This window comes from Stigmatopora nigra, chromosome 11, assembly GCF_051989575.1.
Source record: "Stigmatopora nigra isolate UIUO_SnigA chromosome 11, RoL_Snig_1.1, whole genome shotgun sequence".
NCBI classification, from domain to species: Eukaryota; Metazoa; Chordata; class Actinopteri; order Syngnathiformes; family Syngnathidae; genus Stigmatopora; species Stigmatopora nigra.
In genome coordinates, this window is record NC_135518.1 from 4,599,822 (window position 1) to 4,865,134 (window position 265,313).

The window sequence follows — 265,313 nt, forward strand, 5'->3', positions numbered from 1 at the left end:
GGGCCGGACGAGTGGCGTATAAATCATCTGCTGTAGTATAGGCAACGTAGGACAAATACGCAATAAGTCGGGTATCATGCACTGGCCTCAGCATGTACTTGTCCACGGGCTGCTACACTACCTGCCGCTCTCTGCTAATTCCCACCATTAACAGTGACATTTAAAGCTGTATCTCCCAGCAGAACGGCCGCCTGTGTAAAGTACCTTTTCATTAAACGCTTGAGTGTGGGCCTCCGGGGTGAACGGGGGCGAAGCGACTACGAGTCTTTCTGACTGCATGTGACAGACTGAGAAAGGGTCGGAAAGAGACAGAGCCGAGAGCTGAGCATGAAGATAAAAAAAAAAAAAAGAGGGAGGCGGTGATTTATTCACATTCGCAGGTTGATAGCCTTGTGTTTAAATCATCGGGTTCCCTCAGCAATTGCGACGATGCCGGCTTACTACAGGGTCACGGAACTCGAGTGGCGCTGTTGTGGGATGTAAGGCCGTTAATCTTACCTTTGATTCTTTAGCTCCCGACTAGGATTTTCAATTATAAATGAATCTACTGTAAATTTTAGAGGGACCGAACTACTCTAAGGTTTTGTTTTTTTAATTTTTTTTATGTATTCTTAAACAATGTTGCAGCTATTGAGTTACCATTGACAAGAATGGAGTTTCCGCACTGTTACGCACAGTAACTCAATTTGTGAATGATCAGTGCCAAACCTTATATTCACCTGGATTTCACATCTATCTTAGTCGAAGGCTGACAATGAGTGTCAGCCCTTGCGCCCCCAAATGCACCACAAAGAGCGTCATGTGATCACATGGCACCGACGTGGGTGACTAGTGAGCAAGTGAGGAAGAAAGCGAGAAAAGAAAGATTTGGGGCAAGACCAACCGCTTCAGCAATTGCATGTTTGAATTGAGGTGCCTCTGAATTCTTTTTGTCTGGTTTGACATTGTCATTTTATTGGTTTAATAAACATCTCTCTTATATTTGTGCTCTTTTTCATCATGTATACATGTTTTCTAATTTTGAGAGGGTTTATAGTGGGTGGTATTAAATATTGTGGAATAAATTATGTTAATTCAATGTAAAATGCTGTGCAATTTACCAAAACAAAACTTCTAGAATCAACTAATTTTGTAAATACAGGTGACTGTATGGTTTATTTTTAAAAAAATGCCAGGAATAAAGTTACCAGTGTAGTACTACAAAGAATAAATGAAAAATGATGATGAATTCATTCATTTTAAAAGGCCAGCAAATACAAACCAATGAAAGAATTTATGTCAAAGTTGTGTCAAAAAGTTCTGCTCACCTTCTTCAAAATAATTTTTCATGTTTTACTTTTGACCAAAATTTCTTATATATGGAGTACTATTTGGTGTATGACTTTGCACCCCAGTAAATGCTGTTTTTCATATTCAATCGTGGGTACCATGGCAACGACACAACCGAGCCAAATCTTCAATGTTTTTGAAGTCAAGCAAACTGATGACCCATGTTGAGATTCAGCTTCTTTTTTAAGTACAGTGGAAGAGGTCAGAAAAACAGTAATTCAAAATCTACCTGTCACTTTACTTAAAAATTCTTCTCAACCCGATCTGAGTCAAGTTTATTCATTCATTTTACATGTCGCTTATCCTCAATGGGATCTTGAGGGTGCTGGAGCCTATCCCAGCTAATTATGGGCAGTAAACTGGGGATCTAGAGCATTAAATTAGCCCACCATACTTGTTTTTGTGGTGGGAGGTCACCAGACTATGCAGAGAAAACCCACACAGTCATGAGAAGAACATGTACACTCCACACAGGACGTCCACAGCCATGACATGTATCCTTGATCTCAGAATTGTGAGGCGGACATGTGAACCACTCCTGCCACTGACACGAACTATCATGCAAAAACACACTTTAACATTTTGACCTTGATCTTTACGATGTGACATAACTGTTCCTTTAAATTGGGTGCATTTGCTATTAAGCCCAGAGTATATTGACCTAACTTAAATTCCAATTGTTAGCCTATGTTTCCAAAGGTCTCCATGATACGCCAATTGCAATAAAAAAAGAGAGCATTTTCTGCCTTATCTTGTCATTAGTACAGTATGTCCTTGCTGTTCCACTTTTTGAAGGCGAGGAGGCTGCTTAAACTGCGGTGGGCACTAACTTATTTTAATGATGGTGACCCTGTCCGAGAAGCAAGGCCTCACATTGATGATATATGAACAGCATTTTTGCCTATGGAAATATCTTTGAAAAAACAACTCTAACACATTCAATAGGATTCAAGCTATGACTGGATAATCTCATTAAAATTATCATCATTTTTTTCCCCTTTGATTGTTCTATTGCTTTTTTTGTCATTGAAAAAAAATCGAAATTCTAGAGATATTGACTAGATATTAACTTTAAAATTACCCTGGGTCTCACACAAGACAATTATCGCAGGGTGCTGGAGCCTATTTGAACCAATTGTTGACAGTAGGCATGGGGACACCCCGAATTGGTTTCCAGCCACTTGCAGGTCACGATGACATGAACAACCATACACACACTCACACTCATATCTAGGGACAATTTAGAGTGTTCAACCAGCCTATGATACATGGTTTTGAGATGTTGGGGGAAACCAGAGTACCCGGAAGTTTGCGGAAAGGTATAGACTGACAGTAACATAAAGTAGAAGCCTCAACATGGTTAGAATTTGTTGTTCCATTTTTTCCATCTTACTCAGGCATTTGTGTATTAATTATGATTATTTCCAAAATTAAAACTGGTGATGCTCGTTCATTAGAACGCCAATGGCGTCTTCTATTGTATGTTAACATTCTAACAGTTTTTTTGGGGAAATAAATTTTGGATAATGTGTTTGTGTCATTTTATGCAATGTATACATTGCATAGCTTGGTTTTGCATGGGGTTGCATTCTGTTATTGTATGTATTCGTGTGATTTTATCCAGGCTTAAACTTAATCCAGTATTAATTCATTGACAACGACAGACGTTCAATTTCTTTCAAATTTGCATATAAATAATACAAGGTATAAAATGGAGGACATCCTCTGTAGGTGAACTGTGTTGCTTTTTCAGATTTTTAAGTAAAAGTATCTTTGAAGAAGTAAGTGACCGTTGATAAATTTCAGTGGGTGAACATTGAAAATAAGCCCTTTCCCCTATGATGACATATATAGATGGATAATTAGCAAGTTTGTCCATTATGCCAAAAATAAAGATGAAAAGATAAACTTTGAGAGCAGACTGGCTTTTTTTGTCTCCAGACATTTGAGTAGCAGCTTCAGTGGGAATGTTAACGTGCTTGAACGGCTAAATCAAGCACTCTTCAACTTAGATCCAAATACAGATTTTCTTATTAGCTAAAAGAGAAAAAAAAAGTTTGTTTTCTCTCATTCTAGCACTGACAAAATATGTCAGATTCATATTTGTCACAGGTCAAATCATAGTAAGGATTTCCTTTGGAGGGCCTTTTAATTTGGCTTCATATTGACAGCGCTGGATGTCCAATTTATTTTGACTGGTTTGATACATATCGAGTGGCCCAGCAGTTAATTGGTTAGCACGTTGGCCCCGCAGTTCTGGGGTCCTGGGTTCAAAACCAGTGTGCAGTTTGCATGTTCTCTGTGGGCTTGTATGGGTTTTCTCTGGGTACTCTGGTTTCCTCCCACATTCCAAAAACATGCATGGTAGGTGGGTTGGACAATCTAAATTGCCCCTAGGTATGAATCTGAGTGTGGATGGTTGTCCGTGTCCTCAGGCTCTGCAATTGGCTGAACACTGATTGAGGGAATCTTTCAGGTTTGACAGTAGGTTGGGCCTAATTGTGGATGTGAATAAATGTCATTTGGTTTCGCTGCAGAAGGCTTCCTAATTACGATCGAAATCCTGAAGCCTTTTCCACCAGAGCCCTTTGAGAGCTCCCTTTATTGCAAAAAAAAGGGGCTGCCTCTTTTTTTTTCCGACAGCTGACTGTGCCATCACTATATGTGCAATCTCATTAAACCTTGACTGACGCTAAAACAGAGCCACAGGAGCTGGAGCTACTGATTTCACGAGGAGTCAGCATGATTGGAAAGTACTGACAGCTAATATGGATTTTTATATATTTATATATATATTTTGCATCCACATGGCAAGTTACCTGATTTGTGAAATAAAGTTAATTAGAAAGTAGGTCAACCACTTATAAGAATGAATGACTTTCACTTTATGAGTAGGAGCGAGAAAAAATACCCCCAAAAAAGGTATCAGTACTCTTACATTTATTAAAATATACTCTAGTTAAATTATTAGTGGAAAAAAAATCTATCCAAAGTCAAGATAGCTGACCCAGAATTTACTCATAGCGTAAATTGTATATGATTTATATAAGTGTTAACTACTCGTGCCACCGGGCTGCCCTGTATGTATATATAAACTATTTTTCTTTAATGGGTCTCGAATGTTGGTCATTAGGAGTATACTACTAATATTTGTCATTGGGTGGCCCGGTGGAGCGAGTGGTTTGCATGTCGGCATCACTGCTCTTGGGTCCTGGGTTCAAATCCAGGTAGCGGCCACCTTTGTGGAGTTTGGATGTTCTGCGTGGGTTTCCTTCTAGGTCCTCCGGTTTCCTCCCAAATTCCAAAAACATGCATGGTAGGCTGATTGGATACTCTAAATTTCCCCTAAGTCTCGGTGTGAGTGTGTATGGTTGTCTGCCTCCTTGTGCCCTGCGATTGGCTGGCCACTGATTCAGTGTCCCCCGCATCTGGCCTGGAGTCAGCTGGGATAGGCTCTAGCACCCCCCGCGACTCTAATGAGGATAAAGTGGTTCAGAAAATGAGATGAGATTAGATTCTTTTCAATATAAAAATACTAAATAAAAAGCACCATGGAGTTTTTATGTTTATTTTTTTAAGTTTTCGAATCTGGCAACCACACACTATTTTAACATTAAGTGGGTGTGACATTGGCACTTTAAAGTTGGGTTTCCAAAGTGAATAAATATGTTCTTTATTTGGACAAATGCCCCGATTGAAGAAAAATCACAAGTTCAAACACACTTAATTTTTGTACATTTTAGGAATGCTTTAACCCTAATATTCACTCCATGTAAACATGGTCAATATGTTAGAATGGGGAACGTGGCGGCTATTTGATGACCTGGCAGGCTAAATCACGAGATCAGCCCGAGGGACACGCTTATCATGCACCTCACGGTGGTCACTCAGCACCCATCTTAAACCAATGAAACAGCAGTGTGCAAGTGCAAGAAACCCATTGACAAAATTAGAGCTTAGACCGCAAGCAAAAAAGTCTTATCAGTCCGTGAAATGGGAGCAAGTGATACAAATCGATTGCAAGTCAGCATTTTCTCAAGTCGTAACCTTATCTGCTCGTGAATAAAAGTTGGTAGGATTTTTATTTTTTTTTGCTACGTTTGTAAAAGGAACACTTAAGCTGGTTTGACATGATCTGATCTGCATGTAACTAAATGCGGGGCTCTTAAGCGATAGCTTCGGTGTCCATGGTTACGATGTAAATGTGTTATCACCTTGGCGACGACAACGTTGAGTCACAGAGGACAGCTTGGGCGTGAGACGTCGCCAAGGTGATAACAAATTTACATCTATACTATTGAGTACCTAGTAGTGCTAGCTGCAACCTGCCCTGTTGGTTCAAATTGCCAATGGCAGCCAATGAGTTAACAAGGTTTTTTTTTTTATTGGCAAAAACGGATGGAAGGAGAAACTGGTTCGCTCAGTGGTAGGTTGACGTGAAATACTTTGAACTGATGAAATATTTTGACAACCTCTCTACTCTTCTAACAGCTTAAATGTTATTTCATAGATTAACTCATTGGTTGCAGTCATCCAATTTGGAATGGCTGGCAGCGATCGAAAAGATTCAATGATGAAAAAAATTGAAAATCCATGGCTTTCAATGGCAGCCAGTGAGTTACAAATGGCCAGTTTGTTGGCACAAACTGATAGAAAGAGAAACTGGTTTGATCAGTGGAATGTTGACGTACAACATTGTCCATACCGTTAATGTTTAATGTTTTTGAAGTTAAACAACACTGAGTTCCGAGTGAGATCTGGAAGTGATTTCTCCCTTTTCATGTTGACTGTGACAACCTAGAATCAAATCAGTGAAACCTCAAGGGCAGAGCTGAATGGCCAATAGCGGCACTCTGCTGCACAACATCAGTCTGCCCCCCCCCCCCTCAAGGTCACATGATAGAGCGCAAGTGAGATGTTCAAAGGCAGAAGGGGAAAGAAAGCTGAAAAATCTCTAGTCTAATTTAGCGTTTGTGTATGAATCCAAACATCATTTCTCCACTCGGATAGTTTCATTGTGTTTTACATAAAGTGGCTGTTGCTTTCCTAACGTTTACACGTTTCTGTGCCGTTGCTCTCATGTCAAGGGGCTCATCATTGCTCAATCGATTCATTTGCAGCCAATTGCAGTCTTCACCAAATGAATTAAATTCATTAGTTCATAAAGCACCATATATTATTCCTCCTGCCCTGCGATCGGCTGGCCACCGATTCAGAGTGTCCCCAGCCTCTGGCCCGGGGACAACTGGGATTGGCTCCAGCACCCCAGCCCCCGTGACCCTAATTGAGGATAAAGCGGTTCAGAAAATGAGAATTGGAATATTTGTTAGTATATTGTTGTCAATAGGCGGCCCGGTGGATGAGACAAAAAAACTGGCCTCCCAGGGTTCAAATCCAGGTCGATTCGCATGTGTAGTGTTTGTCTGTTCTTCATAGGCCTGCGTGGGTTTTCTTTGGGTACTCTGGTTTCCTTTCACATTGCAAAGACATGCATGCTATCCTGATTGGACAATCTCATTTCCCCTAGGTATGAGTGTGAGTGGCTTGCTGTTTGTCGCCTTGTGCCCTGTGATTGGCTAGCCACCAATTCAGGGTGTCCCCTGCTTCTGCTTCGAAGTTGGCTAGGACCCTAGTGAGGATGAAGCTGTTCAGAAAATGAATGAATGAATATTGTTTTCATGCAGTATTTTCAAGAATTTTTGAGAATGGAAGAATTGAATTGAATATTGATAGGAGAGCAGCCTCGTGTGGGGAGTACTTTTATTACAACAAAGATGCTTTTATTATATTCATGATTGTCAATGAGGGTTGAGCTGTGGAAGAGTTATTAATTGCTTAATTTTCAAATGACGTTTTCTTATAATCATTGTAAATAAAATTCATACTGGAGAGAAAAAGTGAACAATTGGTCTTTTCTAAATTTGTTAATTTCTTGTTGTACGTCCAAGGTATGTTTTATTCTCCAGATTTTGGTTCATAATTGTGATTTTGGATTCCTGCTTTGGTTTTCACTTTGTTTTTATTCATTCATTCGTTTCCGAACCACTCTATCCTCATTAGGGTCACAGGGGGTGCTGGAGCCTATCCCAGCTGACTCCGAGCCAGAGGCGGGGCAATCACAGGGCACAAGGAGACAAACAACCATGCTCAGTCACCTACGTGCAATTTAGAGTGTCCAATAAGCTTTGGTTTTGGAAATGTGGGAGGAAACCAGAGCACCCTGAGGAAACCCACGCAGGCCCGAGGAAAAACTGGATTTGAACCCCGAGATGTGAGGCCGAGGTACTAACTAATCAATCGGCCGGGCTGCCCACACCCCAATCTACAATAACTAATATTAATAACACATATTCCATCAAAAAGCCTAGCTACTTTAATGCCGCTTGATACGAACAAAAAAAATGAAAAAAACAATCCCAAAAATACAATAATCTAAAAAACGCCCATGACTTTTTATTTTTATTTTAAGGTGAATGCAATAAACTTTCGTACATAAGAATTTGTAGAAAGAAGAATACCACTCATTCTTTGCGTTACCTGCATAAGAGCCCAAATTAGAAAAGAGCACTGTCTTAACATGGAAGCGAGTTACTAACGCTTTAGACTTAGACGTTTTGCATCTATATCACTATATATAGGATATCTATGAAGGCGGAATTGTTTTCTCGGTTTCGAGTTCAACCCGGAAGGCAAAGCCGGGAATGCTAAGCAACTGGAAAAGGAGCCTCACCCGTTTTTACAAGTTCTCGGCCATTTAACATCAAGTGAACTTTATTGAATTTCCTCTTATCAGTTTGACGCTACTTAACGCCGGCGATCTATTAAAGATGAGAGGGAGGTGAGGTAAGTAAGAAATAACTGAACATCTTCTGGTCGACGAGTCACTGCCACGCAGCTTTTGGCTTGCTAATGGATTAAAAAATGTCTCGTTCGATACAACGATGAATCTCCCGTTTTAATTGTTTCTTATTCTGTAAAAGATGACCGTTTAGATCGGTCTGTATAACTGCTTGTGTGATTTTGTCGTCAACTGATGGGGTTGGCCTCCCTTGACACAGAGCTGTTTACAATATTGCACCTCCGTTAATTACTATGTACTGTTTTTGTCGGAATTATTTGGGTGTGACATTTTGTTTGCGGTGACAATCAATTTGGGCGTTGCCCTATGTCAATCAGTCAGTGTGACGCCTAAGTGGCATCTGTTTTTGAACGAAATTTGTATTGATCGAATAGGGGGTTTGCCATCATTATCAACCACTGATCAATCAATCAACATCTGATTTAGTTCTTAGTAAATTGATCTGGAAATTGTCCAAATCCTAATTTTTTTCCCGTTTTTTTGGTCACATTTTAAATTTGTATAATATGAAAAGTGAATAGTCCCAGGGATTTTTCATTTTTATTATTTATGGAATTAAAAAAAAAAACGCTTTAAATTTCAAAACCCAAAGGCAAACTTTTCCTTTTTGTATTGTTTTAAATAGGAAACAAATCGAAAATATTCTCAGTAGGTTTTGATGAAAGCATATGATTCTTAATAATTGTTAACACTGTGCTCAGACAATGATAAATGTCGCATTTATATTTACTATGACGAATCAACTCATCATTAAAAAATGGTGATTGGTTCACTATCAAAAGAAAGGTTTGTAGCAGCCCGATTTTTATTTATCATGATGAATGGACTCATTAAAAAAATGTGATTGGTTAATGATCAAAATAAAGGTTTTTAGCAGCCCTATTTAACGACTTAGTTCAACCATTATTGTATTTACTTGCTAGTAACAGTGTTGTTTTATCTTTTAAGTATTTCTAGTGACAAAGCCCTGTGTCACCATGGAGAAGCCATGGAGGTTATGGGGTGCAGTAGAGCGTTGCGCCCTCACTTTGGTCTCCTGGTCTTGGGGTGCCTGTCGTGTCTCCCTTCTGGCCCTGATCCTCACCTTCCACATGTGTGGGGGATTTTTCCTCCTGGCTCTCATCTTAGCCTCCGTGGCGGGCATCCTGTACAAATTCCAAGACTCGCTCCTCTACTTCCCTGACCAGCCATCGTCGTCACGCCTCTACGTCCCCGTACCGACGGGGATCCCTCACGAGAACGTGTACATCCGCACCAAAGATGGCGTCAAACTCAACCTTATTCTCATGCGCTACACGGGTGGCGACGTTGTTTCCGGTGCGACGGCCGCTCCCACTCCTTCGACACCGCCCACCATCCTCTACTTCCACGGCAACGCGGGCAACATCGGGCACAGGGTCCCAAACGCCCTGCTCATGCTAGTCAACCTGAAAGCTAACGTGGTACTGGTGGACTACCGCGGATATGGCAAGAGTGAGGGTGAGCCCTGCGAGGAGGGCCTTCACCTGGACGCCGAGGCCACGTTGGACTATGTAATGAGTCGGCCCGACTTGGACAAGACCAAAGTGATTCTGTTCGGTCGCTCGCTGGGTGGTGCCGTGGTCCTGCGACTGGCCTCCGTCAACCCGCATCGTGTGGCGGCCGTCATGGTGGAAAACACCTTCCTCAGTATCCCGCAAATGGCCGCCACGCTCTTCTCGTTCCTGCCTTTGCGTTTGCTGCCGCTATGGTGCTACAGGAATCAATTCCTTTCCTACGGGCGGGTGTCGCAGTGTCGTATGCCCTCACTTTTTATTTCGGGGCTGTCGGACCAGCTCATTCCACCAGTCATGATGAAGCAACTTTATGAAATGTCGCCGGCGCGGACTAAACGCCTGGCCATCTTCCCTGAAGGCACACACAATGACACGTGGCAGTGCCAGGGTTACTTTGCTGCTTTAGAGCAGTTCATTGGCGAGCTACTCAAAAGCCATGCCCATGAGGAGAGCGTGCAGACGTCTTCTAATGTCACTATCATCTGAGCCAACCTTTTTATTCTTATTTCATTTCACAATTTGGGTCAGGGAGGGGAAATTTTTGGCAGCAAATGCATGCGTTCATCACTCTTTGTACAAATGCATGTCGGACGAAGCTTTTTGTACAAACTGAAAATTGCCCCTCCCCCCAAAAAAATCTAGAAAAACAAAAAGTGAAAGTGACTGTGGTGTGGGTTTATTCCTTATAGATTGATGTATATGTGGGCCCTGATTGCCTGGCATATAAGGAATAAAATAAGAACTAACCTTAAACCTAAAAAGATTCAATACTTTGGCTGGCATTGATGGCAATAGACATCTGATCCGTTTGAGCTGGGAGGGATTGGCAGTGATCCCAGTTTAAATGGATTGGACGTGCAACCTCGTCTTTGGCAGTGAATGAGTTTATGCAATGTTCCGCTACCTTTATTAATCTCCCACCACCCCAACCTTTTTTTCATTTATAGTGTACTAAGGTGTTAGACTTATTTTGATTGATATTTATGAAGGTATTATTTATGATGGAAATATTTCCTCATGAAGGAAAGAGAAAGACAACAACCTTAATTGCTTAAGGTATTGAAGTATGCAAATAAGCATACATACTCAGGCAAAGGGTGCCTGTAAATATATAAGTATCAATCAGAATGCATTGGGGTATATATTAGAAGTAAAATAGAAAATATAGAAAATGAATTACATTTAAAAAAAACAACACTAGGAATGTATTGATTTCATTCTTATTTTCTTTTCTAATTTAAGGTCTCAATTTAAAACAGGATTTGACAAATTTAGTTTTTCTATACTTGGTGTTAGTTTTAGTAATTTTCTTTCCATCTCATTTTCTGAACTGCTTTATCCTCACTAGGGTCAAGGGGGGGTGCTGGAGCCTGTCCCAGCTGACTTCGGGCCAGAGGCGGGGGAAACCCTGAATTGGTGGCCAGCCAATCGCAGGGCACAAGGAGACAAACAAACATTCAGGCTCACAGTCATACCTAGGGGCAATTTAGAGTGTCCAATCAGCCTACAATACATGTCTTTCGAATTTGGGAGGAAACTGTAGTCCCCAGAGAAAACCCACGCAGGCCAACAACACATGCAAACTCCACACAGGTGGACCAACCTGGATTTGAACCCAGGTCCCCCACTGTGAGGCCGACGCGCTAATCACACAAGCCGCTGAGCCGCCCACAATTTGATTTTTATGTTAAATGCTTTTAATTACGATATCCTCCACTGCGAGATATAAATGTTTTGAAAATATTTTTTTTCCCAAGGATTGGGTGTTGTTCCCTTTAAACTGCTCTAACACATTCATTGTCAACAGCCTGGCTCAAGTGTGAATCAGAAAAACTACTGTTAATATAATAATAATTACATAAATGCCATAAGATGAGACTTATACTCCAATATCTTACATTTTCAAGTAAAAGGCTCCACTTAGATAATTTGTTTCACACAAAATTAGATAGTGCACTGAAATTAATCCAAATTATTCGTCAGTTCACTCTAAAAAAAATAACTAAATGTTGACCTAAATATAGATTAGAGATAATATATAATTTTATGTTGAATTTAAAAAAAGATCTGAATGTCAACCAAAATTATATGTACCTCATGTTAAACTTTTTTAGTGCAACAACTTGACATAAATTAAGTCAACTCAAATATTTTCCTGTTTATTTGTATGTGGAAAAATCACTAGCACAAATGAGGTCACTCGTGCTGGCCCAAATGTATTTCAGCTGCTGACGTAATCTTTGGGGGTGTGTGATTATCCAGATTTGTGCTGCAATGACATGGCAGCTCTTTTAACACGCAGATTTTAAAGTCTACCATAACTCAACATGATAGACTTTGATGTAAATACAACTTAATTTCATCAGTGTACTTGTTATGATCATGTTGATTTGGTGGCATGGAAAATAATAGAAGAAAATACTCTGGAAATACTTACTATTTGAATGCCCAAATGGAATTTTTAACCTCCATTTGGATGTAAGAGTATTCCTTCCAGGGCTTCTCTCTCTCAGTATTTATAACATTTCTTTTCTAATTATATTTTGAGTTCTTGTCACCCTCCCACAATGTGCCAAAATGGCCATACTCCTTTGGAGGGCTGTTAATTAGATAATTAACCGCAATGTCTTCCAAGGGGGGGGATCCAATGGAGTTTGATGACTAAAAAAACCTCTGTGCCCTTCAAAGTGAAGAACAATGGAGCTGTTTAGCCATATTTGCATCTGTTTGGCACTTCCCAAGGAAAAGAACTACTACACGGAATGTAAGTTCAAGTATTCAATCATTTTTTTTTTGATTGTTATGGTTGGCAAAATTGAAAAAAAAAAATAGGGCTTTTGTCCGAGTAAAGTGCGTTGTTGCTACTGGAAAGTCAGTGTGAATGTGCAACTGGCATGTGATTGTTTCTGTACCCCAACCTGCTCAGTGTTGACTTTTTGTATCAAGACTGACATAAAAAAAAAAAAAAATTCCTGAGCTGACATTTGAATGCTTAGTACTGCTTTTGTTTGGGAAAAAAAGTCACTTTTCATCTTTTCCACCCCTTCACCATTTGGGGATTTTTATCCACTCGGCGCTTTTGTAGCACATATTTTCACTTTTGTGTATTTTGTTCTGCAACATGCAATAAAATTGATATGTGAGAACATGGTGACCCAATTTAACTGAACAACCATTGATCCCATGTGGTATTTCACTTTTTAGATTATTTTTTTTTTGCTGCTGTCATGTTTTAATTTATTACTTCCCTTTTTGGAAAATAGTTTTTCTTTGTTTACTCTTCAACTCATTTGCTGGCATTGACAATAGTAGACAACCAACCAATGCATTTAAACTGGGAGCACTGGCCGAGAATACTCATCTTTAAATGCAATTGACGGCAGTAAATGTTCAATTACTTTTTGACAAGGAAGGGTGAATGAACAATGTAAATACACCTCTCCAAGTCAAAAAGGGTTTGGATGTCATCTGCCATTAATGGTCACCAGTAAATTAATATTGCAGTTCATTATATATATTTATTGAGAAAACATTTTTTATATACAAATTTTAAAGTATGGATTCCCGGTTATAAAAACTAATTTGAGTGTTACAGTAACAATGCATATCATGTTCATAGTTTTCTAAGAAATAATGAAACAAAAAAGGAGATAAAAATATCCCCTTTTCTTAAGTTTGTTTTTTCAAACATATTTTCTGGTTTCTGTAGTGAAAAATGTGAACATGGTTTTCTTCCACAAACCACACAAAATTGGCTGGTGTCCCTAATCTGGCATTCAGGGTATAACATGTGTGATCCATTTTTCTTGTAAAATAATGTTGAAAGATTATAAATATATATATATGATACATATTCATTTTCTCGAGAATTTTCATGCTACTATTTGGGCAATGTTATGAGCATGTATATGTATATTTTGTTATAAGAGCCTAATGAGTATTGAGTGAGGTCGGGGCTGTTAAGGGAGGAAGTTAATGTGGTTACACAAGCAGGGGAAGAAGACTTTTTTTTTTTTTTTTTTACTTTGGGTTACTGTATTCATTGAGTTGGAAGTTCAGGAAAACGAATGTGAAACCGAAGAAATGTTTAGGAATTGAGACTCATGGCAGTTGGTTCGCATTTGGATCTCAAGATGGGCCGAAAGGCAGGTGGGGCCCGAGAGCCATCCCGTCTGGTCCTCCTCCTCACGCTGGCTGTGGTCACCTTGTCCTCTTTGTCAGCGCTCTCTTTTTACGGGCTGGCGGTCCTCAGAGCTGAGTTGGAGGGCCTCAAGTCTGACCTGTGTCGCAGAAGGGAAGACCAGTGCACAGAGCTGGTAATTAATAACACTTTTTGATGATTTCTATCAGGTGTCAAAGTGGCGGCCCGGGGGCCAAATCTGGCCTGCCGCATCATTTTGTGTGGCCTGGGAAAGTGATTTTTTTTCTTTCTGTTTTAGGATCAAATTGAAATAAACAGTACATAGATGTATATTAAATATCCTGATTTTCCCCCTTTTAAATCAATAAGTGTAATTTTTTTTAATCATTTTTTTTCTGTTTTTAGTTAAAAAATCATAGATCTTTAAAAAAAACTGAATGTTCAGGGTCTTTAGTCCAGTCCTTTTAATGAATTTATAAAAAAACAAAATCTAAATATTATATCTAAAATGGTCCGGCCCATGTGAAATCAAGTTGTTATATAAACAAAACAAAAAAAGATGGAAACGTCCCTGCAACATTAAAGTAAAATACAACTACACACTTCTGTTGAAAATCATATTAGTAAATATGATTTAAACCCACATCTTAAAGGTTTCTATTGCTATTTTTAGAGCATGAATGATAGAAAAAGAAGTCAGTCAGATCATCACCATGCATTGACCCCCATGAGAAGGAGGAGGAGGAGGACCATCTCTGGAACCGACACACCAGGTATAAAATCTGTCCAAATTTACCTTATGTACATTCAAGTGTGTTTTCCCCCATTATAGTTTCACAGTCTTTTCTACAGTTGCTGGCAAACAAGAGCAGGAACATTTTCAGGAAAGGTAAAAAGTCCCCAATAGCACATTTGCTTTTTTGGAGGGGTAAAAAAATGATAAGTGTCTTTTTGTGTCAGATTTTGCACTAGAGCCGTACACAGGAATTCCCTGGCAGACTGGCCTAAAGAGAGGGTCTTCACTTGAGTTGGTGGGAGACAACATTCAAGTCCTAGAGGAGGGCTTCTACTTTGTCTACAGTCAGGTATTTATAGATTGTAAATGTTTCCATTTTACCACATGGAGGCACTGGTGGCCTGTAAAAAAAAAAAAAACCTTGGTCAGCTTTGGAAATGAGAAGAAAAAAATGACACCCACAGCCATTGCTGAAAAGGCTTTATGCAAATGATAGATGATTGTACAAATGTATATCTTAATCATTTACTGCTGTTGCTAAAATGGTTTGGATATCTTCCAGTAAACAAAGACAGAAATAGAGTTTGCCCACTCTTGTTCTCACTGGCTCAATTTATGAATAATAACTGGCTATCTGCACAAAAAGGATTGTATACTTTTATCACCCTCAATGGCAGTGGAAGAACTGTCTATAAAAATTGAGTTAGTCCACTCTCGCGCTCAGTATGCAATTTGTGATCATAGGTAATCCTCTGTTAAATTATATAGGATGTATAATCGCCTATAACGGTAACTAACCAGGTAATGACAAAAATGGAGTTGGCTCATTAATCAGTCCTTGATTGGACATTATCGCCATCAATAGGAGCTAATGAGTGACCAATGGTAAGAATATAGTTAGTACACTCTTGGTCTCAGTAACTCAGTTTGTGATCACTGCCATCCCTTCCAGCTCGTTTATCCCGTCACATGCAGTCAGTGAGAGAACAATAGCAAAAATGATTCAGCCTAGCTCAGTTTAGGTTTACTTCCAGACCTCTCGCTTTTGCTTTCAATGGTTGCTAAGGATTAAAAAAATATATATTTTAGTTAGACTACTCTTGCTTTTGATAGCTTAATTTAGCATCACTGTCAGCCCTCCCTGTTTAAAAAGATTGGATGTCTTTTGCGTTAAGTTATCTGGGAAAATAAATGGACTTAGCCCACTTTTGCTCGGAGAAGCTCAATTTGTGACTTATCACTGCTATCCATCTCAGTTCAAATGGACTGGACATTTATTTTATTATGTATCCATTCCTTATGGTCAGGTGTACTACATGGACAGTCGCTTTGCAATGGGCCACGTCCTAATCCGGAGGAAGAGGATGGTGGTGGGTGACGAGGCTCAGCATGTGATCCTGTTCCGTTGCATTCAGACCATGGACAGCGTCAACCCCTACAACACGTGTTACACAGGAGGTCTGTTATCATTTATTTCCGACGCTGACGACTTTACAGTAGTGGCTAATCGCGTACTGCTAGTTTAAGGTTGTGAAAGTGTGCTGACGCCTCGCTCAGGTGTTGTGAAACTGGAAGTGGGGGACCAGTTGGAGCTGCTTATCCCAAGGTCCTCCGCCGAAGTGTCCCTGGATGGGGAGGCTACCTTTGTGGGCGCTGTCCAGCTGCTTTGAATATTGCCTAAGGGTGCTCAAGTCCTGCAGGTGACCTTCCTTGATAGAGGTATTTTTATAATGTATAAATGGAGTCCTAATGTTTTGGCTCGAATGAAACAATATACTATGTCACTCTAAACTATTTGCAAATGCAATATGGCCGAAAAATTTACTATTTTTTCACCCAAAATGTACTTAAAAAAAATAACAATGGTTAAAAAAAACAATAAATATATTGTTGTTGTTTTTTAAGCATTGTTATTATTATTATTTTTTACACCTCCACTTGCCCACACTCTATTAAAAGACAACTAAAGCCCAGTGGGTTGTCTTCTGTTCACAATGGCTTTGTGCCTTGGAGTCATGACTCCATTTGGCAAATTGCAAAACTTGTTTTGATGGAGGGGCTCGAGAACAAAGTCAAAAATAGAAAGCACCGGAAGCGTCAGTGCAGATAGCCTTAATGGATAAATGGAAACGGAGCACCATGCAAACATTAGTGAAAAGAGAGCTACGAAAATGTCTTACTTGGAACACCATTCCTTGTATTACCTACTCTGGTGAGGCTGCTGTGTATGACATTTCATGAAGTTGAACTTCAGTAAAAGGTTATACTTAAGCTGGTCTTAATGACAAGTTAAGGAACAGCAGCAGTTGTACTGGTGTAAAGGATACAACTAAAATATTACTGAACACTAAGTGCCAAACTCCTTGGCTGCTGTGCATGATGCTAGACTTTCAATCTATTTTAACTGAGAGGCTGGCAGCGAATGATTGTAGAGGATAGCAAAACAAACTTGATGCAAACACTGTGAATTGCTGAGAGATCGAATGGAAAGTAGATTGAACTCCGTAAATCTTTCGAAAAGGTTTTTAGCGTTTGTTCTTTTCAAAACCTAGCACTGTACATGACCTTACACTGTTCTCTTTGATTTCCCCCCCCCCCCGCAAAACAACAGTTATCACCATTATTGTTTTTGAACTACAATTGAATCTTATTGTAGTTACATCACATCTGTACTTTTACTGTGTGCATATTTTCACAACAGGTATATGCATATATGCAAGTACACCTGCTTGTAGTACAAATACATGTACTTGAAGTACAAGCACACGTAAATGGGACAAAGTTTGTAAAGTTGTGCTCAGATAAAAAGATGGCAACATTTTCTCATATTGAGTGCCACACAGTGTTTCAAATATGGTGTGCAATTTTGGTCCACCAATGTGGTGCAAGTACATCTATTTATAGTGTAAATATACCCACCAGCAATCAATTTCTTTTAGTTAACATTCAATGTAAGCAAAACCAGTACAGCAAAGAAGCATTTTTATTTCATGTCAACTTATTTAGCTGCTTAGTTAAAAGTTACATTTAATTTAAATTTTTGGGGAAAAAAATGTATGTTGCATCAAATACTTAGAGGAAAGTGACTGTATTGGAGATGCATGCATCCGAATTGGAGGGCTAAACATGTAAAAATGCCCTGACCGACCCCGCTTTCTCTCTTTGTGTGATTCCATGGCGACGGATGCCATGTTTGGCGGAAGCTCATGTCATTGTGGATCCTTCACACAAAAGACAAATCGGCATCTGACCGAGGAATCAGGAAATGAGCCCTGCTGAGTACACACAGAAAACCCCACCCCCACCACCAACACCCCCAAACCCCATACAATTTGCCAGTTTATTTCCAACATGAGCCTGTAAAATGGTTTTGATGGTTGTTATGGAGGAACAGCAATGTGAAAATGAAACAAAAAGTATAATAAGATATTTTTTAGATACTATTACTAAATATTTATTGAGGTAAATCAATACCAATTGAAGTGAGTACACAAGAAAGAATAAAAAATAATAGAATTGAAAAAAGTCAGAATAATAAAGGTTAAAATAAATCAGTACAAATCAAATGAATAGCTGAAATATGAACAAAATGTAGATGTTGAACTAATCATGTTAACAAATACCCATAAGTAATGAAATAGTAAATATTTCCTGTAAAATGTCATTTAATTTTTATTATTTTTAGGGCTTGTTTTCATTTGGAGTTATGAAAATGGAAGCACATTAAAATTAAGGACCTCACTTTGCTTCTACGCATGAAAAACTGTGTACAACCTCGTCTTTGGGGATTACGTTGATGTGCAGCAGCCAGCCCAAAGTAATCGTGTTGATCCAGAGTTTTGCAGTCCAACTGGCAGCATCCATGTTTGGGTTTATCATTTGGAAAAACGGCTGAGGATTTAGTTGGGCAACCAAACTGGATGCTCTCAGCTCACCGATTGTCTCTTCTTTTTTTTTCTCGGCTATGCTAATTACCTTTGACATGCAAAAAGCCATGTGAGCAGATGTATTTTTTGCTTAGAGTCGTGGCTATCAGTTAAATTCCTAAAAAAATAAAAATAAAAAGTTGAAATTCTCCCACCTGAGGAAGTGACTGGCCTGCAGGAGATAAATAAGAGCCACTTGTCAAGCTCTCGATCTCGCACTTTACTGTTTATAGCTTCAGGATGGAGCTTTGTCAGACCACTGCGGCATTTCTGTAAATACTGACTGCATTTTGTCTCATGCCCTTACTCGGGGAAAGACAAAAGCACTCAGTTGTTTTATGTACTTTTTAATAGTTACTTTATTCTCCCAACGGCAATGCATCAAAATAAGCAGACACAAAATTTTAACAGGACTGGCAACTTTCTGTATTTTTTTCAGATTCCCATTGACAACAATGAGACTATGGAAACAACAACAACCGTTATAATCATTAATCTAGATATTATCAATCTTAAAATGTCTGCCAATAAGAGCAATAGACATTTTGCTTTGGATGATCTCTGCGAGATCAGGCGTTTAGTGCAGTCAATGGCACTCAAACATGATTCAATGCCACCTATATTCTAGTTGAAATTGATTTTCTGTCAGTGGCCGACTTAATAAGAACATTCATCTTTAATTATCTATATATAATCAAACATAGCTTTATATATATCGTATTATCACAACTGTGAGGCGCACACCTAATGAATGACACATTTTAATGTTTTTCCCATATATAAGGCGCACCACATTGTAAGGCGCACCGCTCCGCATTACACTGGTCCTGCGATTGGCTGGCAATCAATACAGGGTGTTCAACCTTATGAGGATAAGTGGTACAGAAAATGAATGGAGGTAGTTTATGTATTTGTTTTAATGTTACGTAATATAATTGTATTTAAATAAAGTGATGATTTTATGCTATAAAAAATAAAATTGGGGACCTCCAAATGCTCTCTCAAGTGACCAATACATACTTGAACACAACCTGCTCATGGAGGGGTGTCTTGTAAAAATGGATGTTTCTTTTTCGGATTGAAGTTCTTGTGTTTAAACTCATTTGTACTACATTCTTGCTCTTGGCTAACTTTGTCCTGACCAACAGATGCACTTAGGGAGTTGGAATGGTGGAAGGTCTTAAGGGGATTCGAATAGTGGGCAAGGGAGCCTAACACTGGCGGCACTTGCTGTGGTCTGGGGGTTTGCTTTTAGTCGGTCGGCTCTTTTCTGGGTCCTCTGAACATCTGCTCCTTTATTTGCCCTTTCTGTTTTAACTCCACGCTTTCCCTTTCACTTGATTGTCTAACTGTTTGTTTGACTAAACCCGTGTCTCCCACATTCAGTCCTGTTTCACGCATTGCCGCCAAGCAGCGGCCAGATTTCAACCTCCTCCTCTTCATTCATCTCTACAAAAGAATGGAAAGAATAGATTCTGAGAAAAAAAATAGCACACTGCAGCGTAGTAGTTTCTTAGAATCATCCAAATCTGTGTTTTGTTTTCATTTCCACTTTTCCTGGTCAAGTCTTCCATTATGTCAACTAATCAGTGATTATTCACAAATTGAACCTCTGAGAGCTTGACATGGCCAATCAATGTTATTATCATTACTAGTTAGCTGCTGTTGACAGAAATATATTATATAGCCAAATGATGGTTTATCGCTTTCAAAAGCAGTGAATCCTTTAATACACACTTGGTCTCTTTGGACTAGAAAAAAAGCCCCCCCTCCATGGTTCAGGCAAACTGGCACACTCCTACCCATCCTCCCCCTGCCCCCCTTCTCTCTTCTCTGTGAGTCTCTCTGATGGGATGTCAGTAGTGGATTGGAGCTCACCAGTGTGGATGTTGAGGTTTTTTTTATACTCACTCGCTGCATCTCAATGTGGTTGAAGTCTTGTATCTTGTGTCCAGGCCTATCTGATGTTACCTCTTGTTGGAAAATCACTCAAGCAGAAGAGGAGGATGCTTTCACTTTAAGGTCTGTGTTTGTGTTTGTTCGTTAGTATCCAGAGATGTTTAAATGTTCATTGTCTCTTCTGTTATTTTGTGCCGTGTGAGCTTGCCTGGCAGCGTTTTTGTTACAAAAAAAACGTGTAGAATGTTTTGCTGTGCACACAAACCTACAAAAAGCCTGTGAGGCTGTCTGTGAATGCCACCTGGGGAAATCATTCCACTCTCTGAGGACTTTATCAGTCTGTGCTTGTATGATACTGACAAAAGAAACAAAATATCGGGCTGATAAGGAAAGGCTGTTCTTTTTTTTTCTTTTCTTTTACTCTAAGCACAGTTGTTGGAGAACATAACTCTGCCTATGTGTCATGGCACCAAACTCTGCTTTTGTTTCATGGGAGATCACAGATGGGCTCATTCTAATTGCGAATGGGGGTGAAGTGTAGACTTTTGGAGCAAACAGGTTCACCTGCTTAGTTTAATTTACCACACATTGACTAAGAAAAATACTGTAAATTCACTAAACGAGGCGTGTCATTACAAAAAAATGTTGAGCATGTTGGAAAAAAACACTGGACACGTTAAAAAAGAGTCTAAAACTAAGTCATATTAACAACATCTTACAATAATTGTCTTTCAACCAATATTTAATAATGTTTGGGAAATGAAGTAGGCACATTTTTAAATCTTTACCATGTTTTTGCCTTTTTAATCGCTGTCAGTGGGAAAAACATCGAAATTGTTCGTTAAAAATATATTTGGAATCATCAATGATTATTTTTTTTTGTTTCCTGAAAAGAATATATCCTTCAGGAATTATTTTAAGAAGGTGGTGATATATAGTAAGTTAAAAGCACATGGAAACTACAAAAAGAAGTGTTATTTAGTTGAGAAAATACTCTATTTCTTAAACATATGGAGCCTGCGTCTGTTGGAAAATGACCGCAGATGAGCAAGACATCTTGGACTTAAATCCAGAGCAGACAGTTATCCAAATAAAGCTAATGACAGGTGGTCGTCGGGAGGGTCACATCTGGTTTATCTGGGAAATAGGACACTTCCAGGAGGCTGAGATTAAATTCCAACATTTGCTTTGAGTAGATCTCTGTGCAAAAAAAAAAACCAAACAAAAAACATAGCACTAAAATGAAAACCATAAAAATATATCACTTACTTGGCTGCCATTGACGCTACTAGCCGTGAACATTTTGACAGGGGAGAGGTTTGAAACTCTTAATAGCAGTCTTTTTCTGTCTTTTTCACCTTTAGACATTTGCTTTTGCCTTTAAATTTGATTTTACTGAGAAAACATGAAATCAATGCACCTGACTGACTTCTGTGGGGTACTCAAAATGAAGCATGGGGCCAGAAGTGGTCCCCAAGTCACTAGTTTTACACCTGTAATTTATAGTATATGGTTTTCCCTTGAGAACTCAGTTCTGGTTCTGACCTTTCCTCAATAATATTAAAGATAGCAAGCTTTGGCTGGTGGAACTCCCACACACCCTGTTTCCTTTCCAGGACTATTAATGGACGCCATGTCAAGAATGGGCATTCGGGTCATTCTCTGGGCTTGCTAGGACTTGCCCAAGCTATATTTACTGTACTGTATGTGCATGTGACCATGGATTGCTTGTGGGTTTGTTCTGGAAAGCAGTCATGGTGTAGTGTGCAGATGCGGACATAATAAATGGAAAAAGACATAAAATAAGAAGTGGGACTCAATGAAAAAATATCAACTATTTAATTTTGCGGCTTTGTAATGAATCAATCGTGATTAATCATAAAATCCAAAATATTTGTCCCGAAAATGTGAACATTCTAATTGATTTTGATAAACGACTAAATCAAATACACACTGGTGGAAATATTGTTAACACTAACAATAACAAAGACAATAATCAGATATGAAATCAATAAGCAAACAAAACAAAATTCAAAAGACAGTTACATAACCAAAGTGCCACTCCAGGACCCCTTTTCTTCACCGACAGCATTGCGAAGTGTATTTTATCTTTTCTTTTTTTAAAGAAAAAAAATGTTAAAACCTTTTTTCAGTGGAAAATGTAAATATTGTAACTGATTACATCGCAATTAAAAAATAAAATAAAGGGCTTTGCCCATTTTTTTCTATTGCCAGATATAACTGGCATTTTACTATAAATTTGATTGGATCACATGCTTGAATCTCTATAATCGGCATAGGGACTGAGGGCGTTAACAGTGCAATGAGAAATGTCATCAGTCCACTGCCGTGTTCCCATTTTTGGTAGGAAACCTGTACACGCGTCACCAGAGCACCACTCCCCCTCTCACCCAAACACTTGTCCACTTACGAGGGTGCTCCCCTGACTACTTGTCAGAGGCTGCCGGAGGTCCGAATAAATTGCTAATAGTGATGCTGTGTTGAAATTTTAAGTCAAATAGAAGATGATGTCTTCCAGTGTGTCATCATCCATATTTAACTATAATTTTTATTGAATCCTCAAACTAAAAGTGACATCAAAAATCGGATTTATTTACTGCATTTCTTTAATTTCATCAAAGCAATGAAACATTTAAATGGAGTTAAACTTCAGGCAGAATCGTACAACAAAGCAGACACATGACGCGTCGCTCTCTACAGAATGCACTGTAACGAAAAATAAACATTTAATCATGAATGCTCATGAAACAACTTAGTCTTCTTTTTTGTTATAGTGGGCTAATATATAGGCTCATATAAATAAGGCTTTTAATTTTTCCAGACATATTTTTTTGTGGCTTTTTTGAGTCCAATATGGCTGTTTCAAAATGTTGTGTCGCCGACCCCTTACACTGACTGCTCATTGAGAGGCTAACTAACTGTATCTTCAGATTTGATTGGGGTATCAATAAGTCATTTGGTAGTCCTCTCCAATAGTAAAAAATGTGTTTGCATTTTGGAGAATGCAGCTTAAAAGTGTCTGCAAGGGTGACTTTTTCCAAGGTCAATACGGCACCCCATTTACTATTCAAGCTTGTTTTTTTTTTTTTTTAATCATTTTGACGTATCTGCTTCTGGCAGACAAACCCATCTGTTCGTGGTCTCAAGTCTTGTGTTTTTGTTGCATGTCTATCTGCAAATTGCGACAGCTGGCTCATGTTGAAACGGGATATATTCCAGGCGCTACTTTGTGTCTCGCCAGTCGGCCAGTTGTCTTTATCGGACACTTGTCTCGACAAAAGTGCAAAACTATTGGGCTTGGGCTTTTATGTTGCTGTGTCCAGGACCTCTTTTCTACTTGAATGGGAGGGGAGGGACGTTTGTTTGGACGAAGGGGGTGTAACTGTACCTCTTTGCTTGGTTCACTAGAGTCCGGAGAGTCGGAGGAGGGAGACGGGGACAAAGAAAGACGGGGAAAGAGATGTAAAGAATCCAAGCGGTAGTGTTGCCATGGTTACAAGGGAAACGCATGAATGAATGACATCACAGCGGTGGGGAGTGTGAGATTGGGGAGGCGGCTGTCGTCGGATCTCCGGCAGTTGAGCTTCGTTGTTCTCTGCCGGTTGGACTCCCACCAGTAAGTGTTTTTTTTTTTTAGAACCGTATCCGGCAGGTGTACTAGCGGTCCTGGACCCATCCATACGCGTCTGCATGATTGTCTTGTTATTCTTTGGAGCGGTCGCTCGGGAAATGAAAGAAAAAGCAGATGTGGCACCTTGCAGTTGCTACGGATCTATATATAACATTTGTTGTAGAAGAATGTATGACTACTGTGTGCATTCAGGGATGGGAATGGACAGCTGATTGTGCATGATTGATTTCAAAGAGGATTGTCCCCAGGTTCGCAACTTGTTATGGCGCTCTGCGCTTTTTGTTTACGGCAAGTTTTCTTACTCAAATGACAAGGTCAATCACTTGCCCTTGGACATAGCTGATGTCCTTTCTTGAGTTAACCATTAATAGGGAAAATGACCATGCATTCATTTTCTATACTGCTTATCCTTGTCCAGGTAGTGGGGGGTGCTAGACCCTATTCCATAACAGAATAAGAAAAACAAACAAACAATAAAATGTAGATCCAAACTTTTATCATTTAACAGCATACATGACCCAAAACATGATGTCCACATATATGCAGGCTAGGTATAAATAATAACTATGCACATGTTTTTATTATCAAAGATTGTTTTACATGATTTTTTTAATTGAATTAATAACATTGAAACAAATTGTATTCAATTAAAATAACTTAAAACAGAAATACATTACAGTTATGACCCTCACCAACAACGTAAAGTTGATAAATGAAATAGCATAATAATATTTTTTGGCTATAAGTTAGAACAGTTTATTTTCATTAATGTTCAGAACCACATGTCCTCACAAGGATGGTGGGGAGCCTATCCTAGCTGACTTTGAGCACCTGACAGAGCAGACACTGAATTGTATGACAGCGAATCACGGGGCACAAGGAGACGAACAACCATTCATGCTCACACTCACTATTTAGTCGCAATTTAGGCAATCCTAGGGACAACATTTCAAACGCCACCCAGTGAGGAACCCTCTGGAATCGAACCCTCAACCCCACTGTACTTGGCTGCCGGCCCGGCATATATAAAGCTAATTTTTAAATACATAGAATATTTTTTATTGTGTTTTGATGGATAGATAAAATGATACATTAATATGTTAACAAAAACAATAAGATTAAAATTAATCAAAGTTTAAAATATAAAAAAAACCTAACCTCCCTTTCAAATAAATCAAAAGAATAATTGTGGTTGAATCTTTTTTTAACTAACCTATCTTAAAATAAATAAATAAATAAAAGTTAAGTACAGATGATTTTTTTTCACGTTTGTTTCAGATTTAAATGTAAAAAAATGAGTAAAAACGACTACATCTATTGTTTTTTATGTATGACAATATTTACATGTGACTCATTACCGGCCACGCGGCAGATGGGTGTTTAGCAACCAGTGAGTAAAATAAATAGCCTATACAGGGTTAACAGTTGTTTCTTGCTGGCTTCACTGGCAGAGTCAATGCTATTCATCTGGTGGTGTGATTAATGACCCAGTTGACCCATGGGGGACAAACTGCCTAAGTCGAAAGAGAAGGGTGAAAGTTCACTGCAAAATCGACCGATGGTCTTTTTTTTTTTTCAAATTTGGCAGTCACCCTGAGTTAGAAAACAGATTACATGAGGGATGAAAGGATCAGCGTTTAGATATGGAATGCATAATCTGTCTCCAGAACTACGAGATGATAAACTGGTTGGATGAAAGAAGTGATAGTGGATGACACCATGACAGGCCACTGTAAATCAATTCATCTTCCTTTTTGCCTTCAATTTTTTTCTGGTAAAGAAATGCAACAGTGATTAATTTACATACCAATTTACAGCTAGAAAATTTTAACTGTCGTGGCACAACACCAAGTAGCCATTTTTTCTCTGATCTATTAACAAAAATTGCACCTGAATATGTGCAACTTTGCCTTTTAGCACGTGTTCAGAATTTAAATTCAAACTTTCATAGCAATTGGGCCCAGGTTATTTCCAATCAATGTACACTGACTATGAGTACTATGATATCCAACTAATTATGGCAGAAGTGAGGTAAAAATTATTAGGACGTGATTGGCTCACTGCTTCGCTAGAGATGAGTTGTCTTGCCTTTCGGCATTGCATTTCACGCTGAGAACAAGTTGTGCCACCTTGAACTTCACTGCTCTGTAACACATTGCGTCCGCAGGGGATTGATTATAGCATCGTAGGATGTCTTTTAATTTAACCCAAATTCAGTATTTCTAGTTTGGGACAGCAGCTTCACAATCAAAAGTTTTAGTGAAGTGATTAACAGGTGTACTCCACCTTTCACCCACCTGGGAATGGCTTTGGACAATGGAGACTACTGAAAAAAAATGAATGACAGGCACCAAAGTTGCTGGAATTGTCCTTGAAAGATGACTTTTGAGTTGTTCTCCATTTGTTTCTACCATGGCAAAAAGACACTTTTGGAATATGAACAGTGTAGTCAGGTTCATGCTTTCATTGTTTAGCAATTGGGGTTGATTGACAGGGGCATTTGTAATTGATCCTAAATTGGAATGAGGAATAAAATCGTCTTTGGGTATGCTTTAATGAAATTGTATTTGCTATTGTGCTTATATGTTGTTGAAAAAAGCTCTGTAGTTCTCCCATAAGAGCCAAAGAAACAAAAAACATGAAACTCATAACGTAGTACGTTTTTTTTAAGTCCTTCCATTTTCTGTTGTTGTTCTCGATAAAATGATATATATTTATATTTTCAGAATAGAACTTGAACAATAAACGTGTGATTTGTGGTCATTTTATCTTCCAGATTCCCGCTAGTGGCGGTATGATTTTGAATGCGAATAGTTGTCTGTCTCTCTGTGTGCCTTGCGGCTGACTGGCGACTAGTCTAGGCTGTAGTCTGCCTTTCGCCCGAAGTCGGCTGGGATAGGCTCCAGCAACCCCCGCAACCCTGACGGGGATGCACAGCATGGAAGATAAATGAATGATTGACTTAGTTAGAAATGCCAGTTCCCAACTGTAGGGGGATCCCAGAGCAAATCCAAAGCCAAAATAATTATTCCACCCACTTGCTCTAACGCCATGTGACATTTGGATGTCATTGCATGACATTTTTACAGTTGCAATCTTCACTGTGAGCCTGTGATTTTATAGCTGGAGTCTATTACGGGGATGACGGCTATTGTTTCCCCACACTGCAACACTGTAGCTGAGATGTGAATCTTGGTATTTTGTGCCTTTGCATTATTTATCGAGTGCAATTTTGGTGCAAGCTTTATCCGAAGATATCACACATTTCTCTGACCTGATTTTCAATGACAGAAATTACTGAAGAATATCCATTTTTGGAATCTGTGCCTTGTTCTTGCTCTTTCTATTTTTTTTACCCATGATTCCCTTTCAAGTTGCCTCGCAAACTTCGCCATCGCCACTAAATAAACCTTACTTGCCCCTCGGATGATTTTTATCTTTTTATGAAAATTGGGCTCATATTCCAAAATGGAAATACTCCATATGGGAGTCCCACAAGTGATGTTTCTAGCTATGTTTCTGCTTTTCAATAACGGGATATGGTAGAAATAAAGTAACCTCTGCGTCACTCATTTAATTCATTGGCTGCCATTGGCGATGCTAGATGTTTAATCTATTTTGACTGGCTTCTCCAACTCTTAATTGATCATCTGGAGCAGTTTGCAGTCAAGTCAGGAATGCTTGCGGCCCATAATAAGAACCTCCAATTTCGAGAATGCACCACCACAATATTTTACATCATTTAGTCTCATTTTTCAGTCCGATGGCCACAGTTCTGAAATGGATGGTCTAATACCAGCTGAGTTCCAAGAGTTTCCATAGTTTTCCAGGGCTTGCTTGAATTTTCTCCTGCTACTCCAGTTTCCTCCCACATCCCCAATACATGCATGGAAGTCTATTTAAACACTCTCTCTGTATTGCCCTTAGGTATGAGTTTGAGGGTGAATGGTTGTCCGCCTCCTTCTGACCTCTGATTGGCTGGCCACAAATTCAAAATGTAACCCAAGTGGTACAAAAAAATGAATGAACGACTGACTATTTTCTTAGTTTCTGATGTTGTCTTTTTATCATTTGCTTGTGTCTTCTGTAGTTCTTTTACATGAAGCCGTAGATTTTATTTAGTTTCTCTCTCCTGTAGATGCAGTCTTGGGGGCAATAAAACACATGATTGGGAGCATATAAAGTTATGGTGGCTACACATACGTATGTGTATTCCATCAGAGAGAAAGCCCTGCTCTCTTTGCTTGTCTCAAAGATTTGAATGCACTTTTAAATTGGACTAGTCTTTGTTGATGAGAAATGGCCCCAACAGGATGATGTCATAATGTTCAGGTTGTTTGGCTGATTGACAAAGTGTTTGTATCGATCTGTTGTAGAAGAGATGTAGCTGAGCCGAAAAGGTGGTGAAATTCATAATTTTATAGTCGATCCACGCTCTTACCCTCATGAGTAAGTAAGCTGGGTCATGAAAAAAGAACAAATTACAAGTGACCGAAAGGAGTTCTCTCAGCAGGGAGTTCGCAGTCTCCTTCAGGTGAGAAGGAGGGCAACTGCTTCTCTACATCAAGAAGAGTCAGATGAAGTAATTTAGATCTTGTTCAGATGCCCATACAGTACAGGATGAAATGGTTGTGGAGTGGCCTATTTTATGAATATATCCACAATTAGTCAATCAATCCTGATTCAAAAACAATTCCAAATCATTCACCCTCAAACTCATACTTAGTGGCAATTTAGAGTGTTAAACCAGCCTACCATGCATGTTTTGGGGATATGGTGGGAAACCGGAGTACCTGGAAAAAACCCACGCAACCTTGGGGATGTAAACTTCACAAAGGAATGTCCGAAATTGGGATTGAACCCACGATCTCCTAACTGTGAGGCCGACACGTTAACCACTTTCTCATCAGACCACCTCCCTAGAATATAACTAGCATATTGTATTCTGATCTATCCACCAATCAATGGAAAAAAAACACTAAGCATCAATGTGAGTGATGACTTGGCAGGTCTTCTACCTCTAAAAAAAATCGACTTCTATTTACATCATGATCATGCATTTGCCTACTCTAACACTTCAGGGCTTTCAACTGATTGGCCAACAATGACAACAGCACTTGGCAAAGCATCTTTATGGATTCCAATTTTAATTTTGCTCTATAGACACACAAACACACTGTCACAGTATGTCAAATGCCTGTGCTCATGTTCTAGCCCCCTCATAGGAAAAGACACTTTGCATTCCAATTCAATTGCGGCTAGTTTAAGACCCACTGACACGCTCTTAAACTGTCAGTGTGCCAACAGCCGCACTGCAGCAACTTCTCTCTCACTCTTTTACAATGCACCCCTGAAACACACACACACACACACACACACTGGTCTCCCCTCTGTATCCCCCTTTTCCTCCCCCACTTCTTATCGGCTATTCCTCTCCTGAGTAAAATGAATGGAACGCATCCCCCATCTTGCACTTGCATTAGTATGTGAGTCACAAGCGTGTGTGCGAAGGTGAATAGCATTGCGTCATCGGGGGGTGTGTTGAGCCGGAGGTGGGCTGAACCGGCTGTCAGTCAGTGACGCGGGGGACACGTGTGATGGTCATGGATGGGAAGATGCTGCAGGCAATCCGCGTCTCAACCGGACTGCGCGATCTGCAATCGGAGCGAATAATGCACGTGCGAGGAGGTCATTTTTTCGGGAAGCTGGATGAATAATTTGAACCTGTAGACAGACATCTGGCCAAATGATGGACTCCCACAAGTCCAAAATGTCTCACTATCATTTCATCAAATGCTGTAAGTGCTCTCAAAAACTTCAAATGTCCTTTCATTGTGTGTTTTGTGTGTGTGTGTGCGTGTTTGTGCGGGATGCAGACAATTGCTGCAGATGCGTTAGCGTCAGTTTGAAGTTGACCGGCAAACTGCGGCAGGTAGCCCTCGTTTTAACGCATTGGCTGATATGGACGCTGATAGACGCAGTGGCGTTTCTATTTCTTTTAGTAGGGGTGGCCAGATGGGGCCACTGTAAAGTCATTTGGCACTGGTGCACCAAAACTAAAAGCTATAATTTCATGACTAGGGTCAAACTTAATCCTTCTTGATGTGCTAGACTGGTGAGTATTTTCTCGCAGTGGAAGGGAAATAAATAGCAGTGGCTTTCCTGGCTGTGGATATTGGAGGAAATGCATAAGTAATGCTACTGGATAGACGTGCCATTAGATAGACGTCCAATCCATTTGAACTAGAAGGTTGGCAGCAGGCTATGGAATGATGTCCAAATTTAAATGGATGGACGTCTATCTTACCCAGTAGCACTGAAATATGCATGGAATGTTTTCATATTCAATCAATATCTAATAGGTAAGCTTCAGTTTCCCTTTCACCTTCCATTAGATGGTCATCCTACTTCATATTTCTGCTGTCTGGAGCACTTTAACTCGTCTTAGTGCATTCAAGCATGTGTAGGGTTAAGATTCTTTTAGTGAATGACCTTGAAAGGATTTTGTTTTATCAGCAAGTTCTTCTAGTTTATAGTTGGAAGGAAAATCCAAAATATTTGAACTACTGGCATTGTGATGAGCATTTAATGGCAAGTGACGTTCCCAATGAAACACAGATCATGCATTTGATGATACTTCTGTGTTTAATATAATGTTTATATTCAGCCAATGTTCTGTTTCACGTAATCATTAAATTTTTCTTTTAGACAATCAGAGTTATCCATTTACATGTGTGAGTACGTGTTCGTAAATCAATCGTATATTTCTTTTCATACAGTAATTTTATAATAAGGAAAATATAGTTGTTTCTGCATTCTTAGGTTTCCGCTAAATGTAACTCGAATTTTCTAGCACCGATAAAAGACAGCATTAAACTTCACTACACTAATGTAGTCACTTCAGACATTTTTTGTTTTGTTTTTTGCCTTGATTTGAAAGCAACACCCACTTCATGTACTCAAAAGACCAACATTTCCTAAGATGAATTTGACAACTACTGTCAACCTATTTAAGTTCATCTCAAGGCAGTTGACGTATGTCTTTTTAAATCCGATGAGTATTGCCTGCATATGCTGCAATGTTAAGAACGAGTCATGATTCATAAATGCACTACATAATGTGACGTCTGTCATCCGCCACTAATAAATGGCGGCCGGACAACCGCAGCCTTGAGTGTGAGTTGAAGGACTTTCAGTGATTGGTCAGAATGATTGTCAGCAAGTCAAGGCAGAGTGAGAGGTAGTTGGACTCAAATGTCATCTTGTTGCCTACTTTAGCATTTACGCAAGTACAAATAGTACTTTGTCCAGGGTATTTTCCCCTCTAGTTCTACTGGTACAAATGGATTTGATGCATATCACCATCAATAGCAGTGAATGGTAGTTAATGCAATAAGCCATCTGAACAGGAGGACAGTATATGGATGATATGTTTCCTTAGTTGGGGTGTTCTGAGTGGTAATATTTGCTCAAAGTAAAACCAGCTGATTTCTAGATCAAGTCTGGTTTGTGTATCAATGTCACTGGCAGACAATGAGTTATGGGAGAACATAATTTGGCAGTTTGGGTCTTTTCCAGTTTCAAAAGGACATGAGAGTCATCCCAGACCCCCTTTTTTGTTCTTGATGGCTCTATATCTGGACATTTATCTGTTGATCTTATCTTAATTCAGGCCACCTGCAGGAAATTTGTCTTCAGTGTTCTGTTTTCAAGTGTTGGGGTCTTAATATCTCATTTCTTTCTGTTCTATTCACCCTGGTCAGTCTAATTGTGAGCTAAAAGGCTTATTATTGAGACACTTCTGATGTATTAAACGCACCCCCTTTCAGTTTCAGCCTATTCAGCTGTGGAGTTTGAAAGGAATATTCAGATTTTTTTCTTTTTAGTTTCAAATCTCAAGGGCATAGACCCTCCATCCTACTTTTTCGAGCAAATTTCATGATAGAGAATACATTCAACCCTTCCTTTTCCGTACAGCTTATCCTCACTAGGGTCAATGCTGTAGCCTATCCCAGCCAACTATGGGCACCAGGCGGGGTACACCCTAAATTTAGTGGCCAGCCAATGGTAGGGCACAATGAGGAGCCATTTTGAGTCTCCGACAGGCCTACCGTGCAAGGATTTGGCATATGGGAGGAAACTGTAGTACCCAGAGGAAACCCATGCAAGCCCGGGGAGAACATGCAAATTCTACACAGGAAGATCCAGACCTGCGATCGAACTTTCCATCTGACTACACATCTCGCCCACCCAGCTGCCCCAAAATACATTATTTTGCACTTTTCGATATTTAATTGGTGAAACCAAAGACTCACTCATATTTTTATCTATGCAATTTCCCCCTGCTTTACCTGTGGATACTTAGGGATTGATCTCGTGTCTGGCTAAGTAAAACTCACACACAGAGAAAGCAAGAGAATCACTGTAGAAATAAGACAAGTGCTCCGCTGCATCTCAAGCCGCCCAAGGGTTTAGCAAAAGCTTTAATGTTTTCTGTTTTCTGTTAATAACTCAGTGTTTTTCAAAATGTATTCAAGGGAAGCCTAAAGTTAAGTGTTTTATCCCTCACTCTTTAGAAGTCATCTGATTCATTTTCTTTCATCTTTAGGCTGTTTCCAGCTATGTAACGCCTTTCGTCAGAACATGGAGATCGACCAGTGTCTGCTGGAGTCTCTGCCCATTGGCCAGCGCCAACGATTGGTAAAAAGGATGCGCTGCGACCAAATAAGGGCGTACTATGAGCGAGAAAAGAGCCTCCAGCAGCGCCAGCAAGATGGAGTCAAAGGCCGAGCACCTCCAGTTGGCCACCGCAAAGAGCAACAAGTCCGATTCGGCCTCGCGGACATTCTAAAGGATGCCATTATCCGACATGATGACAGAGAAGGTGCGTATATGAGGAGGGTGTCAAAGTGTCATCCAGGAACCCAATCCACTGCTTCATTTTGTGTGGTTCAGAAAGTAAAGCATGTCTATGTTTTAGTAAATTAGATCTAAATCATTTGCTAAACGATCACTGAATAACTGGCTGCTGTAGTAGCTGTAATAGGAGCTGAAAAAGTAATATAATTGATAAAATAATGCTAAACCCCTTGTTAAAAAATGTTGTGGTTAGTCTGTACAAACGGTACACAATTTTGTCTCTAGTCCAATGGATTATTTCGAACCACAGACTACTAGTATATAGTTTTGCAGTTAACCTGTTCATAAGTGATGCTATCAGATCATTACCGTGACTAAAACACATGCTACACCCTCATTCAACAGTGCCTCTCGTCCTTTGCAATGGCATTGTCATTTGGGAAAAAAGTCTGTCATTATTCATTAAGTCTATTGACAACAGAGTGGAGGGAGACTTTTCATCCGGTAGAAACTTAATCAATTTTAACCTTGGCTGGCAATGCCCAGTTTGTCTAATATAGAATCTGAACTGTCTTCCTGCAAAGACAAATAAACAGCCAATAAAATGAATTTTCAGAATGTAAAACACTTCAATACAACACCTGGTGCTATAACTAAAAAAAGACCAAGGTGGTTTTAGCTGATTATAGTTCTAATTTATTTTTATTAGCTTTAAGATATTTACACTACACTTTTTAGAAATGTAATTATTTTTTCTTTGCAATGCTATAAAAATACTATAAAAACAACAAACCGGACCCCCTTCAATACCTTGGCTGTGTCTAGATATGCTGTTCATGAAAGTTCAGATAAGGACTGGTGTCATAGGCCAGGCTTGGCAGAATCCAACCCTCACTGTAAACTGATCTGAATTAATGCTAGCTATTTGGACCAAACTCTGACACAGGTCATACAGGGACCCAAATTTCATAGCAGGGGTTCGGTGATTGGATGTTTGGTCGCTGGTCTTTTGGTCGCTGGTCTTTTGGTTGCCGGTCTTTTGGTCGCCGCTCTTTTGAAAATCCAAACACGGGAGAATAATTTAGGTTTAACAGATAAGCCAGAAAGCATCATGATCTTGAGCTGTTACCTCTCCGGTGATTTGTCGGTCAGCCTTTGAACCAAAGGAGGGCAACGTAGATCACAATTTACGACATGTTAGCCTGCCTACTTTAGTATTCCATCATAGTACTTGTGGGCCTATAAGTTCATTTTTTTATGGTTTTTTTTTTTTGTCACAGTGATTCCATGTGCCTTGGGCTTGCACCATCTTCTAAAGTTACAAGGAAATATTTCAGAATCCTTTGCCCACATGACATGCATGTTTTAAGATAAGAGGAAATGCAGAAACAGCAGTTGCCTTGGAGTTATTGTGTAGGATGGAGCTAAAAGTGTAATTAAGGGGATTTGCATTTGTAGCTAATTAATGATGCATGACAAACTCAATAGCTTCATTAGGAAAGGAGACCTCAATGACAGGATAAGACTTAGAATTATTGTTTCAGTGCCACTGACTGCGATAGAAGTCTAATCTGCAGTGAACAAGTGAAACCAAAGTAAAAATGATTAAATGTATTTTTGCTGTCAATGGCAGGGAAAGAGTTAAGAAGCCTATACACTGATTTCTATATTTTTTTATTTGTTAATGTACTCTTCTTTTTTTGTTACACCCACAAAGAAGTTATGAACACATATAGCTGAATTTATTGGACTTTCAAACAGTGCTTTTGTAATTTTTTTTCTCAACTTTGATCCACTTTTATGTTACATGGCAGCTCACTATCACTCAAATTTTCTTAAAAGAGCATGTTTGATTAATCACTATGGGCTCTTCAGTCTGAAAATATTATTTATACATTTGCAATGTGTAGACATTTTCTCAGCAAGAAGTTGAGACGAAATGTTCACACATCTGCTTTGAAATGTCATTGACTATTTATAAAAACAGGCTCTATATGAGTATGTGCTTCAAACATTTTCTGTATGGGTTATGTAAATTCATGTTGGTTTTTAATGTGTGCAGCAAATCAGTTGAAAATATGCATCTGACCTGAATTCATCTGTAAATGATGTAATCGAAGCAGGATCATCTCATTTCTACAATCATTTGTACTGCCGCACTCCAATATCAATATCTTTGCTTCCTCATTGGAATTTGTCTTCCCTATTGTCCTCGATTTTTCTGTAGTATATATTTAGTTCCCTGCTTTCCCTACATTTTTGTTGTTACCCAATGCCAGGAAACTGGTAGTGTTTGTTAATAGCTCCATTTTATGCATGTGTGTGATTTTTTAAATAGAGCAGTCCATGGTTTACCCCTTCATTTACCCAAAGTCAGTTCTGCTAAGTAGTCCAGTAAAGATACTAAAAGCTTATATTTCTGTACTTTGGATGGAGCTGTGGTATTAGTAGTGCATTGGGTTATATATACATATACACTAGACGTCGCTATATTAGTAAAGGGTTGTCTTATAAAGCTACTATAGTAGGACTGGTTTGGAATTGTTATACATCAACTAGATGGAGCTGTAGTAAAGAGACATACATTGATTAACCAATATGTATCCGTATATAAGGCGCATTGGATTATAAGGCGTACTGCCGTTTTATTAGAAAATTGAAGTCTTAGTTGTGCCTTATAGTCCAGAAAATACGACACATTAGTGTGGAGAGTGGATGAACTTCTATTGTAACTCTATCAAATAGAAATTTCCCCCAGCTTCTCCACCCTCTGGTATTCTCCTGCTCTTTTCAATTTTGCCCCTTAGCAGTTGCCATGGAAATGTCATATGGCTTTGGAGCAGCTGCGTTAAAGCTAGAATTGTCCTCAAAACCATGACTCAGAACTGTAAATCAGGAATCGCTGTGATCTCCTTCGTAAACACAGTTTTAAACTTAATTGGCATTGTTACAGAATTACAAAGAAACACATTTGTGCTTATTTTTGCTGGAAGGAAGTGGCTATTTTGAGACTATTATCCATTTTAGAGGAATCCTTTTCCAAGCACTTAAGTCGAAAATTGAAAAACAACAATAAATTAAATTGCAAAATGGTCAAGGCAAGGCTCAAAATAAATAAAAATGTAGTTGGGTTTTTCCAAATAAAAGTGTTGCCCAATAATAAAAGCTGCAACCTGGGGGAATATTTGAAGACACTATTGATTGGATTTTTACAAGCAAACCCCTTGCTTTAGTCTTTTTTTCTCCTTTTTTGAGATAATAATGCAGCTCACTACCCTTAACTTTTATTTAGTATTCGTTAAGCGCTACAAACGGTGAAAATTGAATGTGATGCCAGTATATTTATTTTACACTTAATTATTCCAATGGGGATTCAAAATGGCAATACAAGGGACAGATCCGGTTAGCTGCATCATTTTGCATGCATGTCATGTGTAAGCAAATAGTAACATGCACTTCATGATTTTAATTAAAATTGTGTTAAATTTCCATCTTCCACAAATTTAAATTTTCCCGTTTTAAGAAGATAAATACTTTTTGCATTGTTTTATTTGGATTTTTGTTGTTGTTGTTTACATTTTCTCAACTTCTTTATTAAAAAGAACTATAAGAATAAATACATGGATAAAAAGACAATATTTACATTTTTCTTTTTTTACATAAAAAAGAATATTCACTATTTCTGACCAACAAGCATAATTATTGGGGACTGAGAAAGTGTTTTTAAGATACTCAAAAAAGAATATGGTCAATTTCAGGTTAACAAAGTCTCTACAGTTTTTTTTTATTATCAAAATAGATAAGGTTCATTTGCTAATTTATGAATCAAGCAATTATATTGATGGCTCCAGACGTCCAATCCATTCACACAATTTACATTTGTTCATTTCAACATCAACGACTACAATGTGGCCCGCGACAAAGCAGAGTTTAATTCACCTGCTATATCCGATTACACGTAAATATGTTGATGTAATGATGTAGAATGCAAGAAAAAACATTGACTATTCTGTGGCTCTAAATGCTGTTTATATCTCATCCGCTTCAAATTTGCTACTCACTAATGAGCATCTTAGCGTATATACAGGAAAGCCAGAGCATTATCTATTCTCTGGTGACTACTTAAATCTTAAATGAGCCTTAATAGAGGGCAGTGAGAGTCCTCAGTATTTGCAGTATTAGGAAGACATGAAAGATAATTACTCTGATTGTCTTCAACATTAAATTTATTTCCAACAATATTACACTTTAGAGGATGTATCAGGATTCATTGTGTGGTGATGTAGTTTGGAATCGGAATTGTACCTTCAAGGCATTAAATAAATTATTTAATGATTTCCTATACCGCTTAACCTTACGAAATGTCACGGTTTAGCCGAGCCTATCCCAGCCAGCTATGACTAGTAAGCAGAGGACACCCTGAATTGATTGCCAACCAGTCACAGAGCAGGGACAATTGAGAGTGTCCAACCAGCCTATCATGGATGTTTTTGGGATGAGCGGGGGTCTGGAGTACCCGGAGAAAAGCCTTACAACCACAGGGGTTAACACAAAAACTCCACACAGTTTTTGTTCGGATGGTTGTAACTTTCTTCATTTTCAGTTATTTCCCATTGATTTTGGGGCATTTCTGGGTCATTTCGGATTAATTCCTTGATTTTTATCAGTTCTGATTCATTTTTGGTTGGAAAATAATGAACGGCAACACAGATTTTTGGGGGATTTCAAACAATGGAAACCAAATGAGGCTCAGAAAAAAATAAAATCAAATAAACCCAAACCCTAACAGTCTATTCACTCTTGTGTTCCAGTTCTACGACTCCTGAAGGACGGAGCTGACCCCAGCACTCCCATTTCCTCTGGCGGATCATTGCTACACTTGGTAGGCCATACATAGAAATGGTGCACGGCAAATTTAACAGCGGTACAGAATATAATGATGATGTATCTGCCACTTCACTAAAATTTGTCTTGCACTGCATGCAAACTGGTGTGAACTTAACCATTAAACTACATATTTTTCACACTATAAGTCGGACTCGAGCATAGGTCGCAAAATACTTTCATGCATTTATAACAAACAATCAAAAAAAATCAAAGAAGTAGTCCAAGAAATCCATTTGTATGGTTCTCATTTCGCTACAATGGAAAACCTTTGAACGAAACACGACACAACCATATCCTACCAACGTTTTGCAGTGCGCTCGCCATGACAACGTGGTAGCGGCAGAGGTGTTGATGGATCGAGGTCTCAACATCAACCTGCAAGACGAAGACCTCTGGACTGCTCTGCATGTAGCATGTGTTTGTGACCACACTGACACGGTCCTGCTTTTACTACTGGTGAGTGACTACCACAAGCAACTAGACAGAATGCACTCCAAGAATCGCATAACACCAAACACTCACACACTAACAAGACGCATGTTTTTTATTATTATCATTATTTTTATGTTAACATATCTGTCAGTAGCTGTGCTTGCACATATTAGGTCCTTAAAGAGAACATCTGTAGAGGAGGGAAAATAAGACTAGCGCTCAGCTACTTTGTGTTGATGAGACCCACAGAGGCTTCTCACCAGGCAGGAGCAAACTTCCTTTACAGCTTGCTTGAGTTGATTGACTGTATGTGACAAGGTAGATGTTGCACTGAGGTACGGATGGATGTCTTTGAAGTGATGCTATTCAAAGGGTGACACTTCACTTGTGGTGGGTCTACTTACTATGTGATGCTTCACGTCTTCTTAAAGCCTAAAATGGATTTGATCCTGCCCGTAATGTGTTGGGGCTTTCTGATGAACATTGTTGGGTACATGTGTCAAAGTGGTGGCCCAGGGGCCAAATCTGGCCCGCCGTATCATTTTATGTGGCCCGGGAAAGTAAATCTTGACTGCTGATTTTCTGTTTTAGAATCAAATTAAAATGAAGAGTATAGATGTATATTAAATTTCCTGATTTTCCAAATTTTAAATCGATAATTGCATTTTTTAATCTATATTTTCTTAGTTTTCAGTTCAAAAATCATTTTGTAAAATCTAAAAATATATTTTAAAAATATCAAATAACCAATGTTTTAGATTTACAAAAAAATGAATATTCAGAGCCTTTAATCCATTTGGAAAATGGCTGATTTCTGTAATTATCGACGTTAAATGATGATCCAAAAATTGTCAGACCTTCACATAGCAAATTTAATTCAATTATTTATATATTTATGTGTATGTGTATGCATATGTATGTATATGTATACTTATATATTTACATATATAAATTGACACCCAAATTACTGACATAAACATAATGATAATTCAACCCTATTTTTTAGTATTTATTCGATCTACCACTGATGGCAATAGCTGTGTAATCCATTTGAAGTAGGAGGTTTGAATGGATTTGATGTCTACCAGTGATAAAATTATTTAATTCATAACACAAGGATGCAAAGCCCCCCATGATTGGACATGTATTATTGTCAATAGTAGTGAAATAGTTGTAAAAAAGTATATCTTAAAATTGTTCATTTTTAAAAATGATTTATTTAATATTTATTTTGTTGCCATTTCTTAGTATGTTAACCTGAGTAGATTACAATGTTTGCTTCATGTTTTGAGAGTAAGATGGGGGGAAAATGCCTCAACTCTCCAGAGAATTACTGCGCGACCACCAAAGTAATAGCTTGGCTTTCACAAAAGCGAGACCAGGCGACACAGTTGGCGGCAAGGGAATTATGACTAGTGGCCCCTGGACACAGAGGCATTAGTCATGTGTCTGGCTAAATTGATAAACCACGACAGATATAAATGTGTTGGCGTCAGCAAGTAGCCCCGCAAACCGCGAGAGGTTAACAAGTTGACTTCTGACCCGGTCTCACTCAGCACCTCAACCTGATGAGTTGTGTGGCCTGGGTGGTTCAGGACATTAAAGTTGTGCTATTAGTTGCTTATTTTGAGAGCTATTCAATTTGGAGTTACTGCCTTTTTTAGTATAGTACTGTGACCGGAACATTGGGAAATTCTACTGCAGTAGAATCAATGTTATCAATGTTATTATCATATAATGCTGTGCAAACTGGAGAAAATATACTACGATTTGGAGTTTTGATTTCATGATATATCACGATATCAAATATATGTTATACTAATTTCACAAGAGAGACTATTTGCTTATGAATAAATTGAGATACAGGCATTTTGTGGAGAATTGGTGCTATTGCAATGACATAATGTATCCTAATAGGGTGGTATTTGGTGTCAAAGTTTGGTGACTTACCAAGAGATTGAACAAAAATTAAGAAAAACGTTAAACGATCGCATTACATAATTAGCCGGAGATACATCAACCTCCGCTAACTGCTAGGAAGACTGAGTGAATTTATCATCAGACAGACATACGAAGCTGAACGCAGAGCAGCCGCTTGCTTGCTGTTAACCACCAACTTCAAAAGACTGGCAAATGCAGACGTTCCAGATTCATCCGTCATGAGCAGGGAAAGTGGGTCAGTTCAACAACTCTGGTGTTTTTTTTAAAGACAATATAAAAAAAGGAATATATTAACAGTAATATGTCTCCTGTGAATAGCATGATTTCTCGGATACCTCTTGTTACGATTTAGAAGGGCAAATCGGAGAAGCACTATACCAGTCTTTGTTCTCTTTGAATGTTTGCTTTATCACCAGAAAGGAGAGAATATAAGATTAAAATATCACAAGTCTTCGACTCCATTTGAGGATGGGAATTTGAATCATGGGCAAAATCCAGAATGCTTCAATCTTACATAGTGCACTCAAAGATTTAATTGACTGTCATTGGCTGCAACACCCAGGGCAAATCAATTGGCTGTCTATCAATGTCATTGGGTGTGATTAGAACAACATTAAAGTGTTACCGTTTTCATTGTTTTTAAATTATTTATAATTGTATTGTTTTTTACTAAATGTAGTCATTTACAATTCTATGTATTCATATAAATTTTAATAAAAATATGCATTGTACATTGTACATTGTGTATATAGTTTATATAAAAATGATACATGGCATCTACATATGTGGAAATAACATTTATTGTCATTTAGGCCACTCTGTATACCAAATATTAGTATTATTGGATGCAGGTTTTTTTTTTGTAACGTAGTTGGGTACTTTCATAATTGGGTAACTTTTCAGAAAAGTAACAATAATTCTTAACTTTTCAAAAGTTACTTTAACAATACTTTTCATGACTATTGAAACCAGCTGTTTTCAAACCAAAATCCCATTTGTCACTATATTTTTTAAATAGAATATAGTGTTTTGTCTATGTACGACTTGCTGTTTACGGTCACAGCTCATTCCCAAATCATTTAATCACACAAGATGAATGTGAAATGTAATTTATGAGTTAGCTTGAAGCATTAGAAGTGCACACTGTATCTATTGTATCAGCGATAGCGCCAGTCAGCTAGACTTGTTTTGACTTATATACTGCACCCCGCGGTGAATATGACGGGTTTCCTTTACACCCCACCGAGTGGCTCATAAACTCGGAGGCACACAAATGGCAGGAAAGAGTCACCTTTATGAGGACAGTGATTAGTGTTTGTTGGAGTGATATGCACAAATCTAAGTGACATATTGTGGGTTTAAATTCAATAATAAACGGAGTTAGGTGAGCTTTGGTGCTTAGAGACTTTTTCCCCTCAATGTTCTTTAAATTGCTTTTGTTAAGAAAGGAATAATTGTGGGCACATCTTGGTGAGAATTCTCTGATGTCATTATAAATGATTGGCGATACAGCTTGGTGCGTCTTGTGACAAAAATTGTAGTCTGGAAATATGCGATAATTTTTTTCTCCTTATAAAATGAGTCGTTGATGCATGAATCAATTAGGACTTTTTCTTTGAGGTGCTTTTCTTTTGTGGACATGCTCGTAAATCATCTGCCATGCAACTGGGTCTTTAGAATTCTATTAGCTGTGTATGTCCAATAAGAATCCTCACTTATGGATTCCCATCACCTCTGCACGTCCTTGTTATCAGACCTGGTTTAAGGTGCACCTCTTCATGTTTTTTTTATTTATTTTTTACGTCTGAATAAAACTAGTGATTCATGTGCCCCTCGCAGACTGTGTATATTAAGTTAGAGGCTTTGGTTTGTAAAAAGCAGACATTTGTGCATAGCAAACAAAGACAACTAATATATCATCACCATATTGCGAGTAGTCGTGAATGGCGCCTCAAGAGAGACGCCACCCCTGAGTGAGCCACCATCAGTCTTTATTCTCCTGTCATCCTCTAGTATTTATGGCTTGTGACCAAGATATTCTTGTGATTAGAAATCACAGAGACCAAGACTTTTGAAACAAGACAAAGACAGAGAGTGTATTCACACCAGGAAGCCAACAGTTTGTGTTCATGGTTCAGACCAAAATACTTCGGACCCTTTTTGGTTTGCTGCAGTTTCTTTTTCCATTGCAATTCTCGCTTAATTCCTTGGATTTCATAGCAAACCTATACAAGTGCAAACATTGTTGGACAAAACGGTCTTGGCGAGGTAAAACAGAATAAAAATGGGGATTGAAAAGGTCACATAGCTGTGAGGCTAAGCAAACAAGGTTGTAGGTTTGAAATCATATAAAGTTTCCGACTGGTGCTCGTGTCATTTGTATTTCCTTGTATGCACACTTAGATGGATGTAAAAAACATAGACTTGTGGCTCTTTTTGCACTTGCTTCTTTATATAATGCACACAAACGAACATTATTGACAAAAAATATCCAATCGCGAGACTTATCCAAAGAATAATCGAGAAGGAGCGAGAGACATTCAAAAACTGTGTGGCTTTATTCCACCTTGCCTGAACCTATTCCTTCTACACACCTCGTTTGTACAATAAACAATTAACTTGGAATAATTATTCAAATTATTTGGGCTCCTACAAATAGTTCACAAAATGGTTACAGCTACAGAAGACTTTCATGTGCGAAAAGGTGTGTAATTTTTGTGTGGTTTACACCACAGTGCATTCTATCTATGGAGGGCTGTTTACTCGCCACAAGAACTTGCTGATTTAAATTCACAGCTGCCCAATAGGGTGCACATCACAAACTTTTTGGGTTTAGACCAGGTGTGAATATATGCCCTGAGATAAGCGCAGGCTGAGAGAAGACCAGTTTTAGCAGTCGAGACAGAGAACAGACAAACACCAAGGAAGCCAAGACCGAGATGAGACCAAAACTCACAAACTCCAAAATACCTAAACATCCTTGTAAGTAAGGAAATGACCAAAAATCAGCGATTACACAAAATTACCAAGAAACCAGAACTAAATGAGACCAAGACGGTTGGCTGTCGAGACCGAGACAAGAACAAGACTGAAACAAACGACAACAAAACCAGTTCTTACTGACACTAAGACTTTGGGGAGTGGAAATCAGAGAAGACCAACACCTTCAAAATTTGGCCTTGAGGCTGTTCTCAAACAGTCCTGAGAGTTACAAAACTAATATTCAAATACTTGTCAATAGGACGTCTGCACCTAGCATGGCATTGAAACACCATTCCTTGACATGTGACCCGCTAATCCCTGTCTCTTATTCCTGGAAGGCTGGAGTGAATGTTCTGCTTCAGGACATCAGCGGAAACACCGCACTGGACTACACTGCTGAGAGAAGCGAGAGTCGCTATTTTCTACGCAAGCACTTAGAAGAAAATGGTAACTTTCATTTTTCTTCCTGACCTTTGAATGAACTTACATCCCCATCCATTTTTTAAAATCAGATTTGGCCCTTAAGCACAAACAAAGACACTAGAATTTGTTGAGATAGTATGTTAATCCGGTCTTTTTTTTTGGTATTAACTAGACCTTTAGGGCTCAATCTGGTTGGACACAAGATTTAATGACCCTCTATTGGCCTACCATGAAACTATAAGAGCCCACAAAGCCTTTGGGGAGCTCATGGTAGCCTACACACAAAAAAACAGTGTGTTTGTGCAACGAGTATCTGCCATTTACACTAATTTATAGCTACTTCAGTGCTTTTTTTTTTGGGCCAGACCCTGAAGTCATTACATCCCTCCCGCAGTCTGCATCCCCTCACTACTAAAAGCAGCATGCAACACATGGCGTTCTGGGTTTCTGTTACTATGGAAACGTGATTTCTTTACATTTTCCCACTGTTGTGGGGGTTCCCAGTCCCTAGAGTGTAATTTGTTGTATTATAATCTATAGCATGATCAGATTTTTTTAAAAAAGCTCCTTATGTGCATAAATATTCTATGTTAGAGAATGAGGGGGAGTAAAGAAAAACCACATGTGGGCAAGATTTTTATTGTGAAAGAAAAATTCTGACTCCATTCTTAGAATTATCACTTTGAGTTGGAACCTCTGTCCTTTAAAAAAGAAAATTCAGACTTTTATGTGAAAATTCGGACTTCTAAGTGGTGCCTCTGAGAATAAAGTCAGAAATTTGTTTTTAAAAGTGAGAATCCCGCCACTGTTTAGCCCAAATTCTCATTCCTAATAATCAGATTTATCGATACAAGTTCTGGATGTAGAGGGCAATCCATCAAATAAGATTTCTGACAAATATTTAATGCATTTATCACTAAACCATTGCATTTGATACGGCCTAAAAATAAAATCACTTCTCACACAAAACATATTAGTTTTCATCTATTCATTTATTTTTGATTTTATATTTTTCAGTCTCTTCATTTCCTCCATATTTATGCTGCCAGTCCCTAAAAATGCTACACAAAGGACCTAATCATTATCAAAAATTAATTAGATTACTAACCAGAATTGAGCCTGATTAACTTTTAAACAGTTGCAATAATGCAATAAATTAAATACACTTACCGCTTTCATTATTCGCTTCTTTCAGCTTATTTATTTTTCCATTTCCAAGTGCATGTACATTTTTTTTCATTCAGATTTCAGTGATTTCTTTCTGAATAAATACCTGTATCAAAATGTAAGTTAAAAACTAAATTCTTATCATTCAAATGAATTAAACTAGAAATACACTATGGTTATAATTGAGAGTTGATATGTATTTTTTGTTATTGTATTTAATTCATTGCCTGCCATTGACATCAATAGACACCCAATTCATTTAAACTGAGGACTGTGAATATGTCAATGCAATTCAAGTCTAATTTATTTTGAATTCAAAATGGCTTGAACTTCTCATCAATACCAATAGCAGAAAATTAATGCCCTATAAAGACTTTAATTAACTTATCTTGGCCTAGTGCCTTTAAATTATTGTAATCTACAAAATCGGATTACATTTTGCTGAGTTTTGGTCTGCTTTACATTTATTTTGTGACAGGTGTGGACACTTCTTCCATGCATACAATGAGGACACAAAAACCCAATAGCATGCTATCTGACATCAGGCAGCTTGTAGCCACAGGGGCAGACCTCAATCAACCCAATGATGATGGGGTCACCCTAGTAAGTGTCTTTTGTACATGCTGTCTTCTTTTTTTTTGTGTGCAACTAACAAATTAAACTCATTTGTCTTTTTCCAAAAGCTCCACATTGCATGCGCCAGTGGCTATCGGGAGGTGGCGGCTGCGTTATTAGACAACGGTGCTGATCCACATCCTGTCGCACACAACTTTTGGACACCTCTCCATTTGGCAGCCAAATTTGGAAAGGTAAATTTAAGAAAATGATGGGTTTTTTTGTGCAAGCTTTATTGATCAATTGTGATTGCGTGAAGTATTGATGGATGGTTACTAAGTCGCAATGGCCTCGAGTGACTCTGTTCGCTTTCTGAGGAACTGCTCTTTTTGACCTCATTGATCTTCAGCTGTATTCATATGGATTCAGCAGTTTAAATTAGCTCTAGAAGAAATAGATGGCATTTGAGCAAAAAATGAAGAGGAGAGCTGATTTCATCTGATGTTAAAAACTCGAAGAAGCCGATTACATTCAAGTCATGCCCAGTCATCATGATTTTTATAATTACTTTTCAGGGCTTTGGGCTTGTGTGCTGACAAAGGGAATATATGCATATTTTGAATTATTCTCAACTTTACCCTCATCTCGACAAAAAGTCCATTCATTTCTTTCACGTTATGAAAGTCAAAATAAAAATAGTTGACAAAGCCAAAACTAACAAAGTTGCTTTATGTTAGTGATTGGTTATTTTAAGGTCTACATTGAAGTTTGAACAAAAAAATGCATCCATCTTTGTGATTATCCATGTCAGAATGAATTGATTTCATGCATTTACAGACTAGTTTGATTATTTTGAGCAGTGCCTCAAAAAACAATGACAGGGCAAATTTCACAGCAATATCCAAGACCCTTTTAAGATATTTTACAACCTGAAGACAAAATTCTGGTGACTGAACATTCCCTGCCATCCCTCCCAGTTAAAGAGGATTGGATGTCCGTCACTGTTGCTTGACACTGAAACATCATTTGCTGCCAGTCTTACTCGGTGTAACTCTAGCCGGAGCATTAAACCCAAAGACCCCCTGTGCAATGTTGCATGCCCACCACACTCTCATCCTTTAAGAAGACATACGACCCTATTACTGAAGCTAATTAAGCTCTACTCTCCCCCTATTTAGATAAGCAAGAGCATTGCTGACCCCTCCGGGAAGTTTTCAAATACTTGCAGCATGTGCACGGATTAAAAACATCTTTTAATGAAATGTTTCAGAGCACTGCTCCAGAGTGTAGATTAACTCAATTTATGATGAAGTTATATTTGAGAGATAGGGGAATAGGAAGCCCATGATTCATTTAAAAATCGCATATTTAAATGAAGATTCTTTGTTAGAAATGATAATTCCTTCTGTTAGGGGGTCAGCCGGTCCAAAAGACCTTTTCCTTGTCCTCGTGTGTCCTACAGAAGGTTGAGATGTCAGTGTGCTAGTGACGTCTATTTTAGTATTTATAGACCGTGAGCATAGCTGATAGTGGATGTTGTTCCACATTCAAATTTGGACAGCTGCTACAGTCAAAGTGCTGAGTAACTGGATTTTGCATTACACACATCATAAAAGCTATTTTGGTTGTTCATTTTACTACACTCTAGAGCGCACGACTATAAGTCGCACCACCCACGTTTCATGAAACTAAGAAAGAAATACTGTATAGACATAACTACAAGCCACAGGTTATGACACTTTTATAGGTACATATGGATTTTTGTGTTTTTTTCTTGTATAATGATGCTCAGTTGAAAGATTTCACTCATCATACAATTGATCGTTTAAATCACGTGAAAGTGGCGGCCCGGGGACCGAATCTGGCCCGCCGCATCATTTTGTGTGGCCCGGGAAAGTAAATCATGAGTGTTGACTTTCTCTTTTAGGATCAAATTAAAATGAAGAGTATAGATTTATATTACATTTCCAGATTTTCCCCTTTTAAATCAATAATTGTAATTTTTTAATCATTTTTCCTGTGTTTTTAGTTCAAAAATAATTTTGTAAAATCTAAAAATATATTTTAAAAAAGCTAAAATAAACATTGTTTATGTATTAAAAAACAGAGTATTCAGGACTTTTAATCCAGTTCTTTTAATCCATTTATAAAAAAAATCTAAATATCATATCTAAAATGGTCCCACATGAAACCGAGTTGACGTAAATGCGGCTCTCGAACCAACCCGAGTCTGACACCCTTGGTCCAAATTAACATAATCAATGTGACAGCTACGTATGTATAAATGACAGGAATGTCCTTGTCATTTAAATGCCAGCCTAACAGTGTCACAGGTCAAGCTGGTATGTTGACAGTTGGTGTGAAACAACAAACGAGCAATGCCAGTACCAAAACAGAAGAAATACAGTGAGGTGCTGCTTTTTTTTGTCTTTTGGTACTGGTTTCAACAAAATTCAGTTGAATTTTTAGTATTGTGTTTTGGTGTTGTTTTTCCAGAAACCAGCATATGCTGAGTTTTCTTAACAAAGCTTGCATACCACCTTCATTGTAGCAAAATAAGAATACATAGTCTTATTATTATTCAGATTGAAATATATCAAAACCACCCATGATTAATCTAATTTTAAGACTATTTCCATTAATTTTAATGGTTAATTTTAATCTATCTGATTGTAAAAGGTATTTTGTTGAAACAAGATTGTTTATTCTCTGATGGTATGATTTTATTTTGATTTAATATTATAGATTTTTCCAAATATGATCATATTTCAGAGAAATGTTCATTTCCATGTTTTACTTTTTTTCTGTCTGAATTTGAACAAAAACTGTATGGGAAAATATGTACATGCATATAATATGACATTTCTAGCCTTTTGATGCCCAAAGGTAATATAAATGACTGTTTACACCCTTTTCTACAGACAAGCATTGTTAATCAACTCTTGAGGCATGGAGCCAACCCTACACTGTTGAACTGCAACCAAGACAAGCCCTCAGGTAAAACAAATGTATGCACAAATGAGAACGATCAATATATGAATTTCTAACACTATATATATCCCCCAAAAAAATCACCAATGGGAGCAAAGACACCATCTTTGTTTGACCATTAAGTGCATGTTTCTCTCTGGCTATAATCAATAGCTGGTGCTTCTAGCTTGTGTGCCAAGAACAAGCACGAACCAGACAACCCCTGAGAGACTTTGACGATCCCCCTCCCCATCTTTCACTGTTAGAGCCCTCCATCCATTCTTTGGCTTCTATATGATGAACGGATGGATATAAGTGATGGGAGTCGAGGGGGTCGTCAGCCGAAATGAAGCCTCCGTATCCAATAACACCCTAAGTGGTACTTGGGTGTAAAATATTTCCACTTCAGAGCACTCCACACGTTACATAACATATAGAAAACTGTTGAAGTACTTAGATTTTTTTTTGTGCGTATGTGAAATTGTTTTTACCTCATGTTCTAATTTTCAGATATTGCTGCATCGGAGCACATTGCCAACATTCTTGTGAGCAGCGAGGTAAACTGGCTCCAAAGAGTGAAGGACCCCTCCACCCCTCTGTTCGCAACGGACCAACGCTACGATAACGGATCACACGACCTCAACACACCAATCAAAAAACTGTAAGTAGGGTTCTCAAAAGTGAATGAAGAATTTATTGTCATTTCCAGTGTACAAGTGTAACGCAATTGGTTTAAAATATGTTTAAGAAAAGTATCGATACTAAAATGTTGTACCCGCAGGTTACCTACATTTTGTTATCATGGAGATTTCATAGTAATTGCAATTTAGCATTTTCCCTGCTAACATGTTTAGTCCCTGCCAGTTCAAAGTAATTGGATGTGTAGTAGTGATGACCTCATTTGTGTTTTAATATGGTTTTTAAGAGCCACATTACTGGATATCTACGTGACCGGACGTTTGGTCGACGGACACTTGCTTCCCGGACGTTTTGTCGAACGAACGTTTGGTCGCCGGATTCGCTCGCTCTCAAAATTATAATCATCAGAGAGAGAGAGAGTATACTGTCGAAAGCGATTCACCTGGTAATCTCTCACTCTCAAAATTACAATCATGTGAGAGAAAGAGAGACCTGTCCATCGAGCAAACGTCCGTTCGACCAAACGTCAGGGTACCGGATATCTATCATCAATGGCACTGAGAGTTCATTGAAGACATTTTATTTGGATTCTTTATGTAGTATAAAAAATGGTACAGAATAGTTAGCATTTTTTTAGTATTGTTTTGGAGTGTATGATTTTCATATAGTGATAACAGTGCCTGAAGCTCAGTTGATCTACCTCCTGCCTACATTGATCATGACAGACATGCAATTCATTTAAACTGGGAAGAATGGCTGTGAACGGTCAACTTTCAGCCCCACTGGCAGAGCTAGAGGTCTAATTCATTTGGACTGGGAGTGGGTATGAACATTCCCAGTGCCAATAATTGGTGACCCTGCATCATTTGTGTCAACCAGTAAGTTAAATTGACTTTTTCTTATCTTACAGGAGCCCACTTGGCCTCTCCATGTCAAAACGAGACAGCTTTCTTGAGAAGTGGGCCATGTTCCGTGAGGCAGGCGTGGGGCTCAGTCGGAAGCCTTCGCTGGATGACGCCCGGGATGGCCTTTTTAGCTCAGGGACAAATAAACTAGAGCAGGTAATCAGATCCTCCACACAGGGACACATACAATCTAGTACAGGGGTGGAAAACAAGTTGGACAAAGAGCAAAAATTTTAAACTGTAAAAGTCAAAAAGCCACACCCACAGTGACCTGCCAAAACAAACAGACCCGCACACAAAACACATAAACCATATTATTGATCATAACACTCTACTCTCCTTGCAAAACATATAATAACATAAAATATAGTATTTGTTTTCAATGGGCCCTGATGAATTTCAGTCGGTAAGAGAGAATAAAAATAAGAGGAACATGAAACGAGGCAAAGAGCCACAGTATATACCACATATGATAAAAAGCAATGCGGCTCGCGAGCCGCATGTTTGCCACCGCTGATCTAGTCTAAAATGATCCGATGCTAAAAGGGTACATAGAAAAGGCCTTGCTTAAAAAAGGATTCAATTGAACGCTGGTGTCTTGAGAGGGCTGCATTTTGTTTGAAAAAAAAAACTAAAATTAAATCCAAAGTTTTCTGTAACAAAACTGCCATTCTAATAAGCTGCTTCCAGAAATCTTTGGCAGCTATCAAGATTTTATGGCCGATTCCGTCATTACAGAACAACAAGTTAAGCCATATTTTGAAAAGATACCCCATTTAGAGTGTGAAATATTGCAAGTGATGCTTTTATGTGAATTTATTTCAATTTGATGACATTTTAGGTGAGATAATGCTCTATCAGGGAACATTTACAATCAAGTTTCAGCATGGTAGTCTCTGTTTACAATTCTCCTTGCGTTTTATTTTCAGGTGAAGCTAATGCCTCCAGCTCCTAATGACGACCTGGCGTCCCTCAGCGAGCTAACCGACAGCGGCTTGCTCTACGAGATGCAGAAGCGCTTTGGGAACAACCAAATATACGTAAGACCTTACCCTGGATGTGGCAGTTGTGCCCTAATAAAATAGGGAAGCAGGTTTTCAGGAGTTATTGTATGTGACTAGAAAATAACCATGCTGGGTAAAATGCTGTAATCATGTTGATGTCCCAGCCTGATTGATGCAACTGAGGTGTAATTTCTCCTTAAGGGGGAAAGGACACATTCACGCATTGCGGGATCCAGTTGTGTCACAAAAACGCGTTCAAGTCAGCCTCAAATTTAAATGGCTTGGAAACTATGCATGACCTGTTGCACATTATGTTTCATTTGAAGAAACATTGAATAGAACAGCTCTTTTCATCCCTCATGGTAATGCTGTGGAACCACAGTTCTCGACCATAATCTGTTCGAGAAGTGATCTGTTCAAACGTTTAATCAATATTTCCCTTCAGAATTAATGGAAAAAAATGTGAAATAATGTGTTCCAAGGCTGAAATTGAGAGATTTTTCCATACATAGTTTTGTTCGAAGACTGGGACGTTTGAAAACCGAGGCTCAACTGTATAGACAAATATAGTAATACCAATAAATAACAGTATTTTTATACATCACACAAAATCATTTAAAGAGTAAATAAAATAATGGCTACAATCAGAATTAATCTATAAAAACAAATAAAATGTATTAGACCCAAACTGAAATATTAATGAAAATACTTTATTTATTGCCAGACTCCTGGTCCTTCATACTACTGTCTTCCTAAAATAATAAAAAAAAGTACTTGGCACAATGGAGTGAGGCACAAAGACAGCAAACACTCCATATGCTCCCAGCAGGGTGGTCAGAATTGACACTTTTGATGAGATTTCTTTCACAGGCTGCCAACAACTAGGGTCGATTACACTTCTCAACCCCACCCCCCAGGAGAAAAGCAATTGAACCTGTGGACAGCCATTATTAACAATGACTTGATTGTTAGCTAGTCGTTTTCTCTCTCACACAATGTGTAAACTAGGGTCCTAGCCTTTAACCAGCAAGGGTAAATGTGCTTTTCCCAGTCCTTTTGAAGCTCATTTGGACAACAGAAGGGCACCAAGAGTTATATGTACTTCATCAAATATATACTTCCTCAACTATCTTCACATTTCTTGGATGTATTTTTTGACTCATGCGTACAGAACCTTATGTGACACAGACTTACAGATATTTTCTTTTATTTTGGCTCTCTTACAGACTTATATTGGACACATTCTTCTACTTGTCAACCCAAACAAAGCGCTTCCCATCTATTCAACTCTGGTAAGCTTTCAACAAGTGTTAGCAGATGAGGTTTAAAAATAATAATACATTAATTCATTTACTCATTGGCTGCCAAGACGGTGATAGATGCCCAAACTGGCAGTGAATGAACTTCCTCCCATTGGATGTCTACTAGTGACAAATTAATTTGAATTCACAGAAAAGGGCTGAAACGAGAAATGTGATTGCATGTCAATAATTATCTGAACTGAAAGAATTAGTCCATTATCGCGTGATTACAAACTTCCCTTGATGACCTCTGTGACCTTTAAACCAATGACCCTAAAACTGAATCACTTCAATATCATATAACAAACATATCCAGCAATTTTCATACCAATCCATACCAACAAATCATTTTTGTGTTATTTTAACCAAAACCATAACAAAAGACAGAAATGTGGAACTAAATACTTAACCTCCTTTTGTAAGTTTCATCTAAAAAGTAAAACCACGAATACCATAACAAATTGCATTCTGATATAATATACTGTAAGGAGCACATCGACACCATAACGGATGTTGCCTGTCTAGTATAAACATAAACATAGAAATGGACCTTGTGGCTGATAAATAATTCATTCTTCCTGTCAGCAATGCACAACCTAAGCCTGACTATGCACCAAGAAATCAGCCATTGAGCCACGGCCCAATTTTAAATAAATAAAGTGCAATAAATTACGAAATACACATCATTCATCATTGAATGAGAACTGCACTTGATTTGGACAACTTTCATCCACTCTGTGTTGAACCAAATAAAGAGACAACATTACACTATCTTCATAAGATATTTATTACCTTGAATTTTCAGATGCCAAAATGTTAAGGGAAATTCTATAAGTAGCCTTAAATTGTCGAAGTGACCCCAAATTAGCTTTCCCTACCATTTTCAATGACAGACATCCAATGAATTTAAACTGCAAGGACTGATGGTGAATACTCATCTTTGTGTTACATTGACGGTTCAAGATGTCCAATCTATTTGGACTGGCATTACGTTCTTTGGCAACTCTCCCAGTCCATATGGATTGAACACATGGCACCATCAATGGGAAGCTCTAGGTTAACAAGGAAGTGACCTTAAAATGCCCCCAAAATAAATAGGAAGTGACCTATAGTAGAGCAAAACATCCCTCTGCAATTTGAACAATAAATTATGTTCAGTGGCATTATCTGGTGGACAAAACCTTACAGGGATGTCATCTTTCTCACCCTATTTGTTTGCTCACCAATATGGCGTGAATGAGTTATATAACTATGTGTGTTTGTCTGTGTCAGGTGAGCCAGTTGTATGTGAGCTCCACAGGCCGCCTCTGCTCCTCTCTCCCTCCTCACATCTTCTCATTGGCAGAGAGAGCTTACCATATGATGCTCCAGGAGAGAAGACCCCAATGTTTCATTCTAAGGTAACGTCAGCCAAGCCAAATTATTGCATGCAGTTCATAGTTGACTTGCAATTAATCTCATTGTTTAAATCATTTTTCCAAAATGCAAAATTGATTGTATTTCAAGTATTAAATACACCAATTAACACAAGAGTAGATCAAAGTGAGGACCAGTAATTACAATTTATGCCTCAAGAAATGGGTAACCATACAAGTTTTTCCTAAATAACTAAATATGACGGTATGGTCGAAGAGTGGTTAGCACATCTCTCTAAAGAATTCTGAGACAAAAGGTTCATGGAGCCTTCAGGGTGGAGGTCCATAGTTGTATTTTCATCCAAACTCAACACAGCGGTCAGCTGAGTTCCTGCTCATCACTACACTTCATCGTGCCCCATTTTAGGCATTAAAACCCCAAATTAAGTTTCACCTGAGAGCAGAGATTTTGCCCTGATCCTCCATGTAGTTTTCCCCCCAAAAAAGTAATCTTCAGGCTCCCACGATAAAAGTGAGATGAAGAATTAAGAACTAGAGCAAGGGTGTCAGACTCGGGTTGGTTCGTGGGCCGCTTTAACGTCAACTTGGTTTCATGTGGGCCGGACCATTTTAGATATAATATATTCATTTTTTTTAAAATAAATGGATTAAAAGAACTGGATTAAAAGACCTGAATATTCAGTTTTTATAGATGTAAAACAATGTTCATTTTAGCTTTTATATTATATTTTTAGATTTTACGAAATGATTTTTGAAACAAAAACACAGAACATTTCGATTAAAAAATGACAATTATTGATTTAAATGGGCGAAAATAAGGAAATTTAATACACATCTATACTTTTCATTTTAATTTGTTTCTACAACAGAAAGTCGGCACTCATGATTTACTTTCCCATTAATTAGTTTTAACGGGGGCAAAGGAAATTTGCTTCATGTCGTTATTAAGGCTTTTAACTGACAGCACTAAAGTACATATACACTATAACAAAACACTACATATGGGCAACACTAATACTAATAGTTCTACAATTAGTGTTAGTGTCAAAATATTCTCCCGTGGAAGGTAATTGGCCCCTCTTTCGGAAGCTTGATACCTCTGTGCTGTAAATGTAATGAAAACATGAACAAAAAATGTCATAATTTGTGCATAAAAGCGTTAAATTAAATAATTTCAAGGTACTATGCCATACCAACGCTTTTGCTGAAATCATGGCTCTGCTCCCAAGCTATTAAATATTCCACTGAGAGATAAGCAACACTTGCTGATTGTGTGTTCAGAGTGTTGAGGTGTCACGCTTGCTGAATGGTGGCGGCTCTTTGATTGCAATTACACTCGGTTCAGGCTTTCCTTTAACATTTCTGCTGAGTTCTAACCAATCTGGCAGTGAGTGAATGCACTTGGGCCGCAGGCCATCCATCTTTCTTATATGTGAGGGCATTGACCTTTTTTTCTCCTGACTTTTGTAGTCTTTTCTCACTTCTTTACCATACTCGGAAGGAGCTTTCTGGTTTTTCTTTCTATTTTTCAAAAAGATATAGAAGTTGTGCATGGTCTAAAATGTTGACATTTAATGGTGCACTGTTATCTTAGTTAGCCAATCTTTTGGGGCTATTTTATAAATTTCAAGAATTGGTCAATTGATACAAATTAGGGGTGGAACTTCAATGTATTAATTACAATTTTATTGGTTGTAAAAAAAATAACTAGAACATTTAGGTGGACAGGAATTTTGACTTGTGGTCTTTTAAAAAATTGTTAATTTATTCTCCAACCTAGTCTTTTAACAAAATGTAGTCTTAGTGTCAATTTATTAAATAATTCAAAATCAAAATGCAGTTTTAACAAACTCACAAAATACAATATTATTTTAAGCAGTGGCAAAGAGTTGACCAATATTTATTTACATATTGAATGTAAAATGTCGCCTTTGTGCTTTCCACTGGGTCACAAGACTTTCTTATAATGGTGCCCAAATAAGTTTTTTTTTTTACAATTCTGGAGTCCTGGGTTCAATCCCAGGCTGTTCTTCCTGTATGGAGTTTGCATGTTCTCCCCGGGCTTCCGTGGGTTTGCTCTGGGTACTCACACATCCCGGAAACATGGATAGTAGGCTGATTGAGCACTGTAAATTGCCCCAATAGATGAGTGTGAGCGTGAATGGTTGTCCAACTCGTCCTGCTATGTGATTGGCTGGCCACCAATTCAGGGTGTACTCCGTCTGGTGCCCGAAATCAGATGGGGCAGGCTCCAGCAACCCCGTGACCTTTGTGAGGATAAGCGTTTCAGAATATGAGTGAATACATGTTTTAACACCTGGTAAGTTAAGAAAAACCTGGCACCCCACCAGGTTTGTAAAGCATTATAGGAACCTCATTTGTATTTGCCATTTGATTGCTTCTAGTAAATCCTAGTCAAAATGAATTGGACATCTATTTTGGTTACTGGCAATCAATAAGTCATGCATATTCACTTGTCAGAACAGCTTCTGACTCTAGATTCAACGGTCATATTCTCTGAGGTCTGTCCGCAGTATGCTAACCAAAACGCCCTTGAAATCTTACCAATTGCTCAAAGAAATTACCAAAGGAATAAGGCCTTTGGACCTCATTAGAGAGGTTCTCTGACCTTCCACGGTCTTATGACCTTTTGCGGCCATCTGCCAACGCTACGTATGGATGTATCACGACATGGATGGCGGCTATACCGTATGTCATACAAGGAGCTTCTGGTGCCGAGAACAGTATGTGGGCTGTGCTGATCACTGGAGCAGGTTATGAGATAAGCAGGGGGTGGGGGACTATATGTTGGTGGTTTTAATGAAGAGTGGGTGGGCGAGCTTTGGCTGATGAATAATGAAACCTCAGGATGACTAAAACTGATGACACCTACTTTTGTGGGAACATATGAGCATGAAATGGCCTCATTATTGCTGTGCCATAGCCAAAAAATGTCAAACTGACGTCAAATTCATCCTAATCATTGTAGTTACGGTTTCTTTCAGAGGGCCATTAATATGTATGTCTTCTAAATAAGGATGCTACCATTCATTGACAGCTATTTTTATAATCAGTTTATTTTGCTTCGTTGTTGACCTAAAAATCCATACTGCGTATTTTCCAGACTATAAGCCGCACTTTTCGGGTATTTTGACTAGGCTTTTGACTTTTATATCTTATCTTTTGTCTCTTTTTTCACAGCTTCACAGCTTATTTTGTATTTTTAAACTATAATTATAAAAAATATATATGTTTGTTCTTGGTTTCTGAAAAATGAAACGTGCACCTTATACCCCAGTGCGAAATATATATTTTTCCCCTTTCATTGTGCATTCTTTTGTTAGTGCGACTTATCTTCAGGTGAGAGTTATGGTCCAAAAAGACTCAGTATTCTTTTTTGATTCTCCTAATAGCAAATATTTTCTTATTTACTGTGTTAAATAAATATTTACAATGTTTACATTGTGCACTAAAAAGTGGCTAATCTTTATGCAAAATAGCGGAAGTATCTATGGTATTTTAGTTTTAATTTTAATTATTTTATTTAGTGTTATCTCATGAACCAACAATAAATAATGGCTTTCATCTTTATTTTTTTGTGCTTTGAAAACTATAAAAATTACATTACATGCATTTCTTTTCACAAGGTATATATCCTCAGATTTTTTTTCAATTTTATATTTGCTAAAAACGTGTGTGTGAATGTGGAAGGATGCGAAAACAATTTCATTTCAAAAGGGACGCTGCAAAAATGTTGAGAAACCACTGAATACAATAATTATTTTAAGACAGTGATGTGCTTATGTGTGCGAAATATAGCATTTTTTAAGTTCTTGTCCAACTACTTTTTTTACAACATGATTTTACAAACCCAGACAAGAAAATAACAACTTTTAACATTATCGAATAAATACAAAGCACTACAATTGTCATTCTAGTTTGAACCTGCCAACGGGAACTTTTACTTATGACACAATGCCAAGAAAGCTTATGTTTTTAGATAGACGTTTGACGAAAAACAAAAACAAATGTTCTGCAGATTCCTTTCAATTTTACCAATCTTTCTTTGCGTTCCTTTTCAGTGGTGAAAGTGGTTCAGGAAAAACAGAGGCCTGTAAACACATTATACGACACCTGACAGCCAGATCCACCCCTAAAGGCTTTGCACTGGAATCCCGGATGAAACATGTACGTTTTTGAATAGGATTATTATTCAGTCCCATTGACAGTAATAGGCGTCTAATCTTTTTGAACTGGAAAGGAGCACTACCAGCCTCTTTGAGTAAAAAAGGATGAGACGTCTATTGCCGTCAGTGGCATTGAAAAAGGATGATTCAAAGCATGAAGTCATCCTCTAGAAGGCAAAATCTGGGTCACTGTGCTCCCATCATTAAAGCCTTGGACCGACTAATACAGTGTGATATAGTGTGCTTGAAAAAATAGGCTGTTTATAGATAAATACTGACGTCTGGTGGCGAAAATAAAAGGTGAAGACAGTTGCTTCTGTTATTGCATATTTAGTATTTTATTATGTTGCAGGTTAATTGTATTCTGGAAGCTTTTGGGCACGCAAAAACGGAAATGAACAAGAACTCCAGTCGCTTTATTAAGATGATGAGTATTCAATATTGTGAGAAAAGGAGAATCCTGCTCAGAGGTAAGAAACAACTTTATGGAAAATCATGTTTTTGTATTTTACTGCTTTTTTTGTATAAATGTAGAAGACAATCCAATGGAACAAAATTGAAAAGGTCTATAATATATTTGAATTTTAAACATTTGTTCATTATATTATTTACCTTTTGATTTTCTTTTATTATTTGGTGCATTTTTCTTGTATTTTTTTAGTTTATTATTATATTATTATTGGCCCTATTTTTTTCCTGACACATATCATCCCTTCCTTTTCATTTTTGTTATTTATTATTTTAATGGGTTATTTTATTTTTTGTTAATTAAGTAAGTTGATGGTTGGCGTTTTTTTCCATTTAAAAAAATAATTATTCTATGGTTTATTTTTATTTTTTTTTAAAGATTTTACAGGTGTTTCCTCCCATTCATTATTCTTGACATTGAACTAACAACTAAAGTGTTTAAATTCTACTACTATTAATTTCTCACTTTGATGTTGCTACTCTTACTGCTATTTTTCAAAATAAAAAACCTATTCATGATAAAATTCCATACATTTAGAATTCACTTCAAAAAAATCCCCATCCACATTTAGCTTTTAACAAATAATCTTTCCATTGTTTCCATTTTCAACACAATTTTCTAAAAATATATTAATATCTCTTAAACATGTCTTCAGTGTGCCTTATTAAAATGCATATAATCATCATTATTAATATGATGATAGTATTAACAATACTATGTTTTCTTTTATTATATGTGCAATTCCGTAAAGCTCCAACAGGGAGAAGTACAATTTCATTTATCCAACATAGCTCACCTACTTTCCTCCAACTTGATTTGACCAATTTTCTAATGTATAATGTCTTCCTCATCACTTTATATTACAGCACGTGTGGACACCTACATGCTGGAGAAGACCCGTGTTGTCCACTGTCCTCGTCACCAATACAACTTCAACATCTTCTACCTGATAGCTGAAGGAATGTCCCCTGAGGAGAAAAGTGCACTTTACCTCAATAACACTTTGGCTCATATGTGTGTTCCAATTATATCAATAGATGTGCAATCTATTTGTTTCAGTGCCATTGACGGCAATATGCATCTAATCAATTAAAATGGGGAGTGGCTAGTAGTGATTATTCAATCACTGCCAGTCTTTCCCAGTTCAATTGACTCAAATATCTATTGCCGTCAATTGCATCAAATGAGTTAATGAACTAATGTATATTTTTTTCTTGGGGGGTAGGTATCTGATTGGAGAGCATCCAGGTGAGAACCAACCTGTAGTTGCAGCATCTCTCGAGAGCGGAGAACGCCTCTCAGCTGTTAAGCAAGCCTTGCAAGCTATTGGTTTCAACAAGCAGGTATTACCTGATGGTTATATATTATGTTATGTAATGTTATGTTATGTTATCTGTATGAACTTCCATATCATCTATGTCACATGTGTCAAAGGGGCGGCCCCGTGGCCAAATCCGGCCCGCCGCATCATTTTGTGTGGCCCGGAAAAGTAAATCATGAGTGCCGACTTTCTGTTTTAGGATCAAATTAAAATGAAGAGTATAGATGTATATTAAATTTCCTGTTTTTCCCCCTTTTAAATCAATAATTGTAATTTTGAATCAATTTTTTCTGTGTTTTTGGTTCAAAAATGTTTTTGTAAAATCTAAAATTATATTTAAAAAAAAGCTAAAATAAACATTGTTTTCGATCTTTTCAAAACTGAATATTCAGGCGCTTTAATCCAGTTCATTTAATCCATTCATAAAAAAATTTAAAAAAATCTAAATATTATATCTAAAATGGTACGGCCCACATGAAATCGAGGTGACGTTAAGGCTGCCTGTGAACCGACCTGAGTCTGATACCCTTGATCTCCTTTTTGCATATCCTCCTTCCTATGTCTATTAGGAAGTGGAATCAGTGTTCACCCTTCTCTCCGCCGTACTCCATATTGGGGATTTGCGTTTCACCGCGCCGACAGACACGGATAGCGCCTACCCGTTGGACCCGCAGCTGCTAGAGAGAGGTCAGTAACCTCCTGATAGAACACACACGCACAGCAGTAAACAAATGACATCATGGCCTCAGCTGGTAAGCGGCTGACGTCAAGGTGACGTGAGGTCAGTAAAAGAATTCTGGCTCGCTGTCACCCTTTTCTTTATTTTGGGCTCCACCGAGAAATCCCCTCATCATTTCTCCTTGCCGATGATCGATTTAGCAATGCCAGGATTGTATGATGTCATCTCAGTGTCACAGACTTAGTCACACTTATCGTTACAGATGGAAATGAGCTCAGAGTAGATGAGACATTCAATTTTAAATAAGATGTTTATTACTTGTGAAGGAATGCTGTGTTTTCTTTCTACAGTGGCTGGAATGCTGCAGGTGTGTTACAGGGACCTTAGCAGTGCCCTCTCCTCAGATGTTCAGTACTTCAAAGGTAACATAGATTCTGCACTTGACTCTAAATAACACTCCCTACATTCTAAAACTGAAAGAAAAGTTAAAAAAAACATAAACCTTACCTGACTATAAGACATTAACAGATTGCTTCTCATTGATGTCAATAGGAACTTTATACATTAATTTTGAACTTGTTTTAGTAACAACCACAACACAATCTGTGTGAGACTATAAAAATAAATGGATGTTACACCGATAATTTGGATGCATTTATTTAATCACTTTTAATTCTATGAACATGACATAAACAAATGCATCCTCATTCGTGTATGCAGTGTTACAATTGCAACAGGTGTGTTCACAGCCAGATCTGAAAACACAAAAACCCTAAAAATGTTGCTACAGTTACCAAGAAAAAAAATGAAATAAAATCCAATATACCTTAAGTTTTTTTTTGTACCTCTAAAACAGTGGTCCACAACTTTTTTTCTCACCACGGACTGGTAAAGCTCTTCCTATTTTCTCATGGACCGGCTAATGGGGAGCTTAACAACTTAAGACAAAATTATATGGGCGTTGGGTCAGGTTGGGTTTGTACAAATGACATCCACAATGGTGAAAAAATAACTTACTACTTTAGATTATAACTTTTCAAGTAGGAGGGCAAGATTGAAAACATTAATATTTAGTACTCAGCTGGACCGGTACCGGGTCTCTCGCGGACCACTACCGGTCCAAGGACCAGTGTTTGGGGACCATTGCTCTAAAACTATCTGTAGCACCACTGGATAACCGATGTCGTTGTTATTCCTACCATAAGAACTTATTCACTACACACTAAGTATGTACAATCTTTTTTCATCTTCCTTGAATTCTTCTTCAGCAATTTAACTAAATACTGGATGAACCATTCTTGGACGCAGTGGTGGTACAGTGGTCGGAGCACACACTGCTGTTTTAGTGTCCCAGGTTCGATTCTCGCATGTGTGGGTTGTGTCAGGAAAGGCATTTGGCATAAAATGTGTGCCATACCTAACGGGCAATTCCACGGTATCACAGTGGCAACCCCTGAAGGAGATAAGCCGAAAGTCCACCACCATTGGATGTAGCTTTCGTCAGCAATAATAGAAAAAAGTGAATACCGTGGTGTTTTCATTATAAATAGCTGTTCTCTTTTGTATCAGGTGATTTCATCACACGACATTATACGGTGGAGATGGCCCAGCAATATCGGGACCAACTGGCCAAGTCCATCTACGGACGACTTTTTAGCCATTTGGTCAATTGGATAAATGATTACTTACAAGGACAAGATGACAGAATAAGGTAACTTTCCAATGTTTAAATTTGAATAGATGTTCAACCCATTAGAACTGGGAGGAGCTGGAAGCATTTGAATGATTATGTAATTAGATCCTTAGAGTTTGGCAATGATTAAAAATGTTAATTGCGATCAATATCATGTGATACTTGTAATTTACTGCAATCAATGACATTGTTGTAAAGTCAGCATTAGTAATAGTCGTACTAAAACCTACCCCAATCTTCCTTTTGTTGGTCAATTAGTAATTGAAGTCGTAATGAGTTTTTACTATCCAGTATTATAGATTTATACTTATAGTACCGTATTTTCCCGACTATAAAGCGCACTGCATTATAAGGCACACCCTCAATGAATGACATTTTTCCATATATAAGGTGCACTGTATTATAAGGCGCACTGTATTATAAGGTGCACTGTCTATTTTGGAGAAAATTTAAGACTTTTAAGTGCGCCTTATAGTCGTGAAAGTACGGTAATTGCTATTGACTTCCAGGTATGAAGCACTCAATACACAGTCACCTCTAGAGCCAGCCATTGTTGATGTTTTGGATTTTTTTGTATAAAATCTTGCAGTGGGGGAGGAGCTATATGATGGAAGACTTTGTAAACTAAGATGGTATCTGCATATTTAACAGTATTGTTTCAGTTCAGGCGTTTGTGTTTTTTTGTTTTTGGTTTTCTGTTTTTTCCATATATAAGGCGCACTGGATTATAAGGCGCATTGTCTATTTTGGAGATAATTTAAGACTTTTAAGTGCGCCTTATAGTCATGAAAATATGGTACATAAAAGTTATGCACGCTGAGTGAGCCTAAAAAGGCTTAACTTGTAGTAAATGCTCAATCAAAATAGTTTAGTTTTAGTAAGTAAACATGGAGCTAACTAGTTAACTCTGAGGTAATTTGTAGTTTCAGAAGAGTGTGTTAGAGTGGAAGCCCTTTGAATTGACACAGTATTCCATCTTCAACAGTTAGCCATTGTACTTGTTTTTCTGGCTTCTGATTGGACCACTAGCTAAGGGAAGCCAGTAAATGGGTTTTTATGTGTGAATGGAGGTTTTGTTTTGAGATCTGTCCCAAATTTCAGGTTTGTATGTTCACGTAATGATTTGTTAGAATGGGCAAAAAAGCTTGTGCCTCTTCTGTGTCTATGATGAAAAGCTGAACATGTGGTTTGAGGCATCGGGCCCCTTAATTATCGTTTTCAGAATCACTGCAGTGCATGCTCACCAGCTGATGTCATAAAGTCAAGTTGCAAAATGTACACATTTCCCAATTGTAAGACGCTCAGCTTGAAAATGCATGGAAAATTAATCTTCAGCTTTTCAGATTTCCCACCTCTAAATAATCATCAAAAACCTATCAAAATCAATGGTTAAATTGATATGAGAGGATTTTGGATTGCATTGAAAAATATGTTGAAAAGAACAATGGACATCAACTTTGAACATAGATAGAATAAAGAGGACTGACAATATACTTTTCACGCCAAATAACACTGCTAACATCTTTGTTGGGGGAAAAATACAATGGTTTCGCATTAAGGCTCACACTCCAACCCACAACAACTTCCACAATGTAATTCGCTACCTTTCTGTCAAATACCCTGTTAATATTTGACATAATCATAGGAACCAGTGTAAAAAAAGAAAATCTAAATTAATTTAATCTTTAAAATAAGCTAGTTTTTGGTAACTAGTACTGATTGAAATAAGTATTCTTTAAAATATTATACATATTAAAATATATGCTCTTTCAGTATTTAACTATTATTTTCATTGTTATTAGAGATTCAAATTGATCAGTCAAACAATGTAATTTTAGGGTTTACTGAAGACCTATTTGCTATTTTTTACAACTATTCCAAGCATTATTTTCCTTTTTTGTATTGTATTTTGCATTTGGATTATGTAATTTTGAAAGGTAGGACGACACATGTCCTCAAAGTCTGGAATAACCCACTAAGCAGAATGTCAACATTTCACTGTATCATGTAACCATTTGTTAATTAATGCTCTTGCAAAGTCATTATGTCATAATTTTGGCAATGTCAATCAAGACAGCACCTAACAATTTTACACAGCCTGTCATTAGCACTTACTGGATCAGTACTTGAGTTCCCCTCACAAGTATTTATTTCGGGGGGCCTCCCTAAAACGTCACCGCCGCAGAAAGCGCCCTTAGGCCCAACCTCATCATTTAACCGGTAGTGCGGTGTCAAATACTTCGAATTTCTTGGTATGATGGGAAGTGAATGTACGCCCAAAGAGACAAACAGAACATCTAGAATAACATGCTGGTGGATGTGTCTTAGGTTTAAGGGAATGTTTGTCATATGATACACGCATGCAACCATCGAAAGAGCTTCTTATAGTCAAGTTTTATCTTACATTGTCAGATAACTCAAGTTCATTTTGTTTTTGTCTTGTTCACGGGCAGAGAAGAGAATGTAGAGCACCCGTTAAAGATGTCAATGGCAAACAGTAATCAAAACAGTATTTTTTTTCAGGACAATGTGTTTGATTCATTTTCTATATTTGCAGTGACCCTGCTTTTGAAGTTGCAATTCTGGATATCTTTGGTTTTGAAGAATTTCAAAGAAATGGCTATGAACAGGTCAGAAAATTAATCCTTTTTTGGAGTGTTTAATTTATGAAAAAATGCCAAATGATGGGTGTACCTTGAATTGGTTAACAGCCAATAAAAAAGTGACAATTATCACTCACCTGCACACACCTGCACACACCTGTTGATTATTGAATATATTGCACGATCTAAGAATGTATCAGAAAAAATATTTTGTTTGAAAAATATGTTGCAGAAAATATATAGTGCCTTTATATTATTGCATGTAATTTTCATTTTCTATGAAATAGGAAGAAACCACACATTATTTTCTTGGATATGATACAATTCAAAATGAAAAATAAATACATTATTCCTTAATTTTCCAAGCCGGGTGGCTAAATATATTAACTTTAAAAAAAAAAAAGCCATTAGTAAAATTATATTTTTGGAAGAAGCAACTCAAGGAAAAAAATAAGTTTTTAAAGAAGTTTTTACTGTCTTTTTATCTATTGGCAACAAATAAGTTAATGGGTGTTTTCTTTTGGTTTTAGATTTCACGACTGAAAGGCAGACTAGGTCAACTGTTCTATCCAAACAGGAAATAACCTTAAAAAATAAAAATAAAGAAATAGGGCTCTATTCATCCAATACTATGTCCAAATACACCACATTGTAATCATTTACACATGGATGTGGGAGTGGTGCTGCCATTGTAATCCTAGTCACACGCACAATAAGTGAGTCCATTGAAGCTGTCGGGTCATGTGAGGACGAGTGAGAGTCAAGCCAAATCAACCGCATAATTCGCATAATTCCTTACAATTAGAGACTTCAAAAGTTCTGTAGCCAATGACCGACACACTCCTTTGGAAATGATTGAACTACATTCCAGATATGTCAAAAAGTTAGCAATGTAAAATGGGAGGTGTATGATTTGGCCTAATTCTTTAATAATAAAAAATCTTTCAGTGCCATTGACGGTAATGGAAGTCCAATCTTTTTGTAGTGAGACAGCAGCAAATGAATGCTCATTGGGAATCACAGGAGATGATCATTGACCCATTTATACAGACAGATATAGAGGAAATAATATGGGCATGTATTTCCGTTAATGGCAGCCAATTGAATATGGAATGGCAAAAAAAAGGAATGATTTGAAGAAATAGATATGATTCATTCATTTTCTGAATAATTTATCCTCACTAGGGTTGTGGGGCTGCTGGAGCCTATCCCTCACGAGCTAATCACTTGTCCACCGGACCACGAATAATGTTAGGTATTTTCTAGTGTAATTCCAAATAATAGTCATTATTTTATTAGGTTGAATAATCCATTTTAAATTGCTTTATATTACTACTTTTATTAGTTTTAATACAACACTTTAAAATAAATACATCAATCAATCTACGACTTAATAAAAATGCATTAGAAATAAAAATGAACATAATTACAATGAATGTAGTAAATGTACTTGAAATTGATTAATTTCCAAATATTTAAATTAAAAGTTAATATGTAGCTATAGCTATTTAACCCATTCTAACAGTTAATGCAATTATGAGTACTTTGCAATGCTATGTATTCTCATGTTGGATACATAGTTAATCTTATTTATATTCAATATATGTCCGTTCTATCTTAAAACACTTTTCTTTCTAGCAATCAAGGATTATTTTTGCTAGATATAGACATCCAATCTGTTTGATCTGGAAGGGTTGGCAGCTAATGATTACTACCAGCACTCCAAATTGGACATCTATCCCCGTCAATGGCAACTACTGATTATCCACCTCCACTGTTTGTACCGGGTGTCCCTGCCGAATAGCTTTGATCTTCTCTTTAATTATTTAATTGTGTGAAGTGCTAATATATATCTGTCAACAATACTTGTGTACTTAAGGACATCTACCACACATTCACTGCTCATGAACGCTCATTATTCTTGCTGTTATGTGTATTTTCCAATGTGGGTACATTATGTTCAGTTGTCTGTTTTGTCTGTGGTGTAAACATGCCACGTGTTCATTTTGGTATGCGATGTCAATAGACCGTGGCCTTAAAACACATGCAGGGAAGGCGTGCACCTATAGTTTGTTTTGAGCCAGTACTTGCATGTCTTATGAAAATAGGTCACAAAATGAGTAAGATCATGTAGGAAGGGATAGGTGTTTAAATACATATTCAGTATGTTCTACTCATCTATGCTCATTTGAACACTGCCACATTGCTTAAGTTGAATTCAATAAATGGTTAAAAAAAACTGTGCAGCACAAAAAAAGTCAAGTAGGCTATAGTATTCTGTTTGCTAATGTTTTCTTAGTGGTTGAGTTTTACCAAATTTACTAAATTTTGCTAGATGATGCACAAATAGGTGTATTTTTCTACCTAGGTGACAGAAAAAAATCTTAATCCCTCAGATGCAATTGGTAAAACAACTGACTTTTATTATTATTATCAATATTATTATTACTATAACAATAATTAAAATAATAATAATTATTATTGTTATTATCAATATCATTCTTATTATTATTATCATTCTTATTATTATCTTTATTATTATTATTATCATCAAAATTATTATTATTATAATTATCATTATCATTATATTTGGCGGCCTAGTGTAGCGAGTGGTTAGCGCGTCGGCCTCACAGCTCTGAGGTCCTGGGTTCAAATCCAGGTGTTCTGCCCGGGCCTGCGTGGGTTTCCTCTGGGTACTCCGGTTTTCTCCCACATTTCAAAAACACGTATGGCAGGCTGATTGGACCCTCTAACTTACCCCTAAGTATGGGTGTGTTTGTGTGGTTTTCCGTCTCCTTCTGCCCTGGAGTCATCCGGGATAGGCTCTGGCACCCCCTGAGACCCTAATGAGGATAAAGCAGTTCATAAAAAGAGATGAGAAGGTTGTCATAAACATTTCAACTGTTTTTATTGCTTAAGGTGGAAAGGATTAATTAGTTTTAAATACGTAGAGATATCGTGAATCAAATCGTTCTTGACTTTGTAATATGAACAAATATTGCATCAATATCCAAAGAATGCATTGCATATTGTATTTTCGTGGAATTTGTGATTTTCACCACTAGTCTGAATCCTTGAAAAGATATCCATCATTCATGTTAGAGTCTTTTCCTAGAGTTTAAAGCATATGACTTTCCTATCATATCTAAAACTTGTGACTATCCTTGAAGATCTTAGAAAACACACAGGAAAGATTATTGTTCCACTCCGTCCTCTACTGAGAACTATAGTTTCACTCCTGGTACACGTCATGCGTCAACAACATAAAGACCTTCTGGTGCGTGTAGTGTATGCAGAGGCCCTGTTCCACTTCTATTCACTTGACTTCTCGTGTAGTTGTGTCAATTATATCCCGTTGGGCCCCCCCCGTGATTCAAATTGTGTTTGTGTTTTGGCACGAAACCTCGAGGTTCTCAATGTACAATGGACTGTTGTTAAGAGTGACTTGTGTGCATTCCAGCTGTGTGTCAACATGAGCAACGAACGACTGAGGTACTACGTCTCCGAGGTGCTATTCCGGCAGGAGCGGGCCGAGTGTCTGCAGGAGGGCGTCGCCGTGGAGACCGTGCCGTCCCCCGGCAACCAGACGTCGGCGATGGACTTCTTTTTCCAGGTACGGGCAGGTCGGAGAGGGTTGGCAGCGATCATTCAAAAAGATTGGCCTATCCCAGCTTAATACGACAGTATTAGGTACAATTGGTCCCCAGCCAATCGGAAGCCACCATGAGACAAACAACCATTCATGCACACTCAAACTTATGGACAATGTTCAACAAGCCTATCATGTTTTTGGGATAATGGAGGAAAGTACCAAGAGAAATCCCACTCATGGACGGGAGGAAAATGTGAAGCAAAAAACAGCATTGAACCCTTGATATCAAAACAGTAAGGCGGATGTGTTAACCACTCACCATGCTGCCTTTATTGAATTAAATTTATATATTGTTTTACATCTGTTTGTTTATTCTATTAGTTTTTCACTTTTTATTCACTCTTGTGCAGAATTAAGTCTTTTGATTTGTCATTGAATATCAAATTTGGTAGGTGTAGTGCACAGGTGTCAAAGTGGCGGGCCGGGGGCCAAATCTGGCCCGCCGCAACATTTTGTGTGGCCCTGGAAAGTGAATCGTGAGTGTCGACTTTCTGTTTTAGGATCAAATTAAAATGAAGAGTATAGATGTACATTAAATTTCTTGATTTTCCCCTTTTTAAATCAATAATTGTCATTTTTTAATCATTTTTTTTGTGTTTTTAGTCCAAAAACCCTTTTGTAAAATCTAAACACATAAAAATAGCTACAATAAACATTGTTTTAGATTTATAAAAAAAAACTGAATATTCAGGGCCTTTAATCCAGTTCATTTAATCCATTTAAAAAAAAATCTAAATATTATATCTAAAAAACCAACCCGAGTCTGACACCCTTGGTGTAGTGTATTAAATTCCTGAATTAACGTAACAGTGCTATTGTCTCTTTGGGATTCAGAAGCCTCAAGGACTGCTGAGCATTTTGGACGAAGAGAGCCAGAGTATCCGTCCGACAGAGCAAAATCTCTACAAAAGGCTGTCTGGTCAGCTAGAGTCCAACCGTACTCATGGCCTCTCCTTTACCACCAAGGACGGGAATGGAAACCCCTCCCCCAAGGATCAAGGACCCAGCTTCATCGTTCGACACTATACTGGACAGGTAAGAAAAATTAAAAGCTTGTCCTGGGAGATTTTTTGTTTTACCTCTGACATGCAAAAGGGGATTATTGTCATACTTATGTGTTTTGGGACCATGAGGTCAAAGGTCAGAGAGGTTGGAAACAGAATGTGGGGATGCACGTGCTACTCTATTTTTTTATTGTGTTCTGGAATAGAACCACACAATATTTGGGAACAGAAATGGGCATAGCCATAATGTCATGCATAATATGTGTATATCCACACTCATTATGTAAAGATATTGTGAATTACAGAAGTTTCACTGATTCTAATTGACCTTAAAAATGTGTTGTCCTCACCCTCACTATACACTGGTTACTCATTGGGTAGCACACTTTGATGCTTATTCAAGACAGTATGGCGGACCAGAATTACCAAAATGAATTGAATACATAATGAATCATAAAATACATAATTTAATGTTTTTGTGTCCATATTTATTTCAAGATTTAGTTATTGTAATTTCAATAGTTCATGTAAAATAAAAATCAATCATTGCATTAAACTAATTTGTTTCTTCATTGATATTTTAAACGGTTGCGGGGGTGCTAGAGCCTTTCAAGCCCAGAGAAAAGCCAAGTAGGCACGAGGAGAACATGCACAATCCACACAGTACTCTTTAGACTTGGGAGACAATTTATTCGATCGGAATACATATAGATTGCTTTTATTTTGCCTTATTCATTTGTGTGTATGTGCGTGTATGTGTGTATATGTGTTAGTTAATACAAATATAATTCCTTTCACTTTCCGGGCAAATTTAAATCCCTTTTCATATAATCCTTATAAATAAATCCTACCACATGTATTTAATTTATACTTACCAATGGTGGAACAGATTTGTCCAATGGTGGAACAGATTTGTAACACTTTCATCTGTGCATAGGCATAATTGTGATTCTTTTGCGAGGGTGTCCTTTTATGTCATGCATAATAGCTTGAATGCAACATTTTTTTTTCTCACTTTGACCCAGTCTTTCTTTAAATGTCCATTATACAGAGTCTGCACCTCATAAATAAAAAAAAACTTCATTCCATTTCATGTGGCACCAGCATTATAAAGAAATGAATAGGAACATCATTTTCTATTCATTTGTTGCCATTGACAAATCAGATCAGATCTAAATATGAACTATTTTTACATAGAGCACACATTAACTTTGGCTTAGCCACAATTGCTGCTAGAATGTTATTTCATCATGATAATACTGGCTAATGTTACCAATAGTAATTGTGTTTTTCTTTTTTTTTTGTGTTTGTTTCAGATAGTCTATGACCTCACAGGCTCGCTGGTGAAAAACAAGGACTCCCTTCCTCAAAACATCTTGTTTACGATGAAGTGTGAGTACGAGTATGAGCACATTGTTGCGTCAGCGCATACTCCATCACAAAGATCCACTCATGTCTAAAGCAACAGCGCTCCAAAACACTCCGTGTCTGAGGGCGCGCTGTCTGTGAGCGTGTATTGTTGAGGAAGGTGGCAGATGTGAGGTGTTGCCGCTCTGAGGACACAGACAAGCCGTTGTGGGACTGCCAGGCTCCATCGGCGGCTGGATGCCTAATTGCGCCAATTTCCATGATGTGGCTAATCTTTTAAAGGCCCGGCCTTCATTCACGATTGGCCCTTGTCCCCCCCACCCTCCAACTCGCTGTGACCGGGCGTTTAAATTGCAAACACAATGCAAAGGTTACATGAGGACATGTTTGGCACACTTTGCCATCCCGAATTTGCCTTTATTTTGTCAATCTTAGAGGAACCTTAAAGAAAAGAGTAATTGAAATCTTTGTGAGAAAGACATTGTTTTAACAAAAACAAGTCGCATCGTGACAATTCATTCTGACAGGAAAACATTGCGGTTAAAGTATTGAAATCAAAATGACAAAAAGGGGACAAAGAACAAAAATACAGACTTTAGAGAATGGCAACATAGTCATTTGGTAAATATTTTCACTTTATTTTCTTATCAGAATTTTATTGTCGTGATCTTAAGAAGTTTTTGTTTTGTACGGTCAAAACAAGCGAGAAAATGTAATGCAATTGCTTGGTCGGTAAGCTCTTTTGGGACAATTCCTGGTCATTTCCTGCTTTTGTTATATTTTGGTATTTCCCCTAAAACTACTTGTTGATTTTGAGGGGCAATTCCAGATTCCAGACTGTATTTATATTTTGGGTCGATTCTTGTTTATATCGAAGCACTTCCTGGTTTCTTGTTGATTTTGAGTTACTTTCTTTGATTTTACTGTCTGTTTTGGGTGAGTTCCTGTTCATTTTACATCATTTTGATATTTTGGTCTTGGTTTTTGGTGACTTTGTGATTTTAAGTCATTTTTGGTTCACTTGCTGATGGTTTGATATTACACAAATTAATAACTTTTTTCCTTACCTGGATTTTTTGTACGTAGAGCAATACTTTTTATGTAGCTAAATTCTGCAATTTGTTCCATAATCCTCCAAAAAACTAAACCCTTTAAAAATAGGTAGTTGTTTTAGTTTCTGTCGTTAGAACCAACTCTGCATGAGCCCCCCGACCATTGTTAACACCGAGACCACCCCCATGTTTCCACCAATGCGCTTGCTCCTGTTCACCCTTGTTTTCTTCCCCTGTGTTTTTTGTGCTCCTGCAGCTAGCGAGAGTGTTTTGCTACGGCAGCTGTTCCAGGCTAAATTGACTCAGACTGGCTCTCTGGTACCGGTGGCCCCAAGCAGGATGGGATTGAGGGGTCCCAAAGGCGCTCTGATGCTCAACAGGATGCCGCCTCCCCAAACACATAGGGGTTATCATGAGCTAAATAAGGTAGAGTGCTGGTCAATCAATGGAAACAGAGACATTGTATTTTTAGAAAAATACATGAGGGTCTAATTTCAACTTCCTCCCACCATGAGCTATTTATATTCCCTCTGGGAATTTGATTTGTTTGGACGGTCTGTACTCACAAAAAAAAAAGCCTTGCTACCATGTGCACACAACACAGATGACACAAAAAATTCCCATGGCATTTGCAAATAGCAAAAGTATTTTTCCCATTGCAAATGATTGTTTCAAACAAATAGTTTTCTATTTTCCATTACTTGAGTTTTGTTGTTTTCCCAATGTCGTGTAACCAAATATTTTTCCTTTTGGGGTTTTGGCCCTGTGACTCATTGGTAGGGTTTTCAAAAGTATTGATACTGATATGTAGTATCTGGTATTTGATTGGAAAAGTATTGGAACTTGGTCAACAAAATTCTGTGGCTTAGGTCGAAATTGATTTTCCACTACTCTTGATAGTAATGGAAGATATTTTTTGCATTTTCTTTGCTACCTCATTGGTTGCCATTGAACATTTTCCAGTAAAAATGAAGTGGATGGCTAAGTTGTCACTTGCATTGGAAAGAAACTATTCGCAGCCAGTCCTAAATGAATTGGATATCCTTCGTTGTCAATGGAAGGACTGGTTTAATGTTGGGTTGCTTGTTTGTTAATTTTAGGGTACAAACTCGTAATTAAACTAATTGTGACATTCACTTTTTTTCAACGCTCAGGTTTTGAAGAAAAAAGGCTCCAACTCATTCCTCCAACGACTTGAGCGCTGCGGTCCCATCACAGTGGCAGTCCAGCTCAGTGTAAAATTTTACATTTTTATTCATGTAATGGTGTGATTATGTTTATCTATTTTTCCATGAAATCGCTACTACTTGGAATAATCGCCACTCGAAAGCCAGCCTTTTTTTGCGTTATAATGCCTTGAGACTCTTTATTCAATCTTACACTTGTTGGTGAGATATAACTTCATAAAACAAGAATGATATTATTGGGGAGAAGTGATGCAATTGTACAGAATGAGAGGAGTGCCAGTGCTTGAATGAGGTTAGTGTGTTGGACAATCACAACAACCTTGTGGGCACGAGAGGCCACGCTTGGAGCTCTTCTCATGAATGAATGAACAATGAACAACCAACAACTGTGACGCGCGTCCTGCCTGTCCGGCGAGATGGCACGTATTTAGGATGGTAATGACGCTTTGAGATACGCGCATTGTGAGGTTTCGACGTTGAGGGGCAGCCAAGCATGTGCTACTGTGTTTGTTTATGGGCGGGTTTAAGTACGCATGAGGAAAAATTAAGGGGTCAAGATGCTTAAAGGGAAAAGAAAAAGGAAAATGAAATGAATCATGTTTCAGATTGGTAAAATTGACATTTTTCTCCATGAAAAAGATAAAACCGCAAAATTAAATTTTAAGCAAGGAAAGATCAACCAAATTACTCACTTATTTAGTTACTCACAGTATTCCTACCTTTCTTTGATCCCTAAAATATTACATATTTTCTAAAACCAAAGTATACTTAAATCTTGCTCACTATTATAGTAGTACAGCCTTAGTTTCATAATAGTGTTTTCTTCCTAATTATTGTATGTAATTTTCTATACTTTGAAAACTAACACACATAATATTTTAGATGTCATTGTCAACTTGATACATTTTCACCATCATTACATTACAAAGTATTATCTTGTGTAGCTGTCCAAAGCATTTTGACTGGAAGGGTAGTCATATTGGATTGATGGCAAAGAAAAACGGGGGTTGATTTCTGTCACTGTCATTTTCAATGAATGAATTAAAAAAAAACTCCCTTTTGTATTCCCCCACTCATTTTGCAACTCCATTACTTTTTACCCTTTTATATTTTATTCATGACACATTTTTGTCCCCCTCAATTACACTCACTTTAAAAAGGGAATGTTTGAATGTACAACTGTCAATGTTAATGGCAGTAATATATATTGTGTCGATTAAAGTGTAAGTGTTAATATCCAACTACATTTTCTATAGGCCATTTATGTTTCGGTCAAGGGAATTTTTCTTTCTACAAGAATTACACATTAAATCAGCACAATAAAAGTATTTAAACAATAAAAACATTGAACATCAACAATGTCAATTATCCCAATTATCACATTTGCATCCCTGTGGTATTATGAACAGAACTAATGAAACTGAGCACATATTTGAAGACTTTAGTCATAACCTTTAACTTTTCGCTATCATAGTAAAAGAATCAGCTGTTCACTGGATTTCCTTTTCCTCTCCTTCCACACAGAACTCGCTCTCTGAGGTCATCAACAAGTTGCAGGCCTCCACAGCCCACTTTGTGGAGTGCATACGCCCCAACGCCACGGGTCGGCCCGACATTTTCGACAGCCCCCGTGTCGCCGCCCAACTGCGGCACGTCGGCGTTCTTGACATGGTGCGCGCCATTCGTTATGGCTACCCCATGCGCTTGTCCTTTCCCGGGTTCCTCAGCAGGTCAGTGTTAGCCTAAATAAATGGGGAAGGGGGGGTGGGGGTTATTTTTACACGACCACAGGTGTTTCTTGAAGAAACCGTGGTCCATGAAACTGGACAACCATGTAATAGTGACACCCCAAAAGTGTTATCATTCACTTCTATTGATTTTCAACTCGTAGATGCTAAAATATTTCATTGGTTGTTGTTATTTTTAACACACAAAATACGTAATACCTAATTATATTACTTAATACTACACGAGTAAAGTGTTAACTCTTTTAGTGTTTTCAGTGATAATTATTTCCCCATAAAAAAAGCTTGTTGTGCCCCAAAATAAACAGGAATTAACCCAAAATATACAGGCAGTATTCCAAAATGTACAGGCAGTGACCGAGGAAAAAAGAAGTGACCCAAAATCTACAGGGAATAATCCACATGTATGTACTCCAAAATGAACATGAAGTGTCCAAAGATGAACAAGAAGTGAATTGAAAATGACCCAAACGGTCAACAACAATAATTTACCAATGAAGGGACCTAAAAAATACTCTAAGACAACAACATTGGGAAAATGAAAGCTCTGTAGGAAGCTAGTTATCCTGAAAAAATTCAGATATTTACCACTTCTGATATGTTAGTGGCGGCAAGTGGACGTGAAACGAGAAAAAGATTCCAATTTTCAGGCAAGTCAAGCGTGGCAAAAGTATGTAAACTCAAAAGTAGTATTTATTTGAAGAAAACATCTTTACTTTTGCAATCATAACAGCAAATAAAAGAACCTAAACAGGACAGAACACAGAAGCGAGATACAACATGGATGACCAACTAACCAATACGACCCAAACACAAAATACAAAACAAGGCGGGTAATACTAAGAATAGAACTAAACCAAAAAAAAAAAAAAAAAAACCAGGACTGCTTCATCATTAAAGCTTCAAGCTTAAGGGTTAAAAGGTGGAAGCAAGAAAAATTGTAGTCGTAGACTGTGAGGCGGCAGTGCTAATAGTCTGCTGTGATAAATTGGTAGTACATTACAAGGGTACTTTTGGAAAATATGTGGGGTCTCTGCACCCACAAAGTTTGTTGATGATTTCGTGTTTAAGGGATAGCTCAGCAAGCATCAGTATCCAGAAGTCGCGGCAACCCTCTTTACAGTTGGTGGAAGTACATAATGACCTGGAATAGGTTCACTTTCAGAGGATGATGGGAGTCCATTGCAGCTAATGAATGCAACTATCACATTTCTCATGTCAGCGTGACACCGGCACACTAAGCCGTCTGTGAATTGTGTGTGAGGTCTCCGCGTCCCACTATTTCAATTTGACTTTATTACTACACCTCTGCCGCTTTTCCTCACGGTAGTTTTCTTCTTTTACTCTTTTTTGGGCTTTTTGTTACTCTCTCTCTCATCCTCTGTCATTGTCTGGTTTGGAAATTGAAGGGATTAACATGGACATTCCTGCCACATGATAAAAGAGGACAAAGCTGAACACATGACTAGCAAAAAGTTTCCACTACCCCACACATTACATTCCCCTACTTTTACTGCAGTGATGCAAGACTTTAGATTGTGACTATAATAGGGAATAAAAAGGTAGGTTGTTGATTTTGGAGTGTGATGAAATAGCTAACTTTTAATGATCATCTGTCAGTGCCATTGATGGAAATTCGTCTCATCCATTTTGACTGGGAGAGTCTGCCTGTCACCCCAAACTCATTCGTTCATTTTCTGAACTGCTGATTCTTATAAGGGTCGCTGGGGTTGCTGGAGCCTATCCCAGCCAACTTTGCATTTTTCACCAACTTAACACAATCAATATATTGTTAATATGCAGTCTATCTCTATTGCATGTATTTGTTTTGGAAGGATTCCAGGTAAAAGATCAAGACTTATTATGTCTTTTTTTATGTTTTTGGGAGATATTTTGGTCCATGAAACAAAAAAAAGTGTAGGGTAGGCTGGTTAAAACCTCTAAATTGCCCCCCCTGGGAATTAGTGTGAGCTTGAATGGTTGACCGTCTCCAATGTGCTCTTTGATTGGCTGGCCATCAATTCAGGATGTCCCCGCTATGTGCCCATATTTGACTGGTACGAGCTTCAGCGCCCCCAGGACCCTAAATGAATGAATCAATGACAAAATCATGAACATGTTGCTGGTGATTTTCCTTCTTGGGATCCCACAAAATGGATCAGCCTGGATCTTGCCACAGGCCGCTAGTTTGACACCCTTGTCCTAGAGCCTGTATTAAGGGAATTGCATTAGCGTCCCAGCAACTGTAGATTTATGAGGAAATCTATTTCACCGTTGCTTTTATTTGCCTTTTATGAAACGCTCTGTTTTGTGGCTAGATTTATTTCCTGACAGTTGCACGAGGTCAAATACTGTCTGCATTTTTTTTTGTCGCTCGTGTAAATCCCGGCTGTGTCTGCATTTCTTCACGAAGTACTTCAGACAACTCCATCACACAATGAGTGGGTAGTGACAAGCGGGCCCCGCTTGCTGCCGACTGCCGGATAAACAAGCATTATGTAGCTCGATTAGCGTAGTATCGTCGGACTGCTGGGATTTTAGTGAACAGAAAGGCTGCAAAAGTTGAGAAAAGGACACAAAAGTGCTTTAAAAGCATTTGATGGTTTTGTGTTTGAAATGAATTTGGAGGCAAGATTTAGTTGGACGGCAAATTGTTCAACTCTTATCAAAGACATTTCTACTGCGGAAAAAAAAAGCCCCTTGGGTCACGTAAGAGTCTGTAGGGACTGTCTGTAGTTTTCTTATCCCCATCGAGAGGTTCATGGGTTTATACAGTTCTTTTGTATTTTATGGGACCCGGGGGCGGGGTGCTGTCTGTCGAACTGGTATTTCCATACAGAAAGCGGGTTAGCTAGAGTTCAAGCGCAAATCAAGCACCCTCACTTGCTCGCTTGCGATTGACAGCATGAGTGATTCACGTTCACAGACATCTGCTGCTTATATTTGCTACGTTTGATGTGTGTGTGACATCATCATCTCTGCATCGACCACCAGGATTACATAGTTGGACCCAATACGGCTGACAGATGCACACATTTCATGTTATGCTTCTTTTAATCAATCAATTAATATGTTAGGGTTTGGTCTAGACCTTTTGGTTAGTCTGTAGCCTGAATGTCTCATTCATGATAGTACAGTATTCCTTCTAACATTGGAGGGATTAAGGTTGTCAAAAGCAACGAAAAGTAACTGAGCATTGATTGTGAAATGCTGTATCAAAATGCGATATGTGATTGCAAAAGTATGGATTTATATTTATTTAGTTGTTTTTGGATTCCCCAAAAAGTTTTTTAAAATGAATCTTTGGATGGTTTAGTCGCAATTATTTTAGATTAATTGTGCGTCTGTATTTCTCCAAGATCCTTCTGTTAGAAATGTATAAATTATAAAAAGTTTTACCACTTGAACAATTATGATAGTAGTTTTGACTGAAAGTGTTGCCTAGTTGAAAGCCCCTTACATTCTACTTCACTTCTGTGTACATGGTCTTGTCTGTGTTCAAGACACATTTTGAAGGTCTTGATCTAATTGTGAACTAAGGACATAGTTAGACAAGCACTGTTTGGTCTGGACTAAACCCAAAAAGTTGGTGGCGTGCACCTTTTGAGTTGACGTGATTACAAACCAGTGAGCTCTGGTGTGGAGCAAACAGTCAGATCGAACCCTTGCGAGGGAGATGGTCTCAAATTCATGCAAACTCTGGGCTAGTTTGCTATTTATGGATAGTTTGCTCCCTGGATTCAAGCCAGTCCTGGAATCCTACGTTTTTTCTTTTTGCATTTTACTGGCTTCCATAGCCAGAGGCATTATGGCATATGTTGTTTGTTTAACATCACAGATCCTTTATTTCTTACTTCTCTATTTTATGGTGTTACCCTACCCAGACAATGTTTGCACATGCGTGGGTTTGTTAAGTCCCAGGACTCTCGTGGGAATTGCAATGTGAAAAGGAACTGCAACAAACCAAAAAGGCTCCATTGTATTTTGGTCCAGGTCAAAAAGGGCAAACTGGATTTTCCTGGTGTGAATACACCCATCGTCATTTTGTTTCAATCTTGGTCTTGACTCCCAAAACTCTTCTTTCACATAATCTCATCTATTTCAAGCAAGTTTCAGTCCTGAGCAAATGATTACCGATAGTAATACCAAAAGATAACAAATTGACTGCCATGGGTGATCATTTACTGCAATGTTCTCCCAGTTTAACTGGATTGGATGTGTTTTTCAGTCTATGGTATACACAATCATTCAATGATAGCCTTCCAAGTTCAGTTGATCATTTTTAGCAACCCAAAAAAGTCTGGTGCGAATAGGTTGTTGAGTGAAGAGGGTCAACATTCAGTAGGTCATTATCTTGACGTTGAGCGGATGGACTGCTAATGTAGCCTTTAGAAATCCCTCGATTTATTGGTCTGCATTCCCCCAAAACAAATGTGTACTGTTACACAATGTGTTGAGTGGAGCCCTTATCCAAATGCTTCTTTAATATTCACATTTTCTGGGACCACAGCCATGACACGTGTTTGTAATGAAACAAGTCTCTGTGCAGAGATAAACTGATGTCTCAATCCCAGACGAAAACAGAAAAAAAAAATCACACTATTATCATAATCCAGTTGACCATTCATAGCCACAGTTGCCCTGGGCAACTCTAGCAAGAACAGATGCTGTTTTTCTAGTTTTTGACCCTAAATGACCTTTGAACCTATTGTTTCTCTATTTTCTTCTTGGAGTTTTTTTTCCTCTGATGTTTTGCTCTGTTTGTGTTCTTCTCAGATACAAAGATCTAGTTGTGCCGACGCTGGGCAACAAGAAGAAATTGTCCTCGGAAGAGAAGTGCCGCTGTGTGTTGGAGATGACCAAACTTCAGGGATGGCAGGTGTGCGCCCCCGTTTTTTTTCTTGCGATCACGAACAAAAGATTTTGCCAAATGACTTAATCCCCTGACCCCCTCCTTCTGTTTGTCAAAGATTCCTTGGAATCTTGGTCAACACGTTCCAGCTGTCCTAGCTCATCATCATTCTTCCCACATAACACACGCACGCACACATTAACAGAAAACTCCACACCCTCCCCCCGGAACCACACACCCTGCCTCTTCTCGGTCCTGTCTGCCAGACTGCTGTTGTGTCTGAGTGACTGACCTCAAGAGGTCACATCAGCTGCAGACTCGCTCCTCCACAAAGTTGGCCTTTCAATCTTTTGCAACTTAGGTGTCAAGCCCCAAAGCCCAGGCGCCAAATTCGGCCTGCTGCATCAATTTATGGGGCCCGTGATTATAAATCATTTGCGTCATTTTCACTGACGTCATGTTTCCCAGTAAAATAAAATTCTACTGAAATTTCTGTAGTCTTTCCTTCATTAGCTGTCATTGACGTCCAATCATTTTTGACTCTCAAAAGCGATCGGACATCCAGCACTAGTACTGAAAACTTAGCCATCTCAATCAGTTGTCCCAATTAAAATCAATTGGACAGCTGTTGTTATTTTGATCAGGCACTGAGTTAATGAATGGTGGAGGACTACATAAAAATAAACAAAAATTTCATTTTTTTTCCCCTCTAAAAATGTAAAAATGTTAACAAACAAAATATAAGAACAAAATTAAGACAATTACTGCTGTTGTTGTTTCCTTTTTGGTTTTATTAATAAGAACATTAAGTAATAAATAAAAATGGGAATATTCACCATGTCCCTTTTTTTAAAATAAAAATACAGTAAATAAATTAAAATATATTTTAAATATGTACATTCATTCATTATTTTTTCATATCTATTATCCTCACAAGGATCACAGGGGTGCTGGAGCCTATCCCAGCCAACTGTTGTCCCAACCTTTTACATTTAAAATGTCACAAAATCCTTTCATTACAAGTAAAACATTTAAAAAGCTAAGATATTTTATAACTTCTCCAAAAGAAGTCCAATAATGTCTCTAATCAATTCATCAGATCCAACATCAAATAGTTGTCAATTCCTTTTTTAAATTGATCAGTTTACAATTCAGGTATACATTTTGGCAGCCATTATTAGAAAAGATGTCATGCCCCCCCCCCCCCCCCCCCCCCCAAAGGAAACATAAGTACCATGTAGCCCATGATGAAGATGAGTTTGACACCCCTGTTCTACAAGTAGCAGCTGGAACAATGTCACTCACCCTTTCAACCCCCTCTTAAGCAAAACACAGACTCCTTCTACCCCCTTTGTTTTTAAATACAGCAATTCGATGCTGTGTCAACATTGCACACTAACTCGCCTCATATGTTATCACTCTGCCAGGTTGGCAGTGTCTCTACACAGCAATTATTTGGTCTTCAGCATCATTGTTTCTTCAAACACACAACTTGTTTTTTGTTTATCTATTTTTTAGATGGGCACCAGTAAAGTGTTTCTTAAATACTGGCAGGCAGACCAGCTCAACGACCGCTGCTACCAACTGCGTAAAAAGATAATCACCTGTCAGAAAGGTACATTTTTATAAAAGTTGGTAACTTCAAAAATGGAATGCATTCATTCCATCACTAAACTCCAGAAAGGCTACATTCATTCTGTAAAGCGTGATGCCCGATTTATGTTTTTTAGTTATTTTTTGTTAATTCTGATTTTATTGTGTAACCTTGACATTGCAAAAACAAAAAAAACACAGAATGCATCCTTTCTTTTTTATCAAAATTAAACGGGCAATTTAATTTAAATTCCATTTAAAATGCAGGCCGTGATGCCCAATTCAGATATTTTTTGTCAAAATGGAATTTTTATGTCTAGTTGTTCATTTTGCAAAGAAATATGGGAGTGCTTGCTTGACTATAATGTTTGTCACCAACTGGGTAGTATTTTTGAGAATTTTATACTACCTGAGCCAACGTTTACTTAACCTGATAGCGTCATGTGTGGTGTCAAGAAGTAAAACATATTTCCTGCTCATTACCCCTTAATACTGTATTTTCTGGACAATAAGTCACACTTTTGTTCATAGGGGATGGTTAAACATTCATTCATTCACTGTCCGCCCTTCTAGTTCATATGGAATGGACTTGTATTAGTGGCAATCTCATTTAAAAATGGATGTTTGGATCCTACTTGGGTGGATGTCTATCATTGTAAAGGGTGCAGAAAGAGTTAAATAGGCCATTCTGTTTGTTTAGGAAATTTCAGCTGTGGCCTTGTGACGTAAATCTACCTTATTATTGTACCACCACATTTTCAGGCAGCTATAGTAAACTGTTCTTTCAAAAAACGACTGGATATGACAAGAAATGATTCTGCAGATTGAGAGTTTTGGTCTGTTTAAATCTATTTTTCTTGCTTCCAGTAATGCGGGGTTGGCTGGTCCGGCAACGTATGAGACATCGGCTGTCATTGCAGCCCAAGGACGGGGGTAGCATGCAGCGCTTCCTACAGGGGGCCGAGGATATGGGGCTGCACACCTACGACCGCCTGGTCATCCAGAACGCGTCCGATATCGCACGGGAAAGTGACCGACTGCGTTGCCACACCCTCTTAGGGAGTAGCCCCCCACTTGGGGAGAGGCCTGAACCAGTTGGAAAAGAGGAGGAGCAACCAACTAAAAGGTGAGTTGGTTTATCGATGAGGTCTTACATCTTTTTTGTTTTTTATTTGTTTTTTTTTATTTAATTGAAATGATTGACTGCAATTGATTGCATTAAAAGTGTAAATCATTTAGAGTGAGAGGCCGTAACTGGAGTGGTATTTTTGTTTTAATTCAGTTTAATTAATACATTTATTTGAAGAAAAAAAACATTTTAAAGACGTAAATATTCAATTTCTTAAAATTTTATATTAAACAATTGATGGTTTGACTTGGCATGTGCACAAAATTCTCGGGGCCACCTGTTTGTCACGAGCGCTCTTGAGAAATCCAAATGATAATAATGACGTTTTCTGTTTGAATAATACAAAATCTGAAGGCTTTTCTGAAGGCTAATTGAGGGCAAATTTACAAATATACACTTTGACTCAAAAGCCACAACACTAGGTACACCTGCATAATCTGGTGAGGTCTGATAAAATAACTCTCTTCAGGAACATTTATGTCATGTTTTATGTATACTAATTTATTTTTCAACAATATCCTACTGACCTTAAAGTGTCCTTGTGCGTTTAACATCTGTTGCCAGGCAAAAACAAAATTTCAGGAGGGCGCAAAGTAGGCTAACAATGAAATATGCAAATAATGGTACGAAGAATGAATTCATTGAGAAACTAGAAAATGCATTTTTTGGGCAAATTTATTTAGGGGTACTTTTTTCTGCTCACCAGTAACATTTTCCTAATTCCCATTGTTTGGATGGACTCGGAATGGAATTATCATTCTATATCATATTAAGTTGAAGTATCGTAATAATAATTTATTATCTTATAAAACAAATCGGATTAAAATAAATGTTATATTTGGATTGGGAATTATGTGACTGATACAACTACTAGGATAAGGAGAGTATGGAAATTTTATTTTATTCCGCTTTTGGAAATTAATATTGAATTTTTTTTTGGCAGAAAGGCAAATGCAACTGAAAGCCAGCATTGCTGTATCACATTTTTTGGGGGGGGACGTTGGCACAGTTTAAATTGTTGTAGGTTATGCAAATAAAATAAGAATGTATGTGTATATATATGGCTTTTGTGCATAGGCTTTTTGCTTTACAAATAATCACTCCATGTGATTGAATTCAACTAAATGTACTTCATTTCTCTTCAGGTATTTAAAATTCCTTCCCTCATCACTTGCGCATATAGCCCCCACATGCTCATTCAACCCCCCGAGGACCACTGCATGCAATCATAGGAGGGACAGATGGCTCACTGAGATTAGCGTAGGATATATCAAACTGGATATGATCAAATTACTGCAGGGAGATTAGATAGAAAGCATAATCTCTTGTCTCTTTATCCTCCAATTGGCCTCCTTAGCTCATATTTGTGGTGTGACAGTTGATGTGTGACTGGACCTCAAATAAAAGGCTTTAGTAGTGATGCTTCAAGTAAAACGACAGAAAATTGGCTGACTGGCTTATTTTTTTCAACAAAAAAAGAGAAACAAATCAAGTTAAAATACATTCAAATACATTTAATAGAATAAATTTGAGGATCAGTGGTCTGGAAAATGATATAAATATGTATATATATATGTGTATTTTTAATAAATAATGTATTCTAATAAAAAAATACTGCCAATGGCCTTCAATGGCTGCCACTTATAATGAATGAAATGCCAATAAAGCTTTTTTAACAGTACTAAAATGGATATAGGTCATTTTAATGAATGTCCGCCTTGTAACTAGTAATATGCCAAAAATTATAGTGTGGTCATTGTGAAATAAGCTAAATTTCATCAGTCACCATTAAATTCAACTGATTCAATACTGCTATAATCATGAGTTTTCTCTGGAATTTTTGTAGGATTATTGAAAAAGTCGGAAAAGTCCACGAGGTATATCTGAACGGGGGAATCCGAGCCATTCGCCACTTTCGATCCAGCTCAGTACCCCTACCCCTGTCTGTGGAGAAGACGCCACTTAAACCAACACCACCGCAAGGCACTCACACCAATGTGGAAAACGGCACCAGTTGCGCAGCTTTCTCTCCTCGAAAGCAACCTCCCCCAAAACCAAAAAGGGACCCAAACACACGCCTCAGTGCATCGTATGATGTGGTTAGCGCCGGCTTGGTGATGGCAGTCAAAGAGAGCCCCACTCCAGAAGGCTACGCTTCACCAGCTGGGAGTCCCCCGAAATCCCAGCTGTCCCCAACAGACCCCGCAGGTACGTGTTCTCTTTTTTTAAAGAGTTGACAGTTGGTTGCCAGTATGTGTCATTTGCTCTCGCCATCAACCATCGACATTAAAATCCTCTAAAACTAGAAATAGAATTGATTGCTAATCATTTTTTAAAGGGCAGAAAGAGCACATGGTGATGTGATGTTGAAATGACTCCAATGTTTGTTTAGGCTCCAAGCCCCGCCCTCACAGCGATGACTATACAACCATGAGAAAAGTGCCCCCACCCAAACCAAAACGCAGTCCCAACACCAAGCTGACGGGCTCCTTCGAGGATATCAATGCCGTAGCACCTCTCCTCCACCAGCTCCGCCCCGCCGATGCCAAAAAGGCATTGTTGTCCCGTGGCAAAATTAAGAAGGCAGCTTCCCTGGATGCCCCGCAGGGTTTAGCACTAAGTCTCCACCAGGGCCAAGATGAAGAGGACATCTACATCGAAATGGTGGGCACCCGAAGCCTTCAGGAGCCACCCGACAGCCCGGAAGAATCCGAATCGGAAGCCGTCTACGAAGAGATGTCCTTCTTCCCTCCCGATGACGCCGCTCCCCTCCCAACGAAATCCACCAAGCGCAAAGCCCTCAATTTGGGCCTGGTCACGCCCGTCATGTTTCCCCCCCAGAGGGAAGAGTGTAAGCAGCTGACATCGGCGATGTTGGCATCTTTGGACATCGCTCACCCCCACAAAGTGCCGATGGGTGGCATTTCCAGGAGTTTATCTGGAAAAGACGGCAGTTGTGGCATTCCGGCTCCCTTTCCCAACTTGCTCCCGCATCGACCACCTCTCCTAGTGTTCCCGCCGTCCCCTGTCACCTGCTCCCCTGCTTCAGACGAATCTCCGCTTACTCCTTTGGAAGTCAAAAAGCTGCCAGTCTTTGAGACGAATCTCAACTACACTGCAACTCCAGACAGCCCGTTGTCACCTCAATATGTACGCCAGAGGGCCGACTCCTCGCCAAGCCTCACGGTCCTCATGCCGGATAAGAAGGGTACCCCCCCACTCACTCCACCGCTTCCTCTTTCAGCGACCGGTGTCCCTCCTCCTCCATACCGACCACCTTCCCATTTTACTTTCCCACCAGAAGCCAGTTTCCTTGCCCTGACCCGAACGGCCTCTGTAACCAGCACTCAGTCCGACTCCTCCAAGACTTTACCTCACCAAAGGCCAAGCGCGGAGCCTCTAGGAAAGCCACCGCCTTATTCCCCAGGGAAGATGTCTCGACCTGAACCTCGCCGAGCTCACTCCTGCTCTTCTTCGCCCCTGCTCTTCAACCCGGCCAACGGAAGACCCCTCACCAGCCCCTTGGATGAGCTCAACACCCTATTCAGCACTGGACGCAGCCTGCTGAGGAAGTCTTCGACGGGGCGCAAAATGCGAGATGGAGGTTTGTCTCACAAAATGCACATGTATGGTGATGCAGTGGTACATCTAACATTACCACAGTCAAAAAAAGATATAATTAACAAACTCAGTTTTTTCAAACTGCAAACACTTCTTTATCTCATGGTGTGTGCCATAGTTTATGGCAATCAAGTTGACAAGGAGACTTCCAGTCAAGTGACATCGATGGCAGTGAAATGTGATCACTCAATGTCAGCTATCTCCGTTTAAAGTGATGCGTATCACTGTCAATTGCAGTGAATGATTTAAAATGTAATATATTTTTACACAGCAGAAGGATGAAATCAGCCCCAGGACTCAAGGACTATCGCCATCAATGGCTCTGCAAGAGTTCAAACCTATGACATAAAAATTAAAATTCTGCCAATAAGTCGCAGTGGAAGCCACAGCGTTGGCGTTTTTAAGGTTTAAAATCAGGCTTTGTTTTTTCAACGACACTTTAAAGAAATTTGTAAGTCATTCACGGTTTCATTTTATATTTTTGTCCATTTTCATTTGCAAATACTATAGTGCAAATGGCCCCTTTGTGTTGTGATAATTACTATTCTCCTCCCAGTTTATGGACTTTTTATTGGACTGTTTGCCCACCCAATCTAATTGGCTTTCGCTTTAAACCCTGCCTTTGTTGACTGTGCTTCCTTCAGTAATAGCTAGTGTTTGCTGCTTTATAGACTTTGCAAGATCGTTTTGTTACCATTTTTATTTATATATATATAAATATATGTATATGTATACATATATATATAAATATATGTATATGTATACATATATATATATAAATATATGTATATGTATATATATATATATATATATATATATATATATATATATATATATATATATATATATATATATATATATATATATATATATATATATATATATTATACATATATATTTTTGTTATTTTTTTTTCTATTTTTTTATGTTCATATATGTATGTATTACAGAATTAACCCAACAATATACTTTAGGGATTTTTGAGGAATGCATCTGAACTCCCAACAAAACAGGGGGAAGGAAGAGGATTGTTACTTGTTACAACACAACATTGCCGAAGGTAATAGCCTGGCACCCAATAAATCAACTGAAGACTTAGATCATAAACTTGTTACAGTAAATACAACACAAAACGGACATGCACTGAGGCAGATGCATGACAGAACATGTTGAGAAACAACAAAGCAGAGGTTAACGTACCATCACCCCACGACACTGATGTACATCTGCTCGATGGCTTCTCTGGCGCCTTGCTGTGTAGTCCATGCAAAGATGCCAAAAAATGAAAAATTAGCCTCATTTAGCGGTTTCTGTTAATAGTTCCAAGCAACAGGTGAGGATCAAACGATTAGTGCCAGCTCCCCAGTTATATTTATTGGACTTTTCTAAATGGCAGCTAATGAGTCATTGAAGGCAACTAACATTTTTTTATGAAGACATGTCGGTCTAAGAAGCTGTAAAAATGTTTTTGTATTTTACAGTGAGTTGTTGTTACCATGTTAAAACGACATAGTTTCATGTGTAAATGTTTTTTCCTGTTTTAAAATCACTTTTAATTCAATACCCAAAATGCACTCAATCATAATGCCAAAAACAAAAAAACATGACTGATCATGTTTCAATACCATTGATGCTGTCACTTCTCCTTGTCAAAATGGATTACAAATCTTGGGCCTTCAATAGTAGCCAATGAGTTGTAGTTTAAAGGGTTAAAATCAAATTCATGAAGTTCATTTGCTGGCCTTGAAGTAAAATCCTGAGTCTGCACTGAAACCAAGTCAAGACCAAGTTTTTGGGAAACCCCAATTGACACAAGTAAAACTGGTTTTGATAGTTCAAGCATCCATTATTTAATGGAATTCTGACCAGATCTAAAGTTTCATTTTAAATTCTAATTCACGAGTAACATTTTCGCAAAGTAAAAACTATTAACAGTAGTCGTAAAGTACACAACACTAACTGACTGACACATGACTTTAAGTACTTCTTGACTCACTAAAATCCAGTAAATGGGTTTTCAAAATTGTCAACTTTTTCAATTTTGTCATATAGGCCAATTTGGTCATATATATATAGTTATTCTTGCACTTTGCTTTATGTCAGAATAGACTTGAAATCGTCCAAATGCTGGACATCTCGTGGATTTTTTTATATTTATATTATTTTAATCAAGTTTCAATCAACTCTAATCAAGTGAAAAAAAACTGTCCTCTCATGCTGTTTTCATCCAAGTGGCTGTTTCCTGGAGGAGTATTAGCTGTAGCAGGGTTAATAATACATGAGCTGTGGAATGATGAGGATGCCTATCAAATATTTAACAGCTCACTCATGTTCTACAGAAGCCAATGTGACGGGCCAAGAGCAGTGCGCAGGGAGACCCTCGACAGTTATCTAAGAGATTCTAGAAATTGCATTCAAGCGACAGACCACGTCGCCCTTCCCGTCATAGGCCCAACGTAGTTTCTCACCCGAAGGTAGCCGCTGTCACGCTGCTGTGATGCGTTCAGGAGGCTTGAAGACCTTATAAGAGGTGGAATGGGAGCACTCGCCCCAACATATTGGCCTGACGTGACGTTCCGGATTTCTTTCCCGGGTCAGCACGCGCTCTTACGCAGGCAAAAAGCTGGCGTGATGGAAACTCTGTTTGTGACAGGGGAAGCTGGCACTTAAGGGGGAGGGGTGGCGGGGATCACAACCTTGCTGTTATTTTGAGTAGACCGAGCAAAGCGGCCCACTTAGATCTGAGAGTGGCGGGATGCCAGCAGGCTTAACAGGAAGCTCCACTTCCGTTCCCTCTCGCCGTTAAGCGGCTCAGCGTGATACCTGACGCTAGGGGCGGGGCCAGAGGTTACGCTCGCTATCCCAGACATCCCTGCGAGGAGCAGCTGCCTCTCTCATCCTTGGGGAATGAGCAAACCAGTGGGAGAGGGCAGGTGGTCTTGATAGGCCACAGGAAATCACTGTCATGAGACTTCCCGTCGCCACCCTTGCCAGGCAGCGTTCCGGATGCTGGCCATCGAACGCGACACCCGATTTTCGTCACTGTCGTGATGTTGTGATCCGATGTGACTCATTTCTTTTCACGTACACCGACTCGCCGTCGCTACCTGCGTGGCCTGATAACATGTGGCGGCTCATTGGGAGGGAGCGTCAGTGGAAAGTGGTGGGTTTATATTTAGGTTCACTGAAACCATGCCTAGGATGGACGCATAGATGGAAGGATGGGAGGGGAGATGGAGGAAGACAGTTGACAACTTCACACTCACTCTAGTCCGCACGTATTAAGTCTCAGACAATTACTCACTCAACATGAAAGCATGTGAGCCTGCAAGACAGGTTGCCAGGTTGGGTCGAGTCACCCTCTCTCAGCCCAGACAGCTGGTTGACTGCTATATTATTCTCAATAAAATGATATGGAACACATGGATTTATAGACAAAGGCACAAATATCTTAAATGAATGTTGTGTCATTAGAAATGTTATTGGGAATGAACCAAGTCTTGTAATTACATTGCTCTTTTTGTGCCAATTATGTGATTCTTTGAATTGAAATGAGTTTGTTACTAGTCGACAGAATTGGACGTCTGTTGCCATTAATAGCTGTGAAACATCATTCTTTTTTCAGGGATTGTTTTAGCTGATTTCCTTAGTAGTTATTGAATTTAAACTGGATTTTAGAGAGGAAACTAGAAAGATTTTAGATACTAATTATTTCACATGGTGATAGCATCTGACTGTAAAACTTTACACCTGAAACTGGTCTTGATTCAAGACCATTTCTGAAGATATTCGTATAGTTTCAGACTTAATTCCAAACTTGGTGTTGGTTTTGCATTGGTCTTGTTCTTGATCTTGACTTTATCTTAGTACCTCCTGATTACTAGCAACTCTTGGCCATGGTCTTGACCACAACAAGTTTAGTGGTATGGTAGTACATGTGTTTCTACAGATTTCACGTAATCCAAATACTAAGCAAACTACCGTCATTGACCGAACTCATAAATCTTATTAACTTCACAAACAAACAAAGACCTTTACATGAAAATGTGTTTTTTTTCCATACAGGTCATAACCACAATATCAATTTACCTGGCCGGGAAGATTGTGGCTCCGCCCTATCATCCCCGTTGCTGCAGCTACAAGACAAGAATGCCAACAATCATTCTGTTCACCCGTTAAATCAAGCCCCTGTTGAGAATGGCAACCAAATATCTAATGGTATCTTACATTTTTTCACGTTTCCGGTTTTTCTTCTTTTATCATAAGATAACAACTTGCCTGTAGCAAGATTGCACAAGTCAATTTGTTGACCTGATTTCATTCTTTTCAGGTTCACTAGAGGATGACGGTCATGTCAAGTCAAACATGACCACATCCTCTCTACACAGGCACATGGATAGCCACCATACGCAGGTAAAACACAAGCACTCTTTAGCTAGTCACAAGTACAGATTATGATTTAGAAGTGTAATTTTTTTTATTCATGACAATTTGGGTAATATATATTTTCAATGACTATAACTTCATAAGTCCCCAAAAGAAAGGCTCTTACCTATTTCATGTTGTTTGTTTATTTTTTATTTTTTTCAACAGCATGACCACTTTAGAGTGCTGCAAATATATGCATTATATAATTTTAAAGGCACATCTTTCTAAGGACTTTAAAATACTTAAGTATATTAGACGAAAAACTACATTTTGTCTGATATATGTTACATTCTTTCAATTTTATATTGGGTTTGTTGCATTGCCTGAAAATATGTCAGAGAAATAATCTGTAATTCTGGCAGTTATTTCTTTATTTATTGTTTGTTTATTAGGTTGGCCATTGAATCTAATTGAATTGAATGTGCTTATTGCCATTATACAAGTATAATGAGATAAAGAATAAAATAAAACATAATTAGCATTTAACATAAATAAGTAGTATAAGTAAATAATTATAATAAATTAAATTTAATGCTATGCTGATGTGATCTTAAAAGGGTATTAAAATGTCTTAAATTTCACCTAATGAAACCTGTAGGAACCCTGAAATAGACAGTGCCAGAAAATAAGGGGGGTGTAATAAAAATTATTATATATTATAATTATTAGTCAACAACAGTAAGTAGTCAACATAGAAGTATTCGACATGAATAAGTAGTCGGATACAAAATGTGACCAAATTGGTTAGCAGCCTATGGAGTTTTTCATTAAATTAAATTTAATGTAATACTCTGCTATGTCATCCTAACAGGGTATTAAAACGTCTTATATTTCACCTAATGAAACCTGAACGACCCCTGAAATAGGCAGTGGCTGCAGATGAGTGGTTATTAATAAAAATCACTCAAAATTATATGACTAAAGTCAAAAGTGTCCAGAAACATGTTTACAACAACAACTCTGTTAGATATTACTGTTTTGGATAGCAACAAAGTTAAAAAAAGGGTTCTGCAGCTAACTCTGGAACTGCCATAATTACCACACATACTGTAACAAGCTCCACTACATTCTACTTTATTTTTACACGGGTATGTACATTTACAAACAGCATACATATTCATCATATTCTCAATTTCAATTCTTCATCTGTTTTTGTTATTGTTGACATTTTGTGGGGCACGGAAAGTGGCCTCCCTGGAGCCATGTGTAACACCCATGACATACTATAGCTTTCGCTGCCTCTTCTTTTTGGTGTTTGGTTTCAGGATTGAATTTAAAGCTGAGACTGACATACATGACATGGTTACGTGGGGTTACACGCACACCGAAACCAAGCAGAAAGAACCATTAGGAACCTGAGAATTGACACAGGGTGATACATAGGCTTAATGGTTATGATTGTTATAACAATTAAATCATTTTCTGCTTCTTTCCCTTTCCCTTTAACTAACTGGTGTTCAACTCACGGCCCAGTAAAGTAAATGACATCGACTTGATGATTGTTGCTAAAAGAAATTGGAATATAGTTTAAATAGTACTTTATAAGATAACAAGAACTATAGTTTTTTTCCCTTTTTAAAATGTGTCAAATAAATAAAAAAACTTTTTGGAGATGTAAATAATAATTTAGTAATAAAAAAAAGAATAATTCCTGTTTACAATTATTTATTTTTTCTTTTATAGGAAAAGTAAAAAAAATGTGATTACACAAAAACATGTCAAAATTACCCATTTATGCAAAATTGGTTACGGTCTACAAAGGATTTTTAAAGACTAAAGAAATCCTAGAATAATGTGTTCCCTTGTTCAATAACTAAAATAAATTCAATAAAAAAATGTAAAAACACATCATTTATTGTTTTATATTACTACTTTGAATATAAAAAATGCTAATTCTTTTGAAAACATTATTTCACTGTTGCTAATCAATGAGAGTATGCATGGAGAAGAGTCTAATGAAGAAAAATTATGATTTAAAAAATGCACTAGAGAGAGTTTTGGCGCCACAGTGCCGGTGTGACGCTCCCATTGGAGCGTCTGGTGGGACTTAGTTCTCTCCCCAGCGGTTTCCATATTTCACCACACAGGTTCGCGGAGAGCCATATACACCCATCAAAAGAGCCACATATGGCTCCCGAGCTATAGGTTCCCTACCCCTGGTGTAAAGTCTCGTGCCCCATCCTGTCCTATAAAAAAAGCTCTTTCCAGAACTCTGATTCTTTTGTCAATATCTACTTATATGTTTTTCATCGTTTTATCTTCCAGAGGGGTCATCTCAATTTTTCTCCATTTGGAGCTGGGGCTGCCCTCTGATGGAGGAGGGTGTTTGGGGAGGGGGAGGGGATTGAAGGCTTACGGGAAGTTCACATGAAGGGATGTGGTGAGTCCATCCGGAATTTCATTTCATAATGACGCCTCCATGCAATCCATTGTGTGATGATCAAACTGCTGATGGGAATCCCATTTTTTTTTTTGGTCACTTATTCATTGTTTTGTGGAAAAAATTTGTTGTGCTGATTATTTTAGTTGCATAGAAATAATCATCTCAACTTGTTTTTCCATTTAAACTCTCCTGGAAACAGATGGCTCCTTATTCTGATTTCAGAACAGGATCAGTAGGCAGTCCTGTTGTTTTGTTTTGTTTTTGTCTTTTGAAGACCAGGTGGTTCTTATCGAGACAAATGTATTTCATGATGCGGCCTTCATAATTTCCCTATGGTGACCTTGATGGCAGCTGTGTATGGTAGTAGCCCTCCTCTGTTTAAACACAAGAATCTCGTTGTTGGAAAATGTCCTGCTAGTACTTGTTTGTGCAATGTGCAATGGAAGAACTTGTAGTGAGAGCAGTTTGACCTCAACTTTTGGGTTAAATTAGGACATGAACCATGTGGCATGTGAGTCTTATCAAGTGTGCTTTCTCTCTCTTTCATTGACTGTATCATACTTAATCCCTGCTGAATATACACCAGTCACAAATTGGAAACACTCCAAATTTCTTGCTGGTATATGTGAAAACCAGTCAGTGATAGTATGCTATTGTTAAAAAAATGGTTCTGAACATTGTATAGATTTGAGTCACCATTTGGATTTTTAACACCATTGATTAGAATTATCTCAAACTTTCATTATTCTTGTTTGTAGTTGCTCAAGCGGTTTGTATTTCTTTTGTCTTGAATGGTTAGTCTCGTTTTCACAGCTCTGGGGCCCTTAGTTCAAATCCATGTTGGTCCACCTGTGCGGAGGTTGCATGTTCTCCCCGGGCCTCTGTGGGTTTTCTCCAGGTACTGCAGTTTTGTTAAGGTATGAGTTTGAGCCTGAATGGTTGTCTATTTCTTCGTGCTATGCGATTGGCTAGCCACCGATACAGGCAGGGTGTCCCCTCCCTCTGGCTCGAGGTCAGCTGGGATAGGCTCCAGCACCCACCGCGACCCTAGTGAAGGTAAAGCGGATAAGAAAATGAATAAATGAATGAATATTTAGTTTGAAAATGGTAACCAAAGTATTAGAAACCCCTATCCACTTCTACAAAATTGCAACCAAAGAACAAAAACACTAATCAGAATGGGATCAGTTCTTAAGGGAAGCATACTGACCTGGCTTCTGTAATATGCTTGGAATTTTCACTGAATTTTCAAGGATACTTAGATAAGCGACTGATTCGTTGCTTGTAATATGATGCCATCGAGGAAATGCAACCGCCTCTTTTGGTGTATATGAACCCTGCTTAGTCCGGTTTCTGGAATTACTGACTGGAGCAGATTGGAATTCCCGTCTCTGATTGATTCACCTGCACATCATCTAGCAGATGACTGATGTTCACTGGGGGGGACATTAGGGATCGTCAACTCCCGAGTGCAATACATATGATCTCCTTTGAGAGGATACATCCACAAGATGTAAATGAGGCGCTAAACCTGTCATTCTGATGGGAAAATTTCCCCAACTGCTTCAGACTGAAGTCAACCATCTCAGGAGAAATGGTGGCATGACAACACCGGATTTGTCTCCATTTTCTCTCCAATACAAGTGATAGCTGTGGCCTAATTTTCTGTATGAAAGGCGTCAGTCTCCAATGACTGCCTGATTAGAGTATGACACGTGCTTTGTCTTTTTGCTCCATTTATTTGATTCGAACCCCCATCTGCTTGTCAACCACGCTGCACTTTGTTCCCAGACTCAGAATGATCATTTCATCATTTCAACTCCTCGTTGACCAGAAACTCATTACGCCGGAACCTCTAAAATCTAGCCAAATCTGTTCTCGGATGTTACGTTTTGAAACAATTTTCCTATAGGAAATTTAAATTGAAAGAATCCCTTCCAGTGTGAGGAAATTACTATCATTAATAACAGTAAAGCAATTCTAGTTTGTTTCCAAAACCTGTGTAAAAAAAATTAACATTTTCATGTTTTTAAAGCATTGGCTGCCATTGACCCAGATGGCTGGCAATCTATTCCGATTGGAAGAAGCTAGTAGTTTGCTTCTAGCCTCTTTCGGTCAAAATGGATTTGACCTCTATTGGTGCTAATAGCATTCAATGAGTTAACTAAAGTGTACAACATGTGATTATAATTTAATAAAGCAAACAACAAAAATTGCTAAAAAATTGCATTTCCAACTAATGAACATTGTCTTAAGAAAAATTATCAAGTTATTTGAAGTTCTAACACATACATTTGGAAAAGCCTACTCTATATTTTGGTAAAAATGGACAGAATCCACGCTGTGAGAATTTAGAGGTTCCAATAAATCCATACGGTTACTTAGAAAGTGATCAATTTTCACTCTCTGTCCAAAACCTAGGCGTTCCGGAGGCTGCGTCTTACCGACGGGGATACAGCACTTCGGGAGCTGCTGCAATGGCGTCAGGCGCAGCGTGAGAGGCGGGACAGCTGGAAGCAGTGTCCTCCATCTCCGCCCCTGCCGCCCGGGCTGCTTTGGTCTGGCAGGAAAACGTTGCCATGACGCCCCTATTCCTCGCCGTATCTGGACAGCCCCCACCCTGCCAATAATGAAGCACTTTGTGACTCTCCAGAAACATGTGGAAAGCAAACAGCTAAAAAGATTCCCAGGGACAACTTGTATAGCTCTATTTATTTTAAGAAGGTGTCATGGTTGTTGTTCAAGGGCAAAGGTCGGGTTTCTGACAGCTCCAACTCAAACATGGTGCTGCTGATCATACTTGATCAGCTTTCCACTGACTTTTTAAGTTTACAAGTCAACCCAAGCCTTTCAACACACTCCAGGTTCCAATAACCTTTCTCTGGATGTTCCTGCAAAACAAAAACAGATCAGGCAAACCTCGGTAAATATCCCAAGGTGGGTTTTTCCCTTTGCCACTAGCCTTTAAGGGGAAACCTCCGGACAAATGGGTTCTACTTACTGCTTTGTGACTTAACCAAGCTCTGCCTGAATTCAGGAATCATTGAGATTAACTCTTGACAGGGCTCTGATTTAAAGGCCACAAATTATACTTTTTAACACATTTTTTTTCATCATCTGAAGTCACAGTGTGCAACTAAACCCTCAAGGATTTGAAACACACAGCTTTTTGCCCTGTTGACAGTTTTCTTCTGAAGGGTCAACTCGTTTTCAGACACTACTGTTGTAATGTTTGAATGACATTGACTAACATAGATTTTGGACCAATCATGTGGCAAAAAATGGCATGCCAAACTAAGCAATTCTTCTAAACTATACACCCGATAGTTTTACCGTGTCACATGGGTTTGCGTCAATGCAATCCTTGGCCATAGTGGCGGCGCTCATTTAATATTTTCTAATTAGAAGATGGAGGAGGCGATAACGCAACATTTGGTTGCTTTGCCCAAGGATGTTTGTAAGTAACATTGCACCATGAAGAAGAACAGCTATAGAAAATTCAATCAATCTGAAGAAGGTGGCCAAAGTTCCATGCACGGATTTTGAATAGGTTGAGGAAGAGAAGGCATCGAAATTAAAACTTTGTGAAGTAGAAATGATATGTAAACTGAACATTTTTACCTGTTTATGGAAAAAAAAGTCAAACAACCAAATTACTCATTTAAAAAAAGTTCAACTTTGGTGACGATGCCTTACATTTAGGTTGAACAGGGTGAAAAAATGTATAATATGTGGTCTTTAACTCATAAGCTGCCATTTATTTTTAGGGCGAGAGGCGAATCATCATTGATTTGCCTCTCCTTAAAAAAAACGAATTGGATGTTTAGCACCCTCAATGGTACTGAAAGATGAGCATTCACAGCTAGTCTAAGTCAAGACCAAGACTTTTGGGAGTCAACACCAAGAGTCCAACTTTGAGAATGAAATTCAAGATCTTCAAAAGTTGTCTGGAGTGTACTGTACACCAAGACCAAATACAGCATGTCCTTTCTTCAGCTGTCAGTGCCAAAGCGTCACAATTACGACAGTTCTTCGACACCACATCATCCTCATCCTTAGTGCTGATTTCCATGTACAGTTTCCTGAAATATCCGAAGAACGTGTTGAAAAGAAGTTCACAACCTTTGTACAGAATGTGCATCCATTACCCTCAGTAGCGCTTGACCCCGACCCGCCACCCTCTGGTGTTTGAGTTCCTTCCCACCTCCTCCGAGCAGCTGTTTCTACAGTAACTGTTGCGTAAATATAAACTTGTGTCTAAGCACAAAGATGAAGCGACGCTGACAGAGATGGAAGAATGTCTCCGGTTCGATGCAATGACTGAAAGGTTTGTTTTTAAATGTGAATCGCTTGTTTTCAAGAATGTCAATGACTATGAAATAGTTTTTATTCTATTGAATAATGATTCATCTCTCCCTACCTTTTCCTTCAAATAATGCGTATGTTTGCGTTGCTTGGTGGATATTTTTTTGGAACTGTTATGTTTACTAGAGATGCACCGAAATGAAAACCGAAGATTACAGAATATTTTTATTTTTATAAAAGTATCTAATAATTAGGAATATTATTGTTTTATTTTATTTGAATTCTTAATCCTGACTATTTCAAACATTTAAAATATATAATATTTAAAATCATGATGAATTTAATGTGTGATTGGTTCAGATATCCCCATTGTACATTATTTTCACTATTTGTATTATATTTTGGTGTTCAATTTAATTTATGTTTGTGAGTGCTATTTAAAGGGATCATTTTAAAACCGTGATGCAAAACATGTGCACATGTGTAGAAGAGAGTAGTGATCGACCGATATGGTTTTTTTTTTCAAGGCCAATAATAATAATAATAATAATAATAATAATAATAATAATAATAATAATATAAAAGAGAGCAAAAACAATCCAAAACTGGAAGGACAAACTGGCAGCTTAGTTTTTAGCGACTCAACAAGGGCAAGAAGAGAATGTCACCAACCAGAAGTTGATTGAAGTTGAAGGACTTGATTCAGAAAAAGCATTTTTTAAGGACTGAAGACACATTTTTGGTCACATTTTAGTTGACCAAATTTTCGATGCATCTCTAGTGTTTACTGTAAAAAGCCACGTGGGCTAAAAATAAAATAAAAGGTTGGTTGGAATTGTTAAAACTACAAATGAATGAATAGCTCTAGTTGAATTCTCATTCCTTCTTATCACCATCTATCCTTCTGAATAGATTTCTTCCTTATGGATCAATTGTGGCTACATGGTGACGCACTAATATTCCATTAAGATTCATCAGAAGATGCAGTGCCATTAGCTGAGCAGCATTTCTAACTGACCAGATAAGTCTTTATTACTGGAACTTTGATAGGGTGTATGGTAAATACTACTCTATTTAGATTTGGGAAGATTGATCTAACCCATTGGAGGATTTTAACCCATCCGAGATCCGGATAATCTAACTTTCCTTGAAGTCTTAAGAGTTCAGTTAGTTCATACCCTGATCCCTGCTTGTTGTTGTGCAGCCAGTTTTCAGGGCAACAACGCAAAGGCTTTGCAAGACGGTGAATGTTACCACTCAAAAATACGGTAGTATGAGAGACAAAACACCACGATAATAGGTGGTGACTGGTTGAATTCCTTGGTGGGCAAAGGAAAATTAAAGATAGGGTCAAGGCTTGGCATATATCAATAACTATGGCAGCTATTTGAGAGTGAAACAGGTCTGCATTTGAAAGCTTAAGATGTCATACCAGGTTTTTCGGGTATAAAGTACATCCCCAACATTTTTAAATAATGAACTGCCCGCTTCTTTCAAACCAATATTCCTGAAAATTTTAGACAATTTTCATTTCTAAAACAAAAATATATATATATTGTGTTCTGTGACAATATACAGGTCATTGCAGTATTGGTACTTCCCGATCAAAATGAATTGGATATCTTTTGCCAGCAGTGAATATTATCATTTACTGTATGAAACAAACCCGAAAATTACTTCTTAGTAAAAAAAAAAAAATCAGCAGTTCATTAAAAACTAAATTTACGTCTGCTATGGCTGTTGTTGAGGTTATCCTTTATGACACTACTATTACTACTATGGTAGTCGTATGACCAAATGTTTGGTCGATGAAGTCCCAGCTGTTAAAACACACTCAGAATATTAGCCATACATTTTGGCATCATACTGTACCATGATCCATCATTTGTGTTAGCCAAAATGTCATCGGATTAATTTTTGTGTTATTTTATGGGTTTTTTTTTTTAAATTGCCATTTTTATTTTGTACATAAAGCCAGAAAAAAACCAGATTGTGATGTATCATGTTTAACATGTTTTTTAGGTACTGTACTTGTACAGCAATAAAGCACACTGTGAGTGCTAGTTTAATCATTTTATTGTCTTTTTTTCTAACAGTAACCCGGATAAACGACTTGGTTTGATCATTTTCACATTCAAATATTACAGTTTTAGCACAGGTTTAAGTTTAGTTGAAGTACTACTATTGTATTCGCGAGCCAGATCAGTTACACTATCATTTTAGGCCTAATATCAATTGTAATCATATTCTCTTTCTTCTCACTACTCTTCATTGCAACGGCTTGCTATGGACCGATGTTTTCTCCTTAATTCTGCACTGATTAACCAAAAAAAAAAAAACACAAAACTGTAACCTGTACAGCTGCTGCTCATGATATCTTTATGTGAGCAAGATGCAGCGAGAAAGACAGACCGATGCTCTTCTCATAAGCAACCTCTCGCATATCCGACCACCCGTACGGCCACATCGGGAACTATCTCGTATGCACGTATCTCAAAATGTTCCTCATATCTCAAGGCAAAAATTTGCTCAGAATTTTCCTTGTATATCAAATTTCTCATGAGTTGGGACACTCATATGTCAAGGTTTTACTGTAATAAACACTTGTTTAGGGTTAGTTAGTGTTTAACTTAAAGAGAATATAAGAAAGGGTAATGTACCTAATGTTCTGTTCCATTCCATTGATCGAGTCCTGGATTGAAAGGCTCCAGAGACGGATATAATTTACACTTGTGTTTGTTTTTCCGTCTCTCAGTTGTGTCACGTGCCTGAAAAACAGAGCTGCGTGCTCAGACGTTTCCCTAGCCGTGATACACGACGAGGTGTAAACATGTTTCGCGGCCCCCATCGATTACTTGTGGGGCCGAGGGTGGTGTGTTAACTCTCAAACAGCCGCTGCAATTGGATCGATAGGCAAAGAAAGGCCTCTCCATAGTCTGGCTCAACCTTTGGGCCTTCATGTTCTACATTTGAAGTCTTTACAAGCCTGTTTATGACTCTGCCCCTCCCTCATGGAAACCTTTTTTTCGCAGGTTCGACCCCCACTGTTGGTGATCTTTCACCCTGGCTCATTTCTCATGGTACCTCGGTGCCCCACACGATCATAAAATCAATAACGTCATCTAAACACAGTCTCAATTTTCAATTAACGAATGTAAGGTCCAGACGTATCCATCATGCGGGCTCAGAATTGTACATGCGATTAGTGATGAGTACTGACACAGAATAGTCTTTTTATTCTCATCCCAAATACAATAAATATAGCAATAAAAATAGAAAATATTAATTTAATCAAAATAACCTTTTTTATAAATGTCTAATCCATTTGGACGGAGGGTACTAGCGGCGATTTTCTTAGCCAAAAATTAAAATAATTACATACATTTATACCTTAGTCGCTGATGGTGTAGTAAATTTGCCTGACTCCTGCACAGGCAGCTTGGGATCGATTCCCACTCTGTGGGAATTTAGTGCAAATGAATGTCTGCCTGTGTGTGCACCCCACGACTAACTGGCAACTGGATTAGGGCGTGGTCTGCCTGCCAAATGAGTCTGGCCCCAGCACCCCACCACCCTGTAAGGAAAAGCAATGTGGTAAATGGATGGATTGATCTTTCCTGCATTCATTAATTTGTGCGTTAACCCAGAGTTAACTCACCCACCTTACTAGTTCTACTATACAATACAAACATGCTACTGTCTGGTTTAATCATTGTTTTGATGAGCTTTTACACTGTCAGGATTGCATATGGCCTCCATCTGAATCTTCCTGTGTTGCCAGCAGTGACAAATGGCATACGACAAATCACTGGCGGTAGATTAGTAACACAAGATGAATTGTGTCTGCTCCACCCCTTTTGCGTCTATAATAATCTTCCATTCTAGGTTTACTCTGTAGTCAGCAAATCTACACTGGTTTTGATGGCAATGCTAATTAGAGTCCGCTGACGAGGTCACACTTTTGGACTAACGTGCTCAATAGCACTCATCAGGAAAAGCTAATGAGGTGCAAGTGTGTCTTGCAGGATTTGTGTGATACTGACAACATAATTGGATTACGATACGAGTGGAAAATGGAACACACCTCGTGTATTTTATTTTATTTTTTTTGCAATGAGACATTGAGACAAATTGCAAGCGAGTATCTTGGACCTACTTAAACTATCTGATTGATGGGATACTAATTTTACTTTTTTGCTTCCTCCTGCCGTTTTACTCCCCTATTTTCATACACTATATTTACTATTATTACCATATTTTCTGGACTATAAGGCACACTTTTTCCTAGTTTGACTGGGCCTCTGACAACCCTCAAGTGGAACTTTCTATGTTTTTTTTCTCTCTCTGACAATTGACAGCTTGTTATGTGGTTTTCTTAGGAAAAACAGATGCCCATTTCGGCTGTTGCTGTCTTTTTTTTACCATTGGCACTTCAACATGTTTGCTTGGTTTCTGATAAAATTTTAAAAAAATGAAAAATATGACTTATACTCCAGTGCAACTTCTGTATATTTTTGTTCCATCTTTATCGTAAATTATTTGGCTTCTGCGACATATACTCTGAAAAATACAGTAGTTCCTCATTTATTTTTTAGTTATATTTTCCTTTTTTACATTCTTTAAGTTGTATATTTGGGGGGGGGTATAAATTATTGCTTTTTGTATCTGAAAATCCTACATTTTGTTTTGGTTTAATTTTTTATTTTAAAAAGTAAAGTTTCCCACTAATTATACTAAGATTTAATGAGTTGATTGACATAAATGAGAATGCCCGGAAGCGGCTGAATTAAACATCGAAAACCAATTGGACCATTGGTTGTCTTCTAATGATGACCCCCACAGATGTTTTTTCATGACCTCTTTTCTCTGTCCATTGCGTCTTAATGAGCATTTTTCCCTTCTTTTAATCAAGCATTGGTTAACCATCTCATCAGCCCACCACTGACTAATTACATTCCCGTAATGGCCTCTTTGAGTGGTATATACAATGTGCCGTAATTCCCAGCACCGGTTGGATAACATGGCGATGACATTAAGCTTTTTGCTGCTGTGCAACATTTTAAACACACTGAAAATGGACGATGTATTTTATTTTTTAACTCATTTGCTGCCATGGATGGAGATAGATGTGCAATCCATAAAATTGTAAAGTCTGGCAGTGACCATGAGGACAATATACAGATGGAAATTTTAAAATGATACCTTGCAAATTCAAATAATATTATTAAATATAGAATATTAAAAGAGTAGAATTCAAGGATTTTTTCAATTAGCTTGTTCTTTTTATTATGATACATACTTTTTTTTAATGAAAACACAGTAACGGGTCTAGTGTAGATTTTTTTTTTTAATAACAAGAACTTTTGTGGATAACTCACCCACACAGGTGCCATAAGTGTAAAGAATAAAGAGTACACTTATAGAATATACGCACAACTTTAACCTGGGCTTGTTGTCCCTTCACTTTTTTAAAAGAAATGGAGGTTATTATTTATGCTTTTATTTTGTGTCGCAGCTGTAGCTGCAGTAAAGGTTTTATAGGCATAAAACAGTTATTGAGGGTGAGATTGATTCAAATGTAGCACTATTGAAGGCCTAGGTGAGAAATACATGGTCAGCCACTGCCCTAACCTTAACCGGATTGGACATCTATGGGTGACAAACTCATTTTAGATTCACCAGCAATGTTATTGTTATTAGCTGTATAACCTTGTCACTGGCATTGAAAGAGTTATGACTCTTGCATGGAAAATAACACACAAAGTGCGCGGATATGGCCTAAAATGCTCTAGTAACCTCATGATCATCTCAGCGTAACAATACTGGGCCCGTGCTGGGCCAGTACGACGTCTGCAGCTCCTCTGGACCAGCGCCACATTCCTTCTTCCTTCCGCCATATTTGCATGCAAACACATCTGGCTCGTATTTGCCCTGGTTTGCTCGCTAGTCTTCCCCTCATACATCTAAAGAGTGGATTTATACCGAGACACACAAAGCAGTAAATACTACTTTACCTTTTTTTTCTCATGTGACAAATGAGAGGAGATTTAGAGGTCGAGCAAGTCCCCGAGAGTACGGGGCTTTCCGTTTGCATAAACAGGTCTTGCGAAGCAATAACAATTCAGAGAGATAGTAAAACATTCACTCTGTGAGGAGCAACTCACAGCCTCTTCAGTGCTAATGAATTCTTTTTCTTAGAAATTGAATCACTTTAGCCGGCTGACGTTGCCAAGCTTCTGATCATCTGAGGCTTTCTCCACAAGTTGATTCTATTTCATTAAACAAAGTTATTTTCCTGTGAAATGGACAATTTAAAAGAGACGCAAAGTGATTGTAGAATGTCTCAAAAAAAGTACTGGAGTGAAGTACCCTGAAGTGACCCAAAATTAACTTCTTTCCTGCCATTGACAGCCATAGAAATCCAAATCATTTAAACGAGGAGGAATGGTTGTAAATTAGCACCTTTCAATTCCATTGACAGTGATAGACGTCTGATCATATTTAAATGGGAGGAGCCAATGAACAAGTTTCCTTTCCTTTCAACACTGATTGGCCATCCAGTACCGCCAATGGCAAGCAATTACTATGATTTAACTATCCTCCGTTACCATAACTTTAAAGAGTAGTGCAAAATTAAATGTACCCCATTACAATGCATTTCTACAAAAAGAAGAAAATAGCCAATCATTGAGGCTTTGGCAGTCAATTATCATATCCGGACACATCATTTCCGATACTTAGAAACGTTTTCATAACTTTTGACAACAATTTCCTGCAGTTTGTGACAGATTATGTCAAATCTCAATAGCTATTAAAAGAAAACAGTCACAGTGATCCCATTTGACCTAGTTCCATAAAAGCTACTGCATCCACACTATGAAAAAAATGAATGGGTTAATGATCTTGGTCAGTCTTTGTACTGGTAAAACAACAAATAGCTGACATGACGCAGGTGGGTCAGGCTACCCCACACGGACACGGATCTAAGTCTGAGTCGACGTGGGGGAGAACGGTTAGGTCGAATGCTCCCAAAATTGGGAACAGAACGTTTCGGGCCGAGGGCAGGTTTAATTATCCCGGCACCGAGTGTTCCCCCTCAGCCGTCAAACACTACAGAACCGCCCCCTTCCTCGCGGTTTAAGCTCTCGTAGGCCTCGTGTGTACTCGGAGATTACGTTTGGAGACGAAGTGTTCTTTCCCAAGAGCAAATAGCATTCCTCCATTGTTGAGAGGACGCGTTCTACCCGATAAAACCAGGAGATGTTTTCGGGGGTCTTTTTTAAAGCAACTAATTCTGAACTCTTGTATGAAATATATATTTTTGCTCCGATACACGCTCGTATTCGGCAAATAGAGTTTAGGTTCTGTCTGGATCCGGAGTAAGCGATAACGCATGGTCTTATCTGTTACCAGGGCAACGTGGCGGATCTGACACGACATTGATTGTGTGTTGGGACGGTGTAGTGAATGGACTTTAATGTTTGAACATGTCTGCGGTCAAGTCATTCGGCTTTGATCGTTTCTTGACCTTTTATTGTTTCTGTAACACTGACCTAAAACTCTTGTGTGTCAAGTCATTCATTCATTTTCTGTACCACTTATCTCCACAAAGGTTGGTGTCATTGACATCTGGCTCTTTTATATTTTTTTTCCTATGAATTTAAATAAGTTTGCCACAAGTACACGGCTAATCTATGGCCTTCTTAGTTCTGAAAGATTTGACTTCTATAACAGTCAATGGCAGCCATGGAGTAATAATGCGTATAAAGATTTTTTTTAAATGCTGGCTTAAACATTCCTAATGTATTCTGACTTTAAAGCGACTTTTAAATAACTGCTAATTACATGTATGTAATGGTAAATACCAAGTACAAGACATACTGTGTGCACTAATACATGTTTTTTTGCAAAAGTGCAAAATTCTATTTTATGTCAAATCTCGAAATAATGCAGCAAAAAAGATTGATTGAAGCATTGAAGACTTTGTAATATTAGCAAATATTGTAAAAGTTGAACTAAACATTGAAATGTGAAATGCATCAATTAATAGTATTGTCATCTTTCATTTGCAACCTTATTTTTAATGAGGGCTTTTATACTAATGGCTGACATAGTTCATCAACAAATGTTAAAAACTGTGCTCTATTTTTATTGCTAGAGGTGATATATATATAATTGACTGGGTTAAATGTGAGTATAATATCGGATCAATCACTTGGAAGTACTTGAATCAACTTGAAATTGAAGCTCATCAAATTGTGTTTTTATCCTGAATACAGTCATAGATTAATGTAAAATGGTACATTTCTTTGTGTGTATATGTAATAATTTTTACATTTTTAAGTGTTGGCACTAGAGGGAAACAATAAGAAAATGAAGGGTGACAGACATCCAATCCATTTTGAGCGTATTTAACCATAAATGACAGCCAAAGCGTTAAGACCATAATCCAGTGTGAGGAAATACTGTGACACTTGCACCAATTGGACGGCAACAATTTACATCTAGGACTCCACCCCCACCGGGCCGCCGTCTGCCATTCCTCACAGACGGAAAGGTCAGCCAGAGAGCACCATAAAGAGGAGTTGAGGGTGGTCAACGAGTTCTTCTAAAGTTCACTCAGATTCCACATGACTCCGCCTCCTCTCTGGCAAAACTATCGCCAGAGCCTGTGTTAGATAGTGAAAGGAATCTGATTCCAGATAATGTTTAATCAGCATGTACGTGTTTTTTGAGCAGGGGTATCAAATGACCCCGAGGCAAAATAACCCTAGGGTCAAAATAACAGGAAGGAAGTCATGTGATGGACTGGAAGTAGCTCTAAGGTGGGGGAGGATGGAACGAAAACAAGGGAACAGGGGAAAATAATGAGTGGGGGTGGTGAGATGTGTCCTCCACACCCCGTTTTTTTTGTTTTTTTTAAACCACACAGGTGCATGACAAAGAACCACCCAAGAGATGGTTAGAAATAAACATGTTTACTCTGAATTTCAGGCACTTATTGCTACTATCACTTGGTCGCTTACATCTTAATAGAGTGTGAGTGTGATATTGTTTCAAATCAAAAGCAGCTTGTTGGAACCGCTGTTTTATGGCCTGGGTCGTTAAACTGCACCCTTTATGTGAATCCTTTTTTCAACTACAAGTGCGACATCGTTTGACAGCAAAGACCAGGTCATGCGGGTTGCACTGTGTAGCAAAGTCAAGAAAAGATCAGTTTACAAACCAGGGGATTGTTCATTCAATTTCCTATTTAAAATTAGGATGCGTTAGAACAAGGGTGTCGGACTCGGGTTGGTTGGCGGGACACTTTAACATCAACTTGATTTCACGTGGGCCGGACCATTTTAGATATAATATTTAGATTTTCTTTTTATAAATGGATTAAAAGAACTGGATTAAACATTCCTGAATGTTCATTTTTTTTTATAAATCTAAAACAATGTTTATTTGAGCTTCTTTTTCTTAGTAAAGGAAAATCATGTATTTAACCATTTGTTTTTTTTTTTTTTTGCTAAAGGAAACCAAATTTTTCTTTAAATATGTTTCATTTAAGTGGAAAACTGAAAATATTGGTGTGTATTTTTAGATTTTTTAAAATTATTTTGAACTAAAAAAAGAAGGAAGTTGATCAAATTATTGATTCAAAAGGGGGGAAATCAGGAAATGTAATATACATCTATACTCTTCATTTTAATTTGATCCTAAAACAGAAAGTCTGCACTCATGATTTACTTTCCCGGGCCACACAAAAAGATTTGGCGGGCCAGATTTGGCCCTCAGGCCGCCACTTTGAATTAGAATGTTTCATTTCATGTAATGCTGAGGCTTATATTGAAAACTAAATTCCATAAGGAATAAACCAATTTTAATGAAATAGACTGGTCATATGTCCTGATTTGTATAGGACAGATCTTCATTGAAATGCATCATTCAAGTAAGACACTTAATTGTCCTTCCTTTTAGAGTTGCATCTGAATGGCAGACACTCAGAGTGTGTTCTCAAGTGCTTTCTGGATTGAGAGCATCCACAGGAAGGGCATTGAAAATGTAAGTATTTGTACAGCGCAATTCACCACATTGTAATCCAAAGTGCTTTACGTCACTTTAGAATCTATCAAGACACAATTAAGAAATAGCAATAAAATCACCATTTAACGGATACATAAAAGTCACGATAAATCAGTAAGAGTGTTAACTCATTCACTTGCAAGCACAAAATGTTCAGATGTGCTTCCATACTATTCTAATTGCTGAACAGATGGGGGATTCTGTTGATGCATGATGCTCGCAGGACGTTGAGTCACTTGGCGTGACAAAACAAGAACCAGTCTCTTCTATCCTTTCATCTCATGGCTCGTAGGCCGAAAATATGCTTAATAGTATAACATAATGAGACATGAACATGATAATCTTTATTTAGTGTACGATTATTCAACAATTTCTAATACGCTCATCCTCAAGACAGTGAGATAGAGATGATCGAAGAAGGTGGTAGTTGGTGAGTGGAAAGGTAATCACAAATTCCACTTAGCTGCTAATTCACAATCCAAAGGCATGACTCATGAAATTGTTGAGGACCAATTTAATTGGTATAAGGAAATGTTCTTCTTTAGTATTCCAAACAGTAGGTCAATATTTTTTAACCGGGATGCCAATTTAACAAGCGTGGCTCATGCTTGTATTTTCCAGGACTAGATTACCCACTGTTAAACACCTTGAGGCAAAACCAAGTCATTATAGATGGAAAGAATCCTTTGTGAATTACTCTTCCGGAATGGTTTGCCAGCCAATCACAAGGCACAAATGGATAAGCACACATTGACAGCTAAAAAAGATTTAGACTCTTAATTCAGCCTACCATATCTGTTTTTGGAATGGTAGCAACTAGAGAGAGAAAACACGATGGCAATTGAAGAACACAGTGGCGGTCCGTGAATTTCCTAGCAATGCCTTCAGCTCTCGGAATCAATCCAATCCTCAAAAACTATTTTATGCCTATAAAACCTCTACTCCAGCGCTTACCACTCGATCAACAAACCGCAGCTTGTTTTTTTCTATTGTAATGTAAGTGCCTAATTTAAATGATTATTTGTAAAACTACTGATTTTAACTAAACAAAAGATAGTTACAATGAAGAGAATCAATATAATTTGTTCATTTCTGGTAGGGAATAAAGACACTGTTAGGTGCATCCTTACAACATTGCATGGGCATAATCATTTTGTCCACACTGATAGTGATCAACGGAAGTTTTTATGACTTCCTTTATGGCTGAATAATCATTTTGCACGGGCTCATGCGCACTCCTGTTTCAAAAACAGGAAGGAGATTATTAGCTTCCCGGAGTGTGTGCGTCGCGGTGTTGGAAAGCAGATAGCAGGACAGAATGGGGTCAGTGGAGGGCTTGCTCCCAGTATCACTTACTGTTGCTCTTCCTTGACAAATTTAGAAAAGGAGAAAAATGATGAGGATTCAACCGTGACAAATGTCAACATGAGGAATGTCGGGCACGCAAATCAGTCACACAGGAGCCAGGTGAGCCAAAGGGCGGAGCAAAAGTAAGACTGTTTTGGATGTCACTGTGGTCAAAATGCCCCATTAAATATGATGTTGACCTTCACTCTGGCTGTGGTTTTTGTTCTGGATAATAAAACACATTTGCACACACAAACACACTTAAAGGCACACATTCATGAACATGTATTGGTGAAATGAAGCATAGTTGAGGGCCATACATAATGGATAACAAAAGCAAGGACATACTTGTCAGTAATAGGGGTCCTCCACATCTGTTAACTGGGAAAAAACATGCCATTTTGAAAAATAGTAAACATTAAAAATAATATAATTTTTTCTTCCAATGGAAGAATTAAAAATGGGCTTGAAATAAACCTTACTGAAATTGTAGTTTTTAATTGGTTGTTTTTTTGAGTGAAGTGAGATTTTTTTACTAGAAATACTGATAAAGACTGCTTTTTTAAATTTTAATGTATTCATATTTTTTGTGTAATTAAAAAAAAAAACTATGGAGGAGCAGGTAAATAAATGGTGAAAAAAATAATCAATATAAACAAACAAAAAAATGAAAAAACATAGATTGTTAAAATAAAAATTGAACTAAATTTGGATTTGATATCTAATAGTGACTAACTAATATAAATTCACAGCAGAAGGATGGAACGTCAATCGCGTGTTCCATTGTATTTATTAGTAAGCTCAAGGGCTTTTGGGAACATTGGAATGCGAAAAAAAATATTTGGTATTTTAACGCACAGTAGGCTATGTGTCATTATCTTTCCTGTGTGTTTAGTTTTATAGTTAAGCTCGACAGAAGTTTAATAAAGCCTATCAAAATTGCACTCTTTAGGAAAAAATGTTCACAATCTTTCCGAGTGTAATCAGGCTGCATTTCCACCATGTTTACTCCATTACATATTTTTCATCTGATCACTAAAATTCCCGTAAATGACTTCTCAAAACTAGAATTTTGATGATAAACTGGTCCAAGCCTACTCCCAGCTCTCGCCCCTCTTCACACACACACAAACACATTTGCCCCATCCTGCCCTCAGCTCAGAGTTGACATGCTTGGCCTTTTATTATGTTCCGGACACTGTTTTTCCCGAGGCAGGAATGTGGACAGGAATGTGTTGTTGCTCTTCTACTGCTCAAAGGGAGAAACACCTACCATGCTTGCGTACTACATGAAAAGACAAAAAAAAACGACAAATGGAGACGTAGCTCAGTGTTAGGGAGGCGAAGAAAGTGTCCGCCAGTTGCGTAAGAAATTCAGAACTACAGATTCTCCTTCGATGGGTTTCTGTTTTTCACCAGGACTTTGTTTCTGCTTTTCATTACAGCTGTTAGGTTGCTTTGTGCTTGAGCCAGGCCTTGCGTAACAGCCCTCTTGTCATAGGCTCGCCCAATGCGAACCTCAGCCAGTCGTGCACCTTGACACATTTCAGCAGGCCAGCTGTGATCAACAAATGATTTTTTTTTAATGTTTGTCATCTTCCCCTAGATAGGCATTACACATACTTGACATTACAGACATGTTTAGACGTTGAAGGAACATCTCAAGTTTAACAGTGCACCTGCATCGTATCACTGGATTTGATCAAAATGCTGTTTTTTGCCAAGTCATTAATGTTCACTTTGACAGGGACTGTTTTTAACTCATTGTCTGCTGCAGACAACAATAGACGTGCGATCAATTTAAACTGGGAGAGTTACGAATGTTCATTTGCTGCCATCCCTCCCACTTCAAATGGATCGGATGTCTATTATTGATAAACTCATTTAAACTCAGCCATTATCAAAGGAAGCCGATTAGGTTATATTTATAATAACAATATTCATTCATTCATTGATTTTCTGATTAGCTTATCCTCACAAGGTTCACAAGGGGTGCTGGAGCCTGTCCCAGGCAACTATAGCCACCAGGCGAGAGGCACCCTGAATCGGTGATCAGCCAATCACAGGGCACAGGGAGATGCTTTTAGAGCACATGTGTCAAAGTGACGGCCCGGGGGCCAAATCTGGCATGCCCCATCATTTTGTGTGGCCCGAGAAAGTAAATCATGAGTGTCGACTTTCTGTTTTAGGATCAAATTAAAATGAAGTGTATAGATGTATATTACATTTCCTGATTTTCCCCTTTTTAAATCACTAATTGTAATTTTTTAATCATTTTTTCAGTATTTTTAGTTCAAAAATCATTTTGTAAAATCTAAAAATATATCAAAAAGGCTAAAATAAACATTGTTTTAGATCTATAAAAAAACTGAATATACGGGGCTTTTAATCCAGTTCTTTTAATCCATTTATTCAAAAAAATCTTAACATTATATCTTAAATGGTTCGGCCCACATGAAACCGAGTAGACACTCATTCAACACTAATATTAATATTAAATATTGTTATTATAGTGTGGCATGGTGGAAAACTGGTTAGCATCTTCCTGTGTAGAGTTTGCATGTTCTTCCCACACCTGTGTGGGTTTTTTCCTGGTAAATGAATGAATGAATGAATATTATTCTATTATGATACACTGCTATTCTAAACTTTATCCATAATAACAAACAAACTATAGGATGGAGACACAAAAAGAGGCACAAAAGATTGAACTAGTATAAAAAAAATGAATAAATCGGATTACATTGTGTACACATTCCTTTTAAACAACACTGAACATGTGTCATTGTGCAATGTTTTGGGGACTAACGTCAATGGCACTGAAACATGATTGCTTGATGCCAACTCTCCAAGTTCAAATGGATTGGTTTTGTGTGGAAAGAATGGGTCAACTTTGGTGCCTTCTTGACCTTTCTGCCACACAGTATTTCTTGCGGGTGTTTGACAATGTGGAAAAGGTCCAAAATAAATACGTGTACAGTATGAGACACTTAAGTATACACGCAATGTAAACATCAGTCTGAGGGGGGAAAAAATGAATGACCACACTTTCCACTTCATCAACTTAACACTGTAACAAGATGCTGGATCTCTGTGGTATAAAACGTGAACTTTTCATTGGGTGGTCTTATTTAAAATATCATTACAGTGCAGTCGGTCTGAGAAACGCAAAAGTCAATTATTTCACAACCCCCTTGGAGACCACTTGATTCTTGTCTGATTATCAAGCGCATCTATTCTTATCAACATAGCTGCTGGAATGTCCTGTAAATTACTACCAGTGTTTCTCCCCTTCCCGAGTAATTAGCTTCTTGTAATATTTCAACTCGTAATTCAGTAGTTTTCTCTAGTATCGTATTTTTCAAACTGTAAGACTTTACCTTTTCCTCTCATGTGGCTTTAATAATGAAATAAATTACCTATAGAATTTCAAGGGCCAATTATTATAATGCCCATTTGTTTCATTTATTCAATTTGGATAGCATCACAGTGAAGTGGCCTTTTTGCATGTTTTCAGAGTAGGTACTTTCATGCATGTTCTATTATCCAACAATCTAAATGTAGCAACTATGTGTAAAGTAAATATGATTGATGCCTCTGTCAAAATGTTTTTTTTAAATCCATCCAAAAATTACTGCCATTATAGAAGAATAACTTGAGGTAGAACATCCTTCCTCAAACTACCATCTTACAAACAGAAATAGCTAACAGACGTGAGTTACTACGGTATCTTGACATGTAAATATTTTAGTTTTTCTTTTATATTTTGGAATTGGTTGTGCCAATGTTCACTTACCCTGAATTTACCTTAATAATCACTGCCACTGTAAATGGACACAAGTATTAGAGAGACGAGAATAACTGCCAGACCCCAATTCTAGACCCTGATGCCAATTTGTTGGGAAAAAAAATGAATATTTAAACGAAAAAAAATACCATGTTGCCAATTTTTTGGGACAAAATGAATATTTAAAAGAAAAAAAATACCAGGATGCCAATTTTTTGGGGACAAAATGATTTTTTTAAAGTAATAATAGCACAAAGAAAGATCCAAAACTGGATTTGAACCCTCAATCTCAGAACTGTGAGGCCTACACACTACCCACTCGCTCACTAGGCTCACATGGACAGAGCAAGCATACCCAGCATTTGAAGAACATTTACTGATGCATGGGAAAAAACTGAGGTGGGTATGTGAATACTATACTTTCAGAATTTAATTTAAAAGAAAAAGTAGCAGTGCATGTAATGGGCTCATCCTTCACTAGGTGATAGTAGATGAGCAAGATGGAGATGGTGGTCCTTTTGAGACATCACTGAGTGATGCACCATTCACTGTTTTGACAGAGACCACCTGGGGGGTTGTTTATTTATTAGTGGTAGGGGTTGCTTGGCTATCTGCCCACAACTACAGACGGCTGTCAGCTTCACAATCCTTCACATTAGTGTGATTGAAAGAAAAAGATGGCCAGTGAAAGTGACTGGGTTTGCTCACTCTTTATTATTTATTTATCCGTCTTCGCAATGCAGTTTATTTTTAGTTGGTGGCTTGTATGAAAATAACAAAAGTGACCAGCGTTGTTATTCAAGGTTGCTTTTCTTGCAAGTATATAGAAATGGTACACGTCCCTATAAGAGCTTGTGCGTCATTGGCCGCTGAGTGGAGATAAGGCATGATTTCTGAGAATTAATATTGTCAGAAATATAAAATAGAATAGTGCGACAGGCAAATGTTTTGCGTCATTTCCTGTAATGGAAAAAAAAAATATTGACAAGGTTGTCCTTGTGAATCTGTTTTTATTCTCGCCTTTTGTCCAACTTTTGACATCATGGAAGCGCTTTTGTGGCATTACGTAAACTCTGTTGCAGTTGACGATTCGTTTTTTTTTCATGAATGTTTTTTTTCTTTTTTTAAAAGCTAATTCATCTTCACTTTCATTGATGTCAGTGCCAGAAAAAAACAAGTGAATGGACGGATTTGCACTCATTCATCCCAGTCATTATGAATTGGACATCTAAATCAGTTAATGCCATTGAAAAATAATGAGTTAAACACACATTACACATTATAATTAGACTCTATAACAAGTTTGCTATATGTATATATAAATATATAGAAATGGGCCACCTGCTACTATAGTGGTTCACTTTCCAGATTTCGGAGTTTCCAGGAACCCCCGCAACCCTTACGAGAATTTGCGGTACGGAAGATGACTGAAAGAATGAATATATAATTATAGTTTAGAATGGAAAAAAACATCCTAAATCATATTTCATGGAAAAAGACAAGCAACAAATTTACTACTGTTTTTTTCCCCTCAAAATCTTAGTAAGTCGCCAATGGTGACAAAATGTGATAAATAGATCTTATCCATGCGATGCACATGATTCATTGATGTTATCATTACAAAACTGGCAGAAATTCAAGTTGACCAATGAGAAAGAGTTCAACATAATAATGCTGTCAAACACATGTTTAGGGGCTGATTTGTTGTTTCACAACCACTCCCTGTTCTTACCCTAACCTTTCCTAACTAGCAATTTATTTATCTACATCAAAGTAGTTCAGGCAGTAAGGTCGTGAGTGTTATAGGAGGTCAGATGCTAAAGTTACTGTGTAAATAACAGTAAATTTTCATATAATATATATAAATATATATATATATATATTATATATAATATATATATATATATATATATATATATAATATATATATATATAATATATATATATATTATATATATATATATATATATATATATATATATATATATATATATATATATATATATATATATATATATATATATATATATATATATATATATATATATATATATATATATATATATATATATATATATATATATATATATATATATATATATATATATATATATATATATATATATATGTCCAAACAATTCAAGTGGGAGGACTGACAGCGAATATATATATATATATATATATATATATATATATATATATATATATATATATATATATATATATATATATATATATATATATATATATATATATATATATATATATATATATATATATATATATATATATATATATATATATATATATATATATATATATATATATATATATATATATATATATATATATATATATATATATATATATATATATATATATATATATATATATATATATATATATATATATATATATATATATATATATATATATACATGTCAAGTCATTCATCTTTGATCGTTTCTTGATTTTATTGTTTCTGTAACAGTGACTTTAACTCTCTGAATGCCATTCCTCCATTAATTTTCTGTACCACTTATCATCACCAGGGTTCTCGGCGTTCTGGAGTCAATTGGAGCCAACTGTGGGCACCAGGCGGGGACACCCTGAATTGGTGGCAAGGCAATCACAGACACAAGAAGAAAGAGAACCACTCATGCTTATAATCATGCGATTTAGAGTGTTCAACCAGCCTACCATGTGAGTTTTATTTATATATATATCAGTCTGAAATTAGCTGAAGTCATTGTAGTTTTTTAGGACTTGTTTCAATATGACTTTTGAAGGTTTAGGTCTGACTCTGGTTCGATTCCCAAAAGACTCAGTATTGGTTTTGTTTCGATGGGATAATGGAGGCTAACCCAAGGTAACAACCGCCAGTATGCGAGGTACACCCAGTGTTTAAAATGCATTTATGGGATGTAGCAGCATCGGATCGGTATTGGCAAAACAGATCGGAAGTAAAAAGTCAGTATGGGCACATCAGTAGTTTTAACAAATGATCACCGCCAAGTTCTAGACCAAATGGATTGAACGTCTTTTGTTCTCAATGGCAGCCAATTCAACAGAAGTCGATAAAACTCTTGCATGCATCAACAAAGCACATAAAGTAACAAAATAACCCAGTAGGATAGATATCAAGTTTAACATGTGGGCTTGAGATCACTCACTTCTTTGGCTACTAACCATATTTCCACCCTGGGGGTGGCCTACAGTGGGTGGATATTATTGTTGTTCCATTAAATCCATTAAAAAAAATTGATTCTCGCTCCTCTCCTTTGATGTGAGGGGGCGGAGAACAGCTGCGATGAACGGCTTCACCTAAGCCTGAGGAAACTTGTCGGGTTTAGCTGGGACGACACACCCTGAGCTGACCTGCAGACGACGCGCACCTGCCAAAGAGTGAGTCACCGTGCCAGAGTAGGCGGTGGCCTGCAAGCACATGAGCTCATCCCCCATCGCTTCCCGCACATTCCCACATCTCATCTTAAGCTCCACCCATCTCCAGACAATCTTTGTCTTACCTGTTTTTTCCCATGTGTAGGAAGAGTGTGAGAACTGTTACCCGAAAACAACTGCTTGGTTAAAACATGCTGATCTAACACACACATCTGTTTCTTTAAATAGTCGCCAAATAAATGATCCACCAGAAACACACACAGAAAGATTCAGTCATAATAAAAATACCTTAAACTTTTTTTTTTTTTAAGTTACGTATATACTGCAAGTGTTTTTTTATTTTCTCTATATTCGATTCCCAGTACTTGTTAAAGTGTCTAATTTATGCATTTTTACATGCTAACAAGCATTATGCTTCATTATTTCATTCATTTATTTCAAATATTATTATAAAATCTTGACACATTTTGTGCATTCAGTCTTTGCATATATATATATATATATATATATATATATATATATATATATATATATATATATATATATATATATATATATATATATATATATATATATATATATATATATATATATATATATATATATATATATATATATATATATATATATATATATATATATATATATATATATATATATATATATATATATATATATATATATATATATATATATATATATATATATATATATATATATATATATATATATATATATATATATATATATATATATATATATATATATATATATATATATATATATATATATATATATATATATATATATATATATATATATATATATATATATATATATATATATATATATATAATTCAAAAAATGATACCTGCGTAATGTGTATCTCATGCTATTATTGCACCCAGAGACTTGGTGAACACTAGACCGCTACGGATACAATTCCTGGTTGTACTGCTCACATTACTTCCATTTTTAATTTGTCTACGTGCAGGCAACACCCCTTCAAAACACAAAAAGGAAATTATTGTACATTTGTGATTATGAAATATAACAAAATTCCCCATTGATTTTTTTTTTATTTTTATATCTTGTTCGGAAGTATTGCAGGAAACTGAACCATCGAAAGAATCGAGGCGACTAAGGCAATGTTAAGGGTGCAGCTTATATGCAGAGGTGGCTTATATATAACTATACTCTTCATCCCATCTGCAGTTACATACAAAAAATGCTCAGGGTTGGTATTACATCCTCACTAATCCTTTACATACTTACTTTGGAGTCATTTCTACACATTTATTTAACCATGAACATAAGTAGTGGAAACATATTGGTGTGTGTGAAGGAGTGGTTTGCAATAGTAGAAAGAGGAAGCACTTGTTTACCGTATTTCATGCAGGCGGGTTACGCAAGATGGGTTTACGAGGAAGGTGAGAGTGAAAAAGTGAAGATACGCAACTGATGGATCAACGCAACACCCTCAAACAGGAAGTTCTTTTTGAGCTGCAGACGGAAACACAAGTGGGTAGGCCGCAGGATATTTGCTGTCTTGTCAGTTTGACATTCAGTTCCTCTGCCGTTTACGCGTGGGAGGGGGCGGCGGATCTGTCAGTGTGTTCATGTGACAGTCAAACAAATGTGACAAAAAACTGCTTGCATTCATCATGGGTTTAATCTTTGATAATTAAATGACTATGTAGGCACCCAGATCTTTGAATATGGTGATAAAAAGGTTTCTTTTATGCAAAAAAAGGCTTATACTTTTAAAATAAAAACATCTTTAAAAAAATTATATTAAAAAAAAAATCAATGACTGGCAGATGTGGATACCGCGTTGACCTTACAGTTCTGGAGTCCTGGGTTTGAATCCTTCTGTGTGGCGTTTGCATGTTCTCACTGGGTTTTCTCTCGTTTCCTCCCACATTACAAAGACATGCAAGATAGACAGATTGAACACTCAAAATTGTACACAGATACGAGTGAGAGTGTGAATGGTTGTCCGTCTCGTCGTACCCTACGATTGGCTGGCCACCGATTCAAGGTGTCTCGCGAAGTCAGCTGGGCTCCAGCACCGCCCCGCAACTCGTGTGAGGATTAAAGGGTTCAGAAAATGAAATGAAATTAATAAAAAAAATTGAAAATGTACATTTCTATAGGCATTCAGACTGGTGTCAAAGTGGCGGCCCGGAGGCCGAATCTGGCCCGCCGCATCATTTTGTGCGGCCTGAGGAAGAAAATCATGAGTGCCAACTTTCTGTTTTAGGATCAAATTAAAGTGGAAAGTATAGATGTAGTATATTCAATTTCCTGCTTTCCCCCGTTTAAATCAATATTTGTCATTTTTTTAAATCAATTTTTGTGTTTTTAGTTCAAAAATCATTTTGTAAAATATAAAAATACATTTAAAAAGGCTCAAATATACATTGTTTTAGATCAATCAAAAAAATGAATATGCAGGGCTTTTAATTCAGTTATTTTAATCCATTTCTTAAAAAATATATTTAAATCTAAAATGGTCTGGCCCACGTGAAATCGAGTTGACGTTAAAGCGGTCCGCGAACCAACCCGAGTCTGACACCCTTGCCTTAAACTGTAGGAGAAAACTGTAGGAGAAAAAACTACTACGTATGAAACTAGCCCTAAAAAAAGTGTTGAGAAAAAGAAGTGTACTGCTTGTTACCTCTCAATCCATCCTGATCGACCTCTCTGTGAGACTGACGGATACTAGCAATTGTATATATCTCTTCATCAGACTCCAGAGACAATTAAACCTATTTTCAGCCTTAATTAGCATTTTAATTATGGTGACTGTAGGAAGGAATAAGCCCACGGCCTACGTTTAAGTGTGCAGGAGCGTCGATCTCACTGGCGTTTTAATCCCGCCCACCTTCAGAGACTCTCGGAACATTCTGCTTAATGAATGAGGCGGGGGGCGGGGTTTGTGGGGCCAAACAATAACAAAGGGAACCCAGGTTGAAATTAATCAAAGAAACAAATGAACATTTTGAGTGCCGTACCAATAAATGTGGATTTGCGAAACAAAATGAATAAGGAATTAATTGTTTCAATGCCAATTGACAAATCGGTATTCTGCCAGTGGAATCCATTTCAACTTGGATTGAATTTACGTTTATTTACTGATGACCAAAGAGTTAATATAATTATTGTTGTTGTTTTATTAACTACCAAAACAAATGACTTTTTCCAACCCTTAGGATTTTTTTTTTATTTATATGGAAACCCTTAATTTTTTGGGTGAAAGATGAAATGGAAGAAAAATCAAGAGAACTCAATATTTCTTAAATAATATTGATATTTATTCCATGTGTCTACAAAGAATTCATACCATCTAAAGCAAAGACGTAAATTTAAATTATCATCTCTTAGTCGCATCACATTAATATGCAGGATGGGAAATATTTACAAAGAAAAAAAGAAAAACAGCAAAGTAAGCCAAGGCCCACCCAACAATAACCTTCAGATGCTTTTGATGAAGATATAACATAACTTGAATGCAAAACACTGCTCAAAAACACCAAAATGGGCTCAATTTGTAAGAAAAACAAACATATACAAACCGCGACAAACAAACAAACAAAAAATCTGAAATTTAAGCATTCACAAACATAATATTTGTACATTTGGTGGTGAGTAAACTTTTTTTCAATAGTGTAAATATTGCATATATGCCATTTGTACCTAACAATCATTTAGGTCAGGTATGAAATTTTTATTTTTTTTTGAAAAATTTGCAGTTATAGCATTATAAAAAAATTGTGGCATCATTTTTTATTTGTATTTTTTTCATTTTTTAAAATATTAGCCCATCTGTTATTAAATTATTTATTTAAAAAAAGAGGAGGGGAAAGGTGAAATCGCATATAACTTAATTAGTGCTTTTGTTGTCTCACTCCAACACAAACTATGTACAATAACAACAGCATGTTCTTCAACTTAAAGTTGTTTGTTGTGGTAAAGTCACTCTATATACAATCTTGAAGTACCAGTGAATCCAGAAAAACAGCAATCACGCTTGTGGACTAGTAGTAGTAGTAGTAGATGTCGTTTTTTAGCTTTTGACTCGTTTTCACTGTGGCGCTTGCTTAGGAGGCGTCGTACCCAACCTTGGAACACGATGTGTACTACATTCAACGTGTCTCGTGTTACAATCTAGACGAGTTTGCAAGTGCAAGACCGTACGTCCAAAAAACCACGGCGTCTGATTGGAAAAACCGGCACCGTCAGGAGGCATCCATGTGAGTGTATTTGTGCGGTCCAGTTAAGACCAGGGGTGGGCATTTTGGTGGTATCTTTTTGATCGACACTAAAGAACGTGACAAAAATAATAAAAACAAACAATGGCCAATGGCTATTAAAGACGATCATTCAATGAAAGTTCTGAGAATGAGTTTATATTTTGGTTTTTGTAGTTTTTTGTTTGTTTTTCCAGCCTAAAGATATGGTGAGGGGGGGAAAAATACCCAACTAAAAGTTTTGATGACCATAATTGGAGGTTGATAAGAAAAAAAATTGAGGTTTTAATTAACATTTTAGAATATTTTTCGGATTCTGGTGTTGATGATCAATTAGTTGACTTTAAAATGAACAAAAAAAATAAAATATTTTACAATGTAAATAAAAAAAATCGATGAAATAGGGGACATCTTTCTTCAATAAATGTTTTATATTTATTTAGGAATTTGTTTTTATTTATTGAGCTTCATTTCGGGTTCAGGTAACATTTTTTTTTGTCAAAATGTGGCCAAAGGCCATAAAATAATTGGTCACAATCGATCAAATTCAATCAAAATGCCCATCCCTAGTTAAGACAAAGAACTTGTAACATTCTTTTTAGTCATAACTTCTGATAGTGATCAGGTACCAACTATTTTGGAGGTTCTGAAAGTTTGGCTCTAGCAAACCAAGGCTGTACCTGTGTGGTGTTTTAATATAACATCATTGTTTCTTAAAAATTGTCAATAAATAGATATATTTTTTGTCCGTGGTTTAATCGTAAATGTACCATGGAAATCTCAGAGTGGCTCATTCTTTGCGGATCGGCTCTTGTGTGAAGGGTTGCTAGGTCCGAACAAAACAGCCCAACAAGGGGTAAGATTAAGGCTTTGGATTGGTGTCTAAAATAAAAATAAAAAAATCTGAAAATAAATATTTCATTTTACATAATTATATCAACTATGGGGGTTAAACCAACCTGTGTTTTGTTTGTTTGTTTGTTTTGTTGAGGTAGGTTTTTTTAAACAAGTTTATTTTTTAAATATGTACCTAAATGCCACCTTTAATATTCATAGATATTTACACATTTGGAAAACGCGTTACCAAATGCATATACATCTATGTTAAATAAATAAATATTTTGTATGGATTTTTTTCTTCTCTTTTTTTTGTTGCATGTGATCTCCAGGTTTGGTTTGTGTCTTTTTAAACTTTATGAACTCTTTCAGTGCCATGCCATTGACAATGATAGACATCCAGTCTTGGGTCGTCCATCTTTTTTGCTATTAATTGAAATGATTTTGTCACGAGTAGCCGTCCAATCTATTTAAAAAGGGAGAGTAACATTGGCTAAATCATAACCAAATCTCCCATTTCAAATGTTTTAGAAATCTATCGCTGTCAATGGCAGCCAGAGTTAATAATGTCAAACAAAATAATACATCTGTGAAATGATACAATAGGTCATGTAATCAGTTAAATACAATAATTACCAAGCATTAATAGTTGGTTTGACATTGTTTTGTTTTGTTTTTAAGTCCAGCAGCTTCGACGGACGGCGCCGAGGGAAGATTCGGGGCCAAAGGTCAAGTCCCCTTGTAGCCACAGTATTGGCGAGAAAGGGTCAAAAGACATATGGGCAGCGTCCCACATCACTCGGAAGCAGCGGAGGGGGCGGAGCCAGTGGCCTTCATTCTGAAAGAAGCAAAAAAAAAAAAGAAATAATTAGAACAAAGTAAGTCAGCTATTTTTTCTGTGAACATTTTCCATGTTAATGAACAACCATTTAATTTAAAGCGTTCAACCCACCTTTGTTTTTGGGAGAAAACCAAAGTACCCAGTGAAAACCCACACAACAACATGCAAACTCCATATAAAGTCCAGACCTGGGATTGAACCCTCAATCTCACAACTGTACAACCATTTAATTTAGAGTGTTCAGCCCACCTTTGTTTTTGGGAGAAAACCAAAGTACCCAGTGAAAACCCACACAACAACATGCAAACTCCATATAAAGTCCAGACCTGGGATTGAACCCTCAATTTCACAACTGTACAACCATTTAATTTAGAGCATTCAACCTGCCTGTGTTTTTGGGATGGGATGAAACCAAAGTACCCAGTGAAAACCCACACAACAACATGCAAACTCCACATAAAGTCCAGACCTGGGATTGAACCCTCCATCTCACAACTGTGAGGCCGACACACTAACAACAACACTTCCACTGGAATACAATAAAAACCCTTTATTATTCAGTGACTTTTCACATAAAACACAGGTACCCCAAGTACCCCAAATAAATGCTCCTCCCACTTTTCCTTCCTCCTCATTCATGCAGTCGCCGCCACAGTGTCGCTTTCTGTCCCAGTGGAAAACACAGATGAACTTTGACCCCCACGCACTTGTTTGTGAGCTTTCATTTGCATGCAGCTATCAAACCGCAGCGGAAGTGTCAGCCCACCACCGTGCATACGCACACACGGCTGGCCACATTTTTGTCCTCCCACCCCGTTTGTCGTCCCCCCCGGAGGCGAACAAGAGCTGTTTTCACAAAGCTGGATGTGATCGTTCATTCTCTAAAACAAACCTTTCATTCAGACTCAGTGGACCCCCCTCCCCACAACACTCCTACTATAAAGACACACACTTTGTTTTCCTGTTTTCCACTCTGAAGCGACAAAAAAATAGAAAAATATGGGAATTGTGTCATTTTTTTTTGAGGAGCGATGGATGACTCATTGGGGAAAATTGAGTTCAAATGGTCTAATGATTGCTTGGGTTCATTAGGAGGCAAAAAAAAGTGAGAGGTGGAAAAACTGCGGTAACTGAATCAACCTGACCGAGAGGAACGGGAATGTGGTGAGGTCATGGGATTGCTGGACCAAAAGAAGACGAGCACGAGGTGATGAGGAGAAAAAAAAGCATGTGGAATGAATGGTTAATTGCAAGACATTGAAGAGAGATTTGAACAAAAATATGTATTTTTTAAATTATTTTTATCATAAACTTAACAGCCACGATTAATGGACAATTTTGAGTTTGAAAAAATGTCGAAAAAATTTAATAAACTAGAAAAATGCACGGTTGTCAAAGGGAAAAACTTGACTTTTAATTTACCAAATAAAATTTACAAAATATGTAAAAAAAAAAAAAAACAATATTTGCATCTTTTTTTAAAATTTAGAATTGAAAAGAAAACATTTAATTGGTTTAAATCTTTCATCAAATGTTGTTTAAAGACAACAATGACCTCAAAATTGCCCCAATTCTCTTCTAAAGTTGAACTTTCAAGACAAAATTGATTCTCTAAATGTGTATTATTTAAAAAAAAACTTAAATGGTATTATTATCATCAACATCAATAACCCTAATATTGTGTATTGTGATTTTCTCTTGTCGGGGTCTAATTCTTCCTCTAAAAATCCCAAACCAAAATAATTCTTAAATATATATATAATTCCTTAGCTTCATTCTTGGGTTTCACTGAACAATTTGGAATATCTTGCCAAGCAATATAATGCAAATATCATCTTGAAAATTGCCTTTGAAAGATGTTTACAGTTTGCACTTTCTAGTTCCAAACTTGGTGGAGTGAAAAAGAGGCGAAATGACGTCAGCTCCTTTGCCTGCGAGATGAGCAGGCTGGGATATGTCGTGTTTACATTCCAGCCTCCTGCCGGCGGACTCCTCCCTGATCTACGGCAGAGCCGGGCTACACAAACAACAAGCGCCTCGTGACCTGTGACCTTCCGTGCCTCGGGGCTGTCCCATGCAAGATGCAAAAACAGGTGCCGCTCCCTCATCCCAAACCGTAAACAGCACCATCGTTCAAAGAGCTGTCCCGCAATGCACACGTTTCAGGGAAGAGACATTTATCATGAAGGAAACTTTTATTATATTACATAAGAAGTCGTACTGATGAGTTTTTACAACAGTGATAATCTACCATTTAGATTGGGAGGAGAGAGTGAATGAGTTACAGTAAAGGCGATTGTAGGTACAGAAAATGAAAGAATGAATGAGTTTTTTTATTATATAAAATTAAAATATTCATAAATTAAATACAACAACAAATAAGAATATTTTTAGTTTTTTTCTTTAATAGAAAACTATGTAAACAAATATTTACAGGTTTTTTTGTTTTAGTTTTTATTAATAAAATGTTTAAAAATAATGAAGGCTCAAAATATTATCTGGACAAATTTGAGTTTGAAAAAAATGTCGAAAAAATTTAATAAACTAGAAAAATACATGGTCGTCAAAGGCAAAAACTTGACTTTTAATTTACCAAATAAAATTCACTAAATATGTAAAAAAATAACAATATTTTCATCTTTTTTTTTAAATTTAGAATGGAAAAGAAAACATTTAATTGGTTTAATTTTAGAATATAAATGAGAAATATTATGTATAATTATATATGTCTAGGAAAACTCTACATATTTATATAAGTTGTAATGGGGAAATATTTAAATTTTATTTAAAAAGACATTTTAATCTGAAAAAATAAATGTTGAACATGCATTAATGCTTATTTATATGATGTTAGGGAATATTGCTTTTGAATTAAAATTAATAAATGGAATCAGTTCCTTCTTAATTTATTTCTTTATATTTCACTTATCTTATATAAATAATTATCCATCAAATGTGGCATTCTTGTGGCTAAAGCAACATCTAAATGATAGAAAAATTGATGTTTAGAGTCATTGGATAAATATGACTTTTTCTAATTGATTCATTTTGCTTTCAGAAAGAAGACCAATTGGTGCACGTTACTCTCAATAGGTAACATGAGTATGTTCTGGTAACAATACTGATAAAAAATGATGAGTCATTTCCCCTTCAGTAGATCAAGGAAATACAGTAAAATAGCCAAAGTTTATCTTGAATGAGAGTTGTGCATAAACTAGTCGGCTGAGAAAGGCTGGCATCACACAGCAGCTCGAGACAAAACAAGCCGCTCAACAATGTTTAATCCCCAAGCGAACGTAAGCCTTCTTACCTCCGAGCTAATTTTGGGATGGGTTGACTTTGTTTTTATCTGTGACTGGAACATCCCGCCCTAGTGTACTCTCAAGAGTTATGTATCGCTCTCTCTCTCTCCTCTGAATATGCAGGGCGGGTGTACGAACAGGACAGGTGAGGGCAAGAAACAAAGTGTTCTTTTCCTTCCTTGCGTGCCATCAAACAACACCCCCCCCCCCCCCCCCCAAAAGTACACTTTGGACTTATTAAACTAAAACATGAAAAGAAAAAGCAAAAAGAAGTTAACTGGGTTCATTTGCTGCAAGCCCTTTCCCATATATGTATATCTATTGGGATCAATGGCAGACAATTAGCATATATTTATTAGTACCGTATTTTCCGCACTATAAATCACATTTTTTCCATTATTTGGCTGGGCCTGCTGCTAATACTCAAGTGCGACTTATATGTTTTTTTTTTTATATCTCTGACCACTGAGTTGCCTGTTGTGTTGTTGTTTTTATTAGTCTATAATTATCTGAAAGACTTATGTTGGCCGATACCTATTTCCTCTGTTGTTCCCCATTTTGCTATTCTTACTTTAACGTATGTTTGGGGCAGCCCGGTAGCGCGATCGGGGGTCCTGGGTTCGAATCCAGGTCACGTCCACCAGTGTGGTGTTTACATGTTCTCCACGGGCCTGCGTGGGTTTCCCCCGGATACTCCGGTTTCCTTCCACATTCCACAATCATGCATGGTAGGCTGATTGGACACTCTAAATTGCCCCTAGGTATGAGTGAGCGTTATTGGTTGTTTGTCTCCTTGTGCTCTGCGATTCGCTGACCACCGATTTAAGGTGTTACACTGTCTTTTTAATGAAAAATTAATCTGTATAATTGATGTTCAGTCCAGTCTTTTAAATAATATAACTATTAATTCCCTTGGCCTTTAAAAAAAAATCTATAAAAACTCTCAATAAATTGACTTTCATTTCAGTCTTTTAAATAATATAACTGTTAATTATCTGTGCCTTTTTAAAAGAAAACAAATCATTAAAACAGGGATCTCATACTCCAACCGTCTCGGGCTGCTATTTGTGATCATGGCGCTAAAAGAGTTCATCAAACACGATTAGCGGGTCATTAGGAAAGCCTCTGCGTCCAAACGGCACCGGCCCTTGGAGGTATGGAAAACAACAGCAAACATGGCCGGTGCCAAATAAAGCATGTGTGTGTCAAGCTGGGGTGGGTTGGTGGGTTGGTGCGGGTTGCATCACATGATTTCTGCAAAACAGAAAGCGATGCCTGGAGAGAGAAGGCGGAGAATAACAGTGGGGGAGGGGTTAAGGGGTGGAAAAAGGCTTCTTGAACACACCCTCCTCCTCCTCCTCGCCTCTTTACTCTACTATAGTTCACTACCACCTTCTCCCTGTTGTTGTGGCAGATGGTGGCCGGTCATTAGCGTATTGTCACTCTCCTCCCTAAAAGAGCCAGATAACCAGTGAGTGCTGCTTGGCGGGGCAGGTGCAAATACTCCTGACTCAATCCAACCCCCTCCAGCCCCCCCAAACACTCGACCATCTGCTGCCGGCTGCGCATATGCAGACAGGAAGACGCACTACGACGTGGAACGGTGGATCTGCTAAATTGGGCAAGGCATGGAAGGAGTGAGTCAGATTGTCCCCTAAATGTAACCATCCAAGACGGCTGTTACAACATTGGCGAGCTGGGGGGGGGGGGGGGGGGGTGCTTAAATAGATGAAAGGTGGACAAACATGAAATATGCTGCAAGTATTCCACACGCTTCCGTGATGGGACGATCACAGCATTTCGCTAGAGTTCAAAGGTCGCTTAAGTGACACTGCAGTGGGGGGGGGGGGGGTGCCCTTGAAGGGTTAAAGAGTAGTGGTGCAGCAACAAAACAACCAACCTATCCACTAGTTTGACCACCAATAACCACTAATTTATCATTAAATGAATCAACAACTATTTTGACTATCGATTAAATATTTGAAGATGTTGAACTAAGAGTTATTTAAATTCATATTTTATTTATATTTTATCAAACAAAGTAAAAAAAAACAGGATAATATTCATTTATGTTTCAATACATTTGGAAAAAAAACCTAAAATATTAATTTGGATGTATATAATTTTGAAAAAGAAAAATGGGAATATTATGCTTTTTGAAGAAAGTTTGTTTTATACCTTGCTTTAAAACTTTTTAACTTGCTTGATTATTAGGAAGCAGTTCTGGGGTCAAGGGTTCGATTCTAGGTCGGTCCTCACTGTGTGGAGTTTGGATGTTCTCCCAGGGCCTGTGTGGGTTTTCCACCCTGCTACCACGGTTTCAGACCCACGTCCCCAAAACATGGAGAGTAGGCTGGTTGGGCCCTTTAAATATCCCTAGGTATTGTTGTGAGTGTAAATGGCCTTGTGCCCTGCAAACCACTTATTCAGGGTGTCCCACGGCTGGTGCCCATAGTTAGCAGGTTTGGGCTCCAGCACAGCCCCAAAACTTGTGAGGATAAGCGATTCAGAAACTGAATTAATGCAGTATACCCAATAACTAAAATGTAAATATGCTCGGGAAAAAAATGCAGGTTTTTTCTTGTACTTAAAATTACTGAAGGAAGAATAAGAAAGTTAATCATTTTAAATGAAGAAATAGTGACAAGCATTGTTTAAATATATATAAATATATTTTTAAAGTCTTCACATTTATTAATTTTTAACATGATTTTCATAGTCCAACTTTTCCCAGTTCTTAGTAACAAAAATCTCAAAAGCTCAGAAATACTCAGTTATTAACCAACTATGAAAACACTGGTTTATGGCAGCTTTACAATCAACGCCCACACCCATTCAAAGTTAACCACAGCCAACAGAAAGAAGAAAGTCCATATATAGCCCCATAGAATGCACCCCCCTCCTCATATTCATTGACATGTGTGTTGAATTTTAGAACAGCAACTGCCTCGCCAACCCCCTCCCTTCCTTTCACCCCCACAGGGGTGACTGCAAATGCCAAATGAGGACACGGGATTTAAGTTCCTAGCTTTCAAACTGCAGCACTGAAGGGAATGTAAACTATGGGCTCAGTCAGTGATAACAAGAAAATGTGGTCAAGCTTGCGGGAGACAACGCCTCATCTCCTCCTTGATCACGGAGAAGCCATCATTTGGAAGAAATAGTAGTATAGTAGTATTGGTGGTAGTAGAAGTAGGAGTAGTGGTGGTAGTAGTGGTAGTAGTGGTAGTAGTAGTCGTAGTAGTGGTAGTAGTAGTGGTAGTGGTATGGGTAGTGGGAGTGGGAGTGGTATTGGTATTGGTAGTGGTATTGGCAGTGGTACTGCTATTTTTAAGCTCACAATTGCACTTAAAATCTGTATAAAGGAACTTTGGGGGTCAAAATCTTCTCCAAACTGTATTTAGAAAATACTTATAGAGTAAGTATGGTAAAAGGGGAATGAAAAAACAAAAACAACCACTTCAATGTAGAAAGGTAGCCAGTAAATGTTAGAGGTCAAATCATAAATGTTCATACAACCAATCGGGGTCAGAGCAAATTTGTGGAGTTATTCGTAGTAAAAATAAAAAAATAGAAAATCCCATCCCCCTTCCGAGTCTTCCATCCTGGCAGGTTACAAAAACAAGTGAGCATTCACCTCTCCCAGCAACCTTTGCACACTGCCCCGCATTCCAGTCCTGAAACCCAGTACCTGACAATTGATAAACAACTGACTCACTTGTTTTTCTGGGGAACCCAATGACTTGCACAGAGTGCCACGAGAAGCGTCACCTAACAGCGGCATGTCAGAAGTCACTGTTCTCTGGAAAAGGTGAAGTATTTTTAACCCATTCGTTGCCATTGTCTATAGTAGATTTTGTATATATATATATATATATATATATATATATATATATATATATATATATATATATATATATATATATATATATATATATATATATATATATATATATATATATATATATATATATATATATATATATATATATATATATATATATATATATATATATATACAAAATCTACTATAGACAATGGCAACGAATGGGTTAAAAATACTTCACCTTTTCCAGAGAACAGTGACTTCTGACATGCCGCTGTTAGGTCAGCTATCCGTGTAAAAAAAAATACCTTCCCTGAGAGTTGCGTGAAAAGCCAGTGATGCAATAGCACAGAGAATGAGGTGAAAGGTGATATTGCTGATTGATGACAACTGTTTTTTCCCAGAAAGACGACCCAACAAATAAACTTTATAGAACTAAACAGATGACCAATAATCTCTCTTTTCACCAAGGTATAAAATGACAATTCTTTGGCCAGTGTGGTTACTTGAATTTTGCCAGTGTGTAATACGAAGATGGAACTCTAAGGTGGTCTACAGTGTATGAGATCCAACAGTGGCCAATAATAAGAAAACATAGACGTCTGAAGCATGAGTGTTGACATTAGAAAGAGTAAGAAGCATTCTAGATTGATTTTGAGTTTCCGCGAAGCACAAAGTAGATGAAAGACCCAGCAAACAACTCTCTACCACGTCACACTCCTGTGAAATTTCTCATTGTGTCATGGGTGTGACAAGGCGGTGACTAATCTTATCTAAACATCTCAAGCACCTCACGGCCACATTTGGAACAACTTCTCCTAGTGGTTGTGACATAAAATGCCACAAAGTTAGGGCCTGTATGTTTCGCCAATGTTGTCTTACATAATGTAGCTTGTCAGCCAAAAAGAATGCAACAAAATACTGTTTCATTATTCGCATAAAAATCCATTTGGATTGAACAGCTTTGAGATTAGAGTCAGTGACGACGCTGCGGGCTGGAACACTATGCTCTCACAGTTTTTCACAACTCGGGAATGAAAATGAGCCTGGCGCTGCATAGCAACCACGAGTCAATTTGTAGAGTACACACAAGCGCTACGACAGATCCTGCTCTAGTAATGACACCACTCCCTTCATGAATGAAAGCATCCTGAATGAAAGCGCATATAGCACATGTAGTGGCACTCACCTTTCACAGCGGCGGCGGCCGTCTCCTTGAATCCTAGACTGGCATAAGGGCTAGAGTTGAAGCCATTCATGCCCTCCTTGCATCCGCAGGCGCTTTTGAATCTCAGGAGTCCGTCACAGCCCCCTAACCGGCACCCCCCGAGGGTGCTCTCCATCAAGTTTAAGGCAATACAGTTGAGTCCGTTTTGATAACCCGCAGATGTCTCCCTGCACATGGAAGTGCCACCGCTGTAGTCCTCGTCAGATCCCTCCGAACCCCGCGCGCTGTGGGAAACATTTTCCACTGAGGCCGAACTGTGGCGTTTGGTGTCGTGGGCAAAGGATGGGCACACCGGTGTGACCGTGGTGGTAGAGGAGAAGGTCTCGGAGCTGTGCCGCCGACGTCCTTGAGGGTCTGCACGGATGACTTTGGCCCCTCGGTGCGGATCTGCGAGTGGGACACTCAGGGTAGGTCCGCTGAGCAGAAAAGAATCCACCGGTGCTGCTGGTACCTCATCAGCCACGAGGCTGCTATCGAGACTCAGTCGTTGGACACACGTAGCCGGGCTGGCGGGGAGGGAGGCGTTGGCATCGGTGCCGAAAGGACCAAACGTCATCTCGGTGTAGTCGTCTTTTGCTGCAGACGGCTGACACGTTGGACTCAAGTGATGCTGAAGAGGATATTCATCTACCATCTCCTTTGCTTGTGCTTCTGCCCCTTTATCGTGTTCCTTCCGAATTATACATTCTCCTGGTGGAGAGAATGCACTTTTAGGGGAGGCGAGGTCCACATTGACATAGTCAGAGAGCGGTGGTGACCCCGCGTCTGCGTCCTTTGAATCTTCGGATCTTTCGGATGCCACCACGTCACTAGACACGCCGCTAAAGTCAATGTTAATATATTCCCCTGGGCTGCGAGGCTCGGAGGGGAGCGGGTGTTCACTCATGCACGGTAAGGTTCTGACGGCATCCAGAGCCAGGCGGGTGGGTCGACACGCCCTGTTCCTGTGCAGTAGACCTCCGTCACTCCGAGCTCCTCTAATAGGAGGGATGGTGGATGAGGGTGAGGGGGTGCCCGATGTCACAGAATCTCCCAATGAGGCGGGACAGTAGTTGGACTCCTCTTCTATTCGCTGTCTCTGTAAACACATCACCACATATTGGTCTGTGTCAGAGGAGCCGTTGCGCTGCAATTGCCCTTTAAGTGAAGAATAAGAATAAAGCGGTCTGTGTTGTTGCTCTCCTCCACAAGAACTATGGACATGGTCTCGGGGTATGAATGCTAACAGATGGTCGACAGGAGACATGTTCAGATACTCTCCGTTAGTTAGTTTTCCGTCATTGCTCTCCATTGACATTTTGATTCCACACCACATGCGCATGTAGCCATTATCCTCGAGGGAAACGCTGCCCGGGGAGTCGGTTTGCAGGGCCTGCCCTGCAGCAAAGGAGGGGTGAGATCGGGGATTGATGATCTGCTTCGGAGCAGAGACGCACATGGGGCTCATAGGCATGTAAGGGTCATTCTTGGCTCCCGATTCATTTTGTGCCACGCCCGGCATCATAGGCATGTAACCACTATCACCCTGAGGACACTTCGAACCAGCCTGGAGGTCCCTGCACTCATCTGGATACATGCCTTTTGGAGAGGCTGTGAGGCACCTGCGAGAAGTCTGGCTGCCACTGGTGTAAGTGGCCCTCATTAGGGTGTACTCGTCCAGAGAAGCCGAAGACACTTGTGGGAGACACCTCTGCTGGCGGGGAGTTGTCAAGGAGTATGTACGCTTCCGATAAGCCTTGTCCAACTCCGGTAACCACCGATGGTTCTGTTGTTCCATCACCATGTAGCCATCAAGCCTGCTACCGTCCCGAGAGGGGGGAGTGTCCGCACGGAGAGATTCAGGCGTATTGCTACCGTACGCGGGGCTGGAGCCGTACTCCTCGCACGATATGAAACCAGCGTCACTCGGGGAGCCCGAAAAGGAGGCACTGCAGCTAGAGGGACGTGGCGCACTGCCATCCGGACATGAGGACAGGCTTGCGAGGCTGGGGGCGTTCATCGAAGGAGAATGAGACAGAGGCATAGATATGGACTTACTGTGTTGCAGGGAGGAAGATTCGAACGTCCGACATGGGCGAACCGTGATGGTGTGAGACCTACTCAACAGGGTGCGGTGGACCCCCGGACTGAGGGGGCTCCCGTTCACCGACATAGGGCGTGTCATAGTGCCGTCACCCTCGCTGGCCGTGCGTATCCTACAGGAAGAGAATTTCCCCACGGGCGAGGTCGTGGCCATGCTGTCGGTGCGCGACCTCCGGAGGAGACCGGTCTGGCTCGGGGGAGGGTGGTTGAGGTGCCGCCTGGTGGGCACAGAGATGGGGTTGGTACCCGACGACTGGCTTTTGCTCCTGGGGCGAAATTCCGACAACTCCTTCATAGACTTCATGGCTTCCAGGATGGTTTCGTGGATGTTCTGCGCCACCACCGAATCGTCGGCTTGCATCCAAAGCTCGCCGGGTCCGGTTGCCGCAGATCGACCCACCTCGATGAAGAAGAAGCTGTCAGAGTGGCCGCACCTCCGGATATTCATGAGCTGTAAAATAACCGAGGCCACCTCCGTGTTGAGCTTGACGAAACTAATAGTCCGAGTGGATAAGCAGAGCCTGTAGACCCCAGTTAGATTTCTACTCTGCCCCAAGCCTTTGGACTTCATGTTAACCTGCCATACTTCCTTGTAGGCGGCATTGACCGGAGTGATCACTCCGTAGCTCGCCTCGTCAAAGCCCACCAACGAGGATGCGGAGTTGGACGCCGAGCCGTCGAACTCTCTCCCCTCAGTGATTAAATCTGTCAGCCCGCGGTACCAGCCCTCCTGCTCTCCCTCGCTATCGGCGGCCACGGCAAAGTACTCGTCCTTGGTGTAGAGCGCTATGAGGTATTTGTGTTTTGCGTCCGCTCTCTTGTTGACATTCAGGCAGCAGTCCAGCGGAATGACCCTCTTGGCGGCGGACTTGTTCCTCCATTTCTTCTCACTTTCGTAGTACTCCAGCCGGGCAGGAGAGCCCTCGGCAGGTTCCCGGAGCACGAAGAACCGCTTGTGTCCATGTTTGTGCTTCCGTAGGTAGCCACACTTCTTCACGCCGGCGGCCGGGAGTGGGGGGCCGGCGTCGCTCGGCGGACTTGCCATTTCACTCTTCGAACACTTACACGAAGAGAAGGAAGAAGACGACGAAGAATCAAGGGACGTGCGGCAAGTCCTTTTTTTGTTACGCTTCAATCCTCCCCCGGCTGAGCGATAAATAACACATGTCTGCTGCTGCCCCTGCTAGTGCTGGTGTCCGGACTGGGGAGGGGAAACAACATGTGACCATTTACACACTCAAAGGAGGAGGGTGAGGAGGGGGAAAGGGAAGGGGAGGGAAAAAAGCGAGGAAAAAAAATACGCACACGGTAAGTGGGCGGGGCGTGCTCAGCTCATTGGGCTCATTGGTGGATTGAGTGTGAATGCGAAGGGGGGAGGAAAGCCTCCTACCATCGTCACTCTGCCCCCTTCCGACCTATTCGAGCCTTGTCACGGATCCGTTTACTTATTTATAGCGCGGCCAGCATTTGGCTGTGCCAATACTGCCCCCATTTTGCGTCATTAAGGCACTTTGATCACCCTAAATACCTCTCAATTTGTCTAGGTGGCTAGGTGGCTCACTCAAGAGAGCGAGCTAATTTTGTCAGACAAATAAAATCATCTTTCAAGTTTGCACAAAATACAGATGAAACATCTGGCTACTAACGGTGTTTGAACAAAAAAATTGATAATATTTGCATCCTCGCCCCGGGCCTGCATGGGTTTTCTCCAGGTACTCTGGTTTCTCCCACATTGTGGAAAAACATGCATGGTAGGCAGATTGGAAACTCTAAATTTCCCCTAGGTATGAGTGTCTGTGAATGGTTGTCCGTCTCCTCGTGCTCTGCGATCGACTGGCCACCGGATAGGCTCCAGCACCCCCTCGACACTCGTGAGGATAGAGCGGTTCAGTAAATGAATGAATGAATGAATGAAGATAATATATAGCATGAGCCATAGACTGATGTTAATTATATAATATAGATGAAATTGTTGAAATCTTCTGTAGGAAATAAAGGAGGATGGAATTTGTGTAGAAATAAAAAATATTTTTGGTGAGTACAATTATTTTACTGAAAATGTGGCTATATTCTTAAATAATATTAAAATTTTATGAGGTTGGAAGGTAGATTTTGGCACAAACAATGCTAACCACTGCTGTACATCATACGAATATACTTGTATAAGGTATTAATATAATATGAATATACTAAGCCTAACCCATGGCCCTGGCTTTTGCAACACCAGAAGTTGATTGCGGAAGCTTGACTCCTTGAAAAAACGATCTTGCAGCAAAAAAGTATGAGAAATAAAATTATAATATCATACCATTAGATTTTTATCTTGACTATGAGTCCTTTAATAGCTCACCATTTTTGATTATCTATATATCTAATGTTTCTGTATCCCCAGCAATCAATCTTTCTCTAATATTAATAAATATTAAGCTCCCAATGAAACTGTCCCCTCCCAATTATAATTACAATATTATCTCCTGTACAATTGAAAATCATACCAGATCTTTCGATCACTGCCATTCCTCCCAGTTCAAATGGAACAGTTTTTTTTTTTGTTTATTATTGTCTTTGCAGTGTTCCAAATTTGGAATTATGCAAGTGACCCCAATTTTTCACATTACAGATCATAGTTTGTTTTCAAAGCGGAGGCATATTCCAAATATGGTTGTGGGTGTTGGAAAAGAAAAAACAGAGCGTGATGATGTCAGGAATATCCATGCGTCAGAGGCTGGCAGTGTGCGCACACAGGAAGTGAAGAAGCCCGCTGGGTACTGGGCTGTCTTTGGAATGAGAATGAAGAGAAAATGCAAACTTCACAAACAAGAAGCAATACATGCTTCAATGTAAACAATGGCACGTAGGGTTGTTGTAAAAACAGAGCCATCCCCTTATACGAGGCAGCCCAACCCCCCTCCACATTAGGTTCCAATTTTCATCGAGATGCTATAATGCTGGCTCAGCACCAAAGAAAGCATTTTTTTTTCCTTTTCAGAGGCGAGGTCCATTATCGTGCCCACTGCAGGTCAATTATGCCACCAAGAAATAATCATTTCTCAATGTAGTATCGTCACAATAAGATGATAAGTAATCTCAGAATGGACTTTTTTTTTCCAGTTTTCATTGACTTTAAAATGTCTTTTTGGTTTGTATATTATTCAACTTTAAAAGAGGTTTTTTTGTATGCATTACATTTTTGTTTTTGTTTTTTTAATTTATTTCATATAATATTTTTATTATTATCATTTTTATTTTTTATTATATTATTTTTTATTTAAAAAAAGTCTATTGTGTTGATAATTGGATGAACAATGTATGTAATATTTTCAGGTTTTATTTTATTTTATCATTGTTCCAAAAATATTTCGATTTTCAGTAGTATGGTTTTTAAGTGTAAACATTACATTAAAAATGTAGTGTTCATATATGAATGTATCTTTTTAAAATATATATATAGTCAAGAATTCCAAAAATATTTCGATTTTCAGTAGTATGGTTTTTAAGTGTAAACATTACATTAAAAATGTAGTGTTCATATATGAATGTATCTTTTTAAAATATATATATAGTCAAGAATTATTTGGAAAACGAATGACACAGATTAGAATTTGTTCTTTCTATTACACCACAATAGATTAAACAACAAAACATTTAAGCCTGGCTGCTACTGACGACTATAAATGTCAAATTAATTTTTGACTAGTAGGGATGTCATTCATTGGCTGCCAACCCTCCCAGTCCAAATGGAAGTGACATCGCTTTCATTCAATGGCCAATTTGTTAATTCAGAGCATCTGAAAAGATGTTTCAATTCAGGGTTTATACAAAAAACCTGAATTCCCTCAGGAATTATGCATAAATCTCGTTATTTGACAAAATGACATCATTGTAATGTACAAAAAAACGAGCGGGAAAGACATCTCTGGAAGCATATTGGTTGACCCCATTGGAGCAAGCCAACACATGATTTACAAAATACCAGCCTCACCTCCCAGTATGCTACAGGGATGCATTAGACCTCATTACACTGTGTGATAAAGTGTCCTGTGTGTGTACTTCTCAGTCAATATCTTTCATGGGACACATCTTGTCTTTTCTTCACACTTGTCTCTGCAAAATAGGAGCTTGTGTTCATCTTTAACCCATTTGTTACGAAGACACATTTCATATATAAATAGGTTTACTGCTTACATTTTCCCAGTGGAATTAGCAGATTTTTTTTAGCTTTCTCTTGCAATGAATCTTTTCAGGATTTCTTAAATAAAAATCTGCACTCATATCTTGATTAAAACAAGTAGGTCAGAATCACCTTGTATGAAACGTGACCCGATGCTTGCAAAACAATCCGTGAATTCAAAGCAGGGGCAAATGACAATATCTTTTTTTTTTTGCATAATCTATGATCGGGAAGAAATGCAAATCAGCGCTTCATAAAGTAGCATTAAGGCTGGTACATGGCTCTCAACCAAAGCCAATATGAACGTGCCGCGCCCTTGCCCTTTCCCTAGCTGGCAATATGAATAGTCATCAGTCTTCCAATTTACACAGCAAGGCGCATTCATTTACAAGTTAATCAAATGGATGGCTGAGTTAGATTTACATGCTTTGAAATGGGACCCCTTACCTCCAGTGTAGAAAGCATTGTTTAATAGTGGGTTGTTTACTACAGGGTTACTCATCTGGGAAAAGGCAGTGGGATTCTTTGTTCTTGTCCTCTATGAAACATTCATTCATTCATTTTCTAAACTGCTTAACCTGACTAGGGCCGGGGAGGGGTGCTAGAGCCGATCTCAGCTAACTATATTCAATTGGTGACCAATCGCATTGCAAAAGGATACAGACCATTCATGCTGTCACTCATATCTAGAGCAATTTTAAAGAGCATACCATCCATGTTTCTGGAATGTCGGAGTACCTGGAGAAAACCCATGCGAACCCGGGGAGAACATGGGGTCTACGCGCAACCATTTTCTTTATTTCTTCGATTAAAACAACAATAACAAAAAACGGTCTAAGTCATATGTGTCAAATTGGCGGCCCGGGGGCCAAATCTGGCCCGCCGCATCATTTTGTGTGGCCCGGGAAAGTAAACTATGAGTGCCATTTTTCTGTTTTAGGATCAAAGTAAGATGAAGAGTATAGATGTATATTAAATTTCCTGATTTTCCCCTTTTGAAATCAATAATTATCATTTTTAATCATATTTTTCTGTGTTTTTAGTTCAAAAATAATTTTGTAAAATCTAAAAATATATAAAAATAGCTCAAATAAACATTATTTTTAGATCTATAAAAAAACCTGAATATTCTAGGATTTTAATCCAGTTCTTTTAATCCATTTATATAAAAAAAATCTAAATATTATATCTAAAATGCTCCGGCCCACGTGAATTCGACGTTAAACTCTGACACCCTTGGTCTAAGTCTTTGAGGTGTTTTAGTGAGTTGTTTTTGATTAGTTGCATCTCTTTTTGATCCAACTTTTGTTTTATTCCTGGTTCCCAACATGTAATATCCCAGGCTGTGAGACAGAGATGATCATTGTCGTTATGCGATGTGAATCTATGAACCACATAATGTCCTCACAGCAAGATAGAACATTCATATAACACTCACGAATCAACCAGACTGTTTGCATATGAACGGGTACAATGTTGGAGCTAAAGTGTCATAAAAATGTAAAAAGATGGAAATACAATCATCCCTGTTGGTTATCTAAGGTGTTCAAGAAAGTTAACACCTTGACAGAAGCCCCACCTGATGAGAAATGTCGAAAAAGAATCTCAAAGAATCTTTAAAGTAACTGTAATCTCATTTATCATCTTGAAATTTTGCTTTCCAATACACACAACCATATGCTCATATCGTCTCGGTCAGTTGCTCCACTGTCACTGTGTGTGAAGATTACATTCATTAGATTCATAAAGCAGATTAGAACAGTCAATCTGATGAGATAAGATTATGGAAAAGCGGTTTGGGGAACGCTAGGGGTTAAAGATTAGGCCCGGTCATACATATAAGCCGCCATCAAATCGGCACCACAACATCTTTTCAATGGACTTTTGCTTTATCTCATTAGTCAATAGCTAAATAGATTACAGTCACAATCCTTGAGCGTCTTAGCTGTTTTTTTTTTTGTCGGAAATGTACCAGATGTACAGATCATTTGATCATTTTTTTCTAATAAATACGAATCCTCAGAAGACCTTTATATATTCTACGACTATCATTGTCCTTCTCTGTATTTATTAACATTGATTCCTAAGGAGGAAATCACATTTAGAGTAGCAGGAGGAAATGTGCGTGGTATGAATAGTATTAAAAAGGGAAATGATCTAAGTGCAATGTGTTTGATGCTGACCATTCATGCGTGTGTTTGTGAGGCCTGATTGTTGTTGTTATTTATCCTCAACTGACCCTAGCAGTTGAATACACAATGGACGCACACCACACATGCTTTTAGAAATTTAGACAATGTACCAAATAGCTAGTGGTAATAATAAGAGTGGAATGTGAAACTTTCTAAACTTTAAATTGACCAGGAATGAACTCTAAGCTTAATAGGAGATGAGAACATGATGGAACCATGATGGAAACATGACCAACTCTGGCCGTGACAAGGTATACTAACTAACACTTTTGTCACATCAACATCTGTCTCACTTTTCCCACGGATTAAAATTAGATGGACACAGTGTGGAAAGAAAATCCAATTATTGATGGTCCTTCTGAGCCATTTGACATGCATTCCTATAGCACAGCATGGTTTCCACCCATATATATATGCTTTTAATCACAGACACAAGGGCCATGTCAATGATTGAATTGTGAAGATTCCAATCATTTTATGAACCGCTTTATCCTAACTAGGGTCGCGAGAGGTGCTGGAGCATATCCCAGTTGACTTCGGGCCAGAGGTGGGGGGACACCCTGAATCGATTGTGAACCGTTCACACTCACACTTATACCTAGGGACAATTTAGGGTGTCCAATCAGCCAACCATGCATATTTTTGGAATGTGGGAGGAAACCGGAGTACCCGGAGAAAACCCAGACAGGCCCAGGGAGAGTATGGAATTTCCACACATGTGGACCGACTTGGATTTGAACCCAGGACACCATGACTGTGAGGCCGACATGCTAACCACCAGGCTGCATATATATGTAGTATATACACCAAACATTAAAATCAAATGAAAAATCAATCCAGACATAATTAAAATTCAATAATTATAATAATTATTTTATAATTATCCCAAAAATACAAATTATTGTGTTGTACGGGTTTCTGACACATTGTAAAACATGTTCGATAGTTAGGTTTAAGAAATAGAAGCATGGAAAAATTATTGGAAAATAAACTTATTTATTAGTTATTTTTAATTTACTAGTTCGTATTATTAATCAGTTCGATTCTTTTCTTTTCAGTATAGTGTGTTTTCTAAAGCCATTTTACTTTCATAATTTTTTTGCCTTTGAATTATTAACAAGGTCAATAAATGTCAAATAACATAAATCATTTGTGGAATACACTGCACACATGTATACACAAACATCTGAAAATTGATGAATTATTTCTGATGAATTGCAAACTAAAGCATTGCGGTAAAATATACTAATATACCAAATGCATTCATATTTGGCTTCCTAATAAAAGGATCCATTTTAATAACATCCACACATATAATAAATTCATCTTTGGCTCTAGAGGGTACATTGAACCAAATCATCTCAAATGGAGAATATTTACTTATATTTATTATTACAAGTATAGTCAGGAATGAATGTGTAAATCTTATTGCATGATCAGATACACATCATGTTTCTAACATGAAAATGTTATTAAATAGAGTTGAGTTATAAGACGGGAACAATATGTCTTTCTCCCATCTTTCATGCTTCTCTCGCTAGCATTTGTCTTAAATTATTGAACATTTTCCAGTCGTCTGTGTTCATCTTCTTATATTATATTCTCTTCATTCATTCAAAGTGTTTTGCCTCCCTAGTGGGTGGAGAGAACATTTGTACTACGCAGGAAGGAGGGGTGAAATAGACACGGTCAAGTCGGAAACTGTGGAGGATGTGTGGGTTTGTAGTGGTTTGGGGAACAGCAGTGGGAGTGGGAGGATATAAGCAGGTGCTAAAAAAAACATGAACAAAAAAAAACGACCTGAAAGCTAATTTCAACTGACAAACATCAGCAAAAAATAGTGTTAACCATTTTATACTGTAATTGGGTTGGTACGTTTTCATTAACTCATTCACTTTGATTGATTTTCGTCCAACGGCAACCAGTGAGGTCATTTTGAATTGAAACGACTTTTTTAAAATGCCTTCTGGGTGGCTTTTTTGTCCACTATTCGACATTTCCAGAGGGGAATTTCAACCATCAACACAGTGTATAGTGGGGATGGGACGCTGATGATCTCGACTCGGGGTGTTGTCAATCGGTGGGACCTCCTCAACTGCATTGACACGGGAAGCCATTAGGAAGCAGAGCCTGGGGTCTCTGGGGTTGAAGTCACTGAGGTGGCTAAAAATCTCCTCGGTGGATAGGCCCCGGGGGTGATGATATCCGCCTGGAGTTTCTAAAGCACAGGTGTCAAAGTGGCGGCCCGGGTGCCAAATCTGGCCTGCCGCATCCTTTTGTGTGGCCCGAGAAAACAAATTATGAATTTCGATTTTTTGTTTTAGGATCAAATTAAAATGAAGAGTATAGATGTATATTACATTTCCCGATTCTCCCCCTTTGAAATGAATAATGGTCATTTTTTAAATCTATTTTTCTGTGTTTTTAGTTCAAAAATCATTTTGTAAAATCTAAAAATATATTTTTAAAAAAGCTAAAAATAATCATTGCTTTACATCTACAAAAAAAAATTAATATTTAGGGCCTTTAATCCAGTTCATTAAATCCATTTATTTAAAAAAAAAAAATCTAAATATTATATCTAAAATGGTCCGGCCCACGTGAAATCAAGTGGACGTTAAAGCGGCCCGCGAACTAACCCGAGTCTGACACCCTTGTTCTAAAGGCATTGTGTGGACATCGGGGATAGCAACTCTGGATTTGCAGAAGGGATTGTAGTCCTACTTTATAAAATTATGGATGATGTGGCTGCATAGAGGGGAGTCTGGACTTCCTTACTGTACCTGTTGCCCCCGCGACCCGACCTCAGATAAGCAAAAGAAGATGAGCTGAGAATTTGATGTCATTTCAAGTACGTGTTTACTGTAGTTACAATGACACATGCAAGCAAGCAAGCACACAGCACATTATTTTTGTTCATTTGATGCTCTGATAGTTTTGCCCAACTGTTTGTCATGGTTTGACGGTAAGATGATGTCAGGAAGATTTCCTGAGCCACCATTTGGCCGCATGGGTGGCGTTCCAGAGTGAGTAGAATGGATAGTGACCGTCGCTTGCTGTGTCGGCTCAGTATTTCTAAAAGGTTAACAGCGTGGAACTGCGCTCATGTAGATGAGTGACGGCGGGAATGAAATGTGTGGTGGTGTTTGTCTCATGTCGCTGAACATTCATTTTGTTTTGCATACTGAAACTCTGCTCGCTCACTATTTGGCATGTAAATGTATTTTTAATGAATCACTCTATTCACATGTCTTTTAAAAGTCTAATGTGTTTCCAAAGGTCCTCATCTTTGACCATAATTTGCATATTGTCCCGTCATATTCATGCTCAGCTTTGACCGCCATATGTTGGCACTTACAGCGACAGGCTTTATGCATTCAGGTTTGTTTGTATATGAAATATTCATTCCCGCCACCTCATTGAGACTACTTAAAGAAGCAACACAATTGGTCAAATGTTGCAATGCAAATGTATGGAAATGGGAGAGAAGGTGTATACAGGATTGCATTCATTATAGCTGGAATAGCAGATTTTCCCTCCCCCCAGCACTCACAACCATAAAACTGAAAACCAGTATTTCTTATCTTTGGTTGGTTGCCATCAATTGTGATTCGCAGCAAAATGCAGGTTAACGTTTTTATGTTTGCCTATAAAAATGTTATTTTTTTATATATATATATTTATTTGTAAATGGTTACATGCACTGAAATACTATCATTCATTGTCAGACCCTCTCATTAAAGTTGGAAATTGATTGCCGTAAAATGCACACACACATGGTTTTTAAATGGCACCAAAATCATCCCCATTGCCTTGACAGTCAACAGTCAACATCTATTGCCATCAATGGCACAGAAAAATGTTGATGTAGTATTTTTTTCTTTGTAACAATTCTTGACTTTAATTTTAAAAGAAATATTTCATTTAAGCTTAAATTGGATTTTTTTTCTGATAAATTGCCACTTAAAAATCATTAATCGCTAGCTTCCACCAGTCAAAATAGATCTCATCTTGTTTTCTGAACTGCTTTATCCTCATTAGAGTCACGGGGGGTGCTTGAGCCTATCCCAATTGACTTGAACTGATAGACACACACATCAATATATATATATATATATATATATATATATATATATATATATATATATATATATATATATATATATACACATATACATGTACCATTGGCAGTTAAGACTGTGTATATATATATATATATATATATATATATATATATATATATATATATATATATATATATATATATATATATATATATATATATATATATATATATATATATATATACACATATACATGTACCATTGGCAGTTAAGACTGTGTATATATATATATATATATATATATATATATATATATATATATATATATATATATATATATATATATATATATATATATATATATATATATATATATATATATATATATATATATATATATATATATATATATATATATATATATATATATATATATATATATTCATACAGTATATATTATGGACTCTTAAACTATGCATGCTTAGCATCCTTATTGAAAGCGTCGCATTGTAGTCTAATGATCGAAAAGTGTGGATTTTTTCCTCAAGCTTCTGAATTATTGAGCAAAGCTGCGCTCACTGCACCAATTCCTGTGTTTCCAACCGCATCAGTGTTGTTGTGCTATTAATGGCCTCTTCCATTAGTACTGTGTGAGGGCCACACTAACACCTGCACTAACAACAACACGCGCACATGTTGAAACACGCTGGCAGACGCACTCTTACGCCTTTCTTGTGTGGTGTACTCTCATGGGAGCGACTTGTTTTCCAACATTTGCCTTAGCACGCTTGCAAATGTGCTTATGCCGTGTTGACGGGCACTAATTCAACAGGATTGTGGCGTGAGGTTGTCTTTTAATGCCTCTGCCATGCATGAGAACCGTGGTCAACATGTGGGTGGTGGGGACTCACTACTTCCTGTTTACAGCTTTTTTTTTACAGCTTTTCATATATATACTCTATACATTATATTACGTGCTATATCGAGGCCAAACGGCCTCCACTGAGTGACTTTCACTGACTTCTTCAATATTTACACTTGTTAACATATTCATATGGGCGGTCCATTGGAGTGAGTGGTTAGTGCCTCTGCCTCACAGCTCTGGGGTCCTGGGTTCAAATCCAGGTTGGTCCATCTGTGTGGAATTTGCATGTTCTGTGTGCGTTTCCTCCCACATTCCAAAAACATGAATGGTCGTCTTATCGGAGACTCTAAATTGCCCCTAGGTATGGGTGTGCGTGTGCATAGTTGCGATCGGCAACAATTAAGGGTGCCCCCCTGCCTCTTGCCCGGGGACAGCTGGGATAGGCTCCAGCACCCCTCCTGCTGCCCATAAGACGCCTCTGGAAGATTCCATCGATGATCCAATGCCTCTGAAATCTGACAGAGAAGCATTATCTGACTTGGAATGAAGCTCTCAATAACCTGTGCAGTAAATCTTATTTTTTTATTATGCTCAGTTCACAATCATCGTATTACACAGGTCTATGGTCGTCTTTTTGGGGGTGGGGATTAAGAACTAGCGGAGAAGAACCATTGTCAAAATTACATACAGTAATTACCCTTTATGTTCTATACATATATATATATATATGTGTGTATATATATATATATATATATATATATATATATATATATATATATATATATATATATATATATATATATATATATATATATATATATATATATATATATATTTATATATATATATGTATATGTATATGTATATATTTATATTTATATATATATATATATATATATATATATATATATATATATATATATATATATATATATATATATATATATATATATATATATATATATATATATATATATATATATATATATATATATATATATATATATATATATATATATATATATATATATATATTAATACGGTGCTGTATTTACTCATGCATATAATTGTGTGATGTTAAATATACACATACTGATAATGTACATATCATTTTTAATAGATTTGGGGGTTAGTATTGGGGACCTTGAAAGGGATTAGGCCATTTACATGTAAAATATGACTCTTCTTATGAAAAAATCCAATTATGAAAATATCCCAAGAATGAATTGATTTCCTAAGTAGAGACACCACTATATATGATTTTGATGGTTGATTTTGTATTATTAATTAATTTTCCAAGTTGATTGTATGTAGGGCCATCAATGACAGCCATTTAGTCAAATTATTCCATGAGTGGCTTATGAAAGGTCCACTTTTTTTATTCAAATGGATTTATTGGATGACTGAATAAAGTTAAGTGCCGTTTTTAGATTTTGTTGTTGTTTAAGGCCCAATCCTTCTGTTGTACAACATACCTGCTTGCTCTATGCTTGTTAACTAAATTTAGCTGCTATTATAGAAGGCACATGCATAATTGTCAATGGTGCTTGATGGCTTCACACTGAATGCAAATGAAGCTGACAAGTCAAGAGGCATCCCGTAAGAGATGAACCTGGCTAATTTATAATGAAACAATTGAAACATGCTAGGAGATTTAATAAGTTAATATTGATTTGACTGCTGTGTAAATTAGAAAGAACATAATTCAAATTACATTTCTTTACCTTTTACATGAGGTGACATGAAAACTGATGATTTTGTCCGATGTATATTTCACAATACAATGATATAGTTTTATTATCATTAGCTAGTCATTTATATTTGGATTTGACAAAAGTGGGAAAGATAAATAATGCAATCTTCTTTATGTCAATGCAAAGATTCAGTGTGCATGTCGGGTTTATTATTACAAGCAAAAAAAATACATCTTCTGAGGTTTCTTTATTTAGAAATTGAAAATTGTGTACTTATTTGCGTGCATATCTTTTTACCATTTTTTCTTACAAAAAGAACTTTAACAGAAAGAAATCTCACAGTCTTAACATATGCAAAATTGTGCATTTTATGTGGTTTATTTTTTTTTCTTCTTTCCAATTTAAATTCAACTTCCAACCTTGTGAAGGAGCCAAGCAGCATAGCAAAAATACAACCCAAACATTCTTTTGCGAATGCATTGGATTTTTTTGGTTCATTTGAGGACATGTTGACACTCTCTTATCAGTCTGGCACTAATATGTGAACGGTTTCTATGGTTTCCTTTTTCTTGCGACTACCCATTATTATTGGTGATACCCCACGCAGACCCTCCATCTGATGCTCCCAACACTCCAGAAGGCCTCAACAGACCCCCGTGCTTGTGCCAGGCACTCTAGCATCGAATATAGGCATTTACTGCTATTTTCTTAATGTATTTTCAGCTAATTTTCTCATAAGAGTTGGCCTGGGTGCATATAAAATACACACGTTAAAGTAATAGAATGTAAGTCACCCACGAACTGTGCCAATGGTGCCCACAGACTCGCTGTTCCTGTGAATTTGTGTGTGTGTGTGTTTTTTTTTAACTCCTCCGCTCTGTTGTGGAGGCGTTTTCTTCATCGTTCCTCATTCATAACAGCTAGAAACGAGTGCCAGAGCGAATTTCAATGGGGGAGGCGGAGGAAGCGCCATGTTTGGCGTCCGACAATCACAGGTTAAGTTAAATATATTTATTGGCATAAGTCATTAATAAAATATCAAATAAGGACATATTAAACAGTAGTAAGTGTACTGTAAGGTGAAATAAAATCTGAATGATGGCCTGAACGAGCACAGTTTATATTCTCATATCATTGATGGTCTACTAACCCGCCGCAGTGGTAAAAATTGAGAGGAGAAGAATGAAAAATGATGTACAAAGAGAAAATGAGACAGTTTTTCAATACAAAAACTCTCTTTAATTTTTTTTTCAATTGAGAACTAAATCGCAAAAGTCGCAATGGAGTGAGTAATATAATACGGTTAATTTCTCATCTTAAATAATAATGATTGAGGGTCACCCGATTGGTTTTTCCACCTCACTTTGGTATGGGTTCGATTCCCACTCGGTGGCCTGCGATTTTCTGGAAATCAATTCTGGGTGTCCACTGCCTTCTGACTCCGGTTGGCTGGGACAGCGTCCAGCACCCTTGTGACCATTGTGAAGATAGGTGGTATGGAAGATGAATGAATGAATATAAGTGAATGACATAAACAATTATTTTTTTTAAAAGAAAGCACTTTGGAAATTCCTGATGAAAACAATTGATAAAATGATGTTGCTTTTGTACAAAATTATTGAAAAACATCTCAATATTAAAATTAACTTCATGAGCTAATACTCTAGTGTTAATAAAAAAAAGTCATTCAGTAGTAGTATGGTATTTAAACAAATCATTATTTTAGGAGGAATTCCACACGGAATATTCACAATATTACAAGAATATAATTATCCAATATAACAATTACATATACAAGTGAATGGAAAAAATATGTATACTATATATATATATATATATATATATATATATATATATATATATATATATATATATATATATATATATATATATATATATATATATATATATATATATATATATATATATATATATATATATATATATATATATATATATATATATATATATATATATATATATATATATATATATATATATCTTCTAATGAAGAATATTTCGTAACTAAGGGAACTATTAAATAATTAATGACAAACTTTAACGAGTGCAAAGAATATTTCATGACAATTGCAATATTTAAGTAATAAATCATAATTTTATGTATGAGTGAAAAACGTTAAAAAAATAGCCTAATGTTCCAAATGTATGTAAAAAAAATGAAGGATGGAGTAGTATTGGGACTCATGATATGACTTGTAAAAAGAAATAATAAAGCCGCTTTGCATCCTCATCAGTATTTTGGATCAAGTGGCTACTTAAGAATTTAGATGGCAAAAAAAAAAAAATCCAATAATGGTTCTCGTGAAAGATGTAATAAGAGAACGGTTTGATTTAATAACTATAGTTACGACCATTTCATGGCTACATTGCGAAGATAATAGAACGTTATGATGATCCTTATTGCTACCTGGGGCCTATTGACTTGTGCGCACAAATGACCAGCGTGTTAACTTAACTCTCACACTGCAATCCAATAAACATGAGATATTGTTTCATGCATGGGAGGTGTCCATTAGCAAGTAATAGTGTTCAACTGCAATTTATGTACCTCATCTTAGTGCTTGCTCCTCAATGAATGTTCCAAGCTTCATTAAGTCAGACAACCAAACACTCCTTCTCTTTTATGAGTTCCCCTCAGACTAGATCAGGGGAATCTGTGCACATGCTGCATTAGTCTGAATAAATAAATAAATACATTGTCTGCCATTGACATCAATAGATGTCCAAATTGAAATTTGTCAAAATGGATTGGAGATCTAGCACAATAAATGGAACCTGTAGCACGCTTATAACATGGTAATGATAGTTATAATATCTATTTTAGATTGCAAAAAAAGTGATGTTGGTAAAGCTGCGTGCAAACGTACAGTGTTTATGTTTGTGGTGGATTTGTTGTCCCACACCATGCATGCAGCCAGCTAATCTTACTTTGGCAGGGCTCGGGTCAAGAGGGATCTGACCGAGGTGACAGCACGGCTGATCCACTCAAGAGAAAGGTCGAGGTTGTGTCGAACACCTGAAACAACCAGAAAAACATGTCGTGCAAACTCAAAACAAACAAAAAAAAAACTTTTATCCAGCAGAGGTACCAAAATACGCCATAAAAATAAGCAAAAGTAAAAAGACAATCGCAGCAATTAAACATTTAAGTAAATAATGATAATAAATGACATAAATTAATCATAAAATCCTGCATAAATCATAAATTAACTGCCTAAATAAATAAATTTAAATATATATTTTAAAAATTAAAAAACAAGTGATAAAATAGACACATTTTGTAAGTAGATGTATCACTGTGCATTAAGATACATGAAACCATAATAAGCTCCATATATATATGGATTTTTTTGAACTTAAAAAAAATATCACTGCTAATAATTGTATTAAAAATGGTATATTTATATATTTCATGAGGCATTCTTATGATTTTGGCACTCTCACTCGTTCAAAGGCGTCTCTAGTGAACAGTTAATAGCCAATGGACATTTAACGAAGCAAGTGTCCTCATGACCAATGATTCTATTACCTGTTAGTTGTGGGTCACTTACGTTGCTGTCGCTACAAGCAGGATTATGGACAGATTATTGTAATAATATTAACTGCCACGCAACCTTTCACGCTGGAAGTAATTGTCGGTCTCAACATAGTGGAATTAGAGGCCAGCCAATGGGATTAAAACACTTAAAGATGTCAAGGTTTTGGATTGCGAAGGCCCCCGTAAGCCGTGCCAGGCCAAACATTGACCCCCAACCTCATGGCGGTGACACTGGCTGTCGCATGCAAACACTAGTTTAACACTTGTCAAGCTTAAGGTATTTAGGACGCAAGTCTTTACATTCACTAAGTGGAACAAAAGCCAGTTTGAAAGTTTAGACATTGGCTACCATTGAAGCTATACTATGCCCAATTCATTGGAAATGGGAGGAGCCAATTAATGAACATTGGTTCAAACTAAAATAAATACTGATAAATTGTAGTACTGGTATCACAAATGACTTAGAACAATGACTTTTTTGTAATGCTGTAAATTTTTATTATTTCATAATTATTTCATTCATTTTCCGGCAAGGGTGCTGGAGCCTATCCCAGCTAGGCAGTGGACACCCTGAATTGGTGACCAGCCAATCACAAAACACAAGGAGAGAAATAACCATTCACCCACACAATCATACCGATTTTGCAATGTAATGTTCAAACAGCCTTTTTTGAAATGTGGGAGGAAAATTGAGTACCCGGAGAAAACCCACCCAAGCCCGGGAAAACATGCAAACTCCACAGAGTGAGACCCCACCTGGTATCGATCCCTCAACCTGAGGGTTGTGAGGTCCACGTGCTAACTACACCGTCCAACTTTTTACGTGCATTGTTACACCATCTCCCCCGCCTGGTGCCTGTAGTTAGTTGGGATAGGCTCCTGCACCCCCAAAGACTTGTGAAGATAAGGCACATGTGTCAAAGTGGCAGCCCGGGGGCCAAATGTGGCCCGCCGCATCATTTTGTGTGGCCCGAGAAAGTAAATGATATGTGCTGACTTTCTGTTTTAGGATCTAATTATAATGAAGAGTATAGTATTAAATTTCCTGATATTCCCCCTTTGAAATCAATAATTGTCATTTTTAATTATTTTTTCTGTGTTTTTAGTTCAAAAATCACTTTGTAAAATCTAAAAATATATTTAAAAAAAATTAAATAAACATTGTTTTAGATCTATAAAAAACTGAATATTCAGGGATTTTAATCCGGTTCTTTTAATCCATTCATTAAAAAAACAACAACTAAATATTATGTCTAAAATGGTCCGGCCCACGTGAAATCGAGTTGACGTTAGCGGCCCGTGAACCAACTGAGTCTGACACCCTTGGGATAAGGAGTACAGAAAATAAATAAGTAATTTCAAGGCCCTCACAGAATTAATAGTGATAGATTTTTTTGAAATTCAATTAGAGCTGGTTCCAATGGACTGGACATCAATCATCATCAGTGACAGTGGATAAGTTTATCAAAATGAAATAATACCTGTACATCTCATTGTTCTCTGAAAGATCAATTCTCTGTTCATTTTTAACAGCCAGAAAACAAGATGCTTTTGGACTGCTAGTGAAGACGACCCTTCTCATTGTTTTTCTTGAAACACCTTTGGACCACCGTCACCCGAGTGTCACCTGGCCCAGGGCGAGGTCAAAGATTTGCCGGACATGTTTACGATGATAAACAAGCCAGGTCAAGGCCTTTGTTTGCGACGAGAGCGGAAACAAGGGATAGCGTTCCGGTAATAGATGAAAGATGATAGCGCGGAAGAGAGAGTGGGGGCGGGGTCATCGATCTGTTTGTGTTTTGAACAACGGGTTTGTTGGCCGGTGTCCTGGTAGAAGTGCTGAGCTGGTTGCTGCTTCCTTTTCTTATCATGATGTTCAATTAAGATGCATCACTTTTTGATTTTTTTTTTTTAAGAGCCCCGTCTTCTGTCCGGAAAACAAAATAAAATGAAAATGAGATGAGAAGTCAACTAGCTCAAAATGTGGAAGATCACAAAACCACACTGTGGGAATTATGATGCTTCTCTCTTGTGTCGAGAAGAGGTATTGCAAAAAAAAAAAACATTCGACAAAAAGACTTTATTGCATGAGTTACACTAATTTGGAAAATAAAAGGTATTTTTCAAAAAATATTTTTGACACCTGCCATTTAATACACTTTTTTTCATTTCAAAACTCATACACATCTTAGCATACCAGGATTTTCTTCTTAAATATTCTTAGTATATATGTTTTATGTGGCAAATTTGAACCAATTAAAGTTTATCTCTTTACCTTTGCTCATAGACTAAAATAATTTAGGTCCATCTCTTTTAATGACAGGGAATCATTTAATGAGTATTTCATAATTTCAGAATAGAATAATCAATTGTCCGGACCATAATAACAATTTTCTTTTTTAATATTATCCTACAAATTGCTATGTTTAGCTAAAAAGTGTCATGTCATTTTGTAGCCTAATCAACAAAATCAAAGTACTATAGTTCACATTAAATTTCAAAAGCGGACTAACAAGTACATAATAAAAGTGGAAGTATACTTTTAAGCTTTATATATACACGTGCATTTTTAGAAGAAGAATCAATGATTGGACTCTGAATGGGAATGAGAGTTAAACAAAAAAATCTGTTAAGTTGGACAAATTTCAATTACAATTTACCCCAATTTGCACAGGTTTAGTATTGCCCAAGGTTGCGGTGAAGATTTTAACAGGCTTGACTTCTTGGCGGAAAATTAAAATAATTAAAAATTAATTAATAAGTCAATCCAAAAAAGAGACTAAGCTCAACTCGTCAGTCAAAAAAATTACAACCAAGTAATTTACAAACTAAACTTATTAAAACTCCACATCTAACACAAATCCTGTGCAAATTAGGGTTTGTATAACCATCAACAGCAGCGACAAAAGAAACAACTAATTTATTTTGGTAGATTTTCTTTTGTTGAAACAATACAATTCAAAAACTCGAACTTTTCCACTGGTGTAGTATTTATTGATGCAAAGCATTGTTACAACAAAAACCTAATCTACCAAACACAGACATTCCATTGCCAAGTCTACTATTGAAGCGTCCAACATAGTCTCATACATTTTATAAATAAAAATGGGATTTAATAACACAAAAAGTTGACTCAATAACCTGAGGAGAGTACGTGGAACTAGGAATGCATTATATTTACAACAAAGTAAATGTTATAAGTCTGCGTTTGGTGCATTAGAAAAAGTTTGTGAGTCAGTGGCAAGTCCCATTCTTACTATCAGTGTGTGTAGTAAACAAATTGAAAACAGAGTGTGACTTAATGCTATAAACATGTAGCTTAATCATTCAGCGAGCAAATGGAATAAGACAGATAAGTAAGATTGCATAGCACCTGGCTTACATCGAAAATGAACACGGGTTTACCATTCCGGGGGACATCTACTCAGTGCAGCGGTAAACAGGGCGCCATTTTTTTGGTATTAGAAGGGATCCGCATGGAGCGAGAGGCACTTGGTTTTTGATTTTTCTTCTGGTTTGCAAGTTCAAACTTGGCTCTCGCGCATAGCACCATCCACGGACGTCAGGAAGTTTGAAAGCCAAGTGAATCGTGGGGACGGAAGTGGGTGGTGGGCCTTATGTCCTCTTCATGCACACCTGACAGCGACTTATGTGTGTTCGCAGATTTCCTGCTTTTAATGTCGTTGGGACGGGTTTCCTAGAAATAAATATACAGGAGAGGCAAAATATTAGAAATCGTGCTAACGCGATATTTGATTAAACATATTGTAATGTCATTCCCAAATGGTATATGGTACATCTTTGCTGTAATATACGAAAACTAGGCATGGTTGGTTGATTGGTTAGCGTGTCAAGCTCACAGCTCCGGGGTCCTGGGTTCTAATCAAGTCTAATCTAATTCAGCATTTTTTTTATGAAAGCACAATGCTGTCATGTTATTGTTAGAGTTGCTTGAACAACATGATCATCTTTTCAAAAAATTATACCTGCTATCCATATTTGCTTGGGTTAGGTTGCAGCACATAATATTGCCAACATTATGATATGACTGTGTGAAGTCTGTTCGACTTACGTAAACATCTCACTGTCTTCAATCGTCGCAAGCCAGAAACTGTAAGAATTGGCGTAATAGTTGCAGGTTCCTCGACCGTGGCATTCGATGAATGGAGCGCTTCTGAACTCCTCCAAGCAAGAACCGGGAGAGGCCAGAGCCTGGCCTGAGCCTTCAGCACCTGCACTGGTATGCTACACAAAAATAAATATGCAGTCATTAGAGTCGCTGCTGAGACCATACCACTCTGGACTGGTTGGTAATCGTAGATCCTACAACCATTCATACTAGCGACAGACAATATCTCACCATGACGAAGGAGTATCCGATCCACAGAGAATCCCAACCATAAGGACAGTTAGGAATCATGATTGTCTGACTGTGAACCGCAATCACCATGGCTGGAGCTTCACATACCGCGCACCTGTAAGCACGAGCATGAGAAAAATGCCAAGGAGCTTGATAAATATATAACCTACCTGCTGATGAAGGGTTTGATGCTTTGGCCTGTGATTGGTGCCATACTCATGGGCATGGGCTCTGGCGAGGTGAGCCAGTACGAGTAGTCGTTACGGGAGGCAAAGTTGCAGACATTGTTGATGTTGCAGAACAAAAAGGGCATAGGGCTGAACTTCCTTAGACAGCTCCCTGCCGTACCTGAAAACCCAACGGATCTAATGTTTTTTACAAAACTTTGCCTTGCATTATTTAATCTGCAAGTGTAAGGTTCTCACCAAGATCCTGCCCATGAGAGCGTTCGTTGCCTTGTACATATAGCAGTGAGTAACCATCGTATATAGGCGAGGTGCCTTCGGGACAAAGCGGAACTTCCACTGTCTGACTATGCCGAGTCACTAGGAAACCGTGATCCATAGAGGAGGGGCCCGGTGGTCCTACTTGGCCTGGAACACCATCAGGTCCTTGCGGGCCAGGATACCCTCTGGGTCCTGTTGATATGATATCATTTTTGAAGGTTTGCTTCTTTCAATTGGCTCCAAATTACATAGAATGTGAAATTCTGACCTTGAGGCCCAGGCAGACCAGATTCGCCTTTGGATCCTGGCTGTCCATGATATCCAGGGAGGCCATCTTCACCTTTTGGACCAGGCATACCTGTCAGACCTGAAAAATAATACAAAATGGAAACAAAGTTATTGAAACAAGTGGGTAAAGCCAATAAGACCATAAAAAATGTGCTATTGTCCAAATTGCTTCAAGATATGGTTACAGGTAATAATCACATTGAACGATCAATTAATTATCCGTTGTTACCTTGCTGTCCTTTATATCCCGGGAGCCCGGACGGCCCCTGAGGCCCTGGATAGCCTGTTATACCTGGGAGACCAATGTCTCCTTTGATGGATGTGTGTGGACCAGGAGGACCAGGGGGTCCACTATTGCCTTGAATATACAAGAGTATTGTATTTAGTCATGCATTCTGATCCAGCAGCCCAATAATTGTTGGCACACCTACTGCTATGAGTGGCGCCATATTTCACTGCTACTACTTACCTTTTTCTCCTTGGAATCCTTGGTCTCCAAGTTCTCCCTTGAATCCAAAGTCACCTGCAGAACCCTTTGTTCCTGGTAAACAACCATAGCAAAACAGAAGATGGCATCAGCACATTGTCTATAATACCTATAAGATCTATTATAATATTTTATAATCACCCGGGAAGCCGGGTACTCCTTGAACTCCCCTCTCTCCTTTGGGACCATGAACGCCAGGAAGACCAGCTGGCCCCTGTACAAATATGAGCATATTAAAAAATTTCTCTAATTCAAGAAACTAGCAGTGAATGTCTTAGATCCTAAAAGGGGCCTATCTCACTGGTGGTAAAACCAAGCTGATGACATAATGACAACCCAAGATTTAGCCTGGTGCAACAATGTGTCTTTTTGACTATCCAGTTCAGCTGAAAATCTCATTTTTTATGGGCTGAGCAGGTTTCAAGTACCACATGGCAGTTTAGTGTACACCTACTGTAGGTTGTGTTACTGTGCTGTTTTTTTTAGAGACAAAGGGAAAGCAGCTGAACAGAAAATGGTTTTGGGGAACAGAAAGAAAGGGAAAAAAAACAACAATAATACAAAATGAATATATATGCTACCTAATACAAGTAGCATTGCTTTCAAACAGGAAAACACCATGTGGGAAGGGGATATATCTATTAACCGAAAGAGAGAAGACTAGGACAGATACGTACACATAAGTGTGTGCACAATGTTATTATAGGGTAATGGGAAACCCAATATGAAAACAAATCACCAAAGAGTATATATCGCTCGACTTCCTTCATTATGTGTTGTGCAGGTAGTGTGTGACTACTGCACAGTAGCTGAAGCTTTTCCTATGACCAGACACCAAGTAAAAGGGAGAAAATGGATGGATAGATGGATGAATTTTGAGGGCATGTTTCAAACACTACAGCAGGTAATATCTTTCTAGTGAGATAGACCCTAAAAGCACTTTTATCAATGGCTTTTTTTTAGGTACCGGAAATCCAGATGCTCCAGAGTCACCCTTTTGACCTGACTCTCCTTGGAATCCTGGAAGACCATGGTCTCCTTTGTCTCCCTTTAGGCCATTATGACCTGGCAGACCTGAAGGCCCAGGAGTACCGATAATTCCTGCAAATGACACAAGATAAAAACTGCTTTTATTTTTGATCTTTTTATTAATGTAAAAAAAATTAAAAGGCTTACCTTGTTCACCGGGCTGTCCCTGTTCTCCCTGATTTCCTTTAGGACCCTCTAAAGAGATTCCTGGCAGACCGGGTTCCCCTTGATGACCATGCTGCCCCGGATTGCCCTGAAGTCCCTTGTCACCTTTAATGCCAGGCACGCCTGGATAGCCTGGGGTGCCCGGGAAGCCAGGGCTACCTCTGTCACCTGGATAATAAAATCGGATATATTCTCTTTATCACCACGTAAAACTAGTGAAACGTTAAATTAGTGATCAAAGCATTATGTACTAACCTTTGCTTCCAATTTCTCCCTGGGGTCCTGGAATACTAAGACCAGGTAAACCTGCAGAACAAAGTTTACAAATGCTGTCAATCTGGTTCCATAGTTTTCTGCTAAAAGCATGGAAAAAAAGATGGATACATGTTGAAAATTGTTATGTGGTACGAACCAGGGTTTCCTCTCTCTCCTGAGGATCCAGGGATTCCATCAATACCAGCTTCTCCTTTCTCCCCAGCTGGACCAGGAGTCCCTTGCAAACCACCTTCACCTAATGGATAATAAGTTCAAACAGTATTAATTACAGTTTACTAAATAAGGAGAAGTATCGTGTTTTCTGGCTCCGAAAAAAAGCTGAGTCTCACCTGGCCGGCCATCAAGACCAGGCTCTCCTGCAGACCCTGGCAGCCCTGGGACACCCTTCTCACCAGGTATTCCTGGCTGGCCTACATAGGTTGCATGTTCATTTATCGGGTATCATGATATTACTTTGTTTGTGAATGGCAGCGAGAACACAAATTGAAATCTGACCTGCATTGCCAAATGTTCCTTTGTCGCCTTTCACTCCTTGATTTCCTGGCATACCAGGCATGCCCATTTGACCCTTAAGACCCTTCTCTCCTCGTTGTCCTGGGAATCCCGGTTGGCCAAGTTGTCCCTATAAGAAAATAAAGTGATATTTGGAATTGACACAACAAGATCAAGACATATGGGAAAACTTAAAATAACATTTCAAGTCCAAAATAATACTAGAGTATTACCCTTTCTCCTGGAAATCCTGGGAGTCCAATACCTGGCTCACCAGGTGATCCACGTTCTCCTTTGTCGCCATCAGTTCCTCTGAAACCAGGGTGGCCAGGTGTACCTATATCTCCTTTCAGACCGTTTGGACCAATTGGACCTGCAAGCAATAATTAATAATTAATTTATCATGTTTACACAAATTAAATTTACATTTGACCGAACTTACCTGGTATTCCCATTTCACCCGAACTTCCCTTCTGTCCAGGGGCGCCAATATTTCCTGGTTCTCCAGGATTGCCACTGTCTCCTTTCTGACCTGAGAATCAGTGATCAGATTAAACATTTAATGAGACTGTAGACATATTTTGATGATTTGCTTCCTATTAAAAGAAATATGTTTGAAGACAAGTGCTGAAAACAATGGAGTGCTGGATCTCTGTGATTGACAGATGGCTCAGACACACCTACAGAATCCAAGAGCTGACAGGACAAACCAATTTTACAGCCCTCTTTCATGCACTTTTTTTATTCTTTCAAATGTTTCAAGTTTGTTAACAACAGCCTTTACTTTTGCCAAATCCCATAATTTATTAGTTTTAATTTGACTTTACAGGAACTTTAAGGGAGTTCCCACTCAATCAAAATATGGTGCTTTGAATTTGTCTCCTCAGAAAGAAGTATGCTGTCTCAAAAATACCCTCTCCTTTAGTTTAGTCACAATTAAGACAATTAGTTTACGAATCCCCACCTGGATGTCCTGGAAAACCAGGTTCGCCATTTTTTCCTGGTAGTCCAGGGTCTCCGGGTAACCCGCGGAAGCCTTTCTGTCCTGTTAATCCAGGGTTTCCTAATGAGATAGATGAAATTTACAGTATTATTAAATTAGACTACATATCACATGGTTTGTTTGTTTTAATGGACTTTGGTGTTTCATTATTTCACACCTGGATCTCCAAGGTCTCCCTTTTCGCCTTTCATATGTTCCATGTCAACTTTACTCATGTTTCCTGCAGGGCCCTGAAGACCCATCTCTCCCCTTTCTCCTTTAAGTCCAGAATCTCCAGGTTGTCCTCTTGAACCAGGAAGACCAGGATCACCTGAAAAAGAGACATTTAAAGGGGATCGCTCCTTTATGCTTTTACGAATGTCCTTTATCACAGAGCTCAAAATCCAGGTCTCTGGTGTTGATAAATATGGAGAGCATAGCTAACTGTTACACTTATGACCCCATAGCAAACTAACCACAAAAACAAAAAGTATTTTTGCATAACATTAGGGTTTCAACAATTCCAGAGGCTATTTCTATCGAAGCACATCATAGTGACCGGCAACTCAGTTAGAAACTGGCATAGTGTAATGATTACCTCTAACGCCTTGAGTCCCAGGAGAACCAGGAGGCCCAGGAAATCCTGGTAAACCTGGCGTCCCAATGACACCCATTTCACCCTTCACACCTGGCCAACAAAGACACAGTATAAAATTAAGAATGTTCTCCAGAATTTTTTCACTCTTTCATGGGCTGTGGTAAAGTGACTATTTTTGGTAGTTATAAAATTACACACTAAACATAAAAACCTGGCATTCACATAGGTGAACATTACATTTTGAGTGATGTACATTAAACATTTGGGCTGGGTGACGTTCACAAATGTGGATGCCTGGTTTAAATTATTATTACAAGAGAGAGAGAGAGAGTACAGGAGAGAAACTTGATGGACAGCAAAGCACTCGTAACATAACTGTAACGCAGTATATATATAGTTTTCTTATGTTAATTCTGACAATTTTAGAATGCTGACTGTCTAGCAACATCAGAGGCAGCCAAAGACTTAAAGGAGATGCCTTGGGCTGTGTGTTGTTATCAATGAGACTCTGACGGCTGTACACAGACGGAAAACCCAAGCAAATCTGGGCTATTTCTCTTTTCTCACCCTGGTTTCCTATCAGCCCATCCCTTCCTGGCAAGCCTGGGGGTCCTGGAAGTCCTGTTATACCCGGAGCTCCAGGAAAACCACTTATTCCTTTTTCTCCTTGAAGTCCTGGCATGTCAATGCCAGGAGGACCTGGATAGCCCCTTTCTCCTTTTTCGCCTCCTCTACCTACAAACAGAACATTGTCAACAAACAAAAAACCCAACAACATTGTTTATCTTGTGACCACAAACCCACTTGGCTGAGATTGATCTCCATGACTTTGTACTCACCAAATGGACCGGGCTCTCCAGTTTCCCCTTGTGGTCCTGGGGCTCCTGGTAAGCCTTTTCCTGGGGAACCTGGTAACCCTGCCACTCCAGCAGGTCCGGGGACTCCAATGTCACCTAAAAGCAAAAAAAAAAACATTTGAATTTAGTAATTCAACTCAATACATTTACTGCTGTACCTGCCAAATTATACCTTTTACTCCCTGAAGCCCCAGTGGTCCTGCCACACCTTCTCGTCCAGGAACACCAGGAAATCCTGTGCTTCCTTTCTCTCCAGGGAAGCCGATATTGCCAGGAGGACCCTGTAAACCTTTTTGGCCGGGGAGGCCCATTCCTGGCTCACCCTGTCCCAAAAATAAATTGGTGAGTGGCTACTCTAAACCAGTAGCAGGCAAACTCGTCCTCGAGGGCCGCTGTGGGGACAGGTTTTTGTTCCAGCCGATCGGACACAGACAGTTTACCAACGAGGTTAGTGCTGAAATAAGAAGCACCTGACTGTAATCCACTAACTGAACTTCTAAAATACCAGATTGGTGGAAAGGTTTTCTCTTACAGGTTGGAACGAAAACCCGCACCCACTGCGGCCCATTGTAACTTTAGGAAATGTAGTATTTTGAAATTGCAATGTCAAAATACCGCATTAACTATTTAGAACCAAGTTCTGTTTTGGGAATTATCATTTTTATAAATGTAATTTATCTCCAAAAAAGACCAAGGAAATACAAACCTTTTGTCCCTGTGGACCAGGTTGTCCAGAAATACCATCAAATCCAGGTCTTCCTGCCTCACCTGGCAATCCTGGAGCTCCTGGAATTCCACTGATACCTAAAAAAAAAAAGACAAAACAATGTCTTTTTGTATTTGTCTCTCTCACTCATGTAATTCATTAGCTCTTATTACCAATCAATTTTGACTGGCAGGAGAAGAGAATGAGTGATGACATTTGGGAGCATGTAGGTAAAGGTAAAAGAGGCCGCCAACATCAAAATATGGCCAATATTGGCTACGCAGGGAGAGGCTAATCTTTAACGGTGCTCCTCTAGTTTTATTTGCTATTCATTCTGTGTGCCAAATCTAAGTTACCTTTTGCACCAGTTGGGCCTGGAAACCCTATTCCTGGGGGTCCTTGATCACCCTTCTGCCCTGGAAAACCTGGTGCTCCTGAGTCTCCTTGTAAACCTGGTAAACCTGTCGTGAAACATATGATCTGGTCAAATTTTTTACAACTTGTCATATTTTACGACAATTCCTGAGTTAAATAAGTTGAAAACACATGGAATTAGGAAATTATTGATATTGTTCACCTTGTGGACCATCACGACCAGGTTCTCCACGTGGCCCCGGTACACCATGTGGGCCAGGGGTGCTCACACCTTGACCTGGTTCACCTTTCACACCTGGTGAATGTAAATTGCACAGAATTGATTCATGAATCGCTGAGTATCAGAATCTTGAAGCCATGTAATATTTAAATCTATTCAAATTGGCTTCTTGAAAACCTTCCAACATCAGTAATAGTGTGGATGTCTTACCAGGGACTCCTGGTGATCCTGGGATACCAGCCCTCCCCTGACTCCCCTTGTCTCCAGTAAGACCAGGTCTTCCATAGCCTGGAAGACCTGGGGGTCCCCTCTCTCCCGGTGCCCCTGTAAGACCAGGGTCCCCAATCGATCCGCGATCCCCTTTTATACCATCTTTGCCCTAGGAGAAAAACGAAGCTGTCAAATAAGAAAAAAAAACACTAAAAACTGTTCACTAACAAAACTTTAGTGCAGCGGGTACAGTTTCTTTGTTCGCCTTACATCTTCTAATGAGTTATCAAAATGTATCTACATTAATCTAATCTAACATTACTTACAGGTTCTCCTTTGTGGCCGGGATTACCGGGTAGGCCGTCCCTCCCTGGGATTCCATCCAAACCTGGATTTCCAGGTGAACCACTCAGACCCGGATAGCCTTTGTCTCCTTTCAAACCCGGAGCAATGTAAATGTCTCCTGGTTCCCCAACTGCACCAGGAGCCCCAATCAAACCAGGACTGCCATTGATGCCCTAAATTCAGATCGAGTTGAGTTAAATTTAATTTGCCTTCACAGAAACTGAGTCTTGTTACTCATATCCTTGTCGATGCCACTCACAGGTCTTCCCGGAATTCCGGAGGGTCCAGACTGACCCTTGTCTCCTTTGCCTCCAACTGGACCAGGTGGTCCTGATGAAAAAATATATATACTTCAGAATACTGCACATCTGGTAGGTAAATGCTGTCTGGATCACCTAGTGACCTTTCTACAGTGTGACCCCACTTTACTCACCCTCCACTCCCTTAACGCCCTGTGGGCCAGGTAATCCTGCTGGTCCGAATCCGTCACATAGGATGCAAGTGTCTCCTTTATCACCTGTTTGGAATCAAAGAAAAATACCTGTACCGTAAATACAAAAGAATATGAAACCCAGAGATAAAAAGAAGATAATGACCTTTCTGTCCCAATTCTCCTTGAAGTCCTTGAGGTCCGGGTGGTCCAGGTGCTCCTTTTGCATTGGTGCATTCATTAAGGTCAACTGAAGACACATAAAATAAAACCATGATTTGGGAGACTGAAATGTCTGGATCTTAAGATTTCAAGAACCATTCTTTCGTCATAGCACTGGCTTAACTTGAAACATACCAGGTAACCCTGGAGGTCCAGGTGGTCCATCTGCACCCGGTTGCCCAGGGGGTCCAAAGAGAGAATCTCCTTCAATACCCCTGTCTCCTTTCTGACCCACGTCACCTTTCTGGCCAGTCTCTCCACGAGGGCCTTCAACGTAGCGTCCTAAACCAAAGAAACAGTTTGCATTAAACTCTTTTTGTTTTTATGGGTATGGTTCCAAAGCTAAAAAAGGTTTTGTCTTACCTGGTGGACCTGATTCACCCTGAGGTCCTGGAAAACCTTAAAAAAAGAGAAGATGGGTGGAAAACATCAGTCAAGGAAAGAAACACTCAATTTTGATTTAGAAAAGAGCATTTTGGGATACACGGCTTAAGTATTCCCTAGTGGGATCCAGCTTTTCTTTTGTCCTTGAATGTTCAGCCTGCCTGAGTAGGTTTTCTACCAGTTCTCTCGTTTTCCTCCCCATTCCAAAAACATGCATGCTAGGCTCATTAAGTACTCCAAATTTTCCAAAGGTGTAACTGTTTGCATGATTGTTAGTGTCCATGTGCACTGTGATCGCATGGCAACCAATTCAGGGTGTACCCTCCCTACCACTCACTGTTGGCTGGGATTGGCTCGAGCACCCCCACAACCCTTAAGGATTAGTGTATTAGATAATGAAAGAATGAATGATTTCTTGTGTTTTACCTTTTTCTCCTTGTATACCAGGGAAACCAGGAGGACCAGGCGAGCCAGGGGCACCACCACTTGCCTAGAAAACCACAACAGGAAATTGGTTTCATTCATTTGAACCAATTTGCCTAAAAAAATTCTCTATCTGTATAGTAACAAAATAATCCCCCAAACGCACATATCCAGGAGGCCCTCTTTCTCCCTTTTCACCCTGAAGACATAAACAAAAATATGTTAAAAATGTTAAATGAATACACAGCAAAATGCATTATGAGTGAATATAAATTGCATTGTTTACCGTTGCTCCACTGAATCCAGGAGGTCCCTGGTAACCCTTTTCTCCCTGTGTGACGGAGAGAATTTGTTAGGGTGTTTTAAGGGTTGTGACAATAAAGGCAGCAATAATGCAATACTTCACAGTAGTACCACATTGCATGGCATGAGCAAAAATGCTTGGTAATTAAAACTATTTCTTGTTTATTGATTACTACACGGTGAAAGCTTTAAATCTCATTATACTTGTATAATGACAACAAAAGCATTCAATTCAATTCAAATTTGGCTATTTGTGAAGTGGAACTAACATGGTCTAATATTTATCAATCCTTGCAGCCTTATTCTTTTTTTGTATTGGGAATGATTATTTAATTGCAGATATATGTAGCTTATGGTTTAGTCAATAGAGGGCAACCTTCAGCCAGTTGTAGCACACTAGTGCTTGATTTTTTGGGGTTATATTTTTTTACCTTTCGACCTTCCTCTCCTTCCTTGCCAGGTTTTCCCTAAAACAGAATAAAAAAATCAGTAAAGCAGTGTGTGTTTAAATATATTATTTTCAAACATTTTTTATCTTTTAAAGCTTTTATCGAGCAAGTATCTTCTATTTTTGTCCATTTAAAAAACGTAGCCTCTTAAAAGCATCGATTCATAAAATGTAGGTATCATATTTTGAGTCATGTAGGCCATAGTATTAAGATATGGTTTAGTGCATGTAAGTTACTAAGTGTGGCCTACATTACCCAAAATTTACCTCAGTCATAATTACTCTTACTTTTTGGGACTATAAAGCTAAGTATTTGAAATTAATACTCAAGCCAATATAAGAAATACAATAGCATTTATAACAAATAAAAAAAAATTGACAATTCTCTCTTTTGTTTCTAATTTAAAAAAACAAGTGGATGAAAACACAACCTTATCTTTATAAGGTATTTAAAAAAATAAGTTAAAATAAGAAACAATATTGAGATATTTTTCTCCTTGTTTTTTCTCCTTTCTCCTAAATAAAATGGCATTAAAACAAGTAAAAAAAAGAATATTTACTTTTAGTTCGGTTTCTGCCAATGGAAAAGATAGATGTCCAAATAATTAAAAATTAGAGGACTGAGGATGTTTCAGTGCCATTGACGGGCTAGACGTCCAAGCCACTTTGACTGGCAGGGGTGAAGGAAGAAATATTAATTCACTGCTACCAATCAAAATGGATTGGATGACTAGATCTGCCAATGGCAGACAATGAGTTCAGTGACTGCCCAATAAAGAGTTAATACCACTTCAAGATGATAACGCAATGCCACCTTTCGTTTGTCTGCTACTTACTATTGGTCCTGGTGGGCCTGGTTCACCCTTGTATCCATTCCGAGCTATTTCACAAATGCCCTGTAGAGTAAATACCATTAGAAATTTAAATGAAAAATCTGTCCAGTTCAGTTTTTATGACGACTTACACCAAAGATAGGTATGAGGATTATAAAATCAGTTTTTTCTAATTATTTTCATTACCTTGAAGCTACCACGAGGAGCCGTTTCTTTGTAAAAACATTATTGTGTCCAGTAATGTTGATTATTAACATTGTATTTTTATAAAACAGGGACATAAACTATTTCTTATATTACATAAAATTATGTATGGCTTCTACTGCTTTTGACTTACATTTGACTTTGATTTCTATATGTATGTAATATATGATACACATGACTTCAGAACCAGTTTGAGAACTCACTTTTTCTCCTTTCTCCCCTGGAATTCCCTTTGGAGAAAAATAAAAACATACAGAGTAAGAGAGGTTGAATATGGAACAAGAAATTTCACGCTGTAATTTTCAGAGAGCTGAGTGATTAAGTACCGGTGGTCCGATAAATTCTGTGCCAGGACCTTCCACACCTGGCGAAGGTGGTCCGGGTGGACCTGGTGGTCCTCGGAAGCCTCGATCACCCTGTCCAAAATAAAAATTAGATTGGACTTTTCATGAGGTTCATCCAATGAGCTCGGCAAACAAGAGTAGCATTCAAATAACCTCTTTCACAAGCACTATAATAAGCAGTAATGATCATAAAACAATATATTTTAAAACTGAAACTAAACAATGATTTCTTCTTTTCAATTTAACCCCCGGTTTCCTGTATTCATTTTTAATAAATATACACAATACATGTATTATTATTGTATTATTTAGTTAAGTAGCAGCTCATTTGATGTAAAAACATATGTAATTATTTTACCATTTATTTAAGTAGTATTTCCTTTGACATATGTTGCAGGACTTTATGAATATGTTTTTTTCTGTCACTCTTTTTAAAACTAAAAACTCCTGAATAAAATCAGATTACAAATTAATTCTTACTGAGTATGAACCTTTGGCAAATCCAGCCCCCAAACGCCAATTGACAAATCATACATCTGCTAACGTCCAGTCTGTTTTCCATGTCTTCCTCCACCAATACATCTGAATCAAATAACTAGGATAATTGATTATTTTATTCAGGTGTGGTAGAGGAGGGAGTTATGGAAAACAGACTGGATATGTGCCCTCGAGGCCCGGAGTTGGAGACCCCTGGTCTAATTGATTCATTTGGTGGTTCTTAGATCACAAATTGCCATTAAACTGTACAGAAGAAGACGAAAAGAATCAACATGTTGGAGACTTCAAAAATGCCAAAGCGATACCTCTATGGAATATCTTAATTGGACATGAGGTAGACAAAGCTTGTCGCCTTTATAATGGTGACAAAAGATAGGCGGAGCTTATGACAAAGGTCAATTAGATCATAAAAAAATGTAAAAAATGATGGAATCATTTCTGACCTTATCTCCTTTCTCACCCTCAAAGGACAGCTTGTCATCCTGTCAGAGAGTTATTCATATATATCAATAAATATTCTGCAATTAAAATCATGAATCAGAGAGGATGTCGCTCGTACCTTTTCTCCAGGGAGGCCTGGTGGTCCAGCATCACCCTGTCAAATCCGTCAAAAAAAAGTATTAATTGAACATTTCAGTGGATTTGCTGAATTTGAAAATGCTTCTATTGAGATGACTAACTTTGAGTCCAACATAGCCCCTCGGTCCTGGAGGACCAATGGGTCCGGGTGTTCCTGGGGAACCCTAAGTAAAACAATCTCTCGTTAAAAACTTCCTGATTGAGACATTCAACTGGACTCACACAAAATACGTACAGGAAATCCGGGTGTACCCGGGAAGCCTCTGTCTCCTTTCACGGGAATGACGCCAATTACACCACCAGGATCACCCTGGAAAGAGTACAACAAATAGTTCAAGAAAACCATGTTTAACAGGAAATTAAACCTTAGTATAATTCAAGCATACCTTTATTCCAGGAAGCCCCGGAATGCCCTGAAAAAAAGAAGGGAAAACTGCAATTCATTGACTGTATATTTGTAGACAAATTCATATTATTAAGTGAGCATTTGCTTACAGAAGGTCCCTGAGGACCATCAAAACCAGGAATACCATCTCTTCCTCTGTCTCCCTAAAACACACATCAGATGTCATCAGTGGCAGTGAATGAGTTAATAATAATGGGGGAAAAATAAAGGTAAAATACTGGTAAAACTAAGACTAATCGGGATAACTTTGGTTAAGTGTTAAAGAAATAAATATAAGTACAGTACAGGAGAAGCTAAGATTAATTGTATTCAATCAATTTTTTTTATTATCTCAGTCCTATTGTTTTTTTACATATTGTTAATTAATTCAAACAAACTAAATACATTTACAGTACTTGTAAAACTACAATTAATCACAATAAAACAAAAGACCTGCAAGCAGTTAAATGTGATTGAATTTTTTTAAATGACTGCATTAATTTTGTTGCATAATCATTGTGAAAGAAATACCAGCATACGATACATTACAATAATGTATTCAAAATGACAATTAAAGAAAACGTGTATGAAGTACACATTAGCTATTTTGTAAATATTGTATTGCATTCAATATCATTTTTATGTATTATTTGCGTAAAACTTGCTTTGTAAAATAACACATTTTTCATTAACAAATACAAAAGGTCATAAAGAAAAAGTGGAGAATTCATGTATGTATATGGATGTTACCTTTGTCCCATTGCATCCTGGGATACCGTGAGAACCAGGAGGACCATCATTTCCATTGATACCCTGGAAAGAGATAACCGAAATGAGCAGCCATTTTTAAAATGAAAAGGACCAACAAAGCATTACTCACAGGTAATCCTGGATTCCCTGGAAAACCTGGAAGACCAGGGGGACCCTGTAAGTAGAAAACCACACCAATATTACTTTACAAATTGTCATTTTCTACCATATAAGTCTATATTTTCTTGCCAAATGCTTACTCGGACTCCTTTAATTCCAGGAACGCCAAATTGTCCTGGCTCTCCCTGAAAAGAAGATGCGCAATAAATGATTAGTAAGAATATCATAACATCTATGAAGTGGAGAAAATATGGAATGTGTTTGTTTGTATGTGCTGACCTTGGGCCCAAGTGCTCCGATGGGCCCCTCATGTCCTTGCATTCCTGGAAATCCCATGTTCCCTTGAAGCCCAGGGAGTCCACGTTCACCCTAAAACCGCATTAAATGATGATATTTCAGTGCCATCGACAATGGATGTAATATCCATTATAATTGGCTCCGAGGCCAAATAAAAACAATCTCAAATTTAAAATGAATGGAGGATGGATGGGGTGAGGTCGCTTTTTGTTGTTCCACATAAGACAAATTCATGTCTAAAATATTAGTGATTAATTTTATTACAGTCCATAGAAAGTGAAAACTGAAAAAAAACATGTTAAAAAATAAAGGTAAGTAGAATTTATAGGGACATAGAAAAAAAACGTTTTAATTATGTGATGTAAGTGTATTTTCAGTATTAACCGCTAGAGAGAAGCATTGGACTGGATGCAGTTTTCTGAAGGCTCTTGTGGATTCTTTTTTCCCCTTCATTTATTCATTCATTTTCTGAACCTGGGGGTTGCTGTAGCCTATTTACACTAACTAAGGCTGGGAACCTTACCTTGGTTCCTTTAACACCACTGCAGTCACATTTTCCACATGATGTCCCACAGCCCTAAGAAGAAAAACAAACAAACATACAGGTAACTATTTTGTGCATATTTAGTTTTGGATTTCTTTTACAACCAATGAAAACCGAGGATTTCATCCTCAACTATGTTGGGAAAAAAGATAGAAAACAGAAATTGCACTGCAGCAGTAACGACTTAGAAAGATGTTTTAGACAATCACGTATTGCTCAACCCTTATGATTTGATACTGTATCTGGTTTGCCATGGATCACATCACGAATATTGAGAGATAGTAAATTTGAAAATACAGAGTCAGCGGCCATAATGACCCATGGTCATCTTAAAGCATTGACCTTCTCTCTCAGGCTCTTTTACAGCGAAGCCAATGTGAGTTATGTTCTACAAGAAAACACTGTTAACTCAGCATAACAGTTGGGTTAATAGCATACCGGTTTCACATTGCTATGAATGATGAGATATATAACAATCATGCACGCTTACACTCATATCTAGGGGCAATTTAGAGAACCATCTTACCCTGCATTTTAGAATGTGGGAGGAAACTGGATGACCCGGAGAAAACCCATTAGCCACTGATGGGGAGTACATGATAACTCTACACAGTGAGCACCCACCTGGGATCAAACCCTCGATCTAAGAACTGTGAGGCTGATGAGCTAACCGCTTGGCAGCCTGGCCGCCTGAAATTCAATTAATAAAATATAACTGATAATAAATTCATTAATACTAATATAGGAACAAACTGTTAAGACGGTGTATGTATGTATGTATGTATATATATATATATATATATATATATATATATATATATATATATATATATATATGTATATGTATATGTATATGTATATGTATATGTATATGTATATGTATATGTATATGTATATGTATATGTATATGTATATGTATATGTATATGTATATGTATATGTATATGTATATGTATATGTATATGTATATGTATATGTATATGTATATGTATATGTATATGTATATGTATATGTATATATATATATATATATATATATATATATATATATATATATATATATATATATATATATATATATATATATATATATATATATATATATATATATATATATATATATATATATATATATATATATGTGTGTACATACATACATATACACACACACACGCACATATGTTTATATAAATACTTATGTCAGGTCATTTCAATTGAGTCAATCTACTCCTCTCTCAATATATGAGGAAAAGTCTGTACTGGTGAAAGTAAAAGACAGACTAAATATTGGCAGCTAAGAGACAGGCCCAATTATGGTGAAGCTTGAGATTTTGAGATTCCTGTTAATATGACGTGATTCTGAATAAAGCCCTCTCATCGCCCTTGACCGTGTCAAGCGAAACATGAACACAAGGGGTCACACCACAACTTCTCTCCCTAGCTTCCTCTCCTCTGGGGTCTGCAGGGGTCTTTTTTTCTAACCCCCCTCCATTGTGCAGCTGTTTCTAGACTCACGTGCCAGGCGTCCAGCCAGAATTCTCCTTGTCTCAGGCGGTTTGCGGTGCCGGTCTGGACATGCTCGGCTACTTTCGTCTCCCTCGTTCTCACAGAAAAGGAATAAATCGACTCATCAACTCGTTGGTTGCCGCTGATGTCCAGTCCATTTGGATTGGGCCTTTCCCAGTCCAAATGAATTGGACGTCTATCAAATACAGAGTGCACTAAACACAAGCGACACGTGTACCATACAATAATCACCAGGAAGTGAACTGCAAATGATAACTTATCCAGAAGTGCTCCAAAATATATCGGAAGTAATCTGGAAAAGGCTCTTTAGAGGTAAACTACTTGATTTCAACAGGAAGCCACCCAAAAGTGAAAAGTAATATACAGGACTTTACAACGAGGCATAAATTTAAAAAACGAAGGAAATCAAAGTCAACAGGAGGTCATCTGGAATCGCTCCAAAATTAACAGGCAAATGGCAGACAAGATATGTTATGAAATTTTTATTTTAATTAAATTAACTTGCTTCCTAATTAAAATTTTCGGTTCTCAATTATTTTATGACGTTAAATTCATTTCACCCCTGTGATTAGCTGGCAACCAATTCAGGGTGCCCCACGCCTGCTGCCCATAATTGGCTGGGACAGGCTCCATCACCCCCTGCGAACTTTGTTAGGATAAGAATTAATATTTTCCAAATCATTATGAGTTTTTTGTGATTTTTTTTGAGTGGGGTCTTTATTCAATACACATAAAAATATGTTTTTGGTATTGAAAATGACTAAATTAATGATTTTTTTCCGTAATATTATTTATTATGAGTCTTTCAAGTTTTGGGATATTTCGCTTTGGTTTGAGTTTTCAGCCTTTAAATAACAAAGTTGAAGCGACAGATTGGCCTCTTTTTGGTCAAGTGTGGACAAGTAGCCAATATGGTTTCCTGGATATCAGAATGTGTGTTTATTTACCAAGGATGGGGCACATTCCTACTCAAGTGCAAAATGGAAGCAGAAGGCCGATTGGCATGCAGGTGTCCACCGGCAAGGATGAGACGGAGCACCCAGAATAAACATGACATCATCACATAAACGTGTCTGCAACTGACGTGTCCTTGTCTAATACTTGGAGATGTTTGGGCAAAAAGGACAGAAAATAGTAACACAACTATGACGTGAAGAAAGCAAGTCTGAGTGTTTGGAAATGTTGGATGAGTGGGCCCCCGACAAGAATGTCGTGAACAGACTCCCTGATGGCCATTTGCATCACCACATGTACATTATAGCATTATATAGTACGTTTTTTATTTTATTTTAAGAGTCAAAAGGGGACATTTTTTCCACTCTTTAAAATTCACTCATTGTATAGTATGGTGGTCTTTTTTTTTTTTTAAAGCGGATCCACCCACCATTCATGTCATTTTGAAATAGCACAAAAACATCTGGTTAAATGTGATCTACAGAATTTTCACATAGTGTATCTCCTATAAAAACAGTCTAAAATGAAGAGCCTTCAAGCCTTCCTAGTAAAGAAATAAGTGAGTTAAATGTATGGACAGCAGAAATGTGTCAATGCTTATGCAGAAAGCTGTAAGTTTTGTGCTAAAACTGACATGTATTTGGGACTCTACATAATTCCCCCTATGTTGACGGAGATCCCGGGTCAAACAGAAAAAAAAACAGCCCCTCAGCATGACACTGCCGCCACCATGCTTGACTTTTTGAAGTCCAGACATGAAGACGACGGAAATAGTGCTCATGTGTACTTAAGTGTGGAGGGGCAGGAATGCCAAAGAAAATACTTATAGAGTTAAATGCATCATTAAATGTTATTTATTTATTCATATTTTTTCAGGTTTAGGTTTTTGGTTCTTTTACTTGAAATTTTCCCATTCGTCCATTAGATTTTTAGTTTAGCTGGGATAGGATCCAGCACCCCTTGCGACCCTTGTGAGGATAAACGCTGAATTAAATGAATGAATTTTTATATTCAAACCTTTATTCATTCATGTTAATGTTTTTTGATTCATATATTTTCTCTTAAATTGTATTTGCTTTTTCAACATGAATTTATGTATCCCTATTTTTAGTTGTTTGTTTTTTTAGTCATCAAATAAATCAAAATGTATTTATTCAATCAAATTAATTCATTTTCTGTACTGCTTATCCTCACAAGGGCTGTGGGGGTCCTGGAGCCAATCCCATCCAACTGTGGGTTTCCAGCCAATTGCAAGTCATACATAGATGAACAACATTTTCAATCAAATCTTTATTCATTTATTTTAAAATGTAACTTTTCTAAAAATTGGACTTTGGCACTCCTGCTTCTCTGCACAGCATGAAATAATTCACGCCCACTGAGTCCATCCACTCTTATTCCGTCACGCTCCTCTTCCAATAGGTAGCTAACGAACAAAAAGACAGAAAAATGACCCAAAGTATGTTTATGTTAGCATTTTTGACTTCCCACAGCCAAACACAACTCTCACTTTTGTTTCAATTTGCATGACACGGCCTTCAACGTTGCCAGCACACACGATAACAAAAAAAAGAAGCGTGGCATGAAGGTAAAAGGTAATTAGGCAAGGCCACAAAATATGAACAAACACATAGTGTCCTTCAGCTTGTAGATATCAGCACTGAAAAAGAAATAGATGTTTTTGCAACATTTTCTTGTTAAGAATGTGCGAACCTAGAAACTGCATTTTTATCATGTGTTTTCATTTGTTATCGAAGTCGAATTATTTTGAGTTCACAGCCACTGATTAGTCAAGGCATCTGGCATAAGGTAAATAAATGCTAGTAAATACAACAAGTCCTTCAAATGTTTACTTGTGCACTTGTGAGTTCCCCTCAAGTCACAAAAAAGTCCTCAATCCAAATCGTTACAAGAATCATGGGGGGTGCTGGAGCCTATCTCAGTCTTCTTTGAAGGGGCACCCTGAATTGGCAAGGGTCAATTTAAAGTTTTCAATCAGCCTAAATGCATGTTTTTATGATACCGTAATACCTACAGAAAGCCCACACATGCCTTGGAAGAACATGCAAACTCCACACAGTGAGGACCGACCTTGGATTGAACCCTCAGACCTGTGAGACCCCCCGCGTTAACCACTCGTCCACCGGGCTGCCATAGTGAAAACTTAAGTTCAATTTAAAAATAAGAACATAAAACAGGGCATTGTACTGACCATAAAAAAAAGATATTTAGGGCAATTGATGATACGTTCATTGCTTTTAGAGAAATTAGACATGTTTTTACAGGAAGAAAAATAAAACTTTATGACCCCAGGAGTGTCATTTTGGGACTTTTTCTTTAAACATTACAAATCAGCTCATGTGATGTGTCCAACTACCATTAGTTGGTTTTGGGTGGAGCATCAAAAGTTGAGGGAAGAAATCCCCCCCTGACCCTTTAAGGTGCAATGATTAGAGACTTTCTTAATGAGTTAACAAAGTGGCATTTCAAACAGATGTGGTGGCCTACAAAGAGTGAGTGTCCTTATCACTATGAGCCTCATATTAAAGGCTTTTTTCTGAACTCTTAAATCCTTTCTAATGACCTCATTGGGGGGTGGAAGGTCAACAGGATGAGCCTTGGAGGGTCATGTGACTGGTCAAGATGGAGCAACTGATTGGAGGGGTCAAAGACCCCGCTCAAATGGAGGCATTTTTCCTCTAAGGGCCTGCTTTCATGTGTTTTGCATTTGGAATTTGGCTCGAAATAAGGCTGACTGTTGTTTGTTTTCAATTGAAACAAACACTTCAATTGGAAATTCATCGATTTGATCAAACAATGGCGTTTATTATTATTTTAATTATAGTGGATTATTGTAATAAATAATGAAATTCAGTTTTTGTTCTGTTGTTTTTTCAGAAAAGTAAATCAGTTGATTCAATAGATCATTGCAAGACAGTTTGTTTCTTTGTGTAATTACTGAATTAGGTGGCATTTGGTGGCTCACAGCACAAATATGGCAAAAGTAAACAAATATCTACAACAGAGGTTTAGTTTTGTTCGACATTTAACATTTTTAGAACTCTTTACTGGGCAAGTAAGTGACTGTATTGTGGGCAAGTAAGTGACTGTATAATGTACTAGGTTCAACACAAGAACTAATGTTCATAAACAAAGTCATATAACTATATAAAGGGGACCTACATGATGCCAGATACTAATTATAGTAGTTTCTATATCATTTTTTAGCTTAATAACCAAGTTTACATTGCAATTTAATTGAATGAATACAATTTAACAAAAGGGTTTATAAAAAATAAGACCAATAGAAATAAAAACTACAAGAGGGTCTATAGGCTATGAAAAGGCATTTAACATATTCACTTTCATTCTGTAGGCCACCGCCTCCCCAGTTAAAATGAATTGGTCTTCTATAGTGTTATTGAAGGCAGCCAATGAGTTCAATGACTGAAAGGTTGTTGTGCTCTCATCTTCCATCTTTTTCTGTGGCCCCTTCCTCACGTGGAATCAGTAATTTGCAACTGGAGTGGAGCCAATTCAGTTCCTGAGAAATCCCCTAAAACAATTTTCCCATTTGCAAAGTTAATTTTTCTGTAGATCTGTGGGGTTCTGCCCAATGTCCTGTTTCACATTACTACTTGCTGACATTTTGAACGCTTTACGGTGGTCCCAACGGATGTGCTTGCACTATATGTGAGGATTGGTTGTTTCAGCTTTTTGGCTTGCATTGTGGTGTTGAAGTCTTCATTTACATGAAAAGCACTCTGATCAGTTTAAAATCATTGAACATAGACACTTTGTTTGAAAGTAAAATATGATAAATGATTCTTTGGTAAAATCTCAAGTCTTTTTCCAGTCAAATGGAAAAAATGTTGTTTGCATATTTGCCGGGTTTTGCCCTAATGTAAGATGAATGTTGACTTAAAGTACACCCGCAGCCAGTCTGGACATTTGCGCTGTTGGGGTTGATCTAGGGTCATCAAAGCAATGACAAGAATGCTCCTCTCCTTATCTTAAAGCCTGTTTATTGTGAAGCAGATTTTAAAAATGACAATCTAACTCATTGACTACCATTGAGTCAATTGAGGCAATTTAGTGTTCAACCAGGCTAACATGCATTTTTTTGGGATGTGGAAGGAAACCGTCCAATCTATTTGGAATGGGAGGGGTGGCAGTGATTATTGGCTATGCATTTGCAGTTAATGTGTTAACATTCTAAGCGTTATGACATCATCACTGTTTCACGTCACAGCATTCCAACATTCGCACGTTGGCGTTGTTTACAGAGCCTTTTGGTCTTCCAAGTATGGCATAAAATTCCCTTCCTTGTCTCCTCTCATCCTAACTTGTCAGTACCAGACAAGGTCAAGAATGTCCCGGCAGACCTCCAAAAAAAAAAGTACCTGACTACTGAGGGAAAAAAAACGGTCTCCACATGGAAGCCATGATATGTGCGGTTTACCGCAATCGCCTTATCTTTATTGGGTCATTTGCTAGGTTAAGCAACTCTGACCATTACGATACTGCTTAAATGAAAACTAACAAGCGCGTGAGGCCCATAAAAGAATACACATAACCTGTGACAAAGGAGAAACAGCTGATTTAAAGGGCACTCATTTAACTCTTTGGCTTTCATTCATGGACATCCAATTCATTTTAATTGGTAGAGGCACTGCAGATGATCACACCGAAACATGAGCATTCACAGAGGAAGGCAAGAAGGTAAACACTATGAAATTTAAGAAATAATCGACGTGTTACCGGGGTCATAACCAGAGTGTAATTCTAATTTTATTCATTCATTCATTTTCTGTGCCACTTGTCATCAGAAGGGTCGCAGGTTACACCCTTTTTTGGTGGCCAGACAATCACAGGGCACACTTATACGTGAATAACTACTTTGCAACGGCCACTTTTTTTAAAGGTTTAATCCTTTAGTTGTTCCTCATTTTATTGTTAGAAGTACAATTGAGAGTGTTTGTTTTTGGTTACTGATCACATAAAACGATCCTCAAAAATGTGACTTATACTCAAGTGTGAATTGAAATAAAACATATATAAATTGGGTTTTCTGAAATTCATAATAGGATATATGGCTTCAGTTTTCTCACAATTTAATCTGAGTCTGATTTGTATATATATTTTTTTTTTCAAAAAGCAAGGTTTTAGCAAAAGGTGCACCCAGTGTGAGCATAGTGTGGATGTTTTAGTGAAAATGTTCTGGTTGGCTGTCCTCAAGGGTTCCAGATAGAAGACCCAACCCTTTCTTGTCTTTGTGAGCATAAAAGGCAAGGAAGAGGAGGAAAAAATGCCTTCCTCCAGCCGACATCCTGTGTCACATTGCTGCGCGTTCACAGGGACGCAACTCAAGTGTTCTCCGAGTGAACGGAGCCTTTCTCACGCGGAACAAAGTTTGATGCATGCTCTCACACCCACCAGATTCAGCTATGCATGACTGTTCTATGACATCACTATACATTGTCTCCCTTGTACTGTAGACTACGAATACTGAATGTGGACATATCTTAGGTCAAGATATGTACATCTTACAATGATTTTTGTTAAAGTATGAAGTAAATAAGTCATAAAGTTATGAGAAACCATACAAGAGAATTTCCGAGATTTGTTGGATTCTTTTCAGTATTATTAAAAAATGTCAAATTTTTCCAAAATCTGGAGAATAAAATGGAAATTCATGGGAGAATGTTAGAAGAATCAATAATCATGTCGTATTATTGTGAGGGAAAGAAGGTGAAATTTTGACAATAATTGTCATGAATAACATGTTCCATGAGAGCATCATAATGTTTTTACCCAATTAAATTAATTTTAGCAGAAGAAAAGTTGTAAGAAGAAAAATAAATCTGAAAATCTTTGTGCAAAATTCATACATCACATTGTCAGGATTTGTGCAATAAAATCACAATTATAGAAAAGTAAAGACATTTGATTTTTATACCTTTGTGAGACTGAATGAAACAGATACAGATGAATTAACTTAAGGTATGGTATGTATTTACTGGAATAAAGTATTTTTATTACAATTACTAAAACTTGATTAGAACAAAAATCTGGTATTAGTAATTTTGTCTTTTAAATTGCCATTTTAGCAAAAAAATGTCACAATATTAGGAGAAAAATCGGAATTAATCTGTGAATAATCCTTGCTTCAATTAAGTTTACAAGAGCAAGAAGAATTGCACAGAAATCATAGTATGAGACGGTTTTTTTTCTAACCTTTTTTATAAAAATGCTTACTGTGAGAAAGCTCTTCTCAAACGAGCTTCCCAACTCATTTCCTGCGTGGAAGTGATCTGATCAAGCATTTCGTAGAAAAACAGAGTAAAAGAAGTTCGGCAGCCTGCGGCCGTGACGCAGCTGGAAAATGCATCGGTTCCTTCCTTAAAGCTTTACAGTGACAGCGCACGTGAGTTCTGCCATTGCGGGATTACATTCCTACTCCATTCTGGCTTTGCACTTAAGACGAGAGTCGATGAATGAATGATAAGATGTCAATGCTTGCAACAGGCCTTGACCCAAATGTGAACCATACGTCTTCACTTGTGGATTTGGGTCATGTGTTTTCAGTCATGTGCACATCCCACTTACATGGTTGCAACCAAGACCGTCCCTGACAGTGACAGATAATATACTTTAGCAGAAGAATTAACCCATTTAATTTTGGTCAGGGTCTGTGAAGCCACACGTTAGGTGTGTAAGGACACGTCTGGATTGATACATCGATTGGTTAAGCCTCGGGGATCATTGAAGGAGCGCGTGAGTCCTGTAGGAATGTAACAAAAACATAAAGGAAAACTAAAACGAGGGTCATTGTTTTCTTTTTCAAAACATTGCAAGAGCTCACATAAGAGCAGAAACCCAGCCCAGGGTCAGGCAGGTGGGTGGTTGGTCCTCTCATCCAATCACAGGTCAGGCCCCTGATAGTCTAAGCAATGGCAGGTGTGGCTTATCACAATTACAGAGCCACACAGAGCTTGACCACGTCGCTGGATCGACTTTAACAGGTCACTTTAAAGTACCCTCTCGTGCCACCTTCTTGTTTTGCCTCACCTCATCTCCAACCTCTTGTTTTGTTCCCAGGACCTCGACCACACTCACCACCACACATCTTGTACCTTCGCTTTGGACCCCACTACAGACTATCTATTAACACATTATTAACCTAATGGTCAAGACCACACTATCCAAGATTGAATTGCCTAACATCAGAAGTCACTGGGACATGACCTAAACATTTGGGAGTCAAAGCTCACATAAAACAACTTTGACATAACCTGAGACCAAATGGGAAAATACTAAGACGCTTCAAATGTGGTCTCAAGTCCAATCTTGAGAGTTACAATTGATTGCTCAGTCAAATTTCATGCCATCCCTCTCAATTTGGGATTATCAGAATGTTTTGTAACCGCAGAAACAAAAACATAACCAAACATTCACAGTGGAAAAGTTGAGCAGACCTTGTTCTTTTTTTTTAATCGAGCACCTGTCACAATGATGGAAGCCTGCCGGGAACAACTGAAGATGGGTCGTCGCCAAAAGTTGCCTCTTTGCGCAAAAATGCAACATGTTGTAAATCTGTCTTCGTTATTATTATCTGTCCAGTTACAAGAGATAGACACGCAGGTCAAGAACTAAGTAAAGATAGGTGGAACCTAAACCGGTCCCAACCTCCAAGCATTTTTTGCCATAAATCTGCTGTCAACACTTGAACACCTCACCTTACTCATAATAGAGTGCACCATTTGGAAAGTGACAACAATACAGAGAGAGAGATCGTGTACAAGAATTATTAGCTTTGGACTTTTGTGTGTGAAAAGTTGAACACAGCTGCGACATGTCACAGTGAAATGCTCGGACCACAGGGAAACCTTTGGCGGCGGTAGCTCAATCCATAAAAATTTGGCTGTGGCGTCGAAAATGAGGAGCCAGAAGGTCACAGGTTTAAGGACTGCAACAGAACAGACACTCCAAACCATGCCAGTGCCTCAACCGGGGACATTTTCAAGCAAAGAAACAGCATTACAGCTGGGTTGGAATACCTGATTCCATTCATTTATCTGTCTCCCTGACATGTGCTGGCACAATACGTGGATTAGCATTTTATTGGGGAATCATTGGCTGCCATTGACTGTGCTAGACGTCTGGTCCATTTTGACTGAAATGGCCGAATGAGTGAATGCTTCTTAAGTAACATGGCGTGAAAGTGTTTGTCAGGAATATGAAAAAGACACAAAAAATAATTATACAAAAAAACTATTGAGATTCATCAAGATTGAAAAAACAAAGATTGAAAGACTGAAAAAAAGTGTGACTTATAGTCAAGAAAATAAGGTAAATGCTATTCATCAATTGTTGCGCTATACATCCAATCAATTTTCATTAAGAGGAGCGAATGAACATTTGTTTATTCAATTGTTGGCAGAAAAAAATATTACGTACTGTTCATAACTATATTTGGATCAAATATTAATATTAATCATTCTTTTTGATAGATGGCAGCCAATGCCTACCATTGAGGATGCTAGACGTCTACTTCAATTTAACTTGAAGGTACTCAGGTAGTAAATTAAAAAAGATTGGACGTCTATCATTGTCAATGTCACTAGGACAAAATGATCATTTAATCCTTTCTGGATCATAAAAAGTGCCCCAGAGCAATTACAGAATTACGACTCATCTTTGTCGCCTGTCAAAATACAGACAAGCGCCACAATGGTAATTATTCCAAATGTAGGCATTTTTACAACAGGGGTCAGGAAGGTTGCCTTCCCAGGCTGTGCTGCTTGGCTGGTGGCCCGGCACAGTGAGAAGACCAGCTGTCGTCTCAACAGGAGGGGCTTGATGGTTCGTCCCGAGGTGCAAACCCACCAAACTACAAGCTCCCGCCAAACCGGGTGTCCGACCGATTTGACAAATCCGGCGCACATTCCTGAGTTGACCAGAGGATTAGTACATGTCAGAACTTCCCAGGCCAGACCAGTAGTTTTGGTGTTCGGTAGATAATCGCGCAACTCATCCCAAACACAAACTGCCTCAAGGAGTCTTCCTATCACTTAACCTAGAATCCTCTTGACTCAAAGTGACCACCAAGGGAGAGAAGCTATTCTGGTACTGAAACTCATTCAGGATTGAGTTGCACAAACAAAAAGGAAAACGCAAGATGCTGTTAGCAACCAATGAGACCCAGGCAGAAGTTAGTGGAAGAAGAATTTATGATACATTTTGTTGTTGTAGTGCTGCGCTTAATGCAGTGCTATCGTTTCTATTCCAAGACTTTTGTGAATGGAGACCAAGACCGAGACTGGAACAAGATCCAGATTTTGGGTATTGGAACTAGGACAAAATCAAATATCGGGAGGTCTTGTGACATGTTATGGAAAGCAGATTGTTGCATGTTGCATGTGGAGGAAGAGTGATAAAGTGACTGGGTATGTGAAGTCTTGTGGTGAATAAATGAAATTTGATAAAGTTTTGCGAGACTCAATTGAAAAACAATGTATTTGGAGTTTTAAAAGCAAATGTTTTTTTTTTCCAAAAAATGACTTAAAGTTGAAATACTGCCCAAGTGTGAGACCAAGACTGAAAAAAGACCAATGTGGTCTCCTGAAAAAGACAGGTATTTAGAGTGACAACATTGAAATGTTACCTTCCGAAAGACAGTCAGCTGGGTTAAGGGTTGCAGTATGACAGTGTATAAATTGTATATTCATTCCCGGCCTTAGTTCAATAGCAGTGATTGTAACATAGACTAAACAAGAAGTTATGTTGTGTGGAAGGCCACACAAAGTGGAAATACTCATTGGAAATTGCTCAACATGTGACTTGGCAAAGCACAACGGGTCAAAAGCGGCACAGAACGTTTCTGGATTTTTTTCATTTGACATTTCCTCATTAAAACATTTCTGTAAACATCCTTTTTGGAAGTTACTCTTTGATGAAGATTCACTTTTTGATCATTTCAAACATCATTTATCTCTGACCCTTGAAATATACTTCCAATTAAATCAAAGTTGGAGTACTGTCTGTAAATTCTCATCTTTCAACGAATGATTGCTTCCAGGTTTCCCTTTCAAAATGGATTGGACATATCTCTATTTCAAGGGCAACCAAGCTGTTAAATAGTCTATATAGTTATGAACTACAATTACACAGGGACTTGAGTAAATATTTTCCATAATATTTTCATTAAATCTATCACAGTTCATTGCTATCCGAATATAGTGATATCTGATTGGTTTGCTACCAATTATACCAGCTTCTGATGCATTGTGCGGAACATAATACGTAGTCTATGGACAGAAAGATTTTTTTCTAAAGACTCTCAATGTAGCACAATGGTGTATAATACCATCTTTTTAAATATACCCAAATCTCTGTTTTGAAAAATGTGTCACTATGACTCATTTAGATTCAAATACTACATGCAACCATTTCAACTATCAATCAACTTGGACGTCTTTATGAGTTGAGTCACTGTTCGCAAAACTTTGAGTGGGCAGAGTGACTCCCAAAAAACAAGCAAATATTATTAACAGTCTTGTGTCATTTTGTATCATCGGATGAACCACAAAATGTTCCGCCAAAGAGAAACCCCCTCATCCCAAGAGTTCTTCAGAGTCCAAACAAACCAGATGTTGTGCGTCACTCATGCAAAGTAGATAAACTACCAGTCATACTTTATTGAAGACCAGAAGTAAGCTCATTAGATGATCTTAAAACTTGACTGAATAGGAAGGGGAGAAAATCAATGTGTGATAATGCAAGACTCCCTAATGAGGTGTTACTTCCTCTTTTGAGTCTGTTCTTCATCATCTTGACATGGGATGCTCCTCCGACTTCTCCTCCCCCTCACCTGAACTTGCAATACATCCGTGTGGGCGAAGAATGTGCTGGAAACCTCACCTAGTTTACTCCAAACTTCAGTGCATATTTTTATTTGACGGATTTTAGCCAATATGAATAAACACCAACTAGACTATGCTTAATGTTTTCAAACTATTACCCTTGACACAGTGTGTTAATAAGGGACTAAAGATGGATATTAGCCCTCTGCTACAATCTTACATATTTACATAAATATACGTTCAATAACATGAATATAAATATTTTCATTAATATGTGCTGTCCCTTATTAAATAAATGAAACTCAAACTAGGTCGTAAGTTCCTTCCGGTTTAAAATTCTGCTGTAATTGTGGAAAATTATGTGAGAACATTTTTGAGAAGTTAAGCTTTTTTGTGACATTATTTTGAAATTTGGCACAGAATTTCATCAAATTTTGTTCTATGTGGTCTTAAAATGATGTTAAAAAGTCTTTCATTTAACTTTTTGAAAACCTGCAGCTTTTATTAAAACACTATAGATGAATGTCCAATCCATTTGGATTGAGAAGGCTTGCAGCAATGAATGTGTTAATATATAAAAAAAATATTCAATCATTTTCAGATTCAATTATCCTCATGAGGGCCGTAGAGGGTGATGGAGACTCTCCCAGCGAACTAGGGGCACCAGGCGGACGTCACCCTGATGGTGGCCAGCTGGGCACAAAGAGACTGACAACCAATCATGGACACAATCATATCTATGAAGTGTTCAACCAGCATACCATGAAATATAGAAATGGATTGAGTCATAAGATATAAATGAATCAGCTATTATTGTTATCATTAGAGGTTGACACTGATTGATCTGTATGAAGTCTGCCTGAAATCAACAGGATGGCCAAAGCAGGAAAACAAAGAATATTAATAGTTCTGTGGATTTATGCTGACTATATACACAAGATGAGTTGTAAAGTCAAAAAGGTATTTTAAATATTAAAAACAAAATAAAAATGAAACATTTTAATATATGTATTTCCAAAAATTAACGGGTGAAAGGGAGAAAAACATATTACATTCATGAACAACGTATATGTATATATTAGTAATACACTGCACATATACACAATTTAAAATTGGTAAAACAGGGGTATATATTTTTCCCTTTTTTATGTGTGTATATTAAGATTAGAACTTAAATTTATTTTAAGTCATATCACAGAAAGAGTTTCAATGTTCTGTTCTTCATGGATAATCTACAATATATGACTGTATATTATGAAAAACATATATATATGTGTGTTTGGTTTACAAGAAAACATGCATTCCTTATTTTAGCATTGAACTTAAAAATCAGGCGTAAAAAACTAAACCTTGTGCAATCCTAAAAACCCAGCTGTGAAATTTTATGATCCAAATCATAATGTCGTCACGATCCAATAAAAATCAAGGCTCATCACATTGAAAAGATGCCTTGCGCAGAACAGTAGGTGTCAACATTTCAATTGTGTCGATTTTTTTCTTTTCCATCAACAGCGATAGATGTCCAATCTGTTTCAACTGGGTGGGCTGACAGCCATTCCAGTTTATAATGGACTGGGTGTATTTCATTGTAAATGGCAGCCAATATTATAATGTAGATCAATTGTGAATTAAGGGGAATGGGTACTAGATTGAAGATGAAAGTTTGATCATCATTTTTGAGTACCTACATGTTGTACACACCCACACATACAGGGGCCCTACCCTCATGCCCCCTCCCCAATTTCTCCTCCCATACCCCAGGAGAGAGATGGGAGTGTTTATCCAGAACTTCATGAGAGCAGGAATAAAGATACAGTAGAGCGAAACAAGGATAAGGATGCCAATCAAAGCAGTAAAAATGGCAGGACGTATCAACCATCAGAACAGATCTACATTGCTGTGCAAACATAACAATAAACCACATTAAAATATAATAATAAAAATAAAAAAACACAGATTTCAGTCATGTTACCAAAGTTTTCATACAGTTAGACCAAGAGTGGCCAAGAGTGCAGGTTTTTGTTCCAACTAATCCAGAGCAGACATTTTGACCAATGAGATTTCAGCAACAAACCAGAAGCACCTGATTTCTACCCACCGATTGCCCTTGTAAAATATGTCCTATTTTTCAGTTGGAATGAAAACCCGTACCCACTGCAACCCTTTATGGATCAGTTTCCCCACGATTGAGTTAGACTCACCTCAGCCGTGGCGGTGTTCAAAGTTGACGAGAAAGCTAGCAGAAGCAGCAAAGTGCCGGCGGGGAGCAACATCTCGACGGCGGTGCGTACCACTTGGCGAGTCCGCAAACAAGCACCTGTAGGTCGGCTTCACTCAGTGGCACAGCGCGGTACCTTGCATGTTGCGTCCACGCTGGGTATGAAGTTCTGATCAAGGAGAGTGGGTTTAGTTTGGGAAGTTTACGCCACACCACACCTCCCCACCACCCCCAAAAAAAGAAATCAACCCCTCTCCACCCACTAGAACGACCACCCTCGCCAATGATGCGACCAGTGCAAACACTTTGGACTTTTCGGCGTAAAGAGAAGAAGAACCACTCGCCCCGCTTTGGGTAACTTTTAGGAGAATATTCCATCCCTTTTTACATTATTTTTTTTTTGGTTAGCGCTCCGGTGAGTACGAGTTGTAACTACATTGTAATCTGCCGTTTTATTTGTGAGATATAAGTTGAGTTTTGGGTCCCAGGTGGGGCGAAGTCATGTGTTAAAAAAGCTGCGTGGCGTGGACTTTTTTGCAACTATGCAAGGGCATCACAAAAGAATCGTGAAGAATCTAAGGTGAGATTGAACTCATTGAATGTATTGATGGTGATAAAACGTCCGATCTGTTAGAACTAGGAGGTGTGGCAGCGATTGAAATGTTTTTTTTTCAAATGGATTGTACGTCTATCGCCGTCAATTGTATTGAAACATTGTCGTTCACTATGTCGCTGTTTACAGGTGGCTGCTGCTGTTCGCCTGCGTGGCCAGCCTCGTCTCAGAAGCACACGCTGTAAGTGATTTCTTTTTGTGGTTTATTTTTAATAAGTCAATGTGCGAAAATGAGTGTTTCTATGTTTCAATGAGGTTTTGTGTGTACGCACGTGTAGTCAGTCGGGCCAGGGTGGGAGTGTCACGCGTGGGGAGGGTCTCCGTGCGTAGAGGGTTCGCTTTTGGCATAACATTGCCTATAGTGAAGGGTGTCAAACATACGGCATCTGGGCTTCGATATGGCCCGCTTCATTATTTTGTGGTCTGATGCTACTGATAACATGCATGGAATTCAGTTTTTGTTTGTTTGTTAGTAAAATTGCCAAATATCCGTCTGTTTTCACTTTTAAAAATAACGCAATTGTTTTGTTATGAATACACCTAAATGCAATAGTTGACAATCTGTATGCTTTTAGTAGATTCGAATCAAGTATAAAAAAGCCTTCCTTGACATTAGAGTGTTCCTACATACGACAAATTTGAGATTCGGGGGAAATTCCTGGCAAATTTTTGCCTTGAGATACGAGATAAATTTGAGATGCTCTGTCTTTTTCGCGCGATCTCCCTCACGTAAAGATATCTACGAGCACCGGGCTGTACAGGTTGAATATTTTACTGTAGATACCGTGACCAAGTCGATAATCTGTGAAAAAGCCAGCGGAATCTACATGGACTTGAAAGCCAAGCGAGCATCTGAAACAGACACCAGCAAAACCTTTTAAAGTGCGTCATGCCTGATTCGATAATAAAAAAATGAACACTCGGTTCTGAGGCATGAACAAGCCAGGAAGTTTTTACTCGAAAGCCGCAGTTGACATCTTTTCCTCGGTTATCGCACAAGAAGGTTTAAATTTAGTGTAACGTAAGATTAAAACTTATTATTAAGTGTGTATGTATTGTAATCTAAATTCAAATTTAAAATGTGTGTTATGTTATGAGCGTTTTGCCGTCAAGTCTCTCTCCTATCCTTTTCCTTCTCCCTCTTCCAAGCACGCCCTCTCTCTTTACCGAATAATGTCACATTTTAGTATTGAACATCATAACGTCTAGATAGGTATTTATGACTTTGTGAGCAGGTGGTGAAATAGAAGAAATTAAAAGATGTTTTGACGTTGTCATATCCTTTTTAGGGCGTTATTTCAGAGGGTGGCTTGATTCAAAGGTGGTCAACTATGGTCCTCGAGAGACCCTATCCGATTGGTTTTCTATATCTTCCTCCAATAACACATCTGGATCAAATAATCGGGATTGGTATCAAGCTTCTGGGCAGCTTCCTGATGAGTTTGATTCAGGTGTGGTAGAGGAGGAAGAAAAGGAGACGGACCGGATGCAATATATATTTTTATATATACACCTAAACAACTACAACATTTTACTCTACTTGGTACTCAGTGATTTTCAGGATTATTTGGGAAAGGCCTATTGGTGAACATAGAAGCGATCAGGAATTTTTCCAGGATTTTTTGGATTGCTTTTTAATCTGGTTTTCAAAAAAATGTCTGTTGAAAATACCCCCAATGTCATCAAGTTTAAATAAATAATGTTTACACAAACACTTCCCTTTGATTGAACCGCTAAGTGGACGGCTACTGTGTAGGAGTGCTTGTCTTTAGAAACTACTTTATATGGCAACAGAGCCTTCTGTAATATTAGTAAACAGAGCATTTCTTGAGAAGACACCAAGTGCAATGTGACCACTTGAACATGACTTCAGTTCAGACTAAAGATCACATGAAGTTTGCTTACTGTATTTGTTTCAAAATAGCTGTTTTGACACATGATTTAGTTCCAATTCAAAAAGTGAATACTATTAAATTCATGGCTATATTTACATTGATCCAAAAATGTAATAAAACCTGTCTGTATTTTTACTGTTACGGCGTATCTGCCTGACATTAGCAGTTGCATGAGCAGTAGTTGTGGTTTTAATGCGATTTGTTTGCCGCTCGTGCTTCTTTGCAACAACTCTTTCAGATCCAGGGATGTTTTTACAAAAAGAAAGGCCCCGACTGTTTTTGTTTTGATCAGATTTAGCTTGAAACATATACAACACATGACTGCATCTTTGCTCCAAGAATGATTGTGCGAACATTCTCAAAATTGCGTGTTTTCCTCATCCTCGTGATGCAATTGTGTTTGTATTGCCATAATTGTATTTAATTTGGTTTAATTTTACAAATAATTTGCCGCTTGGCATCAAATGTTCGCATACAATGGATCGGACGTCAATTATCACAAAATGCAGTGAATGGTTTAAAGATTTTGCTGCTTTGACTCGTGTAAATATGTTGGAAACTTAATTCTGGAGTTGAAAAATCATCCTATTCATTTTGCTAGATTGACAGTCGTTGATTATGAATAATTGCATTTGCTGTCAATGGTTTAATCTTTTTATTTATTTCTTTTATAAAAGGTCATCTGTTCATTCGCTGGTAAATTTCATAAAACAAAGTTTAAAAATTCTATATATTTTTGTGCTTGATTGATTATAATAGTAGCAAATGACAATTTCTTTAGTATCTTTTTTTGCATTGTTTTGATCCAGCTAAATATTTTTTTTAGTTTTTTCCTATTGTTTTTTAGTTATTAGTAGTTAATATATTGCTCTTGTAAACGAGAGTAATTATGTTTAATTGTAGAAGCAGGTAGTCTTTGGCCTTAGGTTAACACAAAAATCACATCAATTAATTTATATTAATTGTAATTAATGGCAGTGATAAGTTTATAAGAACACAACTCAAATGGACTGAAAAGTCACATTTGTTTCTGAACACGTTCAATTAGAAACTGAAATGTGTTTTTAAAAATAACAATCACCAGGAAATGTGCAACTAATAACACATCACTGTGCATTGGTATTGTTCCAACTCAGCTACACATTGCAACATATGTTTCTGTTCAATTTCATCTCCAAAGCTCACCCGTGGGACTTGGCTGGATCCCCACCTCTGCGTAACAGCTTTTTTCCCACCATCCGTCCACAATGCCATGTTTTGCATTGGGAATCCCCTCTTTTCCCTCAGGGAATAACGTGCTCAATATGTTTTGCGTTTATAATCGATCATTTCTTTAGGTGCTCTAGTTGGAGAATTCATGCATTCTAAACGATCATCAAAAATACTTTGTTTACTCAAGTGAATAGCAGATGAGAGAATGTATAGCTGAATGGATGGATGGAAGGATATGTTATGGTCAATGTATGAAGGATGGGTAGATGAATGGATAATGGGAGAAGGAAGGAAGGAACTTACGAAGCCAATGAGTAATTGTTTTTAATGTCAAAATTTTGTGAATTTTAAGGAAAAAAGGAATTTGAGTAGTAGGGTGGATTATGTGAACTTGATGGATAGATAGTATGTGGTGGTACGATGGATGATGTGAGATAGAAGAACGTATCCTTCCCATGCTTCTTGTACCTTTTTATTTTTTTACTGTTACTTTTTCTACTTGACGTGAGCTGTTGCTGTTTTTCCTACTGGTTAGTGATGGATTTACAACGGAAAAATGTTGACACCCATGTGGAAAAAGCTCCGCGCAAAATTGTGCACCTTTATGCTGGGTTGGGAAACACGACTTATAATACTTGTGGGACCTCGTTGGGATTGAATCACTTTGGCTAACGAGCGCACACTTTTATAGAAGCTCCCCCCTCGTCAGTTGGCAGAAGAAAAGCTCTTGAGGCTATCAACGGCCACAGGATGTTTCCAATCTGACTCTTTCATTCACGTGAGTTTTAGAAGATATTTCAAGATGTGTTGGAGCGAGATGGAATGAGGGGGCAGACGGATGTTTTGGGAATCAGGGCTGTGTTAAAGGAAGACGACACTCACAATACAGATTTCCTACCGTGCCTGGCCGTTGAGCAGCCTCATCTGCTTTCCTACTTAACTTGATTGTTGTTCTGCATTTTGTTACAATGTACTGGTAAATTGAATCAAACTTTGGATGGAAATCAAACATAACAAACAGTATTTTAGCATTAAGCCACTGCACTGAAAATAAAAGACATGGTTGGACCTTGTTGTATAAAGGTCTTCAAGTCAATTTATGTAAGGGTTGCTTGACATAGAGACTGGGATAGTGAAGGCCGTATCAAATATTTGACAGCAAAAAAATCTATCATTGAAAGAAAGTACAAGTAATCCTATCTTGCAAATCACAGATGTCAAACTCAAGCATGGACACAGATCAGGCTCCCCACTTAGTAGTAATTTTTACAAGGCCCATGACTGTAAAACATATAAGATGACTTGATTCTCTTTCACATCAAAATATAATTTTAAAAAAGTTGATAAATTAGATAACTCAACTTGAAAAAGAGAGAATATTAGTTTTTTTCTTTTTAAAAACGTCAAAGGCAAATTTACATCTTTAGTCCCTTGTGCAGGTTGATGTTAAAACGCAAGATAAAATCAATAAGGCAATAGTAGGGAGGAAGAGAAAAAAATCTGGACAAAAGGATAAAAAGAAGAAAGTATTCGGACAATGCTTTTTAATCTTATGCTTCAAATGAATGTTGTGGAAATGTTTGTTTAATATCCAAACACAACAATCAAGAACGAATACAATAAAGTCAGTCTTTGGGGTTTACCACATTCTGAATTTACAAAATAACTCATTGTAGTCTGTGGTGCTTTAACAAATAAAACATTCATTCATTTATTCTTTTATCGACCCCGTTAACTTCAAAAGGTCGCAGTGAGGACTGACATGGAATCGAACTCTCGACTTCAAAACTGTAAAGTTGACGTGCTAACCATTCATTCACCCAGGTGCTCACAAATAAAACAGCAATGCTAAAAAATAAAAGATGCTTCATAGAATCTTAGCAATATGACATTCCATTGAACAATTTTTCTCTACAGATGAAATCAATTTAATTAGGTCATTGGGAAATACATTCTACAAACATTCAGTCAGAAGAAAAAAATGACTAATTGGCTTGAAATCAAATGGCTATAAAAATCCAGGGAAATCTCTTTCGGCGGCAAAAAGTTTGTTTTATTTAATTCTCTGTGTAATATGTTTTCTTTAAATATGCAATTCGTCACCTGCTTTAAATCAATTTTTGACACAAACACGTGGCGTGCAATATGAAAGCGATCACCTGCGACACGTGAAGGATTGTTTTATAGGTCTGAATGGGGAGGAAGACGTCTGTCTGCGATAAGGCAGGGAAAACGGCGAGTGTATGCCTGGCCAAATAGTGGCACTGCTACAGAAAGTCCAGCCTAACAATTAGGGGAAGAGCCCATTGTGAAGTGCGGCAGGAAGCCAAAAGACACGCACAAAGTGTTGCTTAACTGTCACTGTAAAATTTGGCCCAGTTTTCAACGCCTTTTTAGTTCTTGGAATGCCATTGACGGTGATAGAAGTCCAGTCCATTTGAACTCAGATCCCATTTCAAATGAATTGGGCGTGTCAATCGCCATTTGGAATCCCAGTTCAAAAAGGTTGGCCGTCTATTGGCATCAGTGGTAGTGGAATTAACAACTAGCACCTTGCATTGCAGTGATTCAAATGTTTATATACGTATAGTTTTGAAAGTATGATTTAAGGGCCGCTGCCTGATGGTGTAGTGGTTCACTCGCCTGTCTTAGTTATGGGCAGGCACGGGCTCGATTCCCGCTGGTGGTGGTGGTGTGACTAGGTGTGCATGGTCGTCTGTCTTTCTGTGTGCCCTACGACTGAACTGTAGTTACATAGTGTTCATAATCCCCCCTTTTTTAGTGCGTATTTTATTGGTCCAAATGGACAATACCAGTAATATAGCCTTGAGCTATATTTTAACAGGATTTATATGTGTACATATGAAGCTATTAGTTAACTAATTGCAATAGTAAGTGCTTAGTGACTATTAAAATAATATAATTTGTGGCAGCCCTGATCAATATTGAGAGAAAACTTTAAATTAAATCATCACATCACCATTGTGTGTGAAATCATAGTTCTATACTGTAAATATTTGTAATGAAAACAAATCTCATGCCTTTTATTTGAAGATTTGAAGTCACTCTGTTAATAAATATACTGCATGTACCGTATTCCATCAAAATTACATCTATTCAATCCACTTATATATGTGGCTTCAAACTTTTTCTTGTGTGGGGAAAGGTTATCTGGGGAAGATGCCAATTTTAGTGGGTAACATCCTGAGCACAGTATTGTGGCACAACAACATAGATTATCCAGAGAAGGTCTCTAAACAGGAAAAGGAAAGAGGGTGGAGTTCAATGTGTCAGAGTTTCTTTACAGCCCTGCTGGACCTGACATATTTTGGCTACCTCCTATGAGTTGTGTTAATACTCTTGGCTCCTGGGACTATCTTTTGTACATGTTGTTAACTCACTCGATCTCAGAACTGTAATACGGATGCCCTAAACACAATAATGCACGATGGTTTTTAATAAAAATGTTATTTACTGAGTATTCGTACAATTAACATGGGTTCTGGATTATTTCTAATTTATATAAAAGTATTTTTTATATATTCCCAACATATATTTTAATAATGGAAAATGTATATTTAGGTTATTTGGTTAAGTATGTCTCTTTGTTTTTATCTCAGTGTATTTCTGTTCAGGATAACTGAAGAACTAACAAAAAGATTGTTGTAATATGAAATGAAAGAAAGAAGTGATTATATTTTGGGGTAGTGGGTCAAAAGTCAGAAAAGGGATTTTTTTTTTCAGTAACTTCATAATATTAGTCAATCTTACTCAACGTCTACCCTCCCAAATATGCTTGCAAAAATGTTTTATTTTTGACTGCTTAGACCATGTCTGCTCTCTCACAGCGCTCCTTTAGTTCAAAGTTTGTTTGTTGTCTCCGGTACAATTTTTTAGTCAACAAGCTTTAAAATGATCAAACAAATGCAGGTTTCGTTTTTGGGAAAAATGTCTAGTGGAAAAGCCACAACTGGAGCAGAGAAGGACCATAAAAGAAAAACCTTGACGAGAACCACAATAATAAACACAAGATTAAATGAACACAGCTGCAAAGACAGACTTCAGTTCATTTGATTGTACCTAATGAAGTCCATTCAATCACTCAGTGAGTAGTGTGGGAGTAGCCAGCATCTGACTTTTTTGGGCAGCTAGCATATGTGAAATCTGGAAAAACCCATCCCAATATATATATGGAACTCCTTGATGAATTGAATAGGTCCCAGTTGGCCTCAATGAAAGAATTTCACTTAGTGAGTGCAACCGGCCCAACTATTGCCATTCTTGTACTTCCTTTTATAGACTTTGTCACTATCACATTTGTCTTGTTTACCATTTCTCTATATAACTCACTGGCTGCTATAGATGACGCTTGATGTCCACTGAAATATCACACCCAGTTGAAATGAATTGGACATCTATGGTCAATAGCAGGCAAGGAGTTAATTTTGGGTCCCTTCCTTGGTAATTTACGGGTGGGTGCTTCCTGCTTTCTACATTTGTTGTTATTATTTTTTACAAAAACTCCTCAAAACTGGAGCCTGTCCCAGCTATCTATGGGCTCCAGGTGGGTGACCCCCTGAATCGGTGGCCGGCCAATCACAGGGCACAAGGAGATTGACAACCATTCATGCATACACTCATACCTAAGGGCAATTTTGAGTGTTTAACCAGCCTCCCCCTGCATATTTTTGGGACGTAGGGAGAAACTGGAGTAGTCAGAGAAAACCCACGCAAGCCCGCAGAGAACATGGAAACTCCACATGGTGAGGACCCACCTGGGTTTGAACCCTTGTCCTCTCAACTGTGAGGCGCTAGAACACTCGCCTACCGGGTTGCCTTGGCTAGGATAGTTCATCTTTAAGGGCCATTGATCACTGCCAAACCTACGCAGGCATCATGGATTTGCTGTCAACGGCACTAAAATATGAGCACTCATTGCCAACCCTCCCAGTTTAAATAAATTGAACATCTATAGTAGTCAGTGGTGGACTATGAGTTAATCAGCATTCTTCTCCGTGTCCTCCCACGCTCAGACCATTCCCTTCATCACATTGCAACTCTGTTCCGTTCCAGGCTCAAGTATGTAGATGATTGAGTGCTCGGTTCAAAAGGTGCTGGAGTAATGAATGGATATGCTGGTATTTAAACCTCAGCCTGCAGATGGTACAACTCTATCCAGTGGGAGATTGTTCTTACATGTTGAATAATGTTCTCCTCCTTTCCTGTTTTCACACCAGCTAGAGTCTAATTACTGAAACAAACTGAGTTCCAGTATCTTATGTCACGAAAGGAATATTCACTAAATTTGACATGAACGGTGATAACGTCTCAGCCGAGCTCATGTTCAGAATTCTGAAGCTTCACATGTCTCCTTTCATACGTAAATGCTTCCAGATCTTTGCATTTAGATGTCACTCAACGTATGATTCTGGACCGAGTAGACTAACTTCTTCTCCAACACCGTCTGACAGGATTTATAATCAGACTGCATCTAATCCAATTTCCACTTAGCTCAGGATAGCCGCAGGGAGCGTTTAATAGGAGCGTAGACCGCTGGGAAATGAAGTCAGGTTTGCGAATGACCCCAAGCCGGCGCAGAGAGGAGGCAAGGTCCATCTGCGTCAAGCAAAAGGACAGAAAGGAGAACATTGTTTAAACTGGGCCCTTGCCAGAGGACCCCAGCAGTGATTTGTGCTGTTTCCTCGACTGAAGAACATGTTGCATTCCCAAGTTACGGCCTACTCTCTGTGTCTTTAAGCCTCCTTTTCATCACCCCTAAATTTTGTTTTAATTTGTATGGAGATAAATCACAGACTTATGAGACCGAGATGACAGTGTCCGGTCTAATTGGCTTTCTGTGATGGTTCTGGGTTTACTTTTGAGTTGGTTACTATGAGTATATCCCTTCATAAAATTCAGATACATTGGTCTGTTCACAAGTGGCACAGCGGCGGAGATGTTTCTGCATCGGCCTCTTAGTGAGGACCAACCTAGGACTTAATCCTTGACCCCCCAAACTATGAGGCCGGCGCACTAACCACTCTTTCATTGGGCAGTCTCTATATTTACTATTTCAGTTTTAAAATTCAGATTAATATTTGTGGAGAGCTGAGTCAAATATTCACAAGTAAAAATATTATTAAGGCATTTAATCATATTAACCTTTGAAACATTATAGATATTAAGTAAATAAATAAATAAAGATGCAAATCCACTCTAAATTCTCATTGTTCTTAACAGAATGAAACTAAAGCACAAACTCATAGCCCATAATCTTGCTTGGAAGGTCAAACTGACCTCGCTAAAAACGGCGTCAAACATCCTGCTTTATAAAATATTTCTTCACCATCTTATTGTTCTACCAGATGCGTTATTTTAACTTGGTGACAAAATATATTTCTGTTTCCTTAAGTTTTTCCAAACATTCAAATGTCATGTCAGCATTTGATGGGAAGTTGTTTGTGGCATTGCAGGATACACAATTGGCAGTAACAAAAGCAATGGTGAGGACAAGTCTTCCATAAAGTTTCTTATCGTAATAATGGAGGGCTTTGGGAGAGCTGGCGTAACATCAAGATATGGCTCAGCTAAAATAGCAAATCTACCACAAACATGGTTATGTTTAGCATTTTGTGGTGCCCTTGTTTTCAAAATGTTTGTTTTTAGAGATCTGATTAAGTTGATCTTTCGTACAAGGCAAAGACAAACTGAAAACATTCCCATTGACGTGCAATCCATTTGAAATCATATACAGATATTGACATCAACAGACATCAAATCCATTTTTAACTCATAATGCTTAGTGCATTGAAGGCAATAGACATCCATCCGATCTACAAATATATTTGTAATGCACAATTCGACAAGGTAATTCAATGTGCTTTACAGCAAGTTCAAATCAGCAAGAAACAAAAACATTCAATTCAGAAATATGAATAAAAACATGAAATGAATCATTAACAGCAGCAATGAAAGAAAAGTAAGAATTATGCTAAAGAAAACAATAGTTTTTTTGCCTTGATTTAGAGAAAAACTAACTTTCCTAGTCCATTTTTCATTGAATTTGTGAGGACTGGCACCTGCTTTCTGGATTTGCTATATTATTTTTTATCAGGAATCTTGGTTCTGTCACTTCATTTTTAATATATCAGTCCTAATTCTAGTAGATGATTTGATATAGGGTAGAATAAATGAAATAAAACAGCTGCATCAACACCATTCTTTTTCTCACGGTGACTTATTCCTCTCTTCCTTCCCTCCCCGATGCAATTCATGTGGCTTCGCGATGTGGCGAGCACTTCGGTCTTATGAGCGTGTGATGTCAATACAGCAGCTGTACACTGCTCATATCCCATGGCAAATGACTCATTAAAACCATGATGTGATGTGCGCACTATAAATGATAAGATCACTTGAGGGACCAATTGCTTCCACTCATATTTTCGCTTTTCTCTGTCAGGGATGTCAAACTGTTTTTTTTTTTGCGGATCACCTTGAGGTTTTGGATGATATTAGCTAACATACAAATATTGAACTGCTTTGATTGACATCAATCCCTCAACATTTGAGTCATTTTCACTAGGAGGAACATTGGTTAATTTGTGTGGTGAAATGGATTGAATTTTTAACCGCATCATTGGGAGGTAAACTAGGGTTGCCACCATTCAGTTGTTTATTAGCAAAAAAATTGTCAAATATTTTCATAGTTTACTTTTGATAGATAATAACCATTACTTTGTTCACCTTAAAATTGTCCAAATCCTTTTTGGGGCCTCTTAACATTCTTTTTCTTCAATTTTTAGTATAACATTTATATATAATATTATATTTACTTCGGGAAAAAGGCAGTCCACACCCTAGACCAGTGATTTTCAAACTTTTTTGGCCACCGCCCCCTTCACCGCCGGGCCAAAATGCCAACGCCCCCCTCTTTACCCCTTTCCAACGAACGAAGCTTAAATAAATAGAAGACAGGCGCCTCAGATATTATTCGCTAATTTCGTTTCTTTTAATAGACCAATGCGCAGTTCACCTCGAATCATAAAAATTGATAGCTGATGCATTAAGCCGGTCGCTGTGCGCATACGTCTGTGGTTAAGCGTTGCCGGCGCGCTATTGTGTGCTCCTCTGCGGCTGACTGGATGGTGGTGGTTTCCCCAGTCGCCTGCATCGACGATAAACTCGCGACAATTAGTGATATACGGTATATGCGCGCTGCTCGTGAGCGCTCGAGCAGACAACGTTTCTTGTTTCAATAAAGCTTGTTTTTTGTCGACTTTTTATTACAGACAATCAATTTTTCCGGTCTTTCTACAAACACCAACGTCACATTTTACTGTAATTGCTCCATCGCCCCCTTCACTATTTCAACGCCCCCCATTCGCCTGTTTATTCGTCAGCGCCCCCCTGAAAGTTCACACCGCCCCCCGGGGGGCGGTACCGCCCACTTTGAAAACCACTGCCCTAGACTGATCACCATAAGACACTCTTTCTTTAGAACTTCCTTTATTTTTCATTTTTGACATTTAGAAATCACCATTTTTATTTAAAAAGTGGAGATTGGTAAGCGTTCAGTTTTTTATTTTTATTCAATGTTTGAAAACTAAAATTAAGTGAGGGCAGTCCGGCGGCTTGAGTGGTTAGCACGTCGGCCTCACAGCTTTGAGGTCCTGGGTTTTAATCCAATTTTCTCTGGGTACTCCAATTTCCTCCCACATTCCAAAGACATGCATGGTAGGCTATTTGGACACTCTAAATTGCCCCAAGGTATGGGTGTGAGTGCAAATGGCTGTCCATCTCCTTGTGACCTGTTATCGGCTGGGCACTGATACAGGGTGTCCCCTGCCTCTGGCCCAAAGTCAGCTGGGATAGGCTTCAGCAACCCTAGTGAAGATAAAGCGGTTCAGAAAATCAATGAATGAATGACTGTGATATACTTTGATTTTATGACTTGAAGTCAGGACAGGATTGACTTTCCCAGGCCACACTAGTTCGAAACCTCTGTTCTAGAAAGTTAAACACTGTTTTTAGTTGAAAACATACAGGTTGTTGTCTAAACACCACAGTGTCAAAGGTCAGCCTTAATGTCACAGGCAGCTCGAGTAATGCCGATCACGGTGACACTTGAGTGATAGGGTTGACAAAGTACCTCTTTGAGAGTCATGCATAGCTTTCAACTTGAAACCGCACAGCTGGGCATAAACAGGACCAAGATGATGGAAACAGTGTGTTATACTTATTCGTAAAAACAGACACTTCATTTCTACGAGTACCACCTTCATTTATAAAACATTTGTCCGTTTGCTGCTTGCAGGGAAAACAGCTGAAACTGTTTTCCACTATTAAATAGGAGATTTAATCCGTGAGAAGCAACTGTTCGTTCACTCAGGAAAAGGTGACACAACTGTTTAGAAAACGTCTGAATATGTCAGTGTTAGCAGTATCATTCATACCTTATCTAATTGTTTTAACCACTATATCCTCATTAGGGTTGTGGGGTTTGCTGGTGCCTATCCCTGCCGGGCCAGAGACAGGGGACACCCGGGATTGATGGCCAGCCAATCGCAGGGCACAAGGAGACACAGAACCATACATGTTCATACTCGTACATAGGGGCGATTTGGATTGTCCAATAAGCCTACCATGCATGTTTTTGTAATGTGGGAGGAAACCAGAGTACCCAGAGAAAACCCACACAGGCCCGGAGAGAACATGCAAACTCCACACAGGTGGACCGACCTGGATTCGAAAACAAGAACCCAGAACTGTGAGGCTTTCATCAAGAAACTCCCTCACTCTTTTGTAAACTTAAAAAAAATCTTTTTTTTTAGAAAGAAAGGACCGTGTGAAAAAATAAGGACACAGTGTGAGAAGAATTTGTATGGAAGAAGGGTAAAGTCATGAGTCACCAGTGTGGCAGTATTTTTGGATATTCCGGCTAGAGTTAGACAATCGAGGCCATCTGTGAACTATGCAGCCTCGTATCTCAAATGTTTTCATCTGCATTATCTACAGCAATAACAAGCATCATCTGACTACAGTGGGAAGGTACCGCATGAGTGTCTTATGACAACATTGGAAGCATTGAATAGAGATAATGGTTGCAGTGGAGTATAATTTAGCCATCCTAAGTCATCCTACAACTTAGCACAATTGAGTAATCTTGATACAGACCTTGTGTGTATTATTTGCTACTTTATTTTTTTAAGTTTCGTATCGACCTGTTAAAAGGTTAAAAATATGTTTTTTTGTCAATCAGTAGTTACTGACCAATATTAGACAGAAAGTGCACAAAGAAAGGGGAAAAACATATATAAGTTTCATTATAAGTCACATTTTTGGGGGAATTTTATCAGATAAAATCCATAACGTCAAACAAGTGGTTAGTGCATCAGCTTCACACTTCTGTACCACTTATGTATCATAGTTTTGTCTTGAGGGGATAAGACGGGATATTGTCCTGCCGCTGTATTCCGTCACCTGCTATTTTGGGTTGACTTGAACTGATGGCGCGTAGCAACATTAAGAGGGAATGCCTTTAAGGGAGCGATTCCTTTGTGCCGAGGGCCCAAGCGGAGATGACGCAGACTATTGTTTGGTTTAGTCGTCCGCCTCAATGTGGAAAAAGCAACAAGTGCGTTGCATCCTCGCTGGTATGAAATGACTTCCTGCCTTTAGTCTCTGTTCAACATGACAACCCTGCAGATGTTTGCTTCTTCACAGCCTCCGTCACGCAATGTCCTCATCATTCGCGACGTATTTCAAACATACGCCCCGACAAGTCTACCAACACGTTGTGCGGTGAAGATTAAAGCATATCAAGTAACACTTTGAAAAAGAGCCCTCAGACGGTTAAAAAAAAGAAAAGAAAAGATTCCTTGTAGATTTCATAAGCGGGACGAAAAGGGTCTTTTTGTCAGGAAGATAGGGGATCATTACTGGACAGCGTGTTTTGTAAAAGAAGGTCTTTGTCCGCTTGTGAGATGTCTCAATGTGGCCCTTTGTCTGAGGGGAGGCTCTGAGACTGAGAGGGTCTTTTCTGATTCCATATCCACCACTGTAGGCAAAAATTATTGGATAGCGTGCACATTTGGCACTCTAGACAGCCATGGTATGACTGTGTAGGTGGAAGACGTAGGACTGAATTAGCATGAACAGCTCATCTACTCATCTATTTCCTCAATATCTTGTGTGCAAGGGAACACTTTCCATTAATATACTGCTCTGGAGTGACTGCAGAATTACACCTATACAGTAATCCCTCGATTAATTCCACTATTCTTTATTTTATTATAAGATTTTTTTAAAGTTCATAAAAATGTGAAAATCCCCGCTGAAATTCATAAGCGGAAGCCACTCTTTCTACTATGACTCAGGATTGAAAAAACAACTATGACCCTACTTCGCAATTTTTCGATTATTGCTGTCATGTCTGGTCTCCATTAACCGCAATATTTGAGGGATTGTTGTAGATGTCAAATTCATTTAAACTTGAAGCTTAAACTGGAAATGGATTGACGTCTGCAAGTGACAAACAGAAGGATGAAAAAAGGCATGATTGGATGTCTATCATTATCAATGACACTGGAAAGGTTAACTGTCGACAGCTTTGTCAATGTTAGCGTTAATGTGTGTGCTTGTTCTTTCTACTGCTTGATCAAGACTACTTAGTTTTGACTCTTATTGTGAAGAAATGCAATTCTGACAAGACACAAAGACGTTTGGTTGAATTTTGAAACAAGCCCTGGTCTTGTCCTCTGTGGCTGACGTAGGGACTTTTGAAACCTCTGACCCCTGCTTTCTGTGATCGGGGGCTTCACGCCGACCACGACAGTGACGGTGGGTGGCTAAATCAGACGAGCTTCTCCTTATCAAAGACATGTGCTAGCCATTAATGTCTGGATGTCTACTATGAGTCATAGGAAGACAGTTGCAGCAAAAACAGCAGCTGTGTCCACACACACCACAATATACACAAACAACACCTTCATGACACAAAGGATTACCAAACATCTGTCTTATATCAACCGTATTTCCACCTAGCAGAATACTTGTAATCGTTACCATAGGATTGATCAGCGTTGTACTGCAAGTTTTGGCCTTTTTTTCCTATTGGGAACATGAGTCCACAAGCAATTAAAGTCGTACGTACTGCAGCTATTTCAATAGTCAACTAATTGTTCAGTGACATTTGCTACCTAGGTATACAATTGTCCAAATCCTCTTATTTGAGCATCTTCACAGCAAATATTTTCCAATGTATTTTCTATTTGGATTTTGTGTATTGCTTGATTTTTTTTTCAAATCAAAGAAATATTTAAAAATATATATATATATATTTTTTTTACATCTGTTCCTGTTCAATGCAAGAAGCAAATGATGATCTGATGTTTTTTAATATGAAAAAGATAACAGAGAAAAGGTTTAAGTCTATTCAATTTTAAAACGTTTTTTAAAAGGTAAAAAATGCAAATACTGTTTAATTTCTTCAGTCCTATATTTGTCATTGAGAACCACAGAAATTGCTATTTAATGTAAAATTTTAATAAGTATTTACTCAACCCTTGACACGATAGCGCACGTGTCTCTATTGGGTAGTCAACTGGACTGAACCTCAATGTATTGTTACAAAGAAGAATACACAAAATGACCCAGTTTCCCGAATGGTCACTAAACAGCTGCATATTGTGTTTTTGTGTCGGCAGGGTGGAAAGAAGCACAACGGTCCCTGCGGAGGAAGAGACTGCAGCGGAGGCTGCAAATGCTTTCCCGAGAAGGGTGCCAGGGTAAGTCCCTTAATGTTCCAAATAGCCGTATAAATAAACCTCTTGGTTATCACACTGGACCACCAAATAAGGGTAAGACGATGCACTGTGCGTGGTCTGACAGCTAAGCTTGAAGGCGTGTCCTTCAAATTGGCTCACGTGCTAATTCGTCAGGTGTCACATCAATTCTTGTTGGTTTATTCACTATTGAGGTAACTCAAAGGAAGTGTAAAGCTGAAACAATACACAAAGGAAAACACTTTACAAATTTTCCATGTGGTTTAACAATAGATCCAGTCAACATGCCAATGTAGCTCTTAATGCGAATCATTTGCTAGTAAAATATACATTTGCCTGATCAACTAACCGTATTTTCTCGCATATACGTCGTATTTGAATGAATCAAGGGTACGGCTTGAATGTGCACAAGTTAGCCTTGACATGCACAAAACTGCAAAGTGACAAAGACAAAATGCCATGACACACAACATAATACTTAACAAAATTTATTTTATGTCTATGAATGCAATTCAAAAATAAAAATAAAACGTATCTAGTATAAAACGTGAAAAAACTCACTTGTGCCTGCCATTCCTAGCTAAGGGCACCACTATCTTACCTACGGATGACAAACTACACCACTACATGGTTGTACTGCTCACATGACTTCCTTTTTGATTTCCATGGTACCTTTGACAATTGAACATAACTCTACCCTTATAAATAAAATAGCTTTGCAAACTGACAAAAATAATTCTCAAATGACCCATCAGGAGCCAGAATAACAATTTGCAAGATTTTTTTCTAAATCATATTCAATGTATATATCTAAATTAAAGGATAAAATCTGTTTCTTAGTATCGAGTAATTACCGGTAGACCACAACAACACCCTCGCTACCCCCAATTTAGGGTGACCATAATCAATAAGGAGGAGTTAAAGATTGTTTTCGGCATTCCTCCAAAGATGACCTATGCTCGGCAAGTGGGTGGCCCAAGATTTACGAGCGTAGCATATTTGCGCCTTGCAAAGGCCATCTTTTGTCTCCCTCGCACGATCTTTTTCTGTACACTGTAAACGAAACTGAAATTTCCCATTTCAGTTTTGTCTTCCTAGAAGCCACCATGTAGGCTGTTGAGCACTAGTAGTATCATCGAGCATCACAGCTGAGTTCCGTCATTGCCAAATTAAGCAGCTGCAGAACATTTGGCAGACTCCCATTCAGAGATTTGTAAGAAAAGAACTTGCATGTCGAAGATAAAGAAATAAGGAGTACATCTGCGAGGAAACATCTTGCCATATTCCCAAACTTAAGTACTTGGCTGACTGAAGATGTCTAACTAAAGTTGGCGAGTTTAAGGCCACCAAAAGTGGAAAACCCGAGTGAATTTCTATGCTGGTCATTTCCTCGTTTGCTATATATCACGAAATCTCATAAAGGGCTCTTCAAAACTCCCAAAGCTAGACAAATCCCATCCACAGAAACAATGAAAAGCTCTTCTCACGCTTGGCGCGTCGTTATCACATTTTAGGGCACGATGGAAATCCTTTTGACGCAGATAGTGAGAGAGTAAGCGTGAGGCAAAGACAGATAAAAGCAATCTGTTGACCCTCTGGTCACAATCTTTTGCATTACTCGGAGCTGGAATGCGGGACTTCCTGTCAACGTCTCGCTTCACCTTTTTATGGGTTTTTCCTGTATCCTCCTCAGTTAGCGTAGAGGTCAAAGGCCACAGCTACTGGAAATATGCTCTTGAAAATAGCCAGTGTAGCCAAAACCAGAAAATCATTAGGTCGCTGGAATTTAACTGTCCTTAAGTTCAGATAGGTTCACCTGGTTCTTTAGAGCAGTGATTTTCAACCACTGTGCCGTGGCACACTAGTGTGCCGTGAGAGATCGTCAGGTGTGCCGTGAGAAAATATCCAATATCCTTTTTTTTAAAATTAACATTTATTAATAGTTTTCTGAAAATATGATGTAATTGTCCAGTGTCCGTGCTGTAGTAAATATACTATACAGAGTGTCATTTTGTAAAATTTTTGGTTAGTGGTGTGCCACAAATTTTTCCAATGTAAAAAATGTGCCGTGGCTCAAAAAAGGTTGAAAAACACTGCTTTAGAGCACATGTTTTCCCTTTGAACAGATGGGAATCTTCTCATATGTTTCAATAAGGTGTAAAATGTAAATGCAAGTTGTCTCATTTTAAAAGTAACAGAACCCGAGGAATCCGTATGTACTTAACCGATATGGCTTGCATGTGATTCATGCAGCTTGTCGTCATTCATTCTAAGATGATTATCCCGATGTGTTTAGTCTATGTCTGTCTCTAACGGCTTAAATCCTCGCGTTGGGTTCCTCATACTTGTATCAGTTTTTTCATTTATGCTCTTAGTTTCTCTAGTCCACTCCACACGCCACTTCCCACCTGACCTTCTGCTTTTACAGCAATGAATGGTGTACATTCCTGTCTAGTCGAAAACTCATGTCATTGTCAAATTTGCCACGTTTTGTTGGTCTTAGCTTTATAAACAGAGAAAACTACGTCTAGAAGCAGGCATGTAAACAGTAGTAGATTAGAGCTGCCACAATCGGTTATTTTGGTAGTCGCCTCATTTTTTTGTGAGTCAATTAATTGACTGACATCGTACAAATTCAATGTAACCTATATTTCAGCCAAAGGATATACAATGACAATGAAGAGTGAAATAAAACATATCAGTCACATTGGACCGCGAGCCTAGTGAGGATAAAGCGGTTCAGGAAATGAGATGAGACGAAGAAAAATATGAAAAAATTACTTTAGTAAAAAAGCATCTGTTAACATAGCAGTTTTGCAGATAACTATAGCCTGTAAAAACAACATAACAGGCTGTCAGTCATCAGAGAGAGAGAAAAAAAAAACACAATATAAGTCGCACTTGAGTATTAGTCGCAGTACTAGCCAAACTTTGAAAAATGTCAGACTTATACTCTGTAAATTTCGGTAATTGTGGGTCCTGGTTTTTGTTCCAACGGATCAAGCACAGACAGCTTGAGAAACACCAACAAGGTTTCTGTTTAAACAAGCAGAACTTGACTGCAATCAACTGATTGCACATGTATGACACGAGAAGTTTCCTCTTGTTTGGTTGGAATGAAATCCTGTGCCCACCCAAAAAGTTGAGCATGTTCACACCACTGTAGCCTGGATAATTTTGTTGCTTATCTTTGCCAAGAGTTTATAAGAGTTTATCCCCGTGACCCTCATCAGGATAAGCATCACAGAAGATTTTTTTATTATTATTAAATTCAGTAAGATTGAAATGTTAAATTAAAACATAATAAGCAATTAACTCGATGGCTATCATATGAAGCTGATAGACATCTATTCCATTTGAATCATTTACTGTCACAACAAAACTGCTTTTTTTTACGCAATAGCATTATGGACTTAGAACAGTTGAATGAAAGAGCCATGGCAACAGTCAAAGCAAAATAAAAAGCAAGCACTGTGCACAGCCCAAAAGCATTTTAGCAGTTCAATGCCATCCTCTGTGTTACTTTTTGGGGAAAATATTCACTTTTCAAACAAGAAGGGTGCCTTTCAAATTGTTATATTGCTGAAGGAGTCGGGGAAAGAATGGCATGGCCGTTCTTAGAAAGGTTAGGGCATGATTGGATGTTATGCAGATTCTGTCTGTTCCATCCTGGAGAACACTGGGACAGCTGATGCTTGAAGAGGAAATTACGTATCACAGGAAGTAGAACACAATGACAGACCACTGTTTTTTTTTCAGTTTTTCTGGGAAAAGTTGGCTACTATATGGTTTTGCCAGGATTGGCTATAAATGACTTGGATTCCTGTTAGGTTCACCAATAGTTGTTCCATGACAACAGGCCCCCACTGACATCCGTCTCTGTCTGCTATCCATAAATATCATGTATATACGTCACTTTGCTGGCAGCTTCAGGAACAGAATAATGGCCTCACATTTTTATGGTGTTTGTTCCAAAAAGATAAAAATAACTTTTGTCCAAGGGATCAAAACTTTAGTTTACAGCATCAAAACATGCCAGGACAGTAAAAAGAAAAATCTAATTACATTTAAAAAAGAAAAAATATCAATAATTGTTCTTTTTCACCCTAGACTTTTCCTTCCAGGTCATCTCTAACAAAAACAATAAGGATTAATAATAATAATAATAATAATAAATTTATAATTGAGACCATTTGTCTATACTTTATGTAGACCTCACTTTTTGGGTATGTAGGTTACAAACCAAATGTTAAAACTGTGGCCAGTTCTTTATAAGGTTAAGGCGTTTTATTAGTAGTGGTAGCAGGAGTAGGAGTATTAGGGGTAGTAGGAGTAGTAGTGGTAGTAGTGGTAGTAGTGGTAGTAGTGGTAGTAGTAGGGGTAGTAGGAGTAGTAGGAGTAGTAGAAGGTGTTGTTGTTTTAATGGTAGTAGTAGTAGGTGTTGTTTTTATATTATTTGTGGTAGTGGTGGTAGTGGGATTAGTAGTGGTAGTGTAGGTGGTGGTAGTGGTATTAGTAGTGGTTGTGTTGGTAGTAGTATAAAAAATATTTGCTGGCTGAGTTCAATTTCAACTCCCCAACCGAATCGAATAGATGTGCTCAAACGCCAGTCATGGAAGAATTAAATCAAAGCCCTAGGACAGAGACCGAATCAGGCAATCAAGATGAGACCAAATCCTTCAAAATTCCTCCAGACCAGTCGGACACAAATGCCAGTCACGGAAGATTAAAAAACTCATGCCCTGAGAGCACTGCACAAGCAGTCTTCACATGTTATTAATGCCAAATCCGAAAACTGAAACTATAACAGCCTCATAACAAGGCTTGGCAAAAAGAAGGACCAACTGTTTGGGAAAGATGGTGAAAGACAAAGTCTGGGAAGTATAAAAAACCTGTTGTTGTCAATGAAACTTGTGCAGAGGATGGTTATTGTTGGACTTGGACCAAGTCCATGCATGAATTGGACAGCAATGACATCTTATGTGATACGAGAGGAAATGAAACAGATTTACCAAACAGGTGGGGGGCTTTTTAGAGGAGACCTTTCGTCACAATACCGTCCCTGAAGTACTCTGTTCAAAATCCGACAAAAAACACTCAATGATGCTTGGTTTAAAGTATTTTTAGTGAACTATTCAATCAGTACACAAGTTTTAAGTGGTTGAATAACCTACCCTTTTTTTTTAAAAAGCCCTCCCTGGGATGAAGAATAAACAACAATGAGGAGACATGACTCACTAAAAAATATCACAAGATTAAAGGACTGAGAAATTATTATTCTTATCGTCTTCCTTAAAAATTTCCAAACCATATTTGGCAGAGTTGTGCAACCACCTGTTTTTCTCATGTAGAGTAATGCATTTAGTACTTACTTTCTGGTTGGCCCGAATCATTTGTCAATATAAAACTTTGGAAGACTCGCTTATAGAAGACATTTAACACTTTCAATGCCATTAGACTTCAAAACATCCATTTGGAATGGCGAATTATCATGTTTCAGTGACACTGATAAGCATGCATTTCATTTGGACTGGAATCAAATGATTTTTGTGTCTTTATGTTATTTTATTTATTTATTTAAATAACATTGATTCATAGGGTGGGTTGTTGGCGCTTGTGGTTAGTGTGTCGGCTTCAGAGCTCTGGGGTCCTGAGTTCAAATCCAGGTCATGCCTACCTTTGTGGAGTGTGCATATTCTCCCTGGGCCTCTGTGGGATTCCTTCGGGTACTCTGATATCCTCCCACATTCTTACAAACATGCATGCTAGGCTGATTCGACACTCTAAATTGCCTGTTGCATTGTTTTGGATGGAATAACAATGAATTGGCAAAAGACAATAAGATTTGAGTGCTAAATTTATTTATTTATTACATGTAAAATTACATTAGTGCAGTTATTTTAATTTTCTGACAGGGTCAACATTTCGCCAGACCTCTAAAGCAGATCTGGTTCATCTATCCCCATTACTAGAAACCTATAAAACAAGCAAAAATCAAGTGAGGGAGGGCAGTTTTCTCGCTGACAAATATTGTGTTATCTGGAAATGTTCCTCTTGGGGCATAAAACTTGCCTAGATGGATTTCCATTTGGCTGCCCTCTGTGACACCACACGGTTAATAACTGTTGAAAATAAAAGGATCTTCGTCATCAATAATTTAGATCTAGCGATGTTTCTACTTCCTACACACGCAGTCAGCAGTCCTGTGTTTGTGTAAATGTGAGCACTTGGGAATCAGACACCCAAACTCTGCAAACATTTTACATGCCAGAACAGACAAACATCGTTAGCAAAGATGCTCCAGATTTAAATTTGATGACAGCATGTCCATCTACAATCTGTACTAATTTCATCACAGTAGTTAGCATGTCAGTGAAGAAAAAATAAAGTATTGTATATCTAGCGAGCGATACCATGTGTTCCCCATCAGGTGGTCTCGTGATACCTTCGTCGCACAGGAAACAATTAGCTCTCGTAAATATGTCCCTTTTCCCCTACAAATTCATTTTTCTCAACATTTAAAGAGCTGCCTCGAGTAATTGTGCACCCAAAAAGGTGGAGGTCAAATAAGTTGAGGTATCCAATAACGGTTTTATTAGACAGCACCAAGCTGAAGAGTATAGTTTGGTCCTAGATTAAATAGAAAGAGAACTACAGTAATCCCTCGATTATCGCGTCTTCACTTATCATGATTTTTTTCTACTATTTATATATATATATATATATATATATATATATATATATATATATATATATATATATATATATATATATATATATATATATATATATATATATATATATATATATATATATATATATATATATATATATATATATATATATATATATATATATATATATATATATATATATATATATATATATATATATATATATATATTTTTTTTTTTAAATCTGTTGATTTTGCACTCGAGCCAATGCAATTACCTCATTGGAGTAACGATGTCAATGGCAACGTGCCTTCAGACCAAGTCCTTCCAGTTTGAATGAATTGGGTGTATTTCATTGTCAATGGCGGCCGATGAGTTGAAGTTTTACTAGTATTGCTATTCCTAAATCCCTATTTGAGGAGCTTCATTTAAAAGTAGTGCTTTGCCATCATCTTGTAGCATCTATATGTGCTTATAACAATTGTATGTTATGAAGTATTTGATTCCATTTTTTTAAATATAAGACAGGTTAAATCAATCACATCACAAAACGAGAGAACCCCAAAAAGTTTCGGTACATTTTGGCAATCGACAAATGACATTCAAAACAAAAAACCCTAGCGTTTGCTTGTTTTGTGCTTTGACAGAGATAAAAGATTCCCCAAAGAACAGTAGAAGTATAGAAGCTCTCCTAAAAAAAGAAGCCAGCCAGTTTGAACCAACGTTAGTATCAACACACCCCCTCGGACCCTCATTACCCATAAACACAATCAGTTGTTGTAAGACCACATTATACAGCCGCGTTTAGAGGCAACACCTTATTCCGAAATCTCCTTTTTCTCACGCGTGAACGCCACAGCTGCGTCCTGTTTCGACATCTCATTCCTCAGACCTGAGGCAAGAACGCAGGTGTCCGGCCCGGGAGGAAAGTCCGAACAGTTCTTGGAGACGCCCCTGGCGTCCGGCGTCGCCACTACTCATTAAATGCTTCACACGAATGATGATTTTCAGAAATGGAAAGGATGGGGGGGCGGACTTAAACGATGTTTGTTGTGCGCTTTATCCCTCAAACTGTGTTTGTATATGTGAAGTCTGCACACATCCAACGAGGTCATTGGCGTTTTTCTCCAGCCACAGGGGGAAGATGAACAAGAAAAGAAACCCCCCACCCCTCCGATCCAAACATACTGCCATAGATATCCAAACATCATCTGCAAATGTTTATTTGCTCTGCTTGAGTTTTCCTTAGGGTATCCATTGCACCCCCCTACTAAGTTTGAAACCCACTTTTCTTCTTCATGAACTTCATGCAAAAAGGAGATCTCCAGGAAATTAGTTTAAAAACCTTCCGTCCAAGACAAACTTGTAAATGGGGTTGCGGATCGGACATGTGAGTTCTAATTTACCCCAGGGAAACCTTGTCCCTAATGCGCTAATGTCCAATTTGCCGTATTTTGGGACTGCTGACCGGCAACTTGAGATGAAAGGTACATTGTGTACTCTTGTACTAGGGCCCCAGGGGGTGCTGGAGCCTATGCCAGCTGACTTCCGTTCAGAGGCGTTGGACACCGTGAATTGGTGGCCAGCCAATCGCAGGGCACAAGGAGACAAACAATCATTGAAGGGCAATTTAGAGTGTTAAATCAGCCTACCATGGATTAATTTGAAATGTGGGAGGAAAACAAAGTACCTGGAGAAAACCCACACACGCCCAGGGAGAACATGCAAACTCCACACAGGTGGACCAACTTAGATTTGAACCCAGGTCCCCCATTGTGAGGCTGACGCACTAACCACTCGCCCCACCAGGAGGCCCCCATTCAACATTATTGACAACAATAATTATTATTGAGAACAAATACGAGTGCAGTCTTTTCTTCATGAACTCATTGACATACGTTCATCCGCTGCAAGCCCTCCCACTTCAACTTAATCGGATGTCTACTTGTGATTAACTGTTGGAGTTATTGTCTTTTATCCTAAAATAAACTGAGAAAGAATTTAAGAGAGCATCCTGATTGTGAAACAGTGCACTGTCCTACTTTTTATTTCCTGACATTTTCTCAAGCAGTGAAGCAACACAAGCGCTTCCGGACAGTCATTTACGGCTTGATTTTTATTCCTCCTGGATGTCAGAGGTCGGTACATGAGGCCGTGTGTTTCCCATCCTGTTCTTATTGGGCCTGTCCCAAAATGTCCCCCCCCCCTGGAGACGCTTCCCGGGACCACATTCAATTTATGGCGTCAGACGGACAGACTAATAGACGTGAGATTTAAGAAAAACAAAAATGCAAACACACAAAAGCGGAATGGGAAGAAGGGGCGTTATCATCAAGTTGGTGGAGACTACAGTAAATATGTCACCAAAAAATCCAATGGCAAATCCACTTACAATAGAAATAGTAAAGGTCAGCTATTTTTTTTGTTATATTAAGTTATTAGATGCCACTTAGAGCACGTTAGCCTCACAGTTTTAGGGTCCTGGGTCAGTTTGTGTGGAGTTTACATGTTCTCACTGGGACTGCGTGGGTTTTCTCTGGGTAAGCCGGTTTCCTCCCACATTCCAAAAACCTCTCTTATCGCACTGATGGTGCAGTTATGCATTTGCAAGACTGGCGTGGAACAAATTGTAAACAGGTCCCAGGTCAGCTGGGATAGGCAGCATCACCCCGCGGCCCTGACAAGGATAATCAGTTTAAATTTTTCCAGTGTTGAATTGGATTTAATGACCTCTCTTACAAAAACACGTAAAGGTCAAAATACCTGAAAAAAAACTCAATAATAACCACTTGAAAGGTTATACGTCAACCAAAAATGAGCTTAGATCCCTCCCAACAGGTGTGCCTAAAGAAGTGGCTTGTCTCAGAATGTGCGGGTTTATGCAGGATTTTTTTATTAGCACATTCAGGTCAGGGGTTTCATTTCTTGTCATCTATCTGCACTCCTACATGGAACACACACACACATGTACGCACACGCGGCAAAACCTTGATTCCAGCTGCAGACCGTCCTTTGAAGGCAAAATAATTGCTGTCTTATCTTTGGCTTTGGGACTTTTCCAAGGACATTTTTAGGTATCGGCATCCCATCAGTGCACACCTCAGCATCACTGTGTTCTAACCTACAGTGTGTGCTTGTGTGGCATTGCATGCTTTCCAAACGAGGTGAGAAGTGACTGGATGAAAAGCAGACACGGGTGACCAGAGCCCGTATGAGAAGTTTGCCTTTTACTGCCCCGTTCGGTCTCACACATTTTTTTTTTTTTTTTGTGTGCGTCAGGCACATTATTTATGTCGTTTTATCTTGTTTTTACAATGTTGATTTTTGTTGTGCGTGACAAAAGGGGCTACATTTTTTAGCCAGACGTAATTCTTTGGTCAGGAATGATGGTGATAGAAGTCCAGTTCATTTGATGGTTATTTTAACTGGGAGGAATGGCAGTATGGAGGATGGAGAGAAATGTTTATTGTGTTTTCTGTCCGCCTGTAGGTAAAACTTGGAAGGGGTTCCATAATGTATTGGTTCCATATGGCTGTTTGTGTTAAAATGACTCAAGAACGAAAAGGGGATTATTATCAAACTTGTTTGTAATATACAACGTAAAAGGTGATTGCATTTTGGGTGAAAGTGTCAAAGGTCAGAAAAGTCATTTTGCAATATAGTTTCATAATTTCTGAACCGCGTTATCCTCACAAGGGTCGCGGTGGGTGCTGGAGCCTATCCCAGCTGACCCTGAATTGGAGGCTAGCCAATGTCTGTTCTATTATACTGCTCTATTTTTTAGGAGAATACCAATTTGTACTTGTGAACTTGTTTAGTTTCTTTGTTAGCGTGCAGGACGCATTGCATGTTGTGGTCCAAACTGGGGGAAGCACTTTGACGGCATGTGAGAAGGATGCTTTGAGAAGAGGAAGGCAGGAAATGCTTGGCTGAAAGCGACGTAAGCGGTTAACAATGGTCCCACAATGAAGGAAACCCAGTGACGTGGGGAATGTCGAGTGTCTTGAGTCAAGGCGATGTCATGTGCATACCTCTGCTCAGGTCAAAGGTCATCGTTACATGCGCCTCGACGCGTTGACGGGCGCTGGTTCGATTCCCGCTGGAGGTGGGATGATTGTGAGTGCGAATGGTGGTCTGTCTCTCTGTGTGACCTACAGGTGACCAGTCTAGGGTGTAGTCTGCCTTTCAAAAAATAATTGAGAAACACTGCACTTAAACAATAGGTAGGCGCATCTGTTTCTGTACACGTACACCCTTATTATTACATGTTTGATTCTTATCTTGGATATATATAATTTTTTTGGACAATAAGAGCAATTACACCAACATCTAATTCACTTAACAGATGAAGTATTTGAATAATAGTACCAGCCCTTCATCGTTTGAGGTCAACTACTTGTTGCGATGGCGCTCTCTTGTGGTGGGTTTTTTTTTTAGTTTAAAGACAAGATTGTGCTTCGATCTGAACAGCTGGAGATTCATGCCAGACAAAACATACACTTCTCAAAGGCCTGTTGCAGACACAACTGTTTCCTTTGTGCCTCTAACACACACACACACACACAGTACTCATTAATCTGAGGCAATTCATCATTTGTCTGTGATATTTTCAGGCACCCCTCCCAGTTTAAATGAATTTAATTTCTATCGATGTCCATGGTGGGTAATGAGTTAAATGAGGAGATTTTTTTACAAATCATGTTTTAAATAATAATATTACTACATTTACACTGGTTAAGGCCATGTTTCAAAAGTTGAGTTTTTTTGCATGTTTCTTTTAAATTTCTTTGCTCAAATGTTTGTTATCATTCCTGATAAATTATCATCATTTCAATATTATAATCTAATAACTCAATTGTAATCCAAACTAATATTTTAAAAGAATGTTTTAGGATCTGAAGAAACTGTAAAAATGAATGAAGCAAGCATATTTTGACAGTTGGAATTCACTTTTGTGTTTCAAAAATTGACTGTGTAAGGGTAAAATATTAACAAAGATGGAGTATAGATTTTTTACCTACTAAAAAATATTATTGCTTTTACATCAATGACAATGTATTTGTACTTTGTTAGTTCCCACCAGTGGGCTACTTGAAAGAATAATACTCACGTTGACCAATCCCCCAAACTATTTGTCCGTGGGTGTTTTGGTGGGTTCTCACAGGAAGACATTGAAGCCCCCTGACCTCGGCGGTCATCACCATCTGACTTTTTAGACTGTCGTAGCAAACAAACAACATCGTTTCCCATGATATCACCCACCACAAGTTTCTCAACCATTTGCAAAATCATATCATGTTCTTTTTTTACTCCCTGAATTCAACACTTTAGCCCACAACTCTCACTAAAAGGGAACACAGCTAGGAATGTCTTTTTTTATGTTTGTGTTGACAAGGCTATTTTTGTTCTACTTCTACAGATTGAACAGTAGGAAAATGTAGAGCTTTTTGAGAGCTTAACCCTTTGACGTCTGAATTTCAATTTTTTAAATGTACAAAAAAAGATTGGCAAAATATTTATCATATATATATATATATATATATATATATATATATATATATATATATATATATATATATATATATATATATATATATATATATATATATATATATATATATATATATATTCTGTTTTTAGATTGATGGAAAAATATATTTTTGTTAATGTCTTACAAGATTAGGAATCTTTAAGGGAATTATTAGACATTAATGGTGTTACCAACCAATCAATTTAGGCCAGCAATCACATGATGGTAAAACATTTTTACAAAGTTAAAACTAATATATTCATTAATTGTATTACTTTTAAGATGTTTTATAATAAGATTTTCAAATATCTACCACACCAATCATTCAAAAGATTGCACAATTATCATTTTGTAGATTGGAAAAATGGACTCACCATCATTATGGTCATAGCACTGTTACAATTTTTAAGCACAAATGTTTACAGACATCAACAATTTAGATTAATGACAGTTCTCCTCCTTTCAACTTCTTTTAACTTTTAAAATCTTTGACACCAGATTTTAGAAGCGTTTTAATTTCCTCACATTTTTTTAAAAACAACAATAAAACTCCTATCTTAAGCCACAAGTGTGCTGCAAAGAACACTTTGAACACTTTCCATGATGTCATGTCAAAAATAAGGTTAATAAGGTTATCAATCATTCATATCCAAGTCACTGAAATATTGATGACTTCAGTTTGTTCCAGACCTGACCATTAAATTTATGTTTTAATTCTTCCGTCCTTCAATAACAGGGTCAACATGGTCCTGTGGGTCAACAAGGCATCACAGGACCCCCGGGAAGACTTGGAGATCCAGGCATACAAGGGCCAAAGGGCCACACTGGTGAAAGCGGCCGTAGCGGCGCCCTCGGTCCCAAAGGAAATACGGTAAATTTGCCTTAAATAAACAAAAGCTGCAGATGTAAGTTTAATCATCATGGCCAAATTATTTTTCTTTAGGGAATGACAGGTGTACCTGGCTTCTCTGGAAACGACGGAATCCCGGTATGGGACTTTTGCTGCGTGTGTCCTTAGAAACGAGCCACATTTAAATCTTCATTCCATTTTTTTAGGGTCACCCTGGTCAACCGGGACCCAGAGGGAAACCCGGCGCCGACGGCTGTAACGGAACAGTCGGAGAATCCGGAAGCCCGGGTCTAGTTGGGCGTCAAGGAGCACCAGGATATTCCGTAAGTGTCCCGCCATTGATGTTTTGCAAGTTGAACTTCCTGTCCTAATTTTGCGGTTTCTCTCAGGGGCAACCAGGCAGGAAAGGGGAGAAGGGTGACAGCTTGGATGTGACCGTATACATGCAGAGATTCAGGGTGAGAAGTACAGCAAGTGAAATATTTGACTAATCCTATATTGCTTCAACTGAATTATATTTTATCATCTCTATACAGGGGGAGCTTGGCACACCAGGTCTCCATGGACCATTTGTAAGACTCAGTTTTTGTATTTGTATGTATTCATGGTACATGATGTTAAATGGACAGTGGTAGTGTTATATGAAAACCATGACTAAGACCTGATCAAGACTTGCCTGAAATCAGCAATCCCTGAGATTTGGTCGAGATCACTTTTGAGTTACAATATTTTTCTGACATATAAGCCGTATTTGTGAATCCAAAAAAATAATGACTGAATCAAGGGAAACGCTTATATGCGCACAAGACTTACAGTATTACTTTACTCCTTTTCACCAGTGGATGTCCCCAAATTAACATGTACATTTTGTTGCTTAATTTCTGTTTTACAGTAAGAAAACAACCGTTACTGGATGATTTACTAATTTGCTTATGATATTGACTCTAATAATGTGCTTTTGATTCATACAGTATCTTAGAAATACCTTGTGCGCTGATTTTTCTTAAGATTTTCCCTTCAAAGTTACTCATTTGTAAGGGGGGGGGGGGTAAGGTTGGTCGGGAGTGGGTTTGTTTATACAAAATATAATTAAATATACAGTAAATCAATACAAAAACAACACAGAGAACAGTCTTTTGTCAGCGATCTCCAAAAACAGACCAAAACCTTTCAAATGCATCATGCACCATGAACGGTTTCAACGTTAAAACTAGAATAAAGTCTGTAAACCAGTAGTATAGTTGCCTCTTTATCATAATATATATTTAACAGGGCCCCCCAGGAAACCGAGGATGGCCGGGAAACCCAGGGGCACCAGGACCGAAGGTAATACGACAACATGTATTTAAATGATAATTAATATGATCTAAACTAGTCACATTTTTTCCCAGGGTCAACGAGGGGTACCGGGTCCTCCTGGACCAAAGGTTAGTCATACTCAGAGTAGCTTAAGTTTGCAAGCCTTTGGACCCATTCGCTTGACTAGCTGTCTTCTGCACAGGCTGTGCAAAATGTACTCAAGGGCATGAAGGGCGACCAGGGGGAGATAGGACCTCCAGGACCACCAGGAAACTCTACTCATCAACACACTCAGCCCCCATTTGGGCCACTTGTGGGTCTTTGCATTCAATTTGCCTTTTAAAAAAAGTGTTTTATTTCTCTCCCTGCCATTGACAATCTGCTTAAATCTGTTTAGCACCAGTTTATCACTAATAGACGTCCAATCCATTCGATCCGGTTCATTCAATTCCATCTCCCTGTATTAAATGCATTGGACGTCTATCGCTGTCAATGGCAGCCAATGAGTTTATTGTAAGGTGTTAAAAAATCCTGATCATTTTAGGGCCCTCGTGGAGCAAAGGGGTTTAAAGGAGAGGCAGGTGATTTGGTAAGTTCTCGCTAATACCTCATGCAATTTATTCCTCTCATTCCATCTTTAGGGATCATTATTCTTCTTTAATTCCAGGCCGACAACAAAGGAGAAACTGGAATTACAGGCTTCGCGGGATCAAGAGTAAGCACTCGATTGTATTTTCTTGTCAGAAATGACTTTGTCTTAAATTTGCATGGGATGTTGTTTTAGGGTCTACCTGGTGCACCTGGCAGGCCTGGTCCAAGGGTATGCTTGTATGACACAATTGATTAGGTGCTATGTTACAATGCAATAATGAGTCTCTCTTTCAGGGGAAATTGGGAGAACAAGGGCCAGATGGAAGAGTGGGTTTAAAGGTAAATATTTTCATCTTTTGTCTGAGATTCAACATTCAATTTTACCAACGTGTTTCAAATTGCCTAATATATTATCTTAGATTTGAGACGTGCGTAGGATTGTGGTCATTCATTAATCGACAGACACCAAATTCAATTACTTTCATAACCTTGTTTGTGGTCGGAGAAGCAGGCATTTTCATACAAACTAAACAAAATATCAAATGACCAGCTATATATGTATGTATTCATTTCCCAGCCACCTATTCTCATGTGGGTTGTTAACTATTGACATTAGGGGAGATATGCTGAGAATGGGCCAACCTTTTAATTAACTGACATTTTTTATTTTAAAAAAGGGGGAGTCCTTTTTATTTTGTTTTTATTTAAGTTTAAAAGAGAATGAGCTTTATTGTTTTTTTTATCAATATTTAGTCACCTGTATAAAAACTATATTATATCATATATAAATAGTATTTTGTATTAAAAACAAAGAGTAAAAACATTCATCGTCAGTCATTCATTTATGTTTAATTTTTGTTTTTAAACAAAGACAACAAAAGGAAAACAGTATATTTTTAACGATTATTCCTTATTATGTTGCATTTTCCATTGTCCTCCATCTCTCCTTGAGGACACCAGAAATTCTTTTACAATTTAATTTTAGCGAAAAACATGAAGTCATTGCACATGATTTACGTTCACCCGCCAAAAATGACGTGGGAGGCAATTTATTTTTGGTGAATACATGAGTTGTACTAATTTTGTATCATAGGGCGCAAGAGGTGAACCTGGAGAACTGCTTTCATCAGGATTTTGGCCCTGGTCTACTTCAGGTATAGTCCATTTTACAGAAATAAAAAAGGCCACATGATCATATTCATTTTATCTTTTTTACCTTATAAGCTGGCCCCATTGGTCCCATCGGTGAGACGGGCTCCCAAGGTCCTAGGGGCCCGATAGGAGATCAAGGCATTCCTGGACCACCGGGCCGAAACGCTTCTCACACACAGCAACAAGGTTCACTTATTAACTCAACTCTCTCAGTGCCATTGACAACCACATACATCCAATCATGTCATCCTTTTTACTATATTGATCTAGTGCTGTGCAATATTGGAAAAAATAACCTACAAGGATGTGGCCAATTTTAAATCACGATAACCTCTTATTATTTGATGAAAAAATATGACAGCTTTCCTCCTTCCTTTATTTTTGAATGTATTAAACTGACCTACTACAAATTTTATAGGTATCAAATAGTGCTGCTACCTATAATTATCCAGCATAAGCATATGCAGTAGAGTCCCATACATATTTCACTCTGATTTAAAGTTATGTAAATATCTACTAATTCGTGTGACTGGTCATTTTGAACCTTAGGAATGATGTATTCATCCACTCATTAATTTAATGAACTGCTTATCCTCATAAGGGTCATATATAATGTAGGAAGCGAGTGCAAGATCTATTAATGGTGATAGACATGCGATATATATTTTACAGTCCTACATTGAATAGGCAGTAACTTTGGTATACAAAGGATTACAACAATGAACATGATGCCTCATGATTAAAACTAAATATGTTAATTCTTTCTTTGGATGGTCAGTGTTTGACTACGGCGGGCCATTCGGAAGAAAGGGGGAGTCGGGAGAGAAGGGCCAACAGGGAGAAAAAGGTCATCCTGCTATCAGTGCAGGGCTGCCGGGCAACCCTGGTCGCCCAGGTTCTCCCGGTCTTCCAGGGCCCAAAGGATCATGTGAGTAAAAAAATCTGCATTGTGTTAAATCTGTTCATATTTCAACTGTAGCTAAAGATACAATTATTTTGCTCGACACATCAAGGGGAAGATTTCTTCAAGGGATCTCCTGGTGGTAGAGGAAGGCCTGGAAATGCTGGTTTCAAAGGAACCAAAGGTTCTATTTGCCTCCTTTCCTTGAATAAAATAGCCGAGAGTCCAATTTAATTGAAATGTGTTGTTTTTTTTGCCCTCTAGGTGATCATGGGCAATGTGAATGCCCCATTAACAACTCCCCAGCAGGGCCAGTCGGGCCGGTTGGTGACCCCGGTGAGCCAGGAATGACTGGAGAGTTTGGACAGAGGGGTGACATTGGCAGCCCTGGACCCTCGGGATTGGATGGATTACCAGTAAGAAAAGTCAGGGATTGTTTACATTCCTTCTCATTTCTCATGATGGTTTCTTCTCACAGGGTACTCGTGGGTTCGCTGGGGAGCCCGGTCCAAAAGGCAGAAAAGGGGACACAGCTGTGGCCACACAGAAAGGTGAACTTTTTTTATTCGCTACATGGTTTGCAAACCAACCTCAAAAGCATCTCCAATGATTCTAGCCAAGTAGCATTCTCTCTTTTGTCTCAGTTGCTTCAAAACTAGACTAATCATAATGTTCTCAGGCTATCGTGGAGACTCTGGACTTCAAGGGAAGGATGGCGAAGTTGGTCGGCAAGGATTTCCGGGCCGCGTTGGTTTGCCTGGGTTTCCTGGGAATCGAGGTCTTCCGGTGAGTTCGGTAGTTATTACCAAAATAGATGTCAATCATCTGCTGGGGACAGTGATTAATGGTGTCCATCATGCAAACAGGGAGATGATTCCAAAGGAGAGAGAGGAGAAAAAGGTTTCTCTGGAGTGCCAGGTCGAAATGGTGCTCCTGGACTCATAGGAGAGCCAGGTCTAGATATTGAGGGCATCAAAGGCCAGTCTGGTTTATCCGGTGATGCTGGGTTTGATGGTTATCCTGGAGTTGCAGGAACACCTGGTAGCCCAGGTAAGAGACCTCTAATATTTTTTTTTACAAGGATACTTCACTATCTCATCTTCTTTTTACTAAATCTTTTCACTTTATTAATCCTCGTAAAAGCTCTTTTCTTTTTTTGCAAAGCATTGCTTTTGAAAAGAGTATTTATTGCTTTTGAATTAAAAAAAAAAGATGCATGATGAATTTATTTACTATTGTACTGTTACTTTTTCTTCTGGGCATACAGTTGACAACTTTGTTGCAGGGCCTGCAGCCAACAAACCAGCTCGGGCAGGGCTTGTTTGCAAAATAATGCTTGTGCTATTTTTTTGAATAACTCTTGTTCCGAATGCTTCTCTGGTTCTGTCTCTTCTGCGACTGAAAGGCGGCTGTAGTCCAACTGGCGATGGAGGACAATGGGATGTAACAGGTAGTAGGCATAATGATGTTTTCCAATGTCTTTGTGCTTTGCCTTGTGTGCATGATTCTTGTGACAATTGAACTGCTTTTTTGTGGAAGGACAACAGTGGAAAGAGCTAATGTAAAGAATATTCTTGTACATCTTTAACCACAAGCCACGCTGGGCATCGGTCAAAGTCACCATAGTTTTAGTTGCACAGTTAGCCTGTATGTAGTCTTGATAAACAATACATTCATAGGCTGTGTTCTCATTGTTACTCTCTTACTAGGTCCTTGTGGCAGTTTTCCAGGAGAACCTGGACCTCCTGGTTCTCCAGGACCCAGAGGCTTACCTGGGCTCACAGGTAAAGAATACCAAAGTGGTTTTGCTTTTGGATGAATTAAATTTACAATTGCTTTCTATTATAAACCATCAGGTCTTCAGGGTGAAAAGGGCCTACCAGGTCTCTTTGGACTCAATGGGGTAAATGGAGAAAGAGGAGACTATGGTCCCGGTGGCCTCCCTGGACCGCCAGGTCAAATATGAGAGCTATGAAAGCTAATAATGACTCAACTGAACATATTTCCATGTTAACCAGAATTATCTTTTATGATAGGTTTTTCTGGGCCACGGGGTAACTTGGGCTTGCCTGGCGGAAAAGGGTCAGTTGGATCTCCAGGTGTGCCCGGATTGACAGGACGGAATGGACAACCTGGAGAAAAAGGACTCCACGGTGACATACTGGGTGCACTGCCTGGACCCCCTGGAGACCCAGGACTGTTTGGGCTTCAAGGAATTAAGGGTTTTGCCGGTGATCAAGGAGAACCAGGCTATCCAGGTAAATACATTTCTCAGTAAATAGCAAAACATGAATAAGAATGTGAAAGCCACCGTTGATAGGGACTACAATTTTTGGTCACCTTCATAGGTTTTGATTAAATTCACCATTTAAATATGTGTGTCACTACAGGCATGGAAGGTGTGCCTGGTATGATTGGCTCCAAAGGCAACATTGGGCCTCCAGGCCTGCAGGGAGTGGAGGGAATTCCTGGAGCGCCTGGCAGTTACGGCTACCCGGGTGATCCCGGCAATACTGGTCCACCAGGGCCCCAGGGTGTTATTGGACAACCAGGTGACGCATGAAGAGCTCATATTTTTGAAAATATCCTTATGCATATCTAAAGGACCTTCTATGTAATGTACTTCACTCATCTGGAACTACAGGATTCACTGGTGAAAGGGGTACAGAAGGAACACCAGGAGCTCCAGGCCCATTGGGGATAAAGGGGTTACCAGGGAAACCAGGTAGCTTTGGGGTTCCCGGGGAGAACGGCTCACCAGGTATTATTGGAAGGCCTGGGCCAGATGGAAGACAAGGAGCTTCAGGAATGAAAGGTCACTACCAAAGTTGTTTAGTTCAGTATCACACCTCAATATCCAGGATTTGATCATTTTAGTGAACCAATATTTCTAAATTTCAAGGCTACAAAGGGTCCGGTGGCATGTCAGGCTTTGGCGGTGTCTCTGGGAATACGGGTGTGAAAGGAGAAGGCGGAATAAATGGAGGCCCTGGACAGCCAGGACAAGTTGGCCCTAAAGGAATGACCGGAAAATCTGGTGAAAAAGGTGATGGACCCATCTTTTCTAAAATATGATTTTAACATTACTAGAAAGACTGATTTAATTGTTGTTTGCTAGGTGATCGTGGCTTAAGGGGACCACCTGGCGACAAGCCAGACATTCCTAAACAGATCATTGTTGAGATGAAAGGAATCAAGGGAGAAATTGGAACATTAGGAAATCAAGGCTTCGTCGGACCAAGAGGTTAATCAGATGCTCGTCATTGACCGAATCTGATTTATGTGTTCTTACTTTCACACTAACTGCTTATCACAGGTGCAAAGGGCCTCCCTGGTGTTCCGGGTCGTGGGGGAATTCATGGTTTTCCAGGAGAGCCCGGTCATGAAAAGGGTTTCCAAGGGGACACAGGTGCACAGGGACTCCCAGGACGCAAAGGAATGCCAGGCTATCCCGGGAATCAAGGAATTTCTGGCTTTGATGGGATGACTGGTAACAAGGTGAGGAGATTTAAGATGTCAGAAATTTCGAATATTGTCAGTTATTTAATCCCCGCTCTTATGGATCATGTTCTTTCTTATAGGGAGTCAAAGGAACCCCTGGTGCCTATGGTGCATCAGGGGAACCTGGCAAGAAAGGAATCAAAGGTAGAAATTGCAATGCATGTTGACAAATATCTCAGAATAACATGATATTTTCTTTATTTGAGGTGAACACGGCATTCGCATAGACATTCCAGGAGCAACTGGACTGAGAGGAGAGGTTGGTCCTTTAGGAGAATCCGGTATGATAAACTTCAGCTCCTGCCAAAACAAATGTAGTGCTTATTTGCATTTCTCTGGTTTACTTTACACTGTCCAATATTATTCCATTAGGACAAAAAGGAGTAGCTGGAGTGCCTGGAAATAGGGGATTCCCTGGTTTTGAAGGTATCGAAGGAAAAAGAGGACAACTAGGTGATCGAGGAGATGTAGGGGCTCCCGGTAAGAGGTTCAACATCATGCTGCATTCCGACAGGCTGTTTTTTTTCCATTGCGTGATGGTTGTCCGTAAAAAGCCATTTCAGTAGCCCAAGCTGAAACAACAAATTTCCAACGGAAGATTATAGGAAAATAAAAAATAGGAAAATCGCAATACTACAAGAATGAAGTCACGCATTTTAATTTTACAAGATTTAAAAAAATAATCCTATGAGATTTCAGTTGTTTTTTTGTTGGTATTTACCGTACATGAACTGGAAGTTATTTGGTTTCATGAAGCAAGACTTTTCGCGTCATAAGGTCTGCATCAACACAAAACGACTCTTGGCAAAAAAATTGAGATTTCAGTAATATTAGGATTAAAAAATTGATAAAATTATGAGGTTAAGTCATTCATTCATTTTCAAAACTGCTTTACCCTCACAAAGGTGTTCAGAATATGTTCTGGGTATATGGACATCAATTTTCCGCAACGTAAATGGGCGGAGCGTGAGCGATGCGTAACCAGCCGGTCTGAACGCAGCATTACATTTGTATTTTTATTTCTCCCTAAATTATGTAGAAAATGGAGTCCATAAAATACATTTAAACAAATATAGGTTTCGATGGGCTGAAAGGAACGCCTGGAAACAAAGGTCTGAAGGGTTTTCCTGGGATACCGGGAAAAGTCGGACAACCAGGTTTCGAAGGCGGTCAAGGAATAAAAGGTAAGAGAATCAATTTACCTCCCTTTAATTCATTTTATGATAATAAAGTTTGCATTTTCACAATTTGTTTGCTAATATCTGCAGGTTTACCTGGTCTGATTGGACTTTATGGATTAGATGGACTGAAAGGACAAAGGGGTGTCCCTGGAATCACAGGTATTTTTTAGAAAGGTTCATCGTTAAAAATTCATGGCCAATGCTCTAGGAAATGACTAAAATAATTCTCCAACATTCGAAATTTGAGAAGAGTTTGAAGGTGGTGATCAATCATTTTGGTTCTAATCAGGTTTGGATACCACTGGACCATCTGGAGATCCAGGACTCAAGGGAGAGAAGGGTGAAGATGGAAGCCCCAACAACCAGGCAGGTGTGCCTGGGTTTGCCGGTTCAAAAGGCTTCCCAGGAGAGGATGGTACGTTTATCTGCTACTCACTCGGCTCCAAAATGTACCCTTGATTCACTGGACTAAATGCCATTTTCATTTGTTCTCTGTCCAGGTGTCCAAGGTCTACCTGGACCATCAGGAATCCGTGGGCCAAGAGGTCCAGATGCGAAACCAGAGAAACCGGGGCCGCCTGGGGATAAGGGCTTCCATGGGTCTCAAGGACTGCAGGGTGAGTACAGTTGTACTAGTTGAAGAACCATATATATGTATAATTAGCATTACTATCTACCCACATTTTAGAGGTCATCCCAAATGCTCTGATTGAGTTTAAAAAAAACAGGGCTAATACAACTCAATGATGTTTTGCTTAGGTTTCCCTGGACCAAGAGGTGTCCCTGGTACTAATGCCTTTCCTGGAGAAAAGGGTACACCTGGAATACTTGGCTATCCTGGAGTCCCTGGCAGGAAAGGGTTCACGGGAGAACAAGGTCCAGGTGGATATAGGGGACCAAATGGAATTTCTGGGAAGAAAGGTACAGATTTTTTTATTCATTCATTATCTTTAACGCTTGTCCTCACAATGGTTGCGGGGTATGCTTGTGCCGAACCCCAGCTGCCTTTGGGCACCAGGCGAACGTCACCCTAAATTGGTGGCCAGCCAATTGCAGAGCACAAAGAGACAGACAATTTTAGAGTGTTCAATCAGCCTAACCTGGGTCATAACTAGGGGCATTTTAGAGTGTCTAATCAGCCTACCATGCTTGTCTTTGGAATGTGGGAGGAAACCGGAGTACTCGGACAAAACCCACACATTCCCGGGGAGAATATCCAAAGACCACACAGGTGGACCAACCTGGATTTGAACCCAGGTCACCCACTGTGAGGTTGTCACGCTAACCACTCATCCACTGGGCTGCTCCTTGGAGTAATCTGCAGTTTTTTTACAGGTGACAAAGGAGATCAAGGTTCAATGGGCATTCCTGGTCTTACTGGGATCAAGGGAGAAAGAGGACCATATGGGCCTAAAGGGGATTCCGGACCCCCAGGTAACTCATGAACCCAAGAGATTAGGTCTTCCTTTTGGCGAGTTACCATAATATGTTTGGCCCACAGGTTTGCGTGGGTTGCCGGGAAACCAGGGTCCACCTTCAGTGCCCAGCATTGTCCCGGGAGAGAGGGGCCTGCCTGGAAAACAGGGAATTCAAGGGCCAAGAGGCATCCAAGGGGACACAGGGCCACAGGGACCACCAGGGGATAATGGTTCGTTTTTGATTGAATGAAAATGGCTCAAAAGCAGGGTTGACATATTTTTGAAACTCAGCCGCAAACAAAAAATGCTAGATTAGCTAGCAAAATTAACAGGCGTTGTTATTTTTCAGGTTTCATTGGGCCCATTGGGATAAAGGGCATGCCCGGAATATCTGGAAGACCAGGAACACCTGGATTCCGTGGGGAGGTCGGTCAAGTGGGCCACGGTGGCCTGCAAGGCATGCAAGGTACGTCTTGTCGGCACAAAGCAGACTAGGATTAGTCTTAATTAGCCCTGGATTAAAGGTTTTATGCAGGGGACCGATTAGTAAGTGAAATTAATTAGTTTCATTCTTGTTTTGCTAAATTGTTGACTTATTGACAAGCAATAAATCATAGTACCAAGATCATTAGTGCTGCATGAATGCATTTTTAAGCATGAGTATTAAAGCGAAAGTTTTTATTATCTTTGTCCAAAGGCGATGCGGGTAAACCGGGTCTCCCGGGCCGAGCTGGCATGCCAGGACGCAGCGTCTCTGTGGGTTACTTGCTGGTCAAGCACAGTCAGTCAGAGCAGACTCCCATGTGCCCCGTGGGGATGTCAAAAATTTGGGATGGATACAGTCTTTTGTATCTGGAAGGCCAGGAAAAGGCTCACAATCAGGATCTCGGTAAGGCTCGTTGTAGGCAACAAATTCCTAAAATCATTGCGCCTTACCTTTCTTTGCAATGTTCTCTCCAGGCTTGGCCGGCTCCTGCCTGCCACGCTTCAGCACCATGCCCTTCCTCTACTGCAACCCTGGAGACATCTGCTACTACGCTAGCAGGAATGACAAGTCCTACTGGTTGTCGACCACTGCCCCCCTACCCATGATGCCTGTGGAGGAGGGCGACATCAAACCTTACATCAGCCGCTGCTCGGTTTGCGAGGCACCGTCAGTCGCCATCGCCGTGCACAGTCAGGACATCACCATCCCGCAGTGTCCCGCCGGATGGCGCAGCCTGTGGATCGGCTACTCGTTCTTAATGGTGAGTAGCATGTGATCCAAATGCCATGTGACGACCAAACAAACAACTACTCAATGACCGCTCCCCCGCAGCATACGGCGGCTGGAAATGAAGGTGGAGGTCAGTCCCTGTCTTCGCCCGGATCATGCTTGGAGGACTTCCGGACGTCGCCATTCATCGAGTGCAACGGCGCCAAAGGCACGTGCCATTACTTTGCCAACAAGCACAGCTTCTGGTTAACCTCTATCGATCAGTCTTTTCATTCCGAGCCGGCATCAGAGACGATCAAAGCGGGGCAGCTCCTGTCGCGAATTAGCCGCTGCCAGGTCTGTATGAAGAACTTGTGAAAGGATATTCTGAAATGACAAGACAGCCCCGCCGGAGCCGCAAAACTCATTTATGCAATGACTGTTGGGTGCCTTGAGAATCAAGTATTTTTGTGTGAAATGTGTACTGGTGCTTCATGGTTTAACTTATTACCTCAGGCAACACAGAGACTGATTATTGCTACTATTGCACTGCACCCAGCCTTATCCTACTCAAAGCCACTAACTGCTTCGTCACACATTATCGGTTAAGCTTTAAATTACTTTCAATGAGTTGTTTCCATGTCACGTGTATTTCTTCCAGTAGTTACAGCTGTTATGTTAATTGCCAATCTGCACTGATTCCTTTTTTTCAGTATGGGAGTGCCTACTCTTGGCCAAAGCAGTATGGCAACACACAAATCATGTTTAGATGCCAGAAGGATGTGAATTTAATAACATGACTGGCGCATGTCTGAAATGCACTGATAGAATTTGGGGATCGCTAATCCCCTGCAAAATTTTATTGCATAGTTATCCTAACCGCATCTCCATTTCCTCTTCGTTTTTGCAAAAACTACATTTTGCAATGCGAAAATTTCTAATGGGAATGCATGCATTTAAAAAAGACAAAAAAAACAATCATCGCAAAATATAGCTTTTACTTTTCAATGGAGAGGTTTATCAGATATCAAAATATATCACAATTGAAACATTTTTTTCTAATGATACACCACAAGTCGCAGCAAGTCTTGGGCCTTTAGTAAAATCTTGCGCATGAAACATCAAGAGTGGCATGAGGCTTTTTCAAAAAAACATCCTTCAAGAAAGAGTACTTTTCAAGAAATTGGAGGAATATCACATTTATGCTTTGCGAAAAACAAATGAAAATTAAGCGGCTGTTGATTTTCCTTGCTAACTCATATTACTATCAATCTTGATTATTTTAGGCAATTTCTTTCTAAATCGCTTTGACAAATTATACAGTCCATTTCCAATCATTGGAGACGGCTTTCCAAATCCGCTAATGATTAATTCAACTCCAATTTCAGGTCGGTAAAACATAAACAGACTTGGTCCAAGGTCCTTGGGTAACCTTTTATATCTAGTATATCAGTGAACAATAATATCAAGTCCTCAAAGCACCAAATGCCAAGCTTGAAAATGTTTTTTTTTTGTATTATAAATATTTTTGGGTGGACCAGATGAAATGTTTCTTATAATACATGGTTAATTTTATCCCACTTGTCTAGAAACACACCGGATAGCTGTTGGTCAAACACTAGTTCCTTTAATTACATTATTATTGCAATATAAGGTCAAAAATTAAACATTTCTACAAAACATGGTGTGATTTCATGAACAAACCGACACAATATAAAATTCTTTATTATTACGACACTTGTCTTAAGAACTATATATAAATTTCAAAAAGGTAACACAAAAATTAAGTCTGATCGATAAAAACATTCTAATTTCAATATTTATATAGACAGTATATAAGACTTAGTGCTGTTAAGTTTACAAAATACATCACAGTATCAGAAGTTTGATCACAGTTTAACCATTGACGGTGATCGAAGTCTCATTTATTTGGATTGGGAGGATTTGGCAGCTATCACCGTCAAACATGATAATTCATTGCCATTTTTTTCCAGTTGAATGCCAGCAAATGAGTAAATTCACAAATGAAGGGATACCGAGTATTATTACTTGACAAAACTCTTCCTGGGGTAGTTTTGGTGAGGTACTAGCAGCAGCCCGATCGTCCCTGCTTGCCGCCGCTCCCCCTGCAAACTTCCAAATCCACGGTAGTGGACTCTAGTTCCTCATTCCTCTTCCTCAAAAAAGAGGGCAGCACCAGGTCAAAAAGCTCTTCAAAGAGAGCATCCACATTGTATCCGGTCTTGGCACTGGTCTCGAAGCACATCTTCTCCGCAGGCAAGCTGACCTTCTCATCTGAGCCCTTGTAGCGAAGGATGCGCCCATAGAACGCCAATGCGTCTTCGCGGGTGACTTGTTTCTGGCAGGTGGCGGCGGGGACGCAGACGGAAGGCGTGGGGCAAGTGGACAGCACGTCCTCCGACTCTGTTTCCGTCATGTCGGGAGGCAGTCGGACGTCCGTGTTCGTCAGGTCGGCCTTGTTACCCACCACGGCGTAAATACAGTCGCGGTTGGCCGTGTCCGTCAAGGAGAGGAAACGCTCCTCCAGCTCGGCCAAGCTATGCCAGTTAGTGACATCGTAAGTGAGGATGACGGCGGCCGCGCCACGACAGTACATGGAGCCAAGGCCGTGGAACTGTTCCCGGCCTGTAAGGACAGGAGACACTACCTCAGTCTAAAGGACAAGACAATAATATAAAAGTAGCAATTCAAACTGTTTTTCCCCACCTGACAATTCTAAAAACATAGTTTTACAGCTAATGCTGTGCGATATAGATTTTTTTATATATATACTATAATCGATATGGGCTATTTAACATCAAAATATCAGTATGCCATAATAAAATTGATTTATATTTTGAAAAGTATACAAAAACTATGAGTGTTTGAGCCCTTATGCCTGCCAGCTTTACTTGACCTCAAGTAACCACTAGAATTTCCTTACTTTCCATTGAGTACAAATAATCACACACCTGAAAGAGTCTGTTGACTTTACTGTAAGAAATGAAGTGAGTAACCTTTGTAATTTCCCTGGTTTGCATCATGATCGCTTTTTTGAGAAATAGAACTCAAAAATGTATTTTTTTTGGAAATGAAACTCTAGTGACTCATAATTGCATCATCAAAAAGCCTACTTTCATTTATACGTTTTGTATTAATCGGTTAGTCTGGCTTACTTAGCTCATTGGCTGCCATTAAAGCCCAGCTTTAGTCGATTTAGTATTTAAAGCAAAACATGATTATACAATTATGTGGCGTCCAATCATCCCATCTGTGAATTCTAATGAGTTTATCACTAGTAGACATCCAATCAATTTAAAGTGTTAGCTATGCAGTGAATGAATGTTTGTCCGTTAATTCCTTCGAGTTTAAATGGATTGTCTGTAATTGTCAATGGCAGTCCAATAAGGAACAGAAGAAAATATCTTGTTATTTTAGTACTTCCTTTTTTTAAGAATTATTTTTCAACATTTTCGATTTAATTGCATTCAGTCTTTTTCATTGTAATTTATTCTTATCAATTGTACAACATTTATTTCGATTTTTTTTCATTTATTTGAAATTAATGCCAACCATCTATTTCATTTTACGTTCTTCATTTTTATTCAGTTCACTTTTTATTCATTTTATTCTGGCATGAAATAAGATTTTAAATGAAGTATAGTATCTAAGTAAACACAATTTGCAAATGTAATTAAATGTCATACTGAAATAAGATTTATTCACATCTTTCATTCCCTTAACAGATTAAATAAATGAAACAAAACTATAATTCATATTCATTCAATGTCCTTCACTCTTTCGACATCCACATGGCAATAATTTCCAGGAATTTTTTTCGTGCTTATGAAGGTATTCTCCTCTAACGATAAGGTTGTTAAATTAGCTATCTGATGCATAAAGTCTTCCGGTCATGACAGCATCATGTGACGATGAAGAGGAACTGGTCAAGATCCTTAAAAAATAAAAAAAAGGGACCACGTTGAGTTGTCAGCTGTATAAATGAAAAGACTGGACGGGTGGCTTGTTTGTTTTCAAAATATCCCACAGCCAAAGCGACCTGATAAACTAGAAAATAACTCTTGATAGGGGTCAGACAGGAAGTCACTCTCCAAGCATTACTTATCTTGCCTTAGTCATGTATTTTTACGAATCATGTTTACTCAGTAGTGCATGTAAGGACTGATGTCACGTCACGGAAGACACATTCGGTCTGTGACGAGGCGGAATTATCTTTCAGATTGGGGACAGAAGCTGGATGTCAAAGGAAATGGCAGCTTGAATAATCAATTGGCAAAAGTGGACAATAATGGTCTGTTTCTGGCTATTGAGGCAGAATTTTATTTACATAAATTCCGATGTTGACAGTATGACAATTAACACTGACAGAGATGGAATTTCAACACCAGCATTTTAGTAGTTATTCTTTTTTCATTTCACGAATCAGTCAATGGGCATCTTTTGGAGGAAAACCCCTAAAATCACGATAAAGCCAAGCTCTAAAGTAATTAAATTACCTCTATTCCCAGAGTCAGCTGGGATAGGCTCCAGCACCCCCGCGACCCTAGTGAGGATGAAGCAGTTCAGAAAAGGCGATGAGATGAGATAACAACAGCAAAAATGTTTGAGGTTTTTAGGTTGCCAAGAGCTCCCAGTCATTAAAAATAAAATTAAAAAATAATAATAATAATGTGGCTCCAGTTTCTTACCAAGGTCTACAATGTATTGTGTGTCTTGTGTCTGTCTTGCTACTGCATCCAAGACATTTCCCGAATACAGATGAAATAAAATTCTAATCTAATCTAAAAATAATAATATTAATAATAATAATATAAAACATTAGATCAGCAAAATTACCGGCAGTGTCCCATATGGAGACGTTGTAGGGTCCCCACTGTTTGAGGAAGAACGCCCCTCCGACGGTGCTGACCGTGTCTTTGAACTTCCTCTCCGTGTACCTGTGGAGAAGAGACGTCTTGCCCACATTCATGTCCCCCAGGAGCACTACCTTCACGTCAGGCTTCCTCATCTTCGAAGACTCGGGCATGGTTGCCGGAGTCACTCACGGCGGGTTATAGTTAATAGCGTCTAGATTTTAAAAATCGCATGTGTCAAGAGGATCAGAGCCATTTATCAGCTGACAAAGTTGAAGAAGTTGACAAGGATTGTTCCTCATCCTGAAATCTGCGCTCGGACTTTTGAGTGGTCGAGACGAGAAGCGAGGTAGAACAGGAAGTGCATGGGAGGAACTTTGTCCTCATTTTGGGCTCGCAGGTTACTGGCTAAAATGGTTAATCTGGCCAATGAGGCTACTTTTACATCATCCCTACCACTAATATTTAAATAAATATGATAAAATATTATAATGATTAAAAATAATAATAATATAAGAACGATATGTGTACCCACATTATTAAAATACACAATCTCTTATTATGAAACATAAAATAATAACAAATACATGTATTATTGTTCCGTGTCCAATTGCATCAGGTGGTTGCCAAGATATGGCAGAGTGGATACAGGATTTTCCGCGTAGCACTTGAAGGCATCGTGAACTATTTCTTCCTGTTTTGCTGTGACCAAGAAAAGCCTCATGACCAGGCGTATTTGTGCACAATTGGCAGCATTGATACGAAGAGGGAGTTTAGGTAAGCAGGGTGAATTACGTAGTTCGAGTCCCTTTTTGTTGAAAACCTCAGTGTATCGGCGGCTAGTATGACTGACGATGAACGGCAGTTGCAGCACGTTCAGACGTTCGCCTTCTTGTTTGCCACCATAACTCTGTCCATTCTCGCCGCATTCTTCTGTTTACACGTGGAAGGTAAAGTGAGACCAGCTGTTAAATTAGTATAACTTTCATATAAAGGCTTATATTTTTATTTTTATTCACTCAATGTGTGTTTTTTTCGGCGTCAGTTTTGACAGCTTCCGTCCTTGTTTGCTCGGTATGCTGAGTCGGGGGTGTTTAGGACCCCGTTGACACCAGGGGGTTGATGTGGGCCGTCTTCATCTGAAGACCGATCAGAGGTCAGTTTTGTAAATTCGCCAAAATGAGGCTAAAGACGGGGATTGGGTTTGAGAGCTGGTCCTTGTTCAGTTTGACCGAAACTTCCAAGCTTGGCATTTTTACGAGCGACGTAAAGGGATAAAAACATGGCAAGGTTTTAGCTGGAACACCGACATTCGGTGGGTAAACGCTCCCCCCGATTGAACAATACGCCCGCTTCCAGCATTTGAATCCACTCGAACGGTCGGATAGCGACCCCGCCAGAGGGTTTTTGGAGCCGACGCGCAGGTTACAAAGCAGGCCGAACAACCATCGAGATTCGACTATGCTCCTCAACAACACGACGCGAGGCTTCCTTTGGTCGGACGCCGAGACCAGGACGTTGCTAAACATCTGGGGAGAGCAAGACGTCCAGGAGGCTCTGGACGGCAACTTCCGCAACAGCTTCGTGTACCGCGACGTGTCCCGGCGGCTGGCCGCGATGGGCTTCGAACGCACGCCGGAGCAGTGCAGGGTGCGCATCAAGAGCCTCAAACGCCAATATTTGCTGGCAAAGGAGGGCAATCTGCGTAACAACAGGCAGTATCACAAGATCGCCAAGTTCTACGACACCATGGAGAGGATTCTGAGCAACCGGCCCGCCCTTGACCCCCAAGAGTTCATCGATGGAGGGCCGGGAGGGGAGGAGGCCTTGGACGGCTTGGATGAGGATGCGGAGGATGCTCAGGATGTCTACTCGGAGAGTACCGGAGAATGTCCCTTCCCTGCCGAGACTGAAGTCAAGCTGGAGTATCCCAGTATTCCCATTCCCATCCCAGTTAAAGTCACTGTGGGAAATAACAGTAAGTACACATGCATTATTATTAGTATCTTCTTAATGTGTCCCAATATTATGTTTTCTATTTAACTATAGACACTGTACTTTTTTTTGGTACTCTGAATGCAGACTAAAGGCAGGACAGATGAACTCAGTTCATCCGGTTCATTGAAATCTGTTCCAGATTTGGTCGGAATTGAAATTAAAAGGATGCTAAAGGAATTCATAAATTCAAATGGCTGTTAGACAGCCTTTATTAACTCATTCACAGCCTTGAACTGCAATCGATGTGAATTGACTTAACTTCTGTATTCATGCTTTATTTTGGTGGCCCGAAGTCAGTTGGGATAGGCTCCAGCACTGACCGTGACCCTAGTGAGGATATAGCAGTTCAGAAAATGAGATGAGAGACTAGGACAGGCGGCTTGTTTCTTTTTCAAAATATATAATATAAACTTTGAAAAATTGGTACGACTTATAGTCCGGGAAATACGGTAAGCTAAACGTGTATTGAATAATAGACTCCAAGCTTGGCTGCTACATTCTGAAACTGAAGGAATACTCACACTTTTAGGTAACGACTCATTGGCATTAACTCAAATTGGCAGCACTGTCAAGTCATTAAGCAAAATTAATGAGGTAAATTAGGAAGTGTGAAACTTTTGAGCCTGTGATCTAAGTAGCCAGAAATTTCCAAGTGCAAGGAACTATAGACTGAAAAATAAGGTGATGGAAATACTTTTTGTCGCCTTCAGGTGCATCGGAACAACATCCCAATCCCATCAGCAGCCAGTTGGCAGCAAATTGTGGCGCTTCCATACCCAAGCAGCGACGACGGCGGCGCACCAACTTCCCCCTGGAACGACTCATGGAGCAGTTCCTGAAGCAGAGCTCACAGGCCGAGGACAGCTTCTACCGAATGGAGGAGCGCCGTTTGCAGGCGGAGGACAACCGGCGTGAGGCCGAGCACGCCAGGGAGCTCCACATGCTCCAAATGCTTGGGCAGATGTTCGCCAACATCTCTTCCCCCGCTCACCCGAAGACCGCCGTGCCCTCGCAACCTTTGCCGACGTACGCTCGGCACCAAGGCTCACCGCCGGCGGACGGTTTAGTCAAGCGGTGCCAGCCCTTAAAGAGGGACTGTCAGCCATTAGGTATTGGGGTCACTGCAGTTTGGGTGGTCATCTGGCAGCGGTGGAGCTATTGCTCAGATATTTCATTGCATTTATTTTAACGTTACCTTTTAGGGGATTTTTTTTTTCATTTGTTTTGCATTAGTGAAATTCATGCCAAGAATTTATGAACTCATTCATTACCAGCCTTGGTACCACTGGTTTCTCTACCTACGAATGCTTCAACATCCCCCTTTTTAAGTTATGAAAATTTATTTATTTTTTTGTTCCAAGTAAAAAACATAAAAAAGAAGTATTCCCCACATAGTCAACTTAACAACAGCCTTTGCGTCCGTAAATGCACCACGAGAAGTAGAGTTCAGTGATTTTAGTGGCTTAAAATATAGTTTTAAAAAATATTTTTGCTGTTTTTATGCACATATACACACACCTTTGCCTACACATTTAATACATAATTGATGTACTTTACCAAACATTTACCTTATTTTTAATCTCTAAGACTAAGGTATTATGATTAACTAATATTTAGCAATATATAAGGTGGGTGCCTTGCGATCGGCTGGCCAAAGTCAGCTGGGATATAAAACTAGGTATGTATCAATAATTTATCAAAGTCACTTAGATAAATATGCTTTTAACTTTGCGACCAAAAGGCAACATATTTTTTTAACTTGTTGGTTGCCATTGACAGGAATAGATGTCTAATCTAATTTTCTGTTAGTGAGCAAAAAACTTTTCCCCCTCAATTTCTTGCTTGGCAAGACATCTAGTTTTAAAAGTTACATTTAAAGGACCCAAAAGCGGATTTCTTTTTTTCTAATCAACTCACCGCCTTCCTATGAAAGAGATAGATGTCCAATCTGAACAGGGAGATCTGACATCAAATGATCATGTTTCAGTGCCATTGACAGCGCTAAACGTCCACTACATTTTACACTGGGAGAGCCGACAGTGATCTTTCAATTGCTGCCGTCTCTCCCAGAGGAAATGGATTGGACGTACAAAGACACCGAGGGGAGAGTTACATATATAATTGTTATTTTTCAAACTGCGTATTTCTTCTCGCAGTGTTTGAACGTCGCTACAGCCTGGGCCCGATGTCTGACGGCAGCATGGAGGAGCGCGTTCAGTCACTTGTAAAGAAGATCGTCCCCCCGCTGTCCAACAACAAGCACAAGGGACAAGACGGCAGAATCGGTATCATCGGCGGATGCCAAGAGTATGTCACGCCCCGACGCATGCACGCGCTCGGGAATTCATCCTCGTATTGATCGCCTTTGAATTCACCCTTTACCTTCAAGCTACACCGGAGCGCCCTACTTTGCTGCCATTTCGGCACTGAAAGTGGTGAGAAAATGCGTCTCATGTTGCCGTATTTTCAGTGTTGCTGCAATTTTTGTTGTTGTTGTATCTGCAGGGTGCTGACTTGTCTCACGTGTTCTGCACCAAAGATGCTGCAGCTGTAATCAAATCCTACAGCCCGGAGCTTATAGTTCATCCTGTCTTGTGAGTGACCCATTTGTGGAAAACGATCACCCCAACAGATAGCAGAAAACCTGTATTTGCTTTTTGTTACATACTGCAAAACATAGTAACACATTTTATGCAAGTTACTTGTCCGAGAAATCATTTTTTTTAGGACTGTGATTGTCATACACACAATCTGATAATAACTTTTCAAATTATTAATTTATATAGTAATGTTTATAGCACACTTTTTTAATAAAAGCCAATCAGAATTTGTATTTTACCTTGAAATTCATATTTTAATCACATCGGTATACTCACAAAACGTTATTGATTTAAAAGTGGTATTTAGCCAACTGATCATAAAACAATGAAAATACGGTATTTTAGTTTAAAATGCAGATTTCAATTATGTTAACTAGAATAAGACTTACTGCAATTTAATCATATTGTAATACACTTAATCCAAAAAACTGGTATCCAATAGAAATCTGCATTTAAACTTGAAATACACATTTTACTTGTGAATAATTGCATGAGATCAACTACAATTATTTGCATGGTCATAGTGCATGTAATACAATAATGAAGTAGTATTTAGCACACTTTTACTTGAAATATCCTGCCATATAAAATATTTTATATTAAGTCATAGAAATGAATTATACATGGGTAAAATAATTGCAAAACTGTGTAGGAATGTCACTTATGTGTGTGGTGTGTTCACATTTAATAGGGACAGCCCAAACGCAGTTGAAGAGATTGAAAAATGGCTACCGAGACTGCACAGCCTTGTGGTGGGGCCCGGTCTAGGAAGAGAGGACTTCTTATTAAAAACGGCAAAGGCAAGTATAGTATAAAAAGGCTATATTTGAGGATTGTTTGTCAATGACACCTAATCCATTTCTGACTGTGGGCCATTGTCTTCTCGCCCTCAAAGGCAGTGAAGAATGTAATGTATTTTATTCTCTTTATAGGAGGTGATAGAGAAGTCCAAAGCCAGAGATATTCCAATTATCATCGATGCGGTGAGTTTTTCAGAGATCTAGACAATTTTCTCTCACAGTCACATCCACAATATATTTTTAAATCGAAAAACAAAAGATTTGGGGGGAAAATACCCTAAAGTAGCAAGCATGAAACTGTTAAATTACATGTATTGAATTGAGATATCATTTTTTCCAAAGCAAAGTACTATAGGTTGTGTTTTAGTGAAGTGCAATCTCTCAAATTCAGGAAAGTACGTACCCCCCAGCGCCCGAACGGTTGGCGCGTTGGCCTCATGGTTCTGGGGTTGAGGGTTTGATCCCAAGGTGATCTTCAATGTGTGGAATTTGCATGTTCTTCATGGTCTTGCACTGGTATTTTCTGGGTACTCTGATTTCCTCCCACATCCTTAAAAACATTCAGGTTAGGCCAGATTGAACAAAGCTCAATAGCCCAGCAGGATTTACAACATTCATGCACTAATACATCATTTTCATTATACCAATTTGTATTGGTTTTGCCCATTTACTGTATTTCCATTTTTTTATAAAGTATAAAAACGGTTAAATTTCTTAATACAATATAACATTGCAGTCAGTTGGTAGAAGATTTCTGAACAAAAATACATGCTCTTATTTGAATTCCTCACTAAAAATTACATGATTTATGCGTCCTTTGTGTTAAGAATTCCTTTAAATTTAAGTCGACACAAGTTCTTTTAAATTCTACAGGAAACTTTTTACCATTCTTTTAACTAGATTTTTTTTCCTCTTGTCAGATTATGTTCAATTTACCCTTTTCTTTTTTCTTTTCTTCTTCTTACAGGATGGATTATATCTGGTGACAAAGCAGCCATCAGTTATTCAGGGCTACCAAAAGGGCATCATCACACCCAACTTCATGGAGTTTACGCGGCTGTACGAGACGCTAGTGAGTGTCTTAACCAAATGCCGATTACAAACGTGTTGAAAATGCCTATCCCATCCACGTCTTGTTTTCTCAGCAACATAAGGCGGTCGACGGGGGCGATCACCGTAGTCGCGTCCTACAGCTAAGCGAAGCCATGGGAAACATCACTGTGGTACTCAAAGGAGAAAATGATCTCATTGCAGACGGCAGCACAGGTTTGGATCGATTTACCCGAGAAGTGTATTAGTGATTATTTCAATAATGTCAGCTATTATTATTCTTTTTTTCAGTGGTGGCGTGCAGCACGGAAGGCAGCGGGAGGCGATGCGGAGGACAGGGTGATCTTCTCGCGGGATCTGCCGGCGTATTGGCACACTGGGCCCATGCTGCCTCCCAAGCAGGATTAATAACAGGGTGGGTGTGGCAGAAAACCTGATTGGACTCATTAAATATGGATGAAATTCAAGTTCATTCTTGTCACGTCTGACCGCAGCGTGAACCCGTCAGTGGTGGCGGCGATGGGGGCCTCGTCGCTCACCAGACAGTGCAACAAACAAGCGTTCCAGCGACACGGCAGATCCACCACCACGTCGGATATGATCCAAGAGATCGGCCCAGTTTTCAAGAATCTATTTGAGAGATGAAAGTGGAGATTACGCGTACGAGGAAATGCCTCGTGGTTGAGTTTTCTTGCGGTACTTGCAGGTTTTATCTCCGGTTGAGTATATTAATGAGTGGGCTGGGTTTCGGTGAAAGCTGACGATACCTTTTTGTGTATGGAAAAATAAGTGTCCCTCAAATATTTTGAGGTTTTTCCAAGTCTTCCCAGACCGGAGAGAAAAAAACAATGTAGCTGGTATTGATGTGTTTTTTTATGGAAAAAAAATACAACTTGAAGTGTGTTACTATTAATTGAAACGGTTACATGTTTTTTTTAATTTATTTTTTATTTGACTGGACCGCACTGACTAAAGTAGCACCGCCGAATATACTATTCATTTGGAACTGATCCAAAAATATAACGGAAAGTAAGCAGGGGTGCACCAAATTGTCAGAAAGTGGCAGAGAATTGCTGTCTAATGACGTATTATAAATTATTCTCCATGATTCATTGTCCTTCAAATTCATTTAATATCCCTCCATGTAAATCCACATTATTCAGCAACAAAATCAACAATATTAACCATTTTTATTCTACTTGATTTAACATAACTCCACACATTAACATTCAACAGTCCATGCGCGTCAACAATTTATTGACCACATTTAATTCTAACACACAATTTGCGTAGAAATATATATATTGTCTTTAGAATGAATGAAAAACGAATTCCATATTGGCCACTAGGTGGCAACCGTACATCATCCTCACGGAAACGCACATTCATTTTTTTAAAACCACCTTTTTGAACCAGTTTTGGCAATATTGTCTAATCAGTTCACTTATTTCATATACTATGATTCCATATTTTTTCATGAATTGGCTGTGTTGAGGAGATTTCATAGTCTATGATTATATATACTGTATTTATGAATTGTTTGTTTTGAAGAGAACAGCGTGTCCACAGTGTGTGACGGCCTGCGCATGCGCGATAGTGAGCTAACGTTTAGCATTAGCTGTCCCCGTTGCCGACTCACAGCACGACCCATGTCGTTTGCATCACGACCATTATTGGATTCGACGCCAAGGACAAATAACTGAGTGGAAAAGTACCACTATATGTACACGAAGAGGTGTGCATGCATTTAATTTACGTAAGTTGACCAGAAATGGGAAGCTTCTGTTTATTTTGCATTTATACACGCGACGAGTTCGGGTAAGCAAAGACTGCTGTTAAGTTAACGTTAATGAGTTTTAAATGATGCTTTCACGACTTTTACAACTTTAAGAATGTATTACGGACACCTTAGTCGCACGGAATTAACATTTTGTCCCGTGGATTTAACATTTGAAGTAGTTTACGTGAACTCAGCGAATGGTGTTTAGTTACTATGACACTAATTACGTACACCTGCGTCTATTGACGTTGTAGTATTTTAACTCAGCCGCCGTAGTCTTACTGAGAGCAAATATTTCTCATTTATATACTTCGATAAACGCAACTCACAAATCGCCAGGAAAGGTGGCATGCTAGGCAAATAGCTTCGCGTTAGGTTCGATTTCCTGGCGGCGTTTTTATTTAAAAAGTAGTTTTGTTCAATCACAGTAGTAGCACCAATACTTGCAAGTGTTTTTACAAGTGCCTTGCATGTAAAGTATGGCGGAAGCAGCATTTTGTCATCGCTTACTGCATCTACGACCACAGTACTATATTGGCAGATGCTCCTTAGCCGTTAACCGGTCCAATAGTCCCATGGGGGTATTTTGCCAGTAAGAATTCTGTGTGGGGTAAATAGTAAGAAACTACGGCTATGGAGCCACTGCCTAAATAATAGTCATTGACACCTTCATATGTTTAGAAGCAATTAGTCTACAATAAGTAACACCTATTGCAGTGGTGGTCCGTGAATTTCCTGGCGACGCCTTCAGCTGTTGGAATCAATCCAACCGTCAAAAACTATTCTATGGCTATAAAACCTCTACTGCAGCTACAGCTGCAACACATGTGGGAGGCGAGGGTTCAGGTCCCAGGGTCGCCAGTCAACAACTGTATGATGTTTTCAGCCTTCGGTTAAAAACAGCAGTATCGAACACCCGTTTATGATCCTTATAAATTAAAAAAAAACAAGCAAATTACCTTTTCAAAAAAATGTACTACTTACCACTTTGTAAGGCTTGTGTACACACTTTACTAAAGCCAGCAAATTTTAGCATGTAGATGACACTTCTTGCCACATTTTTTCTTCCAGGTGCAGCGGTAGCGGTGCATGACCAGAAAAGTGGAGGCACGATGTTGAACGCTACAAATGGTGACCATAACCATGTTGTCGCAAATTACGTGGAAGAGTACTTGGACATGGTGGAGTCACTACCATTTGATATGCAGAGAAGTGTTTCCCTCATGAAGGAAATTGATGCCAGGTATCAAGGTAAAAAAAAAGACATTATTTCAACTGCAAAGTACATAAAGCGTGTTGAAATTTAAATAGTTCTCCTGTTTGACAATCAACTCTATGCAGTGTTAATGTAAATTGTTAAGTACTCGTATATATTCTTGATACAAAAGTATCAGTTTTTTCTTGAATCAAGAATGTAGCACCAATAATTAAAAACTAAGTTTAAGTCACTTAATGAAAAAAGTGCATTGTATGTGGAACATTGATCTCCAGATCATCAAATTTCCACATTACTTGATGTAATCAGATGTCAATAGGCTGGATGACGACAAATTCAAAGTTTATTTAAACAGTAATGTTAGCATCTACATTTTTATGATTGGCAGATCAGAAGCCACCGTAGGGCACATACTGCCATCTAGTGTACAAGAGTCTATAAAGCTCATTCCTCCACCTTAGTTTCCCCCCTCATGCGGTTGAGTGCAGCAGCAAATATTTGACGACAGTCAATGATAATCAATTACTTTGGCAACATATGTAATTATCGATTACCGTTGTCAGGTTTGCCATTAAACATTCCTAAATTCAGGCACAAATAAAGATAAATAAGATTTTTCAATCTTATTTCAGTGCAGAAAACGTCATCTTATATCAGGGCCAATACGGTAACTGACACAGCCTTAGGATACGGCATTGATGATGTGTTTTCTTTGAAGATGTTCTGAAGGAGCTGGAGGATGCGTACGATCACTATTGTAGAGAATCCGACTCAGGCCAAAGACGCAAACTTCACTCTTCAATCCAAAGGGCACTGATTCGCAGTCAGGAGCTTGGAGACGAGAAGATTCAAATTGCTGGACAAATGGTGAGTTTAGATGAAAGAATCTTCATCTTTTATGAAATTGAAAATAATTTTTGGGCGAAAAACGTTAAAAGTGCATCTTATCTGTGTCGGTATTCATTTAGCCAGTCGTGACAACATAAATCAATTTAATTGAACTTGGATTACGATACAGACACTCAAAATTACATTTAATTTAACCTGACACTAAACTTAATTCTAATTTTGTTTCAATTTGTATTACCTTTTCTCTCTAAGGTGGGCCTCTTTTGACTTTCAGGATTTCCTAACTTGGAATGTTTTTTGTATCTCAAGTCAATCATTTGCAGATAAAAAAGATCGTAACCTGAAAATTTCGTACCTAGAGACATTCATAAGTAGAGGGAGGCATGACTGAAAAAAATATGGGACTCAAGCTGGGAAGCAGTGCCCTAGTGCGTCCAAGCACCATTACTACATGACAAGGAACAGCTGCCAATTAGTGGTCTATATCAGTCAGAGTGTAAAGATGGGTTCCATTTTGAATCGATACAAGAATCATGCAATGTTTGCTGAATGGATCACCTTTATTGAGGTACAACCTTACTGTTACAGGTGGAGTTGGTGGAAAATCGAACCCGTCACTTGGACTGGCGCTCAGAACTCCTGGTGTCCTCCAAAGAAAGCTCGGAAAACCACGCCCTGGCACAGACTGCCTTCGTTACGACCGCTACTTCGGCCACGTCGTCATCTTCGTCTGCCGCCACCTCGACCAAAACTAGCCACCTCGACAAAAAGCGTGATGATGCGACGGCGAGTTTGACCAGCGCCGACAAAGCCGGCGGGAAGCGAGCGCGCAGGCAGAAGAACGGTGATGGCTACGGCTACGGTGAAACGGATGGCGGCGAGGACACGGGCGCGACCCGGGAGAAGCGGGCCAAGACGTCGTCCAAGAAGAAGAAGCGATCCAAGGGCAAGTCGGAGGTGTCACCGCCCGATCTGCCCATCGACCCGGACGAGCCCACGTACTGCCTTTGCGAGCAGGTTTCTTACGGCGAGATGATCGGATGCGATAACGACGAGTGTCCCAAAGAGTGGTTCCACTTTTCGTGTGTGGGGCTCCATCACAAACCCAAAGGCAAGTGGTACTGTCCACAGTGCCGCGGGGAGAACGAGAAGACTCTGGACAAAGCGTTGGATAGGGCCAAGAAAGAGCGAGCGTACAACAGGTAGCCACACTCGGTGCAAAGGAACAACATTGTACAATATTACGAGCATCAGTACAACTAGGTGTTTTTGTTTTGTTTTTCTCACCTGTGTTCCAGTTTGGTAAATAGTTATTTTTGTAAGACTGCCTCCCTTTTGAAATGTGCAACTGGCTAAGGTAAGCAGTAGAGATTGTAGTCCAGTTGTTTTAAGACTTACATTTAACTAAATAGTAGAAAGTCTCAAAACCTATGACCATGGATATAAGATTTGTTTTACATTGGTATATGCTTTTCTACTGCCACAAGTAAAAACAATTGCTAATTGAACAACAAGATTCTTGCAGGTCCTTCAAAAGTGCTTCAACAACTGAATGTATAGGATCAGAATTAACCACAGAAGCCAGCAGAGAAGGTCTTGCTGGCCCTGATGGTCTCCCACTGCTAAAATAGCAACCTACAGTAAATTTGCCTACCGGTCTCTTTTTAAGTACAAATGTTGAGAGGAAAAAAAATGACACAAGCTTGTGCAAAATATGTACACATATATTCCAATGCAGGCTTCTTATATACATGAGTACTGGAGAGGGGGGAAGCTAAATATGCATTGCTCATTGTGTCAGGCATGCAAGAAAGCCGTCACGGCACAACAGAGAAGTAGCGTAACATTATCGGGAGTCCTCGGTCGTGGATAAAATTAAACGTGAACCAAACCGGGTCAGATTTGACGCAAAATGCTGCTGAGAAAAAGGGGAAGCAAGGCAGAAAAACGTATTTCTATGAAGAGGTAAAGTGCATAAAATGTCAAGAGTAAAAAACAAAAACAAAAGGTGACAGGAGACGAGGGTTGTGGAAACAAAACGTGCGTTGAAGCAGGTCAGCTGTCTCGCCAGCTTCGTTCTACGATGGCTGACACTCTCTTCTCGTACTCGCGCTTGTTCTCCTGGTACAGCTGCGCTGCCTGGCTGTTGGCCGGGCTGTTGGGGTTGGGCTCGTCCAGCAAAGACTGGGACGCAAATAACAATTCAACTAAGTATTTTAAATGATAAAATTAATTATTTTTACAATTACCACACTGTAACTTTGGCATTATTTCAACATGCGCTACATTACTCAAATAAAAGCAACATTGAATACCTCCCTTATATTTGAACTTTTCTGTTTTCTGTAAATGAACTTATTGGCTGCCATTGATAACAAAAAACGTCCAATGCTCATTTGGACAATTTTTAAGTCTACAACTTCAAGAAACCATTGCAATCTTATTCCTCACCTGGATGGATGTAAGAATTGAAGACACATCATAGGTGGGACTCCATCGATTTTGGAGGATGTCCAAACAAATACTACCATCCGCGTAGACTGTGGAAGAAGGAGAAATCATTGAAACGTCAATTGAAATTGCAATAAAAGTTACATATTAAATCAATGTTGGAAAATTTTTTACTGCTATTATTAATTTTTCTTCTTTGTAACAGGAGTTTGGTTTGGTCTACTCTAGAGTTATGTTCAGCATTAGCTTTAAAGCATTAGCCCTAATTAAATTAAAAATCATATCACCGTATTTCTGTGGTCAATCAGTGTCAAATAAAAACTGAAAAAAGTTCAACTTATGTCGATGTAACGCAACAAAATAGGGAATCTATCAACATATAAAGTAAACTTACGAAATAAGCTCTAGAACCAATTAATTTCGGAAATTGATGTACGGCTGTATTTTATATCTTACAGTGCTTTAAATAATTGAACAGCTTGACGTGATCATTGGGCTACTATAACAGTCATTGATTAAACTCACAACACCTCATTGGTAATGCTGATATAGGAGGTAAAAATAAAGAAAAATGTGTAGAACAGAAAGGAAAACTAACAACTAGTGCAGCCCAAAGTAAAGTAGCAGTAAATGTAATGTGTAACTACATACTCTGCTAGTGAAAAATACATTTTGAATGCAGGTGGTATTCGAAGATATAAGGTGTGGTTGCAATTGTTACAAACGTATGCGTGACAGCCGTTGACCAAGTCGAGCGACATTCTTACCGTTTGGATGAAACATCTTTGACACAAATCGCACTGTAGGAGGTTTGTTGGGATATTCTTCGGTAAACTCCACAATCAGTTTAAATGTACCTAAACCCCAAAAGTGGAACATTAAGTTAGCAAAAGTTTTTTTTTTTTTTATCAGTTATTGGCATCATACTGAAATACGTACCATCTTCAAATGGAGTTCCTTCAGGGCTGAAACAAAAGGAGAAACAATTTAATTACAGTTTATTAATTATACAAGGACATTCTTTACCTCAAAATTGTTTTTCCTCACGCCTTTAAATTTGAAGTAAATATTGTCTGATAATCGGCGGATATTTATTTCACATGTTTTGTTGAATAATCGACTATCAAAACAGTCGTTTCTGTTTCAAGGCACAAAACATGTTTTTTAACAATATTATTTGTCGCTCTGTGAGGATTTTTTAAAAAAATATCTTAATAAAGAATACCCTTCTTTTATTTTTTATCATTTATTAAATAAACAAAGATGTGAAAAAGCTATTCGTATTTGATGGTTGTTGTTTTTTTATTTTAAAAGGGAAAATACTGTAAATGTTCGTTTTCTTCCCTTATAAAGAAATGTCAATTTTGAAAAAACAAAAAAGGTGGGTAGTAAATAGTCTCATTTTTTTAATCATTTCATATTTTTTCATTGTATTTAAGTGGATACACATGATTAATTTACTTCTATCAGCCACCCAAAATGATATGGTAGGGCTTATGAATTGTCTTGAAGAACCACGAACTACAAAAATGAAGTCACAGTTGTCTTCAGTAGATGACAACTTACCCAAAAATGACTGCGTTCCACACCATGATGTTGTTCTCAGAAGGGGCTCCACTGACACCAGCTGGGGGGTCCTCTTGTAGACTAATACCATAAAAACAAACACATAATGAACTTACTTTTTTTCAGGGGCGGATGGAAAACACTTATTTGGTATTATTGCTAGGGCCACTTTATATGATGACCACTGAGTGATGAGTAGCTAACATTTTAAATGATGTAACATTAAAATAAAAGTAAGATGATCAACATACGCGGACATTATGTTCCCTGACAACTTTCACTATTGGGATCTTGTTTACTTACGAGGAAAATATTTAAAAAGGCCAAAGGGTCAAACGCACACCAAACTATGAAAAGGGGTATAAAAACTAGATTTTTTTTATTTACACGATCAACACTCAAGTCAAACAATTGCTTTCACCTGGCTAAATATTAGCTAGTTTTAAACTTGAGTAGACATTGCTAAACATTAACGCGTAGATTCCAGCCTCTAAAAACACGCGTGTTGTTTTTTTTCCACATACACATTATGTTCCATAGCTTTCGCGATATTTAAAAGAACCAGGTGCTCCGAGTTTCGGTCTTAGCTTAGCCGATTTTTGGCAAATGCTTACAGGGTTCACGCAAACAAACAACTCACCGTTTAAAGTCTCTCATAAGTCTCCTTCTAGCCGGTGTGGACATGGTCCAACTTTGTCAGATTAAATCTTAGTATTAATGATGTTTTTGTTAATTAATGCCGCTGTTTATGTGATAACATCCTAGTTCGGACGCTCTCTCTTGGTAATCCGGTCTGTTTAGCCCTTCCCCTTTTGCAAGGGAGATACTATCTTTGCATAGAGAGGGGGGACAAAACTAAATAACACTTATCCAATAGAATCATAGTACAATCAAATTCAATAAACTTAGATGTTTCTTGTACAAATGTCAGCCCCGTTAAACTTATAATTTCGTCATTGAAGGGTAACCATTATCTTAAACAGCAGGGATGAGTATTTTCCCCTAGTTTTATTTTGTACTCCCCTATTTTGGTGAATGTTTTCGTCTGACTGGGCGCGGCCTAATCACGTGGCGTTTTGCAGGGTTGTGTTAGTGAAGGTCGGGCCTGCTCCTGACAGGTGACCGGGATCTGAACGCCAGCTCAGCGGGGGCAGGACACGTGAGCACGGGGTGTGCCAGTCTGCCCTAACCGCTCTATTTAAAGATACGTACAGTAAAACTGAGCTTCCATGAAACCAACTTCCCAAAAACTAGCAGCAACATGAACAAATAGACTACTTAAAAATTCCATTTCATATTCATTACAGTCAATAGATTTTAGTTTAAAAAATATGTTGGTATTATAATTAGCTGTTTAGGGCCACACGTACATTTGATAAAATATTTTTGAGTGATGTGATAATTTCCCCACTAATTTAAACTGATATGATAATGATACACATTGCTGACAAAGTATATTTGATTTTTTGGAGTTTTTGTTCTGTGTACAATTAAAGGTTGATTATAAATTATTTAATTTGCTGTCAATTATTTAGCAGTTGGGCTTTAAAGGAGTAAGAAAAGGAAAAAATTGCTATCACATTAATACAAAAAAAAGGGGAAAATTAAGCATATGTAAAAGTTTTTTTTAAAAATTCGCTCTAATTGATAGTATCATGGACAAATGAGCATTGAGTCTACATTCTTTTTTAAATGAAATAAACACGAATAGTAACATGAGTTTTTATAGTTAACATCGACAATTAGAATATATTTGATGAACACAAAAGTGTCGCTGCACTATAATCGTTGCACTGATTAGAGAAAATCAAAAGTTAAACTGTTAAGACTTTGTAAAAACATGAATTTTAACTAGGATGGTAATTGTAAATATTAGTTACTATATTTAAAAAGCTGTGTAGTTGAATAAGGCCAGTCAGTTCTAGTTGAGGCCAACATTTATGTAAACATATTGGTCAGAAAACAGGATTCATTATTAGAAATTGTAAGAACATAACTATTTCAAGCAACATTTCAGAATTTTTTTGCTGAAATTAGCTATTATATGGCGAAAACGTATAACCCAATTTGTGCAGTTTGATGACTGACAGCTTTCCTCAAAACTTTCCAAAAAATAATGCCTAAGATCCAAAAAAGTGAATCATATTTTTACATTGGCAGTGCTTTAATAAAATTGCTGACTTAATGCGATTTAAAGAAAACATTCATGTTAACAACTCAAACTCAAAAAAAAAAAAAGACTACAAGCGTACAAAATTAATACAAAACAGCCAGACTGGGCCTGCCCTTGACAATTGGAAACATTTCCTGGAACTTGCGTCTCAACACTCAATAGCTTGTAAGGCAAATAAAAAAAAATCTGAAGTCATCTAACTTTAGGCTCCGTGGTAGAGGAGCATGGTGCTGAAGAGGGTGTGGTCGTAAAACTGCTCCGCTTTAACCGACCTCTGGTGCTCCACTTGGCTGATCTCAGGCAAGCCCCTGGAGAGAAGCTGCGCTTGACATTGACCAAGTGGGGAAATGCCCACTGACACTGGGAGGGAGAAGACAAACAGTCAAATGCATGTGCACGCATCGGCAGGAATTTGGATGTGCCGTCCGTAAAGTGTCAGAGCCTCTTGAAATCAAAGAAGGCAAATAGGTCACGACCTCATTTGTGTGTTCTGGAAGAGGTGAACTAGTTTTCAAGATGTCACTTTGGGATAAGGTTTCATTTTTTGCAATATTGATCTCCCAGGACATGATTTGAGCACTACATTATTCAACGCATCCACTGCTATCCCATCAATGGTAGACATTTATGTTAAATATATGTATATTTAAATATATATTTATATAAAATGTTTTATCAATAAATGCCATAACACATACTCTGGGGTGAATACATATATTTGGGCTCGTAGTATTACAGGGTGATACGTATTGAGATCAACAAATTTAGTCCGTATATATTTTTGCATTAAAATTGACATTTTTAGTTAAAATAAAAACAAATAACTGTCAAATTAGTCGATCCACAAAATGCCCCATATCACCCAGCACTAACTGGCAGTGAATGGTTTAAAAAAAAAAAAGCAAAGAAAAACAGTGTATAAAATAGCTCAACATTTAATGACATGGCATCATTAATAACAAGGTTACACCCGCTCAGCAGTGCACACTAACTTTCATATGCCAACAGAAACCCTATACTATGCAATTTCAATACAAGGGGATAAAAAGCACATTTGTTTCAGTAAAAGCTCAAGTAATAAGGCTTTTTCTTTTTAAATCTTGAGTGGCAGACCAATTACAAAATGACTTAGGCACTCAACCACGTCTACCAATTTTTATGTTGTTTGACATGGACATTCTACACCATTTATTGGTTAGCCGCCATTTACATTTCACTTCTGACAATGTTTTTTCTTTAAATGTTACACAACTTATTTACGGCAAAAAACGCCAAATCTATTTTGACCGCAAAGGGCTCAACACATTTGGACATCTATCGCTGTCAATGCCATTGAAACATGACCATTCAAATACAAATATCCTATAAAATTGTGCAAAGTATGTCCTTTTTTTTAAACAATAGTTTTGATAGGAATCTGCTATATAAGAGTAAAACAGCTTACACACAGCTTCCTAATATTAGCATTTATGCATGTTGAATGCTAAGCATTAACCCAGAAATGGACAATAGCTAAATATATACAAGACAAATAAAACACCCACGCACTTGTCTACAAATACGCATAAGAGTTAGTGCAACGACAAGGTGTTTGCATTGAAGTCACATTGAAGACCTCCAGCCCTTTAGAAGCAGAGTGGGACACACTACGCCCCCCCTGGTCCTCCCACTGATCCAAGGGCACAGACCCGTTAGTTGGCGCCACCCCATTCAGCCCCAATGCAAATGGTCCCGGCCCACCTGAGGTCATGGTCGACGCCAACTCCATGTTTTCCGCCGGTAGGTCTCCAGCACCAAACTGTAGCTCGTTACCGTTTTGTGTTTCCACTGGCATAACCAGACCTTAAATTAAAAAAAAAAAAAAATAATGAAAAAGGACAAGCTGTTGTGAATTATATGGTCACAAAATTGATGAGAATAAACAATTATTGTTTCAATTTACAATCATAAAATTGGCAAGATCAAACCTTTGTAGTAGTAATCTACATTTAAATTGGACCTCATGACACAAGGGTAGACCTGCTAAAAAATTTAACTGAATCAATGGTGCCCTCTAGCGGCCGGTGCTAATGACGCAACTTTTGTTTCCTAGTCTGTGGCAGTCGTCAATAAAAATGGGAAGGCTCTGGCAGCAATCGTTCAAGCAATCAGATTGCAACGTCTATATTCTCTTTTAAATTAGGCTGTGATTCACACCCACCATTTGGTCTGGCCTTTTTCACCGGGTTGACCTCATGCTCATCCAACGATCTCTTTCTGTTAGGTATACCCTTGAAGAAGCCACGATTCTGGATAGCGGGGTTATCGTGGTGGTCCCCATTGCGAGCGGATACGTTGAGGACTGCACCGTTATGGAACTGAGCCAAGTTTTGTTGGAAGTTCTGGGCATTGGAGAGAAGCTCAGCACACTCCTGGAAGCCCTGCGCGTGGGCCAGGTCAGCGGCGGTCAACCCGCTGGCATTCCTCACACTGCACAACGGGAAAAGTCAAGTGTCAGCGCGACTTCCGACGCGTTCGCACGTACACAAATCCAAAAAAAACATGACGCTCACTCAGACACACAGACGCACTTATTCATCCAACACTCCCACATACACGCACATGTGTAATGAGGAAATCAATTTGCCTTTGTCATCATAATCAGAGATGATGATGATGATGGATCCCTTTCGGATCACTTGCATCATCTTTTGGGTAAAACAAAGTTTCCAAATATTCTCAAAAATATCAAACCTGCTGGCAAAGAGACGAGATTAAAACAATGCCAAATTTAAGTATAGCTGAGATGAGCATTTCCATTTTTCAGGGGCATCTGGAGCAATCCGACTAAAGACTCAAGACAATAGAAGTTCTTGAAATGAAAGACGACATGAAAAATGGACAAGATCTCCAAACCCCAATATGTACATGGATTCAAGATTAAAAAAAGAGCTTAGATGAGAAAAGTGGCCCAAAATATTCCTGGACTAGCAACGGATGCTAAAAATGTCAAGTGGTGCGGTCAAAGCCGACACAAGGTAGCGAATCTCTTCAAGAAAAAATCCAAAATCAAGATGAAGCAAGTAGTTTTCTGAATAAGTGTGTTAAAGATAACTGGGAAATTCAAGTATCTTCGACAAGTCCTGAAAAAAATTGGACTTTCAAGATCTTCTCTGAAGACTGACATGTGTTCGCAATTGTGTTAATCTTGCCTCTTTGCAACAGACTTTCATCATGCCAGAAAATGAGCAAACAGTGCTCGGACTGGATCACTGTTATTGTGGAATCGATGTGCCTTGACAGTAAAACCGTTATTTATTATAATTCCAAAATTATTTAGGGCTAATAGTGAAAAATATTGCAGAGCTCACAATTGACAGATAAAAAAAATACTGCTAAAATACGGATCATTTCAGGATTTGGTTGATGAATGGAATTGTCCGTTTACAAAACAATATCAGACTTGTTCTTGACAGCATAAAGCGGTTCTGAGAGCCAACAGAGAGCTCTTTGTTAACTAAATAGTTTCTGGAAAAGCGCCATGAATGGCAGAAATTGCTGTGAAAGGGCCATTTCATGGAGGAATTATATCAGCCCACTGAATAGCTTTTACTTCTGTTAATGTACATTTAAAAACAACTTTAGTGCGACCTATAGTTTTACTGTTAGCAAGTGACATCAACTTCCACAATGTAACAGCGTCCAGTCATTTCAATCAAATTGTGTGATAAAAAAAAAAAAAACTTCTGAAAATAGTGTGCACGTGGGGTAATTTAACATTTGTCAAAATTCACACAATAACTTGAACATCAACTCTCCTCCCCCCATTTGAATTAACGCTTCCAGCTTATTTCTCAAATCAGACAATTTGCACAATTGTGGTCGGGGAAATGTACTCGTCTCATGCCAAGGAATACAAATCATAATTTAAAAGCTGATATATTTCAAGTTGAAATACTTGCTATGATGTAAGCACAAACATTCTGTTCTCAGGCTAAACACAAGCAGCGTGACCTTAAACACACCACTGAGATCACCGTATAAGGAATCGGTTCGTTTCATAGCTTTTACATTGGATTCACAGATTTAAAGCCAGGGGGCAAAAAAACTATCACCGGCTGAAAATGTGTCTGTGATGACTACAAGTTAGTGTGACACCCACAAGGATGTCGGGGTGCTTTATTATTACTTTATGCCAAGTGTATGTCAATATCATTACAATGTATGATGTATTTTGGGAAATAAAGTGAAACACTAGCTAAAAAAAATGAATGAATGATTATAGTTAGTGTCTTTAAAAGCATTTGAATTATAAGTATAGGCGCTGGCTCAAAAAGCCAGACCAACCTCAATCAAAATCAATATTCCTTTAGTGAGACGTGACACATCAAGTATCCATTTTGTGTTTTTATCAAGGAAGCGTTAATTCTTTTGAATTGCCTGGTATGCTTTGCTTTCAGTCCTAACGTATGTGTCTTCGCTAACTATTCATCTAACCTCCGAAAGGCAGCCTATTGTCATGCTAGTGCTTTGACATGGGACTCACGTGATTAAACCTGTCCATATAAAGGGCTCCTAATGGTTAGTTGACAAAAATAAACATTCAATCAATAGAAATAGGCTAAAAAAATTCAAGACAAAAGCTAGATAAAAGAACAATCATGGGTAATAAGCAAAGCATGCAGGTGTAAAAATTTCACTTGTGATTCATTGACATGAAAACCTAGCATTAAAACCAATCACCGCAAGAAATACCTCAACAGTTTGCCAGTGTGTAGATAGGAAGCGATAGTGAGAACACTCAATGCCACAACAGTGCGGCGGCTATCCCAGGGAACGGGGCAGACTCAGCGTCAGTGTCTATTCTCCCCATTTCTAGGATTACTTGAAAAAACCAAGTCATGTCCAACTCAATGGCTGCAAAACAATTAAGACGTACGGTTCTGTTTTAGCAGGTGAGCAAACTTTTTTTCTCTTTTTTCTTGGCACTTATTGTCACTTTCAGCAAGGACAAAAGAGTATTGTATCAGGTTAATAGTGTGACATCACAGAATGAAGACATTTCTTGGCATGACCTTCAAATATTGAACAGTGACATAACAATGAAGAAATAAAAACCATTGCACAAGATGATAGTTACCATTACAGTTCAAATGTGACTTCATGGTGCTAAGCAATGCTAACGGACGCGAATCGCTCAGCTCTTGGTTTCAATATATCGTCACGCCTTCCTGCCTCCTGCTAGCTAACTACTACTTTCCCACTTACTGAGGCTCATGACAAATTCAATTAAAACGGCAAGAGTATAAATATTGGTATTATGAAATAATAGCAGACACCTCCAAATGTTAGGCATGTTCGGGTTTTCCCAAACAACAACGCATGTAAGGATCAATTACATTAAATAAGTTTAAATTGCGTCATCTTTTGAGTAAAATTTGCGACTTACTACTTTTTAGCAAGACACATTTGGGCATGTGGTCTTTCAAAGTGTAACATATTGCCAAAGAGGGTTTTTCACCCATTCCTGTTTATAGTAGTACTATTAACTGAATATGTATTTGTTCATTGGTAAGTTTGCAAGCACCAAGCATGCAGCAGTGGAAGAAATGCTGTAATCAAGTTGAGGTGATCTTTTTTCAGATGTTGAGATTATTCCTTCACTTGTCTAATTGTTCCTGTCGTCAATTCATGCCCTCAAGACGAAGATTCAGGTGTTGGATCATAAGAAGAAAGTAGTGCAGTGTAAGACAGTCCTAAAAACCAAGACCTTTAAATCCAATCTATTCACAAATGCCTACAATATAATTCTACAAGACGAGGGTGTGGACTGTGGATGGTAAATGTTCCTACTTTTTTTCCCCTACTTCTTTGGGTCATCTTCCCATCAATGTTTAAAAAAAATGGAAAGTGAAATATAGAATTCTTGAATAGATGATTGGACTAAACTTCTTGGCTTTTCAGTGTACAGCCGTCCCTCCCTTCTTTACAGCCCAAAGTTTGCGCCCTTACTGCATCATGATATTTTCCAAAAGTACCTACTAAAAAAAAAAAATCAGGTCCAGTGAAAAAAAAATCTAAATTTGCATTGAAACATCCAAGCACCGTAGCCACAGACCAAAGAAGAAGAGGAAACGGCCACCGGCCCAAGGAAGAATGCCATCAATGGCATGAAGGAAAAAGACCATCATTTCAGGCTGGAAAAAAATTGTGGCCGTAAAAAAATAATCCATGATTATGGGGGATTTATGCCTGTGTAGGTTCATCACTCAGCCTTAGATAAGGCTATGAAGCTGGCTGGGCATTAGGCAGACATGGCGATGGAGTCGTGCTTGAGAGCCAATCAACCCCAACCTCAACTGGTGAGAATCTTGTCAAAATGATGAAATTGAGGAGCGAAGAAGTACAGGCAGAAGAGAACAATGACGATGAGGATGAAGAATGTGGTCTTACTTTGAGCAATCGGTAAGAGATCTTCAACATGGCACGCAGATTGCAACAAAGGGTCCCAGAGATTGATGACAACATGGTCAGAGCCATTGTACTTAGCAATCTTTTTGATGGTGTCATGTCCTTGTACAAAAACAGCAGAAGCACCTGCTGCCTCTTAAATCTGACAATAACCTGTGCAGTAAATTGTAATTTTCATCATCATTGCACTGCACAGGTCTCATCTTTTTTTTTTTTTTTTTTTTTTAATTAAATTTAAGCGATGAAAAGCTATTGCCATTTTTAGTAGAGTACTTTAAGTATTTTCACATTTATAATATATAGATTATATTGAAATATTAATATATAACAGTATTTACATATACATATAACTAACATTTGATTCTATTTCAATTATTCTGGTAATGTCTGCTCTATATTATGTGCAAAATTTGAAGGGAGACTGTAATACATCAAATAAGCATTATAATTACATATTTACCTTTTAAGTGGATATAATGATATTGTTTGACAAGGAATGTCAGTTGTTGTGGCTATGAACACAAATAATTTGTCTCATCTGTTTTAATATCTTATTTGAAATAAAATCTTGCTTTGTCATGAGCCCCATTCCCACTGCCCTTGTTTTCATTACATTCCCTATTAAACGAGCCTAACATTTCCCTACTAGTTCATTTATTAACGTGAGATAGAAGACTGAAGACACAATCTGTGATCTAAAGGGGAAAAAACAACATCATTTTCATCACTAGATACATTTACTCATCATATAATGACCAAATGCACATAGAAAAAAAGGACATTGATTCATTTTGGGCATGCTAATACCAACTAGCGCTTTTCTGTGCCATAAAAGGCTAAATTTCAAGGCTTACTTAAAACTACCATAAGCTATACATTTCCCTGTTTAACAGTAATGGTTCTACTAAATCTGAAATGTCAGGAAAATACTTATTTTAGATTATTTTACTAGAGTGCCTGCTGTCTTGGCCTCTCTAGCAGTTTGCTGCACGCACACCAAAACACCAAAATAAGTAAATAAATGTAATTCATTCAATTTGTTTTTGTTGTTGCTGCTACCATCATAAGTGAGCCTGTTCTATTTTATAAAGAGTTCAAGATGGCGGCGCGCTCGGGCGCAGCGGCTCATTGCTCTCCAGTTCGTTGGTTGAAAGGCAAGACACCCAATTTCACAACTTACTACGGACTGACTGTCGATATCCCTAAGAACATCCGGAGACCTCCAGGATCTCCGAGGATATCCAACCCCCCCAAAGTACGCCGTAGACGGCGAAGAGAAAGGAGGCAGGGGAGCGGATGTCGGGCGGCCATTGCGGTTGGGCTACGACAACAACCACTCTGAGCCCCGCTTCCTAGCCCGATCCATTGCCCACAATTTTTGGCGTGGATCTGCCTTCTACAGGCGAACTGAGGGAGGGTAAGTAAGAAGACAGTGAGAGGTAAGTGATACATTTTATTCTTGTTAGCATCGGTGAGGCAACAAGAGGTGATGCGATGTTTCCATCGTGGCGGAGTGCTAACAAGTCTGAATATGTCAGTTAAGGGGTCTTGCCTGGGATGGCGGACCAGTGGAGAAGCACTATACAATTTCGTCATACGCAGCTGAGGGTATGATGACTACTAGGCTTTTTGTCAAGTAAATGATGACGACAATGCCTATGTCTGATGTTTTTTTTTTTTTTTTTTATTTTTTTTTTTTTTTCTAGAAACACCCCTGAAAGCCAAAGCCACTACCTTACTCCACCATGTTTCACATATGAACTTAAATGTTTTGGATCATTAGCTGATCTTTTCTTTCTCAAGAATTTGGTCTGGTAGAAGTTGATCCTCATCATCAGTCTATGACACTGTTCCAAAACTTTCATAGATGATCTTTTTACTCCTTTTAAAAACCCAATGTGGGCTTCTGATTCTTTTTTGCTGAGGAGTGGTTTGGATCTAGTGGTATGGCCCCTCTCTAGAAGTCTTGTTCGAACAGTGACACTTATACTCAGGGCCTTTGAAGGTTGGCACCAAAAGTCAATGACCTATTTTGGGGGTTTCTTCACAGCTCTATGTTCCCATTATTGACCTGGGCCGACTTGTTCAATTCTTTTTGCTCAGTATATCAGCAGTTTCTCTGCTATGCCCCGTGTTTGTGCCATAGCTCTGATTGATGTTTCCCTTTCTCTCAGTTTCAGATAGATGGTTTGCTTTTCTTTCGTAGACAGCTCTCTGGCCCTCGTGTTTACTTTTTAAAGGCGAAACCCAGAGCCATAAACAAGGACTGTTTAATGTGTGCAATTTATCTAAGAGGCAACACCCAGCAGTCTCATGTTCCAATAAATCTACTCCCTTAAAAAGTGTAAAAAGTGGGTGGCTTCAAAGAAAAGGTCAATTTTGCCAATTTGTTTAACACATCATGAGACAATCACAAAATAAAAGTTGGAATTCTAAACCTTTGTGTCATATTCAGATTTTTATCTGAAACCCAAATGACTTCAGCAAACAACAAAAACAAAATAACTGAACTTGCTGTTGCAATATTTTTGGAGAGGACTGTGTAGATTAAACTGCCAGTTATATTATGGATCTGTATGAGTTTGCATTGTTTGCGTGTGACTGTTTTTTGGAATTTTATTCTTCTGTTACCAATTTACCAATTCTGTGAGGTTGAGGAGTAAATATTGGAGATTTGAAATGTTTTAAAGACATTTAGAATATTTATTTTGTATTTCTCTAAAACGCATGTGTATATGTATATTTATGTATTGTGTATTGTTCAGATATTAGATATTAATCAGTATATTTTATAGAATTTAATTATGATTCACTGATCAATTTAAAAAAAAAGGCAAATTTCGCCAAAAAAGAAAAGGATCAATTGAAACTACTCCTAATTGCAGGGCATTTTTATATTTATTTCTATTCTTTACTGTAATAAGGCCTATAAAATACATTTAATTTTATGCATTATGACTGATAGTAGGATAATTTGCCATTTATGAATATATTCATGCTTTTTATGTTATCTGTTTAACTACTACCCTTAACGCATTGCATTCACATAGTTCTATACAATGTAATGCAATTTTGCTAGTAAAAACAAGTCTTCACACCATAGATCAATGTGCATTTGGTCATCTGGTAAAAACTAACACATACATAAAAAGTAAATAAAAACACTAACAAATATCATGCAAAACGGCCTACAAAGTTAATTTTACTGACATTTTCATCAAGCTGTCCTTGTGTTGTATTTATTGTAAACGACCAAAAGAAGGTTTGACTCTACAATTAGGATCAATTATTGATCAACCTTTATAGCTAATGACCTTGTGCTATAAATGAAAAGGCTCAAATATTTCATCCAGACACAAGGGGCAACTTGATGAGAATTGTCACGATTAAAAAAAATAAAAAATAAAAAAATGACAGTCTCAAAGATGAACAAAATAAAACACCTTTTCAAGGGCACGCCACCAAATTGAACTTATGACGATTAAGAATAATAATACTTTTAAGAAGCAATTTTAAAAATCTTGACTTAGTTTTATTAAATTTCTATTAACATTAGCAGTTTTGTCAGTGAAGCTCGAAGAACCTTTAAAGTGTTTTATTGCTTTTAATGCAAGTATGTATCCTAATGATTTTATGCAAGCGAACATTCATCTTTCATACAAGAGCTTACTTCACATCGTTGACTATTCGAATAGACTAACATACTAACAGGGCAATCTGGATAATAAAAGACTTAAATAACCATAACACTTAATCTCGAGTTTCCCTCAAACTTTCTTTACTGTTAGCAATAAAAATATCTGCTTTGAAAACATCAAAATTTGATTGAGTGTAATTTTATTCACGTTTATAAACTGAAATGTTCAATTAGCCTAGAACAGGACCTAAATTACAAATGTACAAAATCAATAACATATGAAATTGAACAAATATAAAATTATTCAACAATGCAAGGAATGGTTAAAAGTAGCTATCCTGAAAGTGTGCGCACCTCAGTAGTAGGAGTAATTATTTTTTAAGCGTACAAGATGTAAACTTCTAGTCTATGAATATTTCTGATGCGTTTGCGTGAGAATATCATTTGTTTAAGGAGTAGCACTGCAATGTTTTACCATTAGCATATCAACAGCATTTTCGAAAATATATTAGCATTAAAATACAGACTAGTGTATTTTGTATTAATGCACAGTATGGTCCATTTTATATTTTATTACATACTATTCTTAAACGCGTACAACCAAATGGTTCTGTGACAGTCTCATGTTATCAATTTTAATTAAAAGCTGTGTTTTGTTCCAGTCTTGGATGTATTGTTGTTAAAACCTTTTGATGGCGGGCCCTTACAAGTGTGTCACACCCGAGTTGGAGAAGTAGAGAGAGGGGAAAATAAGATGAGCTCACAACATTGAGCACAAGACTTACTCAGCTTTTGCTCCCTGCATCAAGAGAGCGTTGATGCACTCCAGACTGCCTGCACGTGCAGCCTTGTGGATGGGCGTCTCGCCCACATAGTCCTGAGAGATAACAGACCAGTACAAAGTTAAACATAGAAAGACATGTTTGCACAAGATACAGCATGATCGACTTTTGCTCCTTTGCCCAAATGAAGAATAAAACGCAGACTCCCTGGTATTCATTTTGCAATGCTATATGTAGATACAATGAAATACAAAACTACAAAAACATTTCTATGTACAATGTGTGAGTAATGAGGGTGGAAGTCTGCAGGCGATGCATAAACTTTTCACCCAGACTTAAACACCGCCCTCCTGTCGCAAATGATTAATAAAAATCTTGTTACGAGCAGGCCAAAAGAAGAAAAAAAGGGGGAGGGGACAGAGTCATATTACAAACCAGTCTATGCTAAAACCTCTTAACTGGTTCAACTTTGCTGCAGAGAGGAAATAAGAAATCATACACGCTATTTTGTTAGCACGGAAAAAGCAGATTAGGGCCAGTTATTAGAAATAAAAGGTCTTCGAACAGTATGTCATGATGACATCAGCTTTTATGTCATTCTGACCTACTAATCTGATTTCACCAAGAAGAGTAGTGGAGCATAGAACATAATCCTGCCTTCTGACAGCAGTTACAAAAAGGCAAAAATAGTGACTCCATTTTGAAATAAGACCGAATACATCCATTTATTGGCTGCCACTGGTTTCACTAGTCACCCAATCAATTTTGACCGGCAATGCCAAATAAACAAAGCCCTGGCAGTCAAAAATGACTGAAAATCTAGTGCTGACAATGGCACTGAGGGATAAATATTCACACCCAGTCCGGAAATTTTATTCAAATTAGACATCTTTCTTTGTCAATGAGTTAATGAACAACTATTTTGTTAGTCCATTAATTACTAGGTGTTGCGGACTTGAAATTGTTTAAATGTTTTTTGAACCTCCCAAAAGGATATTTTTTTAAATCTATGTTTAGATTAATTTTTATTGGAAAAAATGTAAAGAACATTTTAAAAATGTATCTGCTTTATGTTTAATTTTCTATTTTAAACAAGGGGAAACTAAACATTATCTAATTTTTCTTTGTAATTATTCAACATTTCTTTTGATTATGAATTGCTTAAGGAAAAATGTTGAAAGGGGAATATTTTCATATTTTTGGCCGAGATGAAAGCAAATTATCTCTATAAAAGGGAAAAAAATTGAATATTTGGGATTTTCTAATAACTACTTTTGCTGTGGAAAACAAATGTTCAGCACATAAATCATCTGGAAGTAATCAAAGTATACAAATATTCATTATTTGTATCCCAGACTAAACAGAAAGTGGCCAAGGCAGTCGGCTGGGCTAGTGATCATATTAGTATGATCCTCCTTGAAGGGATAAGCCTGAGCTCTCTACAACACGTCAGCACGTTGCTGATTTCACAAGCTAGCAAGCCAGCCACAACTAAACAAAACATTGGTTTCCAGGTCATAACCAGCCACGGTTTTAGAATTTCTGACTCCGGTTGAATGAGTTTTACTGCGTGAATGTCGCACCTGTCTATTAATGTCTGCGCCGGCTTGTAGGAGCCATAACAAGCACTGGGGATGGCCTCCAAACGCTGAAATGTGAGTGGGCGTCTGGGCAAACTTGGAGGTCATAATGTTGACGCCGCAGCCCACTTGAACCAGATGCATTACGCACTCCAGCTGGGAAGACACAGAGGAAAAGTGGCATCATTCATTTGTGCTATGAGCTCGATAGAAAAGGACAAAGTGAACACACTCCATTCAATACAATATAAAAATAATTCATGTTTTTTTGCAATTGGTAGATACATAGGCTCATATATGTATTTCTAACTCATGTTATTTGGTATTTTATTATTTTTGGCGTTCCATTTTACTAGGGAAAATGCATTGTAAGCTAAATTGATGTCATTTGAATGTATGTGGTATTGAAAATGGTTTCATGTGTTCGGGAAATTTCAGTAATTTTAATTCTAGTTGTAGCAACAAACGTTGTGTTGTGGAGGCACACGGATATCAGACGCGGTTGTTTATTTGTTTAAGGTTTCTTCATTTGAATCACTTCCTAAACCAGTAGAGCCGGATTAATTGTAACATTTAAATGTGTGACATTTATTAGTTTACTTTTATGAGGACATCTTTGCAGACACATTAACGTTTCGCTGAGAATCTTAAATCATTTTGGATAGATTATAACACATAATAGATGTAGGTCTCGCTCCAGTTAATCTTGCAGGTACCGAAAAGACATGTAAAAAGACTGCAAAAATAAAGTATTGGCGTCTTTAAGAAACATGATTCATTGACTCCATTTTCTGCTCCTTGTTAATTATGGCGGATGCAACTGCCCATTTGGAGCTAACATGAGGAAATGGCTGAAACAGATTAAGCGTTTTCGCATTTTAGACGCCATGCTCTTTCCACAATGAAAGTAAAATAATATAGTCACGTCACCTTTCCAAAATGAGCTGCCCAGTGTATGGGCGTCCAACCGTAGAAGGTGTCCTCCACGGTGAGATCCGCCGGGTTCGCGGTGGTCTGGAGGAAGGAGCACAAGGCGCCGACGTCTCCGTCCCTGCACGCCCGGTGGAGAGGGAAACGGTTGTTTAACACCTCCTCGCTGGAGAAACCTGATTCGTACCCTAACGACATGGCGTAGAAAACGGATAAATGTACAAAAAGGCCAAATGGAGGAGTAAATAGAATACGGTGAACGTTGGTCCCACGCCGCCCCGGTTCGTCTGGCGTGTCTTTCTGCCTGACAACACTGTTCTCATAGCCAGGGTTGCCAGATCGGGAAAAGCAGTCACCAATCAACACCTAACGTAAAATCCGCCCATTTCACGAAATTACAACCCCCCCCAATAAAAGATAAAACGTTTCCTTTTTATAACTGCGTCTATGTCTTAGTATAATTGTCAACGATTGTGGACACAATTGTAATGGTTTTTTTTTTTTTTTTTTGCCAAAAGCAACATAGAAGAGGAAATTCTTCTACGAGCTATTGTGTTACTTTCAATAAATAAACTAATTCCTAATTGTCCCAAATGAAATGAAAATCAATACGGTGCATCTGACGCATTTCAATTTAATGTAAATTTAGGATTGATTTTGTTGAGTTTAACTGTGTAATTTTCCACCAGAGGTGCATTTCACATTTTCAAACACAGTGAGGCGCTAAAATACAGGATATGTTTATAACACCAAGGAAGCTACTGCTGTGAGAAAGCAATGCAGCTGAACTTTAAGGTTAAATCGGGTCAAACTAATCTAAATGGTTCCTTTCAAACGCACAAATTGCTGTCAAAAGTAGCCCAAACTATATTAACCTGAAAGTGTATTTTTCTTCCGCCCCGAGTCTTTGAAAATATCTCAATTGGGAGGGAACCCCTCCAACCTGGCAACGTTGGGACGCACTGCCCGGGTAAAACTTGAGACGCCAAGCAAGATAGAAAACGCGTAATGCATTTTCCACACGATTGTTAATGGACTGGAGTCTGCGCGTCAATATTTTCCATTTGGGTCTTGTTTTGTACCATTTTGAATCTGTGCACATCCTTTGTTCATCATTTAACAATTTAATGATTGATTTTTAAATTAATTTATTTATTTTCATTATTATTTGTGCTTTGTATTGTATTTATTTTCATTATTATCTGTGCTTTGGATTTTACTTATTTTCATTATTATCTGTGCTTTGGATTTTACCGGAACAGTTAGTAAACAACATCAGAATAGGTTGGATGGAGGTAATTAAACAACTTAAATTCCTATATAAGGTGGGTAAAGGGTTTTAAAAACACACTAAAAAACAATAAGGGCACACTGCTACAGTAGTTTTAGCATTTACGGTGGACTCATTTAGTCTACAGCCATTTCCATAGTTTTGAATAATTGTACGTGCATCGTTGTCAATGGCAGGTAATGAGTAAAATACTTTTGAGTCATAATTAATGTGTACCAATTCACAACACAATAGCACCACATGGTGGCCACGATCAATATTACAAGTATAGCTGTTTAAAAGCTACAGCAGCGAATAGTGATGTCACTCATAAAAGATTCATTCCAAAACGTCTGATTAAATCAAAATAAATCAAAAAAAATTTTTTAGATAATATGTTCTTTCAAAACCCAGGTTTGACCAATATTAAATTTAAATTTTCTGTCCATATAAAAGGAACTGATACGTCAAATTCACAAGAAGTTCTTATTCAAGGAATATAACATCTTCAGGTGGAATATGGATCTCGTGCTTTTTGCTTCTTTTAATACCTGATTTTAATTTTTTTACCCTATATTTTTTTCAAGTAGCATCTGTTTATGAAAAGACAAACAAGTAAAACTAGACTATCTCAGAACCAATTATTTTTTTGTTATTGGGAGGAAAAACTATTTTCAAAGATAGTAAGTCATATATCTTATTGTAATACTATTTAGTGGGGATTAAAACTAAATATCATATATACTATATTTTTCAGATATTATGATGGAGTATTTAATATGACCTGTCCCGAAAAAACATTCAGAACTTGGGCAGCAAACATAGATCTTGCAGTGACTGATCATGTTTTACTGTCAAACTATTCCAGTACAATCGTTGCTATTCGGTTATTTGCCGCACGATGGAAGCACATAACCAATAAGGCATGCTCATAACTCACTCTTGACCACAAGCATCCTTCCCTTCCAGCTCTTTCCATAGTTATGTGATAAGGGTATACAAAGAATTGTTTCCTGAGTTCCAATAACGCATCACTGAGTCAATTCCAAGCAGGCAAAATCCGAGTAATGCAAAAGATATCTACTAAATAACAATAGACAGGAAGCAAGCAGTTCTCATTAAAAAAAACATTAGGTGGCCCGCAGCGGATGAGTGTTTAGTTGGTCGGCCTCACCGCTATGGAGTCTGGGTTAAAATCCAGGTCGGTCCACCTGTGTGGAGTTTGCATGTTCTTCCCAGGCCTGCGTGGGTTTCCTCCGGGTACTCCGGTTTCCTCCCACATTACAAAAACATGCATGTAGGCTTATCAGACGCTGGTAAATTGCCCCTAGGTATGAGTGTAAGTGTGAATGGTTGTCCGTCTCCTCGCACCCTGTGATTGGCTAGCCACCGATTCAGGGTGTCCTCCGCCTCTGGCCCGGAGTCAGCTGGGATATGCTCCAGCACCCCCGGCGACCCTGATGAGGATAAAGCGGTTCAGAAAATGAATGAATGAATAAAAACATTAAACGTGTGATCTGATGGATATCCATGGTAGATAATGAATTAAAATCCTACATTTTACAGAAAAAGATGTTACGGGTTAATCATGACATTTTTGCATGGAAGTATATATTCACATAGTAATCAAAAATTTAACATGATCCTTATCATGTCATCACAGGATAGTGTTTTAGATGATAATTCTAACATTTTTACAATATAGTTATAAGGTTTCATTTGTTGATTTACTATTCCGCTTATCCTCACAAAGGTCGCGGGGGCGCTGGAGCCTATTGCAGCCAACTATGGTCGGCATGCAGGGGGACACGCTGAATTGGTTACCAGCCAAGCGCAGGGCACAAGAAGACACTGTCATATCTACTGACAATTTAAAGCACTTAATCAGCCTAAAACACATGTTTCTGGGACATTGGAGGAAACCGAAGTACCCGGAGAAAAGCCATGCAAGCAAGGGGAGAACATGCAAACTCCAGTGTATGTGTATACGTGATAATTAGGCCATTTTGACAAAATATTTGTTTACATGATAGTAATCACTGTTACAAATGAGGGAATCATGTGATTGTTATCGTGTTACAAGCTTATCACATTTTGACAATATGATGTTAGATAATTATCCCATTTTTATATGATTGTTATACATAATTATCACATTTTTAAATGAAAATGTTCAATATATTTTGACAGATTACTTATCACGTTTTTACATAATAATAATCATCATTCTGATACGTTTACTTGATAGTTTTTTTACATGATAATGTAGATGTTTATTCCAATATTATGTTGTTACATGATCCCTATCATATAAACACATGGTAACTATCCTACAAAACGTGACACTATTTTTTTTTTTTTGGTCCATCAGCAATAAGCTTCTGTACAATTTAAACAATTAGATCCTCAAAACATAATCGGTCTGTGTTTGCCTTCCCTTCCCTTCGCTGTTTTATTCAGGCTGAAGGTCAAAATTCCTCCTGTATGACAATTTCCTCTCATTCTAAATCTTTTGGCAGAACGGTCGATATTGTTGTACCCTTTGCAAAAGGTTTCCACTCTTGACTGAGCTCACACTCGTGAGGAAGGAGGCAGGATGTTGAATTAAAAGAGCCTCTTCATCTGCCCTCCCGAGACGGTATGCTGTACAATACTGAGTGTTGATGTCAGCGGTGATGTCAGTTGTGTGGACTGGTACATTTTTTATATGTAATGTGTAAAGCCTACATAATAAATACCAGTTAATGATGTAGGTTGCATCGCACATGACAGCTGCTGCAATTTAAAGTCCACCGTGATGTCATGCATATCATGGACTTGACCTTGTATGTCGAGGACGACGTGACTTGCCAACAGATTGACAGACACGCTAGTTTATATAATTCGAAGTACTGGTCAGGAAAAGCTTTTTAACTCATTGGTAGCTTATAATGAAAGATTTAACCTATTTATGTATTTATTTTTTTATTTTGTGAATAAAAAGCGGCCAGGGGCGGCGCGGTGGGTTAGTGGTTAGTGTGTCGGTCTCACAGCTCTGGGGCCCTGGGTTCAAATCCACGTCATGTCCATCTATGTGGAGTTTGCATGTTCTTCCCGGGCATGTGTGGGTTTCTGCCGGGTACTCCAGTTTCCTCCCACATTCCAAAAACATGCATGGTTGTCTGTCTCCTTGTGCCCTGCGATTGGCTGGCCACCGATTCAGGGTGTTGTCCCCCGCCTCTGGCCTGGAGTCAGCTGGGATAGGCTCCAGCACCCCCGCGACCCTAATGAGGATAAAGTAGAAAATGAGATTAGACGATAGGAGATGTGCTAAATAGTGGCTATTCACCCATGCAAGCCTACGGCTCGTATAACCAAACACTTTATTAGTGTGTGGTTTTAGTGTTGTACCGATGATGATACTGTACTAAAATGACAATCTCGGAGTCAGAGAGTCTACTAAGAAATAATGTGCCAGTGCTTTGTACTCTTAATGAGCTAAATTAACACTTTTTAATGTGAAGTATAATTCCTGTCATAGCATTGGCAGACATTGCTTAACACATTGGTTGCCATCAACAGCATTAAATGGCCAATCCATCGGAAGTGGGAGGATGGCAGCGAATTGTAACGTTTGTTTATTCACGGTCAACCCACGGTTGACTGTCAACAATTGATTTGCATTAAAATGAATGTGCAGCAATATACCGTATTTATCCAAGTATAACGAGCAACATTTTGTACCAAAAAACTGAAGTGAAGTTCAGGTGAGCGTTATACATAAGGTCTTCGCTTTTATGACCAAACCATGCTGAAAAAGTCCCCTCTGCAGCTGTTATAATGGAAGATGTAAAACCTGTCTTTGTCCACCAGATAGCACACAATAGCCCATTCTACCAAAAGTCAGCCCTCGCCAAATAGCCTACTAAAGAATCATGGAATCAATTATTTGGTGAATCTTATGATGATGATGAAAAATGTTAAATATTATGATGATGATTTAGACTTTAAGGATTTAAATTAGTAAATTCCTCAATTGAGAAATGTGTTCTAACTGGTAATAGTTTATTTTACCAGGTTTCCATACTACATATTGTGAATAAATGTTTTGTCATGACGACATGTGTTCACCATTTGCTAGTTACTGATGCAATCCTTGTATATACCAATTTTTAGCCACAAATTATGGGTGCGCGGTACTACAAATGTTTTTTTGGTAAAGTCAGGTATCGGGAATTGGTATCAGAATTCCATGAAAAATGTACGAGTGCAATACAAGTTTTTAGTTTTTGTCTCACAACACATTGCGTTTTAAGAGTGCATTGGCCAATAAATATTTTGGAGTCAATTCAGTTATATTTGTTCCAATATTTAGTACTGTCTTTTTGATATTTTTGTAAAATTTACATTTTAGCAATTTCACCTGCTGTGTCTAAATATTGGTTTTGCTTTAAAATGAACTTAAATTTTATCGTAAAAGTCAAAGCACATGTCAGATGGTAACATGTGACAGTTCAAGCACGGTTAGCTGTCACTACCATCAATGGGCCAACAGTTTACAACTTCCGAGTGGCTAAAAGGCATTACTGAGAAGAATCCAAACACCAGAGAACTAACAAACAAGACAAGCTTGAGGCAACTGGTGTTCTTTTTTTCTTTCTTTCTTTGTTTCTTCTGACCACTAATCAAAATGGACATTTTGTATTGCCTCAGCCCTCATCAGCACCACCAGCGTGTTTAAAATGACGCAGCGAGGAACATGTGCTGCGCCGTTTGCGACTGCGCGCCTAGCCGCAGACAGGAAGCATGCTCGGCTGCCACATTGTCTTGCCATCTGTTGTTCTACTCGCGTCCTGTGTTCCAGCGCCTTCATTTTCCTTTTTCCGCAGTGAACTGCCGTCATCAAATGATGACCTATCAAACAGCTTTGTGCAAAACGGGTCAGCGAATACGTTGAACCCCAAGGTCATTGAAATACAGCGTAATCAGCCCACAGGACGTTTGGGGGAGGGGCTGCAGCTTTGGGCTGACATCAGTCGCCTCTGACGCCAGCACAGCGCTAACGCTTACGCCAAGAGATTATGATTAACAGCCACCCCCCACCGCCAAAGAGTATGTTTGCCCGACGTTTTCTTTTCTTTTCTTTTCTGTTAATGATTTTTACATGTAAGGTCAGAGGAAGTCGTCTAATGTTTCCTTCACAGTTCCATTTCTGCACCTTCGTTTAAATGTCACAGTTACAGTCATATATGGAGTGGAAAAAATATTTTAAAAAATGTTCACAGTTCCTTCCATAATTAACACTGTCAAAAAAAAATCAATATACTGACATTCAACCAAGACCCACAAAAAATATCTAATTTTTTAGGTATGTTTTGACCAAATAATCAACAGGAATTAAATTAAAATCAAGAGAAAACCATATATGCCCCCAAAATTAATTCATTCACTGCTATTGACAATTCTATACATCAAACCAATTATATTTGGGAAGGTTGGCATTGAGTGATCATGTTTCACTGTCACCAATGGCGATAAACATGCCATTTTAACTGGGAGGGTTGGCAGAGATTGTTCGAACACCCCTTTATTTCCATCAATGGAAGTCAATAAGTTATAGGAATTGACCTGAAATGGTGATCTAAAAAAGTCAGGAAATTACCTACAATCACGAATGAAATGCACATTTATGCCTAAAATCAACAGGAAGTACGTCAACTGAAATAAATAGTAAAAGACCCACAATCTACCAGAATCAACAGTGACCAAAAATCCTTAAGCAAGCACAAACCACTCCAAAGTCAACAAATAGTCACCAAAAAAGTCTAAAGGTCTACCAACCTGCATAAAAGCATTCCCATACTTAAGAAATGACATTTTAGTTTAATAAGTCACCTAAGGCATGGACTGACTGCCATTGACGACCAAGAGCCATACAATTAAATTTGCCTGAGACGGCTGACAACAACCCTTTACTGTCAAAAGCAGTTACTACTTGCTGAGGCAATAAAAAGGCCAACAGTGTGCTGAACATGATTACATGGTGATATGGTAATAATCAT

At 38.4% G+C, this 265,313-nt stretch overlaps 11 protein-coding genes and 1 long non-coding RNA gene across 25 annotated transcripts; 6 read left to right on the forward strand and 6 right to left on the reverse strand.

The window, feature by feature from the left end:
• The first annotated feature begins 7,992 nt into the window (after window positions 1-7,992).
• On the forward strand, window positions 7,993-12,869 carry abhd13 (abhydrolase domain containing 13). The gene is made up of 2 exons (XM_077727468.1): window positions 7,993-8,172; window positions 9,137-12,869. Exon 2 carries the CDS (start codon window positions 9,166-9,168, stop codon window positions 10,207-10,209), a length of 1,044 nt encoding a protein of 347 aa, XP_077583594.1. The 5' UTR covers window positions 7,993-8,172; window positions 9,137-9,165; the 3' UTR covers window positions 10,210-12,869.
• Window positions 12,870-13,717: 848 nt separating this feature from the next.
• Window positions 13,718-16,413, forward strand: tnfsf13b (TNF superfamily member 13b). The gene is made up of 6 exons (XM_077727469.1): window positions 13,718-14,039; window positions 14,538-14,637; window positions 14,697-14,753; window positions 14,825-14,949; window positions 15,908-16,058; window positions 16,158-16,413. The coding sequence occupies exons 1-6, from the start codon at window positions 13,827-13,829 to the stop codon at window positions 16,268-16,270; spliced, it is 759 nt and encodes a 252-aa protein (XP_077583595.1). The 5' UTR covers window positions 13,718-13,826; the 3' UTR covers window positions 16,271-16,413.
• Window positions 16,307-97,341, forward strand: myo16 (myosin XVI). 6 transcript variants are annotated; one of them, XM_077727464.1, is made up of 36 exons: window positions 20,401-20,548; window positions 23,855-24,062; window positions 32,686-32,961; window positions 37,748-37,818; window positions 38,136-38,279; window positions 43,517-43,625; window positions 45,247-45,371; window positions 45,452-45,577; window positions 48,245-48,320; window positions 48,804-48,954; window positions 49,843-49,993; window positions 50,767-50,877; window positions 52,068-52,133; window positions 53,415-53,542; window positions 57,601-57,706; window positions 58,058-58,175; window positions 59,041-59,188; window positions 59,400-59,517; window positions 60,065-60,182; window positions 60,525-60,596; window positions 61,744-61,885; window positions 64,425-64,497; window positions 67,931-68,083; window positions 68,957-69,157; window positions 70,443-70,518; window positions 71,803-71,972; window positions 72,701-72,781; window positions 74,258-74,463; window positions 79,255-79,357; window positions 80,849-80,945; window positions 81,791-82,049; window positions 83,899-84,260; window positions 84,445-85,656; window positions 89,739-89,891; window positions 90,004-90,086; window positions 94,906-97,341. In XM_077727464.1, the coding sequence occupies exons 3-36, from the start codon at window positions 32,721-32,723 to the stop codon at window positions 95,065-95,067; spliced, it is 5,712 nt and encodes a 1,903-aa protein (XP_077583590.1). In that variant the 5' UTR covers window positions 20,401-20,548; window positions 23,855-24,062; window positions 32,686-32,720; the 3' UTR covers window positions 95,068-97,341. The 6 variants fall into 6 exon arrangements, 5 of the variants coding, with proteins under 5 accessions (XP_077583592.1, XP_077583590.1, XP_077583591.1 ...); XR_013327789.1 differs by lacking the exons at window positions 20,401-20,548; window positions 23,855-24,062 and adding exons at window positions 29,666-29,875; window positions 92,367-92,481 and having other exon boundaries at window positions 94,906-95,053; XM_077727467.1 differs by lacking the exons at window positions 20,401-20,548; window positions 23,855-24,062 and adding an exon at window positions 29,666-29,875 and having other exon boundaries at window positions 84,445-85,260; window positions 85,354-85,656.
• Window positions 72,886-88,309, reverse strand: LOC144203891 (uncharacterized). The gene is made up of 3 exons (XR_013327790.1): window positions 88,142-88,309; window positions 86,874-86,926; window positions 72,886-74,475 (listed from the first exon to the last, which is right to left on the reverse strand). It is a non-coding gene; the product is annotated as an uncharacterized LOC144203891 (long non-coding RNA).
• A 21,348-nt stretch (window positions 97,342-118,689) lies between the features above and the next one.
• On the reverse strand, window positions 118,690-132,982 carry irs2b (insulin receptor substrate 2b). Its single transcript, XM_077727871.1, has 2 exons — window positions 129,645-132,982; window positions 118,690-121,324 (listed from the first exon to the last, which is right to left on the reverse strand). The coding sequence occupies exons 1-2, from the start codon at window positions 132,808-132,810 to the stop codon at window positions 121,320-121,322; spliced, it is 3,171 nt and encodes a 1,056-aa protein (XP_077583997.1). The 5' UTR covers window positions 132,811-132,982; the 3' UTR covers window positions 118,690-121,319.
• A 17,637-nt stretch (window positions 132,983-150,619) lies between these two features.
• On the reverse strand, window positions 150,620-182,686 carry col4a1 (collagen, type IV, alpha 1). The gene is made up of 52 exons (XM_077727932.1): window positions 182,456-182,686; window positions 166,890-166,943; window positions 166,349-166,438; window positions 166,210-166,254; window positions 166,080-166,124; window positions 165,950-166,012; window positions 165,310-165,363; window positions 165,201-165,227; window positions 165,050-165,124; window positions 164,916-164,978; window positions 164,795-164,830; window positions 164,679-164,717; window positions 163,720-163,809; window positions 163,597-163,623; window positions 163,193-163,252; window positions 162,340-162,375; window positions 161,892-161,936; window positions 161,772-161,804; window positions 161,609-161,672; window positions 161,162-161,197; window positions 160,934-161,080; window positions 160,743-160,826; window positions 160,580-160,663; window positions 160,406-160,476; window positions 160,128-160,319; window positions 159,802-159,970; window positions 159,574-159,666; window positions 159,353-159,457; window positions 158,997-159,094; window positions 158,463-158,613; window positions 158,273-158,386; window positions 158,001-158,168; window positions 157,434-157,523; window positions 157,014-157,166; window positions 156,818-156,916; window positions 156,296-156,385; window positions 156,087-156,226; window positions 155,857-155,983; window positions 155,691-155,771; window positions 155,498-155,596; window positions 155,341-155,391; window positions 155,068-155,253; window positions 154,859-154,992; window positions 154,033-154,105; window positions 153,874-153,945; window positions 153,634-153,762; window positions 153,385-153,483; window positions 153,096-153,308; window positions 152,841-153,018; window positions 152,671-152,785; window positions 152,383-152,555; window positions 150,620-152,007 (listed from the first exon to the last, which is right to left on the reverse strand). The coding sequence occupies exons 1-52, from the start codon at window positions 182,525-182,527 to the stop codon at window positions 151,926-151,928; spliced, it is 4,914 nt and encodes a 1,637-aa protein (XP_077584058.1). The 5' UTR covers window positions 182,528-182,686; the 3' UTR covers window positions 150,620-151,925.
• On the forward strand, window positions 182,421-225,001 carry col4a2 (collagen, type IV, alpha 2). 2 transcript variants are annotated; one of them, XM_077727930.1, is made up of 47 exons: window positions 182,422-182,887; window positions 182,961-183,052; window positions 183,215-183,266; window positions 198,897-198,977; window positions 211,915-212,049; window positions 212,122-212,166; window positions 212,235-212,351; window positions 212,418-212,486; window positions 212,565-212,600; window positions 213,301-213,354; window positions 213,420-213,455; window positions 213,530-213,640; window positions 213,872-213,916; window positions 213,995-214,042; window positions 214,112-214,147; window positions 214,213-214,257; window positions 215,012-215,072; window positions 215,143-215,256; window positions 215,849-215,998; window positions 216,084-216,155; window positions 216,236-216,387; window positions 216,450-216,522; window positions 216,651-216,757; window positions 216,838-217,021; window positions 217,377-217,421; window positions 217,681-217,755; window positions 217,828-217,926; window positions 218,008-218,229; window positions 218,362-218,523; window positions 218,616-218,786; window positions 218,874-219,017; window positions 219,090-219,215; window positions 219,288-219,469; window positions 219,553-219,616; window positions 219,679-219,753; window positions 219,845-219,952; window positions 220,549-220,656; window positions 220,741-220,812; window positions 220,943-221,068; window positions 221,154-221,270; window positions 221,413-221,574; window positions 221,989-222,087; window positions 222,155-222,301; window positions 222,421-222,537; window positions 222,769-222,960; window positions 223,032-223,318; window positions 223,390-225,001. In XM_077727930.1, exons 2-47 carry the CDS (start codon window positions 183,015-183,017, stop codon window positions 223,642-223,644), a joined length of 5,016 nt encoding a protein of 1,671 aa, XP_077584056.1. In that variant the 5' UTR covers window positions 182,422-182,887; window positions 182,961-183,014; the 3' UTR covers window positions 223,645-225,001. The 2 variants fall into 2 exon arrangements, with proteins under 2 accessions (XP_077584057.1, XP_077584056.1); XM_077727931.1 differs by lacking the exon at window positions 217,377-217,421 and having other exon boundaries at window positions 182,421-182,887.
• Window positions 224,874-228,557, reverse strand: rab20 (RAB20, member RAS oncogene family). Its single transcript, XM_077727942.1, has 2 exons — window positions 228,124-228,557; window positions 224,874-225,912 (listed from the first exon to the last, which is right to left on the reverse strand). The coding sequence occupies exons 1-2, from the start codon at window positions 228,311-228,313 to the stop codon at window positions 225,353-225,355; spliced, it is 750 nt and encodes a 249-aa protein (XP_077584068.1). The 5' UTR covers window positions 228,314-228,557; the 3' UTR covers window positions 224,874-225,352.
• Window positions 228,558-228,759: 202 nt separating this feature from the next.
• naxd (NAD(P)HX dehydratase) lies at window positions 228,760-235,696 on the forward strand. Of its 6 annotated transcripts, none has more exons than XM_077727935.1 (11): window positions 228,760-228,917; window positions 230,849-231,247; window positions 232,295-232,445; window positions 232,528-232,573; window positions 232,644-232,732; window positions 233,430-233,538; window positions 233,671-233,721; window positions 234,506-234,610; window positions 234,684-234,804; window positions 234,880-235,003; window positions 235,083-235,696. In XM_077727935.1, the coding sequence occupies exons 1-11, from the start codon at window positions 228,863-228,865 to the stop codon at window positions 235,231-235,233; spliced, it is 1,401 nt and encodes a 466-aa protein (XP_077584061.1). In that variant the 5' UTR covers window positions 228,760-228,862; the 3' UTR covers window positions 235,234-235,696. The 6 variants fall into 6 exon arrangements, with proteins under 6 accessions (XP_077584061.1, XP_077584063.1, XP_077584062.1 ...); XM_077727938.1 differs by lacking the exon at window positions 230,849-231,247 and adding an exon at window positions 229,186-229,296 and having other exon boundaries at window positions 228,810-229,090; XM_077727933.1 differs by lacking the exon at window positions 228,760-228,917 and adding an exon at window positions 229,305-230,118.
• Window positions 235,697-236,132: 436 nt separating this feature from the next.
• Window positions 236,133-240,756, forward strand: ing1 (inhibitor of growth family, member 1). Of its 2 annotated transcripts, none has more exons than XM_077727941.1 (4): window positions 236,133-236,323; window positions 237,440-237,619; window positions 238,303-238,451; window positions 239,022-240,756. In XM_077727941.1, exons 2-4 carry the CDS (start codon window positions 237,481-237,483, stop codon window positions 239,637-239,639), a joined length of 906 nt encoding a protein of 301 aa, XP_077584067.1. In that variant the 5' UTR covers window positions 236,133-236,323; window positions 237,440-237,480; the 3' UTR covers window positions 239,640-240,756. The 2 variants fall into 2 exon arrangements, with proteins under 2 accessions (XP_077584067.1, XP_077584066.1); XM_077727940.1 differs by having other exon boundaries at window positions 236,134-236,344.
• Window positions 240,137-243,260, reverse strand: ube2al (ubiquitin conjugating enzyme E2 A, like). The gene is made up of 6 exons (XM_077727943.1): window positions 243,091-243,260; window positions 242,451-242,531; window positions 241,824-241,849; window positions 241,652-241,741; window positions 240,885-240,973; window positions 240,137-240,617 (listed from the first exon to the last, which is right to left on the reverse strand). The coding sequence occupies exons 1-6, from the start codon at window positions 243,132-243,134 to the stop codon at window positions 240,489-240,491; spliced, it is 459 nt and encodes a 152-aa protein (XP_077584069.1). The 5' UTR covers window positions 243,135-243,260; the 3' UTR covers window positions 240,137-240,488.
• Window positions 243,261-244,595: 1,335 nt separating this feature from the next.
• Window positions 244,596-258,345, reverse strand: ankrd10b (ankyrin repeat domain 10b). 2 transcript variants are annotated; one of them, XM_077727613.1, is made up of 6 exons: window positions 258,003-258,345; window positions 257,076-257,228; window positions 255,496-255,587; window positions 246,824-247,092; window positions 246,364-246,465; window positions 244,596-244,983 (listed from the first exon to the last, which is right to left on the reverse strand). In XM_077727613.1, the coding sequence occupies exons 1-6, from the start codon at window positions 258,198-258,200 to the stop codon at window positions 244,826-244,828; spliced, it is 972 nt and encodes a 323-aa protein (XP_077583739.1). In that variant the 5' UTR covers window positions 258,201-258,345; the 3' UTR covers window positions 244,596-244,825. The 2 variants fall into 2 exon arrangements, with proteins under 2 accessions (XP_077583739.1, XP_077583738.1); XM_077727612.1 differs by lacking the exon at window positions 244,596-244,983 and having other exon boundaries at window positions 245,324-246,465; window positions 258,003-258,344.
• Window positions 258,346-265,313: the final 6,968 nt, after the last annotated feature.

Coding starts and splice junctions, on each gene's coding strand:
- ube2al (XM_077727943.1), bottom strand. CDS start 243,134: ATGTCCACACCGGCTAGAAGGAGACTTATGAGAGACTTTAAACG. Junction 242,532..243,090: donor CTTATGAGAGACTTTAAACG/GTGAGTTGTTTG, acceptor TTATGGTATTAG/TCTACAAGAGGACCCCCCAG. Junction 241,850..242,450: donor TGGAACGCAGTCATTTTTGG/GTAAGTTGTCAT, acceptor CTTTTGTTTCAG/CCCTGAAGGAACTCCATTTG.
- irs2b (XM_077727871.1), bottom strand. CDS start 132,810: ATGGCAAGTCCGCCGAGCGACGCCGGCCCCCCACTCCCGGCCGCCGGC.
- abhd13 (XM_077727468.1), top strand. CDS start 9,166: ATGGAGAAGCCATGGAGGTTATGGGGTGCAGTAGAGCGTTGCGCCCTC.
- myo16 (XM_077727463.1), top strand. CDS start 29,824: ATGATGGACTCCCACAAGTCCAAAATGTCTCACTATCATTTCATCAAA. Junction 32,962..37,747: donor CCGACATGATGACAGAGAAG/GTGCGTATATGA, acceptor CTTGTGTTCCAG/TTCTACGACTCCTGAAGGAC. Junction 60,597..61,743: donor AGATGTTCAGTACTTCAAAG/GTAACATAGATT, acceptor CTTTTGTATCAG/GTGATTTCATCACACGACAT.
- naxd (XM_077727933.1), top strand. CDS start 229,602: ATGCTCCTCAACAACACGACGCGAGGCTTCCTTTGGTCGGACGCCGAG. Junction 230,119..230,848: donor AGTCACTGTGGGAAATAACA/GTAAGTACACAT, acceptor TGTCGCCTTCAG/GTGCATCGGAACAACATCCC. Junction 233,722..234,505: donor TTCCAATTATCATCGATGCG/GTGAGTTTTTCA, acceptor TTCTTCTTACAG/GATGGATTATATCTGGTGAC.
- tnfsf13b (XM_077727469.1), top strand. CDS start 13,827: ATGGCAGTTGGTTCGCATTTGGATCTCAAGATGGGCCGAAAGGCAGGT. Junction 14,638..14,696: donor CTCTGGAACCGACACACCAG/GTATAAAATCTG, acceptor CCCCCATTATAG/TTTCACAGTCTTTTCTACAG. Junction 14,754..14,824: donor CAGGAACATTTTCAGGAAAG/GTAAAAAGTCCC, acceptor TTTTTGTGTCAG/ATTTTGCACTAGAGCCGTAC.
- col4a1 (XM_077727932.1), bottom strand. CDS start 182,527: ATGTTGCTCCCCGCCGGCACTTTGCTGCTTCTGCTAGCTTTCTCGTCA. Junction 160,827..160,933: donor TGGACCTCCAGGGTTACCTG/GTATGTTTCAAG, acceptor ATGTGTCTTCAG/TTGACCTTAATGAATGCACC. Junction 153,946..154,032: donor AGGAGTACCCGGCTTCCCGG/GTGATTATAAAA, acceptor GTTGTTTACCAG/GAACAAAGGGTTCTGCAGGT.
- rab20 (XM_077727942.1), bottom strand. CDS start 228,313: ATGCCCGAGTCTTCGAAGATGAGGAAGCCTGACGTGAAGGTAGTGCTC. Junction 225,913..228,123: donor CTCCATATGGGACACTGCCG/GTAATTTTGCTG, acceptor CTGTCCTTACAG/GCCGGGAACAGTTCCACGGC.
- ing1 (XM_077727941.1), top strand. CDS start 237,481: ATGTTGAACGCTACAAATGGTGACCATAACCATGTTGTCGCAAATTAC. Junction 237,620..238,302: donor AATTGATGCCAGGTATCAAG/GTAAAAAAAAAG, acceptor TTTTCTTTGAAG/ATGTTCTGAAGGAGCTGGAG. Junction 238,452..239,021: donor TTCAAATTGCTGGACAAATG/GTGAGTTTAGAT, acceptor TTACTGTTACAG/GTGGAGTTGGTGGAAAATCG.
- ankrd10b (XM_077727612.1), bottom strand. CDS start 258,200: ATGTCGTTAGGGTACGAATCAGGTTTCTCCAGCGAGGAGGTGTTAAAC. Junction 255,588..257,075: donor GCGCAGACATTAATAGACAG/GTGCGACATTCA, acceptor GTTATCTCTCAG/GACTATGTGGGCGAGACGCC. Junction 246,466..246,823: donor GAAAAAGGCCAGACCAAATG/GTGGGTGTGAAT, acceptor TTTTAATTTAAG/GTCTGGTTATGCCAGTGGAA.
- col4a2 (XM_077727930.1), top strand. CDS start 183,015: ATGCAAGGGCATCACAAAAGAATCGTGAAGAATCTAAG. Junction 214,258..215,011: donor ATGGAAGAGTGGGTTTAAAG/GTAAATATTTTC, acceptor TTTGTATCATAG/GGCGCAAGAGGTGAACCTGG. Junction 221,575..221,988: donor TGGAATTTCTGGGAAGAAAG/GTACAGATTTTT, acceptor GTTTTTTTACAG/GTGACAAAGGAGATCAAGGT.